This window comes from Acinonyx jubatus, chromosome D3 (assembly GCF_027475565.1).
Source record: "Acinonyx jubatus isolate Ajub_Pintada_27869175 chromosome D3, VMU_Ajub_asm_v1.0, whole genome shotgun sequence".
Classification (NCBI taxonomy): domain Eukaryota; kingdom Metazoa; phylum Chordata; class Mammalia; order Carnivora; family Felidae; genus Acinonyx; species Acinonyx jubatus.
In genome coordinates this window covers 7,647,286-7,857,434 of record NC_069392.1, presented here as the reverse complement: position 1 = coordinate 7,857,434, position 210,149 = coordinate 7,647,286, and the positions used below count along the sequence as shown (strand labels likewise).

The following is a 210,149-nucleotide window of genomic DNA, read 5'->3' as shown; positions in this document are numbered from 1 at the left end:
CATTTGGCCACCTTCACCCATTTCATCCATCCCCCACCCCAATAACCAGTGTCCTCATAAGAAGAGATATTGTACACATAAAACTAATACAATGTTATGTATCAATTACATCTCAGTAAAACTGGGGGGGAGGGGAGAAAGAATACATAAACAGGAGGCTGTATGAAGACGGGGAGGCAGAGACTGGAGGGATTCTACCACAACCAAGGAACCGTCTGTAGAGGCTTCTTCCTGAAGCCAGAAGAGGCAAAGAAGGACTCCCTTAGAGACTTTGGTGGAAGCCCAATCCTGCCAACACCTTCATTTAGGACTTCTGGTCTCCAAAGCCGTGAGAGAATAAGTCCTGTTGTTTTAAGCCATCAAGTTTGTGGTTACTTGATTATGGCAGCCGCAGGAAACCAATGTACCACTTCTGACATTTTCTTTTATTCTGACCATTTAAGCTCCATGAGGAGAGGGGATGTGCCCTCTTTTTTGGTGCTTGGCATCACATAGTGGGTGCTTAATACACTCGAATGATATATCAATACGAGGCGGAAATTGTACTGACTCCACATTTCAGTGGTAGACGAATTGTCTCCCCAATGCTGTATATAATATCCATAGAGTCTATATGTGAATGTGGATCTAATGGACAAGAGGTAACTAGTTTTACAAGGTCTGTGCCTTTGTTAGAAGAGTAGTAATATAGGCGAGCATAATACTGGGCTGGATGTAGAAGATTTGGCAGCTAGTCCCGTTTTCATTGCTGCCTCACTTTGCCGCAGGCACCAAGGCTCCCTTCTGTGGCTCAGTTTCCCAAGGCTTGAAAAGAAAACCCTGTCCCCTTTCTGCCTACTCATGGGGATCAAGGGGGAGGAGGAAAGCCCGTAAAATGCTCCAACTTTACTTTAGAGAATTATAAAATGGCCCCACATTGTTTGTTTTACTCTGTAGAAAACAGTTTAAAGTTCTGTTTCACGTATAGCATCCAGATTCTTCAACCATTCGGCAAAGTGTAAGACATAAGCTGCTAGTTAATAATCATTATCTCCATTTTACAGATGGAGATACTTAAGGTAGAAGAGGGTTATATGTTCAGGTTGGCAAAATAATTCACCAGCAGAATTCCAAAAAGATTCTGAGTCCCGGACAAAATGATTCTGTGGAACCATCTGTTCTCCAGCTGCATAGACAGTTCTATAAAATGCAGTAAGCATTGTTGAAACTATTTTTACCATAGCAGAAGTCAATCAGACATCTGGGATTCAGATAAGACCTGGCTCAAGCAATCCAATGAAGAGATGATTTTTCATTCTACTGGTGAGTAGATTTTATGCCCTATCTACAGCTTTGGTATTTGCAAACCACAGGTTAATTGAGGATCGTTAGAGAACCCTTCAGTCTTCTAAGTCATGAAATTTAAGCAACAGCCACAAAGAAGATGAATTACATTGGGTAAAATAGTTACATTTGTGAAGGTGACCCAACAAGCAAATCAGACCCAATTTTCAGATACCTTCATCTGGCTCATATCCAGGCAACCAGTCATGCACTAATCTAATGATGTGACATAACTCTGATGGGGGATGGGTGGGGAGTGGGGGCAGACATACAAATGCTGGATATGAGACAGTGGTAGAAGGTAGAGAATTGTGAAAAGTGGGTGATGGATACAAGGAGTTCATCACTCACTTCTCTTTACTTCCTATATGTTTGAAAATTTCCAAAATAGGAAATAGCTTAGTATAGCAAGTTGCTAACCAACTTTGCAAAAAGGCTCATATGGTCTTCTATGACTTTTTATCTTTGAGAGAATCCATTGCTAGAATAAAAATAGCTAGCTTTCTACCCTATTGTCTTATGAATACACATGATGTTGAAAGAAATAGATTATTCAGTAGGTTTTTAAAAAATGTAGATAACAAAACATTTGCTACTTCTTGAATTTGAGACAAGTTTTGAAATTATTTGACATAGCCCATTTTGAATTCAATAAAATTTTGGGGGGGGGATTAAAAAAACCCAACTCAGATAACATTCTAATGACATCCTAAGAAAGTAATTGAACTGCAATAAATATCTCACGTGCCTGGGTAATACTTTTTGACTCTGAAATACAAAGTATTAGGCTGTTATGATTACCTTAGCAATCAGACCACATTTTCCTGAACCACAATTGGTACAATTAGTACACAATTGAAAGAAAGGTGGCATATAAAGTTTGAAACAAAGAAAAAAATTAATCACATAATTTATCTCATTTATTGAAAAAGTATGATGTTTAACCAGAAAATGCCTCTCAAGCTTCAGGAGGTTCCAACTTAAAGTATTTGGAAAGTGTGAACTTATGAGAGAGTGAACTTATTTAGAGAGTGTGTACCTTATTTACTCCCTAATGGGTGAGGTTTTTTGTTTTTTGTTTTTTTAGGTTTTTTTGTTTTTTTGTTTTGTCAATATCCTATTCCTTCTTAGTCTTACAGAAGAAAGAATTCACTCAAACGTTTGTTGGGAGCTTACGTTTTGCTAGGCACAAAATAAGTTTGCCTCAAGAGTTATAGTTTTAAAATGTTCTCCAATACTTTGAGCACCTGGGCAGCTAAGTCAGTTAAGTGTCGGACTTCGGCTCATGTCATGATCTCGTGGGTTCGTGAGTTTGAGCTCTACCGACAGCTCAGAGCCTGGAGCCTGCTTTGAATTTTGTGTCTTCCTTTCTCTCTGCTCCTCCTCCCTGCTTGTACTCCCTCTCTCTGAAAAATAAGCATTAAAAAAAAATGTTCTCTACCCATGGTTGTTGTTGTTTCATTTATTTGTTTTTATTTTAATTCCAGTATAGTTAACATAGTATTCATTTCAGGTGTACCCTTGGCTGTTTTCATTACCTTCCTCTGGCTACTCTCCAGTTTTATAAACTTTTTTGGTGTGTTTTTACTCCACATCTTTATTATTGTTGTTGTTATTATTTAAATGTTTATTCATTTTTGAGAGAGATAGAGGGCGACAAAGGATCTAAAGCAGGCTCTGCGCTGACAGCAGAGAGCTTGATGCGGGTCAGGGATTCGAGCTCATGAGCTGTGAGATCATGACCTGAGCTGAAGTTGGATGCTAAACCAACTGAGCCACCCAGGCACCACCAACATCTCTATTATTATCAAAGCTTTATTGAGATTTAACTCACCTACCATACAATTTACTCATTTAAATAGTAAAATTTAATAGTTTTTAGTGTATTTACTCAGTTGTGCAATTATCACCACAGTTAATTTTACTTAATTTATTATTTTAAATGTAAACTCTATGCCCTTTGTGGGACTTCAACTCATCACCCAGAGATCAAGAGTCACATCTCCACCAACTGAGCCAGCCAAGTGCCCCCACCACAGTTAACTTTTAAAATATTTTCATTGCCCCAAAAGAAACTGCCCACTAGCTGTCACTCCATTCCTCTCTAACCCCCTCAACCTCTGGCAACTACTACTCTACTTCCTGTCTCTATAAATTTGCCTAAGAGGGACATTTCATACCAGTGGAATCAAACAATATGTGACCTTGTGTGACTGCCTTCTTTCACTTAGCATCATTTTTGTTTTTTCAAAGCTCATCCATGTTGTTGCATGTGTCACTACTTCATTCCTATTTTGGCTAAATAATATTCTGCTATATGGATGACATTTTTAATCCATTCATCAAATAGTGGACATTTTACATTTGTCCACTTTGGGGCTCTGATGATTGTACTGCTGTAAACATTCATGTACAAGAGGTGGTGTTTTTTGTTTGTTTACAGACATATGTTTTTATCTCTCCCGGGTTTATGCATAGCACTGGAATTGCTGGGTCGTATGGTAACTCGACGTTTAACATTTTGAGGAACTGCCAGATTGTTTTCCAAAGCAGCTGCACCATTTTACAGTCCCAACAGCAATATACTAAGGCTCCGATTTCTCCACATCCTTACAACACTAATCATCTGTTTGATTTTAGCCATCCTAATGGGTGTGAGGTGGAATCTCATTGTGGTTTTGATTTGCATTTCCCTAATGGCTAATGACATTGAGTATCTTTTCATGTGCTTCTTCGTTAACTTTGAGGCAGGCCTGCCAGATTTCCTTCTTATGAGGGAGAATTATGGCTTTGTACTACCAGTGAGTTTTTATTGAGTTTCTTTGTGCCTAGATCATTAGAAGAATAAATTAATACTCTCTTTTCCAGCGAAGCTCGGCTGCTGCTCCAACGTGGTGAATGAAAGGCTTTCTTTGCATTTTTTCCCAAAGAAGAAAACTCGGGACAGAACTGCGTAAGAAGTTAAATGACATTATCTCAGCTTGAAGAAAAAGAAGGACGCTAAAATAGAAGCTAAAAAATAAGTATTCTTGCAGCCTGAGGAAGTGGCGTGCCTTTGTGTTAAATCCCACATGGTGCATATAAGCAAATCTGTTTAAAAGAAATACAACAGTTTTGGTCCTCTTGAGAGGTGAGTGAATTGACATCATCCTGTATTTTTCTTTAAATACGGTGGAGTTCGAGGGGAGAGGAAGTGTGGGAAAACCAGCGGAATGTCACCAAGTCGGACTGAAAAAACCGATACTTTATTTTACAACCTCAATTTTCTCTAAATAAAGTCAACTCCAAGGGCTCGTCTGAATTCTCTCATTGTGTTCGGATTTGGTTATTTTGAACGTCGCTCGAAAAGAGCAGCTGGGATTTGAGAACCGTTGGTTCAAGTGTTTTCAATAAAACCTTGCTTTTAAAGCCGCGTCTTTGCGCGGCTTGCCGCTCTGCTCACCAGACCCTCCCGAGACCTAAGGTCATTACCGAGTGTGAGAGGATTCAACGTCCCGGGAGGAAATCCAGAGGTGCTGCTCTGACTGCTATTAAAAAAAAAAAAAAGCCTTCAAACCTACTTTCAAATTTACCACGCCCCTTCCTGCCTTCTCAGCCCTGGAGACTTCATCACCTAGCCCCAAAGCTAAATCTCCGCTTACACAGGTTCCTCAGGGGACGCTGACTCCTATTTCAACGACCCAACCAAGAAATCCGCCCCGGCGGGTACCGCCCGCCAACGCCCAGACCCGCCCAGCTCAGCCCCGGGCGGAATGGAGTCTTCCTCCGCCTACCCGGCAGGCCAGAGGCCCCGCCCCGCTCCCGCCACTTCATTGGCTCTGGTGACCGGCCCCCCGAGGACTGGCTCCGGATTGGCCGACTCCGCCGCCGCTCGGCGCTCTTCCTGGGGGCGTGAGGCGGGCGCGACTACGCCCCTGACGTCGGGACGCTAGGTCGCCGCGGGAGGCGCCGTAATCGCCGCCCAGAAGGAAGGAGGGCGGCTGTGCGAGGAGCTGCTATGGTGCTTAGTTCCCCGGCAGAGCCGACCGAGACGCGGCGGTCGCGGCCATGAAGGTGAGAGGCCGGTGGGGCCGGGCAGTTCCTCCTCGCCTCTCCTAACTGGCCGGGACGCCTGAAGTGCCTTCCTTTAGCCTCAGAGGTGAACCCCGCCGGCACCTCGGAGAGCTCCGCTGAGGGGCGTCCCGGGCCGGCGTCCGGGCCCTGCCCGGCCCGGAGCGGAGATCCTGGGCTCTGGGACCTCTCCGGCTCCCACAGCGCCTCCCTGCAGCGAGCCTGAGGAGGGGGGAGAGGCCGGGAGGCCCCCGCGCTCAAGCCTGGTGGGCCCGTCTTTGCTCCTGGCCCTGTCCTCTCCCTCGGGGGCCCGAGGCAGACCCCCTAGTTCCCGCCTCAGCCCTCCATGCTTTTGCCCACAGCGTGCCCTCTCCCGTCCCGAGTCCTTGAACTAACCCAGATGTCGGGAACACGACGGGACCGTCGCAGGATGCGAACTGCAGGACGAAGGGAAAAGGAGTTAGTGTGGGGAGTCGTGAGGCTGGGGCCAGGCTAACAGGTTAGAAACGCCTCGGGCGCCCTTCCGAGGGATTTCAGGCTTATCTTTGGGGCCGTGACCCAGAGCGCTAGCAAACTGGATGTGTCTGCTTCGCCACTAGGTACGCAGCAAGTAATTTGACAGCTTGAGTTCTTCAAGGTGGGTGTGAGAGCGTGGGAACATCAGTGAGTGAGAAGTTTAAGGAAAAGGGGAAGCGGGGAGACTCTGGCCTACTTTTGGGAGCTGATTTTCTCAACTTGATCGCCGAGAGTTCTACAGAGCTCTGTGTACGACAGTCAGTCCAGGTATTGATTCGTTAGCTGAACTCCAACCACGTGGGGTAAGGTGATCCTGTTTCAGACCTAGACGATTTCATTAATCCCAGTGAAGAGGTGTGCTCGTTGTGGGTAAGGAAAATAACCGGGAACTGCTGGCTTCAAACAGAACCTTCACCAAAAAAACCTCAAAGATGGACCGTGGAAGATTGATAGGGAGTGTCAGGCGGCTAGAGAAATTTCAGCAAATATTGTGTGTTGGTACGAGGGAGACTTGCTGAGTTGGAGTAATTGAAAATGCAGTCCACCTTTGAGGAGTTTGCCCATCTAGAGAGAAAAGACCTTCTCAACCACATTACAAAGCAGAGTATGATGGAAGGTGTCAAACCCTAAATGCTCTGGAGCAAGAAAGGATGTTTCTGGCCTCAGGAAATAAGGAAGATTTTTGGAAATAGATAACTTTTTTTTTTAATGTTTATTTTTGAGAGGGAGAGAGAGAAAGAAGGAGCAGGGGAGGGACAGAGAGAGAGGGAGACACAGAATCTGAAGCAGGCTCCAGGCTCCCAGCTGTCAGCACAGAGCCCAACGAGGGGGCTCAAACTCTCTAACCGCGAGATCATGACCTGAGCCGAAGTTAGATGCTTAACCGGCTGAGCCACCCAGGTGCCCAGAAATAGATAACTTTGCGAACAGTGTGTGAAAGTATGAAGATATTGGAAGACCTTTTTTATTCACATTTTTGTTTTAATTTATTTGATTTGAGAGGGAGAGAGAGCATGAGCAGGGAAGGGGCAGCGCGAGGGAGAAAGCGAATCCCAAGCAGACTCCTCACTGCCCAAACCCACAAATCGTGAGATCATGACCTGAGCTGAAATCAGGAGTTGGATGCCCAACCGACTGAGCCACCCAGGTGTCCCTAACACCTTATTTTTAACTTCCTGGTATAGTTATAAAATATTTTAACTTAGAATGCCTATTAAAATACCTAAAACTAGCTATCTTCCCTGAAAATTATCATCTTGCTCTGTTAAGATTCAGAAACAAAATAGGGGTGTGTGTGTGTGTGTGTAGATATTCTCAAAGAATGTTGGTATCTTGAGGAGTATTAAATTTGTGGCCCATCAGTGAACTAGATGTGGAAGGAGAAGAAGTAAGGACAGGTCCAGTATTGAACTTTTTAATCAAGTTCTTTAAAATCAATTGAAGTGGAAGATACTGCTGAATCGAAATTTTAGAAACAAGGTTTGGTGGTAGGTAAAAATGTAGCAAAGATAGATATTTTTTGAAGCAAAATGGAGACCTAAATAGACACCAGTCTATTTAGGCTATCAGAATTTAGGATGTAGAATTTCCTCCTTTGCGGTGTATGGTCTGATTAGTTGATAATTAAAAAGGCAGAATTTCTGCAAATTTTATTTCAGTTGCAGTTTCCATAAGAAATCTTCCCACATTTTAAGGAGCATGTTCTTCTCATGTGGCTCTAAATAGGTTAAAGATTTTTGATAATTATCTCAACTGTTTCTTCTGCTTTGCTTTGTTTCTTCTGGTAGTCCTAAGTTCTATAGGAAACTGTAAAACTTATTTTACGTCACTAGTGGTGAGGTTTGAAATATCTTTTCATGTTGTTTAACACAAGGACGTTGAGTTTTAGCAAACAAAATTGTTGGGAGTTGAAAACAACACATATGGTGAGTGAATTCTCTGACGAAACATTCCTTGGTGTAAGAATTGAATTCCTGCTTGGTCCTAGTTAGCTTCATACAACATCCAAGAAAATTAATATTCTTCAGTCTGAAACCTGGAGGTAACTGTATAATGTATTTAATTGAGAGTTATGGCAAGCAGCTCCTAGGAGATGGCATTATTATTGCTCTTTACCTATTTTAATCAAAAGCAAATGATAAAGGGGTGCCTGGCTGGTTTAGTTGGTGGAACATGCAACTCTTAGGGTCATGAGTTCAAGCCCCATGATGGGCATAGAGCTTATTTAAAAAAAATGATTTAGACTATGATCGTCAGTTTTCTGCTATTTTCAAATCCATCAACTTTCTCTCTCATTGGCTGTCATTTAGTCTTCATGGAAACCAGCATGGCTTTTTAAATTCTTCATTCTAGTTTGCCTAGTTACTATTATATTTGGTGGAATCATTAAAAGGGATCACATCCTGATGTGGTTTAGAATAGGATTCAAAATTTGCAGCAAACATTTTTTAATTGAGCATTTTGGAATTATTTTACCTCCGCAGGGATTCTAAAAGCACATTAGATCTCTCTCTCTCTTTCTCTTTCTCTTTCTCTTTCTCTTTCTTTCTCTTTCTCTCTCTCTCTCTCTCTCTCTCTCTCAATCAAAGATGGTTGAACCTTGAAGCCATTTGAAAACTCTGGCACTCTGCCAGAAAAAAGGCTGGGCTTTTGATTTTGCAAATATACAGCATGTTTCCTCTTGCTTTTGTTGACTGAAATGATGATTCAGAGTGGGCTTATATTGTGTGAATCTGAGGAATCTGAGAGAGTGCTTATAAAATTGGTGGTGTCTCATGGAAATAAATGTCAGAGCACTGGAAACTCAGTCCCACTTGCATGCAAATTGTTTAGATTTGTGGATACACTCCCCTCCTCTGTACTCCTACAGAGGGAAGATACTTTCTAACTCATCCTCTAGAAAGGAACAATATAAGACAAACACTTTCAGCATTTATGCTATCAGAGAAAGAAGAGAACTTTTATGTAGGTAAGTTTTAGCACAGGAACCAAACGGTACTTTCTGGAACTTTCTCAGATCTGTCTTCCTATGGGGTGGTGGCATTGTGGTCAACTAGACGACAAGCAACTGTTGGTCTGCTGTGCTGGTGACTGGCCTGTTAACAAGACCAATAGGCGACAGAGCTAAAGTCATGCTTTCAAATTGGTGTAAGTAAAGCAAACGTTTAAATTTCTGTTTGTATTATTTCTTAATTAGTTCCAAATTGGGAGTGAAAAAAGTCATTGCCCCCCTTCACCCCCAAATCTTGGTGTACTGGCTTTGGAAAAAACACAAAAACTGGCATTGGATACCAGAATAACATGAGATCTAGGTGTCTGGGCCAGTTCAGAGGAGGCTTTAGAATTTGATTTTTTTTTTTTTTTACCACGGAGCATGTAAGTTTTTAGTATGATACCTAGTTCTTAGCTAATACAAGCCAGGCAGGCCATGTCCCATGAGTATTCTATTCAGGAGCAATTTTGGCCTAAGGGGGTATGTAGGAAAGGGCTTAGATTATCATGAAAATCATTTATTTTCGCTAGTCATTGAGGAGTAGAAAATAAACTGCAAGCACAGTTAAATTCCCTGAGTAAGTTTTGTGCCAGGCATAGGTAGATAGTTGTTTTGTTCAGTTAGTCTCCATTTCTGAACTACATTTATGGTCCAGGGAAGAAATGTTGCCATCTTTACAGATTGTTCCTTCCAACCTCTCGGATTCATGTAGTTTAGCCTGTAGAGTCTTGTTCTCAGCCATGGTCCCAAGTAGGATTTAGAATTGTTAGTCACATAAGCCCAGATCATAGCTGTAGTTTTCAGAAATCCAGACTTTGGCTTCACTCACGGAAGGGTAGCTTTTTGTTTTAATAAGCAAAAGATGAATGGCTTAAATATTAAATATTGTTTTAATAAGCAAAAGATGAATGGCATAAAAAAGGTGTAAATATCACACCTTTTTGGAATGGGGGCAGAGTAACAACTCAGTGAATTTAATGCAAATTTAAAAGCCAAAGGGCTGTGCCTTGTATGCTGTCTAGGAATTAGGTTTGCTCAGAAAATCTAGGAGGAAGTGGAATAGTTTGGAAAATATGCTTCAGTCTTACTACCAAAAGGTGAACAGAGAATGAATAAAGGAAAAATAAGGGAATGCAGGCTGCTTAAACTGGTGGAAGATCTTAAAGGATAGGGAAGACCGTGGGAAAGAACATGAGCCTGGGTCTCTAAATCTAAAGCTTTTAAAGGGAAGATGCAAAAAGAGGGAAGCTCTTTGGCTGATATCTTATGAGACACGGGAACTGGGCTCCAGGGACATAGAGGCAGAGTCAAGAGCTCAGAGGATCAATTGGCATGTTCCCCTCCACACCCCCCCTTCAAGAGCCCACATTCAGTAAACTTGGGAAAGTGCTCTCTGAAATACTTCCCTAATTGCTTTTATAGATTCTGTCACTCAAAAATTGGGACTGTTACCCCAAGTAGTAACAAAATCTGGACAGATTTGAGAGGGGAAAAATTGGTGCAGGACACTTCAAGCATTATTAGGTGAACGTCAAGGTGACAGTTGTGAGGTAGGAATGCCTGTGCCCTGAGGGGACGTGCAGAAAATATTGAGGAAATTGGGATGTTAAGGGAAAGTGCTGGAAGATGAAACATACTAAAGGGGTCAAGGAAATGGAGTTCAACAAGCCTGGGGGGGATTCACCTTCTGGATGGATTCTTCAACTTGCAGGTGAAGGACAAAAATAGTTTGAACAAGGGCTGCTTTTGACCCAGAAATCATTTTCTTTCTCCCAGTGTTGGGGATTTTACACAAGAAAATATGGAGAGGAGTACTTTGGGAAATAAAAAGTTGGGGCCAAAAAGCAAAGAGTAAATAAAATGACGGAATAAATTAAAAATGAAAGAAGGCACCAAATTTCAACAAAAGTTCCAGGCCAATATGTGGAAAGGAACTAATACAACAATTAGATAAAATTGTTAAAAACTCAGCCAATCCTTTGTGAAGGGACTAGGGGAGACCATAGAGGGAGAGGAAACAGGGGAGGCATGTCCTACTCCTGCAGGGAAAAATTATCCACAGATTATGAGGAGCATTTGGCTGAGGTCTTGGTCCTGGAACTGGAGAGGTACAGGCTTTGGAAATAACCACAGCCTCTTTTCGTCAGCACTCTGCTGAGAGCGGTTTTCCAGCTGAAACCCTGTAGACAGGAAACAGAAATGGCCTAAACTGAGCAGGTGTTAACCTTGTAACCTTTGCTGTAATTTGAATCAAGTGGGGAACTTAAAAAAATTCTGGGGGTGGGGGGGCTGGCTGGCTCAGGGGAGCATGTGACTCTTAGTTTCTGGGTTGTGAGTTCAAGCCGTAAGTTGGGGGTAGAAATTACTTAAAAAATAATAATAAATCTTTAAAAAAATTCTGATGCGTCAGGCTATACCCAGACCAGTTAAGAATCTTGGGCTGGGACCCAGGCATCGGTATTTTTTTAAGGTTCCCCTGTTGAGTCCAACCACTGTTTTCAGGGCCATGTCATAGGCCTGTGCAGTTTCCTAGCAGGAGACCAAGGCAGCAGCCCCCTGGAACAGAACTAAAAATCCCCGCTCCCAAGAAGTTGGGGAGATCGAATCACTGAAGAGAGATCATCTGCACTTCAGCACTGGGGTGCCGGAAAACGTGGGGTTTAAGGGGGAAATGGAAGTTAATTTTTAAAAATACGCTGGATGGGAAAGAAAGGTCCTTCAAGTAAAATTAGTGCCTGGGGCTTCCACGATTGCAAATCTCTGAACTTTGAAGAAGGCTGGAGTATTGCAAATGCTATTGTCAGAAGATAATAGTCTAAGTAGGTAGGGTCACCCTGAAGTGTGAGTATTATTGGGAAATTTTGTCTAAGTTCTCTGCTGATGAGGCTGAGACCTAGTTCTTTTTGGTGTTTCTTCTTTCCCTCTCCTATGGTCTTGGGCTGAATTATACTAAATATTAGGTTGTAGCAACATATTTTTGCCTGGGACAACACTTTGGGGGTTGGCTTGAGCTTTTTTATTTTGTAGTGTGATGACCAAAAGAAGATAGGAGTGTTCTTTTCATTCTTTTCCCTTCTGGGGAATGAAGAGGAAATTCCCTCCCCTTTATAGAAATGAGGAGTAGGAGAAAGTTGTTACTCCCAATATTGATATACGTATAGGGATTCTACCTGTTTTCCCAAAATAAATCCTTCTATTCATAAGAGCTGTGAATATTTGCAGCCTAGAATTGTGATGATTCTACTCATTTATATGGTTTGAAAGTGTGTATCCTTCCTTAACTCTTGTAAAACTGCTTTCTGGTAGAAGGAACAAAATGTGACAGTGCTGCTTTTTATTGAGCTCACATCTGAGATTTCGTGCCTGCTAGGTTAGAGTCCTTCTTACCTTTAATACTTTCTCAAAAAGATGCAATTGGATCGTTCTGGGTAGCATGCAAAATGTAATATTACATTGCCTTTAAAGAGGTAATATGAAGAAACCTTCTACACGGTTATTTTCTTATCAGTCGTGGTGGAGCTAGATGTTGTGCAAGGAGGGAGTCATGTTCACAAGGAACTTGCAGTTGTTTGCGGAGGCACATCACCAGGAATCAGAAGGGTTATGGATAAAAGCCAACACAGCTGTTTAACTATTGTAGCTAGGTCAGCAGGAAGCAGAAGCTTACTGAGAACTTTATTTCTTTAAACTCCTGGAATGAAGAAGAGTTTATCCCAGTGGTGCTTTCTGCAATTGAGGTATTTCCTTCCCAAAAATGTTACGTGCAAATTATATTTATCCCCCCAATGGTAAACTTGAAAACAATTATTTTATGTATTTTTAATTTCATTATGATTAACACAGTATTATATTAGTTTCAGGCATACTGCAAATTGAATTTTTAAAAACATTTTCAGTTTTTAGAACTCGTGTGTGTGTGTTCTAAGTAATCTCTGTGCCCAATGTAGGGCTCAAACTCACAACCCGGAGATCAAGAGTCCTATCCTCTACCAAGTGAGTTAGCCAGGCACCCCAAGAGCTCGTTGTTTAAAGCACTGAGGATAAATCTTTTGCTAAAAGAATGCTTCATTTAAAATGTGTTTTTACAGTTTTATTGATATTGACCTGCAATGTTATATTAGGTTCAGGTTTGTAGCACGGTAACTAGATGGACTTGTCACCTCTATACACTGTGCTGTGCTCCCCACAGAAAAGAACACTCACTTTCAGTGAACTTAATAAATCCGGATTTTCATTTTTTTTTTCATTTTTTTTTTAACGTTTATTTATTTTTGAGACAGAGACAGAGCATGAATGGGGGAGGGGCAGAGAGAGAGGGAGACACAGAATCGGAAGCAGGCTCCAGGCTCTGAGCCATCAGCCCAGAGCCCGATGCGGGGCTCGAACTCACGGACCGCGAGATCGTGACCTAAGCTGAAGTCGGAGGCTTAACCGACTGAGCCACCCAGGCGCCCCTGGATTTTCATATTTTTATGTTTAAACATACTGTGGCTCTCAAGCCTGAGGTATATATTTGTTTAAAGGTATGAACTATTAATTATAATTTAACCTGACTTTTATTTATTTTTTTATTTTTATTTATTTTTTTTAACATTTATTTATGAGACAGAGAGAGCATGAATGGGGGAGGGTCAGAGAGAGAGGGAGACACAGAATCCGAAACAGGCTCTAGGCTCTTAGCTGTCAGCACAGAGCCCGATGCAGGGCTCGAACTCACGGACCGCGAGATCATGACCTGAGCTGAAGTCGGATGCTTAACTGACTGAGCCACCCAGGCGCCCCATTAACCTGACTTTTAAAGGCATCACTGTTTCTCTAGAATTATAGGGTGTGAAGCCATATAATACTCACGTCAGTGACCCTGCTACTTGAGACTGTTTGAACCCTGTATTGTGGTTTCCTATTGCTTTACCTTCTCCTTTCCCTATATTTAATGTAGCATTACTTGTGGGAAGTAGCAAGAATAGCATGATCCTTCTGTAGCATTCTAAATAGCCTTTTGAGGTTGTTTAGAAAAAACATTTTTAAGAGCTTGTTGGACAAATAACAAATGTTTGATAGAGTTAGATAATAAAATATGGAACTATGTGGCCATTTTAACTAATCAGATCTCATCCACCTGGACTTCCATTACCTATCACATTATCTAGAGTCTAGAATATGCTTAAGAATTAGGACAAGGGGCAAAAAGTTCATTGGTTCCAAACACTACAGCTTTTATACTTTTGTTTGGGAAAGTACCTTGAGCCCTCACTGAAAATATATTTTCATATATACTTCTGACATGCTTGGCTATCAGCTTTGTGACTCTGCAGTAATAAAGGGGGTTGCTGGAGGTGAGTATAATGTTAGCAGTGGTGCCTCTCAGAAAAGGAAGAGACTAGAGAAAAACCCAAAAGGCAATACGTTAATATCAGGACATTCAATGGAGTGACAAATAATCCTTACACCCTGGAAGGTCATGATGGTTATCCAGTCATCAGAAATTGTGTTTAGTATTTTCCGTTTGAAAAGATAGGATCATTGCTTTTATAAAAATATATTTTTAATGTCAAAGCAATGTATTCTTTTTAAAGAGTTTGGAAAGGAGAAAAACTGGAGAAAATAAATGTATACAAATTACATTAAAAACCAGAGCTTCAGTTGGCATTTTGATGTTTTTCCCAGTCATTTAAAAAAAATTAAAAAATTTTATATGCCATAGTTTATTAGGCATGGCTGTGAGTGAGAACAGAAGTGTAACGAAATTAAGTAATTTGAATTTATATATTAAAAAAAATGTTTATGTTTGAGAGAAAGAGAGCATGCATGCAAGTGGGGGAGGGACAGAGAGGGGGACAGAGGATCTGAAGTGAGCTCTGCGCTGACAGCAGAGAGCCCAATGTGGGGCTCAAACTCGCAAACTGCAAGGTCATGACCTGAGCCGAAGTTGGACGTTTAGCCGTTCTGCTGTGCTATCTAGTGCAATGGTCACCAGTTGAAGGTTGCCAGATGGAAGACAGGATGCTCAGTTAAGTTTGAATTTCAGATAAGCAACAAGCAGTTGTTTTGTTGTAAGCATATCCCACGTGTCACACAGCCTGTAGTTCTGTTCAGTCATTCATGTGTGTGCATGCACGTGTATCTGTTTCAGTGTGTGTGGAGGTTTTTTTTTTTGTTTTTTGTTTTTTACAAAATTGGGTATATGTTGTATCTTTTCCTTTTGTTTAATGATGTGTCATGATTTTACCCATTGCCAAGTATTCTTTGAAAACAAAAAATCTCTTGCCAAAGAGCTTAAATTTGCGATGCTTAAAAGAATAATCTTTCAAAACCACAGTGAGTTCTTGCCTCCCACTTACTAGAATTGCTATTATCAAAAAGACAAGAAATATGTGTTGGAGAGCATGTGAAGGAAAGGAAACCTTAGTACACTGTTGGCAGGAATGTAAATTAGTGCAGCCACTATGGAAAACAGTATGGAGAGTCCTTGAAAAATTAGAAATACCATAATCCAGCTATTCCACTTCTGGGTATTGATTTGGAGAATATGAAAACACTAATTCAAAAAGATCTGTGCAACCCCTATGTTCACTGCAGCATTATCACAATAACCAACATAGGAAAACAACCTAAGTGTCCATTGGTGAATGATGGATATTATGTGGTTAATGCATACAATGGAATACTACTCAGCTGTAAAAAAGGAAATCTTCCCATTTGTAACAACACAGTTGGACCTTGAGGGAATTATGCTAAGGGAAATAAGTCAGGCAGAGAAAGACAAATACTGTATGATTTTACTTACATGTGGAATTTAAAAAACAAAACAAATGGACACACTCACAGATACACAGAGAACAGACTGCTGGTTACTGGTGGCAGGGGTGGGGGGGGAGGTGGTAAGAGGATGGGCGAAATGGGTGAAGCAGCTCAGTTGTATGGTGATGGATGGTAACCGGACTTGTGATCGCTTTCTAGTGCATCCAGGTATTAAATTGTGTACATCCAAAATTCATTATATACCAATTTTGCCTCAATTAAAAGAATAATCTCGAAGTTACTCAGGGCAAATGAGCCTCTCCAGAATGGCATTCCCGGAAGTTCCTAGAGAGCCCAGGTTCCACTCAGCTTTCAACTGTGGTCTCTACTTGTGTCCCTTTCCAGGCGGGTGCCACGTCTATGTGGGCTTCATGCTGTGGGCTGCTGAATGAAGTCATGGGAACTGGAGCTGTCCGGGGCCAGCAGTCAGGATTTGCAGGAGGCACCGGTCCATTCAGATTTGCACCAAACTCTGATTTTTCCACTTACCCACCAGCACCTACGGAAGGGCCTAATATAGTTTGCAAAGCCTGTGGACTTTCGTTTTCAGTCTTTAGAAAGAAGGTGAGTTGGATGAAATGTTATCTATAGAAACATCACAATTCTTGATTGTATGTTATTTTGAATACTAGTGAATCTTTGTGAAAAATATGAAAACTTTTTAAGTTTTTACTATTACCTTATGTAAAGCATTCCCACCTTAAAAAAAAATTTTTTTTTTAATTTCTTTTGAGAGAGAGCATGAGATGGGGAGGGGCAGAGAAGAGGGAGAGAGAGAATGCCAAGCAGGCTCCATGCTGTCAGTGCAGAGCCTGGTGTGAGGCTCGAACTCACAACCACAAGATTATGATCTGAGCCGAAACCAAGAGTCAGACGCTTGACTGACTGAGCCACCCAGGCACCCTAAAAATATAAAAAATTCTTATTAACCTGAGGGGTGCCTGGGTAACTCGGTTGAGCCTCTGACTCAGTTTCAGCTCAGGTCATGATCCCAGGGTCGTGGGATCAAGCCTCGTGTTGGGCTCTGTGCTGAGGATGGAGCCTGCTTAAGATGCTCCTTCTCTCCCTCTCTCTCTCTCTCTGCCCCTCTCCCCTACTCTCAAGAGTGTGCTCTCGTTCTCTCTTTAAAAAAAGTGCTCAGGGGCGCCTGGGTGGCTCAGTCGGTTGAGCGTCTGACTTCGGCTCACGTCACGATCGCGCAGTTTGTGAGTTCAAGCCCCGCGTCGGGCTCTGTGCTGACAGCTCAGAGCCTGGAGCATGCTTCAGATTCTGTGTCTTCTGGCCCTCCCCTGCTCATGCTCTGTCTCTCTCTGTCTCAAAAATAAATAAAACATTAAAAAAAAATTTTTTTTTAAAGTGCTCAGTTGAATGGACTGTATTACTGCTCAAGTGTCCTGACGAGGTATTTTCTCACGTTACTCAGGCATCTTCTGAGCTCTGTAAACTTCATTCCTCCTGATGATGCTTATGTTCTGGAGCAAGGGATTTCATTAGTCTGCAGTTTTGTTCAGAGGTGATTTACTGTAACTGACCTTGTGTTCCAAAAAATGTATTCCTATCCACATTCTTCACTCAAGTGAAGAAATAAGTGTAAGGTAACTACTGTGTGGAGGTTCAACATGAAACAGTTGGGCTACAACACTTATTTTCTCTAGGACGGAAAGTCCTTTTTTCTGAGCACCATCATATTGTGAGGCCATCTCAGTCTTTGATCGTCAGTTCAGTCCTCTGAAACACTTCGGGAACAAGGTGTTAGCTGGTGGGAACAGTGCAGCAAGTAGAAAGGGTCACATCTTCATGTCGTCCCTAAGCTTTGCTTGTGCAAAGCCACTGGGCTTTGAGTGTGATTAGGCCTCGGCAGGGTACAGGTGACTAGAATAGTGAGATCCTCTGTTTGCTTGGAACAACCTTGAGAGATCATTTGTCTTTCTCTTTCCCTTTCCCTGTGTTGGGTCCCCTGCCCACCTTGTCTTTAAATGGGGAATTTCACATAGGAAAAGAGCAGGAAGAGTTTGTGGTGGTGCTTTCTGCTCCACGTGGTTCGAGTCAGCTCTGTTCTGCTAATTACATGTTTGCACCAAGGGGTGGAAAGGTTTTAATTCATTAACACAAAAGTATGTGTTTTTCTTAAAGGGCTGTTTTTGAACTTCTGTGAATCCAAACTGCCTGAGCAGGGAGTGTTTCGATTTTCATGCCTCGGAACATGGAAGTGGCTATGAGAGTAGCCAGGTGCCATGGGAGACTCTAGAAGAACTAAAATTGAATTTTATAGAAGGCGGGAAGAAAACTAGTGCTTTCCCAGGGGCCTGTAGGTGGCTGTCATTGACTGCTTCTTGTCTCTGTTTCTCCAGCATGTGTGCTGTGACTGCAAGAAGGATTTTTGCTCCGTCTGTTCAGTCTTACAAGACAATCTCCGTAGATGTTCCACTTGTCACTTACTACAAGAGACGGCCTTTCAGCGCCCACAGTTAATGCGACTAAAAGTCAAGGATCTCCGGCAGTATCTCATTCTTCGAAACATCCCCATTGACACCTGTCGAGAGAAGGAAGACTTGGTAGATCTCGTTCTCTGCCACCACGGGCTGGGCTCTGAGGACGACTTGGACACGAGCAGTCTGAATTCCTCACAGTCCCAGACTTCTAGCTTTTTCACACATTCATTTTTTTCAAACTACACAGCCCCTTCTGCTACCGTGTCTTCGTTTCAGGGAGAGCTTATGGGTGGAGACCGGACCTTGGCATCTGGAGCGCTGGCACAGGTACGAGGCTGGGATCCCCCCAAGGGCCTGGCGTGTCTGCTCGGCCGTATGTGGTGGGGTCTTTACGGCTTCATGAGCCCCTGTGGGAGCAGAGATTGCATACACCTCTGACTCCTGTGCACGCGGGTTCTCCTGCGGGGCACAGAGCCTCGGTGGCAGGGAGCCCCAGGGTCAGCTGTCTGAAGCTCAGCAGTCTCTTGACTCAGGTTGCTTCAGTTTCCCAAGACGTGAAATGCTGTTAAACTAATGACTGAAAAGTAGTGCATAAATGTTTGTAGGCTCATTTGTCAGGGACCACGTACACGATACAGTAAGTTAACCTAATGCCCCGTTGCCTTGCGACAGTAAAATTGCTCTAATTCTAATTTAGATAATGGGAAAAAGCCATCTGAATTAGTCAAAGGATGTGATTATTTACTAATTTCAGAGAAATGCCATGGTAGAATATTGTCCCAGTGGGGTCCTTGGGCATTCTGCTTGAATAACCTGCAAGGGCTTGTAATTAATATTCAGTTTGTACGTATGAATGACTCCAAAATACTGAATGGATTGTTTTCAACACTTCTCTCCACATTTAATTTTCTTCTCTGAAGAAAGCAGTTAAAAGCAGAGGGAAATCGGGCCTACCTACCTCTAAATAGTCATAAAGTAGAGAAGTCCAAGTTAGGAATTTTATTTTCCAAATGAGAGCTGGCATAATAATGATGCAAACATACGACACCTCTGACTTTTGTGCCATTTTTGGTTATAGGACCCCACTTGGGAGGTGTGGTTCTTTGGGTGCTGTGACATGGTGCGTGTGAACCAGTGAGTGGGGTGGAATGTTTGAAGCTGGGAACTGACCTAGAGTATTGTAGAGCTATGGCCAAAATCAAGTCTGAAGAGAAAGATAGGAAAGATGGCACGTAACCCATGCTGAAGGTCTCTGTGCTCTTCCTGAAGAAGAGTACCTCTGATTGTGGAGGCATTTCTGAAAACTAGAACCAGCAACAGGCATCGGTGAGGAAGTCTAAAAACCATTCTTTGGAGTCAAAATGTCTAAGTTTGATGTAGTGGGATTGAAGTCTTTCAAATCAATTGGCCCTGCCGCTTGGGGTGGACTTGGAACTTTAGTTTGTCTCTGTGTCTCAGACCAGCCTTGGCAGGTCCTTTGAGAACAGTGCGGTGCAGTTACATATACTTATGGCTTTGGCATTTCGTGACAGGACCTTTCTCAGGGAGTTAATACTCTGGTGAGGTTTTACAAATTCACACACACAAAGGAATATGGGTTTTGAGATAACTTTATGGAAGGTAAGTTGTTTATGAAGTTATGTAGGGCCCAACTCTTTGGAGCCCAAGGTCACTGTGGAGTATGCCAGGTGTTGGGGTCATTCTCGGGGAGGATCTGTGGGAAAGGTTTTCTCCAGTGATAAATATTGACAAACAGGGTGGATGCCGTTAGGATAATAGGATTCCTAACCTGATGAGATCGATTATGTGTGTAGGTACAAAGTGAAATAGCTTCAGCAAACACAGAAGAAGAAGAAGAAGAAGATGATGATGATGATGATGAAGATGACGAAGATGATGAGGATGATGACGATGAAGAAAACTTGGAGGAGCGGGTGAGAGCTCCTGTCAAATTTGGTTTCCTTGACAGGGGAACCTGGCAGGCAGGTAGAGTGCCCATGCGGCCATGTGCCACATTAGCCCAGGATGTTTCTTCTGGTTTGAATGTAGCATCATCTAGAAGACACTTCAAGAACTGACGCGACGTCTGGGAAGAACACCAGGGCCGGAGGTGGGGGGGCAGTGGGACTGCGGGGTGAGGGGCGCATGCAGTCGCCTGGCTGTGGGAGGTCTGTGTTTGCAGGAATGGAGCTCAGGAAGCCCTCTGTGATTGCAGATGCCCGGCCTCTCCAAGAAGCGAGTGAGAGCTTCGCTCTCTGACCTGTCGAGCCTTGACGAGGTGGAAGGGATGAGCGTGCGGCAGCTGAAGGAGATCCTGGCTCGGAATTTTGTCAACTATTCTGGCTGTTGTGAGAAATGGGAGCTGGTAGAGAAAGTAAACCGGTTATACAAAGAGAATGAAGAAAACCAAAAGTCATGTAGGTTTCTTTTTTTCTTTTTTGCCTCTCTGGTAGCCTTCTTTTGGCTTTTAAAAACTGGCTGTTTCTGCCACAGTGAAGGCCCGTTTTTGGCGAAAACTACCCTTTTATTGAGCGAATTAGATGTAGGAACCTGTTTGTTGATCTGTTAAGTAGTAAGTTTATTATGTGATGTTGGCTCTGAGATCACTAATGGCAGGTGAGTTAGGTAATCGTTTGTCAGTCTCGTTTTCTTCGCCATAATTTGTGAGAAGTCTGATGAAATTTGTTGTCTCTCTAAAAATGCGTGTTTTCTCACTGACCCCTCTGGCAGGCCAGTACTTCGGTTAGCTCGGTAGCTTTTAAATCCTAACTGGGAAAAAGAAATTCTCTACAGCCAAGATGTTAAGTAGTTCTTAGCATCAAGCATCAGGTTTCTGTGTAAGTTGTGAAAAGCTGAGGTTAAGAATTCTTCAACTATTGACTGATGAAGCGTGGGGCAGAAATTCTCAGCCAGTAACAGGGCCAAGCCATAGAGCGTTTATAGGCAAGAGAAAAGATTTTAGTGGTGTTTAGACCGACAAATACTATTTCTATCTAAACAGCCCTCCCATCACTAACTTTTCCATCTTGAGTTTTTTGTCTTTAAATCTGCTTATAATACAGCAATTATTGATAAACAGGTTTATGCCCAGAATACACAGTAAGTGTTATGGCATCCCTATTGCTAAGGTGATGCCACAGTGCCAGATACACAGATCTTAATCCTCAGAGCCTTCAGAGGTCCCAGGCCTTGGCTGGGAAATGGAATCCTCGCAGTGAGGGGAGAAGCCCGTTTACTTAGCAAGTGTAAGTGCCAGCTGCGTACGGTGAACAGTGGTCATGCGTAGCCATCCTCACCCCTACCCCCCCCAGGAGTTTATGGTAGAGGAAGCCGTGACGTGCGCGTTTGCCAAAGTGCCTTTTTCAGTTGATTCACTGCTTACCCTTTCCCTGGCCCAATCTCCAGGTTTGTGGAATACTCATTTTGTTTTGAGCACAGCTGGAATCTTCCCTAGTTTGACTGGCTGAAGCCACTTAGGTTGAGACTCACCCCGACAGTCTTACCTAATACCCTTGACAGACCCTGGCTCCTCTGCTTTATGCTCAGAACTTGTAAGAGTTGGAAAGAAACTTCCATGTAGGAGAGGGGACCAAAGCCTAGACTCTGATTTATTCAGTAGCCCTCTAGTGTCTTCTCCATTGGCTCATCCCATCCATCCTTTGTCCCCAGCCCCTGGTTTACAAGAATCTCCTGATTGTGGCATTGTTATTTCTCTTAAATCCAGAGACTACTGGCCCTTGAAGGTTGAATTCCTCTTCTTTTCTAACTGTATTCGTGATATATTGATCCCCTCTACAAGCTGTAGAAAGGGAAGCCTCAGTGTCCATAGCTCCATGGACAAATCTCAGGCTGAGGTGAACTTTTTAAAATTCATTCAGCACTTTTCTTAACCCAGGTTGGATTTTCTCAGAACCCAACCTGGGCCACACAGCAAGGATGGCTTATCCATTTCAAGTTAGACTCCAAATGTACCTGGGTGGCCAGGAATACAGTTGGTTTTTGAGATACTTCTAAACTTTCCCCCAAGTACAGGCTGCTTGATGTACTTCATAACTTTTCTATCAGTGTGGAAATAAAGGTCCTACTGAGATGAAGCTCTGGACACTGACTTTTCCCAAGGCCACACAGTTGGGTTGGAAATTCCAGTCGTGCTCTCTGAGGCCCATTAGTAGGACAACATTGGGTCTCCTCATTTTCACTTACAGAAGTAATTTATCCTTATCGCAAACACTTGGAGTTACATACAGATAAAAAACAGAAATCAGTAGGTAACATTTGTTGGGCATTTCATACCTGGCCTTAAGCATTTCTCACTTATTCTCCACAATACGAGGTACAGACATTATTATCACTGCCATTTCCAGCAGAGGGAACTGAGGTGCAGAGAAGTTACAACCCTGGGCTCATTCGACGGCCGCTGCGGTCACCCCAGATGCCTGCTGAGCGCCCGTCGGGCAGCGCGGTGCCTGCAGCCCCAGCTGTCTGTTGCCTTTCAGATGGTGAGCGGCTGCAGCTGCAGGATGAGGAAGATGACAGCCTGTGCCGTATCTGCATGGACGCCGTCATCGACTGTGTCCTGCTTGAGTGTGGGCACATGGTCACCTGCACCAAGTGCGGCAAGCGCATGAGCGAGTGTCCCATCTGCCGGCAGTACGTGGTGCGCGCCGTGCATGTGTTCAAGTCCTGAAGCCCAGGTTCTTCCCGACAGGACGCTCGCCCCAAGCTTGATCCCAGACATTTCAATGTACAGAAGGGACTGGAAACTTACTGTTCAGAGGCTGAGACTATTTTTAAAGATTATTTTCACTACTAACTGGGGACAGAAAGATTCGATCCTAAGTTGTGGCAACATTGGTCCATGCCATGCACCTATCAGCCTGTGGACAAGCCGTTTCCCAGGTTTTGCTGGGTTTCATCCCCTGTCCATGATCACTAATTGCTGACGAAGTCAGACTGCTTACAGCGTCAGCTACTGCTCCCTTTGGAGAACACTTATCCTGTTCTCTTATTTCTCCTTCATCCTATTTTTAACTTAAACTACTCAGATGTTTGAAACTTCTGTTCTTTGGATGAGATCACTGTCCACAAGTGGCCAACACGGTACACGCTGAGCAGTGGCCTCTCTAATGTTCACTTTATTAGTCATGTATATTTTAAATGCTACTATTTGATGAATGTAAGTTTCCACATTGTTGCTATTTCTGCGTTTAAACGTAATTGGGAACAAAGGACATTCTATAGTCAACTGCCAGGGCCTTAGATTCAACATGTCCATTTCTGTTCAGGTACAGCTTTTTAGAGTAAGGGCTGCCTCTAGCTTCGTTCATTAGAGAAGTGTGTGTGTTAAAATCTTTATTCACGTGTAATCAGTTTACACTGTTTTGTATAGTGAAAGTGTATTTTCAGTGCTACTGCTAGCTAATTTGAACTTTAGGAATAAAATTAGATTTTAAAAAATGCTTTTGCTTACATTGTCCTAGCCAGTTTCTAATTTACTTGGGTACAGCATGAATGCGTGTCTGCGCCTGGTGTAGTACCTTTCTTCACATGGGGACAGGAGCACCTTCAAAGCCTTGCAGTGATCTACTTTTGCTGCTGACTCCCCAGTAAGGTTAACTACAGATTTGCTGTTGACTATGACCAGGTATTGTGCCGAGTGCTTTCTAGTGTTCTCTAGCATTCTGAAATAGATGTTGCCTTGCTTTGCAAATGGAGAAACTGAGAAGTTAAAGAACTTGTCTAAGATCTTAAAAAGTAGCCAGGACGCCTGGCTGGCTCAGTTAGAAGAGAATGGGACTCTAGATCTTGGGGTCATGAGTTCAAGCTCCATGTTGGGAGTAGAGCTTACTTAAAAAGTGGGTGAATTATTTGGGATGTGAATGTCTCTTACTAGAGCTGTTACCAAAAAAGTGATAATAAAATATTTGATACTTGAAAAAAAAAAAGGAAGCGGCTAATGTCAGAATTTGAACTAGGTCTGATCTTAAACTCTTCTACCCCCCAGCAAATGAGAAACCTGACCCGAGCTTATGCAGAAAGGTTCCTGGGACACGAATGATCTGAAATTGCTTTTCTTTTATGTCTAACTCTAACCAGGGTGGTGTTGAGACCAGCTGTGGACTCATTCCCACTGGTAGTGGGCAGGTGTGTTTGTAAGAAATGCCTGACTTCTCAGCTGAGTCCTGTTGGGTTTTATTTTTTGATTCTGCAGTGGGTAGCACACCTGCCTTTAAGTGCTCAGGATCCACAAGTGGGGGCAGGTAGAGAGGAAAGTTGGCCTAGTTGTGAAGAAAAACCTACCTTCCTCCCTTTTCTGGATTTTAGGGTCAAAGCATACAAACCAAAGCCTCGTGGATATTTCAGACACCCTTCTCTCCTGTTGGCCTACAGAGCCCAGGGTTGGTGTTAACCATAATTCACAGTAAGCAGCCTGAGCAGATCATTACCACACCACAGAACCAGTGAAAGCCCAACCCCTGCTGAAGCTGTAGGAGCACTTACCCTGTACCTTTCATCAGACCATGAACTCCAGAAATTCAACCTCGTCCACAAATCCCTAATTTGGTTGAAAGAAGTCTTCAAATACAGGCTGGCAGGTGATAGTAAACAGACAGATAGAAACTAAGCAGCGGGTGGTTTGTCTTAAATTAGAAAACCGAGATTTATTTGCATATGATCTCAGCTTCAAACAGCTTGTTTGATGTTTCCTCTTGGATTTATAGAAGTTGTCTTGGGTACTTATTTTTAGCAAGAGAATAAAAAGTCTTAATGGTGGATTTTTTTTAAAGTAGTGTTTTGAGGGGCACCTGGGTGGCTCGGTTGAGTGTCCCAATTTTGGCTCAGGTCGTGATCTCATGGTTCGTGAGTTTGAGCCTTGCATGGGGCTCAAACAGCCTGGAGCCTGTTTCGGATTCTGTGTCTTCCTCTCTCTGCCCCCCCCCCCAACAAAAATAAAAATTTTTTAAAAATTAAAAGGTAGTGTGAAGTAATCTTGGTTTAGTGAATAGCCAACAGAAATATTTAGTCTAGCAAGCTTGACAACTGAAATAACCACACCTTGTTAGGTACAGACTTGTTAGGCAGAAGGTAAATATTTCTCTCTGCAATGTCCATTTTCTAGCTGGCATGTGCTGCCTCTAATTTTTTTGAACAGGTAATGTATGCGTAAAAGTCTGAAGGTCTACAGAATACAAGGATGTCTCTTGGCCCCTATCCTCACAATACGGAAGGAGAACATTCGATGCTTTGGACATGCCATGGTATTATCCTTTGTAAACCTCAGGTTCCCTGGAAGGAAGGGAGATAGAGCCTATTTTCTAGGATAGGAAGCTGTGACCTAATCCACAAAGCACTGCCTGTGGCTTATGGTCCTGTCCGCTTCATCCGTTATGGTCTATGGATTCAGAGCAGCAATTTACAAGCATTTAACTCAGGCTGGCCTCATCTAAAGCTCATTTTTAAAAATAACAGGTCTGTAGAGAAACTGTCCTGGGCTATAACCTTAACCAGTTCTGTACACTTGGGAGAGCCCCTGAGCGAGCATCACAGGCCTGTAGACTGCCTCAAGCCTACAGAGACTGCTGTCTTGGTTCTGAGGTGTCCCTATGGTAGCTGTGGCTCCCCAGCGCCGGAAGGCCCCTCCTCCGCTCGGCAGGCCTGCATCCTCCCGGAAACATAGAAACAGGGCCCTCTAACCCCAGGGACTGTTCACCTGGAGAACACTGTTACCCTTAAAGCAATTCCCAAGGAAGAAGATGCCTTCACTGGACATCAGGGTAACACGTATTCGGAAGTTCAGAGAACTCAGCTCCCAGAAAATGGAAACTTGGCCTCCTGTGCAGGTGTTCCGTGATGAATGAACAGGCTTGCAAAGGTAAGCCGCGTTTTTATAAATAAACTGTAGTGTTAAGCTAATCTTACCTCTGTAAAGTGCATCTCCTGAGTTAAATTCTGGGGTACACCAGTTTGAGTCAAAGGATCTCTAGGTTTTAACTAACAGAAGGCAGGAGACCAGATGGGATCTAAAACCATTTTGCTGTGGCCAAAAAAAAAAAAAACAGGTAAGGGGAGCAATAAACTACCAAGGAAGGAAGTTGGGTTATTTTCTCCATTTTCAGATTCACTAGAGCATTTTTCTATGGAAGTATGAACTTGCAGGGCCCTGTTAAAAAAAAAAAAATTTTTTTTCTATGATCGAAAATTACTTCCTACTGGTTTCTGTGTCTGCTAGCTGGGATAGTCACCTCCTATCCTTGTGCCTTCAGCCACCGAGCAGTGTGTGGCCTCCATGAGCTGCCTCTAGGGAGAGGCGGAGGAGGTGGATGTCCCCCGCCTGCTCCCCTGCGGCCACGGAAGGGGTCAGCGCCACCCAAACAGGTAAGCCGCCTTGCCCCTATGGCAGTTTGTACCGAATTCCTCCCCCTGCCTTCAGGAGTCCTAAACCAGTTCTCTCTGAAGCCAGGAAAAACATGGACCAGGGGCCCACAGCTTTTCTCTGGGGAATACGAAATTACAGCTTGTGTTATGCCAATGTCGAGACTACTGCCTCTGGATCTTTTAATCGAATTTCTAGTCCACTCCTAGAACAGAAACTCTCAAAGTCCAAGGGTGCTTTTTTTGTACAATTGTTTATACAAATTCAACAAAGGTAAAACCGCTTTGGGGAAGGTCTAGGAAAACAACACCTTACAAGAATGGCACTTATGGAGGCATAACTTTACAACTAGGAAATAGCCATGTTATAAACCTTGAACGAGAACTCAACTCACCTCAAAGGAGAGAAAAAAGGAAAAGAAAGGCTATGTTGGATCATTTATTCTACTTGACTCACTGTATAAATTAATCTGTGTAGGTACAACAGCTCATGCGCTGGCCGCAAAACCCTCCTGAGTGCAAAGGCTGAAGTCTGAATTTTAAAATTTTGAGAAATAGGTGAATTCTGTACAGAGTGTCTTACTTCGACTAGAATTAACATAGATCCACATGCTTAGGTAATTCTTGACGTCCAAAGCGGGCTCTCAACTTCCAGTTAAACATGCTTTTAACGGGAAGGTCTTGGCCTGCTCTGCCAGATCTGGGCACGTGTGTAGATGGGGCATCTGTGTTGATGAAGTACAGGTCAAGTTCTCTCCTACCTCAGGGAAACCAGGAAAGTTGGCAATCTTCAAACAATAAAAACACAGGTATGCATTCAACCCTTGCATAAATAACTTTTAAACAATTTGTACAAAAATAGTTCTGCATAATGTAAGATGTAACAAAACCAACCAAACAAAATGTCAAGATGGCAGCAGAGGCGGTGTGTGGCCCACTGTATGTCGACACCAGCCCCGGGGTTGCGAGGACTGAGGCGTCCAAGACAAAACACCACCACCAGCAAAAACTCCTAAGCTCGCTCTTCAGCAAGAGAATTTCTCCAGAGTCCATCCTCCTCCGGCGGGAATGTCTTCTTGGTAAAGGCCGCCTTAGAAATGGTCCAGAAAGCAGTGCGGCTAGAATTCAGACCAAAGGAAAGGGTCCGGCTCATTCAGCCCCAGACAGGCGGCAGAACAGCTTCTCCCTCGGCAAGACTTGCAGATGGAACGTTCTGTGGTCTGTTGTCCAAGTTCCAAATTGAAAATCAAAGCCCTCCTTTTTTTTTTTTTTTTTAAAAGTCTTTTCCCTCCTCGGCCGTGTCCCCTCTCCCCACCCATCTCTTATTTACATACTTGTCCTCGGACTAACTCAGTTTCTGTAGGAGTTTTTCTTCCACTTGCCCAAACTGGACACTCACAGACATTTCAGCTATGAACTGCTCACAGCCCTCCTTGGTGACCTGCTTGCAGTACCTCAGGTCAATATGACAGATATTTCCACAGCGTTTGAAGAAGGACAGGCACTGGTCAGTCACCTTATTGCAGTCTGCAAAGAAGAGGGGACACGTGAGGTGGAGGAATCGCAGAGGCCCGGAGCCCCCCGCCACCATCCCCCTCAGCCATGAAGAAACGGGACAGGGCCCGTGAGCATATTCCAGCCCCTCGTGCCCTGGGGAAAACTTCTCTTTAAACGGGGAAAGTTTCCATCTACCAAACTGTAAAGGTTAGTATAGGCCTGAAAAGCGTTCAGACCGTTTCAAGTGGAATCACTTAGAATCTTACCATTGCTTCTTTACATGTATATGTTCTCACATAAATAGGTCCCCTGTCTATGTTGTTTAATAAAGATGGGGCCACACTATATATCAAACAGCTTGCCTTTCCCATCTACTGTTGAAAAACACCTCCCCGTCTCCATTACTGTGCGCTTATCTGCTTATTCCCTTCAGATACGTTCTGGACCATCTCTGTGGTCGTCTGAGGACCCTTTTCCCTCGTGTGGGCACCAGTGCTTTGAAGCGAGGTACAGCATGCTTGGGAGCCCCCTTACTAAGTGCAGAAAACCCCAAGGTGCTACAAGGGCTGACGAGATGCTGTCTACAGTGAGCAAACCAGAATTCAAAATCCGTCATCACCCCCTCCACTATAGACACACTTCTCTACCCCATATTCTATTGATTGGTACGTTGCTTTTATCACCCTCTTTTGTGTGAGAACTGAATCCACAGTTCTCTGGCTTCGATGCCAGTGAGCATCCAACTGAGGCTCAGAGATCCCCCCCTCTGGCCTGATGATTTCCTTCATCTCGAGGCCGGTCATCACTAGTTCTGCATTTGCATTTTTCCGTTAAGTAGGAATGAAAACAGTAAAGGCAAACTGCAAATACAATCAGGAGCCCTGTGCTAGCGCTGTGGTACTGAAGTCCCAGGTTTAGAGGTGGCATAAAGAAGTAAAAAAGTTCAGCCAAGTTGCAGGACACAAAATCAACACACAAAAATCAGTTGCATTTTTATACACTAGCAATGAACAATCTGAAAGAAAATGAGCAATTCCATTTACAATAGCATCAAACAGAGTAAAACAGAGTAAAATACTTAGGAATAAAGGTAACCAAGGAAGTGAAAGACTTGTACACTGAATACTTAAGAACACTGCTATAAGAAATTAAAGATATAAATGGAGAGATTTCCCTGGCTCATGGGAAGACTTAATATTGTTAAAATGGCCACACAACTCAAAGCAATCTACAGATTCAATGAAGTTGCTATAAAATACCAACAGTGTTTTCTGCAAAAATAGAAAAATCATCCTAAAATTAATGCAGAAGTATAAGAGATCCTGAATTGCCAAAGTAGTCTTGAACACAAAATTGGAGGACTCACACTTCTGGATTTCAAAACTTACTACAAAGCCACAGAATAGTGTTAATGCATTAAGGACGACATACAGACTAACCAACAGACTATAACTGACAGCCTAGAATTTAAACCCTTGAATGTTCAAATGATTTTTGACAAGGTGCTACAACCACTTAGAGGGAAAAAGACAAAATTTTCCAACAAATGGTGCTGGGAAAATTAGATATCCATATGCAAACAAATGAAGCTGAACCTTCTACCTCACACCATATACAAATTTAACTCAAAATTCTTTAGACCTAAATATAGGGGCTGAAACTACCAAACTCTTAGAAGGAAATAGGAAAATCTTTGAATTTGTCAATGGTTTCTTAAAGATGACACCAAAAGCACAAAGTTAAAAACATTTGTGCAAAGGACATTATCAAGACGGTGAAAAGACACGCAGAATGGGTGAAAATATTTGCAAATCATGGATCCTGGCAAGGGATTACTACTACCCAGAATATATGAAGAACTCCTACAATTCAACAACAAAAAAATCCACAAACACCCTGATTAAAAAACAGGAAAAGGACATGAATAGACATTTCCCAAAGATGATACACCATCAACAAAAAGATGCTCAACACCACTAATCACGATGAAAATGCTAACTCCCCAAGACAAAACTACGTTGAGGGGCACCTGGCTGGCTCAGTTGGTAGAGCATGTGACTGTTGATCTTGGGGTTGTGAGTTTGAGCCCAATGTTGGGTGTAGAGATTACTTTAAAAAAAAAAAAGTATTTCAAAACTACATTGAGATATCACTTCATACCACTAGAATGGCTATAAAAAATAAAGTTTAGCAAAGATGTGGAGAAAAATGAGACCTTTGTGTCCTATTACATTAGGAATGTAAAATTGTGCAGCTGCTACAGCAAACAATATGGTGGTCCCTCAAAAAATTAAACCTAGAATTACCATGTGATTCTGCTAGGCCATGTCTGGGTATATACCAAAAAGAACTGCAAGCAGGGACTCGAACAAATATTTGTACATCCATGTTCCCAGCAGCATTATTCATAACAGCCAAAAGGTGGAAGCCACCCAACTGTCCAGATGGACAAATAAATAAAACTGAGTCTATACATACAATGGAATACTATTCGACTTTAAAAAGGCAGGAAATTCTGACACCTGATATAACACGGATGAACCTTGAGGACATTATGCTAGTTAAAACAAGCCAGTCACACACAAAAAAACACTGTTATATAATTCCACTTACATAAGGTCCCTAAAAAAGTCAAGTTCACAGAGACGGCATGGAGATTGTCAGGGGCTGGGGGAAAGAGGAATGGGGAGTTTGTGGATACAGAGTTTCTGATGGGGTGAAGAGAAATTTCTGGAGAGCGGTGGGGGGGGGCAGTTTGCACACAATGTAAATGAACTTATATGCTAGTGAACTGTATACTTAAACAGTAAATTTTATGTATTTTACCATAATTTTTTTAATTCTGTAAGTTGGAGAAGAGATAACATAGATTTGAGAAAGCTGAACCTAAATAGGCTGAAGGGAAAGCAGAGAAGCAGATTCATTCTGTAAAACACCCCCAAAGGTTCAGGTAGGAGAAAGAACAGGTACACTTGAGGGGCACCTGGGTGGCTCAGTCAGCTGGGCAGCTGACTTCAGCTCAGGTCACAATCTCGCGGTCTGTGGGTTCGAGCCCCATGTCGGGCTCTGTGCTGGCAGCTCGGAGCCTGGAGCCTGCTTCGGATTCTGTGTCTCCCTCTCTCTCTGCCCCTCCCCAGCTCATGCTCTGTCTCTGTCTCTCAAAAATAAATAAAATGTAAAGCAAGCAAACAAACAAACAAACAAAAAAAAACAGGCACACTGGAAGTGGAGCTAATGAAGGGGCTAGATTGGTGGCTGTTTGATTCCCTCCCTAAATGTTGACATAAGAGAGAGAAAGTTTCTGGTCTGAGCACCAGGCTGGGACACCCATTCAAAATCAGGGTCTAGGGGGGAAACTTACCTGCTGTTGACATCCCCGGCTTCCTTCCCCTGCCAGGCCCCAGGACACTGGGCAGTCTGGCTTGCACCCTCCAGTTGGGAGGTCAAGGAGAATCCTTTTGGCAACCCTGACCAGCTCAAGAGAAACCTCTCAAAGATCTCACGTCTTGGTTTCCCCAAAGAAACCACCTATACTGACCACACAATGACTGACTGCTCCAACGTGTGTCGCCAGCCTCTGATCACCTTAGTGTGGACAACCCCGTGTTGACACTAAATCCAAGGAAGATCTCTTATGAGGGCCACTGACTATGTTTGAAGGAAACCATGTAAGCCTGGAGAAGAAAATAAAGCTGTCAATATCCTCAGGTTACTCTACCGAGGTTCAGAGAAGGGGAGCACCTGGCTGGCCTAGTCGGTGGGGGTTGTGAGTTTGACCCCCGCGTTGGGTGTAGAGAGTACTTAAAAATAAAGTCTTAAAAAAAAAAAAAAGCTCAGATAACAGAAAGGGGAGAGGATAGGATGGTGGGGGTGGGGGGGGAGGGGAGTTCAGAGAGTAAGATACAGCTGTAATATTAAAAAATATCAGTTGAGGGGTGGCTCAGTCAGTTAAGTATCTGACTTCAGCTCAGGTCATGATCTCGCAGTTCTTGAGTTCGAGCCCTGCATAAGGCTCTGTGCTGACAGCTCAGAGCCTGGAACCTGCTTTAGATTCTGTGTCTCCCTCTCTGCCCCACCGCTGCTTGTGTGCGGTCTCTAAAAAATACACATTAAAAAAACTTTTTAAAATTATCAGTTGAACCATATGAAACTGCCCATGTTTTCACGGTGTTTGACCTACATAAACAACAGTAAAAAACTCGGTATATGAATTGTGTGATAAAGTAGAAACTCTCAGAAAAATGAGAAGACCTACAGGTGGAAAACAGAAGAAAAGGAAATTGAGAAATAATTCAATGAAGTTTCCTAGAACTGAAGGACATTTGTTTCTAGGTTGAAAAATCGAAAGGGCTCATGAGTGTGGTGGATGAAAACAGATTCAAAGCAAGACTCAACAATTACAGAAAACTAGAAACAAACTAACAAACTTTTGATTAGAGAAAATATTCACTGAAGGAAGAAGAATCAAATGGTTTTGGATTTTGACTCTGAATGCAGAGAAGGAAGCGCCCACTTTCTGAAACATCACAGTTGCCAGATCCAGCTATCAGTTCAATGTGAGGGATAATAAAACCATTTTCGGACGTACCAAGTCTAGATGTCCTCCACGAAATCAGAGAGACAAGAAGAAACATGGGGTCAAGGAAAATAGGGACCCTACACAAGACAGAGACCAAGAAAATTTCTAGGCTGGCAGCTGGGCAGCAGGTAGAAGTCTAGGAGGAGAAAACAGACAGGAAGGGAGTCCAGGAGAAAGGGCTCCCGCCAAACACTGGTCAGGGCCCGGGGTGCCTGGGGGGCTCAGCCAGTTAAGTGACTTTGGCTCCGGTCATGATCTCGAGGTTCCTGAGTTCGAGCCCCACGAGTCAGCACAGAGCCTGCTTTGGGTCTCTACCTTTCTCTCCCTACCCCTCCCCTGCCCGCACGCTCTCTCAAAAATAGACATTAAAAAACAAAAACCAAAAAACCCACAACTGGCTGGGGCCACAGAGAGGAGTTTGTGTGTGAGGGAAGAACGGTATTCAGGTCTGTTGTAGGGTCTGCTTAGAGACTAAGCAAACAAAAAAAGACGCAATTATTAACTCTAAGAAAAAGAAAATTTATACAAGGGAAATGTACTCATAATGCACTATTTAGTTCAACAGTGGACGATACTTATGCGGCCACAGAAAGAGACTTAACCACGAATCGGAAAGATAAGGGGAGAGACGATGTAAGAGCAGCAATCCTGTGTTCTACACAGCAAGACAGTAAGTACAGAATGCCTGAGTGGAAAAAAAAAATCAAGGTGTGCAAGTACGGAGACAGACACTGGGAGAAAGAATTTAAGGTGGTTGCCTGGCCAGGCGGCAGGGGGGGGGGGGGGCCTGAGCACCCAAATAAGTAATCTAGAGGAACACGCAGCCTAATAAGGAAAGCTAGACAACTGTGACTTGACTTTGTCTCTAGACCATATGCTTCACGTTCATAGGTCCTGAAACAGGTCAACTGTCCTCTTTGTTGTGCCAGACTTTTTACCATTAACTAGTTATCCTGATGGCAAGGGAAAACTTTTTAAAAAGCAATGAACCTAAAAGAGACTGGGTCTCAAGGTTTGCCTTCCCGTCCGGCATGGCTCTGAACAGGAACTCGAGACACCTCTATGTACTGAGGCCAAGGGGTGAGCTTCGTGGAAAAACACAGAAGCGCGTTTGCACACGACGGCATTGCAGGGGAATCTCCGCTCCACACGCAGGGCAACCGACAGTAAACAGAGTCGCTGTAACACCAAGGCGCACCCAGGCCCTCGTCCGCAGGACAGCCCCGGCATCCGTGTAAGACCTCAAGTGGAGCCTGGAGTCGGGATGGTCAGCCCTGCCTGGCTCTCTCCTCTCTGCCAACACGGGGGCGGGACGGCCCTTGCCGCGACTCCCCGAGGAGGAGCAGGGATGGCTTCCTCGGTACAGAATTCTCTCGTACCACCAACTTCCCCATTCCTCCTCAAATGTGGCACAGCTGACAGGAAGCTGTTGAGCTACTAAGCGTGAGGTGAAGGTGGCCTTTATTAGTTGCTAATTTCTGGAGAAAAAAGCATTTTTTGAGGGTTTGTGTAAATCTTACATCCACAGCCTGACCCATTACTGTCAGTCACACCCAGGGCCTTAAAACCCGACTCCGGCCCCACGGGCGAGTAGAGGGAGCACAGGCTCTGCAGACACAGGACCGCGGCGACACCAGCTGTACGGCTTCCTTCTCTCCGACGGGCCCCTTGCTAGCAGGGTCACATAAGCGAGGACACATAACCCCAGCAGACGCTGAGCTACCTCAGGGATCAAAGCCTGCCTGGCCTCACAGCCCTCGGCTCCCCTGCTCTCCTCTCCGCTGCGGGAGCCGGCTTGCGTGCACCACCGGGAGCAGTTCCTCCAGCCCGTATTGTGGGTCAGGAACCACTGGCGCGTGCTCTCGCTGCCACCAGCACTGATCTTTTGGCAGCAATCATTACCAATCCAGTGGTAACTCCTGTGTTCAAGGTTTCTCCACCAGCCCAGGCTGTCTGTCTTGTTTTCAGGTATGTCCCAGCCCTGACCCTGTGACCCTGTAACAGCAGGCACACAGCGGATTTCCCCACAAAGGTGAAATTTCCAGCCTGTCCCCCAGGGTCCCAGGCAGAGCCTGCTGGGTGCCTCTGACTGACCTGATAGGTTGATTTCGGTTAAGGAGTCTCGGGTGGTGGTGCCCACAGCGGTGAGCAGGTTGATGGACTGGTCGGTAACGTGGTTACAGTAACTGAGGTGGAGCTTGGACAGCAGGGGCATGTGGCGTATGATGAGCCGCAGGGAGGCATCTGTGATGTCCAGGCCTGCTAGACGCAGTTCCACAATGTTCCGGAGCTTGCTCCGATTGTCCATCTGACCTGAGGGGGCAGGAAGGAGAGAAGCAGCATGTCAGCCTGACCGGGGAGATGTGGTCACAATGACCTAACACTCTAGAGGGCCTACTGGCCACATGTCACACTTCAGTTTCACTTAGCCATTGTTTCCCCAAACTGGTTCCCACATTTAAAAATATAAGGGTTCCACATCAACTCTCCCACTTCTGGATTCCTGAAAAATCAGAACGTCTAGAAACACAGCCCACATTCTACCCAGCAGTCCTCAGCCAACTAGAGCAGAGACTGCACAGCATCTCTGATCACCAGGGTTTCCTCATTTGAGCTACAGGCAGGGAGCAATGACCCTCACAACCCAAGCCAGGAAGGTTCCATCTTGTGAGCTCATCTCCAACTACACTGACCCCCGTGCTCACGGAAGCTTGAAGCCAACGAAGGACAAATTAACAGAGAAGTAGTCAGACGCATGCAAAGCCCCCACAGTGAAGTCCTGGGTGCGCAAAGAAGCCTCTGCTCTCAGTGGTCCCTTCTCTGCCTGAAGCTGAGTGAGAACATAACAGCATCCTCCGGAAAGGGCTGGGACCAGAGAAGGCTTGAGAACCCGTGCACCGGGTGGGGCCTGTAGTGAAAACCAGATCCAACGGCAGAGCCTGGTCAGACTGCCTCCGCGTCGACCCCCTTGGGCCCGGCCACTCACCTGGCCTGTTATCTGTGGGCGGGGACAGGAGATCCCGCATCTGGGCATCCTTTAGTCCTTCCACCCACTGGACATCCAGGGTCCGGAGCAAAGGACAGCTGGAGCTACAGAGAGCTGAGACGGCGATCCACGAGCAGCCCGACAGCACCAAGTCTCGGAGCCCTGGGGGACAGGGGAGGGCTGGCAGGTCAGGCGATGCACCCAGCCCCCACCACTGCACCTCCAGGGTCCCTGGCCCAGTGCTCACCAGGCAACCGGTTGATGAGCCAGCTCAGCTGTTTCTTGGAGATATTGGTCCAGCTGAGGTCCAGGGAGACAGGCTGCCGCCGGATGATGCCACTCAGCATCAGGGGCGTGATGGACTTGCAGTGGTTCAGATCGATGCGGGTCCATAACCGCTTATCGCAGCACCTGGGGGCCAGGTCCAGCAGAGGGGGTGTCATCAGACTTGAAGCTGGCCCCCTGCACTGCCGTGGCAGCTCACCCCACTGCCACGTTCGGAGGAGGGGGAGCTCCTTAACTCCGCCCTCTGGATCCTTCTCCGTTTCACTCCTGTCCTGCCCACACCTGGGCACCTTTCCTCTGATGGCCCCAGGCCCCCATGGAAGGTGCCAGTACCTGCTCTTCATTAAGTATTTACTGGGGCCTCTACCACACCCCCTACACACCACTTCTCACAAGAACGCTCCAGGCAGAAACCATATCATGCCCTTTTACAGATACAGGTAAGTCACCTGGCAAAGGCCAGAGAGCTAGGAAACATCGAAGCTGAAATTAAGATCATTAACTGGAACACTTGCTTTTAACCTGGACTACCTCTTTAAGGACAAGGACTCCACCTGGTCCCCAGTTCATCTTCCAAGGGCCGAATCAAGCAATCAAATAGGGTTCACCTCTTCTGACAAGACCAGCGTGACCAGATTGCTGTAGCCACCTGGAACTCTTTGAGAAGAATAATTAAGCTGGACTGAGCTTAGAAGGAAGGAAAGACGACCATGAGTGACTTGTGGAGACACATACCACGCATGTGCCATTCCTGGTCTAGTCTAAGCCTTAGCCTGGAGCCCAACGCGGCGCCAGTCCCTGGCCGCCTCCCCGTCCAAGCTCGGCCCCTCACCAGCGGTTCCAGGTCCTGCAGACCCGCATGCAGACACACAAGTCTTGGTGGCTGAGGTAGCTGAAGACGGCCATCCACACCTCCCTGTGCATGACGTGGGCCGCCCCATCGTCCAGGGGCAGTGAGTCAGGCGGGGGGCTGATGGGGGGCGGCCGGATCACATGTCGCTCCATCTGGATGCACTTGGGCGGGGACACGGAGGGAGGGGGCCGGGAGATGACACGGGGTGGGCTCCGCAGGCCGGGCCCCAGCTGGTGCCGCAACTCCCGGGGGGGGCCGGTGAGCCCCTTGCTGAAACGGTGGGGGCGCTCGCAGAGGCCCAGGGGCCGCTTGGGCTCCTCGCTCTCGCTCTCGGGCTCTGACTTGATGGGCTGGTGGTTCTCGTTGGCCAGGCTGTTCTCGGTCTTCTGGATCTCTTGGTTCAGCTCCTTGCTCAGCTCCTTGCTCAGCTCCTTGGTGGGAAGCCGCCTTTTCCGGCGCATCTTCACCTTCTTCTTCTCCTCAGGGCCCTCTGCCCCCTCGGTGCTGGGCCCGGCGGTAGGGGAGCTTGAACGGGAGTGGTCGCTTTCCCGGGCGGTGGGGGGCGCCTCGGGCAGGTCATCCTCTGGCTCCTGCTTGAAGCGCCGGAGAGGCTTGTTGGCAAGGGCCATCCGGTCCTCGGCGTTCTTCCAGGACCGCCGCTGAGGGAGGAGGGGGGAGCGAGGGCAGCTCAGCCCCTCGGCTCGGGGCTGCCTCCCCATCCTCCCACAGGGACCCAATGACCCAGGAGCAGACGTGGGGGGGGAGACGGTACCTTTTTCCTGAAAAGCTTATCTTCTTTGCCAGGTTTTAGCTGTCACAGGAAAGAAAGCATGCAGAGCTTGCTCCCAGGGTTCGTGGGATTCGGTCCCCTCTACACTCTGCCCCACCACAAGTCCACAGTCTCTGGAGTAGGGGCTGGAGGGCCACCTTTCCCACAAATCCCATCTCCTCCACTGAGGCTGAAACACGGTGGTCCCTGCCTGCTGCTTTTAGACGTTGGAAGGGGAGAAGTGTGGTCCAACTGTTCCCACCCAACTGACCTCCCACCCTCGGCCAGACCCTGAGGTGTGCACTCGCCCACTGAGGTTGGACTTGGCTCTGGGAGCGGTCCTGGAGGCGGGGCCTGCAGGGTTCCCAGCGGAGCCTTAATGGCTGGAGCTGGGAAACGACAACCAGGCGCCACCTCGTGGCCGAAGCGGGAAGAGCCGCTGGGCAAAGCGGGGCTGCCAGGATCCTCCGAGGTTTCCAGATCCACACGGCTTCCCCGCGGCAGCTTCAGCTTCTCAGGCCCCACGCCAGAACCACCAGCCAGTGATCCGGGACTGGGGCCCGGGAAGCTGCGGCGCACAGATGCCTCGGAGCGGCTGCGGCAATGGGCTGTTAGACCGCAGGGGCGGGGAGGGGGCAGCGGGGACGGCCCGGGGCTCGCAAGTCCCCAGGGCCTCAGGAGGGCGGGGCGACGTGGGAGCACCTGCTGCTGGAAGTAAGTGAGACTGGATCTCCACCAGGGGTTGAGGCTGCTGCCTAGAGGGGGCCTCGGCGAGAGGTGAGAGGAGGAACCGGGGGACGTTTGAAGCGTCGAGGCCTAAAGGGGTGGGAAGAGGAGTGACTCGCTGGTTTTCCCCTCCTTTCTTTTGGGCCGGGCTCTCGGGACTTATGTGACCTGCTCAGGGCAGCCAGAGGCCAGGACCCCGAGTTCTCCCCGCTGCCCGTCCCCGCCCCCGCCTGTGCGCCCTGCACCCGGGACCGGCCAGGCCACCCCTCGCTGCCCGCTCCTCCCGCTCCGTACTCGCTTGCGTCCACTCAGCTCTTGGGGCTTCTCGTATTTCCGCTTCCTCCTCAGGTGCACGTCGTCTGACTTTCGGCGCAGGATGCCATCCGGGGGCACCTTCTTGGGGTGCTCATCTGACCTACGCCGAGGCGCCTCCTCGCACTCACTCCTCCGCTTGGCAGGCTCCTGCCCTTCCTTGTTGTCCCGGTTCATCTTCTGCTCCTTGAGCAGGGAGCCGGGCAGGTTGGAGGCATACTTAAAGCCAGGGCCACGCTTTTGCTTGTAGGCCAAAAAGAGAGAAGGAACAAACAAACTGTATATCTTTGGACTTGCCCCCCTCCAGGAACCCGCGGCGCCCCGCTGGCCCACAGCGCACCGACAGGCCGCATCTGACAAGGCCAAGGTCTGCCCCTCCCAGGCTGACCCCTGGGACTTGGAGCCCGGCACTCACTTTCCCGGTCTTGCCGGCGTGGTTACACTTTGGACACTCCCAGCAGTTTGGAAGCTCATCGTTGACCACGCCCTCTGACTCCTTAATCTGCGAAGGGCACACGCCAGTCAGCAAGCAGGGAGGGGGCAGAAGATGCCACACCTGCCAGGAACACCAACAGCCCCCTCCCAGATGTCACTTCTATCCCATCCTTGACCAAGACAAAACAAAGGTGGTTAAGACAGGTGGCTCTGGATCCAGGCCAGGGGTCAAATCCTAACTTTGCCTCTTACTAGCTCAGTGATCCCGGGCAAATCACTCCATCTCTGTGGGCCAGTGCCCTCCATCATGGAATGGAATGTACCTGTCTCACCACTGTTCTGCAACAATTCAGTAAGATAACCTAGGGAAAGCAATGGGCCCAGGGCCTGTTCAGTCACTTAGTAGCACTGGGTGCTAGGTGTGAGCAACACAGAGGTGCTGTCCCTGCCCTTGAGGAGCTTCTGATCTGGGAGACAGAAGAACCAGGCAACTAAAACATGAAGTCTGACTTCCAAAGCCAGGGAACAATCACAGTGCCCCCTTCAGACTGTGAGGTGTGTGCAGGAGGATGAGCCTTGCAACAAGCCCCCACTACTGCCACTGAAGAAAAGAGACATTTCAGAGCTGAGGTAGTATTTGGGGCAAGCCCACCTCAATCTTTCTAAAACACACACATAGGGGCACCTAAGCGGCTCAGTCAGTTAAGCGTCCGACTTTTAATTTCGGCTCAGGTCATGATCTCCTGGTTGTGAGATTGAGCCCCACGTCCAGCTCTGTGCGGAGCGGGAAGCTTGCTTGGGATTCTCCCTCTCTCTCTCCCCTCCCCCCTTGCTCACATTCTCTCTTTCTCAAAATAAACAAACAAACATTAAAAAACACACACACACACACAGATACACTGAGGCTGACACCTGGGCTGAGAGGGCTGACGACATTCTCTGGGGACAAGCCCAGAGCAGTCTCCTCCTTGCAGAGGTAGAACCTGTTGCCTAAGACAGGCAGGCACAGCACAGTGGTCCCCACAAGAAGGCAGCCCTGCCCTGGGCACACCAAGGGAGCAGGTTCTCGGCACAAAGGGACACTGGTGCAACCACCTGTCGTCACAGGGTCCGCCCTCCCAGGCCCAGGCTTCGTTCTCCCAGAAGCCCGGAGCCAGGATTCCAGCGAGCAGCACAACCACCCAGTCTCTCCCTCTGGTCTCAGTGCAAGACTCTGGGAACTCTCTCTGGTTTTGTCTTATTGGGGGGTGGGGGGTGTGGGGGGGTATGTATTCATTCCCTCGAAGCCACAGGTGGGAGGTCTGAGCTACTGCAGACCCTTCTTGCCCTCGGCTTGTTATCTGACACTCAGAACCCCCCCCCCAGACTCAGAGGTCCTCTGGGGAAGGAAGCTCACTGTTCCCCAGCATCAGCACCACCAGAGGTGCTCAATGGGGGTGCTGAGCAGCACAGCCAGACCCCCCGGGACCGCTCACCTTAAGGCATCCGGGGTGGATGATTTCGTTGCAGATAGAGCACTCCATTAGCATGAGGTTAAACTTTCCTTCTTCCTCTTCCACTGTGTCTTCTTTCCCTGCCTCGCCACACACCAGGCACACGGCGGTGTGGGGCAGCACTGGCTGAAGAGCCGGAGAGAGCACAGCGAAGTCAGCAGGGGCCAGAACCGTGGGGAGCAGTTCCAAGGCCAGGAGGCAGCAGAGAACTGGCTCAGCCACTGCCTGTCATTCATTCATTGATTCGTTCGTTCGTTCAAATACTCATCAGGCTACTATCTCTTTGTGTCAGATACTAAATGCTGGGAATGGCACTGGACAAGACAAATGAATATCTCTGCCATCCTGAGCTTACATTTTCATGGAGGGGGGCAGACAAATGAAAACCAACAGGATATGCTGTGACAAGGGACATGGAGAAACATACAGCAAGGAGGGCCAGGTGAGGGGTGGAAGGGGCTCATTCGGAACATGGAGGTCAGGGACAGCATCCCATGCGAGTCAAGACCCGAAGGAGGAGGTGGGGTGTGAACTGAGCCCAAGCCTGTGGGGGACTGAGGCTGTGCACCACCGGTGGCCATCAAAGCACGCCCAAAGACTCCAGGGTCCCCACAACCTTTACAGGGAGGTCCGCAGGGTCAAAACTATCTTCAGGGTAACACTAAGATGCTATCTGCCTTTTTCAACTATGCTGACATTTGCACTGGTAAGGGACATTGCCGGTCCTCGTCAGGGCAGTACTGAGTTTGTCCCTGCCACACGCTTATTACAAAGACCACCGGCTTCACTGAAGAAGGTCTTTGATGAAGCAGTAAAAAATTACTAATTTTATGAAATCTTTGACCCTTGAAAACATAACCTTTTAATATTCTGTACGACAAAATAGGAAGTGTGCATCAGGTGCCCCTGCTGCATACCAAAGGACGATGGTTATCTAAAGGAAAAGCACTCGTGACTAAGTTGTGACCTGACTTGGTCATTTTCTGCATAGAACATCATTCTACTTGACAGAGCAACTGAATTAAAAAAAAAAAAAAAAGTATTGGCAAGTTTCTCAAAGATGAAATGAGCCGGTCACGTCCAGAAAAACAAACTTACAGCATCCGTTGCGGATGATAAAATTCAAACTTTAAAAACAAAAATTAGAATTTTGGAAAACCTACACTAGCCACCATGAACTGGGCAGCTTCCTAATCACACTTAAAGACTCTTCAGAGGAGACTGGCGGCGTGTCAACAAATGTGTAGGGTTTTTTGTTGTTGTTGTTGTTGTTTTACATAGTATAACACTGTTTGCCCCTATTTGGAAAATCTGTATAACTCAGTGAGCCAGTTTTTCCAAATGACCCCAGGTGTGATGTTGTAACATCATGCATGAGCAAATGAGCTTTTCCGGGTGCAAGGAAAGACTAATGAATTTTAATGTAACAGCATGACAAGTTCATTGATACAGTTTCAGATTCCACAATGCAACTAACCTTTAAGAAACTGCCACCTGTTGCGTTCTGGTGGAGTACCAGAGATTTCCACCCCTACTGGGAAGACTGCTAAAATACTCCTCCCCTTTCCAACTAGGGATCTGTACCAGGCCACATTTTCCTCACATAGTTGCTCCAAAACAATGTATTGCGACAGAATGAAGACAGACATATATATGAAAATGCAAATCTTGTCTAATGAACCAAACATAAAAGAAAAGATTTACACAAACATAAAACAACGCCATCCTTCCTATTAATCACTTTTGTTTTGGAAAACGTAGCTAGTTCTCATAAAAATGTCATTTATGTTAACATGTAGTGGGTTTGTTCTTTTTATTTTTTATTTAAAGTTTTATTTATTTAAGTAATCTCTACACTCAACATGGGGCTCAAACTCATGACCATGGGATCGAGAGTAGCACACTCTTCCAACTGAGCCAGCCAGGTGCCCCAAGTTTGTTCTTTTTAAATGAATTCCAAGTATTTTTAAAACTTCTCCATTTTAATTTTGAATAATAATAAATAACCCACATAAATAAAGCTTTTGCGGGGGGGGGGGGGCTCATAATTTTTAAGAGGGTACAGAATTCCCAAAACCACAACGTTTGAGAACTGATGTGCTAAACCATAAACCCTTTGCAGACAGAGTCGAGCCACTTACACTCTCCCCCCTTTACACACCCACCCTCCCTGTACCTGGGATCCAGACGAAGCACACAGTCAATTTTTATCACACTGAATTAACAGAGCTTCAAAAAGGCGATATAGGCTCCACTACTAAGTGAAAAGTCTATAAAATGGCACAAACATTTGAGTTCAAATAAATAGAACACTGAAGGCAAAAGAGCCATCATTTGTTCAACAAATACTTAATAAACATTGCTGAAGCCTGAAGCAAGCAACCAAAAGGGGAACAGTGATGAGGAAGGCAGCTGGTCCCCCGAGCTGTTTGGGAAGATGAAGACAGAACATGCTGAAATCCTAGGAAGACATGGGAAAGTCATGTGCAAGTGCTATGGGAGCAGCAAGAGGCTGATTTCCGGAGGACTCCCAGGACAGAGAGTGTGGGCTCCTGCAGGCGCAGAGAAGTGAGGAGCAGGAAAAGGAAAAGGGACCACCAACGCACGCGAAAGAGGACAGAGAAGCAAGAGCCAGACGCGCTCAGCCACTGGGAGCAGGCCAGGCCACCGGGGGCAGGGGAGTGCGGAGAGCCCAAAGCTGGGGTGCTGGGTGAGGAGCACCTGGTGGCCAGAAGACGGTCTGTGATGGGATGGGCGAGGGTAGGGGACTGAGTCTGAAACTGGCAGGCAGAACCACAGGCAAAGCTACCGCAGAGACTGACAAGGGGAACCCAGGCCCGAGCCAGCAGGGAGATGGTGCTGGACGGTGCGAAGGGATGGAGCCTCGCAGGGAGGAGAGAGACAGCAGCACATCAAGAAAGAAGAGCCTGGAAAGGGAGGAGAGGTGGCCTGCATGTGTCAGAGGCAGGTAAACCATGGCAGGAAGAGCCCCAGCAACATGGAAAAGTTAGAAGAAGAGTAAAGAGGACCCTAATGGTCAGGCCAAGACGACACTTGCTATTAGTTCCGAAAGCCACATCAGGTTGGACAGACACACACAAAATTGAGGTTTCCTTCAACCAACACTCACAGTGGCAGGCACCATGGCTGCAAAGCATAGGTAACATCAGAGGCAGGTCCCATAACTGGCCCTGGGACACAGGGCAGGGACGGGGGAGGGCTGAAGAGGAAGAGACAGTGCTGGATCACTGCCAACATGCCGTGTTTAGGGGACACTATTCTCAAAATCGTAAATCCTGACAGCATGCGATGGGTCACATGGACCCTCACTCCAGAAAAATGTACCTAGAGGTAGGCACACAGACAAAAACCTGTATTTAATTTCAAGGGGACTCCCAACATTCCTGAAATCCACGGAAATGACCTGGGTAGAGGTAACAATTAAAAACACAAGTAACCCAACAAAAACTGCACAGCAAAAGGAAAAACAACCAACAGAGTGAAAAGGCAACCCACGAATGTATGTGATGATGTGTTAGTATCTAGGGCACATGAAGAATTCCAATTCAACAACAAAAACACAGACAATCCAATTTAAAAATGGCCAAAGGACTTAAACAAACATTTCTCCAAAAAAGCTACGGCCAACAAAATATGAAAAGATGCTCAACGTCACCAATCATCAGGGAAATGCAGATCAAAACCACCACGAAGTACCACCTCACTTCCATCCAGGCAACTGCTTATCAAAACAACAGTAAATCTCAAGTGCTGGCGAGGATGTGGAGAAAATGGAACCCTTGTACACCATTGGTGGGAATGTACGATGGAGCAGCCTCTACGGAAAACAGTATGGCGGTCCCTGAAACCAATAAAAGTAGAGCTATCGTATGATCCAACAATCCTACTTCCAGGTATATACCCAAGGGAATTCAAAACAGGATCTCAGAGAGGTACTGGACACCCCCACGGTGCCCAAGAGCCAAGAGATGCAGAAGCAACTTAAATGTCCATCAACAGAGGAACAGATAAAGAAAACACAGCACATACAAATGATGGAATACTATTCAGTCTTTAAAAAGAAGGAGATCCTGGGGTGCCTGTCTGGCTCAGTTGGTAGAGCATGCAACTCTTGATCTCGGGGTTGTGAGTTCAAGCCTCACGTTGGGCACAGAATTTATGAAAGAAAGAAAAGAAAGAAAAGAAAGGAAGAAAGAAAGAAGAAAGAAAGGGAAGAAAGAAAGAAAGAAAGAAAGAAAGAAAGAAAGAAGAAAGAAAGAAAGAAAGAAAGAAAGAAAGAAAGAAAGAAAGAAAGAAAGAAAGAAAGAAAGAAAGAAAGAAAGAAAGAAAGAAAAGAAAGATCCTGACCCATGCCACTACGTAGATGAACCTTGAGAACATGATGTTCAGTGAAATGAGCCAGTCGCCGAAGGAGAAATACCATTTATATGAGGGATCTAAAGCAGGCACACTCAGACAGTAGAAAGATGGTTGCCAGGGGCTGGGGGAGGAGAAATGGAGTTGTTGGATGGATATAGGGTTTCCATTTGGCAAGATGAAAAGGTTCTAGAGATCAGCTTGCACAACGAGTATGTAGGTATTATGACTATACTGGACACTTAAAAACGGTTAAGATGGCAAATTCTGTTCTGTGTTTTTGACCTTAAGAAACAAAAGAAAAAATACAAACAAAACACTAAACTAAAACAAAAACAAAAACGCAGGCAGTATGTGTGGAGGGAGAAGGGGCAGCGGCAGCCGGAGAGAAAGGTGCACCCAGTGCCAGGCCGGGCCCTCAGAGCAGCTCTCCCGGGAATCCTGTCCCTCCTGCTGAGCCTGCTTTCCCACGGGAGCAGACAGATCACCGTTCCCACAGGGAGGACCACGAGGACCTGGGAGCAGCACCCTGCAGAAGGTGGGGTGTGTGCTGTAGGGATCCAGGGACAGACCCCCAGACCATGTTTTGCCAGGGTCTGTGCCAATGGCCGGTCCTGGAGCAAGGCTGGGGCGGGTGAGGCAGTGTGGAGGGGCCAGCCAGGCTCTGCAGCAGCCCGGCTCCTGGGCACCATAAATCAGCCGTCTTTATCTGGGGCAGTCCCCTCAGGCGGGGCACTGACCTTCCACCTGGACCTCTGACTTTGAAGGCAGGACAGGAAGGAAGGGAGGGCCCAGAACCGTCATGAACTGGACCATAAATGTTGGCAATGGGGTCACAGACAGGACAGGCTGACATCTTTAATGGCAGACACTTCAAAGTACTCGGTCATCTAGGGAAGGAAGCAGTTCTAAGGCCATCAGCCTGTGAAGAAAAAGGGGCCCAGCAAGGTAAGTCTGCCCCCAAGTCCTGCGATGTGGAATCTGAAACGGCACTGGTCAGAGCCCCCTTTCTTCCCACAAGGGAGCCCCTCCTAGGGGTTTCTGCAGCTGCAACATTGTCTTTTAAGGGAGAAAAGAGGCAGACCAACAAGCAGAAGAACAAGCCAGGAAGGTGGGGTCTGGATTCAGAGGAGGACCAGGGCCACCACCTCTGCTCTGCTCTGGGGGTGTGGGGAGAGGCCCCCAGGGGCCTCCCCGCGTGGCCGCAGCTGCCGCACTCACCGCGATGCACTGCCGCATGATACAGCTCTGCTTCATCCGCCCGGGGCCCCCGAACTTCTTCATGTCCTTGCAGAAGTGACACTCTCCGCACTCGGTCCGCAGGCAGGCCTCGCACTTGCGGCATCGCGTCCGGCGCCGGCGAGCTCCCGCCGTCGTCCGGTTGGCGGCCAACTTCACGGCGGAGGCCGGGCCCAGCTTCCCCTTGGGCCGACCTACCGCCCGGTTCTGCGGGAGAGCACACAGGGCCGGTGAGATGGACCGCAGGGCTGGCCGGACCCCCACCGCAGGGCCTCTGAGGCTGATGTGTTCAGGTCCCAACCCCAGGACCTCAGGCTCCGACCTTATTTAGAAACAGGGCCTGTACAGAGGCGATCCAATTAAAATAAGGTCATTAGGGTGGGCCCTAATCCAGTACAACTGGCATCCTTATGAAAGGGGAAGTCTGGACACAGGCACAGAGGGAACACATGTGGAGACACAGGAAGATGGCCATGTGACTGGAGTAATGGGTCTATAAGCCAAGGAAGTCTGCGGCCACCAAAGGCTCCACCAAAAGTTGGAATAGACAAGGCAGGATCCTCCCTTAGAGCCTTCAGAGCAAGCATGGTCCTGTTAACACCTTGATTTGAGACTTCTGGCCTTCAGAACTGTGAGAGAGTCAGTTTCTGTTAAGTGTCCCAGTTTTGGGTAGTTTATTATGGCAGCCCCTGAAAGTAAAAGGAGGACACCCTGCTTCTGAGAGCATGTCCTGGCTCAAGACCCTTCTGGGCCCCCACGCCTCGGCAGAGGCCCCTGCCCGCCTCAGGCCAGGTCCCACTACGTGTGCTTCCCGAGAGAGGCCGTACACGGCCACACGGGAGGCCTCTGTCCCCTCTGCCAGGAACACAGACTCCCTTCCCCACTCCGCTTGGCTAATGCCTACTCTTCTGCAGGCCCCAGTTTACAACTGCTTTCTTCTGGCAGCCTCCCTGTCCTGTGTTCAGAGCGCCTTCCCCCATGAGGCAGACTCAGGAAAGCGGTTATCAAAAGTCTTGTCACCACTGTCCTTTCACAAGATGGCCTGGCACACCAGATGTGCTCAATAAACCAAACAAACCCAGGTGGAATGAGACAGTAACCCTAAGGAACCCCGACTTCAAGATCTTCTCTAAATGGGCTCCAAATGCTTCTTTCCCTGTGACTCAGAGGAAGAACAGAAGGGAAATGAACAGAAAGCAGTGCAAAAATGTGAAAGAGTGAACCAGCCAGCCACAGGTCCTGTTCAGGGGTCCTTATATCCCAGCCAGCAGTCTCAGAGCCTCTTGCAAACCAGGATCCGTGGTGGAGTTCCTGGGCCAACCGCTGGAGGACAGAGTCTGCTGAGGGGCCCTGTGCACCTGGGACTAAAAGTGGGAGGGACCAGGATGTAGCCTGCATTGTCTGAAGCACATTTCCAAGTAGCAGGAGAGTTTGCTGAAAAATGGTTCATCTGTCAGGGAGACACTCCTTACCCCAAACCATCAGATCGAATTGGCCTCAAATGCTTAACGCTCTTTGCAGCCAATTAATCTCCAGTCCAGTCCCAGCCTTTTAATTTCACTCGCTTGCCACACCCGGATCCCTAAGAAAACTAGCTCCTCTAGTCAGTTCCGGGGGCCCAGAAGTGTGGTTACTATGTATCGCAACAGTGCAAAGGGTCCTCCTTCCAGGGACCACCTTCCCCCAAGACCACAGGGGCTATCTAGAAACAGCCACATCAGAAGGAAACACCGTCCACCTTTCATCCGTCTCTTCTCCAGTGCAGTGGTCCCTGCGCAGAATGAAGATCTCAGACATGCACCCCACTTCAGTACCAACACCTAAGTGGTCCCTTCCCTCCAATTCATCTTCCTAGCAGCCTGCAACATTCAAGGGAACTGCAAAGCCGTCTGACGGCTGAGGTGCTCACCTTGGAAGTGCTGCTCCTCTGATCTTTATCCCCCGCAGCTTGCCCTGAGCTCCAAAGGGGAAAGGGAGACACCAGACCTGGCTCTGGTGGCCCATTGGTCCTCATCAACCCCATCCTGACCCTGCCGCTGCCACAGAGCCACTCCACGCTCACTCGGTCACGGCCACCCTGAGCTGTGAGGTGGCCCGGACAGCGGCCCTATCACCAGGGAGACCCACAGATGGGCCTGTCACCACCAGCTGCCTCGGGGAAGGGGCTGCTCCCACACAAGCTACTCTGCCTTCCCCTAGTGAAGGTCTCGCGGCCCCCTCCCACCAGTCCTTACACTGCACCCCAACGAGGTCTCGAGTGCCCCTTGTCACACACAGGAGAAGCTTGGCAGCCCTAACACCAGAAGAGGGATAAATCGGCCCACACGACATACATGGACATTCATGTCAGGTATTGCTGCCAGATGAGTAGTAAAGGGAAAAAAAAAAAAAAAAAAAGATGAGTTTTCAGAGGCTTTGGAGATGAGAATGGTACATAAGGAGTCACGGACCTGAACACTAAGCAGCTGACCAGAGAGCAGCAAGTGTGCCAGGCAGAAGCAGCTGATGACAAGGACGGTGACAGCAGTGATGGTGGATATTTGCCGAATGCTTGCTACTGTGATCATCTTTTTTGCATATTACCTTATTTTTCCAATAATGACCCTATGAGAGATGCCATTTCTCAGATGAGGGGACTGGAGAGGGAGGATAAGTGGCTTGCCCAAGGTGACAGAGCCAGTAGAGGATGAGCACACACCCAGACTGCGCTCTGAGCACTACGAATTACAGCACACGGGCAGGCACAGCAGGGCGGGAGTCCACTGGAGGTGAGCACACACCCTTGGAAGAGGCCCCTGGTTAGTGCCTTCACGCCCATAGTAGGACAGGTGCCAAAAGAAAGTACACAGAAGCACATTCACTGCCAGAGAAGTGGAAACCAGGAAGGTTTCTCCCTCCCGTCACAGCCAATGCGACTAAGATTCTACCCCTATAAAGAGCACATGTCCTCTAAGTGACTCAGTCCTCAAACCCTGGCAATGAGGCAGACAGTGCCGAGCCTCAAGTCAGGTACAGATGTGAGGGCAGTGCACACAGTCCAACCTCCAAGGACAAACCAGAGGGGAAGGGCTCAAACTCTGACTCCCACAGCAGGAGATTCTAAGGACTAGCCGCTTTGGTGAAGGACTAAAAACATTCCTGGGGTCCAAACACGGTTCTCTTCTTCCACTCAGGAGCGTCAGGTATAAATAGCTGCTGGGCACCTCTGTCCTTACTGGCCATGGGGACAGTGTCCCTCTGAAGTCAAAAGTTAGGCCAATCCAGCCAGGGTCACAGAGCTCATAAGTGACTGTGAAACAAGTCTACCTTCCAGTGCTTTCCAAAGTACATTCCTCTCCAGAGAGGCACTTTTCCAACCCATGAAAAAAACCCAAATTCTTCAGGATCCCAATGGCAGCTGAGACATCCCGGAAAATGACAGGGCAAATGAGAGACGATGTCCTGGAAGAAGAGGTGTGAGGAGGCTCTGTTTCTGAAGACCTTGACTCAGGCCCTCTCTAGCCAGCTGCCAAGTCAAGCTAGAAAAGCTGCTGCCACCTACAGCCTCATGGCTAGTTTTTGCGGGCAGTGGACACCAGCTGGCTTGTCAGGAGTCAGCTGAGCAACACTTGAAATGCAGGCACCTAAGAAAGACCACCCAGAAAATCAACAGGTGAAAAAGACAGTGGAGGGTCTCTATTAAGGAAGGTAAACAAGTCAAAGCCCTGTCATTCTGGCATGAAACTTCTGTCCTAATCTCTTCTGCGTGATACCTAAAGGTTCAAAACTCAGGGTGCCTGGGTGGCTCAGTCAGTTAAGTGTCCGACTTTGACTCAGGTCGTGAACTTGCGGTTTGTGAGTTCAAGCCCCACGTCTGGCTCTGCTGACAGCTCACAGACTGGAACCTGCTTCAGATTCTGTGTCTCCCTCACTCTCTGCCCCTCCCCCGCCTTGCACCCTGTCTCTCTCAAAACTAAATTTAAAAACACTTAAAAGTTCAAAACCAATTCTAAATTCCACTCTATCCTACCTTTGCCTCTATTTGTTCAAGTAACCCAGAATGCATCTTTGTTAATTTCAGCATGAACTATTCTCAGCAAAATGGAGTGATGGTATCCACTGACTTTCACTTTACAAACTGGCCTCCTCAACCCCAAGGCCACTTGTTGATTTTATCAGCCCAGCTCCACCTGTTAAGGACATCTAGCGTCCATAACTGTCCCCCACACAAAACATAGTATTCTGACACCTCTTCTCCATCAGTTACTCCTAAGCATTTTCCTTAACAGCAATAGTATTTTGGTAGTTCTTTCATTCACTTGTTCATTCATTCCACAAATATTAACAGTGCATCCTATCCATCAGATCCTCTTCTCCTGAATATTCTTGGGCAGAACCTCTTCAATCCCTCATGTCTAAAATACTGGGAATAAAATTACTTGGATTAACCTAAATTAATGAAAAGACATCCCATGTTCATGGATTGAGAGACTTAATATTGTCATGATGGCAATACTCCCCAAAGTGATTTATAAATTCTATGCAATCCCTGTGAAAGTCCCAGCTGTTTTTTTTTTTTCTTTTTTTTTTTTGCAGAAATCAACAAGCTGACCTTAAAATTCATGTGGAAATGCCAGGGACCTGGAAAGGCCAAAACAATCTTGAAAATGAAGAGCAAAGTTGGAGGATAAATACTTCTTGATTTCAATACTTACTACAAAGCTCCAGTAAACAAGACTATGTGATGCTGGCATAAGGACAGACATATTGATCAACGGAATTGAGAATCCAGAAATAAACCCTCACAATATTTATGACAAAATGAATTTTGAGACCAAGTGATTTTCGGCAAGTGTGTCAAGATGATTTAGTCGGGGAAGAGAATAGTCTTTTCAACACATGATGCAGGGACATGCAAAAACAATGAAGTTGATCCCCTACCTCACACTATTTGTAAAATATTACCTCAAATTACCTCTTACCTAAATGTAAGAGCTAAAACTATAAAACTCTTAGAAGAAAACAAAAGGGTAAGCCTTCATGACCCTGGATTAGGCAATGATTTCTTGGATAGGACACCAAAAGCAGAGGCAACAAAAGAAAAGAGATGGACTAAACTTCAAAACTGAAAATTTTTGTGCTCAAAAGGGGCACAATCAGGTGAAAAAGCCCAGAGAGTGGGAGAACACATTGCAAATAATACATTTGGTAAGGGACTAGTATCTAAAATATATAAAGAACTCTAATGACTCAACAATAAAAAGACAAACATCCCAATTTTAAAATGGACAAAGGATTTAGGGGCGCCTGGGTGGCTCAGTCGGTTGAGCATCTGACTTCAGCTCAGGTCACAATCTTGCAGTTGACAAGTTCCAGCCCCACATCGGGCTCTGTGCTGACAGCTCAGAACTTGGAGCCTGCTTCAGATTCTGTGTCTCCCTCTCTCTCTGCCTCTCCCCCACTCATGCTCTGTCTCTCTCTGTCTCAAAAACAAAGATAAACATTAAAAAAAAATTTTTTTTAATTAAAAAGTGGACAAAGGATTTAAATAGGTATATTTTCAAAAACATACATACAAATGGGGAACAAGCACATGGAAAGATGCTTAACGTATGTAATCTGCACTGGAGACTCATTCATTAATGAGTCACAGGTTCACCCACCTGCCTACTCAAGTGTTTTCTGGCTGAGAATTCTGTACCAGATTCAATGGTAGGTGCTGGGAATACAGAGATGAATAAGATGCATCCCATACTCTCAAAGGCATTAGAGTCTAGGGTGAGAAAAACAAACAACCACGTAAATGCAATGCAATGTGATGGTGATGATAATGATATTACAAGTAACGCTGTCTGAAGTAATCATTCCTTTCAATATTCGCATCAGTAACCTATGAGACAGAAATTATGATCTCCATTCAGGAGGAAACTGAAAGAAAAAAAAAGTGAGGAAACCGAGGCACAGCAAAGTCATCTACCTAATGTCACACTGCCAATGAATGAGAAGCTGAGATGTGAGCCTCAGCAGTGACTCTAAAGCATGGCCCCTGGCATGCTGACCCAGAAGAAATGCCTCATCTCACTGGGAAGGGATATTGGGAAAAGGGTCACAGACAGAGGAGGTGGCGACTAAGGTGGGTCTTAAGGGAGAACAAGCCGCATCTTCAGGCCGAGGGTAGGGAGCAGATATTCTAGGCAGAAAGAAGGGTAATAAGATAGAGACGTGAAGCGACATGACATGTTCAATAGCCTGACACAACTACTTGAGATGTCAGAAGCCCAATCTTGTAGGGCCTCATAGGACACAGAAATACGGTGTCCCCTGTAAGAGCAGTGAAAGGACTTTACGCTCAGGAGCAACATGCACAAATGTGAGGAGTGACTTTCTGGACAGTGAGCAAGATGACAGGTGGGGAGAGGAGTTGAGAAGGGTACGACGACAGCAGTCCAGGCTGAAGATGATGAAGGCATGAGCAGAAGCCACAGAAGCGTTGACAGGGAGGGGATGATTGAGGACATGTTTTAGAAGCAGACCTGGTTTTAGAAGACCCCGGAGGCTGCCTGAACATGGGGCATACAAGCAGAAAGAGCCCTGGAAAGCTCTGAGGTTTATAGCTTGAGCAACAGGAGAACAAGGGGCCTAGGAGAGGAAGGAAAGATCAGTGACTCCACCGTGGACACACAGAATCTGAGGAGCCACAGGACATTCAAGGAAGCTGGCCGGCAGCGGGAGGGACCAGAGTGGATCCACAGCCGGGAGTCAGCATCACATACTGTTAAACTAGTTAAGTCCACAAAGCTGCCCAGGGAGGACGGGCAGAGTGAAAAGAGGGTCCTGGACACTACCTCCAAGACTACGGACATTCAAGGGCCAGTGAGAAAGACCAGCCCGCGGAGGAACGGCCGGAAAGGCAGGCAAAGCAGCAGGCGGTTGGGTCATCCCTGAGCCAGGGAAGAGTTTCAAGAAGGGACGACTGTCCAGAGGAGTCAGTGAGAAAAACAGTGAAATGCGGCTGTGTGGTTTTACAGTGAAGACCGTTGTATATTTTCCAGCAAGCTACCCCCAACAGCAGCACACTGACCCTCAGCCCCACGAGGGGTAGTGATGACCCCCCCCCCCACATCTGTCATGCTAATGCTGTATTCTACTGCATAACATAGATTCACCTCAACATATGTCTGTTCCCAAATCTTCATGCATAATGGACATCCCAGGAAAAGCTGGATGTTAGCAGCAGTGTGGGGCCCCTTAACACACACCTGTAGACTCCAGGGAGGGCTTTGGTTTGTTTATATACTGAGGGTAAGGAGCAAGAGAATAAAAACACGAGAGCTACCGGAAACCCAGGGGATGCGAGGACCTCTGGAGAATCTGAGGAAAGCTAAGGACCTTTTCCCAGAAAAATGCACACAAAGTCACAAACCTTTGATATTATTTCAGGAAGGTTCAGGGACCCCTGTCTTAAAATTTCATAAGAAGCTACAATGAGTAATACAGTAGTTATGGCTGCATAAACTTCTGAGAGATTTTCCTCTCCATAATTTTCTATTATTTTTACTTTTTTAAAACAACAATCACTTTTAGTTTAAGAAAAGGAACAAAGCTATTTTCACTTCAGGGGTTAAAAAAAAAGATGGAACACATATTCTCATTAACAGCCCTTTTTTTGGGGGCATCTCCTCAAACTGAACACAGCTAAAGAATTTTCTGACACATTCTGCACTGGAGAAGCAAATCAAGTCCAGGGGAGAAGGCCCAGCCAAGAGTGAGCACTGGCAAAGAGCAGGCAAGGGGTCTCCTCCTGCCCACCATCACCACCTCGCCCCCACCCCACACTGGGAGCAGGGAGGGGGGAAACCCAGGCTGCTGGGGGAAGCCACAGGGCAGACACACCTAAGGAAGCCTGATGTCGCCCAGGACCGGACACCAGCCTCAGGTGGGCACTAGAGATGGGCACGGACTTTTAAAGTGAAACAGGCAAAATTCTGATGCGGGGTGGGTGTGGGAGGGGCCAGGTGCAGCTGCTGGGGGTAACTGGGCAAGAGCAATTCCCGACAGGGCCTCCGCCAGTCTCTTCGTGAGTGTACCTGCGTGCCCACTCCTCCCTGGAGGACACTTTACAGAAGAGTGGGGTCTAGAGCCCAGAGACTCACTCTCTGGTGGAAAGACGCAAATGCTTTCGAGATCCGTAGAGGAAGCCACTGTTCTCAGGCCCAAGAAATCCTGAGGCTGAGAAAGGCTGAAAAACCTAGTGAGGAAGGGCTAGAGGAGGCCAACAGCAGGGAGTTACAGCCTGGAGCTTCCGCAGGCGTGCGGTCCTTCACGGACAATCTTCTTCTCTGCCGGGAATATGCGAAAAACCTGCTGCCCACTGACCTGGCTTAGGGGTCAGCTCAATACACCTGAGTGAAACAGACCGCCTTAAAGTGAAGCTCAAGAACTTCTGTTGCTGACAGCTCCAGAAGGGCCACACAGGGCTGACTATCCTCAGGAGGGGGAAAGCAGTCTGGCTACCGGGAGCACAGGTCCTCTCCTGAAGGAAGGCTCTCTCAGGAGTGGCAGACCTGAAAACCGTGGGTTTTAGCCCAGAGACACATGAAATCTTCTTTCATACCTTGTCAAAGATTGCATCTACCATAGGCCACAGGGTGTGGCCGAATTAAAAAACCAAAACAAAAGCAAGTAACAGGAACCTCAATCCAGAAACACCAAAGCACAGTCCAGGCTGGCTACCAGTGTCTTCTTGTGAATAAGCAGATGCAGAAAGAGTAACCTGCTGGCAGGAATTAAGCAGACCCAAACTGAACTGAAAATTTTTCAAACCAAGATTTGGTGTGAACCAAGAAGCAAGAAGTGAGAACCATTCACACACTGTGCTGCTGACTTGATAAAAGTTCCAAGACAAAAACCACTTGGGTTGTCTCTGGGTTAACCCAATGCCTAAGACCAGCGAGATTCAGGAACGTCTCATAAGGTGCATGTGCCTGAAAAATATCCCAGCAAAACTCAGAAAACAGTAAAATGCAACTAAACAATAAGATTTAACTTCGTCTGTTGGATAAAACCACTTAATGATGTGTCTGATACAATTTAAGCGCAGCATATACAGCGCTTCCTCAATCGCCCCCAACGGACGAGAAAGTCGTTCCTACATCTCGGCCTGAACATTCCAAAACATCTTTATTCCACTGAGGAAATGCACCCAGGATTATAAATAAGCATCTTATTCACCTGGTGCCATGCCCCCATGATAACTTAACCCACCCCATGCTTAATTCCTCGCACAAGTCCACCTAGCCTGTGTCCTGTTTCAAACATTGTGCAGACTGCACTCCGTAAAACCTCAACTTTCTTCCCCCGCTTCCTAAACACGAATGTTCCCGGAGCAAATTCATGCCGTAAACACACCCAGGGCTTTGTTTTATACACAGATTTCTCCCCCCTCGTCCCAAGAGAGGTTGCTTTCCCTTCTAAATCCAACCCAGGCCAAATACTGCCATCTGGGGTCACGGCTTCCTCCGCCCCGCCGTGGCGGAGCGCACTCGCCGGGTTCCGGATTCCCCGCGCCGGCCCGCGGCTCGCACCCCTTCCTGTCTCCGTCTGCCCACGGCGGGCGGCGGGCGCGCGGCGCCCAGACAAAAGCTCCGGCCGTCGGGCCCACGGGCCCCGGGCCGCGGCGTCCTCCAGCCCAGAGGCCGAGGGTCCCGGTGCAACTTTGCAAACAGAAAAGAGGGAGGCGCAGGCGGCCGCAGGTCCGGGTGCGCCCAGGGCGGCCGGCACGCGCGTGGGCCGCGGGCGAGGGCTCGAGGGGAGGGCGAGGCGCGCCCTGGCCGCCAGCGCCGGCGCCCGCAACTTGCCCGCGGGCGGTGGCCCGCGCCCGGCAGGGCCCGCCCGACGGCGAGGCCCACATTGTCCCCGCGGCACTGCCGGCCACCCTCGCGCACAGCCGCTCGCACACGCCCCCTGCCCGGGCCGGCTGCGGGGCCCGCGGCGCCCCGGCGGCCGCCGGCCTGCCGAGCTCCTCCACGCCCCGCTCGGGCCCGGCCCTGGCGGCCCCGCCGGCGGCGGCTGCAAAACTTTCTCCTCATCGCGGCGGCCGCGGCGTCGCTGCCGCCCGGGGCGCGTCAGTCGGTCGGTCGGGAGATCGGCGGGCGGGCGGGCGGCGGGTCCCTCCCTCAGCCCCACCCCGGGCCGCCGACCTGGTCCGGCTCCGATTCATAGTCGTCGTCCTCGGCGCTCACGGACATGGCCATGGCTCATGGTGGGCCCAGGCTCGCGCGCGCTGACATGGCTGGAGCGGCGCCGCCGCCGCCGCCCGCCCGGAGCAGGCTCGGCTCGCCCTGGCTCGGGCTCGGGCTCGGGCTCGGGCTCGGGCGCCTGCTGCCGCGAGGAGGGAGCCGCGCCGCGCGCCTCGCACGCCCGCGCGGGAGGGGGCGGGGAGGGGCCGGCGCGGGGAGGGCCGGGGCGCTCATGCATATGCATGAAGCGAGCCAGGAAGGGGCTGGCCCCCCGGGCCGGCGGGCCAATGGCGCGGCCGCGGCGCTCGGGCCGCACACAAAGGGAGCCCGGCCGGCGGTGACATGGGGGCGGGCCCGCCGAGGGCGGCCCCTCGCGGCCGGCGCGCGGGGACTGGGACTGCGTGGGGGCGTGCCCCGCGGCCCGCCCGGCCCGCGCGCCGCGGGATGCACATGGGTGGCTGCACGCCGCCGCCGCTCTAACAGGAAATGCACGCCCGACCTGGGGTGGGGTCTTTTGTGTGGTCCTGCGGGGCGTCTGGTAGGAGCCCCGGGGCGCACCGGCCACGGGGGGCGGCCCTGCACGCGACGCCAAGCAAGACTCCCTGTGCCCCCGGCAGCGGGCACACAGGCTCCCAGGTTTGCACATGCTTTGGGACCAGGACCTGATGCCCGCGAATACGGGAGTCCCGTACCCGGAGCTTTTAGGCCCACTGGCTTGCATACGGTGTGGGGGCTCAGTTCCCCCGGAAGCGGGCAGTTGGGTTGGGCAGGTACCCTGACGCTGCCCTCTCTGCTCTCAGGTTTGCCTTTCCAGATCAAGAGGGAGTCCACGTGAAACGTACTGTGGTGCAGGCGGGAGTTCCCACAGAGATGCCGGAGTTGGACGCTCCCAGAGAGAACGCCCTGAATGCACTCTGCCCCGAGTTGGGCGCCCCACCGTCTTGGACAGAAACCCTCCTTCCAGTGGTACCCTGGAGGTGATATGCCCTGGAAGCGATCTCAGAAGGGGCAGGGCACTTGCAGGCCAGAACCCAGTTCTCCTATGAGATTGGCAGTGTCTGAGCCTGGCCCAGAAGGAATGGGTTCTAAATTCTTAAACTGTAAAGAATTTAAACTGTAACTCTTAATGCTTAATCCAAAAGCAGCCCAGTCCTGCAGAAAATTGTTACTGGAAATCCAGATTGAGATTCATTAAAAAAATTAAAAAATGTCTATGGGACACTTTCCTCCCCCTGCCCTTATTCCGAAGAGGAGCTCTGACCATTAGCTAGAGTAATCAATGCTGTTTGTTATAAGCATCAAAACCACAGTTAAACTCAAGACAAGGCGCAGATGACTTAGCTGGGCAGCTGGCATACTTATCGTCTAACTAGGAATGTCCAATATGACGCTAAACATGCGTACCTGTGTGTGCTCAGTTTCTTCATCTGTAAAATGGGAAGGCATGCCCAACCCAAGGATGAGCAACCTTCTGCAGGGATCAAAGGCTTTCCCAAGAAAAAGCTTATTAGCTGTGAAATCTCGTAATCAACTCTGCAGTGTTGTCCAACTGTTATTCATGCCCAGGCCACTGGCCATGAAATCCACTGTGAGAACAGAAGGGACCCACAGGCAGGTCACGGCCTGGGCTTTCAAGGAAGGCAGAATGTATGTGGCAGAGACCTTGTAAGTAAAACTCAGGAGCTTCCAGCAGGGAGTCAGCAGGAGTGGGTAAGCAGGAATGTCAGTTTTACTGAGTGGATTCTGAAGTCTGTAGGAAATTTATACACCCACTGACACTATGGGGGAAAAATCCCAACAGACTTGCTCTTTACTGAAACATATTTATTCTGCGTTTCCTTCCTGCCTTCTTCCTTATAGTTTCTTTATAGTTTCCACAAGCCACTCAAGGTTAGCAAAAACAAAATGCAAAAGAATATCCCCCTCCTCTACCTTACTCCATCCCCAAAGATCTCAGCTTTTAAAAATCTACAGTGATGGACCTAAGTCTGTATCTGATGACCTCTTAGGGGCCATTCTACCCATTAGGAAGCCCCTTAAAATAAAGGGGAGGGGCTGATAATATGCTAATCATGCTTTTACTTCATTGTCATTCATTGTGGTCAGAACTGCAAAGGTAAGGAAGTGGGACTTTTTCTTGAAGGTCTCTCCCATTGCTTATCAGGAATGCAAGATCACCTAGACTTGTCTTCGGGCTATTTCTTTTGAACTCTCAAAAGCTCTTTTCTGTATTTAAGGAAGTAAAAAGACACGGTTCCCATTTATCATGGCACAAAGAAGAGAAGGGGAAAATGTTGATAAACAGAAGCTGTAGCTAACACAAACTTCCTTCCACCATACCATTTCTGAACTAGAAGGGGCCTCACCAGACCCCCTCACTTCACAAATGAGGAAATGGAGACCCAAAGAAAATTAGGAAATACTGTCAAGCCCAGGGTCCCTTATATAATAACACCACCCAGAGACCCCCATCCTTCAGGGGTCCAGACAATAACAGCAGCTAATATTTACTAAAGCATGATTGCAGGGCTAGAGCCAGTGGTAAGTGTCTTATAGACATTATCTCATTATTCCGTATACTTTTTTGAAAGAGAGGGTGCAAGTGAGTGAGGCAAGGGTAGAAGGGGCAGAGAGAGAGAGGGAAAGAGAGAAGAGAGAGAATCCCACAAGGGGCAGAGAGAGAGAGGGAGGGAGAGAGAAGCGGGGCTCACCCGAAGCGGGGTTTGAGCTCCCCCAATGCAGGGCTCAAATTCACCAACCATGAAATCATGACCTGAGCCAAAGTCAGATGCTTAACTGACTGAGCCACCCAGATGCCCCTACCTCTATTTATTTTTTAAGTTCATTTATTTATTTTGAGGGAGAGCACATGCACACAAGTGGGGGAGGGGCAGAGAGAGAGAGGGAGAGAGAGAATCCCAAGCAGGCTCTGCACTGTCAGTACGGAGCCAGATGTGGGGCTTAAACTCACTGACCTCGAGATCATGACCTGAGCTGAAATCAAGAATTGGACACTTAGATAGAGCCACCCAGATGTCCTATGCCTTTTTGTTTGTTTGTTCATTTTCTTTCAGGGAGACAGAATGCATAACTGGGGGAGAGGCAGAGAGAGAAGGAGAGAAAGAATCCCAAGCAGGCTCCTCGCTGTCAATGCAGACCGTGAGATCATGAACTGAACCGAAATTAAGAGTCCGGACACTTAACTGACTGAGGTTCTTATTTATCCCATTAAACAGCCCTATCAGGTATGTACCATTGTTCACCCATTTTATAGATGAGGAAACTGAGGCATATTGCTGCTAGGAAATGAAAGCACCTGGATCTGACTCCGCAGGCAGCTGGAGCCTAGAGCCGAGAGCCTGGGGCTTGGGCTGTTAATCACACAGCTCCGATCCCTCACGCCAGAGCCAAAAGAGGATGCCAAATGAGATCGATACAAGCATCCAAGTGAAAAACTCAGACTTCTGTAGAATTAAATCAACTATCCCTTATTCAATTTTGCAAATTCTGTATTCTCGGTTCAAATTCAATTTCAAGGCAGATAGGTATGGTTTTCGTAACCAAACTGCTGTCTGATCAATCATCTGTCAGGGGCCAGGTCTGGAAGTAGGAAATCAGGAGTGAGACATGATAATGCAGTGGATCCTCTCCAAACAGTAAGAAGGCTCCTGCCAGCCACTATCCTAACACCTCTTCAAAATTCCTCTTTTGAGGGGTGCCTGGGTGGCTCAGTCAGTTAAGCGTCAACTTTGGTTCAGGTCACGATCTCACGGTTTGTGAGCCCGAGCCGCACGTCGGGCTCTGTGCTGTCAGCTCGGAGCCTGGAGCTTACTTCCGATTCTGTGTGTCCCTCTCTCTGCCCTTCCCCCGCTCACACTCTGTCTCTCTCTCTCTCATAAATAAATAAAACATTAACAATTTTTTTTTCTAATTCCTCTTTTGACACTTGCAAAGAACTTCTTACTCCTCCCCTCGGTCAAGTTTCCTTTAGCTAATTGGCACACACAATTATCCAACATTTGTTTTGTATTAAAAGCGTGCTGGGCTGTATATAAAATACATTATGCTAGGGGCACCTTGGTGGATCAGTCGGTTAAGCATCCAATTCTTGACTTCGGCTCGAGTTATGATCTCATGGTTCATGAGTTTGAGCCCTGCATCGGGCTCTGCACTGACAGTGCAGAGCCTGCTTGGGATCTGTCTCCCTCTCTCTCTGCCCCCACCCCCTTGCTATCTCTCTCTCAAAATAAATAAAAATAAACTTTAAAAACGATTAAGGGGTGCTTGGGTAGCTCAGTCGGTTAAGCATCCAACTTCAGCTCAGGTCATGATCTCGCAGTTTATGAGTTCGAGCCCCGCATCGGGCTCTGTGCTGACAGCTTGGAGTCTACAGTCTGCTTCAGAATCTGTATCTCTCTCTCTCTCTCTGCCCCTCCCCTGCTCTCACTCTGTCTCTTGCTCTTAAAAATAAATAAACATTAAAAATTTTAAGAAAAAATGTATTCAGAAATACATTATGCTAGCCTGGGACCAGCAGAATTGCCACCTGAAAATTTAGTGTTTACATTGTGCTTCTAGGCTTATCCTTTCTCCCTCATCTTTGCCTCATCTTTGACCCTCAGAGCTGAATGCTCTCCCAGCTCCACTTAGCCAAGGCTTATATTCTTAGAAAGAGCTTCCCAAAGCTGATGCCACCCGAGCAGTTGGTGCTTGCCCTGAGCCAGGAGGACCAGAACTTCCACCAAGCAGGGAAGAAATAAACAAAAAACAGATGGGAGCCGAATCAGCCTTGGTCACAGTCGGCACCCACTTCCCTGTTTTCTCTCTGTCATTTAATTTTCTGGTCTGCCTATCAGATCATGAGATACCAGGAATGACCCCTATATGCTGAGAGATTGTGCCCAGAATTAGCCACCTAAGGACACTGCAGGCTGTCCCCAGTGCAGGCACAAGCCCTGAGCTTATTAAGTTAAAGGAGGGGAGCCATCTTCTCTATCCCCCCATTTCCAGGAACAGGGACAAGTTGCCCGCTGGACTCTGGACTTCCCTAGGACAAGGGTTTCTCCTATGTGTGGCCCCTTTCCTTGTGCCCATGTCACAAAGGGCATGGCTAAAGCTTGGGAACATTATTTTCCAGAGGATCAAGGCAGGGAAAGAGAATGGATTCTCTGTCCAGACCAGTAACGGGCTGGCACAGTCCTAAGCCAATGGACCCCATTTGTAAACATGCCCCTAAGGAGGGAACAGAAATGACAGAACAGGCACACGAAGGGGTAGCTTCCCAGCACAAGTAATAATTTATACTTAACAAGCACCAGGGAATGCGTGCTTCAGTTATTTTACTATATTTTACCTTTGTCTCTGTTTTTCAATAGGTTTTTTTCCCCCTTAACAGCAAAAGGCGGTCTCTTGGAGAGTTATTTTTCTAATAAAATGTAAATCAGAGGATTTTTTACATTGTGTCACATAGCAACTTAGGACTGATTCCAGGGTTGCCTGGATGAAACTACAGTTCAAAGAGTGTCTGTATGACCAGCCAAGGGCTGCAGTGATTTCTGCCGAGGAAATAATGTTATTTAATTGCTTTCTATTTTCCCCCTGGAGAGTCATTCATTCCACAAGCATTTAAAAACCATGTATATTTGTCATATGGGTCCTTTAAACAGACTGAGCTTTCTTTTAAATGGGGTTCCTCTCCTAATAATGTCTCCTTACGTTACCAAAATCAACCAACAAATATTTACATTCACTGGAAGATTTGTGACCGGGCACAGGATTTTTTAAAGATTAACTAATTTAACAGGTGACCGGCATTGATCTGAGAAATGTTTTCCCGCCATCCACCCCATTTCCAGTTCATTCGCTGACCTTAGGAAGTTACTTCCCTTCTCTACTCATTGCCCTACAAAAATCCAGGCTAAGGCTGAACACTCAATTTGGACGAAATAAATGAGTTCACTTTACAAACCCCTCTCCCCTGGGGCTCCGGAAAATAGGAGGGGCTAAAAATACTAAAATGCCAGCATAATTCTGGCCTACAACCAAGACTTCTGTACTTTAAAAATATTTCTTCTTAACAAGACCAAATCTCCTCCCTTCGTTGCTTTCCTAATGGACACCCATCCCATTATGTATCTCCCCATCCTCCAGAGAAACACCTTACAGAATCAGCATAAAAAGTTCTGCATTTTCAAAGTTTTCAAAGGAAAAAGACTGAATCCCAAGATTACTTAAGATGGGATGATAACATAGACAAGAGGCAAAACAGGAGTAAAATTAAGTTCATCACTGATTAGCAGCTGTTTACAATAGCCAAAATGTGGCATATCCATGCAATGTAATACATATTTTTTTTTACCCACCATCATTGAGAGTGATCTTAATTCCTATTCCTGAAAGGTAACCTGGTTAGGAAATGTAGGCCCTAAACCCTGGGGCATGTTGAAACTAACCAAACCAAAGAGATAGTTGAATCACCTCTTAAATGAGCTGCTAACAGGCACTGTGGTGGTCTGTTGGGCTCTGATGGTGCTTTAAAGACTTTAGGGAAGCCTGAGAAATGCAAATGTACAGTGGTTGGTGTGGCTGGGAGTAGGGATGGGGGAACACTCCTCTCTCTCTCTCTCTCTCACACACACACACACACACACTTTGGCTGCAGCCATAGCCCTCTCTTCATTTACCATTCTTGCTTTTCTTTAAAAATGGCTCATCTCCAGCAGGCCAATTTGCCTTGAAAAGCCCCCTGGATCTAAGAAATTCCATGAGTTTATCACGACACTCAACATAGAAAAAGCCTGACAAACTCATCTGTCACCATTTGAAATGGCCATTAAACCAACTCCTTATTTTGAAAATTGGTATTTAAAAGGGGAAAATTGAGCATGTATATGGTCTTTTCAGGAGGAACTATATTTAAGGGTGGCCCTAATTGATGAGGGAAAACTGTAGGGAAAAAAGCCAAGTCAGTGATGTAATTCTCAACAATTTATATCAGTGATTTATTTCTCAATAAAATTTGGGGGAGGGTATGCCAGCTAATTCACAAGGGAGAGCATGATAAACTAAAGTTCCATTTTTATCTTTTAATACAATTATTGACACAGGAAAGAATGAACAACTGGTACTAAAACCATGAGTGAATGATGGAGGGAAGCAGGGAACCAGGGGGTCAATGGATCCCCTTACAGATTGTTCTCTGGAAGAAAGAGGGACAACCATAACTGAATAATGGGGTAACAGACCACCATCACCTTAATCCACCATTTATGATATTTAACTTTAACCAAGCCTTTAGATCTCATTTCCAGTTTACAGAAATTACAAGAGCTAGGGGGAAAGTTCCGTGACACCACAGGGAAGCAATCAGAAAAATTCACATAGTGAAGGGATCCTCTGGAGGACACATGGTTCCATCTTCTTTACAAATCAATGTCCTGAGAAAGGTCTAGATTGAAATAGAATGAAAATAGATTCAATGTACCGTCCTGGATTGGAGCCTGGTTTAGATAAAGCATCTGCAAAGGATAATTTGGGAAATCTCACTATAACCAGGCACTAAGTGGTATTAAGGAATTATAAATTCTGGTAGGTGTAACCCAAATGATTTTAGCTGTGTAGAAAAATATTTTTCTTTTTCAGAGATGTAAACTAAGCCCTAAGTATTTAGGAGTAGAATGCCATGATGTCTGTAACTTTCTAAAGAATACTTCAGCATAAAAACTAAAGCAAGTTGAAGGGGTGCTTGGGTGGCTCAGTTGATTAAGCATCTGATTCTTAATTTCAGCTCAGGTCATGATCTCACAGTTTGTGAGATAGAGTCCTGGGTCAGGCTCTGTGTTGACAGTGTGTAGCCTGCTTGGGACTCTCTCTCTCCTTCTCTCTCTCTGTGCCTCCCCCACTGGTGTTTTCTCTCTCTCAAAAAAAAAAAAAAAAAACTTAAAAAGAAAAAAAAGAAGAAGGCAGGTCCCCCATTCACAGACAGGACCAGAGGATAATATTTTAAATAAACAAACAAATAAATAAAATGGTTATTAAAACAATCAATTTTACGTTATATCTATTTTCCCACAATTAAAAAAAATATGATAAGAATCAAAGAAAAGGAAATAAAAGAAATACCCTCCCTCAGGAGAACGGATATATCAATAGGGAATGCTCAAACCAATAAGCCTTGCTCCACGGAACCATCCTGTCCCATAAACATTAACCAAGGGAGACATGAATCTAAATGTCTCAACTCCTTCAGAGTGTTTTGCTGCTTAGTTATTTACACACACTGGTGGAGAACTCCAGTGGTTCAGAGTAGGTGTTACTCCAGCTGTCCCTTCTCACCTGCTTTCTTCATGTGTGATTAAAGTTCCCCTCATCTCAACAAATACACTTGCCCTTGTCACCTTTATAACAAAAAAGCAAAGTTAAACGATGTAAATACCTCACCTGTGTTCACCTACTCGTGCCTTTTTTTTCTCTAGATCACCTAAATTTGGAGAACACATTACCTGGCAACATCATGCGATCACACACATATCTATCCTTCTAAAAAAGCCAAATGAACGGCGCCTGGGTGGCTCAGTTGGTTAAGCATCTGACTTCAGCTCAGGTCATGATCTCACAGTCCGTGAGATCAAGCCCCATGTCAGGCTCTGTGCCAACAGCTCAGAGCCTGGAGCCTGCTTCAGATTCTGTGTTTCCCTCTCTCTCTGCCCCCCTCCTCAATCAATCAATCCATCAATCAATCAATAAATATTAAAAAGCCAAATGATGGGGGGGGGGGGGCGCAGAAGAACATGATAACTTATTCCCCATGTCAATGATCAAGTGTCCTCCTTTAACATGGGAAATATATGATGACATTTGACAATAAGAAAAGTCCAAGGAGGGGCACCTGGATGGCTCAGTCGATTGGATGGCTGACTTTGGCTCAGGTCATGATCTCATGGTTCCTGAGTTCGAGCCCCGTGTCGGGCTTGTGCTGACAGCTTGGAGCCTGGAGCCTGCTTCGGGTTCCGTGTCTCCCTCTCTTTCTGCCCCTCCCCTGCTCGCACTGTCTCTCTGTCTCTCAAGAACAAATACATGTTAAAAAAAATTTTTTTAATTAAAAAAAAAAGAAAAAAGAAAAGTCTGAAGGATAGGCCATTGTTCCAGAAATAAAACAAGGATAATGGCAGGCAATCACTTACAGTGCCTGCCTGGCTTTCTAATTACCCCACCAAAGGCAGGAGCCCGCAATATTTCAATTGCTTTCCAAGAATTTGTCTTTGGCGTTATTAACACAGACAGCTGAGCAGGTTATCAGACTAAGAAAGAAATCCTCGGCTGCAGACTTTAATTACAGGTTATTTTAGCTGAACGCTGACTTAAAGTTCAATAAAGCAGTTCTAAAATGACACAGACGATGGCTGAGAAATTCCAGGTGATTTCTAAGTCCAGTGGGATAAAGAAGGTTGTTTAAATCTGAGGGACAAAAAAAGGGTCCAAAAGTACCCATGAGCAATGAACATTCCATTTAGCATTCTTTCACAGTTGGCTGGGGCTGGGACATAAAAGTTGCAGTAAGGAGAGATCCACATTCTCACCAAAGAGACATAGGTAGAAGAAAGACAACCAAGAGCCTGAAACGGATGGAGTCCAATTTCATCTTTTAGAAATGCTGCGAAAACCTGTGATCGAGTTCATTCACTCAACAGACATTTCCTGGGTCCTTGCTATCTGGGAGAAATCGTGCATGACAGGATAAAAATGGAGAAGGAAAAAATTAATAAGATGAGCTCCAGTCTCAGGAAGCTGGTGAAGGCCATAAAATGCAGAGTAGAATATAGACGTCCAGTGGAAAGAGAGACTGGGGAAGTACAGCCGTCAGGATCTTGGCAGGAAATGGATGGTACCCTGGCACCCTCATACCAGGTCATGTGGGAGAGTTTAACAGAGACTCAGTTTGCAGAGGGTAAGTAGGGTTAGGGAAATCTACAAGGCACAGTGTTGCACCTCAAGCCTAGCAACGGCCATGAGACATTACCTCCCTTTGGCTGATGGGCTATGAGAGGGAACAGTTACTGGACTGGAAATGCAGAGAAAAAAGTTGGAGAAGGCCACAAAACAGGAATCGTGGCCTTCAAAAGAAGGAAACAGCCAACCTTCAATGATCCCATGGGGAGGAAGCTGGGGGAATAAATACCCCAGCCTCTTTCTCCTCCCACATTTCCATCTCATGCTGGTACTTCCCATTGGCTGAGCCCAACCAGAAGCCAGAGAAGGCAAGAAAGCCCTTTGACGGAGCCCACTTTTGGAGCAGGTGGGAGAAGGCTGGAGAGGGGCTCTGAAGGTACAAATAGAAAACATCCAGCCCAGGAAGCTTCCTGGTGAAGAAGTTTGGCTGGGCTTAGAGGTGGAAATTTTGTACATGGGGAAATAAGAAGGGCATTTCCAGAAGGGGAATAGTGTGAGCAAAGACCAAGGCAACTAAATGGAAAATATGGAGTAATTCAGTTCCCCTACAATGTTGAGGAGATGAGAGAAAATCATGAGATTCCATGGCAGAAACACAAGTGAAGACTTGGGCACTTGGGACCGGGTCAAGGATTTGGGAGATGATTTAAAGATGGAAGGCTTGACAAGTTTATAGGCTGAATCTTTTTTTTTTTTTTAATGTTTATTTATTGTTGAGAGAGAGAGACAGCGTGTGAGCAGGGGAGGGGCAGAGAAAGAGAGGGAGACACAGAAACCGAAGCAGGCTCCAGGCTCTGAGTTGTCAGCACAGAGCCTGACCTAGGGCTTGAACCCACAAACCGTGAGATCATGACCTGAGCCAAAGTCTGGTGCTTAACCGACTGAGCCACCCAGGTGCCCCTATAGGCTGAATCTTACCTGCCCCAAAATTCATATAGTGAAGTCTTACCCACCCTAATGTGTCAGAATATGACATCGAGTCTTTACAGAGGTGATTTAGTTAAAATCAAGCTATTAGGGCCCTAATTCAGTATGACTGGTGTCCTTATAGAAGGAGGAAATTTGGACACAGACACGTACAGAGGGGGGACAATGTGAAGACACAGGGAGAAGACAGGACGCTTACCTACAAAAAGTCAGCAGGCAAAGACACAGTTCTGTCCTGCCTAGGTCTCATGTGGTGTGCTCTAGAAGCTTCTACCCTCCGGCTTCGGTTCACTCCACCAAAAAGGGAGGGTTCTGATGAAATCCCTGTCATCCAGCTCGCAAAACCATGTGAGTTCAGCCACAAACCGATTTGGAATCGGAGCTCACAAAAACTGGTCCAGAGGCCTGAGCCCCAGCTTCTCCGTTCACCACCGATGATTTTCTTCCAACTGGATTTTTCTACTTGTTGATGTTGTGTGCAACACTCTCCAGAATAAGCAGGCTATTTTTGTGGGTACTCTTTCATCACAGGTTTCTGCTGCACTCCTGGGAACCTGCTGGACTTCACAGATGACTCAGCTGTCACTGAGGAAAACCCTGGGGATTCCAGACGAGGGGCCCCAGATTGTTTTCCATTTGCTTCCCCTCGCTGCAGCCTACCCACCATCCACTGGTTTCTCTTGCCTTTCTCTGCTCTCCTGGTGCCAGGGCTCTTTCACTGCTGGCTTCCTCCAGGCCCGTGAGCATTACACCCACCGGCTCTTGGAGTCTGCTCTCAGGAAGCTGGAAAGACTGGGCACCCTCGCCTCCTACCCTGACCCAGAAGCAAAGCCTGTGGCCTCAACAGCCTCAAACCCTCAGGGGCACAGTCTAAGGCAACAGTCACCCACAGCACCCGGGACTTCTCCTTTCGGGGGAGTGAGGAAGGGATAAAGGAGGAGAACCACTTTTTTAAACCAGCTCCCCCATAAGGGTATGCCGGCCATTTCAGAAAAGCCATGACTACTTAGGGGAGAATGAAGTCACTAGGGTCTTTGCTTGAGATTAAGTGTTTGCACCAGCCAATGGTAACTGAAGGATGGGAAATGTCTCTAAACTCTTCACCCCCTTCCCCTGCTCCATGCCATTCCTTCCATATCCGCTATTTCCATAGAGACCATCACCAGCCTTCTGGAAGGCAAATTCAGGGTTGTCAATTACTTATAAGCCATAATTGCAAAAAATCACATTAACTATCACTGACTGATAGCCTACTGTCGAGGTATTTTACAGATGGCATCTCACAGCAACTCTACAGGAAAGGCACTATTAGCCCTTTTTACAGATGAGTAAACTGAGGCTCAGACTTGCCTACAACCACACAGTTGGTGGCAAAGCCTGGGTTCAATTCCCAGATGCATCTGACCCCAGAGCCCACCCTAGTCACGCATGAGAATTGCCTGCAAAGTGTCAAGAAAGCGTAGACCTCCCAGGCCCCACCGCAAACCTACTAAATCTCAATGTCCCAGACCAGGCCCAGGAAGCTGTATTTTTTTTTTTTTTTTACAAGTTCCCCAGGTAAAGCTGATGCCAGCAGCCTGAAGACTGGCTCTCATTAGACCGCAATGCCTTTCTGGGAAACTACCTGGCCCCGAGTAGGCAACAATAAAAGGCAGGCATTATCGTCATCCTCCTTCTCCTCGTCATCAATTTAATTACTCCGGGGGTGACAGGAATCGACAGCAGGGCAGAAAAAGAACAGGAAGTACACGGGGCCTCTTTTTATTGAATTATGTGCCTCTCTTTCAGGTAAGGGCTATGTGTCACACCAGAGGGACCCCACACTTATCAAACCTCCCAGATCTAAATGACCAACTGCAGAGGAAGGGGAAGAGAAACAAAGGGGAACCAAGAGTAACACAGACATCAGGTGTGTGTGTGTGTCACTTCCTGCCGTGGTTCCTGCGTGGCCCTGTAACGTCCCCATAAGGAAGCCAATCCAATAACTGAAAAGGGCTGTCCCATGTCCCCTGTCAGGGTACTTGTGCATACACACTCCAGCCTGTCTGCTCCTAACTCCAGAAAAACTGTCAATAATTGAAATTCACGTGGCAGCCCAGTTTGGCCACTCAAGCTGATGGGTTAAGATGCAGACAGCTGTGGCTCAGTCTCCCCTCCTTCCTCAGTTTCCCTCCATGTGAAAGCACCGGCAAGCTAGCTGGGTAGAAGTGTCTGGCTGGTGAGCCGAAGGTCAACTTGCTAATAAGACTGAGGTCAGAGGTCAAGCCTCAAAGAAGCTCAGTTCTCCTGGCTTGGTTCCAAGGTCACAGACAGGCCCCCAAAATCCTGCCACCTGGTCATAAAAGGGAGCAGCCAGAGTGTAGACGGATCAAAACGAATCCATCACCGCTGGTGGGAACAGCCAATCGGGGGAATGGTGACGGATGGTGATTCAGTAGCATCTTTGATTTGAAAGACACGACATCAGAAATGACCTCACAGCACCTAATCAGTTCCAGAAAGGGACTTTGTTCTCCAGGAGACAAGGTGGGAGATCAAAGCATTTCTTGCTAATCATCATTTAGCATTAATTACTTGTTAAGTAACCTGACCCAGACCCAATACCGCTCCCTACCTCGCATCCTGACAGCCTCAACGAACACCCTTGATCTTTCAACCCAACCTGCATCAAATTGGGAGCAAGCGGACTGCAAACTTGGGAACGGACAGACCCCGGGCGGCCCAGGCAGTCAGTCGTTCAGTTACTTCTTTTCCTGTGAACTTTTTAACCCCACCAGCCAGGAAATGCATACACAGGGCAGCGGGCTTCCCCGCCCCGCTTCTCCACCACACTGCACGAGTTCCTCAGATCTGGGCACTAACGCCTCTCCATTCACAAGCTGTGTGGCCCAAGGCATACCGGCATCCCTCTCTGAGACCCCGGTTTCAACTGCATGCACAGAGATAACACTATCCACACCTCCCAGCCTCGTTGTAAGGATTAAACAAGATGTAAAAAAGACCTCTAAAGATTGGTCCATACATTGTGTAGGAAACTACAGGGGGTTGGGGCTGTACTGGCAATAATTTATTTCTAGAGCTGAGTGGGGGCCATGGAGTTCATTATTATATTACTTACATCTTTTTTTGTGGCTCTGAAATAATGTATGATAAATGCTACAGGTTGAATTGCGTCCCCCCCTGCCCCCCAAATTCTTATGTTGAAGCCCTAACCCCAGTGCCTCAGAATGTGACTACCTGGAGATAAAGTCTTTCAGGAAGTAACTAAGTTAAAATGGGGTCATTCGGGTGGGTCCCAATTCAGCAAGACTGACGTCCTTATAAGAAGAGATTAGGACACAGGCACACACACAGAGGGCAGACCACGTGATAACACAGAGAGACAACAGCTATCGACAAGCCCAGGAGAGAGTCCCCAGAAGAAATGCATCCTGCCAACTGACTTCTGGCCTCCAGAACTGTGAGAAAATGAACGTCTGTCCTCTAAGCCACGCACATAGTTTCTGCAGCCCTTGCAAACTCACACAATAAACCTCAAATGAGTTGTAGAAACCATAAGCTGAATGAAAACGAAAGAGACAGTACTAGTATGGCTCAAATCAAAAAGATGGATAAGGGCGCCTGGGTGGCTCAGTCTGTTGAGCGTCCAACTTCCGCTCAGGTCATGATCTCGAGGTTCATGGGTTTGAGTTCTGTGTCGGGCTCTGTGGAGACAGCTCGGAGCCTGGAGCCTGCTTGATTCTGTGTCTCTTTCTCTCTCTCTGCCCCTCCCCCTGCTCGCAGTCTGTCTCTCTCTCTCTCAAAAATAAACATTAAAAAATTTTTTTTAAAAATATAAAAGATGGATCATAAGTGTTGGTGAAGATGTGGGTTAAACTGAAACTCTCATACATTGCCAGTGGGAGTGTAAAAGGGTGTAGCCACTCTGGAAAACAGTCTAGCCATTCTTCAAAAAGTTAAACACAGAGTTACCATGTGACCAGTCAACTCCACTCCTAGGCATCTACCCAAGAGATATGAAAACATGTATCCACACAAAAACTTGTGCAAGAATGTTCAGGGCATCATTATTCACAATAGCCAAAAGATAGGGACAGCCCAAAGGTCCAGCAACTGGACAAGGGATGAACAAAGTATGGTCTACAAACACAATGGAATATTATTCAGCCATAAAAAGGAATGTAATACTGACAGATGCCACTATGTGGGTGAAGCTTAAAAATATTATACTAAGTGAAAAAGCTAGTCACAAAAGGTCAAGTATTGGATAATTCCATTTACATGTCCAGAACAGGCAAATGCATAGAGACAGAAAGCAGATTAGTGGTTGTCAGGGGCTGTGGGAGGGGAAGATTTAGGGGTTGGGGACTGGTTGCTGATGGGCTTTCTTTCAGAGGGCATGAAAACGTTCTAAAATTAGACTGTGGCGATAGCTGTCCAACTCTCTAAATATCCCAATTATACTAAAAAGTGAGTTGTACACTTTTAGCGGGAGAACTATATGGTAAGCAAGTTGTATCTGTTTCATTATAAGGTGTTTAAAAAAAAAAAAGACCGGTACCCTCAAAGTATTGTTTGGTTTAGTATTGTTAAATCTCGAATGTTCTCTCTTCACTCTCTAACCAGCCGAAGGGCTTCAGTCTCTCCCCCACCCCTAGATTTGATATTAGCCACGTGACCTTGTGTATAGACCCGTGCTTATACACCAATCTTCCACAAAAATCTTAGATAAGGGCTACTCCCCCCAGAAGCCTGCTTCCTGTTTCAAGCCCTTTGGAGGAAAAGGGCAGAGGGTTGATTTTTTTTTTTTTTTTTTTTTTTTTTTTAATGCCTATAAGCCTCTCAGGAGTAAACTGAGGGTCTGAGGCACAAAGGACAGGACACATCAGTAATCCTGAAGTGCTTTCCCCCAGAGAAGTTCGTTTTTGGACCCCTCCATTAATTCTGAGATTACAATGGGTCGTGGCAAGTTTGTTTTTTCAAAGCCCATGTTCTGTAAACCCCAATCCCTCCCCCAAAGCAATTCCTTAGCTGGGAGGGGAGCAGGCAGTGAGGCAAAGCCACCATTTCCTCTTCAAGTTCAGAGCAGCCGTGGGGCCCGGCTAGGTTGTTGCAAGGCGCTATGTTTGCAGGTACAGTTTGCGGTCTGAGCAATGGTGGTTGTGTTTATTGCCCATGTAGGGGAAAGTGAACATTAAAACCCCACTCACTTCCATAGATTGGGAAACTAATGGCAGAAGCTATGAAAGTGAATCCTTTTTCTTTTCTACTGCCACCTAAATTCCCACTAAGCTTCAAAGAGAATTAGAATTCAATACCTACAAGTAATAGGGGCCATCTTCCCCAGCAATTCTACATTTAGGAATATACCCTAAGGAGATAATCAAACAAAAGTGGAAAGAATGACCTAAGAACATCACTGACCAATAGAAATGTAAAGTGAGCCACACATATACTTTTATGTACTTTTCGTAACCACATTTAAAGAGGAAAAAAGAAAAAGGTGAAATTAACATTAATAATCCATATATTCAAAATATTATCATTTCAACTACAGTTGCCAGATTTAACAAATAAAAATACAGTACACCCAGTTAAATTTCAGATGAACAATGAATAATCTTTTTTAGTGTAAGTATATGTGATATGTGGGCTATATTTACACTTAAAGTTTTATTTGTTGTTTACCTGAAATTCAAATTTAAATGGGGATCCTTTCTAAAATCTGGCAACCCTAATTTCAACATGCAATCAATATAAAAAACAAATTAATGAGTAATTTTACAGTGTTCTTTTTGCACTAAGTCTTTGAAATCTGTTGTGTATTTTATACTTCTGACACATCTCAATTTGAGCTTGTCATATTTCAAGTGTTCAATAGCCATACAGCTAGCAGCTACCATTTTGGACAGCACAGATCTAGAATATTCCTCTAAATGTTTCTTATAAGAGAAAAAAAAAAAAAAAACCAACCCAGAAATTGGCAAAATACACATCAACAAAGAGGCTGCTGAAGTCACAACTGACATTTAAAGAGCACTAACCACTGGTCACTCCTTGTCCTAAGAACTTTGCATACATTATTCCTTTTTTTTTTTAATAGTTAACCAGAAACAAATTCAACAATGCATTATCTCATCTAGTCGTCACAACAACCATTTGAGTAGGTGCTGGTATAACCCTTTTTTACAGATGAGGAAAGTAAGGGCCCAGGGAGCATCTATAACCTGCTCAAGAAAGTGGTGAGCTGAGTGTCGGCAGATGGGCTGATACATACGTGTCCTACCCCAGCACAGACTTTGGAAGAAGACACACCAAAATGTTACTGGTTTTCTCTGCAGAATGGACTTTGAGGTAGACACTGGTTAACAGTCTAGTCTGTGCTGTCAGACCGATCGCCTTGCCCTCGGCTCTGCCAGGTGCCCTCACAAGTGACCTTACCTTCCTAAACCTCAGTTTCCTCATCTGTAAAATGAGAGTCACAAGTGTCTGCCCCACAGGGCTGCTGGGAATCTAAAGAAGATAAGGGATGCAGGGGATGAGTCAAAGCAACCTGCTCCTGGTAAGCCCTCAGTGACATTACTGTCATTCTCCCTAGGGTCTTAGTCCTTTTCCTATTTGAATAGACTTTTTCATGGTGAGCATCAATCAGGTTTACAAAGAGAAAAAAAAGTTACTTTCAAAAGAGAGGAAAGAGTCCTTGAAGCAACTGGAGGAAAAAAAGAAGGAAGGAAGGAAGGAAGGAAGAGAGGGAGGGAGGGAGGGAGGGAGGGAGGGAGGGAGGGAGGGAGGAAGGAAGGAAGGAAGGAAGGAAGGAAGGAAGGAAGGAAGGAAGGAAGGAAGAGAGGGAGGGAGGAAGGGAAAGAAGGGGATAAGTGAGCCATCATTTCCCCACAGTTTTCTGAGTGGCCACCAGGTGGCCACCACTGCCTGCAGTTTCCACAGCTAGGGAAAATGATTCCTTTCAAAAAACAAAAATTTGCAATAGACAAATCACCAAAAACATTCATCTTAACTGGGGTGCCCTAGGCCGGGAGTCCCCACTGAAAAGTTGCCCACACTCATCTTAGAGGAGATGTGAAAGGCAGCGGAAATGGTCCCTCAGCTGCGGGCAATCTGCATCTTACCTTTGGAGTCTTCTTTGGCCAAGTGACTACAGGGACCCCAGTGACGGCCAGACTGGGGTCGTCGTCTGCATGCTCCTTCAGGACATTCTGTGGCCAAACAAAGGAGCCATATTAGCCCAGAGTAGAGGGAAGGTCTCTGAAGGGCGCTAAGACTGGACCTAACCCAGTGAAAGACTGATAGGCCTCTGCAGTCACCCACCACCCACACACTCAGTAGAAACCAAGTCACCAGGGTCCGTCAGAGACCACAAGACACACAACATCCTCCTTTCCAAAAAATGTTTAAAGAGTAAATCACTCACCTCCCTATGACTTCCATGAAAGTATCACTCACTGATCATATTTATAATGTGCCAAATATTTAAATATTTATCTCCAGCACCAGGGACTCACACACAACCTCATTCAATCCTTACCAAGTACCCCGGGAGTGGGCTGGGCAGTGCACTAAAATACTCCAATGTACAAAAACTCAACTATGGATGCAGAGAAACAAAAAAGCAACACTAACCACGAGGTCTTGACACCTGTGAGACCTGACTCAGCCAGTAAGTCATGCGTATTCTATTCCCCGTGTGTAAAGACATGTCACTGTTTATTACAACATGGGCTTCATAAACACTGGTAGATACTTAATCTGGTTTGACCAAGGATGGAGTCATATGGCCGCAAATGCCAGCAGAAAAGTGGGCTGTGATAGACATACATCCAGGCTGGGCAAGGGTCTCCCACATGGCACGCTGTGTTCACATCTTTGTATGTCATCTGAAGGCTTTTCAAAGGTAATTCTGACTCTACCAGATTTCGGCCTTAGGCGGTGACTGATTTGAGAACCTCATCCAGGTGCAAGATGCTACTCTACTGAATTATCCCTAACTTATAGGCACAGGAATCAAGGCTCAGAAAGATTCAAAGGCCTCAGACGCTGCCCCAGACCAGGAGGGCAGAGCCCCTGAACTCACTTTCTGGGTCCAGACTTCCCGGCCCAAGACCACTCCACACATGGGTTTTTTAGTTGCATCCGCAATGCACCATTAGCCTTTAGGGACAGACACAGATCTGTCACTGGCCTCTTCCGACCTTGACCATTAATTTTTGTGTTGTGCAAAAGCATTCCTGCAGGAACATTTAAAAGCAGAGAAAGTTGCACAGGAGAACTTAAGAAGAACAGAAGAGCTCCAAAGAGAAATGTAGGGAAAGAGTATTTTAACTCACTTTCCTCATCTACCCACTGGAAATGAATCCAACTCACTTGTAATTTATTCCATCTACTGTCTTAGTTTTCCTCGTGTGCCTTTGGTTGCCAGATTTTTCAAAATTTACCTAACATCCCAAATCCACCTCCTCTGCCCATGGGAGGTGGCAAACAGGACAGTGATCAAGGGTCAGACTCGGGGCTGCCTGGGTTCAATTCTCAGCCCCTGCAGCCTTCTCCAAGCCTAGCGTCAATGTCACTGATATATAAATGCTGGTTTTTTTTTAATTTTTTAATGTTTATTCATTTTTTTGAGAGACAGAGACAGAGTGCGGGTGGGGGAGGGCAGAGAGCGAGGGAGACACAGAATCCAAAGCAGGCTCCAGGCTCTGAGCTGTCAGCACAGAGCCTGATGCAGGGCTCAAACCCACGAACCGTGAGATCATGACCTGAGCCGAAGTCAAACACTTAACCGACTGAGCCACCCAGGCGCCCCTATAAATGCTGTTTATAAATGTTTTGTTTCACTGTTATATCCCTAGCCTTGCACAATGACTTACAGTAACCCTCCAGTAAATAACTTAAAAAATAAATAAATGAAGCTACAAATCCCCAAAGAGGGACTTTCTACTCAATCCCTGACCAGCACTCCTCACATCTGTCAAGGTCAACAAAAAAAAAAAGCCCCCCAAAATCTGAGAAACCGTCACAGCTGAGAGGAGCCTGAGACATGACAGTTACAAAGGTAGAGGTATCCTGGGTGGGATCCTGAAATAAAGGACATTTGGTAAAAATTGAGGAAACGTGAATAAACTATAGACTTTAGTTAGGAATAATGTACAGATACTGGTTTTAATTGTAACCAATGTACTCTGCAGACGTACCATGTTAATAACAGAGGAAACTGGATGGGATGGTGGGGGGTGTGGTCTAGTAAACGGAAACTCTCTATACTACCTGCTGAGTTTTTCTGTCAATCTGACGCCATTCTGAAACATAAAGTCCTATCATAAAAAGCAATCTTTAAAATGCCAGACAGTAGTAACAGCTACCGTAAAGGAAAACAGGATAATTAGGCTGCCAAGCTTTCTAACATGTATGCAGAGTATTTAAAAAGAAATACAACAGGGACACCTGGCTGGCTGCCAGCAGAGCGTGAAACTCTTGATCTTGGGGTTGTAAGTTCGAGCACCATGCTGGGTGTAGGGATTACTTAAAAAAAATAAAAATCTTAAAAAAAAAAAAAAATACAGGGCGCCTGCATGGCTCAGTCAGTTAAGCATCTGACTTTGGCTCAGGTCATGATATCTTGGTCTGTGAGTTCAAGCCCCGCGTTGGACTCTGTGCTGACTCCTCAGAACCTGGAGCCTCCTTCAGGTTCTGTGTCTCCCTCTCCCTCTACCCCTCCTGCACTCTGGCTCTGTCTCTCTTTCTCTCTCAAAAATAAATAAACATTAAAAAAATTTTAACAAAGAAGAAGGGGCGCCTGAGTGGCTCGGTCAGTTAAGCATCTGGCTTCGGCTTAGGTCATGATCTTGCAGTTTGTGGATTCAAGCTCCGCGTTGGGCTCTGTGCTGACAGCTCAAAGCCTGGAGCTTGCTTCAGATTCTGTGTGGGTGTCTCTCTGCCCCTCCCCGCTTGTGCTCCGTCTCTCTCTCCGTTTCAAAAATCAATAAACATTAAAAAGAAAAAAGAAATAGAACAGAAGGGAACCAAGAACACAGCATTATTCAACACACATGTGGACCTCACAAGGGGCATGAAAGAGGCTATGGAAGGTTGGGGGCAGTGGGAACGATCCGTGCCTGGGGGGAGGAGCATTTCATCAGTGACGCTGTTTAGAATCGCCAGTTCCCAATGATGATAAAAAGCAGACCAATTTTTGATCAGTTTTGGTTTTTAATTAAATAGACTGCAGACACTGCACCCTTTACTACATGGGCCTTAGTGGGTCATTCCCGCTGCCCCTTCTCTGCCTTGACCCACTGCTTGGGGTAGGTGGGACTGGCTAGGTGAGGGGTAAAATGGAAACATCAGGAGGCAGGTACCACATGTTTTGCTGAATGGATGTAGGAGAATAAGATGTATTGAGTGTTTGCTCTGTGTTGGGCACTGTAATAAACATGCCATATCCACTCGGTCATCCAACTGCTTGACCGCACTGGGAGACAGACCACAATCATTTGCAGATGAGAATACCAGGGCGTAGGGGGTGAAGGAACGGTCCAAGACCACTCAACCAGTAAGAGGTGGAGACCCTCCACTCTACAACCTGTGCTCTAACCACGGTATTACTCAACCTATCCTTAAACAAAAGAGGGGGGCCACGAACCTAGCAGCATTACTCCTAACAGCCAAAGGACACTTGGAAACAACCCAAGTGTCCATCAAGGGATGGATGAATAAATGATATGTGGTCTGTCCATACCATGGAATATTATTCAGCCTGAAAAAAGGAAGGAAATTGCGACACATGCCACAATATTCTGCTGAGTGAAATAAGCCAGACACAAAAAGCCAAATAGTACATAATTCTACTTCCATGAGGTGCCTAAAGTAGTCAAATTCATACAAGCATAAAATAGAGCGGTGGTTGCCAGGGGCTGAGGGAGGGAGAAGCAGGGTGTTGCTTAATGCATAGTCGTGACGGCTCTACAGCAGTGTGAATGAACTTAATGCCACTGAACTGGACACTTTGAAAAATGATTAAAATGGTATATTTTATGTTATGTATAACTTACCACAATTTAAAACTTTTTGCAATGTCTTATTTTTATTTAAGTAATCTCTACACCCAACATGGAGCTCGAACTCACAACCTTAAGATCAAGAGTTGCCCACTCTTCCAACTGAGCCAGCCAGGCGCCCCTACCAAAATTATTGATTTATTTCTAAAAATGTCTTAATTATTTTTTTCTAAGTGTCTATTCATTTTTAAGAGAGAGAGAGTGGGTGATGGAGGATTCAAAGCAGGCTCCATGCTGTTGAATGTGGGGCTTGAACCCATAAAGCGTGAGACTATGACCTGAGCCAAAGTTGGGCGCTTAACTGACTGAGCCACCCAGGTGCCCCACAATTTTTTTAAAAGGGGAGGAGAGAATGGGACAAAGCAGTCCCTCCCTAAGGAATGGATTCGGAGGTTCTAGAAAGTACACATAGGGGACCTAATATTTTGCTAGTTAAGCTGCTGCTATTATGCCTGCAACAACACTGGTTCTAGAGTCAGAAGATCTGGGTTCAAGTTCTACAACATCGGACTGTGTGACCTTGAGGAAGCCACAGCTTAGAACAGTGATATCTAATGTTGATTTTATGCCATGAAGCTAGATGTGATTTTGCTACCATTTCTAGGAGCATTTGTTAAGTGCTTGCTCCAGACTAATCTTCTCTGGGGGATAGGGCCGATCTTGCCCATTTCACAAAAGCAGAAACTTAAGTACAGAGAAGTCAAGTGACTTGCCCAAGGTCACACAGTTGGGAGGTGATAGAACCTGACACTGACCAGGCCCATCTAACTACAAGCCCAGGCATTAATAGTGGTGATAAAGACTCCGGAGACCATTCCAGCAACCTCTACAGCTGACCTATACCTCATTATTGAAAAATGTGACGCCTAGGAGACAATCTGGGCTCATATTTACCATTCGATTAACAAATACAGAAGTGAGTTATCCTTGCCTATTCCTTGCAAGTTAAGACCAAGAACTAATTCAGCCACTAACCCCTCTACAAAGCATTTTTCAAACTTTGCCCCAGTCACAGAAGAGGCACGAGGCCCAATATGGGTCCGCATAAGCACAAAGTTTCGCTGACATTTCGTGGTTCTTAATAATCCTATGAGGGGCTCCTGGGTGGCTGAGTCAGTTGAGTCTCTGACTCTTGATTTCGGCTCAGGTCATGATCTCATGGTTTGTGGGGTCAGGCTCCACACTGGGTTCCGCACTGACAACAAGTAAGCCTTCCTGGGATTCTTTCCCTCTGCCCCTCCCTCACACATGCATACTCTCTCCCTCAAAATAAAGAAATAAACTTAAAGAAAAATAATAATCCTAGGAATTTCACAACCTGCTACACCATACATCAGAGTTCTGTGGGGTTTTTTAAGAATATTTCCCTACCCTCCCCAAAAAAAGGTAAAAAAAAAAAAGATTGTCAAGTAAGATGCTCTGTGTTTAGGCAAAACCTTTCAATATATGTGTGGATATATATTATATATTCCAATATATATTGGAATGATATATATATACCTATCTTACCATATGGTTGCAGCAGGGGGCCCATTACTTCCACAGGGCTTCCTGCCCCCTTACCCTAATTGCAAACTCCAGGCTGGGATGACAAACTCAAATGCTTCCAGGAACCAAGCAGATAAAATGCAAGATATCAACAAATGAGAGCACTAGACAGTGGTGTGGTCTATGCAAACTAGAAGGCACAGGCCCAGTTTAAAGAGGGCAAATGCTACTCAGTTCCAACCTACTAACCTCTTGTGGACATGAAAGCCCCACCAGATCTTTGATTTTCCAGAAGAAATCAAAGATCCAGAGTTTTATCTGAAATCACTTAAATGTTGACAACTGATTAAAAAATTTTAAAAATAATAATAATAGGGGCGCCTGGGTGGCACAGTCGGTTAAGCGTCCGACTTCAGCCAGGTCACGATCTCGCGGTCCGTGAGTTCGAGCCCCGCGTCAGGCTCTGGGCTGATGGCTCAGAGCCTGGAGCCTGTTTCCGATTCTGTGTCTCCCTCTCTCTCTGCCCCTCCCCCGTTCATGCTCTGTCTCTCTCTGTCCCAAAAATAAATAAACGTTGAAAAAAAATTTAAAAAAAATAATAATAATAAAACAAAAACAAAAATAAAAAAACAATTGTGAGCGCAACAAGATCTGTAGGCCAGTTTAGCCCAAGGGCCACCAGTATACAAATGCTACTCTGTGTAAGATTGAAAATAAAGTCCATTCACCTTGGTTTTCTTGGAGTTTCTTTCTGAACTGTCTCAAGATTTCCTATCATTTCAGTATCAAGCTGGAGTCCATCACTCACAAGCAAGGTGAGGCCGCTTTAGAGGACTGTCTGGTTACAAAAAGCTATTACTGGAGGTGTAAGTATTATTAATAACTAAAAATACATTAGTAACAATAAATAATAATCAAAAATTAATAGAGACCTCCCCAAGTACCCTAGAGTGGGGCACCTCACACACACTCACTGTAGGAAGCAGTTCCCCCATGGACCTCACTGGCCACCAGGGGGCGCTTGGGGTTCTGTCCCTCAGAGAAGTATTTTCATTAGTATGTGACAGGCTACAGAAAAAGGAGATTATTCAAATTGGAGATCTCTGAGAAATAAATTGTGCTGAAGAAACTCCTGTCACTGGCTTCCCTGGGCTCTGCAGAATTTATACACTCCTTGGGGCTCTAGGAAGCAGAGACTAGGTAATACGAGCCCAGGGGCCTTTGGGTTACATCCTATAAACCTTCCCAATTAGAAAGCCTCGGGCAGACTTTCTAAAAGAGAAAGATTGGGGGGTGCCTGGGTGGCTCAGTCAGTTGAGCACCCAACTCTTGATTTCGGCTCAAGTCATGATCCCAGGGTTGTGGGATTGAGCCCTGCATCAGGCTCTGTGCTAAGCATGGAGCCTGCTTGGGACTCTCTCCCCTCTCTCTCTCCCCTCACTTGTGCATCTGTGCATGCTATAAATAAGTAAGTAAGTAAATAAGAGAAAGATTGAGGCTCCTGGGTGGCTCAGTCAGTTGAGCGTCCAACTTCAGCTCAGGTTATGATCTCCATGTCCATGGGTTTGAGCCACGCATCAGGCTCTGTGCTGACAGCTCAGAGCCTGGAGCCTACTTTGGATTCTGTGTGTCTCTCTCTCTGCCCTTCTCCTGCTCATACTCTGTCTCTCTCTGTCTCTCAAAAATAAACATTTAAAAATTTGAGAAAAAAAAGAGAGAGAGAGAGAGAGAGAGAGATTCAGGACACTAGAGGCTGTTTCTGCTGGAAACTGCCCTGCTTTTGACCCAACAAGATGACCACAGACAACGGATGTGCTGGGCCTCTGTTCCCTGTTACTCTAACTCTCTCAGAGAGTTTAAATGGTTAACAATAGATTCAGGCCCCACCATTCCCTAGGGTGGGGTGTTAATAATAATGATAATAAAGCAGAGGCAGGCATCAGGAAAGAATCAATAGGTAAAAAGGAAGGTAACAAGGTCACAAGGCCTGGAGCAGCTCCGATGCTGCTCTGAGGAACCTAGCAGACTAAGGGGTCCTCTGCTTGCCACAGGAACTGGATTTCAATGCACTTTGGGCCTCTCAAGTTCTCTGCCTCTGCCCCAGCCCAGCCACCATGTGCCCGCCTGTAAAAACCCATCTGTACTGGGGTGCACCATATCTCCCAGATAGGTATGTTCAAATCCTAATCCCTGGTACCTGTGAATGTGACCTTACTTGGAAACAGGTTCTTTGCACATGTAATTGTTTAAGGCTATCCAGATGAAATAATCCTAGATTTAGGGTGCACCCTAAATCCTATGACTGGTGTCTTCATAAGAGAAAGAAGAGGGGGATGTGAACAGAGACACAAGGAAGAAGGCTGTGGGAAGACAGAGGCAGGGACTGCAGGGATGCAGCCACAAGCCAAGCAACATCAGGAACAACTAGAAGCTGGAAGAGCAAAGAATGCCCCCCTAGAGCCTTCTCAGGATGCAGACCAGACTGTGAGAGAAGAAATTTCTGTTGTCCTAAGCCACCAAGTTTGGGGGTCCTGGGTGGCTCAGTCGGTTAGACGTCCGACTCTTGATTTTGGCTCAGGTCATGATCTCACGGTTCGGGAGTTCGAGCCCCACACTGAGCTCTGTGCTGACAGCGCAGAGCCTGCTTAGGATTGTCTGTCTCCCTCTCTCTGCCCTGCCCCTATTCATGCTCTCTCTCTTTCTCTAAAAAACAAACAAACAAACAAACATTTTAAAAAGTCACCAAGTTTGTAATTAATTTGTTATGGCAGTGACAGGCAACTAGCACAAACTTGCCGTAGCATACTGTGGCTAAAAGCCTCTTAGCTGCATGATTTGGGCAAGTCGCTACATCTCTCTGAGTCTCAGTTTCTCCATCTAAGAAATGGGATGATAATAGTCTCCACCTCGCCAGGTTGTGGCAAGGATCACAATGCATGGAAGGTACCAGGTACATAGTAAATGTTCAACAACTTTTGGCCATCTCTTGTGGCTTATGTCACATTTCCTGCTGGAATACACTGTCCCTGTCCTCTGTCTGCAGAATTCCACTACTTCACAAGTTCTAAGCACAGGGAAATGTAAAAGTTTATTTAGTTGGAAGGGCAGTCTAAAAGCTGACTGAGCTGCCTAACTAGGAGAGAGAATAACTCCCACAAGTTAATTTTAGGCTAAAAAAAAGCTCCATCTGACATGGACAATCTATCCATTTTTCAGGTCTAGGGTTTGCCCAGATGTCTGGAACTCAGATCTCTGGCCCTTGGCAGTCCTCCTCCGTTCCCTTGAGGTGGTGCAGGCAGAGAACTCGGAGTATGCATGGTTTGTCGTCATAGTAGATGGTTAGGCCTGTCTCACTCACCTTTGTGTCAACCCTCTATCCCCTCCCTGCCCAGCAAAAATACAAAACACACGGCTCAATATTACATCCAGCCCCCAACAGGAGAGCCTGAGCAACTACTGGAGGCCAGACCCCCAGCCCCACTCAATCTGTGCGGTACCTTCTCTATGCTCTGGGCCATCCTCCGGGGCGGGAGGGAGCCGGGCTGCAGACCTCCCACTGGCTTCCTGCTTTTTGGCTCTTCTGAAGCAGGTGTGGTGGTGGTGGTGATAAATTAAAAAGCCAATAGTTCCAGAGGTCTGGGCTCTACACCTTACTATTTTGCACAACACCAAGGCGGGGGAGGGGCTTAAACAAGCAGCTGTGTTCCGAGGTGAGGGTTGATGACCCCCTGAGAGAAAAGCTGTATACACGTTCATGGGTTTCACAAACTCTCACACTCATCCCTAAATGGGCCTGTTTTCATTCCACGGTGTCTGAAATAATAATAGTAATAATAATAATAATAATAACAATAATAGTAATGATAATAAAACAGCTCCAGGTTACTGAGCACTTAAAGGCCTGCGCTAAGTAAAGCTTTATGCATGTTGCCTCACTGAATTTTATCACGTTCCCCAAGAGCATTCAGCTGGTTAATGGATGGCACATGGGATTCAGCCTGACTCCAGAAACTTTGGTCTTAAAAGATAATACATGTTTGGATAATGTACTCTTAATTTACAATCATTTTCTTTCCTATATTTGGGTTTCAATGAAAGAACAATAGAATTGATTTCTTTCTTTTATGTTGAAAACTATATATATATATATATACATAAAAAACACCTGAAAACAATGGCCCCTCGCTGGCTCTTCCAGCCCCGTAATTCCATGCAACCCCACAATTCCAAGCAACAAGAAAGGTGGTTGTCTGTGGTGAGCTGGCCTTTGTCATCCAAGTTGACAGTCTGGCAGCCAGGGGAGTCTGGTATTACTTTAACTAACAAAAACAGCTGCAGAATAACCTTGCAATGGGGTAATTGACAAAGATCCTCCTATCTCCAACCTCACTGGTCACCACCCACTTAGACCCAAACCCTCACAACCTTGCAATGCACTGGTAATTTTCAAGTCATTTACAGTCAATTTGAGTAGACCTGCCCCCAAAACAGCACCATGCCTCCCTTTCCTCCCGACAGGAACCAGATCTCTCTCTCCCTGAGTTCTAGTTGAAAGTACAGATTCTTCTAGAAGGAACAGCATCCAGGGCAACTCCCATCTTACTGTTGGAAATCCAAGATGGAAGAGAAAAAAGATGATGCAGTGGGTTGAATAGCGTGGCCCTCAAAATTCATGTGCAAAACCTCAGAATGTGACCTTACTAAGTTATGGGGTCTTTGTAGATGTAATCATGTTAAGATGAGGTCATAGTGGATGAGGGTGGGACCTAATCCAATGACTGATGTCCTCAGAAGAGAAGAAGACACATGGAAAAGACAAACAACCATGCGAAGACGGAGGCAGAGATTGAAGTGATCTAGGGACAAGCCAAGGAATGCCAAAGATTGCTGGCAATCACAAGAAACTGGAAAAGACAAGGAAGGTTCCTTCCTCCCCTCGAGCCTTCAGAGCAAAAGCACGGCTTTGATTTCAGACTTCCAGCCTCCAGAACTGTGAGAGAATAAGTTTCTGTTGTCTTAAGACAGTCTGTGGTTCTTTGTTATGGCAGGCCCTAGGAAACTCACCCAGATAGCAATCATTAACCTGGAAGATGGATGTGGGGGAAGCTAAGAGATGGGACAGAGCTGGGGAAGGGTGGGGAGCTGGCCAAGGCCAGGCTGGCTCTCCTTGGGCTGTCACCTATGAATATCTAATTATTCTCCACAGGTTTAACTAGGAGCGCTAGGCATTCCTTATCTCATTGTCACTCAAAATACTTCAGGGACATAGGTCCCTGTTGTTAGCCCCGTTTTACAGTCAAGACACTCAGGTTTCAACTGGTGAAGCCCTTCAGAACAGCCAAGGACCTACAGAATCTGGTTCCCACCAAGACAAAGCACAGCTAGTCCCAAACTCTTGTTTTACGTGCAGGTGAACAGATGGGTGGAATGACTTGACCACACAGCACGCGGCAAAGAACAAACGGAAATAGAACTCAAGGGTCTCGTGTCCTGATTTCCTATTCTCCCCATTAGGTACAGGCCAATATCCTACACTCCTCCAGCAGAAGTGCTCTGAAAGAAGGAAGTTGCTAAAGGTATCTCAGTGCCAAACCCCAAGGATTTCACAAACACAGGGAAAGGAAATGGCTTTCTCAGTTCGATTTTTACAAGACGCTTGAATCTTTCTTTTCACAATATAAATGAAGTCAGGGTGGTCGTTTTGGTTTGCATCTAAATCCAGACCCTCTCAAGGCAAGTTTTCAAGGTACAAATGAGCTCACTGGGAACTACTGAAACCCCAGGGTCACAGCAAGGACAAACTCACCTTTCGAAAGTTCTGCCCCCCAAAAGAGTATAAGCTAGACTTACAGGAAGATAAACACACAAAAAGCTTCTTTAAGGGACAAAAGCAAGTTGCTTTTGCAACTTGCAATCCAAATTTTTAAAAATGATGTATACATGGGGACGACGGGAAAGCCCCAGAAATATATTTAGCAGATGAGTAACAGGGGGTTACCTCCAATTGGGAAAGCTGAGGAGGAGGACATTTTTTCTAGCCTCCAGCCTACAATGTTTAATTTTTCTTACATTGATCATGGAACACTTGAAACTTTTACAGAAAAGAAATACCCAGAATAGGTAAACCCATAAAGACAGAAAGCAGACAAGGGGAGGGGGGAAATGGGGATTGACTGCTAGTAGGGACAGGATTCTGTCTGGGATGTTAAAAATGTTCTGAACTACACACAGGTGGTGGTTGCACAACATTGTGAATGTACTTAAAGTCACTAAACTATACACTTGAAAATGGTTAAGATTGGGCGCCTGGCTGGTTCAGTCAGTGGAGTATGTGACTCGATCTGGGGGCCGTGAGTTTGAGCCCCACATTGGGTGTAGAGATTACTTAAAAATAAAAAAATTAAAACAATATTGGGGCGCCTGGGTGGCTCAATCAGTTAAGCATCCAACTTCAGCTCAGGTCATGATCTCACGTTTCATGAATTTGAGACTCGCGTCGGCTCTGTGCTGCGTCGGGCTGTGCTGACAGCTCAGAGCCTGGAACCTACTTCATTTTTTGTTTTTAGTTTCTTTTAATGTTTATTTATTTTTGAGAGAGAGAGAGAGAGAGGGCCTGAGTGGAGGAGGGGGAAAGAGTAAGGGAGACACAATCTGAAGCAGGCTCCAGGCTCTGAGCCATCAGCACAGAGCCGGACATGGGGCTGGAACCCACGAACTAAGAGATTATGACCAGAGCCGAAGCTGGACGCCCAACCAACTGAGCTACCCAAGCGCTCCAACCTGGAGACTACTTCAGATTCTGTGTCTCCCTCTCTCTTTGCTCCTCCCCAGTTCACACTCTGTCTCTCTCTCTCTCTCTCAAAAAATAAATAAATAAGTAAATAAATAAATATTAAAATAATAATAATAATAAAATAAATTTAAAAATTAAAATAAGTATTTTAATAAAATAAAATGGTTAAGATGGTAAATTCTTGAAGATTTTTTTAGTATTCCATTATTCTTTTTTTTTTTGGAGAGAGAACAGGAGCAGGAGAAAGGGGCAGCAGGGGAGAGAGGGGGAGAGAGAGAGAGAGAGAGAGAATGAGAAAGAATCTCAAGCAGTCTCCACATTCAGCACAGAGCCTGACATAGGGCTCGATCCCATGACCCTGGGATCACGACCTAAGTCAAAATCAAGAGTGGGATGCTCAACCGACTGAGCCACCCAGGTGCCCCAATTCTTGAACATTTTGGAAGATTCTAAAGTAGTGATCTAGTAAGTAAAAAAGAAAAAAAATTAATGTTTATTTATTTTTGAGAGAGAGACAGAGTGCAAGTGGGGGAGGGGCAGGGAGAGAGGGAGACACAGAATCCAAAGCAGGCTCCAGGTTCCAAGCTGTCAGCACAGAATCTGACACGGAGTTCGAAACCACAACCCTCAAGATCATGACCTGAGCCAAAGTCGGATGCTCAACTGACTGAGCCACTGAGACACCCCAAAAAAGAAAACATTTTAAGACAAAATAGTGTCATGTGTATTTTACCACAATTAAAAAAAACACATTACAGGGGTGCCTGAGTAACTTTGGCTCAGGTCATGATCTGGTGGTTTGTGAGTTCGAGCCCCGCGTCGGGCTCTGTGCTGACAGCTCAGAGCCTGGAGCCTGCTTCAGATTCTGTGTCTTCCCCTCTCTCTTCCCCTCCCCTGCTCACACTCTGTGTCTGTCTCTCAATAATTAAAAAAAATTTTTAATAAATACATTACAAATGAAAGGAAAAAATGAGTTTTCCCAATACTGCACTGTATGTTAACTAACTAGAATTTAAATAAAAAATTGGTGGGGGTGGGGGGGCGCCTGGGTGGCTCAGTTTGTTAAGCATCTGACTTCGGCTCAGTTTGTTAAGCATCTGACTTTAGCTCAGGTCATGATCTCACGGTTTGTGGGTTTGAGCTCCACCTCGGACTCTGCTGTTAGCGTGGAGCCTCCTTCAGATCCTCTGTATCCCTCTCTCTGCCCCTCCCCGTTTGTGCATGCATGCTCCTTCTTGCTCTCTCTCAAAAATAAATAAACATTAAAATTAAAAAAATTTTTTTTTAATTTTTTAATGAAAAAACGGTTTTTTTTTTAATTTTTTAAATGTCTATTTATTTTTGAGAGAGAGAGAGACAGAGTGCAAGCAGGGGAGGGGCAGAGAGAGAGGGAGACAGAATCTGAAGCAGGCTCTAGGCTCCGAGCTGTCAGCACAGAGCCCAATGTGGGGCTCGAACTCACAAACTGTGAGATCATGACCTGGGCCAAAGTCGGATGTTTAATCAACTGAGCCACCCAGGCGGCCCCCAAAAATGGGTTTTTGATAAAAGCCAAAACCTAGCCATCTGGAGACCGAGTTGTTTTGGGACCGTCTCCAATCCCAGGGGCCTCTGGTTACCATGAACCACCATCAGCAGCAATCTCTGAGGCCCTGGAGAAAAGGACAGAAGGAAAAATGTTGTCTTTTTGCAACACAGCCAAAGATCATAACTGGTCAGTCACCAAGTGGGAACCACCATTGGCCAGAGACACAAATCACTCAATGGTAGGGATACCCATAGACACGGGACCCACATTCCTGACCTGCGTTTGATTTCTCAGCCAGCACAAACGAAAGCTCAATATCTGAGGACAGAGAACAAAGGCACCGAAGTGTGTGCAGCCAGTGTCCGTAACAACACTCTCGGTCTGAAGGTCACTCTTGGATGCCACATCTTTTCTGGGTCTCCAGGGACCGTGAGGGGCTAATGGCCTGGCTGGACAGCCAAGAACTCCCCTGTTCTGGAAGAGATGTTTGGCCCACTTCCCTGTACAGACTCCTGGCCACACAGCACTTAGACACCAGCAGCTGCTCCAGTTTTCCTGAGGCTCTAAGGAGACCTGTCTACCCAATTTACGAGCTCTTCAAGCTGCAAAAGGCCTCCCCAGACAAGGCTCAAGAACATAAATATCTCCAAAGATAGGCAATTCAAGCTCTCTCGGCCTCAGTTGCCATCTTCCTGGAAACCTCTGCGCCATGAGAGCCAAGTGGAGGAAGAAGCAAAAGCACAGGCTAAGGAGAAAAAGAAGAAAGATGGGACACAGGTCCAAGTAAACCACTAGCTTATGCACCCACGGAAGCCACAGGAGCAGAAATAAGGAAAGCCAGAGGCCAGGGACACGGGTACGAGTTCCTGAACTGCACAGCTACTTTCTAGAACTTGATTCAGTGGATCTAAAACATCCAGCACCATCTGATCACAATGACCACCTTTGAGAGACATAGCTTGTTCAGACCAAAAAACACTCCCTTTTGGTCCTTTGCCCTGGACCTGTGACTTTCGGGACTAATTCTGTTTTCATTTGGAACGTGTACACAATCAATCATCTCTTCTGCTATTTTAGTAAAAAAAAAGAGAGAGAGAGAGAGAGAGAGAGAGAGGCAAGTTCAATAAGTGAGCTAAGTGACTAGATTATATGAAAAAAAGATGTGAGAGCCTAATAATAAATACACACTCAGGGAGGCAGTAGGGAGTGGTGGGGAGTGGGGTGCTGCTACTCACTTCCTACTAATGGTAGCCAGTCTGGAACACAGGCCAGGAGAGCTAGGATATTTTTTTTATGACTTTTCTGATATTTTAATGTTGGCAAGTAATTACAAAAATATATTTCATACTGTGCAGGCCAAACATAATGCCAAGAGGCTGGATTTGGCCAGGGACTGCTGATTTATAACCTGTTCCAGGGCCTGACCCATTGCTTCTGTAAAGAAAGCCCAAGCAGTCCCCTTACCACCTTCTCCCTAAATGCAGAATGGCCTCTGAGAGGGGAGAGAATTTCTCTACAAAGCAGTATGGTGTAGGGGGTAAACACAAGGACTCCCCCATTGTGGTCTTGGGCAAATCACTTAACCTATCAGTACCTCAATTTTCTCATCTGCAAAATGAGGCTAGTAAAAATACTACTGAGGGTTGTTGGGAGGTTTAAATGAGTTTATATATGGAAAACCCCTATAAGAGCACATCACAATTGACATGCATTATCACACATTATCACAACCTGCCATTGAACCCCATGGTGGGGATAGGAGGGAGGAGGCTGGGCTCCTTAAAACTTACCTAAACCCCTCCCCCAGGCCTCCTCCACACCATCGACCAGCCTAGGCTGAATCCAGTCTCAGATGCCCATCAGGGGGTACACGTGAGAGACAAGAGGGGCCAAGTCTCACCCCGAGAAAGAAATCTGACCAACTGAGGAACCAGGAACACTACACAAACAGATCAGAGACACAAAGATGCATTTCAAGTAAAAAACGGAGGGGTGCCTGGATGGCTCAGTCGGTTAAGTGTCCAACTTCGGCTCAGGTCATGATCTCCCAGTTTGTGGGTTCGAGACCCACATCGGGCTCTGTGCTGACAGTTTAGAACCTGGAGCTTGCTTTGGATTCTGTGTCTCCCTCTCTCTCTCTGCCCCTCCTCCTCTCATGCTCTGTTTCTCTCTCAAAAATAAAAAAAATCTAAAGTAAAAAAAGGGCTTTCCACAAGCACAGAACAACATTTCCTTATAAGATGAATGTGTTTTTAACTCACAATATGTAGGGGCCCCAATACTATTAATGGTCTTATGACTGATGAAAATTCCTTCTTGTTTTTTTTTTTTACTTTAAAGGACCTCAGAAGAAAAAAAGGAGCCTCATGAAAGAATGCTAAGGTTTCTTTGGGAAACCCAATAGATAAAACTCCATACCGAGAGATTAAGGATTCTTAACCCAGGGTCCAGGAACAGGCTCAGGAATCCAACAGGTTAGGAGTCCCCTGACCTGGCATGCAAAATTTTGTGTGTATAAGCAAATTTATATAAAACCCTCAGGTGAGGTCAGCAACCTATAAAAAAGTCAAGAGTCAATAAAAAAGACCCAAAGCAAGTAAAGATTTGCTTTATAGGGATGGTCACCACAGAGTTCTTTTACCAGGCAATTTCCTCCAGTTTATAAGATTTTCATTTCATGGCACCTGGAGGAACACACCTTCTATATGAAGTGAAATATATCTGGATTAATGATTTTGAACACCCTCTCCCTTTGCGGGTGGTGCCCCTCTGCCTGCCCTGGGGTCTCACTCCAATAAGAGTTCAGCCCCCAGATCACTGAGCATCTTGAGGACAGGATCTTATTAATATTTCTGTATTGCAGGCCCTGACACCTGTTTCCTAAATGAATCAGTGAACGCATGAACTAGTTTACAAGACCTGGGTATCGTCTCCAGCCATCAAAAAAGAGACTTAAATTGCTTCCAACCCCAGCAGCAGGCAGCTGGACTCACTGGGGAATCAGACACTGGAAGAGGAAGCCTAAATGCCTCCGAGGCCTCACAGCAAAAAGCCTGACCGATGTTGAAAAAAGAGGTGGTTCTGCATAGTGGCATACACTCAAGAGCTCTTAAGCCACTCCCAGGTCCTCATCCCAGCTCCCCTCATTTACCTGCTCTGTCACCTCAGGCACATCCTTTACCCTCTCTGAACCTACTTCCGTATCTGGTAAGTGCAGATAGTTGAGGTAGCTTGCCTAGCACTGGTACCTGACAGGTAGCCAGTTTTCCACAAATGGTATGATGATGATTACTACAGGGCAAGGCCTCTCAGGGTATGTCCTAGGAAATACACACACCGCCTGTGTGCACTGTGCCTGTAACAGCCTTCCCCTTCCAGAGAACTCCTATGCAACCTCTAAGGCCCAAGCCAAATGCCCTCTGCGTAACTGTCTCAGAGCCCTGGCACCTGGTGTGGCTGATGAGTGTTCTTCACCTCATTTCTATGCCCTGGGTACACACAGCATGCCACAGGCAACTTAATTCCCTATGTCCTGACTTTTTCTCCTTTCTACTTCCCTGCTAATAGGTAAGCTGCCAATGCCTTCCTGCTTTCTGTTTCCCCAGCGGTTAGCCCAGATGGTGCTTAATGAATATTTACTCAATAATTAGGCTCTGCTTAAAGACCTCTGAACCCCAGGTGGCTACCTCAGCAGGCCACCTAGAGGACCACCAGGAGGCACAACTGGTCATATGAAACAGATGCATGCTCTGGGAGAAGCCAGCCCAGAGTCTTGCTGAACAGGATGGAGGGGTCTGTCCCCAAACCTAACAACAGCACTGTGGGCACACCCATGATGTCTAATGCCAGCAAAGCCTGCCAGATTTTCAATAAGTGCTGAGAATAAGTCCTTGCCAACCACAGAGGCAGCTCCCCCTATATAGCTCAATGGTGGCCTCAGCTCAGGGGCCCTACAAGGGCTTGCTTGGACCAGAAGCCCCTTTCCATGCATAGACATACCCCCAGGACAGTCTGCACCAAGCCACCCTGTGCTGAGCTGCCCCTGGGAACTGCCAGGCCCTTCTCAGCCGCCCAGGTCCAGATGCGACCCCCTGCCCACCTTCACACCCTCCAGGAGTGCCTGGGGGTCCTCGATGCCCTCGGGGACACACTTCTTGTTCTCTGGGAGAGATTCCAGTTTCTCCACCAGCGCTTTCAGGCCCTTCAGCTCAAACTCGGTGAGGTGGGTCCACTTGGCAGAGACCCCCGTGGCTGGAGAGCCAGTGGGCGTCTTGGGGTAGTCTGTGGGCACCGTCGTGGACTTCACACTCTCCTCCGACTCGTTAGACAAAGTCCTTTGGAGGAACCGCATGGCAGGTGCTTTGGGCTTCTTCCCGGGGGCCTCCTGGTCCTCTGAAGGGGTGCTGGTGGGCGAGGCAGGACCATCAGCCGGAAGTTTGGGCACCTTATCTGCACCCTCCTCCTCCTCCTCTTCCTCCTCCTCCTCCTTCTCTTCCTCCTGAGGCTGCTGCTCACAGGACTCCTCCTCCATCTCCAGCCAGGAATCAGATGAGAAGCCGTCTATGCTGGGTTTTCTTGGGGCATCTACAGGGAGCAGGAGGGTCAGCAGAAGACTGAGATGAATGGCCCAAACTCCCTGCTGGAAGTCCCTGGAGCCTCCACTCACTATGCCTCCCCTTTACTCAGGAGACCGGGCTTCTTTTTTTTTTTTTTTAATTTTTTTTTTTTAATGTTTATTTTTGAGACAGAGAGAGACAGAGCATGAGCGGAGCAGGGGTAGAAAGAGAGGGAGACACAGAATCCGAAGCAGGCTCCAGGCTCTGAGCTGTCAGCACAGAGCCCGACACAGGGCTCGAATTCACAAGCTGTGAGATCGTGACCTGAGCCGAAGTCGGACGCTTAACTGAGCCACCCAGGTGCCCTGCTTCTTTTGACAGTTCTAATGGTCTATGCCTCCCTCAGCCTCTAGAAAGGTAGGGGTCAGTCAGACGTTGGTTCAAATCCCAGCTCTCTGTTTCTTCCTAGCTATGTGTTCCCATTCAGGTTGCTTTACCTCTCTGAATACACCTGGCATTTTACTTTTCAACATATAAAAATGAGACCAAAAAAATACATATAATGATTCATATGAAATATCCAGAACAGGGGGAAATCTATGGAGACAGAAAGTAGATTAGTGACTGCCTAGGCTGGGGTAGGGGGAGATAAGGAGATAACTCAAGGGTACAGGTTTCTTTCTGGGGTAAAGAAACCAACCCCAAAATTGACTGGTGATGATTGCACAGCTCTGGGAATATACTAAAAACCACTGAGTTGTACACATTACCTTGTAGGATATGTGAACTACATGTTTTTAAAAATGTAAGGCACACGCGGTACCTGGGTGGCTCAGTCAGTTAAGCATCTGACTGGCTCAGGTCATGATCTCACAGCTCGTGAGTTCAAGCCTTGCCTCAGGCTCTGCACTGACAGTGTAAAGCCCGCTTCAGATCCTCTCAGTCTCTCTCTCTCTGCCTCTCCCCAACTCACGCTTTCTCTATCTCAAAATAAATAAATTTAAATATATATATATATAGATGGCACAAAATGCTTCCTCTGAACACTTATGGTGAGGATTCAGTAAGGCATCACTAAGCATGGGTCCTGGTGCACAACCAGCATTTGATAAATGAGGCAACTGCCTAACATCTCCCCCTTTTCTTTTGTGGGAGGAGTGCTGAGACAATGAGAAACAAAGACAAGAAATTTTAAGAAAAAATCAGGCACCAATGACCCAAATGCCGCCTCAAGATTTTGTCTCATGCCTGCAAATGGAATCGGGATGTTCTCCTATGGCCCTAAATACACAAATGAGAGATGTGACCTCCTGTTTGCTGGTCCTGAGGACTGCCACAAAATCAACCGACCGGTCCCCATAGGAACGTGGAGCTACTACAACCACAGGGGTTATCTCATTATTTCAGAATCATTTCCTAATTCCTACCAAGCTGGGAGCTTCCAAAGAGCAGGCTGTGGGGTCTCAGACTTTTCCACACCTGAATATTACATCATCTGACATGTTTGAGACTCACAACAGACTCCCCAGACAAAACTGAACCTCTAGGAGGTAAAGGAGCACTTCCCAATAAAGACCCCAGCAGAAACATTTGTTCCCCATCATATGCCCAGCGTGAAACCCCCAGAAGTCACTGAGGATGAAAGTCAAGGGAAGGAGGGAAGAAGGCTTTTTGCAGTGAGGAAAAAAAAAAAAAATAGGGAATCTAAAAATCCTGGCGATTGCAAGAGAAAGAAACAGTGCAAACCCTAAAGGAGACAGACCGATCGTATTTTTCTACCCTGTGATGAGACAGAAACCATGAATGAGGCTCAGCAGACTTTGCATCCAGGAAACCCCTCAGCAGTAACAGCTCAGAGGCAGGGACAGAGGGAAGATGGGTGTTCCTCCAGATTGCTCCTGGGGGCTCACTGTCACAGCTAGAGGCAACTTCAGGCGGGCACCTATGAGTCAAGATTCAAGGACTGAGCCATTTGGGGGGTGATGTCCCTTTAAATAAAGGAAGTAAGGCAGGGCTCCGCAGCTGTGGCTATAAACGCTCTCTCCCAGCCTCTGTCAGAACCACCCACTGCTCTGGCAAGCTTGTGTCTCCAGCCCTGGTCACCCCTCCCGCTGGCTCAAAGCTGGCCTCAGATTTTGAGGACTGGCTGCACCTCGCGGGCCCGCTCCCATATAGACAAAAACCAACCCCTAGGTGCAGCAGAGGGGTGAGGATAGGGGGATCAGCTGGTGGCCATGGAGAAATAAAACAACCAGGATTATTTGCTCCGTGGGGGTCCTGTCTCAGCAACCATGCCTGGACTGGATTCTCCTCACACCTAAACGGTCACCAGCGAGACCTGGAGGCCACCAGTGGGACTCTTTGGGGGGGGGGGGGTCACAATTTCATTTTCTTGGACCCTGTATTCCAAATGGAAGGTCAACAAGGATGGCTTCCCCTTCCTAAGGGGTCTCTAGGAATCTATCGGTTCAAAAGAATTCCAGAAACCCAGGGACTCTCAGGGGCCACACTGAAAAAATTCTTCCTGCCCAGCTGAGCAGTGGAGGCGGCCAGTCCGCATTTCACTCACCAATAAGCATGGATTCTCTCTGGTATTCCTGAGTGAGGTAGGACCGCTGGGTCACACAGTATACGTATCTCTCCAAGACATACCAGCACATCTCATAGTAGAAGGGGTAACGGAATTTGGGCTGCACCTGAAAGCAAAGACCCAGGAGTAGAAGTCAGTTTCTGGAGGGCAAAGGAGAAACAGGGAGGAAACTGGGAGGAGGGGGTTTCTGCAGGTGGGAGTTATTTTCACCATCTTAAGCAAGAGCACAAATGGTGTGAGGGGAAAAATGGGGGAGGCGGGCCGGAAGGCAGGAGAGAGGCGCTGGAAGGGGCAAGATACCAGTAGCATGCACAAATGAGGAGGAAGAGGGGAGAAAGAGGCCTATGTGACAGCATCATTTCAAAGCTCCCTGAGCTGCATGCCGCCAGGGAAAGGCGGATGGGGTCCGCTTTGTGCTTCTGTGAGATGCAGAGAAACAAGAGTTGTCCCCTGACCTACTGACGGAGGGTGCGGGTACCTGCGGATGTGATCCTGATTCCAGCTACAACAAACACAGGCTCCTCCTTGTTCTCAAAAAATTCTTACACAGACTCTGCTATCCCTCCCTGCCCCTTGAAAGGCAGAAATCGACCCCCAAACCTTACCCATTTGCAGACGGGCTATCAAGCATCTCCTGCACTCTGGGAAGGAGGCAACACGAGGCGGACCAATGAGGAGGGAGGGGGTGTGGCCTCTCCTACCGCCAGGGGCGGGGCCTCAGAGGGGCCCACCTCCTGCTCCTCCCCGACAACCACCTGGCACTGCCCAGCCCATATTCCAGAAGGACTCCCTAGACCCAAGTCCCCACGGTGACCTGGGACCACTCTAACACCAGGGTCTGGTGCAGGAAACCAGATGGAGATTCCCTTTTGGCAGTTTCTTATAGGGGAGGAAGTGTAGGTGCAGACAGCTTTGTGTATCAGAATTATGAAAAGGCCTGGGCTCCAGGAGGATTCTGATGGGTCTATATGGACGAGATGGCAGAGGAAGATGGGAAGGAAGCAATACCACTGATGGCCTTGCACAGATGAACCTTCTGGAAACTTCATCCTGAGAGGGTTAGTGAGGAATGAGGGTGGTGAGAAGGTGGTCCCTGGCTCCCTCCCGCCCCCACCCCAGGGGGCTGAGCCCTCTCTTCCAAGGCTACACGTAGATCCTGTATGTCCAGGCTCACTCCCAGCCTGCTCTCTTGCCCTGTCACCAACAGTGTGTCTGCCTCAAGGGACCAGACCCCTCTTCACCTCTATCATCTTCCAGAAACTCAGGGAGTTGGATGTTAAGCAAGAACACGCTCCCACCTTTTTCTGCAATAGTGTACAGGCAACGTTCTACATGTGAGATGAAGGCAAAGACAAGCACACTTAGCTCCTCCGTTTGCCCTAAAATACCATTTTGCTGCCTCTCTCACAGTGCCCACCTGCAAAAGGCCTCAGCTCTGCCCTGAGAGTCCCAGTTCAGTCCCCCGGCCACCCCAGGCCCCGCTGACTCAGTGTTCAACAGCGAGGCCCTTTTCCCATGTTGGGGGCCTCACTTCTCCCATCTGCTTAGTGGGTCCATTTGACCTCCCCACCTCTGGTGGATGGTATGTTGGAATGAGATCCTGGCCGCCGCATGCTTTTGAGCTCCTCCAGGGGATGCATGGAGTTGGGAACATCATCTAGCGGTTTCCTTGGCTCCAGCTACTTTCCCAAGAACCCTGGTTTTAATGCTGGGATAGTATTAATCCTTTTTCACTGTCACTGGATCAGTGCCCTTCGGAGTTTAAAAAGGAGAGGGGCACTTCTGACTGAGACAGACCCTGACCTCCTCCTGTAAAGAAGGGTCTGGGAGCCTCAACCCCACCCCTGCTCCAGAGGGAGGACCAAGAGACTTTGAAACCAATTGCCAGTACCTATGGAGCAGGCTGAGGACAGGCAGGCTCACCTCTTCTCAGACCCCCACTCACATCTCCCGACTTCAGGTTTGATCGGTAAAACTCTGAAGTTGCAATTGACCTTTCAAATTTTGGGAAACCGTCCGAGCCAAGCCGCTCTGCATTGAAGGGCACCATGGCACCTGAGAATCTTTCTAGATCAGGAAAAAAAAAAATCTATTTTTTGGCTGTATTTCAGGAGAGGAAGAGAAGTCTCCCCTCATTGTTGCTGAACCCAAGGGAAACCGGCTGGGTGAAAACAAATAAATGCTGATGAAGGAATTCAAATTTTTTCATTTTATTTTTATTTTTTTTTTCCAAGAGAGCACCGCAGGAAACAAAATTTGCAAAGAATTGACTTACAAACGGGTTGTCGCCTTCCACCCTTCGCCTTCAAAAGGTTTCAGCCACATGCCTGGGAACATTAAACACACGATTGCTCAACATTACTTGTTGACAAATTCCGAGCCTCACCAAATTGAGTTGTTCACCGAAAGGCAAGGCAGTCAGAAAGCATGCAGCGCTCCTAGCCTGGGGGGTAATCAATCTATCAACGGATCTCAAGGGGTAGCTTTGAGTTCCCAAAGGCCCATGCGAGTAGCACTCAGCCTTAGCCCTTCCTCTTAGAGCTGAGTGACCTCAGGAGATCAGAACCAAAGGTGTTTCGGTGCATCTAGAACTCCCGGGTTTCAAGGGACTTGAAAAACTAAAATATGAGGGTGGGTGGAAGTGTCTTAAAATTTGTTTTTCTCCTGGAAAAAAAAAAAAAAAAGTCAATGGAAAAAAAAAAATCCAATGGTAGAGGAAAGAGGAGAGGAAGGGAAAATTATTTGCAATTTCCAAATAGATTCACTGGCTGAGAGGGAATGGAGTGTGTGTGTTACCTTTCCTGAGAAAGCTGCTTTCACTAGAGCCATTAGGGGGGGAAAAAAAAGATAAACATAAGAGAGACGGCAGTTTAATGAATGACCAACTGGACCATCCCTGTCCCTGATGAACCTAACTGGAGTTAAAAATACGTAGCGATAGTTGTTGAGACGTTATCTTCAAATAATAAACATGCAACACACCCGTTCTTTGTAGTTCTTTGACTCCCTGCATCTTTAGAACAAGAGGATTTAATCCACACGGGGGTGGAGGGGGCATGCATGTGGGTTTCTACACATGCAGACCACCAGGTCCTTGCAGGGTAAGGCCTCATGGGCAGCAGGGTCAAGCCGCCTATGAACCCCTCTCCCCAAATTAAAATCCTAGCGAAAGAGACATGGCTTCCTAGACATAGGAGAACCTTGGGGTTCCCCTGGTCTGGATGGGAGGGGGTTTCCCCACGTTGGGCCACAAAGGCAAATTCTTTTTCTTAGACAAATCCACACCATGGGGCTTAAAGATTGACAGTTTCCTGTCCCACCCCCTGCCTTTGGTTTCCAAGCAAAGCCCTCTTTTAGGGACTCTTGAAAAACTATTTTTAAATGACCATAACCTTCTTAAGAAAGCTCACAGGGATGTAAAGAATTAAGCTGTAGCGAGCTGACAAGGAGCCCTGGCATTTTATCTGGATTCCCGTGCTCTCTCCCCAGCATCTTTTGTCTGCTTTGGCTCCTAAGACATAAACAATTGGGCCTTGTAGCCAAGCCCTCTCCAAAGACCAGAAATCAAAGCAGATTAAACAGCCTGCCGCTGCTTCCAGCCCAGACTGCCCGCCAGCCCCCCGCCCATCAACCTGCTTCAGGGAAACCAGATGGGGTGCCCACTCAGACAACAGGGACAGTGGGCCTTGGGGGAGGAGACCCCGCCACACTCATCTCAATGTGGGCATGATATTCTACAGGAACTTGGCATGACGCTGGGGGTTCTGCACTATTACCCTCCCTCCAGCCTCCCACCCAGCAGGGGAGAAGAGCTGGGCTCCTAATGGAATGATGGGGCCCAAATCCACTGAGATGTGCAATTCGGATTCCCTGGGGGAGAGGACAGCTGCCAAGCAAGTTGCCAAAGCCTTTAGAAATCCCAGCCTGACTCTGGCTTTCAGGAATTGGCTGGAAAGTCGCGGGCCTCACTTCTAGATTTCTCCTTTTCTATCCCACGCCTCCCTAGTCAGCTAACACACAAACTGGCCCATTCTTCAGGGCTGGCCAAAGAACAGTTGGCCGAAGCCCCAGACAGCACTTGACCCAGACTACGAGATCACCACTCACACCCAAATGGTGCCTTTTTCCAGAATGCCACGGGGCAGCATCCACCAGACCGGGAAAGGGATGGTGGGCAGACGACAGAGAAAAGAGGCATGAAAATCCACAAAACAAGACCCAAATTCTGCAGACCCAGGCCTCCCAGCAGCAAACCCGCCAATCTGGAGATGAGGCACACCTGACCACTGCATTGAGCTCAATGCTACTCCCAGGAAAGCCCTGGACAAGGTCCCTCAATGTCGGGACTGTTAGAGAGGCCAAATACACACATAGTAGCTAAGATTTTGGCTCACTTACATGATTCCGTGCAGACCAGGGCCTAAAAACAAGACCAAGAAAGGCAGGGACCCCAGGCTCAGAGCATCTGCCTCAAGTTGATGCTTCTTTAGTGTCCAGACATGACATTACCTCTCTGGGGCAAAAAAGTCACCTCTGAGGCAAAGCCCAAGAAGACATGGTGTGGTCAAGCCATACAACGGAATATGAGTCAGCCATAAAAAAGGAACATAGCACCGACATCTGCTTCGACGTGGATGAACCCTAAAACATCATGCAAAGTGAAAGGAGCCAATCACACAAGGACACGATATAGGATTCCATGTCTATGAAACGTCCAAAACAGGCAAATCTGTAGAGACAGAAAGCAGACTGTTGGTTGCCACAGGCCGGGCGGGGGAGATGATGGAAGGTGACTGCTAATGAGTAGCATTTTCTTTCTGGGGTGATGAAAATGTCCTTGAATTAGAGGTGGTAGCCGCACAACATGGTGAATACGCTAAATGCCACTGAATTGTGCACGATAACTGGTGAGTTTTATGGTACGTGGAATGAATCTCAATAGAGAAAAGAAATGAATATTTGAACAACTATAAGAGGAAAGAAGAAGGAATGGGTCCTCTTGGTCCCAGTTGCCCAACCTCAGACCTGTCTCAGATGCCTTGGGACTCTTGGCCGAGTTCCACAATGGGAGAGAGGGTGCATGCAAGCAGCCAGTGCTTTCCAGAGGAAACTCATTGAGCAGAGCAGAGGGCACATGTCAGGTGTTTAAGCCTCAGCCCCTGGTCCTGGGGGGTGGGGGGCGGGGATTCCCTATGTCTGAGAAACCATTACTCTCAAGAAGAAAATGAACCCCCCCCCCCCCCGCCCCACCAACTCTGTAAGCAAACAGAGGCAGAGCTTAGAGACAATACCCGGGGGACCCACAGATACTGGCTTCCTTGGGGCACTACATCACATTTGGGGTCCGTGGGTAGAGGAGACACAAGGTCAAGAGCTGACCTTTCCAAGGTCCCAGCCCCCCTCCAAACCACAGCAGGAACAACCATAAAATCCCTCCCAACGCCCTTGCATCCCTCTCTACACGTGAGAAGAAGAAGCAACGTTCCCGATATCTCACGGTGCTTTCTCAACAGATACTTCCTCTTTGACAAGGGGGTTTTGGCTGCCACTGGCCTGGAGGTGAACAGAAACTCCAGGGGCTCTGGGTGGGGCTCTTGCAGACAGCCCCCAGCAAGGACCAAGGCCCCCACTTGAGGCAGGGAGCAGCAGGGAAGTGGGAACCACGGAGGACTGTGGAACGACTCGTCCCACACACCCCAAGCGCCAGGCAGAGCTCAGGAGCTGGGCAATCCCACGAGGAGAGAAGGAAGCCGCCTTACCCGTGTTCTGTCCTCAATCTCGTAGATCCGCAGCTGCATGGGCACGTTAAAGCTGTGCAGGATGTTTCCACCAAATACCAGAGAGTCTACAGGAGTGTAGACTGCGTGGATCCAACCTGGGGTGAGGAGGGTACAGAGAGGGTCAGCCACTGGCTCCTGGACCACTGGGAGAGTCACCCTATGGAAGCATGCAGAAGATCACAGGAGGCCCAGGGGAGCACCCAGGGCTAGAATCGGGGATGCTCGGGCTGCCAGATGCGGAAGGCAAGGTTCCTGGCTGGCTGAGAGGACTCACATACACAGCCCCGATGGACTTCTGCAGGTAGTAACTCCTGGTCGGCTCAAGATGGGTGGCTGGCAGCTTGAGGGCCTTGACAAAGGCTTCGCCATGTTGTTGCGGACCAGGCCGCAGCAGCCAAAAGAGGCAGGCCCTGTGCCCCTTCCAGAGAGTGGGACACCCCTCGTTCAAGGCTGCTCATAGCTCCTGAGCCTCTTCCTCAGCATCCCAGTGACCACTCATCTCGGGGGGAGTCACAAAGGATTGCCTGGGGCCACAATGCAGGAATGACAGCTTGCAAAAACTGCAGAACCCAGACACTTTCCTGCCTGAGGCCACCTCCTGCCACTAAAATCCCCCAAGGCCCGTTTCCAGGTGGTCATCTTAGCCACACGACACCTGTGCCCCCACATCAATTCTGCTTCTGCTCTGCCCTACAGCTGCTGACAAGTCTTTCTCCTGCCGAACGCAGCCCTTTTAATGGCCTGGGACACGGCTTTTTCGTCCCCCTGAGCTCCAAGCAAGCCTGGCCTAGTAATCCTGGGGATAAAACTGAAGGCTGCCCCTGTGCCAGGCATTGGGCTAAAGCCTTTACAGAACTTATCTCACTTAATGCTCACAAAATCCTTAAGAAATATATACTACATTCACCCCCAACTTACAGACAAGAAGACTGAGGCACAGAGAAGTGAAGTCACCTATAAGGTTTGGAACCCAGGGAGTCAGCCTCACTTGGTCCTTGAAGGCCAGACAAATCAAACCCCACAATTCCCTCCCCAAGTAACTAACACACGTTTCAGGTGCTCAACAGACCCACATGCACCTCTAGCCTACTGTAACAGTGTGAGGCTAGGGGACAGGAAGTATTCCACTCCCATTTACAGATGCTGAAACCAAGGCTAAGAGAAGGTAAGTCACTTGCTGAATGAAGTCACAGCTGGCAAGAGCTAGCACCTCCGTTCTTAACCGCGATGCACCATCTCTCTATCACAGGCTTAGCACCAGGCGTGCAGGCCCCAGGAGACGGGGCCTGCAAACATTCTGGGAAGGCAAAAAGAGACACGCAGAGAGAAACAAGAGAGACAGAGGTGAGACAAGGACAGATAGAGGTAGACAGACTCCCAGTGAAAGACGGGATCAGCAGAGGGGAAAGAGGACAGAAAGGGCAGCCCAAGCCCTGAGATTCCCAAGTCCAGGTGCCCACATCTCCTCTTCTCTGACTCCTCTTCTCCGACCTATATGCATAATTTGTTTGCTCGGAGGAAAATTACAGAGACCTCCCCTACCATGCACCCAAAACACGCCAGCCCTGAGTCACAGGCAGCCACCGGTGGCCACGGCTGCCAGAAGCAAAGGTGCCACCTGGGAAGAGAGCTGGGAGGCCACTGCTGCCATCTGTAGGACACTCGGGGTGCTGGTCCTCCCTTGCTGGGCACAGGGTGGGATGAGCTGGCGGTCCCAGAGGTGGGCAGAGAAAACCGACAGCCAAGAGCATGGGAACGAAGGCTCTCTGAAACCCAGTGCTGCTGTGAGCTTCCCACATCTCCGGCCCTTGTGGACATCTTCCCCACCACCTTCACACCTCTGTGCAGGACAAGTACAGCTGCTGCCTTTAAAGCCTCAGTTTCCACATCTACTTCAGCCTCTCGACCTCAGCTGGGTACCAGCTGATTTTCTCAGCTGTCCATTTTTGTATCTTTGTCGAGCAGCACTACGCTATTATTGTTCCTGTTACCACCATCAATGTTATTTAAGCATCACTTCCTAAGACTGGGACCTAGGACCGCCAGGGTCAGGTAAATGCACACGGTGGGGTGAAGCCTGAATGGGGCAAAGATTCCTGGGTCTTGTTCCTATGCTCTTCACACACCCACCCAGCACCCTACAGAAAGCCCAAGTCCCGGGACCTCGGCTGGAAACTGTCCCATGGCCAACTCACCATGTGATGTCGGACTCTTGACCACCCCTCTCCTGGCCTTCACCTGCCCACGTTAAATGAGGGAGATCATTGCCTCCCTTGCAGGGAATCTGGTGAGCAAGAGCTCAGTCCATGGAAGCAACTGCCACTGATATTCATGGTAGTCTCATCCATCTCCAGGGCTTTGCAAACAGTGATGCCCACGTATATCTGCATTTATCAGCCCTGGAGTCTCCCTTCCGTCCTATCAGGTGGAAATGCAGACACGCCTGATGTACACCTGCTACCCTGCCATGTGAGCAAAAGAGGGAAACAGAAGAGAGGTTCTGTTTCAAGTGGAGCGGCAGGGAATTTCAAGGGGTTTTAGAAGCTTCTACCAACTCTCCTCTTGTCCCCAAGCCAGGGCCTCACAGGTGGGTCAGGCAGCCTCAAATGGATTAGGCACTGCCTCCCCCAGCCTTCCTCAAAACTACCCCATGACTTTCATACTCCCCTCAGGAAGAACCAAGGAGGAATAACAGTATTCACAGGCCCCATCCATCCCCACTCTCCCGATGGCATCTCCTTGGCTGCATCCCAGGAAGCATGAGAGAGCAGGTGTCCCAAGCTGGTGACTGGGCTGTGGAGGCTGGCATCTGTCTCTTGCTTCCAGGCCAGAGTCACCAACAACATGAAGGCAATAATGGAGACTATTCAGGCCAAGCGAAAAGGGACAGATCAATCGTGGAAGAAAAGCAGGCGACCCATAAAACCTACCGACGGGTGGTTCCCTGGGACCTGAGGGACAGTGGGGCACATGGAGTCTTGGCCACAACCCAAACACTCGGGATTCAGAAACCAAAGCCCATCCGCCCCATCCACACTTGTCTCTCTTTGTGGCTGCCGTAGGGGTAAACCCAAAAATCACAGAACTTGGGGGCATCTCACAGAGGGCCATGACCTGCTTCCTTCGCTGAGCTAGGCCAGGTCCCAGGCTGGGCAGTGCAGCTGCCAAGATGAAGCAAGAATGCCCTTTCCTTTCTAGGACCTCATAGTTGGTACCAGGGTCCCAAACTGGCAGGTCACAGGCTGCAGCAGACTCAGGAGCGTGCTTAGTTTGACCCACATGTGTTACAGAAATGGGGAAATTTCCAGGGGCACCTGGGTGGCTCAGTAGGTTGAGTGTCCAACTTCGGCTCAGGTCATGGTCTCACGGCTTGTGAGTTCGAGCCCCGCATTGGGCTCTGTGCTGACAGCTCAGAGCCTGGAGCCTGCTTCGGATTCTGTGTCTCCCCCTGTCTCTGCCCCTCCCCTGCTCACGCTCTCTGTCTCTCAATAATAAATAAACGTTAAAAAATAAAAAAAAAAAAGTAATGGGGAAATTTCTCAAGACAAGCTGAATTGTTTCCTTCTCTAGAAAAATAGGAAGATGGCCCCACAGGCCATTCTCATCTTTAACTGGCTGGAGGTGAGCAGCAGTTATCTCATTTCCCTGAGCACAACCACCCTCTATCTCACATCCAGCCTTCTTCACTTCCACCCTCTCTCCCTGCTCTGTACCCATTTTATAGGTGGGTCATCTGAGGCCCAAGCTACATTACGCTATTAAGTAGCTTCGGGTTACTTTTTCTCAGACTGGCCCAAGTCTAAGAAATACCTAGGGCTGCCTGTGAATTCTGGATCATGGGTGATTCTTACTACAAAGCAAAGATGGGAAATACTTTCAGGTCAGTCCAAGCCACTGACCCCAGGGCCCTTCCCAGGTCCCTATACTTGGGCTCCACCATTCTGGCTGCTACCTGGCTGGACATACATTCAGGACAGACAGAATCTATCTTACAGCTTCCCTACCACCTTCCACACTGCCAGTGGGCCCTTAAGAAAGTTTGCTAAATGAGCAAATAATTTTCCCAAAGTCTCATGGCCGAGAAGGAAGACCAGATCCCAAGTCTGCTGACTCCCAGGCTAAAGGAGGACAAGGTCGGCTCTGAAACTAGACACACTTGGGTTCTTGCCCTGGTCTGTTGCTTATTAACTGTGTGAGCTTGGACCAGTCTATTCACCTCTCTGGGCCCCAGGAACCTTCGTTACTTAAAAGGCAGAGGGAAAATAAGTTGCTCCCTACATGCTCACAAAAAGGTAAGTAATAAATGTAAAATGCTGCTCAGTAATGTGAGTTACTATTACCATTAGCTATATAGTTCATTAAGCTGGTGCAGCCAGAGGAAGAGGCTGAGCCCAGCAACGTGGTCAAGGCATTGGCCACAGGTCCCCTCACACACAGGAAAAAGAGGTCACCGGGTCTCTCTGACTTCCTGCTCCTTGGGGATGATTTCCACCTCAAGCTTTCCTTCCACCTAATGATTAGGCTGAATCTGGGTAACTCGCTGGCCACTCTGACCCTGACTGTGTACCTTGGGGAGGCAACTGTATTCCCACTGCCTCTGCCTCATCAACAGGACAAACCCAGGCCCCTTTCTTGAGATCATCTCACTCTTCAGCCACCTTCAGGTCTGCCTCTTCCAGGCAGCTTTCCTGGACCACCCAGGAATGAGGCCTGAGAACCACCCACACCCACAGCACAGCCAATACCCAACCTCTTCACTCCAGACACAAGAAGAAAAGAGTGAAAGCACGTCTCACAAACACTGTAACATTTAAAACCCTCCCATGCCAGTAGCCTCCCATTAGCGTTGAGCTGAAGACTTGCTGAACGACCCATGGGCAGACGTGAAGCCAGCATCAGGTAAGAGGTCACGTGTCTAAAGTCACACTGTGGGGACAAAAACCCACGTCAGAGATGAGAAATGCCAGAATTAGATTTTCTACTCCCGATACAGAAAACCCACATGCAGGGGGCTGTGTTGCCCACGGCTGTCCAACTCTCCACCCAAAGCCACACCCCAACCACCCTAACTCTCAGATGTGTGTCTGCACACAGCTCAGGGGGCATGGGTGCTGGGAAGAATCCCCAGGTGGCCGTCTACCTCAGTGACCACAAAACTCTGGTCCTTCAATTTTCACTGGCTGGCAACACAATGAGGAAAATGAAGATGGTATACATTTTCATAAACTCAAAACTATCAAATTTAAAGTACTGGCCATTATTCTGAAATTACATACTTCCGAATTTTTAGTGTCAGAATCATCTCCCATTCATGAAAATCAGCACTAGTAGATGCCAGGTGTTTGGTTTTTGTTCTTTTTTTTTTTAATTTTTTTTTTAACATTTATTTATTTTTGAGAGAGAAAGAGAGAGAGCGGGGAAGGGGCAGAGAGAGAAGGAGACGCAGAATCTGAAGCAGGCTCCAGGCTCTGAGCTGTCAGCACAGAGCCCAACACGGGGCTCGAACCCATGAACTGTGAGAGCGTGACCTGAGCCAAAGTCAGACACTTAACCTACTGAGCCACCCAGGTGCCCCTGTTTTTATTTTTTTTACGTTTATTTATTTATTTTTGAGAGAGACAGAGACAGCATGAATGGGGGAGGGGCAGAGAGAGAATCCCAAGCAGGCTCCTTGCTGTCAGTGCAGAGCCCAATGCAGGGCTTGAACACATGAAACTATGAGATCATGACCTGAGCTGAAACCGAGAGTCAGATGCTTAACCGACTGAATCACCCAGGTGCCCCCTGGGTGTTTTGGTACTTTTTAAAAGGAAAAAAAATTTTTTTAATGTTTTTGTTTATTTTTGAGACAGAGAGAGACAGAACATGAGCAGGGAAGGGGCAGAGAGAGAGGGAGACACAGAATCCAAAGCTGGCTCCAGGCTGTGAGCTGTCAGTACAGAGCCTAATGTGGGGCTCAAACTCACGGACTGTGAGATCATGACCTGAGCTAAAGGCGGACGCTTAACTAACTGATTCACCCAGGCACCCTTGGTTTTTTTTTTTTTTTTCATTAACATCCATCTTTAGGAAAACTACAAGTTTGTAACTATAAGCTCCCAACTCCTCCCCCTCCTAACGGTCACTGAAATCAATGCTTGGGAACCACGTGTACCCCCAGCGTCTGAGAAAGTGACAAATTCTAACTGTCCCTTTTTTCCTTCCCAAACATCCTGATGTCTCACTCACAACCTTCAGTGCCCAGGAGTCTTGGCTGGGATCTAACTCAACATCTGCTAACTGTACTTCAAATCCCGCTCTTGCCGTCAACAAACACTCACACCTCTGCTTCTCAAGACCTTTTCCAACTCGCTAAGCCCCCAAAACGCACACCCTTCCCATCCCAGACTGAGGGAAACCAATGAACCACCTCCCAACTCTGACAACGGCCCTGAGGAAAGAAGGCCAGTCTTCCCAGAGAGATTAGGAGGCCTGCACTCAGGGGGGCTGGGTTGGGAAGCACCTTGAGGGTTTCACAGTTTAGCCCACTGACTCCCATTGAAGAGATTGGACAGTTGAGGCGCAGACAGGGGCAGAGACCAGCCCAAAGTTCCTTTGGGTTCCCCTGAATCATCACAGCTTATCCCCCAATACCTACAAGTGGCTTGAACACATCTTAGAAGGGTACCGCTTCCTTCCCGATTCTCCATGCCACATCTGCCAGGGTATGTACCATAAATGCTGCCCACCAACTGCAACCCATTCCTGTCCCAAACAGGGGTCCCTCCCCTCCCCCAAGTCTGAGGATGGACCTGGGTCCATGGTAACAAAGTCACCCCCACTAAACCCTACCATTTCCAAATCCCCAATTTCCCGAATAGTGAAATCTCTACTTTCTGCCCAACTTTCTGGAAGAGCCCAAGTGTGCAGGCCCTATCCCCTCAGTGGGAGCTGCTACCATAACGGCCCCCTCCTCACTTGCCACTAGCACTTGATGTCCAGACCCAAGACTAGCTTCCAACCCAACTTTCAGAAACTTAAGTGTGACCAGCTTCTCCCTCCAATGGATCGTAAGCGCTTCAAAGGATACTCCTAAGGTTCAAGCCTCCACTCAGTGGCAAATTTCCTGCAGCCTCCTTGGCACAGCCATATATAGAGCTTCTACTCATATATATCCAGTGACAGGGAGCTCACTACCTAGCTGAGCAAGTCATTCCAACACCACTTGGCTATACCTCTTCTTACAGAAGACAACAACTAGCTGACTGCTGTTCCCTTACACCTTTACTCCCCTGGGTAAAACCACACAATTCCTCCTTCAAATTTATCTCACCTGGGGGCCCCTGGGTGGCTCAGTGGGTTAAGCATTCAACTCTTGATTTCAGCTCAAGTCATGATCTCACGGTTTGTGAGTTAGAGCCCTGCATTGGGCTCTGTGCTTACAGCTTGGAGTCTAGAGTCCGCTTCAGAATCTGTGTGTGTCTCTCTCTCTGCCCCTCCCCACTCGTGCTCTCTCTCTCTTTCTGTCTCTCTCACTCTCTTACAAAATAAATAAATACACTTAAAAAAAAAAAGGCAAATTCATCTCACCTGGTATGGTATCCAGACTCTTTAGGTCGACTTACCTCCTATATGTGACCTGACTCCCTTACTCTATACAGTGGGACTGTCACCTCCCTCATCCTGGGTAAAATGTTTCCATTAATGCAGCCAAAGACTGCACTCCCTGACCCCTAGGGCATCTGTCATACTCACTGGTGACTCACCCTGTAACTGTCCAAGAACTATAGGCTCTCCAAAGAGCTGCAGGCATGTAGGTCTTAGCTCACTCCAGTCCTCACTACCACCCTGGGAAGTCTCACTCCCATTTTACAGACAGGAACACCAAGGCTCAGAGAGGTTAAGTCACTTCCATAAAGCCACAACTTAAAAGCAGTACATCTGAAAATTAAACTAAGGCCGTGCAGTCTGGCTCCAGGGCCAGTGCTCTTAATGACTGCCCTCCACTATACTTGCAGTGTTAATTTCTTTTTCTTTTTTCTTCTTAATTTTTCTTTTGGAGGCAGGGGGAGTCCAAGTACAAGAGCTGACACTGACCTCAATTACATTTCACCTACTTCTGCTGGAAGGAGGCTACCACACCAGGTCCTTCCCCAATGCCACATTGCCCTCTGTCCATTCCCTAGGCTTTCAGGCACCCCCGTAAAGCTCCCGGCCCTGGGGTCTGCCCTTTCCCAGAACCTGCCTTGGACTGCAACCTCCATACTTTGCTTTCTTGGATAAACAACCCAATTCCTCCTTCAAGGGGGTGAACCTACCCCCTCCCCACAGTGCCACTGTCATCCCCTCACACGGAAATTTCCACAGGAAGTCCTAGAGAAACCATTCACACTTCCCCTGAGGGAGGGCCCTATGCTTTTTCCCAGGAATGAATTCTAGCCCACAGGCGGGGAGACACAGGTTAGATGTGAGAGAGAAAGGGGGCTGTTTTTCCCTACAGCCTGAGGCCTACTCCTGTCAGGGACTGCCAAATGCCACGAGGCCCAGAGAACCCCGTTCCTTGGCCCGAAACCCTGGCTGAGGCCCCAGGGATGCGGGAGCCTTCTCCCAGTGCTGGGAGAGCCAGGCGCCGAGGGAGAGCCCAGCGCCAGCCTTGGCCGGAACCTACCGGAAGGGATGAAAAACGTGTAGCCCTGTTTCAGCTCAATTCTTTGGCATCGCTCCACGCGGTCTCCCAGGAAGATGTCACTCTGTTTGCCTGATAGCACCCACTCCTCGTACAGTGCCAAATTGTGTAGGGTTGGAGGAATCAGCCAAAAGATCTTGGGAGGAAAAGGAGGCAATCAGCTGAAGATCCGGGCCAAAGTCCTGGATTCCTTCCAGGCTGTGCCACAACCCAAAGAGACAGCCCCACCTGCCTGGGAGTGGGGGGAAGACAGGGCACCGCCTCCAGGACCGGGCCCCTAAGGGTCTCTGAGGTGGCAGGGGGGCTGTGCCACCGTCCTGGGACACCTTGGCCTGCCTTTAGGAAATCTCCATTCCCACTGCAAAACCAGGGTGGGTAGACTTCCTGGACTGAGAGGAACATTCTTTCTCCTAAGCCACAGGCTTGTTGAGGAGGTAAGGAAAGGAGAGGAAGGGAATTTCCTAAGTTGTCTGATCAAATGGCCCAATAAATAAACCCAGCTTGTGTTCACTCTGGAGAAGGAGGAAAACATCTGGAACCGGGCAGGATGACTTCCTACCCAGATTTTCTTCCAACATGTTTGGTTAAAACGAACCTACACACAGCCCCAGACGAGCAGGACGGCACACATACTCTCAGGCACCCACACCCGCGTAGGGTACGTGCAGAGCCGAGCACAGCGGGAGCATCCCAAATGCACGCCCCACCTCCTCTCTCTGGGTGACGCCTGTCCCTCATGTAAAATGTTCGTGAACGCAGGTGGTGCTGGCAACTAGACTTTTTACGTTAAATGTTCTCAGTACTGGAGGTAAAAACTACAGTGGGCAAAATGAATGCTGGCAAATCTTGGGACCCAAAGCTGGAGTTCTAATCTGGCCTGAGATGCTTAGAACACTGGACTGGGTGGGCAGGTGTGAACAGGTCACTAGACGTGATGCAGAAGAGTTGACCCTTGATCCTTCTCCCCAGGAGAAGACAGAGTGAGGAGGTGGCCCTGAAAGCAGTCACAGGACAAGGGCTGGCTGGGCGTGGGTGAGGGGAGCAAGCCCCTCCAGGAAGAAACAGTCAGGAACATACAGAATTTGAAGAAACTCAGTTCGACTCACCTTCCCACCCCGGAAAACATGGTACCAAACAGAAGTGCCTCCAAAGTCGATGTGGAAGTCAGTGAAACAACCTTTGACGCTCATCAGACAGTATCTGCAGCACAGAAGCAGGGGAGCAGAAAAACAGTTCAACGCCTGAATCACAGGAGGTGAGTGAACAGCTTCAGAGATGCTTGACCTGCTGCCCTTTTGCAAATGCTAACACTGGGGGATTTTTTTTCTTTTCTTTTCTTTTTAAACCCAGTTCTAATCGGAGTTCCCCATGGGGGAAGCCCCTGTGATCAGATGACGAATCTCAAGCATTGGCCACCTGCCCCCAAGGCTGGGGGAGGCATTTTTGTTTTCAGGTTCCCAGGAGAGAGCTGACAACCCACAGGCCCCTTGGTTCCTTCCTGACAGACAGTTTACTCTGGCCCCGCCCCCACTCCTACCCCAGTGAGAGGCTTCCTTTCTGCTCCTTCCAGCTCCTTCCTGTACCTGCAGCTCTCCTGAGCTGCCAGTCCCCTTGGCAGCAGCTGGACCCCCTGGAATTCCATTGTAAACCACCTGCGTGGCTTGCCAATTACCAGTCCCCATTCATCTCCTCATTCGTTCAACAATCACTGAGAGCCAACCCACGGCCCAGCCCAGACCTAGGCATGGCACTTAGAGAAAGGCATAAGAATGCCTAAGACACCTGCCCTTCAGGACGGCACACTCTTAATGGAGCACTGCACAGGAAAAGTTAAATCGCAAGACAAACTGCAGGGGACTGAGAAGTGAGCAATGCAGCTCAAAGTACGTGGTACCAGCCACGAAAAGATCACAGTGTAGGATTCCACATATATGAAATGGACAGAGTAGGCAAATCTACAGAGAGTAGATTAGTGGCCAGGGCGGGGGTGGGGGGGGTGGGGGGGGAGGGGCGGGGGGGAGGAGCAGGGATGGAGAGTGACTGCTAATGGGTACAGGGTTTCACTTTAGGGTGATAAAAACGTCCCAAAATGGACTGTGAATGCACAACTCTGTAAACATAAGAACCACGAATTGTACACTTTAAATGGATGAATCGTACATGAATTATATCTCCATATAGCTGCTAAAAAAAAGGTGGGGGAAGAGATTAACAGATGCTGGGGTTAGGTGGTGGACAGGCAGAGGGGAGAACCTGGGCTTCAGAGACTTGGGTGAAGGAAGTGAATTCGGAAGAAGGAACCTGCCAGCAGCCCCTCCTCTGAGCTCCAGCAGCAGCCAGATAGCCCACCCTTCCTTACAGGAACTCACCAGTCTCCTCCCTCCTCCCTTGCCATGCTGCCCTCCTGGGGGAGGGCAGAGCTTAAGTGGGGGGGGGGGGGGCAGAGCAGGCTTCCAAGTCCAGGCCTGGCAGTCAGTGATGCCAGGGCCCCCTCTTCCCCTCCCACCCCTTCCCACAAGAGCCACCGGCAGCACGGATGGGGCAGCCTCCCCACGGCCCATGCTCATGCACCTTGGCATCTCCGGAGGCCCACACACACATGCTTACCCCACTGACCTCTTTTCCCCGCTGCACTTTGCTTTTCCATGGTTTGGGGAAGAGGGGAGGAATGGGGCAGGGACTGGCAGGGAGGAGCCAGCAGCAAGCCCCAGTGGAGATAATGGGGGTGGGGGCGGTTAGGGGCTGAGCTGGTTAGGAGGCTGGTGGGCTCCAGGTGCCCCCCTCCCTCTAGCTGCCTTTTGCACCTCACATTCAGGTGGACCCGGGGCTCAGCAGTATGCAGGCAGCGTGCCCCGCGTCCCTCCTCCGGATAGGCTGGAAGGAGCCTTAACCATGTGTCTGCAGGAGGCTGACAAATCAGAAGGCCTTCCCGCACATCAGAGCCCTGCTGCCTAGCAACCCCATCGAAGGGGTGTAGTTGACAGCACAGGACGCAGCCCTGTCACGAAGACAGGCGCGGGCTGCGGGGCTGGCGCTGGGGTTGTTAAAGTCCCAGCTCGGCTGGGGCTCTGCACCCTCCCACCTCCGCCCAGCACCGCCCGGCCAGGTCTCCACTCCGAAGACCCCAGTGATCCTCTACTCTCCAAGGAAATGGGGGTGGGGAGTGGGGGTGAAGCCCTAACCCACCCCACCCCCACGGACACACCGGCCTGCCCTCCAAAAACCACCTCAAAATATTAGTCCTCATTTTCCTAAAACCACCTCTATGTCTGGCTTTTCTTCTTTTCTTTTTTTAATCTAACCTTGGTTTCCACCCCCTCGGGGCCTCAGCAGAAAACAGCCTCGTGAAAACAATTTAAATGTTTGTGGGAGATGTGCTTCCTTCAGTTGCAGCTGGATAGCAACCCAGGTGCCCAAGAGGAGAGGAGAGGAGCGTGTCTCTTGGGCACCAGGCCCCAGGCTAGCCTGGCCACACCGGTCACCACCCCCCAACCTCCCGCACCGCCCCCGCCCCCCCCCCCCGGCCCCAACGTCCCTAGCACGCGTGGACAGAATCACTACGAGCTGCGGCAGCTATGTGCGAGGAAAGTTCTCCCAAGTTGTGCTCGGGTCTGATTTGCCCTCCCAGTCACCCTTCAGCATCCTCTGGGGCCCTTCGGAGCTTGGGGGCGCCACTTCCAGGACCCGCCTCTCCTAGAGAGGCCCCTCCTCCCACGTCCCTCATTTCCTGGCCGCTAGGCCGGGCCGCCCCTCCCGCCCGGCAATTGCGTGCGTTGGAGCGGCCAGGGTGGCTGTGACAGGGCGGCTTTGTCCAGGGGGCCCCTGCAGCCGCCACCCCCGCCCTCCCAGCTGCCCCGCGCTCATTCCGGGTCTCCCCCCTCACTCCTGCTCCCGCTCGCTCTGGCGTGACGCCTTTGCACTGACCTCTACAGCTTCCTCTTCCAAAGCACACCGCAGTCACATGGGCACCCCGGCTCTGTGCCACGGCCGCTAAGCTCTCCCCGCCGGCCAGCCAGCCTGGCTTCCGCCTCGGCTGCCCCTTGCCCGGAAAGCCGCGCCCCTTAACACCCCACACCCCCCACCGCCCCGGTGGCTTCTGTGCAGGAGCGCACCCTCCAAGTTGGGGGATGAGAATCAGGAGCCCCCGAGCTAAGCCTCTGGGGGGTTCCCGCCTCCCAAGGCCCGCGCAGGCTGGGGAGGAGCGTGATGGGAGGGGGCGCTGCACCTGCAGCACCAACTTTGGGGCACTGCCTGGGATCCGGGGAAGCCGGGCGACCCCACCCCGCCCTTTTCCCTCCAACTTAGCGAAACTCCCCGGGCGGCTCAGGCGGCATCCCTTCGGGCAAAGGTCTTGGCGGGGGAAACCTGGGAAAAGCTGGCACCGGGTGACGGGGCTGGAGGCGCCGATCGCACGCGCACACACACTACACACTTACACGCAGCCCCGGGAGACACAAAGAGCTGCTCCGCGACGCCGGCCGCGCAGCCCGCGGGCTGGAGGCGACCCACACCCCGCCCCGGCGCGCCCCATAGGAGCGGTGGCTCCCGGGGTAGCCCCGGGCCCGCGGGGCGCAGCGCAGGGACGCCCGCCCGGCCCCGCCCGGCGCGTCCGCGGTTACCCTCGGCGGCGGCGGCGGCGGCGGCGGCAGCGCGGCTCCCGGGCGTCCCCTTCGGCAGCGCAGGATGGACGCGCGCCCAGCCCCGGAGACCGGAGCCGAGCCCCCTCCACGGCGCTGCCAGGGCCCGGCCGAGGACTGTGCAGCCCTCTCTCTCTTCCTTCCTTCCTCGGGGAGCTGGGCGCAGCCTGCGCTCATCCCCGCGCTGAAACTGAACACCCGCGCGGCGCGGCGGCCGCCAGGAAGGAGGAGGGAGGCCGCGGCGGCGACAGGGAAGCTAGCCGGCCAGCGCCAGGGGAGGCCGCCGCCGCCCACGGCCGCCCCCTCGCCTCGGCTGGGTGGGGGCACGAGGGTAGCTCTGCAGGCGGGCGCTCAGGAACGCCTGTACCCCCGTTTTCAGGGAGTGTGGACGCCGTCCTGCTACTGGAGGTGACCACCCAGCAAAGCCACCTTCCTTACATGTGTCCATTGGGGCACGGCTAGGGGTTGGAGGGAGTGTCAGATCCCAGGTCTGGCAGGCAGCTCTGAGACCAGGTTATGCTGCTCTGGCCCTAAAACAGATTATCTCTGTGACCTTGGGCAACTTACTTTCCCTCCCTGAGCAGGTTTTCTCATCCTAATGGCAGGGAGGTGACCTGAAGTTCAACTCTCCATTCTAAGATGTCCCTTACCTGCCCTCTTAGTAGCTGTGTAACCGTGCATCAGAGAATCACTGTAGGAATTCACTGAGATAGATACATGTTAACACAGTACCTGGCACTATGATACTTTGGTTATTAAATCAATTTTCACAACCCTCTGAGGTCATTCCCAAGATTGTCCCCATTTTACAGATGAGAAAGCAGAGGCTCACCCACCCAGGTCTCTATCGTAGTCAGTGATGATGCTTACCCAGGCAGCCTGTCTCAGAGTTTCTCAGGCCTCCTCCCAGTCTAACCTGGCAAATCCCAAGACTCTCAAAGAAGCAGTGTCTGCAGGTTACAGTCAAACTCAACCACTGACTTCCGGCTGCAGGAGATGGTCCAGCTCAAATCAGAAGTCCTACCCTCCAGGGCATGCTCACCAGGGCCACAGCCCTCCTCCCATTCTGTCCCCACACCCTTCCCCTAAACCCCAAGGGGGCAGGACACCTCTGCAGGGTCAGAAATCAAGCTTCTTAAGTCTTTGGCCAAACCCCATCTCCTGGGGCTCTCCACCAATGTTAATTAATAGACTCTAATTATCAAGTGCTAATACTAACAGCTACTTATATGCATGGTATCGTTACACCTTTAAAACAACCATGGGGCCCCCGGCTGGCTCAGTCAGCGGAGCACGCGACTCTTGACCTCAGGATTGTAAGTTCAAGTCCCACATCGGGTGTAGAGATTACTTAAAAATATAAAATCTTCAAAAAATAATAAAATATAAATAAATAAATACATAAATAAATAAATAAGACAACCCTATAATCCCCATTTTAGGGAAGTGAGCACTGAAGCCATTTCAAGGTGGTCAACTCCCTGGGCCAGGGTTTTGCTCCCCAGTGTCATTTACAGGATGGCCCGCCTATTAGTACCTCTCCAATGGCCTGCTACGAGCTTATACTGTGAACTTTTTTGCAACTGGCTGATTTTTTCACCATATGTATGTTCTGTCTATTTAAAAGAAAAAATTGTATGACAAGAAATATCTCTCACCTTGGATCTGAGCACCAGTCATTGAGTGGGTGTTCTTGAGCAAGGTCTTTGACACACACAAAATATAGATGGAGTTAAATGAGCTGAGAGAAGGCCCTGACAGCTGGACCAGGCTGTCCCCACGGGTAAATTATTACTTTTTTAGTCACAAATGCCTCAGCTTAAGCCCCAGCAGGGATCACATCAGATTCATCTGTGTTAAGTATAGCACCCACCAATACAGCCCTATAATTATTCTAACCAACTGTGTGACATTGGACTAAATGTTTCCCCCTCCTGGAACTCAGCATTCCCATTTGTTTAACTGATCAGGGGCCTCTAACTGGTGGCCCTCATGGGTCAAACCAGACCGTCGATGTGCTTGGTTTGGCCAGCTCTGTTTTGTTTTTTGTTTTGTTTCTTAAGAAGAATTTTGGGGGGAACCTGGGTGGCTCAGCCGGCTAAGCGTCCAGCTCTTGATTTTGGCTCAGGTCATAATCTCATGGTCCGTGAGTTCAAGCCCCGTGTCGGGCTGTGTGCTGACATCACAGAGCCTGCATGGGATTCCCTCCCTCCCTCCCTCTCTCTCTTTCTCTCTCAAAATGAATGAATGAATGAATGAATTTTTGAAGTTATCCACATCCACACCAGCCCCTACCGTCTTACATTCAGCTGCTGCACCTGTTACCTGCACTGAAGCATATGAACTTCAGTTTCCTTGTCTGTAAAATGAAAAGAGTAACACCTGCTTCCAGTACCATTAAGATGTGCATGCTAAGTGTTTAACACAGTGTCTGCATCTATACATGGCAGCACAGAAAGGCTGGGCTTCTTTGTTCCTCTTATAAAGGTGTGGATGTAGAGAGGAAAAGCCAGAAATCCAGAAGCCTGGGATGTGGGTGTGTGGCCCACACAGTTCTATGCCTGTGTGACATCAACAGCCTCTCTAGGTCAGATTCCCTGTGTGATATATTACACAGAGATGACCACTTCTAATACCAGCAAACGTGGTTGAGGAGAGCTGAAAGTAAATGAGCATTGCCGAGATAAAAGCCCAGTGCAACTGTGAGAGAATAGATCGAAAAGCCAAGGATTCCGATGGCAGTTGGAGACTTGTATCTACACGAGGCCACAAAGACAACCATCTTGTCCTACCCACATGTCACATCCACTGTAGGCTCCATCTTCCCTGTAGCATGGTTGGGAGGTGGGGCAGGGATGACAGGATCCCCACTTTGTAGAAGGGGAAACTGAGTCCCTAAGAGGAGATGAAAGACTTCCTGCAGCCACCAGAAACTGCCAGGGGCAGCCCTTGAACCTTGCTCATCCCAGCACCCAGCTGCACCCTGTCTGGGTTTCAGCTTCACATCCAATTTTTTCCCCAGTTCTTCCTGCCACCCCCATAAGGTGCAGGGAGGAAATGCAGTTCACTCCCAATTATTTGGGAGCCGAATATATGCTTTATGTGGGGTCCCCCTTCCTTTCACTGCTTGTCAGTTCACAGCCTGTCTCCATTAAGCCGCAAACCTCATTTCTGCAAGCAGCATGTGAGGAGAGAAAAGATTTGTTAATTTCCCTCTGGAAGGCATTATAATACCCAGTGGTCCTAAGTGAGAAAGGTACGCCCATGCCAGAGACCTAGGAGATTGTGGAGGCTTTAAAACATGCCCACTAGTCCTTGAGACTCCCTTTTTCAGAGATAGAGCCAAATTCCCCTCCCCTTGGTGTGTGGGCTAGACGTAGTACCTCACTTTAATTTAATAGAATATGATAGAAGTAAACAGCATGTGATTTTTCAAAATTGGGCATAATAGGCACTGTGGCTTCTTCCTTGCTCTCTCTTCCCCCACTATTTGGGGTGGGGGAGTACCAGCTGCCATGTCACAGGGACTCTTGAGCAGCCCTATGGAGAGGCCCACAAGGTGAAGAACTCAGGCCTCTTGCCAACAGCGATGTGAGTGCACCATCATGGAAGTGGGCGCTCTAGCCCCAGTCAAGACAAGCCCAAGAGCAACTATGAGCCACTCTCAGATTCCTGACCCACAGAAAGTGTGAGGTAATGTTGTTCTAAGCTGCTAAGATGTCTTTTTTTACGCTACAAGGTTTTAGGAAAATGTTATGCATCAACAAACAACTAATACAAGGGGTACTCCCAAATAGTTGTCAGTTTATCCGATTATGAGGAATTTTCCAAGACAAATAATTCTGGATGGCCAAAACATCCCTGCAGGGTAGAGATGGAGGGCAGGCAATGGCGGATGTGCACGGGGCAGCTGATGTTCCTTCAGCCTGCCCTGTCATCCTCTTTTTCCTTTTATCTTGCTTTTTTTTTTTCTATAGTAATCTTTATGCCCAATGTGGGGCTCAAACTCATGACCCTGAGATCGAGTCGCATGCTCTACCAACTCAGCCAGCAAGGAGCCTCCCTTTACCTTGCTTTAGGTTTCCTCCCAACACTTATCACCTCCTGAATTATATTATTCACTTGTTTACTTGCCCATCTCTTTTCACCACCTGAATATAAGCCCCCTGAGTACAGGAACTTTGCTTTATTCACTGTAGCCTACCAATTACTTAGACTAGAGTCTTGCATTTACGGGCAGTCAGTTAACACAGCAATAGATAACTGATACACTAACATATCCTTTACATCTTTTGTCTCCCACAAAGTTACAGCCACCCCCTTGACAACCGCCAGTACCCCTAGCCTTAAGTATCTCAACCAGAACCCATTAAAATTCTGAAATCCCCCCCTCCACGATCAAACTGCACAAACCCTAGAGCCGGGGAGAAGGCAATGATGGGTCTGTAACACTTCTCTCTTCCCTCCTGCAAACCTTATATCAGGTGACCTGTCAGCATGGGAGCTCTGACTTCTAGAAACAGTGTCATTTTAATTAAATTCCACAGAACCATTCTGTGGTCCCAGAGGACTTCATCATTGCGGGATTTTTACCTTGCTGATTAACTGAAATCAGCATTCTTTACAGCCAAACCAATGGAAGATTCCCAAAGTGACAACTTCCTTCCTAACAAGGTTCAAATCCTGTAACAAGTTCCCAAGGCCACTGACAGAGTTTGTAAATGTATTTGCCACACAATCCAACCAATGAGTCAAAGACACATGGTTCTAGAAAATAGTGCATGGGGCTCTTTTTGGTAATTCGATAGGATTCTCAAGGTATTACTAGAACTTACTATTCAGAGGAATTTTTCTATCAGGTGAATATACCAAGCATCTAAAGGGGGCAAGGCAGTTGAAATCTAGGTCCCCCAGTGCTATTTTCCCTTCCTAGACACATGTCCCATCCAAGTCCCTGCTCCCTCCTGGCCCAGCATTTGCCCTATGGAAGCGATGCACTGCTTTCCGCTCTCACTCCACCCCACTTCCTTCAATCCACACAGCGGCAGCACAACTTGTGGCACGCATATCTGCACACATCCCTCTCTGCTTAAGATCTCAGAGAGGCTTCTGACTGCTCTTAGGAGAAACACAGACCCTTCATCCTGGCGCATCAGGCCCTGAGCAGCCTGGCCCACCCACCGTCCCGCACCCCCCACCCACTTCCCTCACTTTGCTCCAGCCTCACTAACCTTCCTTCCACAGGTCCACCTGCCATCTTCCTGACCTTCCTAGCCATCCCACCAGGCTCTCTGCACACAGCCAGCCCTCTTCACCTAAGTAACCCCACTTCCCCGAGACCCCACCCTGGGGCCGACGGCCCTGCCCTCCGTGACTGAGAGTGCCCTGGTACACAATCCTGGAGCACTGTGGATCTCTGCCTTATGGTCTCGACAGAGCTGCAAATTTCCATTTGTTTCTCTGATTGTTGGATGAACATCTGTCTCCGGATAGACTACAAGCTCCGTGAGGGCAGGGAGCTCACCTGGTTTTCTCCTTTCCGCATTCTCAGTGCCCAGCACCAATCAGATGTTTAATACATATGCTGACTGAATCACCCAATCAATTGATCAGAGCTGTGATCCACCCCTAACTAGTCTCTGAGCCCCACACTCTTTCCTCCAGCTCTACCCTCATGATTCCATCAAGGCCCCTGGCACTTCCCTTCCTCCACCACCCCCCTCCAAGTCCCTCCCATCTCCTCTTCCTTTAAAGCCTAGGTGCAGTGTGCCCTCTGAGAGGACTTCCCACTGCCACCAGCCAAAAAGGATTCTTCCTCTCCCTGTCCCGTCCCCAGAACTGGTTTCACTCTACCTAGGATGAGATGGCACCTTACCCCATGCGTTATACGACACATTCTCCAGAGGGTAGGGGCTCTTAGTCTCTTTCATCTTACTTCCCCACCCAAGGGGCTCCAGAAATTTTGCTGTGATCGAACAGGACAGGAACAGAACTGAAACCCTTCTTCCCTCCCCACCTTGAGCTCATTCTTTGTGTTTGATGCAGCCCAAATCTAAGGGGTGTAAAGAGCTTCAGCTTCAAGGGGAGGAAAAATGCCTGAGAAATAATTAAAGAAAGAGAGAGCTTGCAAGCAAAGCCTTGAGAAGCCAGGGCCAGAGTGCTGGCCTCTCTTACAAAGCTGGCACTGAATCTACATTCACTCTACCCTTCATTCAGGGTGGAGTGAATGAACAGCTCACAGCCTTCACGCTCCTGGGGGCACTCCTGGCAGCAGGGCTGAGCAGAAAGATATTAATGGATTCAGAGCTGCCAGAGCCAACTCTTCTAGGAAGCCCAGAGCAGCAGTCATGCCTGGGACGGCCAGCATCTCCTTCCCATTTTGGAGATGGAAACACAGACGGTCTGAGGTGGAGAGAGCCCCGATAGCCCCAAGGGTCTCCAGGGTCCGTTACCGAAATTCTAGAATGTGGGAGGGATCATAGGTGACTCTGCCCATGTTTAACGACTGGTCTCAGGACTTACTGGTCCATATGTAGTGATGTCCCTGCAATTAGACGTGGCCATCTTCTCGGCCCAGAGCCGACCTGCCGCTTCGAGACACCAGCTAAGGAGTGTTTAGTGAGTAAGTAGCCCTTGGGCTTTGATCGGGAAAAGTTCTGGATCAGAGGCCCTGCATCTCAACAGCAAGCAGCAAAAGAACACCAGATCCCTTCCCAGCCCTTGGCAAAAGCAAAGTGTCCACAGTCTGCCCACTCCCAGGGCTTGCAGTCACTTGGCAGGAGTAGATAAAGGTCTGGCAAGCACACAAGTACAGAGAGACGGTCCCCAGTATTCCTCCCCTCCACTCAGATCACAGGCCCTGAGGGAGAGCTGGCAAGGAGGCCAAGAAGGACCATCTGGATGGGGAATGCAGAGCCCCTGTGTTCCAAGGCGCCAACCTGCTCACGCCAAGGACCCCCATCCCTTACATCCCAGCAGCACCCTGTTGGGCTAGGAGACACCCCCACCCCCAGCTCCCGCCACTAGCCAGGCAATCTTACTTCTTCACTTTCGGGTATTTCATCTCTGCAATGGCATTCGTGGCTTCTGTCTGCTTCTCCTTCAGATGCTGGGGCCACATGTTGTCCACCCAGTCCACCAGGTCTACCTGAAAGCCAGATCGCTGTCAGCACTTCCTGTCTTGGGGTGCCCTTCCACTGGGCTTCCTCACCACCTCCACCCTTCCCTGTGCTCCCCACGCCCCTTCTGTCCTTCCCTGGGGCTGACACTGGCTGGCCTCAAGCCTGAAGCAAGTGAGGCTGGGCAAGGAGAGGAGGCGGGAGGGAGGCGTCAAGGAGAGGGACGGCGGCCGGGGACCTACCACAGTTGGACGCTTGACCAGGTGCTCCAGCTTGGTGTGGCTGAACTCAAGGCTGATGACATTGTACAGCTTGTCCCGCTGAGCCTCAGGAGTCTCGTAGTACCGCACAAACTGGGACATGCTCATTTCCGCGCCCTTCTGCGTGTTCACATCCATCACGTCCACCAGCCGACGGCCGCCTGGGGGCAGAGTGCACGTGCTGGCGGCTCCTGACAGCTTGGGGCCCGGATCCCACTTGGGGTCCCCATGAACAAAACCTGCCTCTTCCATATGCCATGTCTGCTCTGTCACCTCATCCACTTGGTTTTCCTCACTGAATCTCTCTCCACTGCTTCCCTGCACCAGCATGGCCTCCACACTGGTCCAGTCCACCCTTACTAGTCTCCAAGACAACCTCCAAAGCAGTCTCCAGACGCTCTCCTCCCATCCAGAACATCCTAAGCAGTCTCCGGACTCCTCCCATCCCGTCCAGAACATCCTAAAAGGTCTCCAAACTACCCCCTCCTGTCCATCCTCTACAGTGCTGCCAGCGTGAGCTTTCTAAAACAGAGACCTGCCCATGGACACTCTCTCTCTGCTCAAAACCTTCAATGCTCCACACTGCCTACTAAAGAATCTCTTAGCATGGCACTCAAGGCCTTTCTGTTTATTCACAGCACTAGGATAGTACTTCTTTCTTTTTTTTTTTTTTAATGTTTATTTATTTTTGAAGGAGAAAGAGACAGAGTGGGGGGGTGGGGCGGGGCAGAGAGAGAGGGAGACACAGAATCCGAAGCAGGCTCCAGGCTCTGAACTGTCATCACAGAGCCTGACGTGGGGCTCAAACTTGTAAACGGTGAGATCATGACCTGAGCCAAAGTCAGACGCGTAACCAACTGAGCCACTCGGGTGGCCCTGCCATCTCTTTTCATAGGCTAACTGTGAGGATTAAATCAGATGATGCTCACAGAACTACTAGGCACAGTACCTGGTACTGAAATGCATGGGTCTCCCCCTTATTCCCTGGGACTAATCACAATTCCTAAATATGTTTTGTTGGCTTTGTTGGCTTTCTTCCCTACTGTTCTGTAATCGTTGCCAGGACAGAAGTCCTGTCTGCCTTTCTCACTACTTTACCCCAAGTATCTAGAACAGAGCCTGGCACATGGCGGGAGCTCAGTACATATTTATGGAACAAGTAAGTGAGGAATATTGGCTGTCCCATGCAACATGTGACGTACGACTTCTCGTAGGAACCACCACTGAACTGAAAGGAATGAGGGGCGCCCCTCCTCAGGAAAGTCCCACTTCTCATCTCAGGAGTGAGCTGAGCCACCTCCCACTGCTTCCCAGAGACAAAGGAACAAGCTCAGGACTGGGAGACAGGAGCGGTCAGCACTAGCCCTGGGACCAAGAGCAACGAACAGAGCTTCAAGGAAACCACAACCCTTCCGGGGACTCTACTTCCCCATCTGTAAGATGGGAATAATAATGGCTCCAGACCTTCAGTCAACATAGAAGGAACAACCAAAGTAAGCGCTGTGAGCAGTGAGAAAACAGACACACAGCAGATTGCCAAATTCATGGTGATTGAGGATGAAAGCTGGCCCCTCCTATCTGTCAGGACACAAAACAAGCATCAGGACTGGAATGAGGAGCCCACCATCTGTTAAGGAAAGACCTCAATTCCCCATTAGCTCAGTGACAAATACATGGTCCATGGGAACTTAGAAATGTATAAACCAGTGGAATTAAGAAAGAAAGAAAAGAACAAGAAGCAGGAGATCACCTTGTTCAAAGCCACTCCAAGACAGAAGAGCAAAGAAAGCAGCAAATGACAACCCGTGGGCAAACCTGGCCCACGGGCTATGAACAGTTTTTACATTCTTAAGTGATGAGGGAGGGGGGAAAAATCAAAAGAAGAATATTTTTTAAATTTATTTATCTGGGAGGGAGAGAGAGAAAGAGAACCCCAAGCAGGCTCCACACTGCCAGCACAGAGCCCAAGTGGCTCGAACCCATGAACCGGGAGTTCATGACCTGAGCTGAAGTGATTTAACCAACTGAGCCACCCAGGTGCCCCTCCAGAAGAATATTTTGTGATATGAAAATACTACAAAACTCAAATTTCTGGGTCCATATATAAAGTTTTATTAGCATACAGCCACACTCTGGTTCACACAATGTCTCTGGCTGTGTCCATACTGCAAGGGATAAGCTAAGTAGCTGACACAGACTAAATGGCCGGCAAAGCCCAAAACACTGACGCTCTAGATCTTTACAGAGAAAGCTTGCCAACCCTTGAACTAGACAAAACCCTCATGGAACTTACATGCTGATGTGACTACTATTCCCATCTAGTTCAGTGCTATATACCCAGCTCTGTGCACAGAGCCTGCCTTATAAGAGGCCCAAGTTCAGTATTTGCTGAATTAATACACAGTGCATTTCACATTAGTAGGAACTGAATAATAAAAATAATCCCATAGGCACATATGAGAACTTGGGTGTTGCTATCTTTTGGGTTCAATATCTAATTTTTCATAACCACCCCAGATGCTAGGTAGGACTGTCCTTGTCTTATAAATGAGGAAACTAGGGGTGCCTGGGTGGCTCAGTCGGTTTAGCATCTGACTTCGGCTCAGGTCATGATCTCATGGTCTGTGAGTTTGAGCCCCATACTGGGCTCTGTGCTCACAGCTCAGAGCCTGGAACCTGCTTTAAATTCTGTGTGTGTCTCTCTCTCTCTCTCTCTCTCTCTCTCTCTCTCTCTCTCTGCCCCTCCCCTGCTTACGCTCTGTCTCTCTCTCAAAAATAAACATTAATAAATTTAAAAATAATAATAATAATAATAAATAAATAAATGAGGAAGCTAATGTCTACAGACGATGGGATCGGCTCGTTGTCCAGAACATACTCTACCAATTAGAATAGTCAATATTTACTGAGCACAGGTAAACTCTCTCCACAGGTTATCTTAAGTTCATTATGGTTCTGTGAGGTAGAACTTCACTTATACCCATTTGATAGATGAGAAACCGAGGCTCAGACAACTAACTAGACCCAAAATGCCCAGTTAATGAGCAGCAGAACTGCAATGTGATGCCAATTCAATCTAATCCGGTGCCCAGGCTCCTGTCCCCCGACTCCTGTTCCTGTCCTACGCAATACTGAATCCAGATCACATGCTATGGTTGAAAAATGATCTCTGCCTTCAGGGACTGGCTCCTGACCCCACAGATCCTGAGAAGACTCGGAGAACAGCGTTGTCTTTGCTTCAGGAGTGCAGATCCACCAGGGGGCATCCCTGAACTTTGCTGGAAATTCTGGCCTGCTCTGGACAGTGCTGGCTCCTACCTTACCCGGGGCTCCTGGAGCAGGTAGGCTCTGCTCAGCTTTTCTGGGAAGCCCACTTGGCAGAGAGGCTGTTATTACAGCAGGGGAGTTGAAAGAAAAACAGGCACCCAAATCCTCCCCCGTCTCTGGCCAGCCTCCCACCTCCTGCAGCCTCTCCTTCCGAACTTTGCACAAGGTCATTTCTGCGAAGCCCGCTGTGGAAGGACTGCTGGGCAGGTAGATAACAATCACAGACCTAGAGGCTCATGCAAGTCAGCACTGAAGACTGGAGCTCAGTCGCCTCTATCAGCACAACAAATTAAGGAAAGACTTCATGGATCAAAAACCAGCTGGACGTTGGGCCTCTTAGTTTCTCTATCAGTTTCCCCATCTGTAACATGGGGACAAAAATGGCAGCTTGCCCACAGGTTGATCTGAGCCTTAAGGGAGATAATGCACATGAAACACTTCCATAAAGTGCCTAAAGATAGGTATTGTTACCTAATTGGCCAAGTTCATCTATAATTACAGGTGGAGAAAATTAAGCAGTACAAAGTCAGAGCCACTTAAATCTCTGCCAGCCAGTCCAATGGACTGACTACTTCAGATCCTAAAACATAACAGGGATGACTAACAGGTGTGAGGTTTTTATGGCGGGTGATAACAATGTCCTAAAACTGACTGTGGCGATGTTTGCACAGCTCTGTGGACAGATGAAAAGCCACTGAATTGGACACTTTAAATAGTTGAATTGTAGGGCATGTGAATGATACCTCAATAAAAATGTTATTAAACAAAACAACTCAGGCACTAAATGACCAACAAAGTTGGTTATTCTAAAAGTAACTTTTTTCTTTCAAAAGTCTCGCAACGGGTCACCTGCATGGCTCAGCAGGTTGAACATCCAACTCTCGATTTCAGCTGAGGTCACGATCTCACGGTTCGTGAGATAGAGCCCCACATCGGGCTCTGCACTGACAGCTCAGAGCCTGCTTGGGATTCTCTCCCCTGGCCCCTCTCTCTGCACTTCACCTGCTTGCTCACTCTCTCTCAAAATAAATAAATAAACTTGGAAAAAACAAAAATAAAAACATGATACTCAGTGAAAGAAGCCAGACACCAATGGTCACATTTTTTTTTTTACATTTATTTATTTTTGAGAGACAGAGCACAAGCGGGGGAGGGGCAGAAAGAGAATGAGACACAGAATGGGAGTCAGGCTCCAGGCTCTGAGCTGTCAGCAGAGAGCCCAACACAGAGCTCGAACCCACAAACCATGAGATCATGAGCCAAAGTCAGACGCTTAACCGACTGAGCCACCCAGGCGCCCCACCAGTGGTCACATATTTCATGAAGCCATTTATATAACATGTACAGAAAAGGTAAGTCCACAGAGACTAGAAGTAGGTTAGTGGGTGCCAGGGGCTGGGGGATAGGAATGAGGAATGAGTGTTAATGGCTATGCGTTTCCTTTCAGGGTGATGAAAATGTTTTGGAACCAACAGAGAAGTAATGGTTGCACAACATTGTGAATGTAACAAATGCCATTGAATTGTGTACCTTAAAATGGTTAATTTTATGTTATGTGAATTTCACCTCAATAAATTCTTTTTTTTTTTTAGGTTTTATTTATTTTGAGAGAGAGAGAGAGAGAGAGAGAGAGAGAGAGAAAGCGCGAGTGGGGGAGGGGCACAGAGTGAGAGGATCCCAAGCAGGCTCTGCGCTGTCATTATGGAGCCCGACACAGGGCTCGAACTCACAAACCATGAGCCGAAGTCAGACACTTAACCAACAGAGCCACCCAAGCACCCACAATAAATTATTTTTCAAAGCAATGTAAGATATGAATTTAAATCTCATATACTTCCTCCAACCTGACAAGAACAAGAACTTCATTTCTTCCTCTCTCTCTCTCTCTGTCTCCTTTTACCTAATTGTTTCTTGTGAGTCTCCCTTCATCATGGACCAAGAGCTTGGGCCATGCACTATTTCAGCTTCTCTCTCTGCAGAGGCTTCACAAACCGCCCACAATGCCCTTCCCTCCTCTAGGGAGGCACTAGGTGTATGCATGGGCTCAGTTCTTCACAACTTAACAGGGCTTAGGGATGCAGGCAGAGGTGGGAAACCCTAAATTGAGACCAGGAAATGATAAACAAAATTCAAGATGGTAGTGGAATGGTGACCCTCCAAAGGATTTACCCAGAACTTTTGAATAGGACCTTATTTGGAAAAAGGGTCTTTTAGAGGTAATTAGTGTAAGGATCTCAAGAGGAGATTGTCCTGGACTGAGAGTGGGTCCTAAATCCCATCACTAGTGTCTTTAGAAGAAGGTCAAGGTCAAGTGAAAGATGGAGGAGAGTGTGAAATAATGTTATCTATAAGCCAAGCAATGCCTGGAGTTACCAAAAGCAGGAAAAGGCAAAGTAGGAGTTTCCTTCAGAAACTCTAGAAGGAACCAATGCAGTCAACACCTCAATTTTGGACTTTGGCTTCTAAAACTGAGAGAATAAATTTCTGTGGTTTTAACCCACTCGGTTTGTGGTACTTTGTTATGGCAGCCCCAGAACACAAGACAACAGGCACCTCTGGGGCGGGAGGGTCTCACAGGAACATGAAAGGAATTACAATCCTTCCTAACCTGGGTGGCAGGCGTTCGTTTTAGAATTTTCTTTTTAACTTTTCAGCATATATAATACATTCCACATGCAAAAATGGATCAAAGGACTCATGTTTCAGGTTCCTGTCTTTCCTCAGAGCATAAGATCTTTAAACAAAGTACCCCAATGTCCTCATCTAAAACAGAGATAAGACCACCTACCTCAAAAAACAGTTGTGAAAAAAACATTTTTAATTAAAAATTTAATTAATTAGATGTAATTTAAAATTTCATTTTTTTAATTAAAAAATTTTTGTTTCACATTCAGACAATTAATGCTGGAGGCAAATGAAAGGCTCTTAAAGGTACCAAATGTGCTATGGCATCTCACTGCATACAAGCTAAAGATTTGGGGGCACCTGGGCAGCTCAGTCAGATGAAAGTCTGACTTCAGCTTGGGTCGTGATCTCTCAGTTTGTGAGTTCAAGCCCTGCATCGGGCTCTATGTTGTCAGTGCAGAGCCTGCCTCAGATCCTCTGTCCCCCCCTTCTCTGCCCCTCTCCGGCTTGCACTCTCAAAAAAAAAAAAAACATTAAAAAAAAAAAAAAAAAAACTAAAGATTTGTATATGCAACTCACAGCTTCCTGTCCCTGCCAATCTAAAATGACAAGATTGTCAGGGCACCTGGGTGGCTCAGTTAAGCATCTGACTCTCGATTTCGGCTCAGGTCACAACCTCACGGTTTGAGAGCTGAGCGTGGAGCCTGCTTAAGATTCTCTCTCTCACTCTCCTTCTGCTCCTCACCCCCCACCACTGCTCACACACGCATGCACACTCTCTCTCTCAAAATAATTAAAATAAATTAAATTAAATTAAATTAAATTAATAAAATAAAATAAAATGACAAGAATGTACATATCAACCCCTTCTCTTTCAGAATACTTCTGACTCATTAACCTGAGTCCCAAACTTGCACAATAAATGTACAATTTTGACAACTCTAAAATAGTAGGTCATCATATCAATACTATTCTATCAAGTCAGTATTATGTATGATGCCAACTTATATACAACGAAAATCAAAGACTATAAATAAAAAGATGTCAAAAAACATAACAACCCAAATCTGGTTCTAAAAAAAATCCTCTTAAAACTGGGTAAATTTATCCATTTTTGTGAGCACATATTATATGTACACACATATGATATACACATAATGCATGTAATAGGCATGTGTGTATAAATATGTCACATATGTAAACAATAATATAGATATACATTAACATGTACATGTATCATAATGTACACACATATTTACATTAGAAAAACTCTAAAATAAATTAGATGTTGTATATTCAGTTATTCATGGTATGTACATCGTAATGTACAAGTTGCTGATACACATATATATTTCATTGCAGTTCATCTGCCACACAATGTTACATCAGTTTCAAGTGTACAACAGTGATTTGACAAGTCTCTGTGTCATGTTATGCTCAGCACTAATTGGAGCTACCACCTGAAGCCACATGACACTGGGACAACTCCTGCCTGTACTCCCTATGTTGTGCCTTTCGTCCCCATGACTTATTCATTCCGTAAGTAGAAGCCTGTACCTTCCACTCCCCTTCACCTCTTGAAATTAGTGGTAATTTTTTTTTTATGTTTATTTTCGAGAGAGACAGACAGACAGAAAAACAGAGCGGGGAAGAGAAAGGGGCAGTGAGAGAGGGAGACACAGAATCCGAAGCAGGCTCCAGACTCTGAGCTGTCAGCACAGAGCCTGACACGGGGCTCAAACTCACAAACCATGAGATCATGACCTGAGCCGAGGTCGGACGCTTAACCGACTAAGCCACCCAGGTGCCCCAAAATTAGTGGTTTTTTTAAAACACGTAACACCTTCCTTACAGGACATTCATATCCACATGTAACTGTGAGTAAATTGTGGGCACAAGTGTGTTTTCAAATATGTATGTGCCTTGCATACACCATGACACTTGCCTTTTGTAAGATATTTTATGCAACACTTACATCCTGTTTATTTCCATCTATACAGAACCCCCACAACAGACACACATATATTAACCTATAAACTATGACTTTTGCAGCTTTAAAGTAATCTAGTTCAATAGTATCATTTACTTACAAGGGTGCAATAATTTCCAAAACTGTACCATGACCCCCTAAAAATGTTATTTCCCTGCATACGTCAAGGTATTTTATTTATTTATTTTTTAATGTTTATTCATTTTTTGAGAGACAGAGAGAGAGAGAGAGGCAGAGAGGGAGACAGAATCCAAAGCAAGCTCCTGGCTTCGAGCTCACAAACCTCGAGATCGTGACTTGAGCCAAAGTCAGACACTCAACTGACTGAGGCACCCAGGTGCCCCAAGGTATTTTAAAAAATAATAAAACTAGGGGCACCTGGGTGGCTCAGTTGGATAAGTGTCCGACTCTTGATTTTGGCTCAGGTCACATTCTCACAGTTTGTGACATCAAGCCCCACATTGGGCTCTGCACTGACATCTCAGCCTACTTGGGATTCTCTCTCTCCCTTTCTCCACCCCTCGCCCGCTTGTTCTCTCTCTCTCAAAATAAATAGATAAACTTAAAAAAAAAAAGTGTGGAGTCAACTGAGGTGGCCCATACAAAATGCTGGAGGTATGAAAGGCACAGCCCGGTGTTGGCTCCCTCCTCTCCTGGGCCTAACCTTAGTGTCCTCTATCCCACTAACCGGCTTACCCTGCGGTCTCCTATGGTTGAATTGTGTCCCCAAAAAGAGATGTTCAAGTCCTAACCCTGGACACCTGTAAATGGACCCTATTTGGAAATGGGGTCTTTGCATTTGTGATCAACCTAAAATGAGGTCAGAGTGGATGAGAGTGGGCCCTTAGCCAATACCAATGTCCTTATAAGACACGGAAAATTTGGACACACACAGAGGGGACACAGTGACATAAAGATGGAGGCAGACATTGAAATCATGCAGACACAAGCCAATGTGTGAACACCAAAGAAGCCAGCAACTGCCAGAAGCTGGAGGAATCTCTGGAGAATTCTCGCCTAGAGACTTCCCAGGAAGCCTGGCCCTGCCAACACCTTGATCTCAGACTTTTGGTCTCCAGAACTGTGGGGGAATACACTTCTGTGGTTTTAAGCACGTAGGGTGTGGTGCCATGGGAGCCTCAGCAAACCAAAAGCAGGGCGAGAGAATGACAGGGTAACCCCACAGGGTTCCATAAATATCCCCGAAGGCAGAGAAGGGCTATTCTGCCCCCTGGCCTCCCCCACCGCATCCCCCCCCACCCCCACCACTGTCCTAGGCGTTACAGGACAGACATACCCTGTAACTAAACGTAGTTGACTAGAAGCTTCGAAAAGAGAAAATGTCATCCACCAATGACATCCTACCACTTAATCCTAGATGCTAATTCTTTGTCAGCTTGTTTCTTGTCTCTCTCCCCTACTACTCTGTAAACAACATGAGGGCAGGAGTCTTGTCTGTCTTGCTCACTACTCTATCCCACACATCTAGAACAGAGAGCCTGGCCCATAACAAGAACTCAGTAAAAATACTTGTGGAATGAACAAATAATGTTGGTGTTTTCTAGTTATATGTTCTGCCCAGCATATGACATATGATCTCACATATAAGTAACAGTCAAACTGAGAAATGGCCTGGGGGTGCCTCAAGGTGGGTATGTGTAACCCTCTCCACGCTAGAGATGAAGCCCTCCAACCTGAAAAACATCTGGAAATCGTGAGCAACCAGGAGCCCCACCAGTGCGACAACTGTCCCTGAACACAGAAGGATGTGGGTGGGAGAGGCCCGTTTTTTCTTTTTTGAACACACACCAGGCTCCCATCACCCTCATCACAATCCCCAGGGCTCTCAACGCATCCTCACTTCCCTCTGCTCTTAGCCAGGTGCAGGCCCCAGCTGACCCCACCTCAGCCGGCCCCCACCCTCTGATGAAAAGGGAAGTCAGGACCTGGAGGGATGGGAGCAGTGAGGAGCAGCTGGGGCTGACGGGGGAGTAAGGGTATGCAGGAAAGAGGCCCGAGGGTGTGAGAGGCTGAGTGACTGGGTCTGGAGTGGAAGGTCGAGACACTGGTTCTAAGAATAGTTTCCTTGGTGTGCAGGGGAGCTCCATCCAGCTCCCCAGGTGTCCTGGAAACCACAGTCTGTGGGAGGGCTTGAAGCAGGAAGAAAGGGAGGAGGGAAGTCAGTTCTTTTAGGTGCCTGGGCTCCATAAACATAAACCCCCAGGGAAACGCGACGACCTAGAAAATTCAGCTCTGCTGGGTTCCGGCCCCCAGAGGGTAGGGAGAAGGGCAGAAATGATAGCACACTTTCAAGGGAGGCAGAAAGAGGTGGGGAGAAGTGACCATGGGCTTGAGTCTAAGATAAGGGCTAGGCTGAAACAAACAGCAGAATAGGGGAAGTGTCTCTCCAAGTGTCTTCCAGTCAACAAATGACAAAGGATGATCAAACTAGACCGTCACCAACCTTGTAGCCCCAACACGATAATGAAGCTAGACATCAAACATCAATGCCTGCCAACATCAGACAGAGAGGGAGAGAGAGAGAGATGACCTGACATTACGTGCCTCCTGATGGAAGAACAGAACATCATCTGTGAAGCAGTGTTGCCAGAAAATATGAATGAATGAATGAATGAATGAGTACATTTCTGTGCGGAGAGACAGAAATGAACCTGAACCTGATCAGGAGTCTACATCCAACTGCCAATTTACGGAAACTACACAAGAAAGAACACAAGCTACTCCAAGGGAATGCTATTGGCAAAATCCAGACCATGAAAACTCTACAGGTCAAACAATCCAACTTCTTCAGACTGGTGTGAGATGGTAGGAGGGCCTAGAGATTATAAATAAGAGACTTAAAAGGCATCACAACCAATCACAATATAAGGACATTATTTACCTTTTGACTCATAGAACTGGCAAAACAAAACAAAACCAAACAAAGAAGTGATACATATGGTAACATGAAACTGGGAGTTTGAACAATACATATAGATATTTACATATTTTATTTATTTTTTAAATTAATTATTTTATTTTTTTAAGTAAGCTCTATGCCCAATGTGGGGCTTGAACTCACACCCCAAGATCAAAAGGTGCACACTCTACTGACTGGGCCAGCCAGGTAACTCTGATATTTACTCATTTTAAGGAATTATTGTTTTTATTTTTTTATTTTTATTTATTTTTATTTTTTTTTTTAATGTTTATTTCTTGAGAGAGAGAGAGACAGAGTGTGAGTGGGGGAGGGACAGAGAGAGAGGGAGACACAGAATCCAGAGCAGGTTCCAGGCTCCAAACTGTCAGCACAGAGCCCGACGCGGGGCTTGAACTCACCAACTGCGAGATCATGACCTGAGCCAAAGTCCGACACTTAACTAATTGAGCCACCCAGGCATCCCAGGAATTGTTGTTTTTAAAAGATTAGGTGTGATAATGCTATTATGACTAAGGTTTTATTTATTTTATTTTTCAAAGTTTATTTACTTATTTTGAGAGGGAGAGAGAGCAGGGGAGAGATGGAAAAAGAGGGAGAGAGAGAGAATCCCAAGCAGGCTCTGCCCTGTGAGCACGAAGCCTGAGGTGGGGCTCAAACTCATGAACCATGAGATCATGACCTGAGCTGAAATCAAGAGTCTGACACTTAACTGACTGAGCCACACAGGCACCCCTCTCCTCATTACTTTTTTAAATTCTCTCCAGCAAATCCCAGCTCTGTTCCTAGCTCTGTGGTTTCAGGGGACTCATTTACCCTTTCTAGAATTGGAAGGGTGTTCATTTGTAAAAGGGGCCCGTTGATGTAAGAGAACCTAACACAATGTCTGGCACATGGTAGGGTGTACAATGCACTTAGCCACTAGCCACAGAGCTGGTCTGGGTCCTGATGTTTTGAATAGGAAATGAGGAGGTGTCCCAATCAGACAGATTGGGGAAAGGGGGGGAAAGGGAGCTCATGCCCCTGCCTCATATGTGGTCTTCTTAGGCCCCGCGATTTTAACCCTGAAGACACAGCCCCGTAACAGGCTCTTTTATTCTCACATGAAGAACCACACTGGAGGCAAGGGTGCCTGGTTTGTTGGCTCCTCCCACAGGAGGCCACGCAAAGAGCGGCAGATGCCTCCAGGGCACCTGGAACAGTGTCAAGAGCCCTGGGCTGAGTTCCAGTCCCAGCAACCCTAACTGACCCTGCTCCAGGCCTCAGTTGCCTCATGTGCAAAGGCAGGAAGAATGACCTTTACACTTCTGTTTTTACCGCCATAGAACTCCTTCTTCAAACAGAAGCTCTGACAAGAGCCAAAGGCATAAATAAAAACAAGCAGCTCAGGTTAAAGCAGGAAGGGGCGGGGGGGGGGTGGGGGGGGGGGGGGGGGTGCGCTGAGAACTCAGACCCAGATTCTGGGGATTTCCCTTTGAAAACCACTGGGTTAGGTCTTTTCAGGTCCTCTTCTAGGACCGACACACTGATTTTTAGCCTACTTCTTAAATAGATCAGATCCCTTAAACATGAACCGGAGAGAAGCATGTGGGGGACGAGACCCACAGGCTTGCCCCAGGGGTCACTGGGGACACTGGGGCCTGTGAGGCCTGCCTGTCCTCTTCAGTCTGAGCTGGGAGATTAAGAATCAGCCCTCCATCTTCTCAGGTTCCCAGTCTGGTCTGCTGCTGATGGCAAAGGAGAGCTGGCTGTAAATGCCAGGTCTCTGAGCAGGAAGCTCAGTACCGGGGGAAGAGACGTGTGCCCCCAAGGGACAGAAGAAGGGACAGATCAGTGCTAACAATGGAATGTGGCCCTCCAAGACGTGTGCCCCCAAGGGACAGAAGAAGGGACAGATCAGTGCTAACAATGGAATGTGGCCCTCCAAGCATTGGGAGCAGCCACCTCTGGAGCAGGTGACAGGGACAAGCTGCCCTTTGGATCCTGCAAGGGACCCAGAGCAATGGAACTCTCCGGCTTCTGAAGTCAACGGGTTACAGGGAAAATTTTCCACGTTGAGCAGTGTCTGGCGTCCCTAAGTAGGCCAGCAGCTCAACCCCCCTCCTTTTCTCTCTCCTCCCCGCCCCCCCATTCTCATTGGTTCTCTGGGCTCACAGGCTACACACACATCCAACAAATTCCAGCTGCAGAAATTAATCCATAGCCCCATGGCCCTTGCTTTGAAGGCCCCATCAGTCAGCTCCAAGAGCCACGGGCTCAGAGCCGGGAAGAGGCTGCTGAAAGTCACCTTGAACACTAATATAAAGTATACACAGGCACTGACCCCAAACTCCTCCTGAGAGTGCCCACAACTGTCCTCCATCGTCGTTCTGGAACCCTCTCTATCTTCCTCAAGTTTCTCAAATGGTTTTTTATTCTGCTCCTTGAAAGTGTCTCCTCATCCATTTCACAGAGGTAGTGTTTATTAGCAAAAGCACTGGCCACAGTTCAAATCTCACTCTTTCCTAGCGGTGAAGCCTTTGGTATGTATATCCCTGAAGTTCTCTGGGTCTCTGTTTCTTCATCTATAAAGTGAAGAGAATAGGACCTTCTGACACGATTACTGAAAGCACTTTGTAAACTAAAAGGCAGGAGTCCTTTTGAGGACACTCTCCCAAACTGAAGGTATGAGGGAAAGGGGAGGGCCCAGAGCAGACACTATCTGCACCACCTGGGACAGATCTATTGTAGGGTCTAGGCTTCAGTGTCTTCACTGTGAAATAAGGTGCTTACAAAGATCCTTAAGTTCTCCCTAAGCACTGATATCTTCTGGCTCCTCACCTCTGCACCTTTAAAAATTATCTCCAGGGGCGCCTGGGTGGCTCAGTCGGTTAAGCAGCCGACTTCGGCTCAGGTCATGATCTCGTGGTCTGTGAGTTCGAGCCCCGCGTCGGGCTCTGGGCTGACAGCTCAGAGCCTGGAGCCTGTTTCAGATTCTGTGTCTCCCTCTCTCTCTGACCCTCCCCCATTCATGCTCTGTCTCTCTCTGTCTCAAAAATAAATAAAAACATTATTTAAAAAATTTATTAAAAAAAAATAAATAAAATTATCTCCAGCACAGATCCAATACCAGAATGTCCTCTGTGCCCCGGGTGCAAGATCCCGACCCTCACAGACAGATGAGCGTAAGATACAAACCAGGGGCACCTGGGTGGCTCGGCTGGTTGAGCGTCTGACTTCGGCTCAGGTCATGATCTCACAGTTCATGAGTTCGAGCCCCATGTCGGGCTCACCGCTGTCAGCACAGGGCCTGCTTGGGATCCTCTGTCCCCTCTCTCTCTGCACACTCTCAAAAATAAATAAACTTAAAAAAAAAAAACAAAAAAACGGAAGAAGATACAAACCCAGGCTAACAAATCAGGGTGAAACCCAATCAGCCAAGAAAATCCAAACAGACACTCAAGCCAAAAATACTACAGAGCTCTGGATTATGGGACACCAAGAGCCAGCCACAGTACTGTGCAGAAGTTAAGAGAACAGCTCCTTAGTCAAATGGATACGGGCACAAATCAGCAACTCCACACACTAGCTATTTGTGGACAAATCACTCTGAGCCTCAATTTGACATCTATGGAATGGGGATAGTGGCAAATACAGTTTTATGTGGATCAGACGAAAAAATACAGCAGAGGTTCCTGGCTTCTAAGATCTCAGGAAGCAACAGCTAATGCGAGTAGTTCCAGTCTAAGGAGCTACCCACAGGGGAGTGATTTCTATTAGGTAACAGTGGGCAGAAGCAAGTTTAGCTCCCCAAGGCCCAGGTACAGTCAAGATTTTGATTTCAGAACACTGGCATTCCAAGGAAAGGGAAATAGGACAAACCAGTGAGCTGGGGCTCGTCTTAAAGAAAGAAAGGGGTGCCTGGGTGGCTCAGTCAGTTAAGCATCTGACTCTGGCTCAGGTCATGAGCTCACAGTTCTTGAGTTCAAGCCCCATGTCGGGCTCTGTGCTGACAGCTCGGAGCCTGGAGCCTGCTTCGGATTCTGTGTCTCCCTCTCTCTCTGCCCCTCCCCAGCTCACACTCTGTCTCTCTCTTTCTCAAAAATAAATAAACATTAAAGAAAAGAAAGAAAGAAATAGGGGCACCTGGGTGGCTCAGTTGGTTGAGTGTCTGACTTTGGCTCAAGTTATGATCTTGAGGTTCATGAGTTTGAGCCCCACATGGGGCTCACTGCTGTCAGCCTGCGAGCATAGAGCCCACTTCAAAATCCTCTGTCCTCCTCTCCCTGCCCCTCTCCCGCTTGCACTCTCCCAAAAATAAATATTTTAAAAATAAAATTAAAATTAAAAAAATAAATTAATTTTTAAAACTTATTTAACAAAAAAACAAAAAAGAAAAAAGGAAAAAAAAAGAACTATAACCGAACTCCTCTGAAACTCTCCTTCCTTGGCACTCAGGAGTCTCAGCCTTCCTGACTTCATGCACCTTCCTCTGCTTGAGTTTCTATCTGTTTCTGCCAGGTGGATGCCTCCCGTGCCATCTGTCCACCCTGGATTTCTCTCCTGAGTTCCATTCAATGTGGCCAGAACTGAGCCCATCCACACCCCCTGCACAAGTCTACTTTTCCTCTGGGTTTCCATTACAAGCATCATCTTCTCCCAATCACTGAAATTCAAACCCATGTTTGAATCTGATATGCCATCTGCTGTCTGGGCAACTTGCAAGTCACTTGTCTCCAGGCCTCAGTTTTTCCCACCTGTGTAAGGGGAAAGCAAGACTAGAGGAATTCTAAGAGCTCTTCCAGAGGGGCACCTGGGTGGTTCAGTCGGTGAAGCGTCTGACTTCGGCTCAAGTCATGATCTCTCTCTCTCTCTCTCTCAAAAATAAACATTAAAACAAAAACAAAAACAAAAACAAACTCTTCTAGAGTTTCAAATGTAAGGTGTCTATGATTTTAAACCAACTTAAAAAAAAAAAAAGAAAAGAAAAGTCTGGAGGCAAGTCAGCTATCTTTGACTTTTTTTTTTTTTTTTTTTTTTTTTTTAGTATTTATTCATTTTTCAGAGAGCACAAGTGGGAAAGGGGCAGAGAGAGGGAGGGACAGAGGATCCAAAGCAGGCTCTACGCTCCGCTCTGACAGCAGAGAGCCCAACGCGGAGCTTGAACTCACAAACCTCAAGATCATGACCTGAGCTGAAGTTGGATGCTCAACCGACTGAACCACCCAGGCGCCCCAGCTATCTTTGATTTCTAAAGTGTGAGAATTTACTAAGCACAACCTGTCAAGGGCACATCCAAGTCTGGTGAGTCTCCTTCACCAGACACAATGCAGACACCAGTAACACTACGAAGGAAGAATGAATGGAGGAGAAAGTCATGAAGCAAAAGTGTGAGAAGCACCCAGAGCTGAGTTCAGGTCCCAGGTAGATCGCCCATCCACGGGCCATGTGGGTTGTTCCCCCTGAGCCTCGGATCCCCATCGGGAGAGTGAACGGTAACAATTTATATGATTATTGGTGAGGACAAAATGAGGTCATTTGGTAAACAGACAGTAAAAGACAGGAGATTATTTCTATAATTGGATAAATAAATACTGAATGAGGTGATTTGTCATGAATATTTTTCAAGAAAAGGGGTCAAAGAAAACATCAGTGAGCTAGGATATCCTCTTTAGAGAGAAATACAGTAAGATAATATGCAGGACACAATCAGCGACACAATTGGTAGAGAGTGAGTGGGGACCCAGCACTTTATGGATATGTTTTCTCAGAAAGTTTAAAGCATCTTCAGAGGCAACTAGAATTCCTTCCCAGTCTCCCTATCCCCCCAACTCCCAACCCACATATGTGAAAATATCCCATTCTTCTTAAATGGATTATCTGGGATTGAGCCCGTTATTTGCAGGATGCGGGGAGCTGCTCAGGGGACACACTGGAGCATCCAGAAACAGACGCATGCAAAAGTAGTCACCTGATTTACGACAAAGACAATACTTCATTGCCGTGGGGAGAGGATGCTTTTTCAATCACGGTACTGGATTAACTGGATATACACGCAGGAGAAAAGGGATCGTGACCCTTATTGTGCACCAAACACAAGAATCAATTCCACATAAACTACAGACCTAAACGTGAAAGTCTGAACGATAGAGCTTTTTTTTGAGAAAAACACATGAAGATCTTCCAACCCTGCAGTATGCAAATATTTCTGAAACAAAACACAAAATAAGTAATAGACCAAGAAGCGCTAAACGGTCTATGTTAAAATAAAGAATGTCTGTCTGTTCATTCAAAGACACCTTTAGGGGTGTGAAAAGGCAACACAATCCACAAAGTAAGAGATTTTGGAATGTATAATCATATCCAGAATAGATCAAGAAACTTTATGTTGTGGGCTGAATTGTGTCCCCTAACATTTATGTGTTGAGCTCCTAACCCCCAGGATCTCAAAATGTAATCATGTTTGAGAACAGTCTTTAAAGAGGTAATTAAGTTAAAATAAGACCTTTAGGGTGGGCCCTAATTCAACAAGACTGATGTCCCCCCTTTTTTAAGCTTATTTATTTATTTTGAGAGAGAGAGAGCCTGCGTATGAGTGAGGGAGGGGCAGAGAAAGATGGAGAGAGAGAATCCCAAGAAGGCTCTGTGCTGTCAGCGCACAGCCCAATGTAGGGATCGATCTCATGAACTGTTGAGATCATGACCTGAGCTGAAATCAAGAATCAGATGCTTAACCAACTGAGCCCCCCAGGCGCCCCAAGACTGATATAAGAAGAGATTAGTTCACAGAAACAGAAGGAAGACCATATGAAGACACAGGGAGAAGACAGTCATCTACAAACCAAGGAGAGAGGTCTTCAGAGAAACCAGCCCCACAACAAACACTTCCATCTTGGACTTCTAGCTCCGTAATTGTGAGAAAATAAATTTCTGCAGGGTGCCTGGATGGCTCAGTCAGCTAAGCGTGAGACTCTTAATCTTGGCTCAAGTCACAATCTCACAGCTCATGGTTTGAGCCCTGTGTTGGGCTCTGTGTTGACAGCACGGAGCCTGCTGGGGATTCTAGCTCTCCCTCCCTCTCTGCCCCTCCCCTGTTCATGCTTGCTCCCTCTCTCTCTCTCTCTCTCTCTCAAAATAAGTAAATAAACATCTAAAAACTTAAAAAAAATGTTCTGTTATTTAAATCATCCAGTCTATGGTACTTCGTCATGGCGGCCCTTGCAAACTAATACTTCTTACAATCAACAAGAGACAACCCTTCAAAATAATGGAGAAAAGACTTGATCAGACAGCTCACATAAACATATGAAACAGAGTGCAATTTCATTAGTTATTAAAGAAATGCAAACTAAAACCACCATGTGATAAAACTATACTCCCTCCAGCACAGAAGTGTGACTAAAATTAAAAGGATGGGGCACCTGGGTGGCTCAGTCCTTAAGCATCTGACTTCGGCTCAGGTCATGATCTCACAGTTCGTGAGTTCAAGTCCCACATCGGGTAAGCTGGAGCCCTGCTTCGGGTAAAACACAAGCCCAGGGTGAGCCCCGCTTCTCTTTCTCTCTCTCTCCCCTCGTGGGACTCTCTCTCTCTCTCTCTTTTCTCCTTGCTCACTTGTGCTCTCTGTCTCTCAAAAAAAAAAAAAAAAAAAAAATGAAAAGGATGGAAAGGGGAGCCTAGGTTGCTCAGTTGGTTAACTGTCTGACTCTTGATTTCAGGTAGGTCTTGATCTCAGGGTCGTGAGTACAAGTCCCGAATTGGACTCCGTGATGGGTGTGGAGCCTACTTTAAAAAAAAAAAAAAAAAAAAAAAGGATGGAAACATGAACTCTTGGTGAGGATGCAGAGCAATGAGAAGCAGACCAAGCCCTGTGGACGGTTACTGACAGTGTCTACTAAAACTAAACACATGCTCATACCCTGTGACCCAAACAGTTCCACTCTTAGGTATATGCCCAACTGAAATGCACCCATCTGTTCACCAAAAGTCATGTCCTGGGGTGTTCACAGCAGCCTTAAACTGGCAGCTATCAGAGTGCCCATTAATAAGAGAATGAATAGAGGCACCTGAGTGGCTCAGTGAGTGAAGCATCTGACTCTGGATCTCAACTCAGGTCATGAACTCAGAGTCATGAGTTCAAGCCCCGCATTGGACTCTGTGCTGGGCGTGAAGCCTACTTACAAAAAATAAACAACAATAATAATAATAGGATGAATACATACATAGGGAAATAGTCACACAACAGAAAACTACGGCAATGAAAATAAACCACCTACAACTATACACAACAGTATCGATGAGTCTTATAAACACCAAGCTGAGCAAAAGAAGTTGAAAGTAAAAGTGGACGCCTGCCTGATTCCACTGTCATAAAGTATGATGAACACAGGCGAAATTCATCCACGCTGCTAGAAGTCAGGATGACAATGGAGGGCAGTGACTGGATAGGGACACAGGGGTTGATTCTGGAGTGCCAGTGACCAGGGGGCGCCTGGGTGGCGCAGTCGGTTAAGCGTCCGACTTCAGCCAGGTCACGATCTCGCGGTCCGTGAGTTTGAGCCCCGCGTCGGGCTCTGGGCTGATGGCTCAGAGCCTGGAGCCTGTTTCCGATTCCGTGTCTCCCTCTCTCTCTGCCCCTCCCCCGTTCATGCTCTGTCTCTCTCTGTCCCAAAAATAAATAAACGTTGGAGTGCCAGTGACCATAGTATGTTCAATTTGTCAAAATTAATCAAGATGTATGGTTATCATACGTGCACTTTTCTATATGTACATTATACTTCAATAAAAAGCCTTTTTTTTTTTAAAGTGTACCGTGTCCTAAAAATGCAAAGTGACTTTTTTGTTTTTAAAGGCGAGGAGTTAGGAATGGAGACCAGGTATCTGAATTCCCAGAAGGCATATAAATGGGGCTGATAGATCAAAGCCTGATTTAAGGCATTAGAGAAGAATCTGTGGCTGCAACCGGTGCCTCAATAGCTGGCCCCTTCTAGAACAGTTGCCTCCCAAGGTACGAGGCCTGGGGAGGGGGCAAGAGTCTATAAGACAGAGGATGAGATCCCACACTGACAGGGTTGGCGCAGCCTTCCCCATACCCTACCTTCCAAGGCAGAACTCCTATTTACGTTTGGGACATGTTAATGTCGCCCAGCAACCCTGGATAATCACCCCTTCCCCACTCCCAGATCACTTGCTTGTGCTGCAGCTGACCCCAGCCACCAGTTCCAGGAATGGGGTGCTGCTAAAGCCATCAGAGCCAATCCAGAGACATTTGATGGAACGACTGGCGGGTCAGGAAGGAGAACCTGAGCTGGCAGGATAAAGCTGGAGCTGCTGGCTCACCATCTTTGCCACCACATGGGGAGAAGCTTTGCCCAAGAATGAAGCAGAAAGAGGAAGCCAAAGAGGGAAGCAGAAAGGAAAAATAAGAGTCAACCTCTCAAGATCTTCTTGGAACACCTAGATGTAGACGTGCCTGAAGGTCACACTCTAAACCTATTATGTAAGCCAGTGAATTCTGTTTTGCTTAGGCCAGCTTGAGTTACATTTGCCATTTATGTCACTGTGAAGTATGTGCCCTTTTGCTGCTCCCCGGAAGCCTGCGTGCACTCTCAGAGATTAAAATGGGCATAATACCCCATGCTAACTGCATGGAACACACTATATCTTCACAAAGCACTTCAATACCCATCAATCCATTTGATCATCACAGAAATGCCAAGAGAGATAGGGTGTAGGTATCACTATTCCTGCCTTCTTTGCCATCCCAGACTTTTCGAGAGCTGGCAAGGACATGAGGACCATCTAATTGAGTCCTCTTGCTTCAACAACCAGACAAATGAGGTGCAAAGAAAGCAGTAGAAGCCTGGAAATGACTAGAGCAAAATAAAACTGCAAAGGGCTTTTAAGTTCCTCAAAAGGGCCAAGAGCAACATTACTAAGACTCTGATGTCGCCTGAACCTCAGACTTGAGAATCTAGCTTTCATCCTTGCTCATAAAGAGAATTTTATCGGGGCTCCTAGGTGGCTCATTCAGTTAAGCATCCAACTCTTGATTTCGGCTCAGGTCATGATCTCATGGTTCATGAGTTAGAGCCCACATCGGGCTCTGCGCTGACAGTGTGGAGCCTGCTTAGGATTCTTGCTCTCCCTCTCTCTCTGCCCCTCCCCTGCTCTCTCTCTCTCTCTCTCTCAAAAAATAAAATAAAATAAAAAAGAGAATTTTATCACATCCATGGCCTTCCTTTATGATAAATAATAACAGGGACCATTCATCAAGCACTCGTCTGCCAACAAAATGCCAAGCATTCATTCATTCTCTTCTAGAATCCTCCACTGAGGCAGATTCTGCTACTAGATCTATTTTGCAGATGAGGGAACAGAGGCTTAGGTAGATTAAGCAGCATGCCCCAAATCAGTCAACTGGCAGAGGTGGGCCTCAAACTAAGGTTGTCCAGCAGCAAAGGGTAGGGTGGGGTTGCGGCCCCAGAATGAATCGTATGTGCCAAGACTTAATTTTGGGGGTCCATCATGCCATCTTCCGCACAGGGTCAGAAAGTCTGCTGCTTCTGCTGTGATGTTCACTTCCTTCAGCATTTCTAGAATCCAGCTTTAAAAAAAATTATGTCCTAGGGTGCCTGGGTGGCTCAGTTGGTTAAGCGTCCAACTCCGGCTCAGGTCATGATCTCGCAGTTTGTGGGTTCAAGCCCCACGTCAGGCTCTATGCTGACTGCTCAGAGCCTGGAGTCTGCTTTGGATTCTGTGTCTCCCTCTCTCTCTCTCTCTGCCCCACCCCTGCCTCTGCTCTGTCTCTCAAAAATGAATGAACATTAAAAAAAAAAAAAAAAAGACAGGCAGGGATGCCTGGGTTGCTCAGTCTATTAAGCATCCGACTCTTTTTTTTTTTTTTAATGTTTGTTTATTTTTGAGACAGAGAGAAATGGAGTATGAGTAGGAGAGGGGCAGAGAGAGAGGGAGACACAGAAACTGAAGCAGGCCAATGTGGGAACCCACGAACCATAAAATCATGACCCGAGCTCAAGTCGGACACTTAAACAACTTGAGCCACTCAGGTGCCCCAAATGTTCGATTCTTAAGCTCAGCTCAGGTCTCGATCTCAGAGTCTTGAGTTTGAGCCCCATGTTGGGCTCCATGTTGGGCATAGAGCCTACTTAAACTTAAAAAAAAAAAAAAGATTAAAACAGAAAAAAAAAAAGGACAGGCAATAACAAGGTTTGGCGAGGATGTGGAGAAATTGGAGCCCTCCTGCATTCCTAATGGGAATGTAAAGTGGTGCAGCTGCTTTGAAAAAGTCTGGCAGTTCCTCGGATTAAATAAAGTTAACATATGACCCAATTAACTAGGTGTAGACCCAAGAGAAATGAAAACATGTGTTCACACAAAAACTTGTACACAAATATTCATGGCAGCATTATCTATAACAGAGAGAGAAACAAGCAAAATGTCCAGCAACTGATGAATGGATAAACAAAATGTGGTCTATGCACACACGTCCACTGGAATCATATTCAGCCATAAAAAGGAACCAAGCACTGGGGCGCCTGGGTGGCTCAGTCAGTTAAGTGTCCAAGTTCAGCTTAGATCATGATCTCCAGGTTTGTGGGTTTGTGGGTTGGAGCCCCATGTCTGCTGTGCTGACAGCAGAGAGCCCACTTCAGATCCTCTGTCCCCCTTTGTCTGCCCCTCCCCCACTCATTCTCTCTCCCTCTCTCTCTCTCAAAAATAAATTAAAAAAAAAAAAAGGAATGAAGCACTGACACCTGCTACAACATGGATGAACCTCAAACACACGATGCTAAGTGAAAGAAGCCAATCACAAAAGGCCACATATTATATGATTCCACTTCCACGAAATGTCCAGAACAGACAAACCCACGGAGGCAAAAAGCACATCCCTGGTTGTTGGGAGTTGAAAGCAGAGAACTGGGAGGTACAGGGCTGACTTTAGAGGTGATAGGATTCTGAAATCATATCGTGGCGATGGCTGCACAACCTTGTGAACGTACTAAAAGCACTGAGTTGTACACTCCAAAGTGGTTAAATAGTGAATTTTACGGCCTATGAATTTTATGTCAATTAAAAAAGTGTTTTTAAACCTCTCCCAAAGAGAGTGATCAGATTGCATGTCTACCCCCTTCACCCCACTTTAAAACTCCCCAGGGCTTCCCACCACACTGGGAGCCAAACCCAAACTCCCCACCAGGGCCTGTAATGCCCTACATGGCTCTGGCCCTGTGACCTCTCCCCTTTTCTCTTTTCCCCCTTACTCACTCCACTCGTCCCCCACCTCCTGGCCTTTGACCTGGCCTATCCCTCAATCTGAAATGTTCTTTCCCACAGCTGGCTTCTCATCAGTCAGGCTTCTGTCCATATGTACACACACACACACACACACACACACACACCCCAGGCCCTCTCTGACCAGCCCATCTAAGACACAGCCCATTACCCTGCCTTGTTTCTTCATAGGCCTTATCATCTTCCAAAAGGTATCGATTTTTAAAAACTATTTACTTGTCTGTTGCCTATCGCTCCAACCAAGAGGACAGGGATCTTGTCTGTCATGTTCACAGCTCTGAACTTGCCTGCCATGAAGGAGCTACTTGAGAAACACTTCTGGAAAGAACGGATTTATTGAAGGACGTCCTGTAACATCTGAAATGCCAGGTCAGGAGTCTGGAGCACTAAGTGATCACTCTGCAGAGCACACTCGGCAGGTGCTCAGGGAGTTAATAAGCATATGCTGGGTACTCAGTGGCAAACCCCACCCTAGACCTGTCTAGAACCCTGAGGAAGCAGGAAGCAGGATCCCTCCCCTCCAAAGTCTGAAAGTCTTTCAGGGGTCACAAAGCACCCAGTGTTTACCCAGCAAGCCCCAAACAATGCAAAGGAGAAATCTAAGATTGTGTTGTGATGGAGGCTAGGGTCCAAATCAGCCCTCATAAAACTGTGCACTGGCCAACACCCTCTCACACAGCTTCTTACGACTTTGCAATCTGACCTGTTCTCCGGAATGAGACGGTTGCAGCTCACACCTGCTCCTGCCTCCTCCCACGGGGACTTTCTTTTCAGAGGCAGTTAAAAATCTAAACAGGAGGGTGGCGAAGACCTCTGCCTCTTGTCCCTCCCCCCCCCCCCAACTTCGGCATCTCTGAGCTGCACACACAGTGAGCAACTTACCCACTAGGAGTTTGACATCTCGGACTGTGAAATCAGGGTCAGGCATCCTGGAAAAAGAGAAGCACAGATATTTGCTGAGAAGCCAGAAACAACAGAGTTAGACCCAACTCTGGGGCAGGGGGAAACCATTTTTCCAAGAGGGTTCCCTGGCTCTCAGTTGGGGAACCCAGAATGAGATAATCCAGAGGGAGGGGGATAGACCAGTGAGTGCCCCCAGAGAGGGTCACTCTCCAACCATCGAGCCCTTTCCTCACTCCAGTAGGCAAACCAAACCCCCTCACTCTCCCCAGTAGGAATTCAGCACTGCCACAGAAAAGTGGATGAGACATCCACTGTCCACCCCACTTTTCAGGGGAAGACTGAATTGTGGTGTCAAAGGTAAGTCCTAGAGATAGGCATTCAAACACCTGCTTTCTTTTAGGGTCAGCAGCCCTCTCTTTGTCTCTTCCCCTAGCAAACAATCTCCATAAAAAGGAGCTCTATGGAGGGTTGGAGGGATCCCTTTAAGTTTCAAAGGGGAAAAAAAAAGACACACATCATTCCAATTCTGGGCATTCGGTAACATAGGCCATAATGACTGTGCTGACATTCACTATTAATTCACAGTGACGTCAGAGGTTTGATTTCTACCCTGGGAATGAGACTCTTGAGCGAGCCTGGCAGTAGATGCTGGAGAGGGAGGCAAGCTGGGATGCCACCCACAGCCTCCTCTCCACCCCAGCCCAAGGGGCGGAAACCTGTTCTTCCAGCCTTCCTCCCGGATGTCAGATGTCTCCCCCACCCCACCTGGAGCTCTGACAGATCTCAAAGAGAATGGAAACCAAACAACACACAGTTGGGGAGGCAGGTGCTGGGGCAGAGAAAGAGGAGGCAAGGAGCCTGGCAACCTAGGAAACATGCCCTCCACAGAAAAGGACCAATTTCCCACGTAGTGGGAGTCCAGAGTAGAAAAATATGTATCTAGGTACCCTGCCTCTGGAGTTAGAGACTGGCCAATCCCTTCACAGCTCAGGCCCTGCCTCAGTTTCCTAATTTGGGGAGTACTATGTTCTCTTTAGAAAGTCGCTGGACGTTAACTGTGATGGGTCAGGGAAAGAAGTGAACACTGTTCAAGTACCCTCTGTCGTCTCTGCCCAAATTCCCTGAAAAAGATCAGTCTTTGGAGAGTTTTTCCCCTTTTTCAGGCCTTGAACAAAGAGATTCTATCCCCAGGTAGTGAAGAAAGATCCTTCTCTGTGATGAGAGGTGGGGAGGAGGGCTCAGGAAATCCATCCCAAACTATAAACTGTAAGGGAGTGAGACATGGGAAGAAGCAATTAGTTTCAGCAACTTACTTAATCCCCAGTCCATCCTTTTCTCGAAATATCAGGGGAACCCTGAGAGCTTCTCTCTGCACGTACTCATAGTTGAAATCTGTTTGGATATTGGAATTAAAACAGGTTGGTTAAGTCATGAGGGAGCAAATGAACCACGATCAGTTGGTCAGAGGAAAGACATGGTTATATTCGATGCAGGCACCAGCTCTAGGGCAAAGCTCCCCGTAAAATGACAAGGAAATGGAGCAGGCACAGCCCAGGAGAAGCCAGGCCAACTATCAGCTCCTCTGCCTACTCAGTCATTCCCTGCATGCCCCACGGGTCAGAACTTGTCAATGAGCAGCCCAAGGCCAGGGAGGGTGGGGAGGGAGACTCATGAAAGAGCCCCGCACAGAAAAAGGCCCCAGATCGCTGAGAAAGAGGGACAGAGAAACGCACCCCAAGCTGAGCTCAGAAAGTAAAGGCAGTGCAAAATTGAAGAATACCACCTGGGAGGATCTGAAGCCCCAGAGAGGAGGCTGGGAGGAGAGTTCTCATTGTAGCTGAGCATCAGGGAAGATCTTATTGTAATATCCTGCATAGTGAAGGGGAGTGGGGGGAAGCTGGTTTCCCTGGAAACTGTGTATTTGGTGCCAAAATAACTAGAGAACTGGGCACAGCTTTGTTGTCTTAATAGTGAAATTCTGCTGCAGCTATCACAATACTTGCTTCAACTGGGTAACAGAGCAGAATGCTCCCCAGGTGAAGGCTGTGTGAAGAGGGCACACTGAGGCCCAAAGAAAATTCACAAGGTAGTTTTCTGTCCCGGGTTTGTCTAGCGTAGACCCCAAAACCCTTAACGAAAGCCCTGGAGAATGAAGGAGGCCTTAGTTTCTATGTTCTTCGAGTTCCAAAACCAGGGGATCTGACCCAACCTTCCCTATCCCTAAATAGGGAGTTGAGGGAAGCGGAGATAAACCATCACATCCCCAAAGCCTCAGGTGAACCAAGGCACTCCACAAGGGCACAAGCCCTCCCTGGCCAGTCAGAAGAGAGATCACAGGCCACTGAAGCCCCTGCCCCAGGCAAATGGTTCACCAGGGCAGCTTGGTGGGGGAGGAGGCCAAGGCAACCCTGCTCAGAGCAGAGGGAGAGAACAAAACCAGAGCTGGGGAAAGCCCTGACCTTAGCAGCTCAGATCCCCAGGGGCTCACAGTGAATGGGGATTCCTAAGGATTTAAAGGCAGAGAAGTTTAAGAAGCTTCTACTTTGAATCCAGGCTAAGGGCTCCTTCTGTTTCTCAGCTCCTCCCTCGAATTTTGGGGCCAGATCTGAATTAACTACCAAAACGCAAGGACCCTCTCCTTTGAAAAGAGCCTGGACAGCAGATTTAAGGACTCTCCCTAGCTGGAATCCACCCCCTACACGCCCACACCCAAAACCCAGCTCCAACCACCCCCCCCCCCTCCTCAGCTTCAACTTCCTCAAAAGAGCTTGAGAAAACACTCAGATTTGGGGCTGAGAATTCTTCACAAATAACTAGGAAGAGTTTGCATGTCGTTTTCTCATAGGATTCACCAAACTCAAAATGAGTAGGAAACGAGAGGCATTTGTGCTAAGGATTTGTGAGAGGATTTGTGTAAAATCCCATTTGTGCTAAGGAAATTTAAATGTAGTTGAGACTAGTTCTCCACCCCCCCGCCCCCCCCCCCCAGACTGTCTGCCTGCATATGCAATGCTCTTAAGACTTGGCAGGCTGGAAGAAAGTTCTTCTTCCCTCCCCCAACAACTACCCCCTACCACTGAACCCCAGGAAGCAGTGGGCACAAAGGAGAAACTTCAAAAATGCAAAGCCAGGACTGTCTCATCTGGGGGCTAACCTACAGCCCCAGCCACTCAACCAGAACCTGGAGGGGGAGGTCCTTCCCCTGTTATCAGCTCACTGAGGGATGGAAGGGTTTTCCAAGGTGGATGGGGAGGGGGGGGGGCAACAAAATGGAAACGGTGTATTATAAAGGAAACTTGAGTATCTGAGAGGAAAAAACCAAAGTTAGAAACCCCAGAGAGCATAGGGAAATACCTAGGTAGGCAGGGGTATCTCCAAAGCCCCAACCCCACAGGCAGAGCCAGAGGTCACACAGGGCCTCTGGAAGTCTCAGACCAAGCTAGAGCATCACCCCAACCTTGGCGGGACACCACAGACACCTTTCTAATACTGGAGCCAGGGAGAAACTCAGGCCGTGAAGATCTCAGGGTGGCACCCCAAAACCCCAGAGGCTTCCCCAACTTCTCCTCTAGACTGGCAGGGCCTACAAGGGACAGAACTCTCGAAGTCTCAGTCTGAGAAGAGACTTGGTTCCCCAGAGGGCTACCCCAAGTTTTCACTTCAAACTCCGGTGGTCAGGGATCTCAGCCTGAAGCCTGAGGGGGTAGAACTCTCTTACCCCCAGTCCCCACTTCAAACTGTCAAGGCTGAAGGGCCAGAGGCCTCAAACATAACTGGGGGCTCCAGACAACAGCTCTGAACTGACCCAGCCTCTGCTCATGCTCAAATCTGGCAGAGACCAGAAGGTTATGGGGTTCTGCAGATCCCAGGGGCTGAGGAGGCATCATTGAGCAACCAGAGCATCCCCAGCACCAGCTCCTAACCGGCACGGCCCGAAATAGGACGGGGTTTGGGAGGCTTCGGGCCTAGGGGGACTCTCATCACAATGTCCCTGGGACACCCCAGCCCCTCTCCCAGACAGGCAGCCGCACCTCACGCAGCTACAAGGAGCTGAGCTGGCTCTGGGAGGGGTAGAATGCCGCGCACCCGCCCTCCCTCGGCCCACCCGTCAGTCCCCAGGTCCCTCTGACCACCAGTCCCCTGGCTCTGCCCACCCTGGGGCCCACTGTGGGCGCGGGCCGGGTCTAGGCCCACGCCCGGCTCCCGTTCCCGCCTGCCCTCCTCCTTCGCTACCCCACCCCACCCCCCCAGTGCTCGGCCTCGTTTCGTCACCGGATCCCCTGGAATGGGGGACGCGGGCGCGAAATACGAACCCAGCCACCGGCAGCTCCCTCCCCACGTGCGCTCGGCCCGCGGCGCGGAGCGCGGCCAGAGGAGGGGGCGCCTCACCTTTGCCCTCCATGGCGTGCACGAAGTCCCCCTGGTACAGCTGACTGCGCAGCTTCTCCTCCAGGCTGAAGCCGCGGACGCTGACGATCTCCTCCACGTCCGACAAGTCCTCGTTCTCGTCGTATCTCTGGCGGTCAATCGGGCGCTGCAGGGACCCAAACCAGAGAGCCCGAGGCATTATTGGGGGGACTGGGGGTCGTCTCTTACCCTAGGCCCAGCTCAAGCAGGTGCAGGAGTCGCGCGTCCCCCGCACCCCACCATTGCGACCCGAGCAACTTTGCGCAAATGCCAAAGATGCTGAAAATCGGGATAACGAGAGGGGCCCGCACCCCCGGGGACCGGCTGTGCCCTGTACAGGGCACTCCCCTCCTGCATCTTTGGAGGCCATGGAAGGGACATCTGGGGGGCTCTCCCTTGGCCCCCCCCCACCCCCGATAGGTGTTGAGTTTTGCCCACTCGGCCGGGAGCCTGGTTATGTAACCCGCGAAGGGGGCTCCGCGCACGGGCTGGCGGGGCATTTGTAGGCCCCGGGAGGAGCCGCCGCAGCGCCCCGCTCGGCGCTAACAGCAGCCCGGGCGGCCGCGGCGGCAGAGCCGGGAAGCCGGAACCGGGGGCCGGCGGCATTTCTAAGACTGGAGCCGCCCCCGAGCTACTCGGGAAGCTGGAAAGCTGAAATGGAAGGGCTGAGACCCCAGCCACCCCCGCCGACCGCCCGCCAATGCTAGAAGAAGAGGTGGAGGGGGAGGTCGGGGCTTGGGAGGGGGAGAGGCAGACGGCCCGCCACAAAGCTCCCATCGTAGACCCCAAAACGCACCAGCAGCTGCCTCATCTCCCCACAAGCGCGCGCGCACACTCACTTCCTAAGGAGACTCCCCCACCACTCCCCGCATCCCCTGCCTCCTCCCTCGACCGCCCAGCGCCGGGCCCTGCAGCCCCCCAGATTCCGGGCGAACCCCGAGCCCGCTCAGTCCCTCTCCACGCCTTTCCCCTCTACCACCTCCCCACTTAAGTGTCTGAGACTCTGAGCCTCACAAGGGACTGGAGGAGTAAGCTGCTTGCTTCCTTTTGCATGCAATTTATTATATTTTTTTCCGGTCCTCTTGCAAAATACAGAAAAGGAAAGAAAAGGCAGCAAGAAACAACAACAACAAAAAAAAATAGATCTATCATTACCAGATACAGATTTGGAAAAAAAAAAAAAAAAGCTACACACCAATCTTCTTCCAGAGTCTTTCTCTGCCTCCATTTTTTTAGGAGAGTTCACCAATTAATTGTCAACACTCCTGCCCCCTGCATTTTGGCGGAGGGGGGAAGGAGGGAAGACCAAAGAAAACAAACCAAAAAATAAATAAATAAAGCAAGCCAGAGCCGAGATCTACAAAGTTTTGCACCAACACTTAAGCAGATCCGTTTGCAAAGTCCTAGGAAACCATTTTCAGCAGTTGTGGGGGGGGGAGGCGTCGACGTCATAATCCCCGGAACGTAAACATTGTTGCCGATCGCGCTCTGAGCCCGCGGCCGGGCTAGTGGAGGGGGCAGTCGGCCCGGGATGGGGGGGGCGGGGGCGGCTGCCCGAGGAGGTGAGGGGCGGGGAGGGCGCCCGGGAGGCACCGGGCGCCGTTAGCGCCCTGGCATCGCTGTTTTGTTGTTGGGTCACGAGTGCGCCTTGCACGCAGGCGCCGCCGCCGCCCGGGAGTTGTGTGCAGAGCTGACTTTTGGAGGGCTGAGTTGCAGGCGGCGGGCGCATCCCGGAGATGGCGGGGCAGGGAGGGAGGGAAGGAGGAGGGGGTGGGGAGGGAGGTGCAGATTTGCACGGCTGGCCTCAGCGGGAGGCGCGGAAATGCAAGCCGAGCTTGCTGGCTAGAAAGCCCCCGAGGCCTGGCACCCCCCAAAACGACCCCCCACCTCAATTCCTGCCCCCATTGCCCACGGCCCCCACGGGCCACCCCTCTTCCTCTTCCTTCATCCACCCCACCCCATTACCTACGTGGCCGACCCAAATTCAAAGAGCTTTGTATATATAATTGTTTTTTCTGCTGCATGTCTTGTTTTTTTTTGGGGGGGGGGGGTGCCGGGGGTGGCGATCCTCTCCAGACCCCCATATGCGGACCTGCCATGTGGAGGAGGCATTTGGGGGCTCAGGAAGAAATCAGCGCAGCTCCATACCTGTACGGACTGCATAACTTTTAAACTCCCGGACTCAAAGATACGAACCCACACACACGCAGGTACAGGAAATAACAGCCAGACCAGAGCCTTTTCAGACCCGAGCTGACCGGAAGACGTTGCAATTCATTCATTCATCCTGCCCGCGTCTGTGGAGTCCTTTACTAGGCGACGAGCCCTGGAACACAAGTTGGACAGTTTTTAAAGGTCCCTGCGCTCGCCAAGAGAAGGAAATAGATGCTCAGGAGTGAAATACCGAGAGAATCGGATCTGGCGCCTCCTAACGCAGCTGGCAAGCAGGCGAAGGGTAAGCCCTCATTGGCCGATTATAAGAGAAAAGTCGGTAGAAAGCTCTGGGATGGGGCGTGGGGAACTTGGGGAGCCCCTCGATTAATCCTGTAGGGATTCTTGACAGAGGTACTGGCACTCTCCTGCTTTCTGTCAATATACCTGGTTGGCCATGGCCACCCCCAAAACTGTAATCCTAAATGTGCTGTCCTGTAATTCCATTATGAACAGTAATAGTCAGTTAGACTTTGATGATGAGAAAAGCTGGCCCTAAACATTTGTCTAGCCCAACTAGGCCTGATCTTTGGGGTAACCACATGGCACCAGGGCTACAATAAAGGAACATTACAGATGCTCATAGCAGGCTTTGCCAAAAAAAAAAAACAAAAACAAAAAAAAACAACTTCCCATATTTTTTATTTCTGCCATTAGCCCCTGTAGGATAGTTGGAGCAAGTAATTTTGAAAAACTGAGGCTCAGAGAAATTATCAATCTGGATGATTTCCTCTGCCCCCATATGGTCCCCAGTCAACACTCCATTCAGACAGAGAGGTGTGGAGAGGAAGTGGCTTCCCCATCAGAGATCGGATGTGAACTATCAGCCCTGGATTGGTCACCCTAAGAGATAGCTTCCCCCTCACTCACCTTAAAGTTTCCTGTCCTAGCTTTCTATATTCTTTTCTACCCACCCCCAAAAACTGCTCTTTGAAGTTTGTTTTAATCCCAGTCCACTAGATGGCAAATATCAAAATTTGTTTCCAGACTGAAATCGCCCAGGTTAGCTCAGTGTGAGTGAGAAGGGGTTAGCCTTCAGCCCCTGTCAAGAACCAGGAACCAATTTATCTGCTTCTCTTTCACACAAGACCCCTTGAAGGGTAATAGTCTGGTTATTCCTCACATTACAAAGAAAAACTGAGTCTCAGAAAGGCAAAACCACTCACCCAAGCTCACAAGCTTGTAAATGTAGTTGGCGGGGCTCAAACCAGAGCCTGGTTCTGCCATCTCATGGTTTTTTGGATATTGACCACCTTCCTTGCTCCCACATAATGAAATGAACATGTTCAAAGGAGGGTGTCTGGGCTGGAGGGTCAAGAAAAGGAAGTTAAGTGCAATAAGGTAAAAGCGAAATAGAATGCTTGATCCTGATTCTCCTCTCCTCCCATGGACCCTTCTCTCTCTCCCCATGTGGCCTCATGGTGTCCCCAAAGTCTGGTGTCAGGAAAAGATCCGATGGCAGGCACCTCACTGCAAAAACAGTTAAGTCCATATATCACCCCAAAGGGGAGGTCCTCGCCTGTCAGAATGGAAAGGGGTTGAGTAGTCACCTAATTTAATCCCTTCCCTTTACAAACCATAAGGAAACTACAGACCAGAAAGAAGAATGGGCCAGCCTGGGTTTGTTCCCCTTGGACTCCCCCAGAAAGCCTACCCTACCGCTTGGTCCTAAGTGGTCACTCAATAAATGTTGGGTCCTTGATGGATCACCTTCCCCAGCATATTTGCATTTTCCCTTTATCAGTAATTGGCAGATGAAAGGCTTTGTCCTCCCCTTGAAAGAATTCCAGGCATTTGCTCAAAGTGGGGGAGGAGGTTATTTTGGGCCAAAGGGGGAAGGGCCAAGACCCTTGAGCTCCTGGTGTTGGCTAATTGTCCCAGAGGAGCCGGAGGTAGGTGAGAGAGGGAAGGGAAGATTAAGGTGCTTCTCCAAGAGAAGTACTTTTTCTTACAGGAAAAAAAGAGCAGGCCAGTTGTATTTGAAACTTAGTAATAATGACTTCCCGGACCCTCCTTCTCATTCTTACAAAAGGCCCAGTCAAATCCTGGCTGTGTTGGCCTCATTCATTCATTTCTTCATTCATCAAAGGTTGATTGAGCAGCTCTGTGCTTCAAGACAGAGGGGATACAGAAGAACCAGCTCTGATTGTAGACATACTCCAGGCTGTGCAGGGAGTGGACAGACAGCTCCAAAGGGAGTTAGGAATCCCCAGAATTTAGATTTTCAAACTGTTAGAAACTGAAGCTGTTTTCACACTCATACATGATTTTATAAGAACTCCTGATTTTTTTTTTTTAACGTTTTATTTATTTTTGAGACAGGGAGAGACAGAGCATGAACGGGGGAGGGTCAGAGAGAGGGAGACACAATCTGAAACAGGCTTCAGGCTCCAAGCTGTCAGCACAGAGCCCGACGCGGGGCTCGAACTCACAGACCACGAGATCATGACCCGAGCCAAAGTCGGCCGCCCAATCGACTGAGCCACCCAGGCGCCCCAAGAACTCCTGCTTTTGAATGCTTACTATGTCTTTAAGCAAAGGTACTCACAGTTGCTATTTGAATCCTCATCTAAACCCTAATGAGGGAGAGTCTAGAATTTGCCACCTTTATGGTTACTTGCCCAAATTTTACAGCTGTAAAATAACAGAGACAAGCTTTGCATCCAGGGCTTATAGGAATCCGGAGCTCACAGCCTTTACCATTTACTATACCTCTCTGCAGGGCTGTCCCCTAGGACATGGTCATGGAAATATTCTATGTCTGCGCTGTCCAATACAGCAGCCTCTAGCTGCATGTGGCTACTGAGCACTTGAAATGTAGGTAGTGAGATTGAGGAAGTGAATGTTAAATTATTTTTTAATTTTAATTAAAATATAAATAGCTGTATGTATGTAGCTGTGTCTACCATTATTGGACTGTGCAATCTTAGTGTTTTCCAGAATTTGTCTTAACTCACCTACCAAGCTGCCTCACAGTCTGATTTGGCACTGGGTCTCCATAATCAACCTTCTGGAAATATTTGTGGAATGAACAAAGGGACCCTGAGAAAATGAACTATTGGAATGATGAGGTGGGGGAAGAGGACAAGGGATGTCTGCAAAGGTTTCCCAGAAGGGGCCATCTGGTACATTGTGAATGTTTGGAGTGTTAGCCCTTCAACCAGTCACTCTGCGTGCCTGCCTGGGGATGCCAGTTGGGTAGAAGATTGTCCCACCTGCCCAGATCTGACAAATAAACTTCTCAAGGACAGATAATTGGTGATGGGGCAGGAAGCCTTAGAAATGGGTAACCACTTCCTGATACGTATCATGCTGACAGACAGGAACACAAAGATGCAATCCATTGTCACCCTGTTTGCAACAGAAAGGGACTGAATGTGGAGCGCCTGGGTGGCTCAGTTGGTTAAGCTTCCGACTTCAGCTTAGGTCATGATCTCACAGCTCCTGAGTTCGAGCCCCACGTTGGGCTCTGTGCTGGCAGCTCAGAGCCTGGAGCCTGCTTGGGATTCTGAGTGTGTGTCTCTCTCTGCCCCTCCCCCACTGCACTCTCGCTCTTGCGTTCTCTCTCAAAAATAAACATTAAAATTTTTTAAAAAGAAAAAGACTGAATATGATCTAAGGGAGCTGATTAAATAATCCTTGGACCATTTTTCTGTGCAATGAAATGTTATCAAAACATTAAGAAGAATAAAGTAGTTCTACATATACTGATGTGGGAGGATTTCATGACATCCTAAACATGAAACAAGGAGATGTGGAATACCAAATTGTGCTGACCAAATTGTGCTGACCACTATGTCAACCAAAGGGAACAAATCTATATCTACATTTATTCTTTCGTATGTACAGGATTTTCTTTGGAAATAAATATAATCAAAAAATGGAGGAAAGAACCTGGAAAAGAGAAGAAAATGTATTCTTTGGTACAGCATTTCATTTTTACCACACGTATGCATTAAAGTTGCCTGATTTGAGATCTTACAGATTCAATTTCACTTTCTGTGTTGTAGTATCCATAATACCTACTCGGGCAGGACTTTCATTTTATTTTTTTTTTTTTTAAGTTTATTTATTTATTTTGAGGGAAAAGGAGAGAGAAAATCTCAAGCAGGTTCCACACTGTCAGGGCAGAGCCCGACATGGGGCTCAGTCCCACAAACCATGAGATCATGACCCGAGCCGAAATCAAGAGTTGGACTGAGCCCCCCAGGTGCCCCAGGAGTTTCATTTTGTTCATCTTTTAGGACAATAAAGTTCAAAATCTGGCAAATCTAAGCCAAATAAATATTGTTTAGGCATATATACATAAGCAGTAAGGCATAAATAAAAGCAAATGAGTGATTCACACAAAATGCAGGAAGAGACTCGACTCTTGCTGGGGATTTCCTGTTTCTTAATATGGATGGTGAACACCTGAGTGTATTCTTTAAAATTGTACAAATATGATTGTACTTATGAAATATTCCACAATCTAAAAATTGTTTGGGGGCACCCGGGTGGCTCATTCAGTTAAGCATCTGACTTCAGCTCAGGTCAGGATCTTGCAGATCGTGGGTTCGAGCCCCACGTCGGGCCCTGTGCTGACGGCTCAGAGCCTGGAGCCTGCTTCGGATTCTGTGTCTCCCCCTCTCTCCACCCCGCACGCACTCACGCTCTGTTTCTTTCTCTTTCTCTCAAAAATAAACATTCAAAAACAATTTTTTAATAACAACTGTTTTAAAATTGTTTCCAGTCTAAGGGTACCTGGCTGGCTCTGGGGGGTGGAGCATGTGACTCTTGATCTCAGGGTTATGAATTCGAGCCCCATGTTGGGTGTAGAGATTACTTAAAAATAAAGTAATTTTTTTAAATGGCTTTAAGTCTTTCTCCCCCATCCCCACCCATCTACCCAGTTTCTCCTGTCCATACTCCCATCCCCAGAAAACTTGTTAGCATGTCTCTTGGGTATCCTAGCAGAAATAGTTTATTCAGTTACACACTTCTATATACTTTTTCTGTTGTTGTTGTTATTATTATTATTATTATGTCACATAAATATTACCCATTGTCCTCTTTCCTTTTGCATTTAATATGATCTGGAGATCTTTCCATATATTGTCTGGAGGACTGCATCATTCTAAAATATTAGCTAAGGATGAAGTAAATCTGAATGTCGTGATTCAGAAACAGTTCAAGATTGGTTAAGAAATAAAAAAGTCAGGATATCATATATGCTACGATCCCTTTTAAGTTAAAAAAGAAGAAAGAGCTTGAATGGAGCAACAAGCCATTACGTTTGATCACTTCCAAGGGGGGAGAAAACTTTGAGGGAGTGATATAGGGACTATCTCATATATTATTTGCCCTTGTAAATTTATCAAACATTTTAAACAAAAAGGCATAGAAGATAAATATACCAAATATAACAAGGACTTGCGTATCCACCTCCTACTTTGCCAAATCCTGGATTTTTATCATATTTTGTATTGCTTTCGCAATTGAAAAAATACTTTGGGGAACAGCATACTGTACTTTTTCTGTTCAAGTGAGTGGAGTTCCCAAAGACTTTTTCTCTTTTTTCTTTTTTCTCCCCCCCCCCCCCCCACCAGTCCCGTGTAGATTGAAGTATCAGGGCAGCTTACATACAGCCTGAGCGTCTGGCTTTGGGCATTTGGGGAAGACTTTGCGAGAGTTCTACATCTCCCTGAGCGAGGATCTGAAGGAAACTTGGAACTAACAGGTGAGTTAATTAAGGGGTTAACTCCAGGAGGCGAGTCCTAAAAGTTCAAAGATACTTTCAAAACTTGCATCTTTGGATTGATGGACAAGTGTATTAACCAATGGAAATCAAACTCCAAGCATTACTTCATCATGCTAAATTGTCGTTGGTTGCCAATCCCTGAGGGCCTGACAGCCCGGCTGGCAGTTAACCCTTTCAGGGACGATCTTGCCCTTAACATCAATTTTATTTTGAAAGATGAAGTAGGGACGGGTGAAAAGCCTAGAAAGATTCCCCGGAACTTCAAGTGTCCGTTTTGGATCTCAGCCCAGCAGGTAGAGTTTCGCCCCACAAAGGAACACCCTGGGACAAATTTCCTGGAGAAAAGTTTTGAACTTTTAAAATTGGGAATCAGCTGACCTTGTTTCGTGGGAGGAGAAGGGAAGGGAGAAGTCTGATTCGCTTTTTGTGCTGTCAGAACAGCGACCAGTGTTGGAGCCAATTCCATTAATCTTGCAGAGCAATCAGTCACTGAGAGGATTGAATTGCATTTCCTGCCCCAAAGATGTAGAGACCGATGACCTTTGCAGCAGCCCTCAGACCCCCCAGTTCACAGCTGGAGAGAGGATGTGTCAGCATTTACTTTCGGGTCTCACCCTGCCCTTTGTTCAAAACTCAAACTCTTTGTGCTCAGGCTGCTGCAGGGGTTTTTGTAGTTGTTGATTTTGCCAATTTTTTTTTTTTAAACCTCCCACGTCTTGGAACTTCTGAGAATCAAACTCTCTATTTAGCAGAAGATAATATCTGGAGGTGCCCCCAGAGAGGGAACCAGAATAGACACAGGGGAATTTTAAGAGAGGCCATTGGGCCTTTTGGCTTTCATTACTGCCCCTTCCTGGGCTCCCTGAATGCTGCAGGCTGAACTGGATGGAGCCAGAAGCCCTGCAAGAGGACTAAAAAGCCTCGTGTGGACATGGGTCTGTTACAGAAAAAACCTTTTACACACGTTACCTCGGGTAAAAAGGAACTGCTAGAACAAGAGCATTTACATAAAGGAACATTCTAAATTCCCAAATCCAGTGAGCTATATGACCTCACACAAGGTGCCCAAACTGAGCCTCAGTTATCCCATCTGTAAAATGGGGGTCATAATATCAAACGTATAAGAGCTACAGGAGGATTGAATGAACCAGTGTTCTGTAACAGGGTGGTGGTCATGGTGTGTGTCTTCATTAAAATGAAGTCGACCTTCTCTCCCCAACAAGCCTTCAAAGTCTGATCGCACTCAACTGTTTTGGGTTCTTTGAATAGAGCTGCTTTCTCTCCTCCAGACCTTTGCATTTGCTGATCTGTGCACCAGGAATTGTCTCTCCTGCCAGCCGTCCTCTCCATAGCTCTTACTTATCCTCTTGGAACCAGCTTTGATATCTTCTCTTTCCTGTCCCCCTCATAATACTTATCACATTTTCTTAGTGTTGCCTATGCTGTCAGCACACTGGGAACCCTGGGGCTGTAGGGCCCCTGTCTGCCTCATGCATGGACGTATCTCCTGCCTAGCACAGTGCCAACACCTACTCTGAAAGTACATATCTAAGCGTACCTGGGCTGGCTCAGTCAGTAGAGCATGCAACTCTTGGTCTTGGGGTGGTGAGTTCAAGCCCTATGTTGGGTGTGGAGCCTACTTAAAAAAAAGAAAAAAAAAGTACCCGTCTAATGGAAATCCAGCACCCCTACTGTGCCTCCCTTAGTCCCCAAATTTCTCACCCTTCCAGAAATCTAGGAGTAACAGTGCTGAGATTTTTCTCTTGTCCTGGTTAGCCATATTACAACATCCTTTGCAAATGGAGTCCGTGGCTTTTTAACTCGCTTTGAAATGCACTTCATTAATTCACCAATTACTTATTGAGTGCCTCCTAGATTCCTACACAGAGCAGCCTTTGTAGGAAAGCCTGCTCTTCACCCTATAGCACCTATTCATGGCACAGAGCAGGCCTTTCACCCTGGTGAGGCCAGGATGCTCTGAAATGGAATGGGCAGTTGGCTCTTACCCCAACCCAAAGAGAGGGATCTCAGAGACCACCCCTTGCAAATTGAGAGCAGGTAAGTTTGCCCAGCTTACCCTAGCACAAAGCTCTTTCCATTCAGAATACTTGTCATAATTATAATAAAATACTCATGTGTGAACAGTCTATTGTCTGGCTCTCTCTTTTAAAGGAAATGTCCTGGGGCCCCTGGATGGCTCAGTCGGTTAAGCTTCCAACTTTGGCTCAGGTCATGATCTATGATCTCAAAGTTCGTTGGTGAGTTCAAGCCCGCATGGGGCTGGCTCTGTGCTGACAGCTCAGAGCCTGGAGCCTGCTTTGTATTCTGTGTCTCCTTTCTCTGCCCCTCCCCTGCTCATGCTCTTGTCTCTCTCTCTCTCTCTCTCTCTCTCTCTCTCTCTCTCTCTCAAAAATAAATGTTAAGATAGGTAGGTAGATACATAGATAGATACATAGATAGAAGACTCTGAGGAGACTGACCTTGGTCTTAGTTCACTACTTATCCTCAGTCCCTAGGGCTTGGTTCATAAAATCTCTATTTTTAGCTTCACTAAATCTTAAACTGTACCTCTTTGAAGATGCAAAGTTCTAAGAGGTTCTCTGAAAGTGCAACAGACAAGGTGGTGTGCCTGGGGAGGTGGTACCCCTTTCTAGCTCCAAAGCCCAGGCTCTCCTCCACTCCATCCCAGACTGCCTGGCCATCTCATGAGATCTCCTGGGCAGAAATTGAGTCGCAGGGCCAAGGGGTGAGGGGAGGGGAGACAGGGGGCAGGGAACCAGCTGTCATCGCAGGCAGCTGAGGCCTGCGAACCCCCTGGTCTGAGAGGCCCCTGGAGTTGCTGATGCTGGGTGGGGAGAGGGGAAGCCGCTCTTTGCATGTGAGCATGGCTTCCCCAGGGCGATGCAGGGGTTTTATCACTGGTCACTAGCCACTTGGTCTCCCGGCTTGATGGCCTGGAGTCTGGAGACCCTGGGCGGAAGGGAGAGTGGCACAGAGCCTGCTGTGGGGGCAGGGCTGGGGCTGGTAGTGCCTCTGGGTCAACAGCAGCCCCAGAATGACCTAGCGGGCCTTAGACCTCTGCTCCTGATCTCTGGAATCCATTCATCTGCCTGAGCCTTGACTTCAGCCCCTGCGTCCGCATCTCCCACAGGGGATCATGCTTAATGTCTGCCCTGGGCGTGGCAAGGACGCTTCAGCAGAGTTCTGTGAGTCCTCCACTCACCTGGGTCAACTTACCCACCTCCGATTATAAACTCTTAGAAGAAAGTTTGATGCTCCTTTTGTTTACACCACAATCCTAGGCACTCAATAGAGGCACAGCAAAGAGTAGAATCCTCAGTCCTTCAAAGGCCCCACTTCTTAGCCTGTAAGTTGTGTGCCTGTGGGTAAGTGACTTCACCCCTCTTAATCTCATTATCATTTCTACAATGGGAAAATAATAGATGTTTGGGAGAATGAAATGAAACCACAGAAACCCCAGTCATCACACGACCTAGTTCCCTTTTCAGCTTTCATTTTCTCTAGCACTGATCACCATCTATCAGATCTTTTATTTATTTGTTGTTTTTCTCCTCCCACTAGGATGTCAACTCCACAAAGCGGCAATTTTAATCTTTTCTGTCCACCTCTGTACCCCCACACCTGTCAAATAGAACTGAACCCATGAGATTCTCAATAAATATTTGTTGAATAAATGAATGGATGGATGCAAAGTGATTAGCACTTGGTAAGTGCCCCATAATGATCGCTAGTTTACCATTGTGATTAAGCACTCAGTCTCTGGAATCTAACTGAAAGCGGAATAATTGAGGCAGGAGAAATTTAGCATCACGATAGGATGTTGGCACTCAAGCTGAGAAATCCTGTGTGCATCATTTACTAGCTGTGTAATCTGGTACAAGTGACTTTGCTTTCCTAAGTAAGGCTCAGTTTTCTCATCTGTAAAATGGAGGTAATAATAGCACCTCCCTGGTAGGATGTGAAGATAGGATAAGATGGTAATGTAAAGCATTTAGTAGAGTGTCTGGTATATAGTAAGTGCTCAATAAACAGTGATCATCATTATTCATTATAGTAATACTCAGATGAGAGGTGATGTCTAAGTCAATTAAACCATTGCTAAGCACTCAAATATGTCAGGGTCTAGCAGGCTTAATTAATGTTTATTGACCTCGATCTGTGAGCTCCTCAAGGAAAGAGATTGTGTTTACATTGTCATGATCTTGGCCTACAGTAGATATATGAAGACATGCTGGAAAAATTACATTCTGGACTCAAATATCAGTGAGAACATGGAAGAGCTACTAGAATAATAAGGATACCAACGTCCTACTATGCACCAGGCACAATATTGGTTGCTGGAGATAAGGCAATGAGCTCAAACAAACATTGTGGCTATGACTTTCAGGCTAGTGAAACTTAGCAGAGTTGACAGACTTTGTTCCAATAATTGCACAGACAGATGGAACATTGCAACTAAGTGTATCATGACAAGGAGGTATAGGAGGCTCTGACATATAGAATGTGGGCATGGAGAGGATGGGGTTGACCTGGTCTTGGGTTGAGGAGGAAGTCAAGGAGCTTCTCTCAGCATAGAGCTGAGCCCCGTGGAAAGAAGAGGTCTTGGCTAGGCTGAGGGTAGGGGAAGTGTTCTCAGCAGAAAAAATAGCAGAGGTAGAGGCCTTATGATGGGGGAGTCCATGTACTAAAGGAACTGAAAGAAAGCCTGGATGATCCCAATGTAGTGAGCTGATGGCAAGGGACAGGGGTGAAATAAACTGGAAATAGAAGTCGGCACTTTGGAAATTAATTGGGCAATGTGTGGTAAAGCTGAAAGAGTGTACAACCTATGATCCAGCAATTCCAACTCTAGGAACATTCTAGAGAAACAGCCACGAGTGCGCTGGGAAGGATGAACAAGGAAGTTAGCCCTAGCCGCATTGTATGCAGTCTCAAAAAAACAGTGAAACAACCCAAATGTTCATCAACAGGAGAATGGACAAATTGCAGAATGTTTTCCTTGGGTTCCTCAGAAAGCAGTCTGCACCAAAAGTTAGTGTAGTACTCCTTTATCGGAGAATGCAGTCCTGAGGAAGCAAGAGAGAGGAAAAGGGGCAGTGAGACAGGGAAAGAGGGTGAGTCAGTATGAGGGTACCAAGGAGTGGCCATATTTACCACAGCATCTTGGACAGTTCTGGGGGTCAGAAGAAGGGAAGAGAATTATCTGCTGGCTCCTGGTCCAACGTTTGCCCCATGGGGTGTAAACCACCCCCTACTTGGAGATTACCCATGTGTAAGCACCTCAGACGCCCCTTAGTGCTGCACATGTCTGCCACAAGGAGAAGCCCGAGATGGAATCTAGTTGGCCAGAGCCCACACAGAATCGGTCACCGTGTAAGGGTCAGGATGGAACAGGTCACCAAGGGAGATTGTCTGAGAAGGCAGGCTGAGAAGAGCTGAGGAGGCCTGTGACGTATGTGATGTAATACCAAATAGTATACAGCAGTGAAAGAGAGGTATAGCTGCGTACGTGCACATGAAGACTAGCCAAACAATGTTGAGTTGAAAGGCAAGTTGCAGAAGAAGGTACAAGGTAAAGTTTATTTATATAAAGTTCAAAAAGAAGCCAGTGTAGACAACATGTATAAAAAAGCAGTGGAATAATAACAGATAAATCCAAAATTGAGGCTACTAGTTGCTTCTGGGGAGTTAGGAGGAAATTGTTATGAGGCCATGGAGAATTCCAGAGAAAATGCTGGTGATGTTGGGGGTTTTGTTGTTGGTACTGTGTTTTTGTTGTTGTCATTTTTTTTTAATGTTTATTTATTTTTGAGAGAGAGAGAGAAAGAGAGAGAGGCAGAGCACGAGCCGGGGAGAGGCAGAGAGAGAGGGGGACACAGAATCTGAAGTAGGCTCCAGGCTCTGAGCTGTCAGCACAGAGCCCAACATGGGGGTTTGAACCCATGAACTGTGAGATCATCACCTGAGCCGAAGTCAGACACTTAACCGACTGAGCCACCTCTCTGTTGTTGTTATTTTCAATATGGAACACTTCACACGTTTACATGTGTCATCATTATGCATGAACCATGCTAATCTTCTCTGAATTGTCCCAATTTTAGTATATACCCTGATGAAGTGAGGAGGGTTTTTTAATTGCAGCAAATACCACACAGGGTTTATCATTTAAATCTTTAATTAAAAAAAAATTTTTTTTTAAGTAGGCTTCACACCCAGGTTGGAGCTCAATGCAGGGCTTGAACTCAAGACCCTGAAATTAAGACTTGAGCTGAGATCAAGGGTCGGATGCTTAACCAACTGAGCCACCTCTGCATCTCTAAGTCATTTTTTTAAAGATTATATTTTTATTTTTATTTATTTTTAATTTTTTAAATGTTTACAGCCCTCTTAGCACAACGGGCAGCATGTCAGTCTCATAATTTTTTTAAAACACTTATTTTTGAGAGAGAGAGTGCGCGCGCATGTGCACATGAGCGCGGGGGTGGCAGAGAGAGGGAGTCACAGAGTCCAAAGCAGGCTCAACACTGTCAGTGCAAAGCCCCACATGGGGCTCGAACTCACAAACCATGAAATCATGACCTGAGCCTCAGTCGGCTGCTCAATCGACTGAGCCACCAAGGCACCCAAAAGATTATATTTTTAAGTAATTTCTACACCCACCGTGGGGCTCAAACCCACAACCCCGAGATCAAGAGTCGCCTGCTCCACCCACCGAGCCAGGCAGGCACCCCTTCATTTAACTAATTTTTAAGGGTACAGTTCAGTGGCATTAAGTATATTCACATTCACGTTGTGCAACCATCACTACCATCCAACTCTAGAATCTTTCCTTCATCCCACTCTTGGATAGCTTGGGCTACTCTAACAAAATGCATCCACAGGGTGGCTTAAACAACAGTATTTCTTTATTACAGCTCTGGAGGCTGGGAAGTTCAAGGTCAAGTTGCCAGCAGATTTGGTGTCCAATGGGGGCCATCTTCCTCACAGATGGTCTCCTCACTGTAACCTCACATGAGGGAAGGGGGCACTCTACAGTTTCTTTTATAAGGGCATTAATCCCAATCATAAGGGTGAAAGCCCACTTCTTGGTTTGTAGCTAGCCGCTTTTTCCCTGTGTGCTCACATGCCTTTCCTTGGAGCGTGTGTGGAGAGAGATTTCTCTCTCTTCCTCTTATAAGGGCACTAATCCCATCAAGAGGGCCCCTCTCTCCTGACCTCTAAAATGTAAACGTAATCATCTCCCAAAGGTTCCACCTCCAAACACCATTACGCTGGGGGTCAGGGTTTCAACATATGAGTTTTAGGAATATCAGCCTATAACAATCCCAAACAGAAACTCTACACCTACTGAATAACTAACTCCCCAAAATTCCCTCTCCAGGCAGCGCCTGGCATCCACTATTCTATTTTCTGTCTCCATGAATTTGTCTACTCTAGGGACTTCCTATAAGAGGAATAATACCATATTTGTCCTTTAGTATCTGGTCTGTTTCATTTCGCGTAATGTATTCAGTGTTCATTCATATTGTAGCGTGTGTTAGAATTTCCTCCTTTTTGGGGGCACCTGGCTGGCTCAGTCATTAAGCATCCAACTCTTGACTTCAGCTCAAGTCATGATCTCATGGTTCGTGGGATTGAGCTCCAAGTCAGACTCTGCGCTGACAGCATGGAGCCTGCTTGGGATTCTCTCTCTCTGCCCCTCCCCTGCTCGTTCTCTCTAAATAAATAAATAAACATAAGAAAAAAAAAAGAATTTCCTTCCTTTTTAAGGCTACATAATAATCCATAGTATGTATATAGCACATTTTGTTTTCCCATTCATCTGCTGATTGACATTTGAGTTGTTTCTACCTTTTGGCTATTGTGAATAATGCTGCTATAAAAGTGGTGAATTTTTGTTTCTTAAGTTGATCATGATAATAATATATAATTTTTTTTTAATTTTTGAAATGTTTTTATTTATTTTTGAGACAGAGAGAAACAGAGCATGAGCGGGGGAGGGGCAGAAAGAGAGGGAGACACAGAATCTGAAGCAGGCTCCAGGCTCTGAGCTGTCAGCACAGAGCCTGACGCGGGGCTCGAACTCACAGACTGTGAGATCATGACCTGAGCTGAAGTCAGACGCCTAACCAACTGAGCCACCCAGGCGCCCCAAATATATAATTATTTTTAAGCCACATGTATGTTTATTTCCTATTTTTAAAGTTTAGAACTGCATATTATGATTCTTTATTACTAAACTGGTCCACAGTGGCACTGTCTTCATTATTTTGCATGACAGTAAGTACCTCCAAAAAGTAATTTAATGACTCGGTTTTACTATGACAAACTCAGTATTTGCCATTTCTTATCAAAATAATTGGTATATTATTAAAGTTATCTTTGTAAATGTTCTAAACAACCTGATCATTAAATAGAAGACCCCAGTAAAAGGTAACAAATAAATGAGTTAATTTTTTTATTACTTAAAAATAAAAGGGAGCACCTGGCTGGCTCAGTCAGTGGAGCACGCAACTCTTGATCTCGGGGTCATGAGATTGAGCCCCATTTGGGGGTAGAGATAACTTAAAGGAAAGGGGGTGGTTCAGTCAGTTGAGCATCAGACTCCAGCTCAGGTCATGACCTCACGGTTCATGAGTTTAAGCCCCGTTTCGGGCTCGCCGCTCTCAGCACGGAACCCACTTCAGATCCTCTGTCCCCCTCTCTCTCTGTCCCTCCCCCTGCTTGCACACACTCTCTCTTTCTCTCTCAAAAGAAAGAAAGAAAGAAAGAAAGAAAGAAAGAAAGAAAGAAAGAAAGAAAGAAAGAAAGAAAGAAAGACGTTTAAAAATAAATAAATGAAATGAAATAGTTAAAATGGTAATTTTATGTTGTATGTATTTTACCACAATTAAAAAAGAAGGGAAAGAAGGAAGGAAGGAAAGTGTCAGATCAGGCAAAACCTGATGACTGCAGTGAATATTTGAGTCTCAACAATTTCTTTTTATTTTTTTAATGTTTATTTTTTATTTTGAGAGACAGCACACACCCAGAGGGGAAGAGGGAGAAAGAGAGAGAGAGAGAGAGAGAGAGAGAGAGAGAGAGAGAGAATCAAGCAGGCTCCACGCTGTCAGCACAGATGCCTACTTGAGGCTTAAACTCACGAACCATGAGATCATGACCTGAGCCAAAATCAAGAGTGGGAAGCTTAACCAACTGAGCCACCCAGGTGCCCCAAGTCTTTAACAATTTCTGTGCATTGCCTCAGTTTTTACAATAGATTACATAGAAGTCCAGTCAAGGGGTTGCACCAAAGGAGGAGGACTTAATCCCTCATTTATTGCTGGAAGAATCAAGCCAAACGGAGGTTGGGCAGCCTGTCAGAGGCTCCCGGCTCCTGGCCAGCAGCACCAGGGTGAGGACCCAGCTATTGCCCTCTTGCCTGGTGTATGAATGAACAACTGTCCATAGGGGAAGCAGCAGTAACCAGATAACAGGCACTGACTGAGCGTGTGCTACAAGCCAGGTCCTTCCTGGGTGCCCAGGGGATGGATATGCAAGTGAATGAGAGGAGAGTCTATCTGACCTTCAAAGAGCTGGTTCCCAGGTAAGAAGATAAGACTCAGAAAGGTACCTGCCAGTACAAGTTGATAAGGGGCCCCTCTGCAGTCTGAACACACCCACATTACTGCCTTATCTTTGTATGTTAGAGTTATTTATTTACAGGCCATTTTAGCAGGAAGACTGGGGGCTCCTTGAGGACATTCATTGATTCAGGTATTTACTGAATAGTACTGTGTACCTAGGCACTGATTTGCGACAGCTGGTATACAATAAATGTTTGATAAATGTACATTGCCTAGCATTCAGTAGGCATTCAATAAATGCTCTTTGAATTGAATAAACAATGCATGAATAAATAATTTGCACAAGGCCCGGCATACAGCAGGTATTCAGTAAATGTTGAATTGCATGAAGGAAGGAATAGCACACTGGAAGTACTCGTTAAATGTCGCACCCTCCTGCCTGTCTGACCTACCTCCGTCCTGAGCCTGAATCCTGGACATGGAAGCCCAAAGACCAGATTGGATGTGCTGATCATCATCCATCCATTCATCCATTTAACAAGCATTTATCAAGGATCTACTGTTTGCCAATCCCTGGGGATATAGCAGTGAACAAGCAAGTGTTTTTTTCTCATTTGCTCACATTCTGATGGAGGAGAAAGACAGTAAATAAGTTAATAATTAAAAAAAAAAAAAGTAACAGTAAGTAAACCCCGGTGACATTAAGTAAACCCAAGTGATGTGAAGGACTGCAGGGAGGTGAGAGGAGTGGGTGAGAGAGATTAATCAGGGAAAGACCTCTCTGAGAAGCAGACGTTGGAGAAGTCTGAAAAGGAAGAAACAGCCAGCCAGCCATATGAAGATCTGGGGAAAGAGCGTTTAGGCAGACGGAACAGCATATGCAGAGGCTTTGAGGCAAGAACGGAGTCGGACTGTGGAAAGAACAGTGAGAAGCCAGTAGGTTCCTATGCAACTGAGCCAAGGGGAGGGCGGGACAGATAGGAATGGGTTAGATCACAGAAGGCATTCCCATTAACGGCAAGGAGCTTGGGTTTTATTCTAACTCAGATGCAAAGCCATTGGAGGGCTTTAAGCACTGTGGGGTAGCCTGAACAATGAACCTCCAAAGATGTCCACATTCTTATTCCTTGAACCTGTGAGTATATTACTGCATATGGCAGAAGGGGCTTTGCAGATCTGACCAAGTCCAGGATCTGGAGATGGGGAGATTATCCAGATTGACTGTAAACACAAGGGTCCTTATCAGAGATAGAAAGGAGGGTCAAAAAGAACCGGAGATGTGGCAACAGTAGAGATTGGATAAATGTGCTTTGAAGAAGGAGGAAGGAGCCACAAGCCAAGGAATATGGGCTTCCACTAGACGCTGGAAAAAGCAGAGAAATGCATTTCTCAGAGCTTCCAGAAGGAACCAGCCCTGCCAGCACCTTAATCTTAGCCTCTCATAATTCATTTTGGACTTCTGGCCTCCAGAACTGTAAGAGAATAAATTGGTATGATTTTAAGCCACTAAATTTGTGGTAACTTCTTGCAGCAGCAACAGGAAACTAATCAACCAAGGGCGCCTGGCTGGCTTCGAAGGTGGAGCATGTGACTCTTGACCCTAAGGTCGTGAATTTGAGTCCCACATTGGGTGTAGAGATTACTCAAAATAAAATTTTGAGTAATAATAAAAAAGAGGGCACCTGGGTGGCTCAGTCAGTTAAGAATCCAACTTTGGCTCAGGTCACGATCTCGTGTTTCATGGGTTCAAGCCCTGCATCAGCTCTGCGCTGACAGTGTGGAGCTTGCTTGGGATTCTCTCTCTCTCTTTCTCCCTCTCTCTCTGCCCTTCCCCCATTCATGCTTTCTGTTGCTCTCAAAATAAGTAAATAATAATAATGAAGGGCGCCTGGGTGGCTCAGTCGGTTGAGCACCTGACTCCTCGTTTGGGCTCAGGTCGTGATCTCACAGTTCGTGAGTTCCAGCCCCACATTGGGCTCTATGCTGACAGTGCAGAGCCTGCTTGGGATTCTGTCTCCCTCTCTCTCTCTCTCTCTCTCTTTCTCTCTCTGCCCCTCCCCTGCTCGGTTTCTATCCCTCTCTCTCAAAAATAAATAAATAAACATTAAAATAATAATAAAGCTAATCAACTGGACAAGGAACAGGATCAGACTTGTTTTAGAAAGATTTTTCTGTTTGCTGTTACAGAATGGCTTTAGGAGGATTAAAAGTAGAAGCAGAGACACCAGGGAGGTTACTGCAAACTTCTGAGCGAGCAATGGTGGTGGTCTGGATAAAATGGGAGAGATGATGCCGGATGGGAGAGCTCAGATATAGTCAACTGGGTTTTCTGAAGGATTGGATGTTGTAAGGGAAGGGCTCGGTAAAGGAAAGCAAGAACTCATCACCACCACCACCCCCAACGTCCCCACCCTCCCCGGGGCCTCACGGAACCACATCACACTTGACAGGCTATTCCTGGGATACTGGGCATTTTTGCATGATTAGGCTGGAACACTTCTCTGGGAAATACATGCCTTCAGCCTGAAAGGTTTTTACAAGCCATGGCAGAGGATTAAAGGCAGTCAGGCTGAGGAGAAATCCCAGGGTCAGAAGACAGCTGAGCATGGAGACTTTTACTCTAAACCTTAACATTTTCATTTTTCTCTCCCTGAACCCAGGGTGTCACGTTAAATACATGTTTGGCAACATCAGCTGTTCTATTTTTCTTCTTAATTATACAAAGAGAGAGACTGGAGGTGGCTCAGCCCCAGGCTGGGGGAAGCCAGGAGGCTTTGGCACCAGTGGGAGGCAGAGACACCAGCTAAAAGTCAAGAGGATTTGAAATCCTTTTGAAGGAGCATGGAGACCAAACTCCCAATTCCCCTGAACTCAGTGCGGTCAGCCCTGACTCAGGGTTTCTAAAAGGAGACTGACAGAGTCACCAGCTTAGAATGGAGAGGGGACAGATGGGCACGTGTCTGAGATAAAAATATCACCAGCACCAAGACCGTTCCTGTGCCGTGAATTTATACCCAGGCCTCTGTCCTCCTCCCTCCTTCCATCCTCTGAGCAGAAAATGGCTAACTAGATCGTTCTTCACATTTATAGAGTACTTCCTACTGTGTGCCAGGAACTGGGTTAAACTGTTAACTCGTGTTATCTTACTGTACGCACTTAACTATTCTATGCGGAGAGACTACCATACTACTGTTATCCCCATTTTCTAGAAAGGGAATCCGGCTCATGGAGTTGAAACGTGACCCCCGCTCCCTTATGCTGAGCCTGGGCCTATCTGCCTTCAACTCCATGCTTTGCCGTCACTCTGCTTTGCTCTGTAGCACAGGCAGGCCAACACCAGCAAGCTGCCAGATCGGCTGGCTTCCGCCAGATTGGCCAGTGGGAGGCAGTGATAGGAACCAGGTGGGTGGGAGGAAGGGAGAAGCCAGGATGGTTCTCCCTTTCTATCTGCCTCAGGCAGTTATCTCCAGCAGCAGCCACATTTCCTGTGTCTCCACCTCCCACCAGGCAGGCCTTCTGTGGGTCCAGCTACTACCTGGTGACTCCAGTCCCTCCTGCATCCCAGAAACCCCAGCTCCTCCCCCAGTGGCTTCAACCCCAGAGGCGATCAAGGCCCTCCTACTGTTGCTAATGTGCGCTTGCTTCCCCCTCCCCTGTCTGTCTTCTTCCGTAGCTCTCCCACTGCCTACAAAGCCATTCCCCTCCTCTGGTGTCTGGTTTTTCCCATTGGATTCTCACTGATATTCTGCCTTAAGTAGATACTCACAGATTACCCAATTCATTAGATTTGGAATGAGACAATCCCCTTTCATTGAGAACAGCACATCCCACAAGAGGGAAAATAGTAACCACAGTTTACTGAGCATTGTGCTAATTGCCACACAAATGTTCTTTCGTGGAACACTCATAACAAACCTTTCTGCCAAGACCCACTGCTATTCCCATTTGACAGATGGGACTCAGGGAGGTTGGGTTGCTTGCCCAAAGTGACACAGTTACAAACTGACAAAGCTGGGATTCAAATCCAGGTGTACCTAGCTCCGAAGTCTGTATCTTTTTCTAATCTCTGTTGACATCTTGAATACACTTGCAGCCCTCTGATGAGCTCAACTCCCCTGGCTGACTGGAAGACCCCACCTCAGCTCACTCTGGGGTACTTATATTCGGTTCCTAGACAGCTGCAGCAAAGTACCACAGCCAAGATGAGTGAGAACAACAGAAATGTATTGTCTCACAGCTCTGATGACCAGAAATTGGAAATCGAGGTGTATTTCTGAAGTCTCTATAGAAAGATCTGGTCCAGGCCTCTCTGCTAGCTTCTGGTAGCATCAGGCATTCCTTGACTTGTGGATGGCCATCGTCTCCCTGAGTCTCTTCAAATCATCTTCCCTCTGGGTACGTCTGTGTGTGTTCTAATTTCCCCATTTTATAAGGACACTACTCATATCGGATTAGGACCTACCCTAATGACTTCATTTCACTTGATTACCTCTATAAAGATTCTATCTCCAAATAAGATCATGTTCTGTAGCACTAGGAGTTAGGATTACAAGGTATCCTTTTGCAAGGACACAATTCAGCCCATACAGTCCTCCCTGATCTCCGGTGCTGAGTCTCTAGAGTGTGGTCTAGTTGGTCCTGTTTTGCCAGGGAAGATGTTAGATCATCCAGGAAGATGTTTAATTCTCTGACACCCTGCCCCTTGAAGAGATGCATTGAGTCCCAAATCATGTATGCATTGACAACATTTATCCCATTTTACTCCAAAATATAGAGAGAGACGTAAAGCACCTTGTGTGGCCACACCAATTTTGAAAAAGGAGAACAAAGTTGGAAGGCTTAATTTAGTTGACTTCAAGACTTATTTTTTTTTAACGTTTACTTATTTATTTAGAGAGGGGGAGAGACGGGGGGGGGGGGGGAGGGAGACAGAGAGGGAGACAGAGAATCCCAAGCAGGTTCCACACCATCAGCGCAGAGCCTGACATGGGGCTCAGACTCACAAACCGTGAGGTCATCCATCACCTGAGCTGCAATCAATGGTCAGATGCTTAACCAGCCAAGTCACCCAGGTGCCCCAACTTCAAGACTTATTTTTTTTAATGTTTATTTATTTATTGAAAGAGAGAGAGAACGAGCTGGAGAGGGGCAGAGAGAGAATCCTAGCAGGCTCCAGGCTGTCAGCACAGAGCCTGGCACAGGGCTCAATCCCACAAACTATGAGATCATGACCTGAGCTGAAATCAAGAGTCAGACACTTAACCGACTGAGCCACTCAGGTACCCTAAGACTTACTTTAAAGCTAGACTAATCGGGGCACCTGGGTGGCTCAGTCAGTTAAGCGTCCGACTTTGACTCAGGTCATAATCTCGCAGTCCATGACTTTGAGCCCCCCATCGGGCTCTGTGCTGACAACTCAGAGCCTGGAGCGTGTTTCAGATTCTGTGTCTCCCTCTCTCTCTGACCCTCCCCCGTTCATGCTCTGTCTCTCTCTGTCCCAAAAATAAATAAACGTTAAAAAAAAAAAATTCATACCAACATTGCCTATAATTGCAAAAAAAAAAAAAAAAAAACAAAACAAAACTGGAAACGACTCAAATGTCTTTAAAAAATAAATAAATAAAGCTAGACTAATCAAGACAGGATATACTGGCAAAAGGATAGACAAAGTGAGCAATGAAATAGAGGTGGGGGGGCCAGAAACAGACCCTCACATATGCAGGGACTTGGTTTTTGACAAAACTGTCCTCACATTTTAACAGAGAAACCTTACTTCACTTAAAAATCAGTTTGAAGGTGACCTGGCTGGCTCAGTCAGTGGAGCATATGACTCGATCTCAGGGTTGTGAGTTCAAGCCCCACGTGGGTATAGAGATTACTTATAATTAAAAGTTAAAAAAAAAAAATCAGTTTGGGATGGATCATATGCCTAAACATACAACAATACCTCTAGATCTTTTTTTTTTAATCCATGTTTTAAAGTTTTAAAACAGGTGAATATCTTCACGACCTTGGGGTTGGCAATGGTTTCTTAGCCAGGACAGAAAAAACACTACCCATAAAAGGCATAGGCACAAACACATGGACCCAGCAATGGCTCCTGACCAGTGGGGAGGAGTGAGCCCCACAAGCCCAGGAAGTGGAGACCAGGGAGGAAGAGCAGGGACTCCCCAACATGCTCTCTGAGCTCCAGGCCCAGAGACTGATTTGGAGATCAACAGTGAAGTCCACAAATCCTAATTCTGAATTTTACAACCTCTCCCCTGACAGTTACCTAACTTTGTTTCCAGCTTTCTTTACCCACTTCTTCCATTCTGAAAGACTTCTGGATCATTCACTAAAGCTGCCTTCCAGATGTCTTGTGGAGTTGGCATCAGGGCCGGGCAGCAGAGGGATTTCACACATTCTGTGTGGCACACAGTGGGAGTCACAGGGAGGCCTATACCAATTCCATACAAGGAAAACTTGTGAACTGTTAAAAATAACCATTATGAAAATGCATGGCTTCTGGAAGGAGTGAGCTTCCTATTATCAGAGGTATACAAGCCCTGTTCTGTAGAGGCATGAGTTCAAGAAATGGTGGTTGTTTTTATGATTATTAATTTAGGGTGTTTTTTAAACATTTATTTATTTTTAGTAATCTGTATACCCAACACAAGGCTCAAACTCATGACACCTAGATGACTCTTGAGTCATAGGTTCTTCAGACTGAGCCAGTTAGGCACTCCTAATTTAGGGGTTTTAAACCTCAGAGCAGAGGGGGAGGCATAGATGGGAGAAGGAAGTAAACAGAAGCAAGGGATCAGATTACAATGGGCTCCAACAAAGTACTCTCTCTCTCTCTCTCTCTCTCTCTCTTTATTTATTTATTTAAATGTTTTATTTATTTCTGAGAAAGAGAGCAAGAGCAGGGGAGGGGCAGAGAGAGAGGGGACAGAGGATCCAAAATGGGCTCCTCCCTGACAGCAGTGAGCCCGATGCAGGCCTTGAACCCACAAACAGTAAGATCATGACCTGAGCCAAAGTCGGAAGCTCAATTGAATGAGCCACCCCAGGCGCCCCAAAGTACTCTCTTTTTAAAAGTGGAAAATTCTTTGAGCTTTTATTGAACAGGAAGTGGCAAGAAGGTTCCTCTTCAGCTGGGCATCAAATATACCTCTCCTATTAATCTGCCTGAGAGAGGTGACTAGGTGTCCACACTCAGGGTCCATGAATAGATATTTCTAATACCTCCATTTTTGCTAAGAGGACTGGGGGCTCAGAGAGGTTAAGTAATTTGCCCAAGGTCACATTGCAACTGAGTAGACAAGGGAACAGCCAACCCCAACCATTGTAAAACACTGAAAGTACTTAAAAACTAAAGCCCATCTAGTTCAGTGGTTCTCAAACTTTGCCCTAAGAACAAGCTAAAACTAAACTGCTTGGGTGGTTTTTAGTAACTTACACGTTAACAAAATACCTCTGGAGATGCAGGCAGGTGTGAGTTTGATGGTGGTGAAGCACCAGATCCTAGAGTCCCACTCTAAGGTTTAATGTCCTGTAGTACTTACTATACTCATTAGTTTTCTGATTTTCCATCTGGAAAATGGTGATATTAATAGCATGAGTTGTAAAAAACTCTTGAGTTGAATACAATATATTCAATATAATAAAATAATAAACAATGAAATCATTTCACATATTTAATATAACCTATAATATGGGGGGCCCTGGCTGATTCAGTCTGTGGAGCATGCAACTCTTGATCTTGGGTTGTGGGTTTAGGCCCCATGTTGAGTATAGAGATTACTTAAAAATAAAATTTTAAGGGGCGCCTGGCTGGCTCAGTCAGTAGAGCATATGACTCTTAATCTCAGGGTCATGAGTTCAACCCCCATGATGGCCATGGAGCCTACTTAAAACAATATTTAGGAGCACCTGGGTGGCTCAGTTGGTTAAGCATTGGACTCTTGATTTCGGCTCAGGTCATGATCGATCCCAGGGTCATGGGATGGAGCCCCACATTGGGTTCCACGCTGAGCATGGAGCCTGCTTGAGATTCTCTATCTCTCCCTCTGTCCCTCTCCCCTGCTCTCAATCTCTTTCTCTCAAATTAAAAAGAAGAAATATTAAAAAAAATAAAATAGGGGTGCCTACGTGACTCCACCAGTTAAGCACTGGATTTTGGCTCAGGTCAGTATTTCACAGTCTGTGTATTTGATCCCCGTGTCAGGCTCTGTGCTGACAGCCTATAGCCTGCTTCGGATTCTGTGGTTCCCTCTCTCTCTGCCCCTCCACAGCTCATGTTCTATCTCTCTCTCTCTCTCAAAAATAAATAAACATTAAAAAAAATAGAAAATAAAATTTAAAAAGTAAATAAATTTTTAAAGAATCTTAAAATAAAATAAAAAACTTAAATATATAACGAGTATATAACAATTTTAATAAAATATATCAATTATATGTAATATATATTAAATCATACATGTTATATTTGTATATTATGTACTTATTTACAATATATAAATTACTTAATAATAAAGGGTTTAAAATAGCACTTGTCATTAGTAAGTACTACTTAAGCATTAGCTTTTTTTCACTCCATCTTACCAGGAGCTTGCTACCCAATCTCCAAGGGCAGCTTGGGCCATCTTTGGTCAGCCCTGAGCTGTGCCCACAGCCACAGCGGCAGGGTGCAGCAACATTTTCAGTTGGAGCTCTATAGGCTCACGCACAGAGTTGACTGAAAAAATTCTATTTGGATTTTTTTTTTGATATAAACTCCCAAAGGCTGAGAGCACACGTCCCTGGCCCCTAGGGGGAGCTACTCGTGGAGTTTGGAAGCACCGCCGGGCTGGGCAGCTTGGGTTTCAAACAGGATTCTCTCTCTAATGGTTAGTCTGGATGGAGTTGGTGCATCTCAGGTCCCGGCTGGTGGGGAAAAGTTACTAACCACAGGCCCTTCAGGGCTATAGGACCTAGGGCCGGAAGCAGGGATTGCCCAGATGCCTCCCCTCCAAGTCTGGATAATATTTTTATTTTTTCTGCTCTGTGCATGTGGTAGGATTCAAACTGCAGAGAATTAGAAGGAGGGGGGGAGGGGCATGATGGAGGAGTTGGAGGAAGGAAACGTGGCCTCATCCCAACTCCAAAGCCCCCTGCTAAACTGCCACTCCCAGATCCCATTGTTCCTTCTAAATCAGCAAATCTCTCCTTCCAGCTTCCAGCCTCTTCCCCTTTCAGACGTGGCCTCCCTCAGGCCCCACCAGCTTCCAAATGTTGTGTGTACCCAATTCTGTCTGAGCAAGGATTCTTCAGACCCAAGCACATCTTATACATTAAACATGCTTCAAATAGGAGTTTCCTGTGCGCCTAATCCCGTGAGAGTCCCTGGGGTGTTGACAAAGTGACTTAAACAGACACCAACTTTGCTCTCAGGGTGCTCATTGGCTGGGGTGGGGACAAGGACAAACAGGTCAATACATAAACAAACTAGGTGATTTCAGATACTGTAGTAATCAGAATTCCAAAATAAAGTAGGGTGAGATGATGGAATATGAGATAGGGGCTACTTTAGACAGAAAGGAAAGGTCTGTCTTGGGAGGTGGCATTTGAACACAGATGGTAAGGAGAAGGAGTAACAAGTACAAAAACCATCAAAGAAACAAGCCCAGTGAGGTGAGATTTCAAATTCCAACTTGCCTAGTCTTCAAGAAAACGCCCAGAAAGGCCTCTGAGGAATCCCAGAGACTTTGGGGAGGAAGGGGCCTTAAGGTTTATCCCATAATGTGGGGGGTGTGGAGGAGCGCCCTCTAGTGGTGACAATAGTTAAATTTCATCATCGCTGACCTGGAATGCCACATGCCTGTGATTTGACTGGGCTAATTATGAGCTTCACTCATCACTGTCTCTCCCACATCTATTCATTCAACAGATACTTACTGAGCGCCACCTACGTGCCTAGTGCTATTCTAGATACTGGGGTACACTTGTGAACCCGACAGTAAATGTCCCTGTCCTCCCAGAGCCTAGACCTCTAACCCCACCTCACCTCTGCCTCCACTTCAGGGTCTTTGCACTTGCTATTGTCCCCTGAATACAGGCTCCTGGCTTTTTGCATCGCTGGCTCAGGTCTCATTTCAAATGTGACCAAGTCAGAAAAGTGTAAATTTATTAATTTATTGCCTGTTGTCCCCACTAAAATATGATTCCAGTAAGGTTACCATTTTCCTGGAATCCCTCAGTCTCGCACTTACTAGGCGCTCAGTAAACAGTTTCTGAATGGGTTTGAGCATTCATTCATTCAAAAAATATTTACCGGGTGCCAGCCAACCTACTACACATCAGACGCTGGTGACCCGTCAAGTGAACGGATTGAACAAAACAGACCAAAACTCCCCGACCACAGCATTCTTAAATAAAAATTGCAACCCGGGCACTACTCATCCCCTTTACCCTGCCTTTTTTTTTTTTTTTTTTTTTTTTTTTTTTTCCCGGATACATTTATCACCCTCTAAACTATCATAATTTTACTCCTTGGTGTTTGTGTGTCTTCCCTCTAGAATATAAGCGCCACGAAGGCGGGGGATTTTGTCCATGTTGTTCACCCCTGAGCGACCAAACAAGTTGGCACCTGGTAGGTGCTCAGTAAGTAAAGACCGAATGAACTCTAGACCTCAGCCAGCTTTTTCCTACAGACCTTGAGCCACTTAGTTCCAAGGAGGAACGGGCCTCAGGAGGTGCCGAGAGGTGACCTCAGGTGGCCCGACTCAGGAGTCCGAGCTCTGGGCGAGGGGCCATCGGAGCAGCTGAGACGGGAGGCGCGGGCAGCGAGAGCTCGACACGGCCCTGAGGGCCTGGAGAGCTGCCAGAAAGAGGAGCAAAGGCTTGTAGCCCGCGCCGGAGACGGTGGGCGGTGCCGTCGTAGGGCACGAGTCACATGACTTGCGCCGGTACCTCCCACCTCCTCGTGGGCGGGGTGTCAGGAATGGGCGGGGCCGTGCTAATGAGCCCAAGGGGGCGGCCAATCGCGGCGCGCGCCGAGGGTCCGGACCAAGGATCTTGGACGCCGGCTACCGCGCAGGCTCGCGTCGGGGCCGCCCCGGGCTTTTGCAAGCGGCGCGGCGGGCCTGCGAGTTGGGGCTGCAGCAGCTTCCTCGACCTGCCTCTCGTGCTTGGTGGCCGTCTGGGTCAGGCCCGGCCCGCGCGGGGGGCAGGCGGCGGCTGCCTCAGGCGGAGGCGGAGGTGCGGCGGAGGGTGGGGGCCGCTGCCTTCGCAGGCGCCCGGGCCGGCCAGCGCCTTTGCACGGTGCTCCATGCATCCGGAGCCCGCCCCGCCCCCGAACAACAACAGCCCCGAGCTTCCCCTCAGCGGCGGCAGCACCACCAGCGGCAGCCGCCGGAGCCGCCGCCGCAGCGGGGACGGGGAGACCCCGGGGTCGTCGCCGCCGCCGCCAGCCGCCGTTACCTACCCGGACTGGATCGGCCAGAGTTACTCCGAGGTGATGAGCCTCAACGAGCACTCGATGCAGGCGCTGTCCTGGCGCAAGCTTTACTTGAGCCGTGCCAAGCTCAAAGCCTCTAGCCGGACCTCTGCTCTGCTCTCCGGCTTCGCCATGGTGAGCTCGGGCCGCCCTGCCCTGCCCCCTCTCCTGTCCTGGCCGCTCCCGCCCGCAGCCCCGACGGTGCCCACAGGGAGCAAGCTGGGCGGGCCGGGAGGGCAGGGGATGCGGGAAAGATCTGGGAGAAAGGTGTTGTGAACGCTGGGGGGTGGGAAGTCCAGAGTGCTGGACGTGAGGAAAAGTGGGCGACAAGTGACACCTGGTGTGGGAGATTGGGTGTCATAGAAATTGTCCAGGGTTGGGGGGCTCAGGTGCCTTCAAATGGGCAAGTTTGATGCAGCAAATAGGGAGGAAAGAGCAGTATCTTAGAAGTGGATCTGTAAGAAGACAGTCCCACATATGTTCAGGGGGAAAGGAAGGACGGAAAGGGTGTGATCTCCTTGGGAGCAGGTGTCAAGAGGTGGAGAGGGACCCTCGAGCTGTCTCTCACATGACCTCATACTTGAGGCCAAAAGGTATTGGCCATGTCCTTTTATCACCTACTGGAGGGGATTTCCTGACAACCTTTCTCCCACTGCATTTTCCGAGAGCCTCAGCCTGGGGTTTTGACAACCGCTCTCCACCCTCAGTCTACTCTTCAGAAACTTGCCACTGAGTCACTGGGTGTGGGGGAGGGCGGTGGGACATATTCCCCATGAATGGGCTTTCAGCTGATCTGGGGGGTCAGGCATAGTTTCCTCTTCCCATGCCAGGCTGGGCTGCAGCGAGAAGCCTCTGAGAGCCCGTGTAGGTGAGGCTGCAGGTTGGCCCAAGAAGTGGCCCTGAGGATGCCTTCAGGCCTGGAGTCTCCCAGGGCGGGGTCTACAGAACAATTCCTGATTATCACTGTGTGACATCAACCGGTGTGAGTGGGGTCTCCCCCCCCCCCCCAACAAGGTCCCTAGCCCAGAGCACTCCCGCCTCCCCAGTGAGTGAGCTAAGCTCTTGGCCTTGAGGGAGGGAGTGGCTGCACCCTCGTGTTTTCTTGGGAGTGTGTCTGGTACTCTCCCTGTGTTCCACAAACAAGTGGGCCGACGCAATGGAGCCTGAACTTTTTAGAAGCCCTGAGCAAGCCCAGAGCACACGGGGCCTCAGTGGAAAAGCCAGGTGGTCCGGTGGGGAAGAGCTCTCCCTAGGTCTGCCACTGCCTGGGTGACCTGAGACACATTTCTCTCTGGATCTTGATTTCTGAATCAGTAAATGAAGGCTGCTATTTAGAAGTATCTCTAAGAATTAGGGGTGCCTGGGTGGCTCAGTCGGTTGGGCGTCCGACTTCAGCTCAGGTCATATCTCACAGCTCCGCTCACGAGTCGCAGCCCCTTGTCGCCCTCTGTGCTGACAGCTCAGAGCCTGGAACCTGCTTCAGATTCTATGTCTCCCTCTCTCTGCCCCGCCCCCACTTGTGCTCTGTGTTTATAATGAATAAACATTTTTAAAAATTAAAAAGAAAAAAAAAGAATTAAATCGAGGAAGCCCTTGAGAGGAGATGAGAGAATGTGTGTGTTTGTGTGAGGGAGTGGCACCCTAGTGTTTAGTTTAGGTCATATGATGGAATTCTGTTCTGTCATTCCCAGATCCTTGGAGACAAGTCTGAGCCTTTTGCCTGAAGAATCTTTAAGACTAGCTGACATTTACCAATCACTCACCCTGTACTAGGCATCCTGTAGGTTCCCTAAACTTCCACACTAATTCCTCAACTACCCTTTCAGGTGGTTTTGCCACGGAACTTTCCCAAGGCGATACGGTACTCTACTAGAGCAGGATTTGAACCTGAGTCTGCAGGCTCAGAACTGTCTTGGGCACTTGTGCCTTTTGTGGGTATGTGGAGTTCTGACCAACGTCCAGCCAGGGACATGTTCAACCAGGACTCCTGGGAGATGGGAAATAGAGCAGGAAAGTTTCTTCTAAGCAAAATAAAAACGTTACAGTTTGGGGGCAGGGCGTGACACCATTAGCTTCTCACAGCTGTGCACTGGATTTAAGATGGTGGCATACCTGTTCCCCTTTTTCTTGGGGTCATAAATTCATAACTGCCCAGCCCCCTTCCCACTTCGGGAGAACTGAGGATCTAATGGGTAGCACTTTCCTGCCCTCTGGAGTCCTGTGAAGCCTGGAGAAGCTAGCCTCTCAATCAGATGGCACCTTCCTCTTCCTCCTGCTAAGAATATGGTGCAGGAAGTCAGGAAGCAGGGCAGCCAGTGGCATTGGGTGGGCCTTGGCTCATCCAGAGTATATCTTGGGGACCTGTATTTCCCTGGTCAGGGGGTGCCTGGCTGGCTCAGTTGGAAGAGCATGCCACTCTTGATCTCGGGGTTGTGAGTTCGAGCCCCATGTTAAGTGTAAAGATTACTTTAAAAAAAAAAAAACTACAAAAGAAAAATCTTTATATTTTCCCTGGTCAGGGTGGAGAAGGCTTCCTGGCTCCACAGATGAACTCCCCAAAGTTCTTCTGACAGGGAGGGGTGAGCCCCATCACAGCCTGTGTTCTGGGACAGTGGTTACAAGGGGGCAACTGTTGTGAGTCTGTAAATCTATGGGAGAAATGGAGTTGGCCTGGACAGACAGATCGAAGAGGCAGGCAGGTCTACCTTGCTCCACTCCCCACTACAGACACCCAGCCTTGTGAGTGAGCCTCTGAGAGGAAGGGGTGCCACACAGCCCGGCACCATGGAAACAGTGGCAAGTTTCCTGGACTACTCTCCCTTGGCCCGTGAGTCAGCACAACCAACTTCCTGCCCCCAGAGGGCTTACTTCCTAGAGACATGGAAAACCAGAGGCACTGATGTGACCTCCGATCTCCAAAGGTAGGAGAGTTGGCAAGGCTACCAGGCTCACCTGCTCAGCAGGTGAGATTGAGGGAGGGTCTCTGAAGAGCCCAGAGGGGATTGAGAGACTCCCCCCTTGTGGGCCGAAGGGCCTGGCCAGGTGCCCTGATGTGCTGGGGAGATAGGCTGCAGGATCTCAGGTAAGCGGCTTATATTCTTTGAAGCCGGTTTCCTCATGTGGACAAAACGGGTACCTATCCTGCTCTCGTCTTGCATGAGGATTCGTTATGAGTCCTGACTGAGCCCACCAGAGGTTGAGGAACTGTCAGAATCTGATTGTACATACCGTAGCTGGACCCTCTCTCGTCTGCAAACAAGAATCCTACTCCTGACAGCGTTTCTAGAAACAACATGCCTTTGCTAGGCTCAGCATCCGGACTCCCTAAACCAGGGGCCCTGGATACATAGCACATGATCAGCATCCTGCAGGAGCTCCTGGAGATGACGGTATGACTCAAGTCACCTGTGCCTCAGTTTATCTAAGTGAGAGGCAGCCCCCTCGGCCTGACCCCGTGCCTTGCGGGACCATGGCAAGCACACTGGCAATCTTGGTTTGCTGCGGAGGGCAGGCTGTAACGTTAGCCTAAGCAGAAGATAATTGGGAAGGTCAGCTTGCTGCCGTAAACAAAATGCTTTCCACAACCTGGGATCAATTATTTTTGGATTATCTGCCTCCTCAAGTTCTCTGCCCGCCAGCACCCTTTTGTTCCCGGGTCCCAGAACGGGTTCAGAAGTTGCTTGGAATGTCTGTGAAAATGAGTTGGAAGGAAGGGCTGAAATCATAAGACGTTGAGCCTCTGGGATACGTTGTTCAGAGTTCAGGGGGGCATGGAGACGAGTAAGAAATAACTGTTACTACTCATAGTGCTAATTACTAAATAGTAATCATTGCTTTTGTTGATTGGGCTCTTGCAGTAGGCCAGGCGTTGTGCTAAGTGTTTTATTTGCACCATCTCTTGCGATCTTCACACGATCTGTGGAGGGCAGGCGAGGGCAGGTGCTTTGTCCAAGGTGGATAATTTGGCTGGGATTGCTTGGCTGGTGAGCTGCAGAGCCCTGTGACCCTGGGGTGGCCCCATCGCTAGGGGGAAACACCGGGAGTGGTAGGAGGACAGAGCTCGAGGCCCGAATACGGCAGAGCAAAGAAAGAACAAGGACTCTGGAGCCAGACCACTTGGGTTTAAATCCCGGCTTTACCGCTTACAACTGTGAGGTCCTGGGGAAGTCACTTAATGTCTCGGGGCCTTCGCTTCCTTACCTGTGAAATGAGGATAATGGCAGAACCTGCCTCACAGAGTTGGTGTGAGGGTTCATTGCCTTAGTACTTGCAAAGCACTTGGAACATACCTGGCCCAGGTTTTCAGGAATCTCGCTCACCCTTGTTCCCATGGGACTACTTCGGTAAGGATTAACTGATTTCTTTTTCTTTTTTTTTTTTAAGTTATCTCTATACCCAACGTGGGGCTTGAACTTACAACCCCACCATCAAGAGTTGAACGCTCTACCCACTGAGCCAGCCAGCCAGGCGCCCCAGGGGTGAACTGATTCCAAAGAGTGTGATTGCAGAGGTGATAGAGTCAGAGCTCGGGAAGAACCCTCCTATCAGAGGAAGTGTTGGGAGCAAAGTTACAAAATGGGAAATTTAGGGTCTCAGGGAAAGGTGGCGGGGCAGGTGTGGCTGGAGTTGAGGGTGTGTAGGGAGTAGTTGAGAAAGGTGAATCTAGTCAGGTAAGGTGTTGCTTGGCTTTGACTGGCTGTTTCGGAAATCTGAATTCTTGTGTAGGCAGTGGGAGGCATTAAGGTTTTGGAGGAGAGGAGTTGTGTGATGAATTCTAGAATAATCTTGATGATGTTACTACTGTTTACTAACCACTAGATATGAATGACCCTGGACCCTTTTCTTTCATTCTTATTTTATCCTCAGATCAACTCTTTTTTTTTTTTTTAAGTTTATTTATTTTTGAAAGAGAGAGAGAGAAAGAGCTCGAGTGGGGGAGGGGCAGAGAGAGAATCTCTAGCTATCAGTGCTGGGCTCAAACTCCCTAGCCATGAACCATGAGATCATGACCAGAACCAAAATCAAGAGTCAGACACTTAACCCAACTGAGCCACCCAGGCCCCCCTCCTCAGACCAACTCTAAAAGATATTTACTATAGATAGAAAAACTAAGGCTCTTAGAAACATAGAAGTTAAGATACCCAGCTAGTAAAATTCATGGACTGGTGGGTCTGACTTGGAGCCATTTCTACTTAACTGCCCTCTGGCTGCTGTAGCTGGTTGATAGCTGGGCCTTTGAATCCTTCCAGATGTGGGGTTCTGCACTCCAGGCTGTTTATAAATGGAAATTTGTCTAATGCCCCACGGGGAGGGTGCTCCCTGCCTGCAGAGAAGCCTTTTGTAAAACTTCACAAGTGTCTGTCCTGCATTTCTGGAATTTTCAGCTGGGATTTGTATTGAGTTCTGCCAGTTGTTGGGTCCAGGTCTGGTGAAGGAGAGAACTCTAGGGTTTCTTAAGATGGCATGATAGTAATCAATGTTTGGGGCTGGGTGGGGTCCCTTGGAGAACTAAAGCTGAGAAAGTTTAAGTAAAAGCCAGCAGGTTTCTCTCTAATGGGACTTCTGGGTAGCTTTTTTTTTTTTTTTTAATGTTTATTTATTTTTGAGAGACAGAGAGAGACAGAGTGCAAGTGAGGGAGGGGCAGAGAGAGAGGGAGACACAGAATCCGAAGCAGGCTACAGGCTCTGAGCTGTCAGCACAGAGCCTGACACGGGGCTTGAACTGCGAGATCACGAACTGAGCCGAAGTTGGACGCTTAACCAACTGAGCCACCCAGGTGTCCCTGATTTATTTCTTCAACAGTGTTTTACCATGGCCCCTAGAGGGAAGAAGAACAGTGCTGGATCCTGGGGAAACAGGAAATAAGAGTATAGTGGAGGAAGCAAGTCATATAGTTACGTCTTTAGGACATGTTCGATAAGTGTAGTAGCAGGAGAGTGTGGATTGAAGGACATTTACCACAATCTGAAAATACTTATTTTGCCTAAATATTCAGTGCCTGCCGTGCTCGCTGGGGCAGAGATTTTGCTGTCCTAGTTCCTGCACTTTCTCGGAGCCACAAGGTCCTCCAGGCACATAGTAAGCTCTCAATACATATTTCCCATAAGTAGGTGAATGGTCTCATCCTCACCTGAGAGGCCACAGAACAGGGGTGACTTGGAAGGTAAAACCAAGGAATTGGCATTAGCTAGATCAAGAGAAAGCCCAGGGGTGCCTAGGTGGCTCAGTTGGTTGAGCTTCTGACTTTGGCTCGGGTTATGATCTCAGGGTTCATGAGTTCAAGCCCTCCATCAGGCTCTGGGCTGACAGCTCAGAGCCTGGAGCCTGCTTTGGATTCTGTGTCTCTCTCTCCCTCTGCCCCTCCCCCCAAATAAATATATATTTTTTTAATTTAAAAAAGAAAGAAAGAAAGAGCCTAGGCCTGTCCTTCCCCCAACCAGCAAGTTCAACAAATTTAGCTTATGACCTATATTTAGTGAATCACCACCAGGTTTTTGTTTTTTGTTTTGTTGTTGTTGTTGTTGTTGTTTTCAAATGAAATAAGAATGGAATGAAATAGCATGCATTGGGTGTTGTAAGAATAGGCTATATTACCTTCCTTTAAGAAGAAGTATTGTAGGGCACCTGGGTGGCTCAGTCGGTTGAGCGTCCGACTTCGGTTCAGGTCATGATCTCACAGTTCGTGGGTTCGAGCCCCACATCGGGCTCTGTGCTGACAGCTCAGAGCCTGGAGCCTGCTTCAGATTCTGTGTCTCCCTTCCCCGCTCATGTTCTGTCTCTCTCTGTCTCTCAAAGATGAATAAACGTTAAAAAAAAAAATTAAAAAAAAAAAAAAAGAAGTATTGTTTGGGGAAACTTTTGTTTCTGTTACAAATGTGTTTCTCTTTATGGAAACATTTGGAGTACTGGACTGAAGTGGTCAAAAGAGTTTATAAACCACTAGACAAGGCCTCAATCTTTCTTAATAAATGGTTTGCATTTGAGGTAGTGCGGCAGGCTCAGACAACTCTGGATGACCTGGGTGGCTATGCTTGGTGGCCCTCCTGTTCCAGGCCCAGCCACCCACCCTCCTTAAGGAGTGAACAGTGAAGCTTCGGCTTAGAAAAGGACAGTTGGCTCTCCCAACTGTGGGTGCTGGGGTCGCGCCAGGCATGGGAGGACTGTCTCAGAAGGGCCTGGACTTCGAGTCACCAGGTGGCAGGGGTCTCCATGGAGCCCAGCAGGGACGAGGAATGATGGTTGGCATTCGGGCGTAGCGGGCACATGCCTGGCAAAGCCAGCCAGGCCCCACCCTTTGTAGAGTCCTATGGTCATCTTCTTGTCTCACAACTTGAAAATTGGCATCCCAGTGTTCACCATGCGGGATCCACGGACCAGTGTGAGGTGGGGCTGGCAGTCTCTCGTCCTTACTATCCCTTTAGGCCCCATGTGGCCAGGTTCAAGCAGGCCCTTGGCTGGCTGGGAGCTGTTTATTTTGGGTTAACAGGCCCAGCACTCTGGCTATATTTACCTTGTGAAGTTGCTTGCAATCTGATCTGATCTGATCTCTCTGGGACTAAGCTGGGGCCCTGGGAGTCGCCTGCCAGATTCTGCGAGGCCCCCTTGACTTTACTCTTGCTATCTGTGGGGAGATTTCCCAAGCGGGAAGCGTTCTGGAAAAAACAGTGGCTTGTATTCCTGTGAATGGTTTTCATCAGGATCCAAGACGCGTGCCATCCGTTCCTTCTCAGTCCACATTATTCTTTCTGCAGCCCCATGGCACTGAACTCTGCCCCTAGTGTGGGAATAGTACATACAGCCAGCCTGCATGGTCAAAGCCCCAGGAATTGTAGGGGCTGGTGAGGGTAATGGGGTTTCTTCCAGAGCTTGGGAGCAGGGCTTTTCCTCTTCCTCAAAGTGCCCAGCGTTTCAGGCTTTGCTGCCAGCCTCTCCCCAGCTCAAGACCTCTGGGAGAGCTGGCCAGTTCTGGTGTCCCTAGGTCAGGTCCGTTCCAACAGCTGTGATTTCTGGTCCTGGATCCTGTGAGTATGACAAATGGTGTGGAAAGCGTGGTCTCTGTCCTGCTGAGGTAGCCATCTGGCACCGTGTGGTTTGGGGCAGACTTTCCCCTTATGCCCCAGGTTTGGAACTTGGGCAGATGAGGCCCAGAGTGGGGATCTGACCCTCTCATCCACCCCAGGGGGTAGAACCTTGGCTCATGGGATCAGTTCTCTCATGGGATCAGCTGAGGGTGTCCAGGGGCTATTTCTTTCTCTCTCTCCCTCTCTCTCTCTCTCTCTCTCTTTGTTAAAGTTTATTTAGGCAATCTCAACACCCAACATGAGGCTCGAACTCATGACCCCAAGATCAAGAGCCGCATACTCTACCCACGGAGCCAACCGGGCACCCCTGGGCTATTTCTCTTCTGCTTCAAGCCCCATGTTTTTCTTTTTAACTAAAATTTATTGTGCACCTCCTGTAGCCTGGCCCTGTGGTAAATGCTTACATGTCAAGACCTTATTTAGTCTCCTCAGCAACTGTCTTAGTCCATCTGGGCCGCTGTACCAGAATAACAAACTGGGTGGCTTATAAACAGCAGACATTTATTTCCTCACAGTTCTGGAGACTGGACATCCAAGATCAAGGTGTCAGCAGATTCGGAATCTGTGGAGGGGCTGGCTTCCTGATTCAAAGCTGCTGTCTACTCACTCTGCCCTCCCATGGCTGGAGTGGCAAGGGGCTCTCTGGGCTCTCTCACTCTTTTTGTTCTTTTTCTTTTAGAGAGTGTGATCGGGGGAGAACGACAGAGAGAGAGAGAGAGGGAATCCTAAGCAGGTTCCATGCATAAACACATACACCCCCCCCCTTTTTTTTTTAATTTATATATTTATTTTGAGAGAGAGAGCACAAGCAGGGAGGGGCAGAGAGAGAGGGAGAGAGAATCCCAGGCAGGCTCCGCAGGGCTCCATCTCAGCAACAGTGAGATCATGACCTGACCCGAAATCAAGAGTGGATGCTTAACCCACTGAGCCACCCAGGTGCCCCTGGGCTCTCTTTTGTAGGGACACTAACCTGTTGCGAGGGCTCCACCCTCCTGACCTAATCATCTCCCAAAGGCCCCACCTCCTACTACTATTACACTGGGGATTAGGGTTTCAAGGTGAGAATTTAGAGGGAACAGAAGCATTCAGTCTGTAGGGGCACCCAGATGAGAAAGAGCTTCTATTATCCACTTTGCACATGGGCTTTAAAGCCACATGGATCTGAGTTCAGAGCTCCCACTTAGAAGCAGTCTGACCTCGCCTCTCTGAGCCCATTTTTCCTCATTTGTAAAAGAATAATGATGTTGCTCATAATCGTTGATACTTTGTTAAGCTTACTGTATGCCAGCTCCTGTTCCAAGGGCTTTATATTCATTAGCTCATTAAATGGTCATAACAACCATAAGAAGTGGGCCCCTGTTTTATTGATGTGACACAGAGAGGTTGAAATACTTATCCAAGGTCACCAGCTTTGTACGTGGAGAAGCCAATTCATCCTTAATGGCTACATAGAAGGGGAGACACCAGGTAAGGGAACAGATTAGTTACCTGTATATGTCCCCCTGGAATATACCCCAGCATTCAGTTCAGCCTGATGTACCTCATGGGTCTGGATATTTCCAGTGAGTGAATAAATAGCCAGTGGACCTGAGGCAGCCAAGCAGCCAGCGGGCTCTCCTGCTTGTCCCTTCTCCAGTTTCAGGTTCCGGGGCAACAGGCCAAAAACAGGAAGAGGAAGTGCTGGGGGTGGGGAGGTGGTGGCAGAAGGCATGCATTGCTGGAGGGTGTCCCCCTCCGTTTCCAGCGTGGGCAGGCTTGGTGGCTGAGAACAGGGGTCCCTGGGATGTGTCCCTTAACTGTGTCCCTTAACTCACTGTGCCCTGATGGCCTGCCCTCACCCGTGTGTACTAAGAATTCTCAGGATTGGCATTAGGCCACCAGTGATCTTAAAAAACAGTTGAAATCCTGATGGCACTGCCCCAGATTTATATGAGTTTGAAACATTTTGTAAACTCCTGGGCTGAACAGTTCATACAGTCATCAACTGGGGCAAGTCTGTGAATCTCGTTGAAATTGTCTGAAAAGCCCTGTGAATATATATGCCTGGATGTTCGAAGGAGGATATCCATTATTTTCATCAGATTCTCAAGGTGTCAGACCCCAAATTAGCTTTAGCCTGTGACCTTAATCTCGCCATGTTCCCTCCTTTTACAGACAAGAGGGGAAGGTTTTGACCAAGGTCAAATAAGGAAGGTGGTTCTGGAGCCAGACTCAGGCCCCTCACTTTGGCCTTGGTGTTCTTTCAGCCCAGGTATACCCTTCCAGTGGAGAGTAGAAACCCCAGACAATTCCATATAGAGATAGTGGGTTTGGGGATGAAGGTTTCTAAACTGAAAAAATGATAATAAAGCTCACTTTTATTGAGTGTTTACTTTCTGCCAGGCACTAAGTATTTTACATGGGATTAACTCGGTCCTCACAACAATGCTCTGAGTCATGTACTATTATTCCCATTTTACAGATAAGGAAACTGAGGCCCAGAAAGTTGAAGGAGCTTGCTAGAATCACAGCTGAAAAAAGGGCAGAGGAGTCAGGGTTCAAAGCCAGGCAGCCTGGCTCTAGAGCCCGTGATCCTGACCAATGCCCCACACTGCCTTTCCTGGTCAAAGGAAGGGTAGAGAGAGAGATGAGAAATGAAAGCAAGCAGGGCCAGGCAAACAGGCAGGAGAGCTAGTGGGGAAAGAAAGAGCCCCACCCCCCGCCTCCGGGGTAAGGAGGGGTCAGGGTCACCTGGTATGGGGCTAGTGGATACATTTCAGCATTGGACCTCCCCTCTCTGAGCCTGGTACCCACATAGCAAACATTTTATGAAAGGCCACTCACTATCCTTAATGGTATTGCCATTGGCGTTTGCTGCCCCAGTCCCTCCAGCCTGGCAGGCAGACCCTGGCAGTGTGCCCACTGCTCGCTGTTCCTGGTCCAGATCTGATGAGCTGGCATCTTCACATGGGGGTGATTTGCAAGGCCCAAGTGAGAAGCAGCAGGTGGCAGGCCCAGAACGTGCCCCTGGTGACCCTGGGTCCACAGGTCTCCAGGAACTGGGGAGCAGCTAGTGCGTCAGCCGTGGGGCCCAGAGCTGGGGCGAGGGCAGGAGATGGCCCCAGGGCTTGCCAATCACACTGCAACAGAGCCTGGCTCAGTCTCTTTGAGGAAGCTTCACGTTCCTCGTTGGTTGGTGCACTGTGTCCTTAGAAAGGGCTGGGCCTGGCCTGGGAGGGCCTTCATCTCTCTACCCCACCCCTCTCCTTCTCCCTGGAGCGGGGAGTAAAGGAGAGGCCTGTGCTTGGGAACATATGTTAGGCCAACAGAGAGGGCCGCTGGTGGTTTGGTGGTTGTGCTCTTTTTTTTTTTTTTTTTTTTTTAAATGCAAACTGTATCATAGTAGAATATACATCAAACATACCATCTTTTTTTTTTAAGTTTGTTTATTTTTTGAGAAGCAGAGCATGAGCGGGGGAGGGGCAGAGAGCTCTGGAATCACAGAATCCAAAGCGCTCTGCGCTGACAGCAGAGAGCCAGATGCAGGGCTCGAACTCACAAACCACGAGATCATGACCTGACCCAAAGTCAGACGCTTAACTGAGCCACCCAGGCAGGCGCCCCTCAAACTTACCATCTTAACCGTTTGTGGTTTGGCTTTTAATACCTGGCTGGTTGGTAGGAGCAGTGGATGCTATTTGGGAGATGTTTACCATGTACCAGGGACTCTGATTTCATTTTTTTTTTTTTAATTTTTTTTTAATGTTTATTTATTTTTGAGAGAGAGAGCATGAGCAGGGGAGGAGCAGAGAGAGAGGGAGACACAAAATCTGAAACAGGCTCCAGGCTTTGAGCTGTCAGCGCAGAGCCCGACGCAGGGCTTGAACTCACAAACCGTGAGATCATGACCTGAGCCAAAGCCAGATGCTCAACCGACTGAGCCACCCAGGCACCCCTCTGACTTCATTGTTAAAATAATCCTGTGAACTACTGTGATATCTCTGTTTCACAAATAAAGAAGTTGAGGCTCAGTGGCTTTCCCAAGGACATGTGGCCCGCGAATAGCAGAACTGAGATTCACATCCAGGCAGCCTGGGCTCCAAACCTGCTATCTTCACTAGTACTTTCTCAACCCTAAGTGAGGGGGTGCTCTTACCCCCGTTATATAGATCAGGAAACCGAGGCTTGGAGAGGCCAGGTTGATTTGCCCAGGGTCCGAGAGCTTGATGGGAGGGGAGCCAGGATTTGAGTGTGGTTCTGTGGGCCATGACAATCCTGGCACTCAGCCTGCCTCTCCCCTGCCCCTAGGTGGCGATGGTGGAGGTACAGCTAGATGCCGACCATGATTACCCTCCCGGGCTGCTCATCGCCTTTAGTGCATGCACCACGGTGCTGGTGGCCGTGCACCTGTTTGCACTTATGATCAGCACCTGCATCCTGCCCAACATCGAGGCGGTGAGCAACGTGCATAACCTCAACTCGGTCAAGGAGTCACCCCATGAGCGCATGCACCGCCACATCGAGCTGGCCTGGGCCTTTTCCACGGTCATCGGCACGCTGCTCTTCCTGGCTGAAGTGGTGCTGCTCTGCTGGGTCAAGTTCTTGCCTCTCAAGAAGCAGCCCGGGCAGCTGCGGCCCACCAGCAAGCCCCCGGCCAGCGATGCAGTCGCCAACGTCAGCAGCACTGGTGGCATCACTCCGGGCCAAGCCGCTGCCATCGCCTCCACCACCATCATGGTCCCTTTTGGCCTGGTCTTCATCGTCTTTGCCGTCCACTTCTACCGCTCATTGGTCAGCCATAAGACGGACCGACAGTTCCAGGAGCTCAACGAGCTGGCCGAGTTTGCCCGCTTGCAGGACCAGCTGGACCACAGAGGGGATCACCCCCTGACGCCCGGCAGCCACTATGCATAAGCCCTTCTGGGCCTGGGCACCTGAGATCTTTGGCCTTACGCCGCTCCCCACGACCTCGTCCTGCCCCAGCCTTAAGGACAGCCAGCTCCAGGGATTGGGCTTTTTTCAGGGGGGCAGAGAGTGGAGGGAAGAGGCTTCTTCTTCTTTATTATTATTTTTTTTTTAAGAGAAATGACTGCACTTTGAAACTTTCCTCTAAGAGAATAAGCACTTCCTGTTCTTCCAGCTTTGGGTTTACCTCCTGTTAGGAGGCTACCGGTGGGAGCCACAGTGGGGACAAATGCTCCCTTTGTCCCTCCTCCTCCCCTGTGCCAGTGCCACTTGGATGCTTCTTGTTTTTTCTGTCTTGATCCCCCTCCCCATTCAGTGTCGTGTGTGTGTGTGTGTGTGTGTGTGTGTGTGTGTGTGTGTGTGTGTCTGTATACACATAAATATACTCATAAGGGACACCTCTTGTGTCTGTCTTTGTTGGGTCTGGACTGCCTGGTATGAATTCTGGCACCCCAGTCAGGTGAGCCTCTAAGTGAGAAATTTTGTTAACATTTTATTTTGAAAATTTAAAAACCTACAAAAAAGTTGCAAGAATAGCAACTGAAATACATATACAGTCAATTCTTGTCATTCATAGCAGTTGTGTTCTACAAAGTCATCATGAACACTGAATTAGTATTGAACCATTGCTCCTGTGGTTCCTGTGAGGCTCTGGTCACAATATTTTGTCAGCCGTTCAATAGGTTAACCTTGTTTTATGTGTTTCTGGGTTGTTTGTTTGTTTAAAGATTTTTATTTTTAAACAATCTCTACACCCAACATGGGGCTCGAATTCGCAACCCCGAGATCAAGAATTGCGTGCTTCACTGATGGAGCCAGCCAGGCACCCTACTGCCTTCTTTTTAAATAGCAAAATCACCGGGGCACCTGGCTGCCTCCATTGGTGGAGCGTGCAGCTCTTGATCTTGGGGTTGTGAGTTCAAGCCCCACATTGGCACAAAACCTACTTAAAATAAAAGTTAAAAAATTCTTAACAGTTTATTAGTAGCAAAATCGCCAACGAAAAGCACCGAATGTGAACAACGTGGCACTAAATAGACGACATGAAAAGAACACTCGTTTAGGAAAGCTGAAACAAGAAGACAGAACAGTGCCGTTTGACCTCAGCAAGGAGGCAGGTGCCCAGATGCTGAAACTGAATGATGGGGGTGAACTGTGTGTTTCTCCCCTGAGCCATGTGCATTGGTTGCAGATACCACCCTTCATGCTTAGATACTTCCTTCTAAAACCAAGGACATTTCTCCTACATAACCTCAATTCAGTGATCAAATTCAGGAAATTTGATATTGACGCAGTACTGTTTAATAACGACATGTATGTTGACTTCTCCACGTGTCCTCATCACGTCCTTTCTAGCAGTGATTTTACCCGGGTGTTGCATTGAGCTGTCATGTCTCTTTAGTTGCTTTTAAATTTAGAACAGCCTTTTCTTGTCCTTTATGACATCGACATTTTTGGAGTCTGGGCCTGTGGTTTTGTAGAATGCCGCCTCAGCCTGGCTTCCCCGACGTTTTCCCGTTATTACAATCAGGATGTTTTGGCAGGAATGTTTATCTCCATTTTGCAGATGACAAAAGTTGATGCCCAAAGAGGTTACGTGTAATTGGCTAGAATTCGAACCTAGAAAGTCTGGCTCAGAGCCCAGCCTCTCACAAAAATCATATATGTGGATTCTGGCTTTGCTTAAGAACTTGGTAGATCCAGCAGCAGCAGGAGGACTGGTCCCACCTTCTTGCAGAGCATCAGTGAGAAGGAACTGAGTTGCAGCCGCCTTCTTCCCCAGGAGATGTGTTTGCCACAGACCCCACCTCTCCCTCTTGTCTCACACCAGGCCAGCCTTATTTATGTTACTTGCCTGGCTCCCCACCATGGGCCTTTGAGTTTGAGACCTCTGTGGGTCCCAGAAACACAATACAATATGGGATTTTATAAAAACGAAGTCCTCTGAGTGAAGTCAAAGTTCGTTGGGGCAAAGCGTGGCTTCAGGTTCTTGTCCTTCTGTGCAAACAGATGTGATAAGAGCAGTTTTGTGGGCTGAGTGGGGCAGGGGCGCTCCTTTTTCCTATTGCAGCTTCTTGCCTCTCTCCTGCATCTCACGCACCAGGACCTACTCTCCCCTGTCCTTGGACAGCCTTCTGACTGGGACTGAGTAGTGGGGAGCAGGGCCCCCTGTGTAAAGCTCTCCGTTGCTCCCCAGAGAAGACCTGGCCATCTTCCATGCAGCCTCGTCACCTGGCCACCTCTTTGCTTCTGCAAAGACTTGGGAGCTGGCTGCACTAACTTCTGGGCTACGACTCCAGTCTTAGGTCTTCCCTTCCCTCCTCACCTTTCCCCTCCCCTCTTTGTTTTCTTTCTTTCTTTCAGTATTATGTTTAAGTAATCTCCACACCCAATGTGGGGCTGAAACCCACAACCCCGAGGTCAAGACTCACACGCTCCAGCGACTGAGCCAGCCAGGCGCCCCTTAGGTTTATTTTCTTTCCTAAGTCAAAAAATCACCAGATTGGCTTGTAAAATGTAGCTTTCCAAGCTTTTCCCCTAGAGGTTCCAATTCAAGTTGGTCTGTGTAGATCTAGAATCTGTATTTTTAACAAGCACCCCAGGTGCTCCAGGCAACTCAGGAAAACACTGGTAGTTAAAGAACAGTCTTTAATTTCAGTTTTATTTATATTTTGGATACATAATACATTCACAAGTTCCAAATACAACAGTGAAAAGTTGCCCTTCCTCCCTGGTTCCCAGTTCTCTCCAGAGACATCCATTGTTGCCAGTGTATTTATTGTGTTCCTATCTAGAGAGATTTTTATACATAAACTAGAACACACCCTACTTTTTCTGGTGGAAAAAAAAAAAGCTGGCCTTATATATGCTCTGCCACTGTTCTGTGCCTTCAGAGCAGACAAATCTAAGTTTAAGTACAGTTCCTTTCTAGCTTTGTGACTGGTGAACATCCCTGAACCTGTTTCCTCCTCTGAGAAGGTACTAATAATAGCAGGACACCTCATAGGTTGTTGAGGGGTCATGGGAGGAGACACATATCAGCACAGGGCCTGGCACCGAGTGAATGTTCTGTGTCCCAAGTGGGCCAGGCTCAGCTTCCTGGTGTGAGAACCATACCGAGGGTCAGGCCACCCTGCTTATGATTTAGAGGGCAGAAAGAACATCAATAGTGTCCCTGCTTATTGAATCTTTCTATCTGGCACTTGCTGAGGGCTTTATGAACATGGGGTTACAGAGTTATACTTCGGACATTGGGCTGGAAAACTATTGTAGAATGTTTATTTTTTTAATGTTTATTTTTGAAAGAGTGTAAACAGGGGAGGGGTAGAGAGCGAGGGAGACACAGAATCTGAAGCAGGCTCCAGGCTCTGAGCTGTCAGCACAGAGCTCGATGTGGGGCTCGAACCCACAAACCCTGAGATCATGACCTGAGCTGAAGTCGGGAGCCCCTAGAGTATATTATAGTGTGTTTAGCAGGATCCTCAACCTCTAGCCACTAGTTGCCAGTAATATCTTTCCCTGCCAGTTGTGACAACCAAAAATGCCTCCAGACATTGCCAAGTGTCCCCCAGCAGGGAAGGGAGACAACAGCACCCTCAGATTAGAACCACACCTTATTTCATCCTCATGTTAACCACGGTAACCTGGGTGGTAAGGACTGTTATTGTCTGGGTCTGAGGGGAGGGAACCTAGAGAACAGAGAGGTTGGGTGCCATGTCCAAGAACACACCGCTCATAAATCACTGTTGGGATTCACACCCAGGCAGTCTGACTGCTGAGCTCATGTTCCTACCCATTATGTAAGGGTCCCTTATATCTTGCAGAATGTTGTCTAGAATTCTGCAAAGCCCTTCCTGGATCTCAGCTTCACAATTAACCTCAATACAACTTATTTGTTATTATTACATCTGTTAGCAAATCCTCAAAAACACCCCTGTGAGATCTCCTAAGTGCCATTTTACAAATGGGGCAGCTGAGGTCACTTAGGGTCACAAAACCAGTAAGTCAGGGGTTCATGGCCCCGGCTGCACGTTAGAGTCATCTGGGGAACTTTCTGAAGGTCAGGCCTCACCCCAGACAGACCAGAGTCTGAATGTGAGACCTGGGTGTCTGTACTTTTAAAGCTCCTGCAGGATCCTAAGGTTGAGTGTTCCTGTGTTAGGTTGAGAAGCCAGGTTCTGTCTCAACCCCAAATCTTAGTGGCCAATGTGACCAGACACCGGCTCTTCTCCCTGGAGTATCTCAAAGGTCAGAGACCTAGAGACACTTCTTTCTCTCCCTGGGTAAATCCATGCAGCCCGTGGCGACGTCTGTCTTCCTCACCTAAAGTCCTTCCCAGAACTCCACCCACAATCACACACCGCAAGCCCTGGGCTGAAGCCACCAGGTTCTTTATACTCCCGTGCTCAGGAATGGGGGCCCAGAATGAAAGTTGTAACAAGAGGATCCCCAAAGCCAGCTGGGGAGAGGATGATCCAGTGCTGGCAGGAGTGAGGTGCCCTCTGAGGGTGCCAAGGGTGTGCCCGAGTCACCACTCACTTCTGCAGAAGCCGCACCGGTTTGAGCAGTTGGGCGACGGGCTTGAATTTCTCCAGAAGCTCTGGTGTGTTCTCTGCAGGGGCAAGGGGCTGGTGGCAGCTGGCGACCCAAAGATGCTGTACCATCACCCTCTCCTGGAACCCCACTTAACACCCACACGAGGAGGGGCTAGGACAGGGGCTAGGACAGATGCACAAGTGCAGGCCTGGGGCAAACTACCTTACTCAAGGGCTTTCAGGAGGGACCTGGTCTTTGAGGAAATGAGTTTTGAAGGGGAGGAACCAAAAAGAACCAGCTGGATTGCAGGAGGAAAGAAACCCACCCTCTGGTCCTGCCCCTGAGCCCCTTGGCCAAAGGAGACCCCAGGAGCTTTCTCAACCACATCCGAGGGGGGAAAGTATGCCCATCCCTCACCTGGCATCAATCTTCATCTTCCTCTGTCTTCTTGAACATGGCCAAGGCTTCCTCCAGCACACCATTAGGGTCTAGAATTTCAATCTGGAGGGAAGCAGTAAGGGGTTGGATTGGGGAGCATGGAAGGCCCAGGCCGCCATCCTGTGGGGTGCTGCCCACCTTGTGGGGTGCTGCCGACTCTGGAAGTGCTATCTGCCTTGGGCGCTGCCAGTCTCCGTGGGGATGCCACGACTGAAAACAAAATCTGGTCTGTTCCCTGGCTGGGCTGGGCTGGGCTAGGCCTAGCCAGGCTGGATGTGCCTGGGTGTGTGTGGGCGGTTGGGGGGGAGGTACTGTTTTCTGTCTCTCTGGGTGTGGCCACAGGGCCCTGGTGGGTGCTGCCCACCTTAGGAATGGGGAACTGGGTGGGCTCAGGGGCCTCATCGCGGCCAAAGTCAATCATTGTGCCACACTTGGCCACGTCGTCCACCCAGAAGCCTTCAAACAGCTGACCGTGGTCCAGGTGGAAGAAACGGCCCGACCCATTCTTCATGCCTCTCTGCCAGTAGCCCTCGTAGCGGTTCCCGTTCTCTGGGGGAAAGGACAGGGTCACTTGGGTGCTGGACACACCTAACCAGGCCCCACTACCACGTTGGCCCCTCCCCATGCCACTGTGCCCACAGGGAAGCCAGAAGGAGACCAAGATGTTGAGAGTGCCCTGGGCTGGGCTGCCTGGAGTCTGGGAGGCCCGAACTATAAACGTCAGAGCCTAGGGGTGTCAATGGCTTCCGGAATCAGAGCCGGTCCAAGTCTTGCCTCCACTACTTGCCTGACTTTGGATGAGCAACATCGTTTCCTATTTATACAAAATGTAGCTACTGACATGAAGAGGCAATGTTTTTCCAGCACTCATTCTGCGCATGGTTCTTTGCTATGTTTCTGACCTCACGCGCTCCTCACAAAAACAGTTCTATGAAGGATAACAGACTCCATTTTTACAGATGGAGCTTGAAAGCTCAGGGAGTTTGACTGACGTGCTCAAGGTCACAGAGCTAGGAAGTGTCAGAGACAAGATTTGAAGCCAAGGGCTGTTCATCCCAGGAGACCATGCTCTTAATCATGAATTAACTCTCCTGCTCAACGGATGGTGGTGGTGCTGCAAAAGGAGTAATAATAAAGCTAGCACTTCGCTGAGACACTCGCAGCCATGTGGTCTCGGGCAGATCACTCGACCATTCTGTCTCATTTCCTCATTTGTAAAATGGGAATAACAGTAACCCCTACCTCACAGAATTGCGGTGGAGATTAAATAAGTCAAAACACAGAAAGGGCTTAGAAGGATACTGGATAAACTCTAGGTCAGAGGTCAGCAGACTTTTTCTGTGAAGGGGCAGACGGTATTTTCTGCTTTGTGTGTCACACGTTCTCTGTCACAGCCACTCAACTCTGCCATCGAATCATGAAAGCAGCGTGGACAATGTGTAAATGTATGAGCAAGTCAGTGTGCCAATAAAACTTTACTTACCAAAACGTACGTGGAGCTGGATTTGGATTTGGTTCAAGGATTGTAATTTGCTGACACCTGCTACCTCCAAGTATGAGCTCTAATATTGTTGAACACTTACTATTACGTGTCAGGCACCATGCTAAGCACTCCACAAACCTCAGTGAACCTTCACAATACCCTACTTAAGTTTTATTTTTATCCTTACTTTACAGATGAGAAAACCAAAGCGCGAGAGTTTAAGCAAATTGCCCGAGGTCACGTAGGTAGTAAGAGCTTGAGGTGGGATTTGAACCCAGGCAAGCTGTCTCCAGAGTCTGGGCCACTAGAAATGATGCACTTAGAACCCTTACACTATGTGTGGCCGCAGCAGGTGCTCACTAAATGCAGGCTATCAGATGCTCACTGAAAGCAGGCACAGCACTGGGTGCCCGGGGGATTGAGGACGACAGACAGAAGTGACTGGATTAAACCCTCCTCAGTGGCCCCAATGCCTCAGTTTGGCCAAATCTCACTGGAAGTTGGAATCTTGAGTTTTCAGGAGACTGAGCTCTGGTCTATGTCCTCACTAAGAGCACTTACTATGTGCCAGGCATTGGGGAAACAGTGGGGAACAAAATAAATACGCAGTCCAGGTCCTTATCCAGCTCACAGTCTGGAGAGACAATGGCACTAGCTTTATAGATAGCCTACTATGTGCCAGACGTGTTCGTAGCACCTACAAAGTGGGTACCACTATCACTCCCATTTTACAGGTGAGGTAACTGAGGCACCGACAGAAAGAAACTTGCCCAAGGTTATACACCTAGCGCTAAAAAGGAAAGGAAGCAAGCAGGTGCTGAGGAGAATGTGCTTTAGTGGAGTGAACAGGGAAGGCCTCTCTGAGGAGGAGACCGTGCAAAGACCTGGAGGATCTTCTTTCTATTGCGGGGAAGAGAGAACTGCAGTGCAAGGGCCCTGAGGCAGAAAGCGTGGGAGGAACTGGAAGAACATGAGTCTGGCTGAAATGAAGGGATTCCCAGAGGAAGACGTGGGAAGCACAATTAGGTGAGGAGGGCCAGATGGTGCTGCCTACGGATGGTTGAAAGCAGGGCAGCCACCAGGTCCAATCTGTAAAAAATTCATGCTGGTTGCTATGTAGGGAATGGGTTAAGTCCTGACGCTAAGGCAGTTTACTTGACTGATTACTCTTTCCTCTGTTCTTTCCCAGCTCAATGCCTATCAGGTTCCTTCTCTTCCTTCAAGTCTTCTGTTCAAATGTCACCTCTTGAGGGAGACATTCCCTGACCATAAGTCAATCTAAATCGCTCCTGTCCACAACTCCTTTGTCATCCAACACACCTTTCTATTTTCAAGGGATATTCCTTAGCACTTTGGATCTAACGACTAACAGACTGCATTGACCTTGAGCAAGTCACTTAACCTCTCTGTACCTCAGTTCATCTGTAAAATCGGGCTAAGAGTATCTATCTTATAGGACCATAGCGAGGATTAAGTGAGCTCAGTGCTGTGTAAGCATAGACTATGATTATTAGGACCATAAGAAAATGTCTTAATTGTTGATGTTTATTGTTAGGCTCCCCCTTTCGAATATAAGCTCCCAGGAGGGCATCTGGGTGGCTCAGTCGGTTGAGAGTCAGATTCTTGATTTTAGCTCTGGTCATGATCTCACCATTGGTGAAACTGAGGCTGGGTCAGGCTCTGTGCTGTCAGCTTGGAGACCATTTGTGATTCTCTCTCTCCCTCTCTCTCTGCCCCTCCCCCACCCTGTCTCAAAATAAATAAATAAACTTAAAAAAAGAAAAAAAGGAATATAAATTCTTTGAGGGCAGGGATCTGGTCCCGTCGTTCATCTTAGCTGGAGCTGGAGAAAGGGTTGTGGGTGGGGCGTGGCCAGCAGGCTATTGGGGCGGGGCACTTACTCAGGCGCAACATGCCCTCCCCATTCGGCTTGTCCTTCAACCACTGGCCCTCGTAGATGTCGCCGTTACTGTAGTACATGCGGCCCCACCCGCTGCGCTGGTCGCCACACCACTCACCCTCGTAATACTCCTTGGGTCCGAAAAACTGAATCCCATAGCCCTGAAAGCAGGAAGGTGTCCCTGTTCATGGCGTCCCCAACACCAGGAAAGTCACCCCCATCTTCCCTGGCACCCAAGCCACACCCTGGCTACTTCCCTGTTTCCTCCCTCAGCCCTACATCCCAAGCTCATGGTCGTGAATTGAAAAAGCTCCCCGGGTTGTCCCATTGCCCTCCACCCCTATGCTGTCACCTTCATGCAGCCCAGTATCTCGTCTCTGCTCCTCACGGGTCCCCTTCCTCCAACTCTCCCATTCTCCCCTCCTCATGCATCCCCCAGTAAGCAGCTAGACGGATCTTTACGTCGCACATCTGATCATGTTTGCCCCCCTCCTCAGCTTTGATTTGACCCTATTAAAAGTCACAGATGCTTCTGAGAGAATCCGATCAGTTATGGACTTTCTCCCCAGAAAAATGAACACCACAACTACAGAGAATCATGGACTCCCCGCAGATCACACCTAAGGAAGTTGGGTTAAGCAGCCCATCTACCCCTCAAAATCCTGATTCTCCACATAGCCTTCAAGGCCCCCACCTACCCCTCCCCCCTCACTCCTACCTGTGGGCACACACACCTTGCTGTTTGACACATTCTTTGCTCCTTCCACTTTGCTACTTCCTCTTCTCCTTTTTTCCCTCCGTTTAAGTCTTTGTACCTTTTGGCATCACCTCCTGCAGGAAGCCTGCCCTGAATTCTCAATTCCTATGGGCTCCCTGTGAAAACCTCTATCCTAACACCATATTAAATGTGAATTGTTTATTTTGGGATCTCTCTCCCTACTGGTCAGTAAACAGTTTCAGAGCAGAGATCATGAAATCCTGAGCTCTACCACTTGCCAGCAGTGTGTGACCCCAGGTAAGGCACTTCACCTCTCTGAGCTTGTTTCCTTATGAATAAAATGAGTGATGATGATGATGACGATATTGTGAGTTAGCTGAAGCATCATATGCTGTGACTCTGGCATCGCAATAGCAGTTGTTCAATAGCAGCACTGTGTTATTATCTGTCTCTATGGCCTATGGTGAGGGGTCAGGCACTTATGGGTTGAGGATATGCCTCTGGCTGGCTTCTACCTCCAGGACCTTCCTTTCTTGTTCTGTGGCCAAGGGTGTGGCCTTTGCTTTCTTGCTCCCACTTTTCCTACCCCCTTCTTGTTCAGGCCCAACAGAAGGGGGATTCTTAGAAAGGAATGCCCAGGGAAAAGAAAGCCAGGAAATGAGTGGGGGAGATGGGGGAGGCGACTTGGCCCCCACACAGCCTGGCTGGCTTTTTGTAGCCACAGGGTTTCATGGGCTCCTCCCTGGGCCCTCTCCTCTTGCTTCCTGTTTCCTGGGTTTTGTTCTGAGAACGCTTGATGATTCCCCACCCCTTCCTTCTCCCACGCACACAGTGCCCTTGTCCTCCTTCCCTCAACCCTTCCCCCCTTTTCTCCCAGGCCTCTCTGACTGCTCCCCCTACACACACACACACACACACACACACACACACACAGCCTGCTTTCAGCCCGGCCCACACCCCAGAGCATGATGGGAACCACTCACCGATTTTTTATCATCTTTCCACCAGCCAGAGTATACTTTCCTATACTTTCCCTTCTCTTGGTCAGGATTGCTGAGGGTGCCATAGCCATCTCGCTTCCCAAACTTCCAGTCTCCCTCATAGATGGCTCCTTTTTTCTTCCAGATCTGTGTTCCTTTTCCTGATGACACAGAGACGGGCCAAGATTGCAGACACGGCAGCCATGGGGCTGGAGGGGCAGATGCTGTGTCTGCCTTGGCCTCAGGGGCTGCCCTGGTGTTCTCAAGGGCTGGGCCAGGGTCTGTGCCCCTAGACACCCACCAGTAGGGAAAACACCAAGAAAGTTCCATTTCTACAAATAGCACTCCTCCAGTCCTTTGCTCTGAAACCAGATTCCTCTAACAAATCCCAAGGAGGAATCTGCCACTTCTTTTTCTCTTAATAATAAGCTTTGTCTCTTTTTTTCTATTTTAATATTTTTAATGTTGACTTATTTTTGAGAGAGACAGAGACAGAGTGTGAGCGGGGGAGGGGCAGAGAGAGAGAGGGAGACACAGAATCCGAAGCAGGCTCCAGGCTTCGGAGCCGTCAGCACAGAGCCCGACGCGGGGCTCGAACTCACGAACCGTGAGATCATGCCCTGAGCCGAAGTCAGACACTTAAGCGACTGAGCCCCCCAGGTGCCCCTAGCTTTATCTCTTAATAATACTGAATGATTATGCCAGATGGCCAGAATTTCTAGAAAATATTCTGCATATTTCTTCAGTTCTCCAGAACACACATGGGGACCCTCTCCTACCACTATGGCCTCCCTGCTGTTCCTGGATCCCGCCAGATATGCTTCTGCCTCAGGGCCTTTATACCTGCTTATCCTTTGGCCTAGAACGCTCTTCTTCAAATATTCACTCACTCCCTACCTCCTGCAAGTCTCTGTTCAAATCTTTCTCAGCGAGGCTTACCCTGACCAACCCCTGTAAAATCACAAGCCTATCTTCCTCTCTTACCCTGCTCTGTTTCTTTCCATATCCCTTATCAACTCCTAACCTAACAGACAATTCACTCACTTATCATTTATTGTCTATTGTCTAGCTCTCCATGAGGAGAATGTGCACTCTCTGAGGACACAGACTTTGGTCCGTTCTGCTCACCGCTCTATTCCCAGCACCGAGGAACAGTGCCTGGCAAGTTGCAGGAGACAAATACATGCTGAACAAAGACATTTGTTGAACAAAAGGAGGAATAAAATATTTCTGGAGTACCTATATGGGCCAATTCATGTCTTGGTCCTTGGTAGCTCAGGAACAAATCCAACATTGTCCCTGTGAGCTTTCTGATCTTGCACAAATAACTTAATGTTATTAAGTGCCTCAATGTTATTAAGCTCCTCATCGGTAAAAGGGAGATGAGAGAATCTCATGGGGTTGTTCTATCACTAAATTCATTACCGTATGGAAAGCACTTAGAACAGTGCCTGCAAATAGGAAAGATGTTAGCAATTATTTTTGCCCTTGAGGTAGAGCTCTCACTGGGTTGTCTATACCTGTCCTCCTTCTAATTGTATTCCTTTTGGGGAACCAGCACCTCCCAAACTCTCAATCCCTAAGGTTTGTATGGATCAGACTCCTCCCCCTGGCAAGGCTAGCCAATCAGCCCAGGCCACTGTGATTGGTTCAATGAAGGGCATGTGATTCAAGTTGGTCTAATGAGACTGTTTGCCTCTGGGATGACGGCAAATTTACCACCTCCTCAAAGGTCCTTATTTTTTTTTTTTTTTTTAGTTTATTTACTTATTTTGAGTGAGAGAGAGTGCAGGAGTGGCAGAGAGAGAGGGAGAGAGAGAGAATTCCAAGCAGGCTCTGTACTGGCAGTGTGGAGCCCTAGGCGGGCTCAAACCCACAAACCATGAGAGATCATGACCCTAGCGGAAACCAAGAGCAGATGCTCAATGAACTGAGCCCCCCATGCGCCCCAATAAGGTCCTTTGTGGTTGGAACCCTTGCCCTGCCTGCTCTTTCTCCTGACTCTCTCTGCTCTGGGCACATGGGCTTCCAGTCAGTTCCAAAAACAAGACTGAACAAGACTTAATACAGCCCAAAGCCTTCCATTCTGATTCCACCATCTAGAAGATATGCTCTTCTACCAAGTGAATCCTTATCCTTTTGCACTCAGCTCAAACATCACCTCTCTGTGTTCTCATGGCTGCCTCTGTGTCTCCTCTCTGGCGCTCTTCACATCCTGATGCCACACTTTTATTTTTATTTTTTTGATGCAAAATAACCTTGTTTTATTATGTACACACTATATATAAACAAATCACCCACTCTGAAAACAGTAGGTTCTGGCTTTTCCCAGGGCCCTCAGAAGCGTCTGGGAGACAGTTCCTTCCCCAGAGAGGAATGTGTGTGTGTGTGTGTGTGTGTGTGTGTGTGTGTGTGTGTGAGAGAGAGAGAGAGAGAGAGAGAGAGAGAGAGAGAGAATCTAGCCACATGCTTCTCCTTGCCTAAAATCTTACACTTTGGCTCCAGCTTCTCTGGTCCAGGAGGAGGTCTCAGCCTGGGGCAGGCATAAGCCAATCACTCAACTTCTTTTTTTTTTTAAGTTATTTATTTATTTTGAGAGAGAGAGAGAGAGAGCATGAGCAGGGCAGGGGCAAAGAGAGAAGGAGAGGGAGAATCCCAAGCAGGCTCTGTGCTGTCAGCACAGAGTCCAATGAGGAGCTTGAACTCACAAACCGTGAGATCATGACCTGAGCTAAAATCAAGAATCAGATGGTTAACCAACTGAGCCACCCAGGCACCCCTCAATCACTCAACTTCTATCTTATTCTTCTGCAAAGAATCAAGGAAGGATTGCCACTCTGCTGGGTAAAAATGCTTATAGACATTGGTCTTATTCTGAATCTGTTTTGGGATCTCTTGACAGTAATCCTCCTCATCTTAGGCCATAGCTTTATAGTCATCCCCATGGTTCTCCACCATGTAGCATACATAGTCACTGAGTTTTCGAGACAGCATGTTTCCTTTTTTTTTCTGGGAGGCTGGCTTCTGCCTCCAGGTCATTTAGCACATAGGTATGTGACCCTCAATAAATAATTTCTTCTCTCCGAGTCCCAATTTCCTCTTCTCTAAAATGGGATATTACTTACTGTGTGGCTTCTCTGTGAGACTGGAGCTCCCTGGGGGCTGGCATTAAGCAGATGCCCAGTACAGGGCCTGGCATGGACTAGGAGTGCAATGGGTGTTAGCAGAGTGAACGAATGAACAGGCTGGGGAAGCACTAGCCACTCCAATCCTTGCCCTGAATGATGATGACTTTTGACTGCTTCCAGGCTGCTTACACCACAGCAATCCCCTGTCAGCGTGGTCAAAGGCACGTCTTGAAGAGAGGGGAGGCTGGGTCTGGATTCTCTGACAGGTCCATTTTCTGGAGCCCCAGCCCAATCAGCTCTATGCCTCCAGGGTCCTAGGGGAGGCAGGACTCACACAGAAGAAGGGCTCAGAGGGCCTTGTCAACCCATGAGTTCATATCACAGGTGGGACAGCTGAGATCCAGAGAATGGGAGATGGCTTACCCGAAATCACACAGCTGTTCAGTGGTAGAGCCAGGGTCAGAACTTCAGGATCCTGATTCCTAGTTTAGGGCCTTGTCCACCTCACCTGCTGCCCACAGGGACTAAAGCACACAAACAGGCATCTTTAACTGCACACAAAGCCCGGAGTAGCTGCATAAAGTCTGTCCTTTAAGTCAGTGCTGAGTGGTGGTGTTGTGTCGCACATTGGGTGGGGTGAGCTTTGGAGTGCTTCCGGACAAGGAAAGTTCTCAGGAGTGGTGATCCCTGCCACGCTCAGCCCTCAAAGAACACTCAAGAAGTTCCCCTTCTGTACAGACCCTGGACTACACACTTGATAGACGTCATCTTTTATCTTTACTGATAAGTATTTTCCCACTTTACAGATTGGAACACTGAGGCTCAGAGTGGGGTAATTAGTTCCTCAAGGCCAGAGTTGGTGAAGCTGAGATTCTGACCCAGCTTTATGGACTCCAAAGTGCTTAGCTCAGGAAGGCAGGACAGAAAAGTGGTTAAGAACATAGCATCTGGATTTCAAGTCCTGAGTGAGAAGCCATACCATCTGTTTAGAATAAAAATTTGTTTTTTGGGGGGTGCCTGGCTGGCTCTGTCAGAAGAGCATGTGACTCTTGACCTTGAGGCCATGAGTTTGAACTTCATGTTGGGTGTAGAGATTACAAGAGTTTGAACTCATGACCCCAAGATCAAGAGTCACATGCTTGGGGCACCTGGGTGGCTCAGTCAGTTAAGTGTCCAACACTTGGTTTCAGCTCAGGCCATGATCTCATGGTTCATGAGTTCAAGCCCCGCATCAGGCTTCACACTGACAGTATGGAGCCTGCTTGGGATTCTCTCCCTCTCTCTCTGCCCCTCCCCTGCTCACTCTATCTCTCTCTCAAAATAAATACATAAACTTAAAAAAAAAAAAAAAGAGTCACATGCTCTACCAACTGAACCATCTAGGTGCCCCTAAATAAATAAAACTTAAAAACACTCGATTTTCTTCAGGGCTGATTTTGTACCACAAGGACCCCCATGCTGTTTGCTGGTTAAAGCTACAGTTAAATTTGAAGCCCCAGCTAGTTGTGTGTGTATGTGCTTGTGTGTGTGTGTCCTCTCTCACTCATTACTGGTCAGACCCCCACATCAGAGCTCTTTGAATCACCACTGCAAGTGGTTTGGGGGGCTCCTTTTCCTCCTGCTAACCAGGCCCAACTTAGCCCAGGTCTCAGAGGGTAAGGACTATGCTGGAGTCCCTAGAACCCAGGCCGTGGTTATGGTTGGTATCTCAAGACCACTTTGTCCCGCGCTGGTCCCTGGTCATCTCAAGTCAGGGTTGAGTTTGGTTCCAGAGCCCCAAGCTGTGGAGGCCCCCAGCTGGTCCAGGTCAGCAGCATTTACCCCCTGGGGGAGCCTTGGTGACATGTCTTATGATATCTTACGTCCCTGACAAGCTCTGCCAGCTACTTCCTTGGCCCCCATCACCCACCATGGCCCAGACTCCATACTCCCAAGCCCCTGAAGATCCCCCACTCACCATGTTTCATGTTGTCCTTCCATTGGCCCACATAGCAGTCACCATTGACAGCATTCACCTGGTGCCTCAGTCCATTCTTTTGGGCCTTCTGGTCCCACTCCTTCCACAGGGGCTCCGACTTTTGCAGGCACTTGGAGTCAGGCATGTTGGCTGCTTCTGCGGGACCAGAGGTGCTGGCAAAGGGTTAGGGACATCAGGGGCTCAGTGTGTCCCTAGTAATGCCAGGATCCCGGGGCTTCCTGAGGAGGCACTTGTCTGAGCCCAAATGGTGGAGTCCCCGGGCAGATGAGCAGCCATTTGGGGGGGATCCTTCTGCACTAGACTGGCCTGTGTCTGTCATCTCCTTTGCATCTCTAGGGCCTCCCTGAGGTGGGTCTGATGGCACAATTGCTTGGGAACCCAGGGAAACCAGTAGAGCAGGGGGGTTTGTGATGACAAAGCTGTCCCCCACCGATGGTTGAAAGTCACATATTTAATAACCAATAGGACCAGTCAGAGTGGATGCTGGTCCTAAGTCTAGAGCCTGGCCTGGAGCCCCCAGTGGTGAGCAGTGGGATTCACTCAGGGAGAGTTGGGGGGAGAAGAGCTAGCCAGGCCACTCTGGGCTGGCAGACAGATGCTGTAGCAGAGCCCACAGGGACACCTTCTCTGCACCCAGCACCCAATACTGTAGTTCTTTTGGTCCTGCCTTATCTGTTAGCGGGTACTGGAAAGGCTCAGGGCCTGGCTTTTGGAGTGGTCAGGAAAGCCCACCAACTAAGGATACTACATCTCGGGTGACCAACTGTCCGGGTTTGCCTAGGATTGCGGGGTTTCCTAGGAATTTGGATTTCAGTGCCAAAACTGGGCTGATCCCAGGCACACCAGGATGGATGGTCATCCTTTTATCTATGACCTCTGCCCTCTGCCCGGATATTCTACTTGTCTGCCTTATTACCTGCTTAGGTTTTCCCATCAGACCAGGGCTCTCCTTCCTGCCACGCCTGATGGGGGTTGCAGGGAATCTCTGGGTGGTCTAAGGTCTCTCTGTAGTCTGGGACCCCACCACCTGTGCTCTTCATGTCCTCAAGATCTCCAGTGAGGACATTCATGTCTATCTGTGCGTCTCGGCGCAGCTTGTGCAAGGTGATAAAGATGGTCTCCTCCCAATCAGGGGATCTGTTTCCCCTCAGCAAATACCATCTATCCTGCTCCATGGGTTTGGGCAATACTCACAAGTGCCAGTGGAGCTGGCAGAAGGGGCTAGAGTGAAATATTTAACCAATATCCTGATAGGTACTGACCAATTGGAATGACCTCTGGGCTGAGCAGGTTTCAGGAGGTCATGGTATCTCAAGCATCCAACCACCCACAGCCAGCAACCTGTGGGTATGCAACCTGTGCAGTCGAACAGGGCCCACCCTTAGAAGGGCCTGTGCTTGGTTTATTCCTTTGATGTCACTGTTTTTTAATTCTATTTAAAAAATTTTTTTTAAACGTTTATTTATTATTGAGATACAGAGAGACAGAGTGTGAGCAGGGGAGAGGTAGAGAGAGGGGGAGACACAGAATCCAAAGCAGGCTCCAGGCTCCGAGCTGTCAGCACAGAGCCCGTCGCGGGGCTTGAACTCACAAACTGTGAGATCATGACCTGAGCCGAAGTCGGTCACCCAACCGACTGAGCCACCCAGGTGCCCCACTGTTTTTTAATTCTTAATATTTTGTGGGTGAGGGCCCCCTTTTCCATTTTGCACTGGGCCCACACATCAAGAAGTTCCTTCTGTTGGGCTACAGCAGGGTCTCCAGGAGTCTGACCAGGCTGACCAAGCACACAGGCTGGCATTTATTTTGACAATCGTGCCTAGGAACAGGGTAAGTCCCTCCTGGTAAAGAAAACAGCAAGGGCAAAAGCTGGGAGGGAGTAAACAGTCTCAGGCCTTAAATTTAATGTGTTTTCCCCCCTCCCATTTCCTAGTACCACCTATATGATGATGGATTTTTATATGTAAATTAATTCACTTTTAAAAATCAATGTATTTATCATGTGAAGAAAGAGACTTCACATGTCATTACTATAAATGGAAAAGGAACGTCAGATACCCTAAGGGGAAGGTACTGTAAAAATTGAAATACTATAAAGAAACCAACCTAAGTCTTAGCTAGATATTGTGGCTTACTGAAGTTGAGTTTAGCAAATGTTCAGAAAGTTGGTAGTGTCATATTACCCCCAAACTGACACTTTCTCCTTGGCTTACTCAGAAGTGTAAGAGAACCTAGAACCTAATAACTTTTTTACGATGTCACTGGGTGTTACTTAATGCCTCATCAGTGTAGTATAAAATCATCCTCTGTCCCACACTTTCCCGGGAACACAGGTTCAACTCAAGAGGAGGTTGCGGTCTTAATATGTGAGCCACTGACAGGGGAAGGAAGCCTTATGAGGCGGTGCGCGGACTCTGCCCCGTAGTTTGTATACTAAATCGCAATAAACTACAACGGAAGGTGGAGGGGCGGGGCCCAGATGGCTGAGGGTCCGCCCCGAGCACCCACCCCACTCACCTGCGCCAGCTCACCTGCGAGGCGGAACCTGGATCCTCAGCCCCGGGGGCGAGAGCGGTGGGGTCTCAGCCTCCAGCTTCAGTCGCCGAGTGCAGCTCGCGCCTAGGCGTCCCTGGCCCGGCTGGGGTCGCTATGGCAACGCGGGGCCCTAGCAAAGCCACCGGCAGTGCCCGCCCCTTCCTGCGGAGACTGCGCTCGCTGAGCAGCCGGAAGGGTGCAGATCCGCCAGCGTGGGGAAGGATGTTTTAGGGCCTGTGGAGGTCGAGGGCCGCTGGTACATAGGCCTGGTGGCCAAAGGCTGGTGGGCGAGCCCGAAGACCCCACAGCCGATAGCTGCGCAGCGTGGGC

The 210,149-nt window shown here is 47.8% G+C and overlaps 4 protein-coding genes, 2 long non-coding RNA genes and 1 other non-coding gene across 25 annotated transcripts; 4 read left to right on the top strand and 3 right to left on the bottom strand.

The window, feature by feature from the left end:
• The first annotated feature begins 5,220 nt into the window (after positions 1–5,220).
• Positions 5,221–24,059, top strand: RNF34 (ring finger protein 34). 3 transcript variants are annotated; one of them, XM_053206262.1, is made up of 7 exons: positions 5,240–5,376; positions 8,906–9,036; positions 16,028–16,246; positions 18,034–18,441; positions 19,929–20,048; positions 20,330–20,531; positions 22,479–24,059. In XM_053206262.1, exons 3-7 carry the CDS (start codon positions 16,043–16,045, stop codon positions 22,799–22,801), a joined length of 1,257 nt encoding a protein of 418 aa, XP_053062237.1. In that variant the 5' UTR covers positions 5,240–5,376; positions 8,906–9,036; positions 16,028–16,042; the 3' UTR covers positions 22,802–24,059. The 3 variants fall into 3 exon arrangements, with proteins under 3 accessions (XP_053062236.1, XP_026899699.1, XP_053062237.1); XM_053206261.1 differs by lacking the exon at positions 8,906–9,036 and having other exon boundaries at positions 5,221–5,376; XM_027043898.2 differs by lacking the exon at positions 8,906–9,036 and having other exon boundaries at positions 5,222–5,376; positions 22,611–24,059.
• A 2,663-nt stretch (positions 24,060–26,722) lies between these two features.
• On the bottom strand, positions 26,723–178,489 carry KDM2B (lysine demethylase 2B). Of its 11 annotated transcripts, none has more exons than XM_027044229.2 (23): positions 178,315–178,489; positions 150,081–150,225; positions 147,005–147,083; positions 145,671–145,717; positions 121,597–121,775; positions 121,277–121,383; positions 110,706–110,799; positions 109,582–109,735; positions 100,914–101,029; positions 95,134–95,260; positions 92,108–92,592; positions 74,258–74,344; positions 46,021–46,245; positions 40,405–40,548; positions 38,910–38,996; positions 38,477–38,746; positions 38,159–38,272; positions 37,460–37,498; positions 36,667–37,346; positions 35,797–35,960; positions 35,550–35,711; positions 34,658–34,876; positions 26,723–28,014 (listed from the first exon to the last, which is right to left on the bottom strand). In XM_027044229.2, exons 2-23 carry the CDS (start codon positions 150,091–150,093, stop codon positions 27,833–27,835), a joined length of 3,774 nt encoding a protein of 1,257 aa, XP_026900030.1. In that variant the 5' UTR covers positions 150,094–150,225; positions 178,315–178,489; the 3' UTR covers positions 26,723–27,832. The 11 variants fall into 11 exon arrangements, with proteins under 11 accessions (XP_026900030.1, XP_026900027.1, XP_026900025.1 ...); XM_027044226.2 differs by lacking the exon at positions 178,315–178,489 and adding an exon at positions 152,247–152,389; XM_027044224.2 differs by lacking the exon at positions 178,315–178,489 and adding an exon at positions 151,294–151,610.
• LOC106967548 (uncharacterized) lies at positions 84,453–97,354 on the top strand. Of its 5 annotated transcripts, XR_008291778.1 has the most exons (7): positions 84,454–84,679; positions 85,202–85,263; positions 88,303–88,864; positions 90,349–90,482; positions 90,872–91,215; positions 93,723–96,212; positions 97,266–97,354. It is a non-coding gene; the product is annotated as an uncharacterized LOC106967548 (long non-coding RNA). The 5 variants fall into 5 exon arrangements; XR_003415612.2 differs by lacking the exon at positions 88,303–88,864 and having other exon boundaries at positions 84,453–84,679; positions 93,720–96,212; XR_003415611.2 differs by lacking the exon at positions 88,303–88,864.
• On the top strand, positions 152,421–163,703 carry LOC128312443 (uncharacterized). Of its 2 annotated transcripts, XR_008291780.1 has the most exons (4): positions 152,421–152,553; positions 157,898–158,028; positions 160,222–160,307; positions 161,632–163,703. It is a non-coding gene; the product is annotated as an uncharacterized LOC128312443 (long non-coding RNA). The 2 variants fall into 2 exon arrangements; XR_008291779.1 differs by having other exon boundaries at positions 157,898–160,307.
• Positions 164,087–164,198, bottom strand: LOC113595188 (U6 spliceosomal RNA). The gene has a single exon (XR_003415678.1). It is a non-coding gene; the product is annotated as a U6 spliceosomal RNA (small nuclear RNA).
• A 194-nt stretch (positions 178,490–178,683) lies between the features above and the next one.
• Positions 178,684–194,062, top strand: ORAI1 (ORAI calcium release-activated calcium modulator 1). The gene is made up of 2 exons (XM_015063839.3): positions 178,684–179,232; positions 191,467–194,062. The coding sequence occupies exons 1-2, from the start codon at positions 178,930–178,932 to the stop codon at positions 192,070–192,072; spliced, it is 909 nt and encodes a 302-aa protein (XP_014919325.2). The 5' UTR covers positions 178,684–178,929; the 3' UTR covers positions 192,073–194,062.
• Positions 194,063–196,498: 2,436 nt separating this feature from the next.
• Positions 196,499–209,948, bottom strand: MORN3 (MORN repeat containing 3). 2 transcript variants are annotated; one of them, XM_027043919.2, is made up of 7 exons: positions 209,816–209,948; positions 207,264–207,436; positions 202,182–202,339; positions 200,482–200,641; positions 197,462–197,646; positions 197,077–197,160; positions 196,499–196,735 (listed from the first exon to the last, which is right to left on the bottom strand). In XM_027043919.2, the coding sequence occupies exons 2-6, from the start codon at positions 207,406–207,408 to the stop codon at positions 197,083–197,085; spliced, it is 726 nt and encodes a 241-aa protein (XP_026899720.1). In that variant the 5' UTR covers positions 207,409–207,436; positions 209,816–209,948; the 3' UTR covers positions 196,499–196,735; positions 197,077–197,082. The 2 variants fall into 2 exon arrangements, with proteins under 2 accessions (XP_026899720.1, XP_014919267.1); XM_015063781.3 differs by having other exon boundaries at positions 209,802–209,934.
• Positions 209,949–210,149: the final 201 nt, after the last annotated feature.

Excerpts from the sequence above, each read along its gene's own strand:
- RNF34 (XM_053206261.1), top strand. Across the intron at positions 18,442-19,928 it reads CATCTGGAGCGCTGGCACAG|GTACAAAGTGAAATAGCTTC; the intron begins GTACGAGGCTGG and ends TTATGTGTGTAG. Across the intron at positions 20,049-20,329 it reads AAGAAAACTTGGAGGAGCGG|ATGCCCGGCCTCTCCAAGAA; the intron begins GTGAGAGCTCCT and ends CTGTGATTGCAG.
- KDM2B (XM_027044224.2), bottom strand. The coding sequence starts at position 151,326 with ATGGAGGCAGAGAAAGACTCTGGAAGAAGATTG. Across the intron at positions 92,593-95,133 it reads GAGAGAATCCATGCTTATTG|ATGCCCCAAGAAAACCCAGC; the intron begins GTGAGTGAAATG and ends TGCTCCCTGTAG. Across the intron at positions 35,961-36,666 it reads TGCAGGACCTGGAACCGCTG|GTGCTGCGATAAGCGGTTAT; the intron begins GTGAGGGGCCGA and ends CCTGGCCCCCAG.
- MORN3 (XM_027043919.2), bottom strand. The coding sequence starts at position 207,408 with ATGCCTGACTCCAAGTGCCTGCAAAAGTCGGAGCCCCTGTGGAAGGAG. Across the intron at positions 197,647-200,481 it reads GGAGGGCATGTTGCGCCTGA|AGAACGGGAACCGCTACGAG; the intron begins GTAAGTGCCCCG and ends CCTTTCCCCCAG. Across the intron at positions 197,161-197,461 it reads CCCAGTTCCCCATTCCTAAG|ATTGAAATTCTAGACCCTAA; the intron begins GTGGGCAGCACC and ends GCTTCCCTCCAG.
- ORAI1 (XM_015063839.3), top strand. The coding sequence starts at position 178,930 with ATGCATCCGGAGCCCGCCCCGCCCCCGAACAACAACAGCCCCGAGCTT. Across the intron at positions 179,233-191,466 it reads TGCTCTCCGGCTTCGCCATG|GTGGCGATGGTGGAGGTACA; the intron begins GTGAGCTCGGGC and ends CCCTGCCCCTAG.